This window comes from Hakea prostrata, chromosome 2 (assembly GCF_041222555.1).
Source record: "Hakea prostrata isolate BN-2017 chromosome 2, UWA_Hpros_2, whole genome shotgun sequence".
Taxonomy (NCBI): domain Eukaryota; kingdom Viridiplantae; phylum Streptophyta; class Magnoliopsida; order Proteales; family Proteaceae; genus Hakea; species Hakea prostrata.
The window spans coordinates 946,714-1,235,071 of record NC_142601.1 but is presented as its reverse complement, the minus strand read 5'-3'; the positions used below and the strand labels follow the sequence as shown (position 1 = coordinate 1,235,071).

At 40.0% G+C, this 288,358-nt stretch overlaps 8 protein-coding genes across 11 annotated transcripts in view; 3 read left to right on the top strand and 5 right to left on the bottom strand.

The window, feature by feature from the left end:
• The window catches only part of LOC149023180 (uncharacterized), an 8,777-nt gene extending 588 nt beyond the window's left edge, over window positions 1-8,189 (bottom strand). The window contains exons 1-10 of the mRNA XM_089143739.1: window positions 7,707-8,189; window positions 6,950-7,032; window positions 6,177-6,362; window positions 5,872-5,983; window positions 5,758-5,791; window positions 3,218-3,255; window positions 3,075-3,106; window positions 2,842-2,994; window positions 169-2,663; window positions 1-83 (exon numbers count right to left, since the gene is read on the bottom strand). The exon at window positions 1-83 is cut by the window's left edge and continues 7 nt beyond it. Of these exons, the coding sequence (XP_088999865.1) occupies window positions 1-83; window positions 169-2,663; window positions 2,842-2,994; window positions 3,075-3,106; window positions 3,218-3,255; window positions 5,758-5,791; window positions 5,872-5,983; window positions 6,177-6,362; window positions 6,950-7,020 (3,204 nt within the window). The 5' untranslated portion in view covers window positions 7,021-7,032; window positions 7,707-8,189. The remainder of the gene's footprint in view (window positions 84-168; window positions 2,664-2,841; window positions 2,995-3,074; window positions 3,107-3,217; window positions 3,256-5,757; window positions 5,792-5,871; window positions 5,984-6,176; window positions 6,363-6,949; window positions 7,033-7,706) is intronic.
• Window positions 8,190-29,039: 20,850 nt separating this feature from the next.
• Window positions 29,040-117,746, bottom strand: LOC149023178 (mediator of RNA polymerase II transcription subunit 33A-like). 2 transcript variants are annotated; one of them, XM_089143737.1, is made up of 12 exons: window positions 116,835-117,746; window positions 105,527-105,637; window positions 73,700-74,053; window positions 69,637-69,953; window positions 69,362-69,453; window positions 68,890-69,274; window positions 68,478-68,688; window positions 68,283-68,397; window positions 59,857-60,018; window positions 44,957-45,626; window positions 40,626-40,832; window positions 29,040-30,210 (listed from the first exon to the last, which is right to left on the bottom strand). In XM_089143737.1, the coding sequence occupies exons 1-12, from the start codon at window positions 117,119-117,121 to the stop codon at window positions 29,126-29,128; spliced, it is 3,996 nt and encodes a 1,331-aa protein (XP_088999863.1). In that variant the 5' UTR covers window positions 117,122-117,746; the 3' UTR covers window positions 29,040-29,125. The 2 variants fall into 2 exon arrangements, with proteins under 2 accessions (XP_088999863.1, XP_088999864.1); XM_089143738.1 differs by having other exon boundaries at window positions 44,987-45,626.
• On the top strand, window positions 80,974-82,479 carry LOC149023179 (uncharacterized). The gene is made up of 2 exons (XM_089143736.1): window positions 80,974-81,849; window positions 81,971-82,479. The coding sequence occupies exons 1-2, from the start codon at window positions 81,276-81,278 to the stop codon at window positions 82,108-82,110; spliced, it is 714 nt and encodes a 237-aa protein (XP_088999862.1). The 5' UTR covers window positions 80,974-81,275; the 3' UTR covers window positions 82,111-82,479.
• A 16,146-nt stretch (window positions 117,747-133,892) lies between the features above and the next one.
• On the bottom strand, window positions 133,893-149,252 carry LOC149023177 (reticulon-like protein B5). Of its 2 annotated transcripts, XM_089143734.1 has the most exons (7): window positions 148,789-149,252; window positions 148,607-148,688; window positions 147,931-148,115; window positions 145,641-145,821; window positions 136,874-137,015; window positions 136,720-136,789; window positions 133,893-134,815 (listed from the first exon to the last, which is right to left on the bottom strand). In XM_089143734.1, the coding sequence occupies exons 1-7, from the start codon at window positions 148,946-148,948 to the stop codon at window positions 134,640-134,642; spliced, it is 996 nt and encodes a 331-aa protein (XP_088999860.1). In that variant the 5' UTR covers window positions 148,949-149,252; the 3' UTR covers window positions 133,893-134,639. The 2 variants fall into 2 exon arrangements, with proteins under 2 accessions (XP_088999860.1, XP_088999861.1); XM_089143735.1 differs by lacking the exon at window positions 148,789-149,252 and having other exon boundaries at window positions 147,931-148,120; window positions 148,607-148,770.
• A 2,797-nt stretch (window positions 149,253-152,049) lies between these two features.
• Window positions 152,050-258,972, top strand: LOC149023176 (tRNA (cytidine(32)/guanosine(34)-2'-O)-methyltransferase-like). Its single transcript, XM_089143733.1, has 11 exons — window positions 152,050-153,346; window positions 153,436-153,529; window positions 155,053-155,102; window positions 169,691-169,740; window positions 176,177-176,279; window positions 254,231-254,291; window positions 254,414-254,466; window positions 256,660-256,755; window positions 257,167-257,230; window positions 257,399-257,506; window positions 257,667-258,972. The coding sequence occupies exons 1-11, from the start codon at window positions 153,320-153,322 to the stop codon at window positions 257,915-257,917; spliced, it is 957 nt and encodes a 318-aa protein (XP_088999859.1). The 5' UTR covers window positions 152,050-153,319; the 3' UTR covers window positions 257,918-258,972.
• Window positions 258,973-265,599: 6,627 nt separating this feature from the next.
• Window positions 265,600-266,329, bottom strand: LOC149023175 (calcium-binding protein CML42-like). Its single transcript, XM_089143732.1, has one exon. It carries the CDS (start codon window positions 266,317-266,319, stop codon window positions 265,669-265,671), a length of 651 nt encoding a protein of 216 aa, XP_088999858.1. The 5' UTR covers window positions 266,320-266,329; the 3' UTR covers window positions 265,600-265,668.
• A 3,004-nt stretch (window positions 266,330-269,333) lies between these two features.
• Window positions 269,334-274,148, top strand: LOC149023174 (cytochrome P450 714C2-like). The gene is made up of 5 exons (XM_089143731.1): window positions 269,334-269,862; window positions 272,267-272,493; window positions 272,641-272,894; window positions 273,021-273,399; window positions 273,504-274,148. The coding sequence occupies exons 1-5, from the start codon at window positions 269,502-269,504 to the stop codon at window positions 273,948-273,950; spliced, it is 1,668 nt and encodes a 555-aa protein (XP_088999857.1). The 5' UTR covers window positions 269,334-269,501; the 3' UTR covers window positions 273,951-274,148.
• A 5,465-nt stretch (window positions 274,149-279,613) lies between these two features.
• LOC149023173 (cytochrome P450 714A1-like) lies at window positions 279,614-283,504 on the bottom strand. Of its 2 annotated transcripts, none has more exons than XM_089142764.1 (4): window positions 282,841-283,502; window positions 280,950-281,439; window positions 280,407-280,812; window positions 279,614-280,327 (listed from the first exon to the last, which is right to left on the bottom strand). In XM_089142764.1, exons 1-4 carry the CDS (start codon window positions 283,151-283,153, stop codon window positions 279,902-279,904), a joined length of 1,635 nt encoding a protein of 544 aa, XP_088998890.1. In that variant the 5' UTR covers window positions 283,154-283,502; the 3' UTR covers window positions 279,614-279,901. The 2 variants fall into 2 exon arrangements, with proteins under 2 accessions (XP_088998890.1, XP_088998891.1); XM_089142765.1 differs by having other exon boundaries at window positions 280,145-280,334; window positions 282,841-283,504.
• Window positions 283,505-288,358: the final 4,854 nt, after the last annotated feature.

Sequence of the window (288,358 nt, the reverse complement as noted above, 5' to 3'; positions counted from 1 at the left end):
GGTTGAAGTAGCAGCAACTGAAATGTGGCCCTCCTCCAATTTGTGAGAATATTCATGGACGAGTTTGCTTCTATGGGGTTGAGCTGTTGACAAAAAAAGACATTGCCAAAACTTAAAGGTACAGAGCAACTTCAAGATAATTAAAAATGGAAATTTTAGCAAGTATACCAGGCAGCGGCTCATGACCAGACAATCTTCCACTATCATCATGGGTTCCAGTAAATGTGTCTTTTTGTTTCCCAAAGCCTTTTGCTTGAATGGCAGCTTTCCTCAGAAGATTATCTGCATTCCTTCTAGCAGCTTTAGGTTCTTCTGCATCCTCCTCTCCCTCAGAGAATACTGACGGGCTGGACCCAGCAACATTTGGTTCCCCTCGACTTTTCCTAGCAAATTTCAATAACCTCTTCAGTCCCTTGGGTGCATCCTTTTGGTAGATCATTGCCGGTGGATTTTCAGCATTTCCCCATTCAATTATTTCAGGTTCACCAGAGTCTTCTTGCAGCATCTGTGAAAGAGAGTGGCGGACACGTGGGCTTGATGGCACTGCTGGTGCATCAGTTGCTGGAGGTTCATTTTGTGGTGGGCTGCTGTTACATGACACAGACAGTACTTGTTGGTCTTCCACCACCCAGGCAATGGATGAGATGCCAGGTTCCTCATCAGCCAGAATTTCTACAGGAAGCTCTGAGAACTTTGGGGGGCTAAAATCACCTACAGGAACGAACTGATCAGAATTCTCTGTTTTTGCAGATTCCGGTTGGGCACTCACTAAAGCTTCTGCTTTGAAATTATCATCAATTTTTGACGAAGATATAACAACCCCCTGCTGACACTGCTCAGCAGATTCACTAAAGACCTCCTCTTGGGCTTGGATCACATTTTCGCTATTTCTCAAAGATTCATCAGACTGGGAAGCCTTTCTTTTGATGGTAGTAGGACTAACACCACGGCCTCCAGAACCTTTGCGAAGGTAAGGTTTTGAGTCCACTGGAACCACAGTACTTCTTTTGTTAACCTTGTTATAGAAACTAGGCCTTTCTTGAGCCACTCCACCATTATCATCACCAGAAGGCAGAACTTTCACTTTTTCTGTTTTGCCAGTTTTCCTTGCTATTTGCCGCTTCAGCCCTTCTGAGGATTTTACATGCTGCTTATTCTCAGTCATGTTTCCCTTTACATTTTTCTGTTGCTGATGAGATGTTTCCACTTTGGGGCTTGGCTGGTCTAGTGATGGTGCAGGCCGTGGCTTTTGACGAGTTCTTGTAGTCCCAGCTGAGGAGAGCTCATTAGCAGTTCTAGCTGATGCTGTCTTAGTGGTTTTTGTGGATGGTGTTGACGGCCATGACTTGCGTTGCAGTGATAAAGCATTAGGTGAGGGTTTTCTTGATATGGATGGGTTGGGCTTTTCCTTTTTGGGTTGTGTAGTTGGAGATGAAGTCTTTTGTGATTGCCTTGGCTTACTCAAGGAATCCTTTTTCACCACAGCACGTGCATTTTTTGAGACCGTTGCAACCTTCCTTTGGTCAAGGGCTTCTTGCACTGATTTGACCTTTGCTACTTTATCTGCTAACTTTCCTGTATTCTCATATCTCACCTTCTCCTTCTGCTTCTCCTTATAGTGATCATACAACCCATTACTTACATCAGTGGGAAGTTCTGGGATTCCGCCATTTCCATTTTCTATGTTTCGGTTTCTTGCAGGCTTACTCTCCATCATTTTCATCATCATTTGATGCAACTCTGACTCCCTTTGTTGATTCCATTCAGCAAAGGCAGTTACCTTGTCATGAGTTTCTTCTGTGAGGTAAGTCACATTATCCTGCAGATCATTGGATGGATATGATGTTCTGTTCTCCCCTGTTTCAAATGATGCAGCAATGTTGGTTGTCTCAGCATGATCTAAACTTGAACCTGATTCTGGCTTTGGGCCTGTTGAACTGTTCTCAATTGCTTGGTCTTCTAAATTATTGGTAGTTACTTGGTTAGGGCCTGAAGAAGCATTTTCTGATGCGCATTGGGTCAAGGAATCCCCCATACCTGCACTCCATCTTCGCAGGACAGATTTGTTTGTACCAATAGACACCTCTGACGCAACCTTCTTTTTCTGAATGTCTGAAGTTTGATTTCTCTGTTTGCTCTCAAAAAGACTGATTGCATCTTGAACACTCATCCTCTGTGTACTACTTTCAGATTTCTTCTGTGGCTGATCAGATTCTTCTTCACTGCTATTACCATTGGAATCTGTAACAATCGGTGCCCTTTCCCTGGCAGGAACAAAATTAAGGCTCTTAATCGCCAGTGCAGTGGCTCTACGTGATCCTGACCTCCCTATTTGAATCCTTCGCATTGGAGATGCTGACCTCCTAGGTGATGCAGATCTAATGAGAGGGCGACTCCTTTCCATAGACGGCTGATCTTCATCAGTTGAGTTTAAAGATTTCTCACTTTCTGATGAGCTTTGGCGCTCCATTTGTGCAACTTTAGCAGGGGAGACTCCATATGTTACAGGTTTATCTTTATTAACTGGGCAACAAATTTGAGCTTTTCCATCTCCCGATATTTCCCTGCTACTAAGTGAAGTATGTGATGATTTTGACTGCTCAAGTGGGTAATCAGTTGCCTGGTTCTTTTGGATGAGTGTCAAACATTTGAATAGAGAATTCCTGATTTAGAAAGAAAAAAAGCATCTTAAGTGCTTCTAATCCACAGAATTGGAAATTGAAGGAGTGATTTGTAAAATAAATAACATATGGTAGAAAAATATAACACCAGTACGTTTCTTCAGTTTTTTATTTTTCATAAGATAGTTACAGTCCAAGTATATTTTGCCAGCTGACATACCGTAAATCTACTGCTCCAAAATGCTCAGCAAATGCTGCCAAATCAGCAATATGTTTAATGGAGCATGTGGTATCTGCAGCCCGGCCAAAGGCAGAAAGTAACTCCTGGCTTAGCACTGTAAGTCTCAAGTCCATTGCTCGCAGAAGTTCATTCCTAGATTATCAATTTTGTAGTTCAGGTTAGATGTCCCAACGAAAATATGCTAATTAAAAACCGAGAACAACCACACGTACTTTGTGGCATCAGACGTAGTCGGAGTCTGAATCTGTCAAAGGTCAGAACTCAAAAGTTAATTTGCACAAGTAGAGAATGAGTTCTTAAATATAATTAACGAGATGAAGAACTTAAATTATTTGCAAGTGAAAAAAAAAATTACTTCTGTAGTTAGTTCAGAGTCTTCCCGATTGGAGCAATCTGTTAAGAAGGGAAAGAAAATCAGAACGGCAAATTTATTTCTCTTAAATATACAGAAAGAAAACCTAGAATAACAGAGAAGAGTTGAAAAACAAGTTGTAGCAAGGACAGACTTCAGACTATCAAACTCTGTTTAGCCTGCATGGGAATGTATTCCTGTGGCCATCTCAGGGACAAAGAAGAAACAGAACTTCCATTACAGTGCATTTCAAACAGTTCCATCCCGAAATAGGAATCTGGAAACAAAAAATCTCCAGTGGACTGAACGACTCTCACCATTTACATTGTACCGAGAAGAGACTGCCCAAGCTTGCAGCCAAGTCAGCACATAAAGGTTGATATATCTGATGAGCACATTTATGTGTGAAATCTTAGGGCATAAAGCATGCATTTTACACACCTAGAGTGGAGCTACCTTGGGTTTTATGTTGTTTTTAACTTTTTGCAGATTTTAGGACTTTTCAAGATTTAAGCAAATATTTGGAGTTTTGGGTATGAATAATGCAATTTTACATGTCAAGAGGTCCATTCAAATTCTCAAATGCGAAAATGGGCCTGATCTGGAGCATGATGGGCTAGAGATGTGATTACGGGCCAACTCCAAAATATTGAAGAGATAAAGAAGGCAAATTTGATCTACGGCTAAGATTATAAATTATCAATCAAATCTACAGAGATATTATTGAGAGAATTCAAATGGAGAAAAGAGTCCTTGCATACCTCAATATCTTATTTCCTATTTGTGATTTGATTAAAGAAAGAAAAAGAGGAAAAATAATTATATTTAGAGAAGGAAGAGGCAAAAATCCCGTTTTTGAATGTCTCTGTCCAGTTTCGATCAAGCCCTTCATCGAACGGTCATCCGGTGTCCAATCGTGTTGATTTTTGGAGGAGAGCTTCATGACTTCTTAAACCTCAAATCCAACGGTAGAATTGTGCATCTGATCTCTCTAAGGCGGTCCGATTAGTACGTCAAAACCCTAATTGGCTGAGTCAGATAGGAACCCTGAGTTTGATTCAAATTCTGTCAAGATTCTTATCTCATGTAAACTCTATAAAAGGAGAGCATACTCCATCAAAGGGGAAGGTGTTCTAGAGCTTAGGAGAAGCACATTTTCTTTTCTCCTTGGTTTACTTAGGCTTTCTTTAGTTTTCTTTGCTTGCATTTGTGAGATTTTAATTTCTAGATTGAATGTTTAGGTTTAATTTTTTTATGTAATGCAATTCAAGTTCAAGTTTCAAGTTTTTAGATTCGTTTTTCTCTGGGTCTAGCAATTGTAGATTTAGATAATTTTAGATCTAGATCTGGTTGTTAGGGTTGGTTGAGATTCGAATCCTTTGTTCAATTCGCAAGTAAATAACCTTCTTTATTAATCTTCTCTCTTCCCTCCATTCCTGCTTCTATCTACCCCTCCATATTCTTAATTTAGAATTTACTTTCAACATTTATTTATTGTTCTCCCTTCCTCTGGATCCTTGATCAGAGATGCCTACAGTCGTGCCTCTCTTTGGTTAAGGTTTCCATTTTACTTTCTGTTATTTACTTTCTGCAATTTACTTTTAGCATTTATTTATTGTTCTCCCTTCCCCTGGATCCTTGATCAGAGATGCCTACAGTTGTTCCTCTCTTTGGTTAAGGCTTTCTTTTCCTTTTATTGCTTTGTTATTTACTTTCTGCACTTTTTTTTTTCTCTTAATATCCGTTTTCCCAATCGGTGGACTGTAAACTACGGCAAAGGGTCCGTTAAAGTCATTATTATTATACTCCCATTCCCTCGATCCAGAGTTGACACTCGGATCACTTCCCTTTCCTTTTATTTTTATTGTTCGCATTTTTTTTCTTGTCTTTTATTTATGCATGGATTGTGTTTAATTTATTTTTCGTTTCAATTCGATTGCATTAGATGTATGGATTGGGATCGTTCAGTTTAGTTAATTAGTCAACAAAAATTGAATCATTCCACTCTCGTATTACTATTAAGAAGTTAATTCTAAAGTGGCATATCTCCTTGAGATCGACTAGTTAGCTACACGATACCGTGCACTTGCGGTTACTTTTAAATTTCAAAAACAATATCCATTGACTAGAAACTCGTTGATGAATGAAGAGTCCAAGGCAGCTTGTGCTACCTGCTACCAATCATTAAATATGACATAAGCTTATTAAGTGTTGGGATGAAGCTTATCATCTTGCATCCTCCTTGAACACCATGTCCCATTTGGTGCATCAGTTAGACAACTCCTTGCCAAATGAGTTGGTCAGAATTTGATCTTCAAAAGGATTGGAGACATATCAGGAGATGTCCAATTTATAATGTGTGTTTAGTTCCCACTTCCCTCTACCTAATCGTACATCTTATGCAACACAGACAACTAACACAACGAAAACAACAGAAAGATACAAGAGCTTCTAATGCATAAACACTCAGAAGCTAGGATATGCATCATCTGAGCTGGAATTCCTATGCACTTTGCTTGAAGATATAGATTTAAATGGCTTACCTGTTTCCCGATTCCTGGAATGATCTTGATGTCCCTGAGAATGGTAAAAAGAATTACTGTGATGAGCTGTGGAAAATGAAAGTTGACTCAGTCAAGAAGTCCTAATGCTGTTACCTGTGTATATAGAGAAAGATGAAACCTCTTAGCATCCTCCAGCTGAGACATCTCACCTTCAATTGTAGTAGCGGCTTCTAGTAATTCAGGTGTACCAATAATATGGAGGAACCTGAATAGAAAGACCGTGGTCAATTGTAAAGAAATAAACTTAACAGGAAACAGTCAGCAGAAAAAAGCAACTTGAAAAGAAACAAAAATCCAATCTATATTTGTATTACACTTAACATGAAACAGTTGCCAGAAAAGGGGGGAAAAGGAGCTGTAAAGAAACAGGAATCCATCTATATTTTTGTTACACAAACCTCAAAAGAGTAGATTTGGAGAACCATGATGAGCCCCTAAGATTTTCAGGTAACTGAAGTTTGAAGTTGTCAACCATTCCTTTGGAGTGGGCATCTTTTGCTTCCAGTAGATGCAAAACAAGCTGTTCCAGAGGACCAGAAGCCAATTTCTCCACCATTTTATTGCCACAAACAAATGCATCATACCTATATAATAAAAGAACATAAAAAGTAAAAAAAAAAAAATCCGTGAATAGTTTCAAAAAAATGTAATTCAATTTTCAGAAAGAAAAAGAGAAGATAGCATGACGATCCAAAATAACAGATGCTAATGCATTTTGAGTTCAGACAAGGACTTGATTTGGGGTTACATTTCTCAAACCCAAACCCCCTTAATTGCAATCTACCTCTCCCTTGTCAACCATAAAAAACATGAATAAACTATTAATCATAAACATAATTTCAAGCTATGTAGGAACCAATCCCATCGCTGTTGTTCCAAATTCCTATCCACATACATTTTGGTAGAAATGATGGTTCTGATATGCTTGTAAGAAAATAAGATTCATACTGTGATAAATAATCTGAAGATAGGTTGTACATACAGAACAGCCAAGACAGATTTGTGAGTAGTACAATTGGATCTGCTAACATAATGACCCCCTGAGATCATCATCTCAGGACAAGGACCCCTTGGAACTCTCTACAGTATAACAATGTAAATGAAGGTGATAATGACAGCAGCAGTAGCAATACAGGTAATCAAAGGAAACATGGTGTAGTTGGAAAGTTACCTGTTCTTAGTTGTCGAAATCTGAAATGTAACATAGTCTAGAGGTGTGTCAAAATCTATCCCTTCATCCATTGCAATCCCCACCTGCATCAGAAGCAAACAAAGATAACGGGGAAATCCTAATTCAAAGTAAACTCCTCTTCAATGATCTATATTCTAGTCCGTATAAAAAGAAGATTCTAAAGCTTCGACCTGAAAAACTGGGAAAAATCCAGAAGCCCCTAAATTTCCATGTCTCCAGTGAAAGTACGAGTCACGAGAATCAGGGGAACCTGAATGAAGCACAGTTGTCAAGGCGTTGCCTAAGCACCTCACGCGAAGGAACCCAAATTCAGAGCCGGAGCATTCTATTTGGCTCCAAATCCATCTTGGGTAGACTTACTTCCAACCAAGATGCAGTAGCCAGAGGTCAAATCTAAGAAGCAGTTAAGTCGGAATTATGCATTTAGTGGTTTGAAATTGGCCAATAATTCAGTTAATGGGAGCCAGAGCCCCTCTCTTCCTCGGTTCCTCCCCCTCTCCCGATCAAAAAAAAAAAAAAAAAACCCAAATTCCCTTATTAAGGAATGAAAGAATGGAAGAAGAGAGTGCCTAGAGTCCTGATTTGAAAATTTGAAGGGGAACTGGGCCAATGAGGGCGGATCTTTATACGAAAGGCAGAAATAAAAGCTTAGTTAAAGAAAATTCTAGAGTTGAGAGGAGTAGCAATGGATAATAGACATTCAATCTAGCGATGCTACCTGCTAGGTACTACTTACCCCAGACGAAAGATTCGCTCTCGCTCAAGGATCACACTCAAAGCTCCTCTCCCTTCCCGTCGCCCTAGCCACCGCTGTTTGAGTTGTTTTGCTGATGATGCCTACTCCGCCTTGGAGTCCATTGCTCTGGACCAGGAGCAGGAGCAGGAGGAGCAGGAGGAGCAGGACCAGGAGCAGGACCAGAGAGAGACAGAAAAGGAAGACAGACTGACGGACACACACAGAGACACACAGATCTAGTGCAAAGCTAGAACCAATGGTTGGTTTATGTGGTGGTTTCTTCTTTTCTTTCCTTTTCGTAGAAGAGAAAACAAAAGAAAATAGGTTAGGATGAGTAGAGTAGAGACGAGACTAGTGATCGACGGAAAGAAAGAAAGAAAAACACTAGTTAAGTGAGATTTGAGTTTTTGAGTACTTCACTTGCACTGCTATCAACTCTGTCTGTGTGTAGTTAAACGCAAACGCTTGTTTTGGATTGGGAGCGGCTTTTTTATTTATGCTTTTCGAGTTTTTACAGCTCTGTTTTTTGAGCTTAATAAGATAATTACAAAAAAATCGAAAAGTAACCAACTGCGCGTTCACACGTACAAGTGTACAACAGCCCTCTCCTTGTGGTGGTGATTTTGATAAATCGATTGCAACGAGAAAAGACAGACAATATCATTTTAATTTTCAAACCACCAAAAGATACCTGGACCACGTGGGTCGGAAAGATACAAAGGCTTGTATCGTAAGCTAGGCCGCATCGGATATTTTTTCTTCTTGCTTTTCGGTTCAAGGGTTTCGGAGTTAGGGAGGGTCAACTTGTGCGCACCTCGACTATTCTCAACTATATTTGATTTTGATTTTTATTTACGGTAAAAGTTGCAATTAACAGCGAATGGTTGTGATTACATCCAATGGTTTAAATAAAAAAAAATGTAAATCGTGGGTTCAACTCTTCTGACATATGGAATATCCCCATCCTTTATGTATAAAAATCCCCCTTGTACTGCTCTATCTATAGCATTGTGCTGGCTCTTCTTCTTGAATACACAACAACCATCCATCCTTCTTCTTGTGTTACCACTCCCATTGAATTCAATGTTTGCTAGAATGTTATAGATTAAAACTATAAGTGTTAGAGACAAGCAAGACAAGCAAGACAAGCAACGGGCATTTTTAGCGAAAAAGGGAAACAAGCATGGGTTGTACTTGAGAATAATTCTAGTTTCTAAGGTACATACTCTAAGATTAGTGGAGGAGGTCTAGAAACATGACGTTTAAAGTCGGGTATCAGCCAGGGTTTTTTTTTTTTTTAAATTTAAAATCTTGAAACTCAAACCCTTAAATATAAAAAACCAAAATTATATTTATTAACACATCCTTGTGGTTTTGATTTAAACCCTCGCATACAAGTTGATAAATGTGGCGCAATCATAACGACTCATTGTTGGCTGCAACCGTTACAGTAAGTAGAAATCAGCACTACACAACATTACATTCTAAGTATTCATTTGGTAATGGTCTTTCTTCAGAAAACTATTCTTTCCTTGAATTGTATTATGGTGTTTTTATTAAATAATGATAATTTGAGGACAATTTTGACTGATTGGTACAACTTTTGCTCCGAACTTTTAAGAGCAATTGTGGAACAAATTGGCATTTGGTAATTTATGTTCTTAAGAATAATTTTTATGATAAATGATGCCATTGATACACATATAAAATAAGCTTAATTTTTATTTTTAAGTCTAATATACTAAATCATACTTTAATATTTAAAATACAGAAAACTAGAAAAAAAATTTATTGTTGCTCCCATTGTATTTTAGCTTAACTACTAATAGAAACCTACTTCGTATGAAATTACTATTGCTCCCTCATTTCTAACAGTTTTATGAGGGTATTAACTATTAAGGTTGGATGTATAATGTCTATTTTGCTCTTCATTATTTTAGAATTAAAAAACCAAAAGATAAAATTATCCTTATTTAGAAAAATCATATTTGAATACCAGTTTTGCCCTTATATTTTGCTCATTTTGGATTTCAAAGAGTTCGATGAGATGAATAAATAATAGAGTAAATTACATTTGCACCTCCTATATTTGCAAACAATTACGTTTACACTCCCTCGAATTCATTCTATTACAAATGTCTCATTGTGCATAACACCATTGACATATTTACGCTAAGTCTTAATATGAGTTATATATAGATATATACACAAAAGTCAATCAATATTTAGGGTGATTCGACATTTTTGTAGGAAACCACTTAAAATGAATTTTTTATTTGTAAAAAAATCCGATTATAATAAATAAATAAGGGCAATATTAGAATATTTGATAATATAATGTGTGCCACTCAACATTTAATTCAAAATATAAGGGGTGTAAATGTAAAAAGAATAAATTATAGGGGGGAATAAATGTAATTATCTATGAACAGGGTGCAAATGTAATTTGCTCTAAATAATAACAAACCTTAGGCTTATTATGGGGTGTTTGAAAAATGCAACCACACATGTCCACACTATCAATTAATTAATAGAGCTTGACAATAATATGCAACAGTAATTTCAAGCAAAGTCTAAGGTTAGATTAGTAATATGAAAAATTATATGTGATAAGGTAGATATTAAGCTACACTTTGAGGGGACATGAGTAATTTATCTCTTGTTTAAAGTCTTTAATATATTTGTTTATGTGAAAGCAGAATGAAGTTGAATCATGTGTTTAAGAAAATTTAAGTTAAGCGTAATCCATTTTCATTTTTAATAAGAATTGTTTTTTCATCTTGAGAATGACGAAACATGTTAAAGTTGCTTTGCAAAAAGCATTATCAAGCACGAAAATTGAACCGGTTCAATTTTTGAGAATGATAGAACACCGAAAATAAATCAGTTCTCTAGTCCATTAACAAATACACCCTAAGTTTCCAACCAACCATGCATATCCTATTGTATACCACACAACTCTACATTGCACTGCAATGCTCCCAACTCCTCTTCCTCGTCTTTACCACAAAAAGAACTCTTCCTCGTATATTCCAAAGTTACCCTAACTGTTCATACTACGTACAAATATGTATTCCCTTGAGTTGTGGTGTGAGAGAAGCGAGTCGGTGGAGGAGAGAGAAGCTTTGCAACTGAGCTCCACCCTACTAGCTGCATGTTGCGATTATTGTTCTTTGTTCTTGTTGTTCTGATTGTCTGCTCAATCCCTTACTTTCATGCATCGCAGCTAGGCTTGCTAGGGGCACCGACTGTTAGCACCAATCTCAGCTTGAGGTGGATCTATTCATAGCTTCACATAGGGCGACGGATTATTTCATCCTCTTTCATTTTCAGCCACCACCATCTTGCATACTCTGAGTCTCGATGGACAGGTTTCAGATCTGAGATGGATGGACGACTAGGCATGGGTCCAACCGACTGTAAAATTCCGGTTTTCACGGAATTTGTCTCTAAAGTCTCTTAGTGTGGCAACTCCAAGTTGCATGCATCGGATTACTTGTCTATTTTCTAGATTATTTCTATCAGATCAAGCGACACCTTACAAGAGGTAAGTCTTTTCATTCTGCCTTACTATTGTATATTACAGTTAATAGTGGTTTTCATTCATATCTCTGCATATTGCTGTTTGAGTCTTAAATGGAGATTATCAACCATATCGCTGCTTGAGTTTTAAATGGATATTATAAACGAGTCACATGCATACAAACGCTGTCATACAATTCGATATGGCTGTTCTGCCATCGTAGCATGGTTTGTCTTGAAGGGATTCAACTGCTTTGGGCGGTGAGACTTGTATCACAAGTCTTCTTTGCAATTTCGGATGGGTGCTCTTCTATTCTCCTCACTATATATTCGATCGCAGCATGGAGATCAACGCTGCTACCTCAACCGAGAGTTGGGACTTACTACTGGAAGCTTAGGTTAGTACTTCAAGACTGCTTCTCTTTCTATGTAGTCAAGAGTGTATCACCATGCATTCATCTCACTGTGTGTCATCTTCTTCCACCCCTACCTCATCTGAATTGCTTGCTTCAGACTTTGCCAAGCTGGACTTTCCAAGTTCGTCCTTTGAAACTGTTTCTCTACCATACAGCAAGCTTGAAGACATCCAAGAAAATATGAAATACACTTTGCTTGGGTGGGTGGTCGACGGAATTTTTGTCACCATGTACAACCTGCAGAACTTTATCAATAAGGCATTTAGCTCTGACATCTTTGAGATTGATGGAATACATTTAGTGGAAGGCTCAGCTGATCGTTTTACTGGTTAAGTGCGAAATGAGAAGACACAAAATTTTATTCTCTTTGGTCAGCCTTGGAGTTATAAGGCGCATCTACTAGTGTTTCAGCAGTGGGACCACAACATCCCTGCTTCCGTCATGCCTTTTCGCTATGTGATCATGTGGGTGCAGATACTCAAATTACACTGGCATTTCTATGACCATGGCGTGCTTAGTTTGATATTCAGGAAAGTTGGTCATGTTATTGAGATTGAATGTCCTCGTGGCGATGGTGCTATGCCTTTGGTTCCTGCCGCTAGAATTATCATACTGCTAAATCAGGATCTCATCTCTTCAGTCATGTTTGAAATCACACCACAGGATATAATCCAAGTAAAGTTTGCCTATGAACTTCGGCCTTACCTTATATGCTCTTTCTGTATCCGCATGGGGCACAAGCATTCTGACTGCCAGTATCGCAAAATGGCATCACTCCATAGCAACAAAGGGGAGACTTCGTCATCACATGCTTCACATATTCCTCTGGTAGCTATTCCTTCAAAAAGAAACAATCATCTCAAACATCTAGTGGACTCGTATGACGAGATTGTCATTCGAAGAGATTGCAACAATATAGTCCTGCATGATGACCCAATCCCTGCTGCAAGGTTGGACGCTCTAGCACTCAGCTTTCTGAAACTAGCCTTTATATATAACGTTTGTGCGCCAGTACCTCCACAGGATGTACCACAACGAGAGATACATAATTTACAAGTTCCCAGAGTTACGGAGGTGATAATTCATCAACATAATGATGTGGATATGCATTTCATTGTTCACCATCTTAATCCTCCACACACACTTCTTGAGTTCACTCAGGAGGCATCCCCAACTTCGGCTCTTGAAACGGTTAACATGTGCACTCCAACATCGGCCCCGCCAAATACTCCAACAGAAGGCTTCCCCGATAAGGTGGAATTAGATATGCATGGACTGTGGGCAGTTATACTCACGCCATCTGCAAATCGAAAAGGAGCGAGAAAACTCGTTATCACTGAAGATATCCATGTTCTCCCATGCAAACGCAAGCTGCTTATTCAAGATATCAAAATGGAAGACTCAGATGATGTGGAGCAAGAAAAATGCAAGAAAATGAAGGTTGACCAATATCGGTCAAATAAGATGTGCACTGAGGCAATGATGGCCAGCCCGGAAAGGCCATTAGAGGAGAAATGAGGGCCTTTTCGCTAAATTGTAGAGGATTGGGTCGATCCTCTATACAAACAGAACTTCAAGCTTTACTTTTGAAATATCGACCCGACTTTGTATTTATTTATGAAGTTAAGTCTAGTAAGTTAAATATAGGTGTGCTATGTAATAAATGGGGATACAATCAGTTGGCTGTAGTCCCACCTGTTGGCAATACGGGTGGTCTTGTCTGTTGTTGGAAAGTTTCCCTTACAGTGGATGTGGTCTGGTGTTCGAATTGGTGTGTGCACTTGTTATGTGGTAACTCTCCTAATATATGGTATCTGACTTTTGTGTACCTGAGTTCTGTCATGCATGTTCAACATTATCATTGGCTAACCCTCAACAATTTGGCATCCTTCATTGATAAGCCTTGGATCATAGGAGGCGATTGGAATTCTTATTTAAAATTTTCAGATAGGCAAGGTGGACGTACCCTATCGGAATCACAAATTTGCCCTATGCAAGATTTTATGAATGCCACAAATAGGATATGCATTCCAACTGTTGGATATAAATTTACCTGGTCAAACAAGCAACAAGGACAAAGAAGAATTGAAGGCTTATTGGACAAATTCATTTGCAACCTTGATTGGCTCTCAGTTTTTCCAGAAGCTTAGGTTATGCATATTGTGGTGACACATTCGGATCATAAGGCTCTTCTATTATCTATGGATGGTGAAAATTGTAGAAAGCAGCGACCATTTCATTTTGAACAATTTTGGATTCAGGAGGAATTGTATGTTAATGTGCTATGTAACTCGTGGAAAATTCCAGTTATAGGCTCGCATTCTTATATCTTGGCTGCCAAGCTGCAGAGGCTAGCAACACAGCTTAAATACTAGAACAAAAATTTGGTGAAGAAATTGGAGAACATTGAAGTAGAAATTCGACAATAGCTTTCATAGCATGAACAGGTGATTATTGCTGACCGAAATGACCATTGGTATGTTGAAGAGAAAAATTTCATTGCAAAATTAAAATTAAATCTTTAGCAACAAGAAAACAAATGGAAGCAAAAGTCTCATATCAATTGGCTATTGCAGGGGGATCGTAATACTCATTTCTTCATCAGAGCACAGTCAATAGGAGAGCAAGGAGCAAAATTCGGATTATCCAACAGGATATGGATTGACTTTTACTGATCAACAAGACATAGAACAGGCGTTTGTGGCACATTTCAAACGGATTTATACTTCTATCTCCCCAACTCAATAGGAGGGATTTCTGAACCCAATTACAAATAGAGTTACTGAGGATGACAGACAATGGCTCCTGAGTCCGGTAAGCGAAGAAGAGATACGAGAAGCAGTTTAAGGTATTAATGGAATTCACTCTCCAGGACCAGATGGTTTTCCAGGAGTTTTCTATCAACAGAGTTGGGAACATGTTCAAAAGGAACTAATGAATAAGGTATGCCAATTCTTTGAAACTGAAACTTTTTGTAGAAAACATAACTCAACTTATATAGCGCTAATACCGAAAATTGAATCCCCTTGCAAAGTTGGAGATTTTCGCCCTATTAGCCTGTGTAATGTGAGCTATAAAATAATCTTGAAGATCTTGGTAGCTCGCCTCAAGCACATATTACTGCATCTGATATCCTTTCAATAGAATGGTCTCATTAAAGGCAGACATATCCAAAACAACATTTTAATAGCACATGAAATCATGCACAAAATCCAAGGGCACAAGAGAAGGAAAAATGGCATTATGGCGGTCAAGTTGGATATGAGCAAGGCATATGACAGATTGGAATGGAACTTTCTTAAACTAGTACTCCAGAAATATGGTTTTCCTGAGAAATGGATTGAATGGATAATGTTCGTGTTTACAACGGTTTCCTATAAAACCTTAGTAAATGGGTCAACAACCACTACCATAACTCCAACCCGAGGACTAAGGCAAGGAGATCCACTATCCCCATATCTTTTCGTTCTTTGTGTGGAAGTTCTAACTTCACATCTGGAACAAGCAGTACAAACTAGAGCCATCAGAGGTATTCAGTTGTCACAAGGGGGAGAATGGCTGTCTCATCTAGCCTTCGCAGACAACCTTATCCTAGTCGAACAGGCCTCCAAGAAAGAAGCCAAATCTTTTGCTACAATTATCAATCAGTACGGTGTGATGTTGGGACAGGAATTAATCTATAGCAAGTCCAGAGCACATTACAGTCCCAACACTACGGCATCCCTCAAGAGAGAACTCTCTCTTCACTTTCAGATATCCCCTACTCAGGTGGAGCACATCTATTTGAGAATTCCTCTCTTTGCACACAAGATGGAAAAGAAAGTACTGTAACACGCTTATTGACAGGGTTAATGCACGATTACAAGGATGGAAAGCCAAATATCTCACATCCCCTGGTAAGGCAGTCCTTATTCAATCTACTTTAGCAGCACTGCCCACACATTACATGTCTTGCTTCAGATTGCCTCAATCGACTATACAAATCATGCGAAGAAAGATGAGAACTTTTTCTGGTTGAAAGGTGATCAACAACAGATTCATACCATTGGTTGGAATACACTGTGTACCTCGAAATCAAAAGGAGGTCTAAATTTTTGAAGCCTCCTGCACTTCAACCTCGCCCTTCTGTCTCGGAAGGCATGGGATCTCTTACAAAATCCATTTTCATTATGGGGATGGTTAATGATGAAGAAGTATTGTCAGCATGAATCCTTTTGTGATGTTTCACCATCCGGAAAAGATTCGTGGGGATGGCGCTTTGTCCTAATCAGAAGAGATCTACTGAAACAGGGAATGTTATGGCAAGTTGGCAATGGAAAATCTATTAACCCGTGGATGGATAATTGGATCCCTCAGACCCCCAAGGACTTGGAATGCTTCCCGTTTGAGACGTTAGCCCCAAAAAAACTCTCATTATTTCATTGACGAACGTACACATACTTGGAGGAAAGATTCATTGCTAACATGGTGGCATCCAGATGTAGTAAGTAAAGTGATGGAAATTACTCTTCCTGTATCTCAGCTTGAAGACAGGCAAGTCTAGCAATGGGTAACAAATGATAAGTTCACAGTCAGATCGGGTTATTTGATTGCGATAAGTATTACTTCAAACGCTCATCAAGCTCCTCTCAATTGGAAAAGTTTCTGGAAAGTACCACTATTGCCTAGAGTTCAACCCTTCTTATGGAAGTCTCTACATGGGAAGCTTCCCATAGCATCTTTATTGGAACAGAGGGGTTGCAGATGCTCCACCCTTTGTCTCCATTGTGGCGAACCACAGACAACTCCTGATCACATTTTGATCAATTGTCAGCTAGCGTATGCAGTGTGGGACCAACTACAATTTCCAATCTTATTACAAGCAGGCAATCTTGTGGACAAAGTCATTTTTCTTATCACACAATGGAAACAGGATCAACATACACAGGAGCCACTGACAATTCTTACGGCACTCTGGCTAATGTGGAAGGCTTATACTAGTCTCTTTGATAGGCAGGAAAGACTGTCGCCTGAAAATGTAACCTTCCGTATTCGAAAAAGTTTGCAATTTTTCAACCAGGGAGTCACACAAAAAGGAAATACGACGGTCGTACCATCCATCATAAGGTGGGAGCCTACACAGCCCAATTTCATTAAGTTAAATGTAGATGGCTCTTTTCTTGCAAAACACAAACTCGATGGCATAGGTGGCATAGCGAGAGGTGACCAAGGCAAGATGGCTTTCTGCTTCGGTCGAGGAACACAGGTTCAAGAAATCCTCATAATTGAAGCACTAGCAGTACGTCAAGCTCTACTGTGGGCCCGTGATTTTAATTTGATGAACATTCAAGTGGAGACTGACAACCTTGCATTAGTCCATATTTTGAATCAAGACTCAACTACAACACCATGGAAACTCTTTCCCATCATGGTTGACATCAAGGAGATCCTAACATCCTTCACTGCTATTACCTTTCGGCACATTTATCGAGAAGCAAATATGATAGCTGATGATTTAGCAAAAGAAAGCGCCCTCACACAAGAAGCCTTTCTTAATATTTCAACCCCACCCCCTAATATCTTTGGTTACGTTTGTTTGATCAGTTAGCAGTAGGTTGTAATAGAGGCTTTTCCTTTTAGTAAATAGAAATAACTTTCTACCCAAAAAAAATGTATTCCCTGGAGTTGCTGAACAATTGAAATAGTTTTTTGTGTAAATATTTTCTTTCATGCGAAGAAAGATATATCTAAAGCAAAACAATTAAAAAGATACAAATTAACTAGTCCCATGTTGGGGTAATTGTATTACAAACTCTTCAAACATACAAATATGAAATCGCAATACAATTGAGAGATGAAGATCGTCTTTAGCAAATTTGAAGAGCTTGAAGTAGCAACCGAACGAACCACTGATTGATGAGGTTGAGTCACACCTTGATGCTGTCTTTAAGGTAATTGATGCACCCCACTACCAAGGGTTCTTCGCACCACCACCTCCAAGATAAAGCAACCTCCAACTAGAAGATGAGGTAGTTCTTCTAGTCCCTTAAAGGAGCCAAAAGCTAGAGCACAACACTTAGACAACTCAAGAAAGAAATGAACTTTGTAAAACAAATAATGTGAGTGAGGAGAGTCACAATAGCACACAATATGCAAGGAAGGGTTGGGTTTATATAGGCCCAAACCACACCTCCCCACAAGGGGAGAATCAATTCTCCACTAATGGAGAATCAATGGTTTGTCCCTCCTCCACTAATGTGAATAAACCCCCTTGACCTAACCTCCCCACTACTTGGGGAAGTAACTCTCATATTCACTTCTTTGGAATGAAAAGGCTTTAACCCATTCAAAGACCTTAACCCCCACTCATGGTAATGGCCATGAATGGTCATGAAGTTGAAATGAGAAATAAAGGTCAAGAGTTAGAATTTGAGTAATTCCACCATTCAAGTTAGCCCACCTCATCACCATGATCAAGACCTTTAAGACCCATGACCAATGTCATGAAGAGCCTCATAACCAAGGTCATGAAGGGCCTCCTTTACTCATGGTGCCTCATTACCACCCTTACCTCATGGTGCCTCATTACCACCCTTACCTCAAGGGTCCCACACACAAACAAAACAATTAAATAAAAGAAATGCAAAAACTAATTTTGAAACTTAATATATAGATAATATAGATTTTAATAAAAAACCTAACAATCCCCCACAAGTTTCAAAATTGCAAAAAAGGACTCGTGTTGTGACTTTATTAGACACTAAAGGACACATCGTTGTAGGTGTCTTTCGGACTTGAACCTACACTAGGTCTAATGAGTCGCGCTACAAAGTACGGGTAGAGTCAGACTCCTTGAACCTTTCCTCATTAGTGTAGCTGACCGCCCCATCATCCATGTCCTAAAGGTCGACTTTTGGAGCTACCTTTTACACTACACATTGGACTTTTGAATCGGCCATGTCCCTTATCTTGGATTCATGAATGTTTAGAGCACTCGCCTATAAGTTCTCATTAGTGGCGGCCAAACCACCTACATCCACTTAGGTTAGTCTCTGATGTGCACCACAACTAACACACCCCCACATTCCTTGGGATTAGACTAATTAAGAGCTTCGCTCAACCTTACCCTTGTGGTAGTACTATTACCTTCATCTACACCCTAGAATGGAATAATTATAAATGGTAGTCTTGAACCGGTCTTCCCATGACTTCGTTTGTACCCCTTGAACCTAATTCGGGTATTTAGCCTCTTCACATAGGTAGGGTATCCATCATGTGACCCGAGGATAAGGCATTAACCCCATTCCTGTAGATGCAATACACAAGTTTTTGACAGACATAGCCTTTGTGAACATGTCAGCTTAATTCCTTTCTGACTTCACATAATCGATAGCTATCATTCCTTCATCTATGTCTTTGTCGCACAAGATTGTGTCTAAGGCGTATATGCCTCCTTTTACCATTGTACACCTTATTCTTGGCTAAGTGAATAGCCGCTTGGTTATCACAATGTAGTGATACCGATGGCGTCGGTTTTCCCCACAATGGTATATCCGCCATTAAACTTCTAAGCCATTCAACCACATTTCTGCCTTCTCTAAAGCTATGAACTCGGCTTCCATGGTAGAACCTGTTCCACATGATTGCTTTGTGGACTTCCAAGAGATTGCACCACCGGCTAGTGTAAACACATACCCACTAGTGGCTAAGGATTCGTTTGTATCCGAAATCCAATTAGCATCGCAATACCCTTCTAAAACTGTTGGTTTACCACTATAGTGTAAACTATAGTCTATAGTACCTTTTAAGTACCTTAGTAATCTATCAATTGCACTCCAATGCTCTTTACTTGGATTTTGAGTATGTTGACTCAACTTTCCTACCGCAAGAGCAATATCTGGACGTGTACAATTCATGAGATATGAAACTGAACCAATGATTTGTGCATACCTTTTCTCGGTTCAACTTGGTTCACCCAAGTTCCTTTTCAAATGACATCCCACCTCAAAAGGTGTTTTGACTGCTGAAAGTTCATGGTAGCCATACTTTGTAAGTATGTTTTCCACATAACGAGCTTGAGATAGTGAAATACAATTCCCTTGCTTGATGATCTTGATCCCAAGAATCATATCAGCTTCCCCTAAGTCTTTTGTGTCAAAATTAGACATCAAAATATGCTTAGTTTGATTCACTATTGCCAAGCTCGTCCCCATTATCAACATATCATCTACGTATAGTAGAATAAACACGCCTTTACCACCGTGAAACTTGCTATATAAGCACCTTTCGGCATTGTTGATGATAAAACCATTTGAAATTAGAGCCTTGTCTAATTTTTCATGCCATTGCTTAGGCGCTTGCTTCAATCCATATAAGGATTTTCTAAGCTTGCAAACTTTTTGCTCTTGTCCTTTTACAATACAACCTTCTGGTTGTTTTATGTAAATTTCCTCTTCTAAATCACCATTTAAAAAAGCAGTTTTTACATCCATTTGATGGATGACCAAGTTATGTATTGACGCAATTGCTAACATAACTCTTATTGAGGCAATTCTTGACACAGGGGCAAATGTGTCAAAATAATCGATGTTTGGTTTTTGCCTAAATCCCTTGACTACAAGTCTAGCCTTGAAACGATCAAGGGACCCATCACTTTTTAACTTCTTTCGAAATATCCACTTGGTCTCCAAAGTTTTAGAGCCAATTGGTAAATCTACCAATTCCCAAGTATTATTCGCCAAGATTGAATCAAGTTCACTCTTGATTGCCTCCTTCCAAAAGATGGCATCTAGTGATGTGATAGCCTCTTTATAATTAAGAGGATCCTTATCTACCAAGTAAACAAGCCACTCATCATCGTTATATTTGGGTCTTTTGAGTCGTTTGCTTGTTCTTGATTGATTTCCATCACTAATACCCAATTGATTGATATTCTCTTCAATTGGATCCAACTCCCCATTGATCAATTGGCTCTCCTTACTTATAGGTAAGGCGGAGTTAAAGGGGAAAATTCTTTCAAAGAACTCAACGTCCCTTGATTCTATGATGCTATTTGGTTCAATAACATCATCCATGGATTTAATTACCATGAATCGGTATGCCGTGCTATTTATCGCATACCCCAAGAACACACAATCACATGTTTTGGGACCTAGTTTCCTTTTCTTGGAATCCGGTAATAACACCTTGGCCAAACAGCCCCAAACACGTAAATGTTTTATACTTGGTTTTCTACCAAACCATTTTTCAAATGGAACCATACCGGTCTTGTTATGTGGGATTCTATTTAATAGATAACATGAAGTCAACATGGCTTCCCCCACATATCAAGTGGTACATTAGAACTCAACAACATGGAGTTCATCATCTCTTTAAGAGATCTATTTTTCCTTTCCGCTACCCCATTTGATTCCGGTTGGTAAGGAGCGGTCGTTTCATGGATAATTCCATTTTCCTCACAAAACTTATCAAGATTAAAATACTCAGTCCCTCTATCGGTTCTAAGTCTTTTAATCTTCTTGCCAAGTTGATTTTCAACTTCCGTTTTGTAAGATATAAATGCCTTTCCGGCCTCATCCTTTGATTTGAGCAAATAAATCATGGTATATCTAGAATAATCATCTATAAAGGTGATAACATAATTGTTTCCTCCCCTTGACTCATATGACTTATAGTCACTTAAGTCACTATGGATCAATTCCAAGAGATCACTCTTTCTATCCATAGTCTTGTGAGGCATTTTGATTAACTTAGCCTCCACACAAGTTTTACACTTGTCCTTGGGAGATTCCACCTTTTCGGTGATCATCCCTAACTTGCATAGTTTGGTGATATATTTTACACTACTATGACCTAACCTACCATGCCACAAATCAAAAGAATTAGACGAAACAACAAAGTAAGCAGAAGAGGTACTAGCCTTTTCAATTACAACATTAGAAATACTAAGTACAAACAATCCCTCACTAAGATATCCCTTTCCCACAAATACATTGTTTTTAGTGATAATTGCCTTATCACTTTCAAAAGCCAACTTCATTCCTACTTTATTAAGCAAAGGAATTGAAATTAAATTTCGCCTAATATCCGGCACATGGAGAACATTGGTGAGAACAATAGTTTTTCCCGGAGTAAGTTTCAAAGTCACCTTACCTTTTCCCATAACAGGGGCACTTTGGGAGTTTCCCATAAATACCTTTTCATCATTTGAGCCCATGGAATAGGAGAAAAACATCTTGAGATCACCACATATATGTCTTGTAGCACCGCTATCCAACACCCAATCCTTTGGTTTTTCAACCAAATTGGCTTCTGTGATCATAGCTACAAACACATCATCTTCAACTAGGTTCACCTTTTCAACTTTTTTCTTCTTGAACCTACAATCTTTCTTAAAATGGCCAACCTTTCCACAAACAAAACAAGTCAGTTTCTTCTTCTTAGAAGACTCATCATATTCTTGATGACTTTTCCTCTTCTTGTTTTGCTTGTTGGTTTCCACCAAGTTCGCTTTTAGGCGACTTTCTCCAAGGTCTTTTTCACCTTTGTCTTTGAACCGGTTCCTTTCTTCAATCTTGATCCTTACAACCAACTGGTCTAAGGTCAATCCTGTCTTTTTATGTTTCATAGACATCTTGAAAGCATTCCATGAAGGTGGAAGTTTCTCAATCAAGGCACCGGTTACAAATTCTTCAGGTAAGACCATTTTCTCTTTTGCTAGCTTCCCAACCACAATTTGAAATAAATCAATTTGGGTTGATATTGTGTCACTATCTTTCATAGTAAAATTTAGAAAGCTAGCCACCAAGTATTTCTTTGAACCAGCATCTTCAAGAGAATACTTTTTAACCAAAGCATCCCAAATCGAATAAGCATATTCTAATGAACTATACACATGGTATAAATCATTAGATAATGCATTCAGAATTCGATTCTTGCATTGGTAGTCCGCTTGAATCCAAGCCACCCTTTTGCCCTCCTTAACAGGGATCAATACTTTTTTCTCGCATGGGTTCAGTCAAGGCAAATGCCACCCCAATTTGGGCTAAGGCAAATAGCAACATTTGCCTCCACCTTTTGAAGTTTTGACCTCCAAACTGTTCGATTTTGTCGAACTTAGTGACAATCCTCATCTTACCCAAATCCGGGATAAGATCTGTCACTTCAACGGTATTGTTTGAAGGATCTCCTCCGGTGTTAATTCCATCAACAACCTCAATGTTGTTGTCTCCGTCTTTGTTGAAGTCGCCATCTCCAAGACTTGCCATTGGATCTTCCAAATCAATTACCTTAAACTTGTTGGGGTAATTGTATTACAAACTCTTCAAACATACAAATATGAAATCGCAATACAATTGAGAGATGAAGATCGTCTTTAGCAAATTTGAAGAGCTTGAAGTAGCAACCGAACGAACCACTGATTGATGAGGTTGAGTCACACCTTGATGCTGTCTTTAAGGTAATTGATGCACCCCACTACCAAGGGTTCTTCGCACCACCACCTCCAAGATAAAGCAACCTCCAACTAGAAGATGAGGTAGTTCTTCTAGTCCCTTAAAGGAGCCAAAAGCTAGAGCACAACACTTAGACAACTCAAGAAAGAAATGAACTTTGTAAAACAAATAATGTGAGTGAGGAGAGTCACAATAGCACACAATATGCAAGGAAGGGTTGGGTTTATATAGGCCCAAACCACACCTCCCCACAAGGGGAGAATCAATTCTCCACTAATGGAGAATCAATGGTTTGTCCCTCCTCCACTAATGTGAATAAACCCCCTTGACCTAACCTCCCCACTACTTGGGGAAGTAACTCTCATATTCACTTCTTTGGAATGAAAAGGCTTTAACCCATTCAAAGACCTTAACCCCCACTCATGGTAATGGCCATGAATGGTCATGAAGTTGAAATGAGAAATAAAGGTCAAGAGTTAGAATTTGAGTAATTCCACCATTCAAGTTAGCCCACCTCATCACCATGATCAAGACCTTTAAGACCCATGACCAATGTCATGAAGAGCCTCATAACCAAGGTCATGAAGGGCCTCCTTTACTCATGGTGCCTCATTACCACCCTTACCTCATGGTGCCTCATTACCACCCTTACCTCAAGGGTCCCACACACAAACAAAACAATTAAATAAAAGAAATGCAAAAACTAATTTTGAAACTTAATATATAGATAATATAGATTTTAATAAAAAACCTAACATCCCAACGTAGCCCACTTAGAAGAAAATGATCTTAGATAATCCAAGTCTTCACAAATGACAATAGGTTTGGTCGATCCTTAATTATTGCATGAGTTTTGACAGAGTAAGGAATATGGGAACTTGGTTAGTTGGCCATGGTATGATAGGTTTTCCTGAAAGTTTTCCTCAGTATGGAAAATTTGAAATAACAAAATGGACCATAATTAATTATTCAGTCCCCAAAAAACAACTGCTTGATAATGCCACCACCGCAAGGCAAGGATGTACAGTTCGTTGTTGGGGGTGTATGCCACTTCAATTCTCTGCTATTCATCATCTGGATTCTGGCATCTTCCATTATAAATGAAGTGGCACCCCCATACTTGCTTTCTTTTAAGTCACTTGTGGTAATTAAACCTGTAATCACGAGTGTATTTATACCAATTAATATAAGATAAAACTATTTGTTATATTAATGATTATATTAAAGAGGACGAATTGGATTTTGATAAACATTATCTGTTAGTCAATGGTGTGAATTTGATTCATTCTAAGACCTAAAGGTCCTCCCTCCTATTGTGGTTTATCCATTCTTTTTTCGGCCAAAAGAAAATAGTTGCGATTATATTAAGCAAAAGAGTTTAGGTCAAAGGACCTACAACTGAGAGGAATCTACAATAAAGATAACCTGCAAGCACTTTTAACAAGGAAATCAGCATAACCATTGCCAATTCTAAGAATATAACTAAAAGAAATGTTGATCCATTCCTAACTAAAGAAAATGTGTAATGTTGATTCTGCCCGAGACTTGTAGAAACAACAATGTCGGTTAATCTCCATCCATCTTGCTAGATTGGATGCAACAAGTAACCCATTAATATACCATTTAAAACAATATTTCCACCAACTTTCTCATGAGTTCTTTTTAATATACCAGTTGTTTGCAAACGAAAAGCGATTTTTTTTGGTAAACAAGAAAAACGATTGAAAATAAAAAAAATGAAACTAGGTTAATTAAAATAAATTTTTTTTTTTACAAAGTCTCTCCTAAAGGTGTATGGTTTTTACAAGAGTCATAAAAGTTGTTTTGCCACATAAGTAGGTAGTTTTTTTAAATCATGGAAAATTGTTTCTCCATTATCCCACTCCATCTAAAAAATCCAACCTTGATTTTGGTATTTAGTAAAAGAATTTATTTTTTCACATACCTTTTTTTATTTTTTTTTACCTCTTTATTCTATTTAGGCATCATTTGTTTGAAATCAAGGTCAAGATTAAAGCCAAAATCAGGGTCTAGAATAGGGACATAATCAGAGCAAGAATTATGACCAAATTAGTGTTAGGATTGGGGACAAAATTACAGTCAAAATTAGGACCACAATTTAGGAGAAAAATCACTAACGAGTTGGGATGGGTTGGGCGGCATAAATAGTAATCCGTGGTTACCCTTAATTCAGGTCTTTGGCTCTAACCTGTCCTCAAGGCAAAAATCTTAAGCATATGCCTTGCTTAGGCTCAAGGTGGAACATGGTGGGTTAGGGCCATAGGGCCAAATGTGCATTTCTACAAGCTATGGCGGCAACCTACTGGAAAAAAGTGGACCCAGATCCTCTCCACCTAGCTTGCTCGAGCCCCCATCCCCCCCCCCCACACACACACACATAAAGCCTGAAACATGGCTTACCCATGTCAATTAGAGCTTTCCCGTGTCAATCATATGCGAGTGTGGGAGGATAGGGGCATGAAAGATTGGGTGGAGAGGATCTTCACATGAAAGAGCTTTGATTGAGGAGACTTTTGCTTTTGGGTAATTGGGTGGTGATAGGTAAAAATTATGTTGACAAGCCGACTGGGTCAAACCATGGTTGATCAGTCGGCTTGCTAGTCAGAACCAGAACGAGTTAGCTCGAAGGTTCCTTGAGCACTAAGGAATTGAACAGTTATGGTAGGATCGTGATCCCACCAGATTTAGGATCAGCAATAGTGCCTTGAAAGGAATGTGCAATAATCCAAATTTGGGGAATTAAGCCTATGATTGAACATTCATAAATAAGACTTATTGATTGATCCTACGGTTGAGAATTGAAGGTAAATTTTATATAAGCTAACGTTCAACAAGAGGAGGAGGTAACTGAATCCTTTTCCTCCATTTTTAGTTTTTAATCAAACTATGCAATTGCCCAGAGCTCTTTAGTAGTGCATTTATTAACTTAGCCATCAGAAGCAAATTCCAGCTGAAGCTACATTAGAACCAAGGTTCGACATGTCGGCCTGTGTCGCCGTGTCGGACCCTAGCGACACGACGACTCGGGCGACTTTTGGTTGGGGTTCAATGAAAAATCGAACCCCTGTTTCGATTGAAATCCACTCTGATCGTTGCTTCTTGTCTGAGATGGCTCTTTCCATAACTCCGAGAGTTTTTTTTCTCGCCGGCAACTGAAGATCCGAAACCTTCCTCTTTCCGTAGTTGCAATAAGGTTTCTTATTCTTACTCGTTTACGGTTGTTCTTGATGTAGGAAGCCGAAAGGTTGTGGAGCGACAACCACGGTCAGTGAAAGCGATGGCGGTAGCAAAGTACAGAGGGACATGGATGAGAGAGAAGAAGCTGGCGGAGATGATAGAGAAGAAAGTGATGGAAGCGGAAGTGTTGTGCGAAGGAAACGAAGCGTCGGATGAGTGCAGGGTTGTGTGGGATGAAGTGGAAGAGGTGTCTCAGGCCAAAGCTGATCTCCGGAAAAAGATGGAGAAGCATGATCCTCTGGAATACTTCGCCAGGGAAAATCCGGAGACGGACGAGTGCCGGATCTATGAAGATTGAACAGTTTGTTGCTTGATTATCAATCTCCACCCTTAATTCCCATTGTCGTCGAAGCTATGCGCCACAATATCCAGGTTCTCGATTGTATTTTATTGTTCTTTTCGACCGTTGGCGATATATCGCCGAAAAGTCAGCGATATGTCACCGACAAAAGGTAAATTCGGTGTCGTTGGGGGGTGTCGTGTCGCCCCCCAACGACATGTTGATTTTTCGCTATATCGCCGACACGAGGAACCATGATCAGAACCTTGTTTTGCAAGTTTTTTAAAGTTGGACAATTTCCAAAAGCATTAGGTGGGGTGATGTACTGTGGGTTGAACTTTGATGATTGGAGCAATAATAGTACTGGTTGATACTATGAGGGGGGGGGGGGGGAGGTATTACAGATGATAAGAGTGTTGCTTAGAAGCGACGCCATGCATGCATGCACACAAATGCACTAAGGACAGCCTTGGTTTTCACAGGCAGAGCTTCAATTCAATTACCAGCTGGTTGTGATGACAATGCTCAAACACAAAAAGAATTGTAAAGCCCCTGAAGGTTGATCCGTTGTGATGACAATATACAAACACAAAAATGTTTTATAATTAGAGGTAAGATGAATAAAATTTCAGCATGTCTAAACAGGATCCTCTTTGCTAGTGTATTCTTCACACAATAGATCCATTACACTTTCCCATAAAAATGCATTCTAAATCCTCAAAACCCCTATATACATACCTCCCATTTGAAATCCTAAATATTAAAATTTTTTTAAGGATAATTTTTATTTGAATCTGAGATTTGATTAAGTCATTTTTAGTTAAAAAAAAAAAAAAACCTCTGCATTTGCTTCCTCTGCAATATTAAAAAAGAAAAGAAAAAAAGAGGACAGTTAATCATTTTTTATTACCAAAATACCCATATTTCTTAGATGATATTTACAGCCATTAAGATTGAGTCACATAAATCCAATTAGATTTAATGATGTATATTAAGATGGTAAGATGTACTTGTAATTTTTAATTTCTTATTTTCTATTTAAAGATTTTCTATATTTATTTTTATAATACCATAAGCCTAAACAGATACGAATGCCAATGCAAATTTAGAAACAGATTTAGGTCATCCATTCACACCTCTTACCCGACCTGTGTAAAAGGGCGTCGAGTTAACGTAAAACTTCCTTCTCAGCTCAAACGAACAAACGCAACATATTTAGGGGGAAAAATCCTCTGCTGTCCACATCTTCCTGCTGTGCACAGCAGTGCAGCACCACAAATTGACATGTGGCATATTCTTAGTAAACGGCTCAGATTAAAATATTGAATTTTAAGTGAAAGTGACCCATCTTATGAACAATTTTAACGAAAAAAATAACCCATTTTGGGATCTGATTTTCAAAAGGATTTTTCTCCCATCGTGTTCCTCTCAATCCTTTCGTCTCTCTTACTCCATCTCCCTTTTTTGAATCAAGAAAGGCTACCAAGAGCAATTGCAAGTAGACCGAGGCTTAGTGGAAAAGAGGAGATGTGCATAGTGGATGTTTTTTTTACATGTTCATCAACAGTCAAAATCTACCAGAAATTTTAATTTTTTTCTTTCCGTCTGGTACTTTGAAGCATTGAAAAAAAGAAAGAAGAATGGTGGATATTGCTCTATTGATTGTGGAAGACTACAGAGTGGAATAACCAGAAGCATTAAAAAAAGGTGGGATTGGGAACAAGCAAATGAAGATCTCAATTTCTTCTCTCTTCTTTCTCATCGGAGTCTAAGTGAGTCCTCTTAGATCAAGGAAGTCCAAGCGAAATTTGATTTTGCCGAAAGGACTCATAATCCTAAATCTGAAGTTAGTCTTGCTGCCATTGACGGTTTCTTCTTGACTTTTCAGAATTCATCGCTGTTGATGATTTACCTTACCTTTCTTATGCCGTTCTCGGTGTGACCTTCAAGTCCGGCAGAGAACTTCTGAGAATGAGGAACTCCGAGTAGGGATCCTAGTGAAGTGACCGGTGGCGGAAGGGAGCCTAAATGTACCTCCACCGAATGAGTTGCAGAACCTAAACAAGGAGAGATATGGGGAGATAAAGGAGGAAGAGAGAAAATTCGGGTATGGGTTTAACTCTGCCCTCGGGTATGTTAGATGGGTTTAAATTTTGAAATATCATATTTACCCATTCCATTTTAATCTCAGCTGTTAAATTCAATAATATCCACATGTCAATTTGTGGTGCTGCACTGCTATGCACAGCAGGGAGATGTGCACAACAGACGATTCTTCTCCCATATTTAGACCCCCATCCCACCCCCAATAATAAATAAAAAAAAACAGGCAACATGTGGATCGAACATCCACGATGCTTCCTACATGCTGCTGCATGCGATGCTAAAGCTAATGCGAAATGAAAGCAAAAAAAAAAACAAAGGAAATTTTTTTTTGGGGGGGTTCCAAAAGGTATTAAAATGGAACTAATTAGATAACTAAACTATCATCTCCTCGGCCAAGGCCAAATGTTAATCGTTCATCATATGTATTGACTCTGCTACACATCCCATTGCTGCAGGCCCACCTCTTTCAAGCAGAGAAAGAGCCAACTCACACTCATTCCACCCTCTCAACCCATTTGCTAATTTCTTCAGCGTCTCCAACTTCACCTCTTGGATCCATGCCGGAGCAAAACTAACCACCAAACCCACAAAACATGTCACATATGACTTCCAAGTGGCTGGATGACAACCCAGCGTTATGTTCCCCTCCAGTGCCCCAGCCACAAAATCCACATGTATCCCAACAATACGGGCTCGTCTAGAGATTGGTGACGTTTCCCTCACCCCCCAAATGAAGGATCCTGACAGTACCAAAAGATAGGCCATTGCATACCCTTCAAGAATTCTTGACATGGAAACCCCTGCTGTTAATTTACTTTCCCTAGTCGAGAGTAGCCATGTTGGTATGGTCTCCTGGTACAACAACTGCACCAGTTGAACCCCACCTGCCACGCACAAGAGACTGGCACCAAGTGTAGCCACCTGCTTTGCTCTCACCACAGCAGAGGCAAGTGATGCTTGACAAGACTTCAAGCGTGATGAGCCTGCACCTGCCCATATGTCTGCTAATTCTCGAGCCGACTCAGAAACCAGTTCCACAATCACATCGTTCACAAATTGGACATTATGTATTGTCCTACAAGTCCTGAGGTATAGGAAACCAGGAGCCAAGGCCGGAGGGAACCCACGTGCATCAATGGTGCTGCCGAGGAGACCATTTACACCTTTCTGAGCAGTCATGTGGCAGCTGGTGCCATGCCTTGACCCAAGAAAAGAGTTGAAGCAACTTCTCAGAAGCTGGGCAACGGCTTCTCTGTCCTGTTTGAAGGCAGAGCGGGAGCATGATACAACGATGAAGTTGTGCCACCTACGAACCTTTTGAGCCCACAACGCTCCAACAACTGGCATGCTAGGCCAAGGGCATGCAGATGCACAATTTTCCAAAGCAGGTCCTACAACACCATGGATGTATTCCAAGCTCTTATCGAGTTTGAATGTTATGGTCAAACTAACCATAGCTGCCATAGGCAATGGAAGCATCACAGGTGTAACTGCCCAAAAAGGAAATAATCTCAAATGATTAATGCAATAATATTAATTTATATCAAATCAAGAAGGAAAAAGATTAGGAGTTCCAACACATTTTACTGCCTAAACAAATAATAACAATAACAATATCAGGGTTCTCATATCCAGTTTTACTACCCTACAACCACTCTTTCCGTGGATATGAGTTGTTCGAAGTGCATAGTTAATTACAATTTTAGGTTCGTCCCATTCATTATCATCAGTGTACACACATTGGAACCAATTTTAAAACATACATACCTCCCTAGCTACTCCTTCAATTAGCCATCTTGCTTTAACACAAATACAGCACAATATTCAAAACCTTTAGATGATCACTAGGTAAAGAATTCACATTTTTCTTGGGTAAATAACAATTCATATTATCAAAAGGAGAAATGGAAACAAAACTCACCCCTAAAGAAGAAAGGATTCAACAAGATACCTTGAGAGCTAATTAGGTAACCATCCTAGAGAGAGTTCAAGCAACTATTTGGACATAATTAAAGACATGTACTAGAATGTGGTCCGGGAGTAGCTCCGATAAGTGATAAGATACGGGAAAGTCGTCTGAGGTGGCATGGCCACTTTCAATGGAGGCCTATAAATGCCCCAATTCGGAGAAGTGATATAATCCAGATTGAAGGAATTAGAAGAGTCAGGGGCAAACCTGAGATAACTTTTAAGAGAGTGGTAAGGATATGCTAGCTTAGGCCTTGTATCTAGCATGGCCTCAAACAAAGTTGATTGGAAGGCAAGAACCCGTGTAGCCAACCACATTTAGTTGGGACAAAGCTTATTATTGTTGTTGTATTAGGGCGTGCTTATGATTGTCAAAACTATAGAGTGCCAAAGTAGTGGATTCCCAACTACAATTGGGTTATGCCATGGTTCGGCTCTAAGCCCATGTTTGGTTACACTCATTATGATGAGTTAACTAGGAAGTCGAAAATGAGGTCCCCTAGTGTATGCTATTCGTTGATAATATTGTTTTGATAGATGAAACAATGGGAGGGATCAACGCGAAATTGAAATTATGGAGATCAAATTTGGAATCAAGAGGTTTCAACTTAAGTAGAACAAGTATAGAACATATGACGTGGAACTTCACTCAAATCACGAGAGACGATGATGCAAACCCCTAAGGAATAGTTGAGTTGGCAAGGGACCTTTGACTAAGGAAGCATAAAGTCCTGAGTTCAACTCCTCGTACCCTTGAGGTCACTCACATTGGGTAGTTTAGTGTAAGGGTGTCAACTATGTACCGGAACTGTAAAACTGTACCGAACCGCACCGCCTAATACCAGACCATTCAAAATTCGGTACGGTACGGTACCAGTTTTACTTGTTTGTACCGTCGGTACATACCAAAACCGGACTGAATTGGTGTACCGGCGGTATGTACCGTTTTATACCGTCTCGCACCGATTAAGGGTTGAAATGTAATTTGAGAATAAAAATCAACTTTACGTTTGCCCTATTTCCCAATCTGCTTGACTTCATTCACTCGAATCACTATTCACTCATCGTCTCACTCTCATCGACTCATCTACTGATTCTACCGGCAGCAATGCAGCAAGATATAGATCATAGAGCAGAGCTGCAGAGGTAGTGAGCCGTGAGGTACCAACAGGCAACAGCCAAGTGCCAACTACCAAAGGCAAAGGGCGACTAAAACAGTAAAACTAAAGGAATAGAGTCACAGAGAGATTGAGACGAACATCTGTGACCTGGGTATAGAGTTTGTCTCCTGCTTCTTATTTTCCCCTCAATTTATTAGGTTTTATTGATTTCATTTGAGTTGTCTTGTAGTTTGTGTGTTTAAGCCTTAAGGCAAGGTTTTGATTGGCAATCCCATTTGCCTTTTTGGTTTTCCCTTTCTTTCTTTCAATTTTTTATTTTGCTCTGCTACAACCTGCAATTCCATTCGATTTTGGAAATGGGAAAGTGGGAAACCCTTTTTGGCTCTTTCGATTCTTCAATCGAGCGAAGAAAATCCCCAATTGCTTCAAGCCTTAAATGTCGTACGAGAGCCGAGAGGGAGCTTGCTCACTGCTGCGAAGAAAGCTGCGTCTATTGCAGCTCGACTATGTCAGGCAAGTTTTAACCTGACCTGTTTGAAGTAGTGTTGAAAACCGAACTGCATGTTCTGCTCCGATTGACAATTGATGTTCATGCTTCACGAGTCATGGCTTCAGTTGAATCAGTTCACTTCACAGTTCACCACATCACCGCTCACAGCAGAAAACCAAGACATCATTCACTCCTCTAAATTCTAATCCTCTTCCTCTGCTTCTCACCTCCTCTATTCCATATAGCTCAATAAGATGCGGTTTATGGTTTGTGTTTTTTTTTTTTTAATTAGTTGGGTTTCAGCTTTGTATTTCAGTATGAGCTTCATGGATAAGTTCATATAATAGTTTATTGTGTTGGTATTTCTTTCTAGAATTCTTCTCCTAATGATGATTATGTTGAATTGTTATATGCTGATATACAGGTGATGCCTACTGATATAAGCAATGCTTATAATGATTAAGATTGAAACTTTTATGCTGACATACAGACACAGTTGACGCCTACTGATATAAGCAATGCTGATCATGTTTAAGATTGAAACTTTTATTAGGATATTCATTTATAGTCTCACTCTTTCGTTTGGATCATTTTCATGAACCACTTATGTGGAATTCTGAATTTTTACATCAATTCACTTCAGGCGTATCCATTAGTATTTATAAGTAGAAAGAAATATTCAGGGAATTCATTATGGCAGCAACCCATATGTTCAAAGTGTTTCCCGTACCGATTTTGTACCGCACTAAAAACCGTGTTCAAACCATTTTTCCGTACCGATTTTATACCGAAACCGTACCGGACCGTTTTTACAAATACCGAAACCTTACCGTACCGTTTAAATTTGGTATGGTACGGTACGGTTCTAGTTTTCGGTATTTAAAGGTGGTACCATACCAAATTACCGGAACCGTACCGATTGACACCCTTAGTTTAGTGCTCTTCACTGCTCATGGTGAGAGTTGGATAATTCTCATTATGACCTAGTCCATATAGTTGTTGGGCTAGTATCGATCCGCCTGACTAGTTAGCCCGAAGGCTTGGATTCCTGTCAATAGTGTGAGAATGAGAGAGAGAGAGAGGGGAGAAAAAAATAGTGAGAGCTACCATGGTACCACCAAGTGAATACTTTGGATACATAGGTCAGACGGGTGATATAGAAAATGACACTTCCCACTGAAGTAAAGTAGGATGCATGCATTGGAGAGGTGTATCAGGAGTGTTATGTGAAAATGCATTCCTTTCAATTTTAAGGGAAAATTTTTACAGGTAGGAATAAGACCCTATCACATATAGAACGGAATGCTGCGAGTTAAGAAGAGTAATCTAAATAAGATGACTGTAGCAGAAATTAGAATGTTGAGGAGGATGTGTGGCAAGACCACGAGGGATAAGAGTAAGGAATGATTGTATTAGAAATGAATCCAGAGTTGCACTAAAACAAGATATATTCCGTAAGAGCTGCTTATGCATGTCCAACAGAGACCTATGGATGCACTAAAGTAAGAGCGATCAGATTTGACAGAACTAAAAGAGGTAGGCAGAGGCACTCCTGAAATGACAAATTGGAGAAGTTGTAAGAAAGGAGATGCATGTTGTGGGGTTTGATCCTAGTATGACTGCAAAAGGAATTGTTTGGAGGACAAGGATTGTGATACCGATCACTTTTAGGGGAATGTTCCTAGGATGCTACTTCGGCTACTGTAATGGCTTTTTCCCTCACTAATTGTGCTTTTTCCTTGTTTTTACTCCTTTTTGCTTCTTTGTTACAACCCAAGATAGCTTTGCTAGAAACTTCACAAGAAATGGACTCCCAAATCTGGTGCTCATAGGATCTAATTGCAGAGGGCCATCTGTAAATGGTTGATGGCGGCTCCAAATGCACGCTTGCTAAACAGCATCACACAGATTTTCCAGCATGTCATATCCTCCCAAATCCACTCCCTCGCCAAAAAAAGGATTCTTCTTGTACTTGTCTAGAATTTGATCGATAGACCTTCCCAAATAGCAGAGGAGGAGGGGCAAGAAGAAACCGAAGTAAACCATATGTTCCCTACCATTCAGATAGAGGCAATAGTAAGGAGTTACTAGAATTTAGTGGTAAAAGTGAACAAACTGTGGTGGAGGCAGTTGGAGAGAGTGCTAAATGGTGAAGCTGTGGCAAGGGTTGAAGTTCTTGAACCAGACCTTGCAATGTTAGCCTGCTTTTTACTTTCCCATGTGACTAGGTTTCCTCCAACAAATGAAAATACCCTGTAGTAGATCGACGATCACTTGCAGAACTTGCCCAATCTGCATTGGAAAATACCACCAGATCCATATGCCTATTGGGACAATAAACTAGTCTCTTGCCTGGAGCACCCTTGAGATATCAAATAACACAAAACTATAGCATCCTGACAAGCCTTTCTTGGAGACTGTATAAACTGACTCAAACGACAAAGCTGATATCCAGTCTTCTAACGATAAGGTAGATTAACTCCCCAATCGAACTCCTATAGTGACGAACATCATCAATTAAATCACAATCATCAACCCAAAATTTCTGATGGGGATCCAATGGAATATTAACTGGTTTTGCACCAAGCATTCTTGTGTCAATTAAAAGATCCAAAACATACTTCCACTGAGATAGACCAATTCCTTCCTTGCTGCGAACCACCTCTATCCCAAGAATATAGTGAAGATCCCTTAGGTCTTGGGTTTGAAAGTGTGAGTAATTTGCCTTTTGACTTCTTCAATGCTAGCCTTATCATTTCTAATCATGTTGTCCACATACACACCCATGATAATCATGTTGTCCCCTTTACGATGGATAAAAATTGATTGGTCAAAATAACACTGGTGGAAACCATAACTAGTGAACATAGTACTGAATTTCTCAAATCATGCCTTTGGAGAATGTGAGACTGATAGGAACCCGCAAATTCAATACGAAAATTAATAATAAAACATGTAAAAATAACAAGATAAAGCTAGTTACGTAGATGCTAGTCACCCCCTCAAGAAAATGGTGCCCTCAGGCAACAAGCTGCCCAAACACTCACATAAAATATTTCCTCTCTCTCTCTCTCCCCTCCACATGGCCATGGTGGGAGATCTCATAAGATACCTCGCTCTTTCAAAAAAGCGAGACGAGATGTAGATTGAGAGCAGGGAGTTGGGTTATCTCGCTCGAGATCTCGCCATATCTCCCTATATCTTGCCCTGGATCTCGGCATATCTCGCTGGAATCTCAATTTTTGCCAATTTTTCTGCGGATTTCAACTGGATTTTCACTTGCAACTACTCTTAGCACATCTACAACATCGAAGGAAGATCAATCATTTTCTGTCTTATGAACTTATGATTTAACGAAATGATTGTATAATAAATTTATTATTCTATTCTTGAAAATTGAGATTGTGATACTCATATGGATGGAATTTTGATGACATTTAGGTTATTTGATGCATTTGATACACTTGCTTTTCATTTATATTCCTCAAAGTTCTATCTTACATGTTGTATAACCTTGCATTCCCTAATCCTACAACATGTCGGTTTCATAGTACGGGTAGACTTAGAAATCATACTTAGAGTTGTTTTCTGACAAATCCAAAGCCATCAATGTGTTCAAAAGGCTTTAAATAAGCTAAATATCAAGTTTCAGCCCAATTGAGATCCTAAAACCCATTGAGATGGGCCACCTAGTTGACGTAAAAAAATCACATATCTCGACCGAGATGGTCAAGATCTTGGTTTTTCAAGGTGGCGAGATCTCACTCGAGAGCGAGATCCTCTACAATGCACATGGCATGATGCTGGGGCCTTAACATTACTAGCCGCTTGAAATTCCCCTTGTCCTCAAGGTGAAGGAAACTTAGGAATTTGGTCTTCACATGTTTACCACACTACCATTCCAACTCAGTGACATTCTCAGTGTCCCAGTAGCAGACGCATTTTCAAGGATGCAACTGGTGCTTGATGCCATCCTTCTATCGTCTATGATCAGAACCTGCTCCAAAACTTTCTTCACCACCATTTGAACATAATCCAACATCAATTAAGTCCCTAAAGAATTTCCAAACTGCAAGTACCTCAAAAAATTCTAGATTAAAATCTTCTGCCACAGCATTGAGTGTAGTTGATATATGCAAAGCAACTCCCTTTAAGGCAGTAGAAGAGCAAGGAATGGCTTGACAGAATTTGTAGCGGTGGTGGGTACCGAGTTTGAAGCAGTTACAGAAACCTCTTACCAAAAAGCATGTTACAATCCGCATTATTGGCATCTCACATGGCAGCTAATAAGATGCTGCTTGCCACTGCTGGGCTGTCATGCCTTCTGGAATAAAGATCCATTCCCTGGCGGAGGTAGATCTTGTAAGTTTCACCCCCTCTCTTCATGTGCTTCTTCTTATCAACGTGGTGGTGGTTGTGGTCTGCGTGATGTTGTTGAAGTCCTTCTGGACTGGTGAAAAGACTAGATCCAGATTCCTCTCCATGCCCTAAGCCAATCCTCTGTCCTACAGCCAAAATTAGAGGCACGATTGCCAACCCCTGCCCTGCCGGAGTCGATTTAAAAAATCAGAAGTTCGGTTGAGGGTACCAGGTCTTGTCCACCATTAATGTTAGTTCCCGATGTTCCTTATCTCCTGCTGTTGGCCGTCAATGGATGGTGTTCGAGCGCTTGGCCTCCGCCTTCTTTTGTTGCGTTCTTTGGTGTGTAAGAGCAGTTGAAAGAATGGCAGTAGAAAAAAGGGGAATAGTAACTTCCCCAAAATGCCCTTGGTCAATTTCCCTTCTCGTGATCAATGGGTTGTATGCTGTAACTGCTGTTTGGGCCTTGATTTGCCAAATGAATAACCATCTGCTGGGCTCGCCTTAAAAATACAACTCTTTATGGGCCCATGACTTAAATCTTGTTTAGTCAGACCATAAGTAAGTGGGCCGCTGGGGGTCTATCGTACTTGTGCTAGTTAAGGCCCATTTAGCTAGGTTATTTCCTTGGGCTAACTGCTTCGACCAAATCAGTCCTAGTGGTCTAACAGCCTCTAGGACCACCTTTTTTTTCCTCTCTTCTCCAGTGACCCCAACCCTAACTGTCACCCAAATCTTCGCCATTGGATCTGGAGTAATTGATTCCAGCTCTTCCTCAAATCTTACCGCCAATCCCTGACGTAAACCAGGTCTAGGGTCAGGGGTATTTTAATAATTTCCCTAAGGATGAAGATTTTAAGGGTTTCAGAGGGTTTTACACACTTTCACAGCACTGTTCCAGTATGAACAGGGTTCTGGACTTTATCATAAACATGAAATTAGGGTTTTCAGATTGTTCGGATAGGGTGGATTGGGGCCTATCTATACTGGTTCTGTGATTTCAGAGCTGGGGTCCAATGGTTCAGAGGTTTTAGGAGGTCTTAATAGTCTCAACTTAGGGTTTCAGAAGCTTTAAAATTCCGCAGAATTCTTCCAACGAAGAAGATGAAGTGCAGGATTTTAGAACTTAAGAAAACAAGGTCAATTAAGAAGGGAACTGTAGGGTTAACCCCCAAAGGGTGTTGGGACCAACTTGGAGTGAAAAGGGAGGCCTAAGGGGCTGGGAAAAGGAGGCTGCAGGGACTGGGTCTCTAGAGTAGCCATAGGGAAGAAGGGATAGTGCGGAGCTGTGGATTTAGGGAAGAGTTGAAGGAGGGGCCTATTAGGGTCATGGAAAGGCAGGGAAGAGACTGGGGGAGTTATGGGGTCTGGAAATACTGCTACACAAGTGAAAAACACAGGTAGGGGGTAGGGGAAGTTGCGCAGAACAGGGGAGGGGCATGGGTTGGGTGTGTGGGGCCTTGGGGAGGTGGGGAAGGGTGGGGGCTCGTGCTTACATGTTGGAAAGGCTGCTATGGTTGATGGGTGATTGCCGGACTTGGTTGAAGGCTGCAGGGAATTGCTTGACGAATGCTTGTATACACTGGATTGATGAGAAGGATCTGAAACTTGAATGAAGATGCTTGAAGATTGATGAGCTTTTCAAAACCCACCGAGGCCCCCTCAAAACAGGAACCCCAGTCCTTACTCAATAACTGTATTCAATAATCCAAATTGAAAATTACATTGCATGAAGACTATTTATAGCCTTAAACCAAAAGACTTTGACTGGGGTTGGGAATCCCTAATTGATAAGAATCCCAACTCTAGACCACCACATGCAAAAAAGAATCAAATTACAAGACCTCAACCCTAGGATTGAATTTTACTAACACACTTTAAGTTATCTTTAAAAGCACATGCTAATTAGATAACTTAGGACTCAAGCAACAACTTCCGAATAAAAACAAATTCTAAAAGATAATAACCCCATTGGATAAGGAATCTTATCTTTTCCACAACTAACTAACTAACTTCTAATAGACTTGGACTCTATATAACTCAAAATGTACTGACCTAAATAAAAAGTTAAAACTAGATCCATTACCCTTGGATCGAGGGGTTCAATCTAGATCCGTACTGAGCCCTAAAAGGTCTAGGAAATGACCAAAATGCCTTTGCTGGGAATTTTCCAGCTTTGGATTGATTTCTTTGGTCTGAACTTTGGGCCCAATTATTATTATTATTATCATTTTTTTTGAGGGGGGTCAATCACGTTCACATCAATCCCTCAACACCCATTTTTCTTGATCTTAGGATAAGTGATGCTGCAAATTACGCGGTAATGGCCTCCATGATGCAGCATGACTCCTCCAATGCTAAGGTTGCAACTTGACAAATGCTGCTACTGTTGCCTCTGCCATCATCCATGGTGGTCTCACCGGGGTTCTTGCCCCCCAATCCACCTTTCCTTCGACCCAACAACGCCTCCATGCCCTGCTTCTATCTACCTTCTCTTCTTCTGGGAAATTAGACAAAACTTCGACGCCACTGTTTCAATTCGCCATTTCTGCACCCCAAGTCAGAATAGGTTTAAAATTACTCTCGGCATCATCCGCAAGTTCATCCTTTGTTGATTCACCTCTTCCCTGCGATTGTATAGCATGGCTTTTTAACTTTGCTTCACCAACACTGATCGCGGTATCAATACTATAGGTCTACAAACTCAAGTTTCGACTATCTCCTTCCCATTATCGGAATTGACTATCAGGGCCTCCTTGAGGGTCACTCAGTTAAGCACTAGCCAAGTTGTCTGATAAACCCATGATAATTCCTCTCCTTCCAAATGTCGGAGCGCCACCCTTACTCTGTGCTCCTCCTCGAACTGGTGTTCCCAATAGAACAACATAACCTTTAGAAGCCATTGCTCCACCTCCACTTCATTGGAAAACATGGATAATCCGGTCTCTATGGGATCGAAATACGCTCTGATACCAATTGATAGGAGCAAATTCAATATGAAAATTAATAACAAAACACATAAATAATAATAAGAGTAGCACCTAAATCGAATCCACCAAGCTAGCAGTCCATATCAGCCCCAAACTAACTGCTCTAAATCTCTCCTTACTTTTATTTTATTTATTTACTCTTTTTTTTTTTTTTTTTTGGGGGGGGGAGGGGTTGGTTGATCCATGTCACTTTATGCTGCTATATTCTGAATTGAATGGTGGGTTAAATCGGCTGTGCTCAATTGACAATGTTTGTCATGGAGTGGGTTGGCAATAAGGTCCAAGAAGATAATATTTTGTCCCAAGAAAAATTATATTTTAATATGATGAAACATAAGGAAAGAAAAGTATGGGGGTATGCACCACTTTAAGCCCTAAACCTATGGGCAACTCATCAAACCTTCAGTACACCTATTAATCATTATTCTGAATTCCTTTCCTCATAAAAGCTGATATACCATCTGAACAGGGTTTCGCCCCCGCGCACGGTCAGAAGTCCAGAACTATTCACCTACATCTTGAACACGGCTTTAAGATTCTCCTTCTTAACAAACCTTTTAATCAAGCCAGTTAAACCTTCTTTAATCCATTAGCCAACTGACTCATTAGTTTATCTGATTTACCTCTCCAATCCGTTGAATTCATGTGGACCTAGTAAATCCTGAGCCGAACTTTCAATGGCCAGCATTCCCAATTTCTTTCACCTTCTTAACTAGCCTACTAGCAGAACAAGTTTCTTCTGAACACATCGGGGAAAAATCTATAGAAAAATCAACCACTTTTCCTGATTACCTTCCACCACTTCCTACTTATCATGTTGTCTTAATCTGTCCTATTTCAAGAAACCAAGAGAAGTGTGGAGACAATAGGGATCATTAAAAACCAATATGTTGATTAAACCTGTGAATTAAATGAACAGCTAACAAAACAAGCATAGAGAAACAGGTACAAGAAGATAAAAGCAAGTTAGGATGTACCTGCCGAACAGCTGGGAGCATCAACCCCAGCAGCAGCAAGTATTTCCTTTATTTCAGATTCAATCAAAAGGAGGTTTGCTGCTGGACTAGGCCAGTCCACTCCATTCATTGAAACAGGCTTCCAAATACCACGAGTAATTTCTGCTGAGAAGTAACTTATAATAGCTGCAAGTGAAGCTGGTAGAAAGTCCACAAGGTCCCTCAAGCCTGCAAGACACCAGTAGAATGTTTGAATTAGATTAGGATGATTATTAGCTGGATAGAGTACAGTTTCGAGTCTATATAATTCAGTGAGTATAAGAGAGTAATTAGTGACAAGGCCTATAACATGTCATGGGAAGTCTATGTTTGTTGGTCGAAGGAGAAGATTATACAAGCACGATACTACTTGAGTCATGGGATAGATCCACCGAGGCACTCCTCTTGGCACTAAGTTAGTGAGTTGTACTTCCCTTTTATTGTTAGTTATGTTGTATTTGATGTTTTGAACTTAGAAGTTATGTATTGAATGTTATTTACTTAAGTTTATAGTGTATTTGTTGATAAACTCTATATTGATGTTATGCACTTTAAATGAATATCTACATTGATTTTTTTTTCTTCTAGCAAAATGCATGTGCCAATGTGTTTTTTATACTCTAACAGTCCCACCCCAAAATACTCCCTAAAACTTGTCGAAACTTGCAGGAAAAAGTCCAAAGTTTTCACAAAGTTTCCCAAGTTTCGACCTAAGTTTCCCATTTTCATAAAGTCAAAGCTTGAGTTTCCCACAATTTTTTTTCCTCCATGGGACAACTATTCAAAAGTTAGATGGATCTTTTAAAAAAATGAAACATGCTCAAGGTCATTTGATATGCTTTGTAGTTTTATTTGAAATTCGTACCCTATTTGGTCTTATGGTTAAGATTGGAGTATTACTCGAATCCTTTCAACTCTTTTATGACTTCAAATGGCATCTTTCACCAGTCCTCTACTGCTTACACCTCACAATAGAATGGTGCAGTAGAGAAAAAGAACGCCACCTTATAGAAGTTATTCATCCTATACCGTTTGAGATGAGGGTACCTAGAACGCTAGAACCCTTTGGGTTGATACAATATTGACAGCAAGTCATCTTATTAAATGCATGCCCTCTTCCTTTTGTTCTTGTCTACCATCCAATCTGTCTTACCTCCTCACGTGTGCTTCGGAGGGTTTGTTTTATTCATGACCATCATCCAATGGTGTCTAAATTGGATCCAAGAGCTCTAAGATGCATCTTTGTTGGTTATTCTCATACTCAAAAGGGTTATTAGTGTTACTCTTTTGAGTTATAAAAAATTGTTGCTATTGTTCATGCTTCATTTTTTGAATAAGTTCTTAGCTCTACTAATACACTTACTTCTGCACCCTTGATGATGATGTCCTTGTTAGTGTTCTTCAGCTACTATTTCACAAGATATTGCAGAAGCCTTGTCTAGTTTAAAGTGGACAACTGCTATGACTGAAGAGTTGTTAAATGATAACCATACTTGGGATCTGGTATCGCTGCCTCTTGGCAAAAAGACCATTGGGTGTCAGTAGGTGTATGCTGTCAAGGTTAATCCTGATGGCAACATTGCTCGTTTGAAGTCTCTATACAAGTTGAAACAATCGCCCTGGGCATGGTTTAATCGCTTTACTTCCACTGTGCTTGGCTTTGGACTAACTCATCATAATGGCAAACATTTGTCTTTCTAACTCTTTTTCTTTTCTTTTCTTTTCTTTAGTGCTGGAGATTTATTGCTTGTTGTCTACGACTCTATGTTGATGATATTGTTATTAGTTATTAATGGTGACATCTCTACCAAGAATTGATAAATTGGAAGTCATATTTGCACAAGCAGTTTCAGACTAAAAACTTCTAAGACCAAAGTAATTTTTGGATATAGATGTTGCTCAATCAAAGAAAGAGATTTTCTTGTCACAAGGAAAGTGTGTGATTGTTTTTTCATTTGATACTAGGATGCTGGTTCTCAACCTTCAAATACTCACGTGGATCCAAATGTAAAGCTTATGCTAGAAGATGGAGTTATTCTTGATGATCTGAAGAGGTATAAAAGGCTTGTTGGTAGCTTGAATTATCTCATTGTGACTCGACTTAATATTGCGCCTATGGACCGTGTTGTGAGCCAATTTCTAACTGCTGCTTGGTATTGACGTATCTCAAGAAGGCTCCTTGGCAGTGGACTACTTAACAAAATTCATGGTTATAGAAGTAGAAGAGTTGAAGGTTTTTCCATGCAAATTGGGCAGGATCACCAATTGATAGGAGGTCAACTATGGGCTATTGTACTCTCATTGATAGTAACTTTGTATCCTGGAAGAGTAAGAAATAGGTGTTGTGGCTAGGTGATGAAGACATCACACTCCCACCCAGCACTCATCACTACCAGAGGCAGAGGCGACGGAAACTTTCGGTTTGCTTCGGCTATTAGGAAAGGGTCATCTAGACCCTTAGGACCATGGTCTACACGATGTCTTTTTTACATTAGTACTAGAATTTATTAGATTATTTATTGCAACGGTAGTTTAGGGAATTTCTTTATATCTTGGGGATCATGGGATTTTATTCTGTTGAGGGGTTACTTTAGGAAACCTTTTTCCTTTAATTTACAAACCACCAGCAAGGCACAAGAAAATTGAAAGCAGTGGCAGCCTTCCAAAGACAGCAACAGTCCCCCCTACTCTTCAGTGAGTCTCCTTCTCCTCCTTTTGCTTCAGCTTCTTGTCTAGAAAATTCCCCCATTCTCTCTCTCCTCTATCAAGTCCTTTTTCAAATTATTAAAATAAAATAAAAGAAAAGAAAAAGAAAGAAAGAAAGAAAGAAGAGAAAAAAAAGAAAGAAAAGAAAAAGAAACAACCTAATTTCTTCTCTTTCAAAACCTCACAATATCCCCTGTTTCTGAAGATAGTTTCTCCCCTTTGTTTCTTATTTTCTCTTCTTCTCCAACCCATACATCAGTGTCTGTTTTCTGCTGGAGTCTTCTATCCTTTCTTTTAGCTCTTTCTCTTTACTCCCCTAACCCACAGCAGTAGCACCTCCTGCCAGGAATCCTTTTCTTACCTCTTTCTTGGTACTCTTTTTTCCTTCTGTTGAACATCATATTGGCAGAATTATTTTCTGCAATCATTATTTTAGTAATCCTTGATTTACCTCACTATTTATCTTCACTTTCTAACATTTACAGTAATACTGCCCCATTCTTACTGTTTTGTTTTTGGAGTTGCTGCCGTCCTATTCTAGCCTAAGAATATTTGTTGATGCCTTTGTTGGTTGGCTTGGTTTAGGAGTTTGTTATTTTATCTTTTTACATTGGATGTAACACTTGCTTCTATATTGAATGAAATATTGATCATTATGACTTTGCCGGAGTTTTATTACTTCGAATGTAATGCCTCTAACCCCCTTGCCTAGTTGCATCGATTGATCACATAAGAATTCTGACTTGTCTCCTTGGGTCTTTTAAGAATCTTGCACTTTTACTTATATTATTGATAGCTGAATTTTTTTAATTCCGTACTGTTCCTTTAGTGTTAATCTAATTATGTGCTGCACAAATCCCCCCCCCCTAATCCCTCATAGTGTTTTGGTCATAGGATCCTGTTCTTTGTAGAATGCCCTAATTTCTAGGGCTGTCCTACATCACTAGGTCAAGTGCAGATTCTTGAGTAAAAAGCTCTGGAACAGGTCACTCATGAGTTGATAAGGATTAGGCAATTATTGCGAAAGCTTGGCTTTGGTTATGATTCATCTATGCCAGTATTATGTAATAATTAGGTTGCTATTCACATAGCAATAAATCCTGTGTTTCATGGCTATATTGAAGAGCAACTGGTTGATTTTTTCACAAAATCTTCAGGGACTTCAAGAGTTAATTAAATCTTAACAAGCTGGGTTTAACCTCTGTGCTCAGCTTTAGGGGGAGTGTTAGAAAGTAGGGTTTAAGGGTACAAGTGGAAGAAGAAGAGTATCTCAAGTTAGTGCCAAGCTCTAACTCAAGAACTGGGTTTCCTTGTTTAATTTGGATTTTGTTTCTATTTCTAGTTTTCCTAATTGGGGTTGTAGTCCTATATTATTCTATAAACAAAGGATTGGTTATTGGAGAGCCTCATAAGCTCACATGAGGCCTCCTTGGCTATTGCAAACATTCTTCTTCTCTTCTTCATCTTCCTCTCTCAATTTCTCTGCAGGGAACTCAACAAGCTTCTTTTTCCTTTCTTTTTTTTTTTTGGGGTGATGGAGGGAGGGAGGGAGGGAGGGGAAAGAAGGGAGAAGTGGTTGATGCTATAACCAAAAGTCATCAATATACCTGTAGTTAAGTCCCGAGATGAAAGTTTACCATGTGCACAGGCTGATAAAACTGCCTCAAGAACATAAGGTATTGCTTCCAAAACCTCCCATGCAGGGAGCATGGGTCTCTGATAACCATCTTCTCCACTATTCACAGGGGACCCGCTAATGCTGCTGCTTGAAGGTGTTGAGTTACCAGACAATGTCCCACCCTTGGTCATTTTCCAATAGATCATATTTAAGATCTTATTGGCAACTTGGTGAACTGGATTACCACTACAGAGGCCAGAGAGAGTTGAAGCTATACACGCTTGGTTGTAAGAATACCAAGCTCGTAATTTTGGAAAGGAGTCAATGTATACAGGAGGAGCTGGTGATGATTCTAGCAGGTGGGCAACTTTATTAGTTCTATCCACAGAAGCAGAACTGTGTGACGCACTGCGACTGTTCCGTAACAACAATAGATATTCCAGGGTAAGCTCAGATCCTGTGGATCCTCCTCGTTCTGTGATACAGTGCTCATGAGGAGGTCTATAGAATTTCCACAACCGAAGAAGAAAGAGAAATGCACATGAAAACACCGTGTAAGCTGAGATCTCATCACCCACGCTTGATTTGTGACTTGAGGTTGGAATAAGTGACCCAAAAGCCTCACAAAGTGGCATTATAGCTGCAGCAACTTCAGGGACCTGTAGAAACAAAGTTTAGGCTCATCAGAATGTATGCGTTGGAATATCAACAAAAGCATAAAACATATTATATTTGGATTGTAATATTAGATGATCATAAGTTGATCAAGAAGTACCATATCCAAAAATCACATATGCTGAAACCACTAACCCAACTAGGGAACAATCTGCACAAAGAACTCAATTGATCCTCAGGATTCATTGACCTCTTTTTCTATTGAATATCTAACACCCCCACTTGCAGACATGTAAATATGAAGTTAGCTGGCATGTAAACATGAAAATAAGATGGTTAGCAACTTCTTCTTTTTTCTTTTTCTTTCTTTTTTTTTTTTCTTCTTTTTTTTTTCTTGTATTCTTTTCAGTGAAGGAAACAAGCTGACATTTAAGCCATCATGATCACTACAATACAGATACTGCTCAACAAGAACGAAACTTTCAGATGACATTAACACCAAAGAAATACCATAACTAGTATCAGAAGTAATAAAAGCATTATGATGAATCTATAACTATCTCTTTGAACATGACAAATATCCCTGATGACAACGTAATACAAGAAGTCAACAACTCAGCTTTACCCAAACTAGATGCGGTTGCCTACATTGATCCAACCAAAACAACGTACAGGAAACAGAGGCCTAAACAAGAAAAGGGAATAAAGAGATGAGGAAAAGCCTATGACTGTGACACGACATCCAGTCATATTCTAGTGAGGGAAGGAAGGCTAGTAATTATGTGGATGATTAAAGAGATCTATAAGAGAGGAGGGATTAGTGCACGGTCAGAGATCTCACGAGAACTGCGTTTTTTGGTTTGGCAACAGGAGATGTAGGTTGATACCAGAAAAGTCCTCCAACTTGATTGAGAACTCGGTTTTGGAAATTGGTTTGACCCGGGATCTCGGTCCAACCAAGGCCTTTTTTTTATGAAACTCAATCTAGTCGAGGCAACATCCAGTCTCGTCTCAACTCTCTCTCGCTACTCTCACCTACTATCTCTACAACAAGCTCCAAAGGGTGATTCGGGTCAGATTTTTTGCTTGGTTCTCATTGAATCTTCTCTGCAACACTCCTAACCAAGGTTTAGCAAATCTAAATCAACAAAACAAGAACAATCAAGGCCATTTGAAGAAGTTCTTCAAGCAAGGTGAAAATTTCCCCCAAATTTGATTTTTTTCCACATACTATGTTCTAGAGTAGGTCTTTCAGTGTGGATTATATATATGTTTAACAACTTGCTATGATCTACACTTTCATGGAAAAAAGTTCATTTTTTGAATTTTTGGATTTAAAAATAAAATTTCTAAGAAAATAGAATTAAGAGAATATGAAACTCATTGTGTGTTAAGTCCATTAGAAGGGCTACAACCTCATGGAGTCAATAAGTTTTTTGATGTATCTTATCACTTGGTTTTCATTTATATGCCCTAATGGTTATGTATTTCATGTTTTATAACCTTGCATGTCCATTTATGCATCATTGTGGTTTCAAACTTAGGGCAAGCTAGATCTCATACATAAGGTTGTTTTCTCACAAATCTAAGGCCATGATTGTGTTTAGAAGGCCTAAAAAAGGCTAAATACCAACTTTGAGCCCAACCTAACCCTCAAAACCCCCCAAGATGGGCCATCAAGTACACTTGAGTCACACCCTCGAGATTTACCATATCTTGCCCGATATCTCACCAACTTGAGCGAGATCAATCTCAGTTTTTCTCAAGAGCGGGATCTTAAACCTTGGACTAGTGTAAGATCTGTGGGAAGTCAAAGCAAGGAATTCTTGGTCTCTGTTGGGTTACACCAAGGATCTACATTAATCCCTTGTCAAACTGCACTAACCATGGTTGACCAAACCAAGAGCATGCAAAACATGGTCACTTAGTGAATGTTATTTACTAAGAATGTTATATTGGTGGATGAGACTATACAAGGGGTTAATTGGACACTAGATGTTTAAAGATTAGCAGAATGACGTGTACAATCTGCAGACAAATAGATATCAAGAAAGGGGAAAAAGGATAATGCTTCAAAGGAATTTAAAATGGATGACCAAAATGGAGAGATGCATTTGGAGTACCATGTGGCCATATATCCCCTTAAATATCAAAGCAAAATTCTATAGGCCTATTGTATATATGGAAAATGATGTATGGGCTGAACGTAAGAAGTTATAATTAAGTATCATATTGAGAAGCTATGTGTTGTAAGAATCGATTATGGTAGAATGGCTTGAAATAGATTAGTGTGATCTCAAGCCCTCTATTTATAATAAAGTGGAAAGAACACTATTACATAAATACCTTTACTTGGGTAACAAGAAATAGAAAATTAGATGAACAAAAACTCTAATAGAGTTGAACTCCTAGTAGAACTCAACCAACACTCCCCCTCAAGTTGAGGCATAAATATTAGTCATGCCCAACTTGCCTACAATAGGAAGGAAATCCTTCCTTCAAACCCTTAGTGAAAATATCTGTCACTTGATCTCCACACCTCACAAAAGGCATGTAGATGAGCCCTCGTTCCAGCTTTCCTTTGACAAAAAACCTGTCAATTTCAATGTGTTTAGTTCGATCATGTTGCACAAGATTATTGGCAATACTAATGGCAACCTTGTTGTCACAATATAACATCATAGGGTTTTGAACTTGGACTCCAATATCTTCCAGTAAGCCTTTCAACCATAGTAGTTCACAAACTCCATGAACCATAACTCTATATTCAGCTTCGGTACTGGATAAAGCTACCACATTTTGTTTCCTACTTCTCCAAGTAGATTACCTCTAACAAAGGTACACTCATGGAAGAAAATTCGATCAAAATGGTCGAAATTTCGATCGAAATGCCTGCAAAAATCCAAATCGAAACGAAATGTAGTAGTAGGCACGAAATGTATCCATATCGTTTCGTATCGACCGAAATTTCGGTCGATATTTCGGCCCGATATGAAACGACACTTCTACAGGTTATAAAATACCCAAAATCGAGTCATTTCGACATTTCGACGCTATTTCGACATTTCGAGCAATATCGCCCTCTGCATTTCGACCTCATTTTGAAATTTTTGCTGATTTCTCTTGCTTTCATCCCATTCTACACCTAATTTCTAGTATTCCATTTCCTTCAAACACTTGATTTGCTCCTCCATTTGTGCATTTTCTCAAATCTTGCAAGGTGAGTAACCAACTTCCTCATTTTTTGATTTTTGTTTCATTTGGGCCTTAAATCATGTTAGATTGCTTCCAAATTTATATATGTTTACTTTAGAGTGTTGATCTATGAATTTGTAGTGTCAAAATTATTTTTTGATTCTTCCTACTATTTTTTTTTATTCTCTGTTATTAAAAATTGTTCACTAAATTATGTATATTGTTAAAAATGTATATGAATAGTACATGTATAAGCTTCAAATGAATGTATGTGAGAGTTGAGACACCATATTGCTGTGATGGTGTTGAATTAATTTTTTTTCTTCTGTTAATTATGTAATTTTACTGTATTTAATATAAATTTAAATAATTAAAAATATATATTTAAATATTTAAAAAAACAATTAATTTCTGTTTTAAATTTAAAAATAAGAGAATATTAGTGGAAGCATGTATGCAATTTTGAGCATGTTGTGGATATTTTTAAGATAGTTAGTGTGTATTTTATATATTTTAAAATTATTTATATATTAAAAAATACTTATATAGTTATAAATATATTTTTTTATATTTAAAAATAGGAGGTTATTATTAGAAGCATGTATGTCATTTTTGGAGCATATTGTGGAGCTTTTCAAAATACTTAGTGTGTGTTTCTTGTATCAGGCACTCTATTTTAAAGATGTCAGACATAGCTTGGGATCATGGGAGGCCACTGACAATTGATAAGAGGAAGAGCGAGTGTAATTACTGCAAGAAACAAATAGGAGGTGGGGCCACTAGATTGAAGGTGCATCTAGCTGGTGGCAACAGGGATGTAACAGGGTGCCCAAAGGTGCCTGTAGAGATCAAGAGGGCAATGGCCTTATATATTAGTGGTGGAAAGCAAAAGAGGAAAGAGAAGAGATCACAAAGGGATGAGTTCGAGGATGCCTGCTTAGATGACCTTCCAGATCCTGAGGATTATGGTAGGGATGAGCCAGGAGACAGTGACCCTGATCCAGAGGCCGATCAGCTGAGGAGGGCAATGATGATGAGTAGGGAGCAACAAAGGATTGATGACATCAGAAGGCAACAGAGGGGTCAGGGTTGTGGGTCCTTTAGAGAGCCAGTAGGTATGGGAGGCACAGGTGGCTCCCAAGTCCCTATGAGGAGGTCTCAGAGTGTGAGGCAGGAGGCTCCTATCCCACGGGCCCCTACAAGGGGTCGAGCTTCCTCAGCACATCCTACAGATCCGGATCTTGAGATCCTTCGCAATGATCAGGCCCTATTTGCGAGGCCTGAGCATAAACAGAGAAAGTTGAAGCACTTATGGGGGAGTGTGAAGGAGAAAGTGGGGATGGCTTACTCCAAATGGGCGCATTACCATAGTGTTCCAGCACATACAGCCCAGGGGCCCTACTACAAAGATATGATTGAGCAGATAGGCATGGCTGGGAGTGGTGTACAAGGCCCCACTCCATATGAGATATATAATGTGTATTTGCCTAAGCATAAAGAGGACATAAATGAGTACATTAAGGGATTAAAGCCCATGTGGAATCATTATGGAGTGACTCTGATGGCTGATGGTTGGACTGGTCCCACTAGACAATCCATCATCAATTTCATGTTGAATTGTGATGGGAGGACAGTGTTCCTTAAGTCAATAGATGCATCCGGTGAGAAGAAGGATGCAAAATACATTTACAAATTACTGAAGCAAGTGGTGAAGGAGGTTGGAGTGGAAAATGTAGTTCAAATTGTGACTGATAATGGCTCCAACTACAAGAAAGTTGGGTTGAAGATGCAGGAGAACTCCATGTATCTAAAGTCTAAACATATAGTATTAATTTTCATTTGTAAATACATATATTTACATTACACATATACATGTACACTTTATAACTTTGTATTGATGGCTTGATGCCTTGATGGATGGACAGATATAGGCTCTTTTGGACTCCTTGTGCTGCTCGCTGCATTGACTTAATGTTGAAGGAGATTGGAAAGGTCAAGCTTGTGAAGAATACCGTGGACCAAGCTCGACATGTTAGCACCTTCATATATAACCACACCTATGCATTAAGGATGATGAGGGACAAGTGTCAGGGTGAGTTAGTGAGGCCAGGCATAACCAGATTTGCTACTAATTGGATAGCACTGCAGAGCTTTGAGAGTAGGAAGACTGGCCTTAGGAGTATGTTTGCATCAGAGGAGTGGTTTAACTGGGAGGGTTCTTCATCAGTAGGAGGAAGGAGAGCTCAGTTGACTATCCTTGATGAGACTTTCTAGCACAATGTGAGGATAGTGGTGAAGATGCTTGAGCTTGTGGTGAATGTGTTGAGGATGGTAGATCAGCAAAGAAAACCTAATCTACCACACATATTTGCTGCAGTAGATAGGATGAAGCAGCAAGTTGCTCAGGTCCACCCACGCGGCAACAAGAAAGTCCTTCAAATCATCAATAGTAGATGGGAGTCTATATTGCAGCATCCACTGCATAAGGCTGGAAAATTGTCAAGTCTAGTATTTAATTTAATTTTCATTATGTTATCACACTATTAAGCATTAACTATTCCCTTTTATGACATACTTTTTCTTACACAACATACTATTTAAATCCCAAGTACCATTACAAGGACAATCTTGGGATGAGGCAAGATTTGATGGATGTTGTCCAAACTGTAGTGGAGAAGTTTGAACCGGAAACAGCTAAACATGCAATCATCCTTATGGAGATAAGATAGTGATTTGAATCATTTGATATTCACAATTCGTAGTTTTATACTAAGTCATTAACCTAGTAACTAGTTATTGTTTTTTCTCTTTATATATTAGATAAAGGCTTTTATAGATGCCACTGGGAGCTTCGGTCGTGCTGTGGCCGTATCGGGACGGGAAACCGCCCCTCCGGGTAAGTTCATTCATTTATTTCATTATACATTTAATTATTATATTCTATCTTTAATTTAGTTATTTAAGCATTAAAATGACTTGGAGTCTATGTTTGTTGTAGCTGAGTGGTGGTTACAATTTGGACGTGACTCACACCACTTAAGTGTGATTGCAAGCAAAGTGCTCTCCCAGACATGTTCTGCCAATGGTTGTGAGCAAAATTGGAGCACCTTCAGCCTCATTCACTCGAAGAGGCGCAACCGATTGGGTGTGAAGCGTCTAGAGGACCTTTTCTAACTACACCATAATATGAGACTGAGAGAGGATCATATTAGACAGGGGATGGATACAGAGAGCACCAACATCGAGTTGGCTGACATATTTGAGATGGATGATGATGATAACCCAGTAGTTGACTGGATCAGGGATAGTGGAGACGGATTGCTGGATGAGGATGGAGGTCTTCCCAATAGTCGAGTTGCGAGAGGAGATGGGGGCTGATGTGGGGGACTTCATGGCCCAGGAGGGGAGGCCACATGCAGAGCCCGCCCGTCCCTTCGTGCCACACCCTAGTGCATCCACCTAGAGTGAGGATTTGATTTTCTGGTCCGACACTGAGAATGAGGTGACTCAGGCCTCCGGCGATGACGACGATGGTGGTGATGATGACGGGGATGATGGAGGGGATGAGGAGGGTGTGGGACCTCGTGATCAGGATTCAGCTGATCCTAGGGAAAGACCACCACACCACCACCAGCAAGACGTGAGAGTCAAGGGGGGGAGGACGACCACCGAGATTCACAGGAGAGAGTCAATTCACCCACGTGACACAGGATTCAAACCATACTGGAGCTACATCTCGAGGCAAAAATGTTTCCTCTACATATTCGAGGAAGGGGAAGGGGAGACAGCACGACTGGAGCACAGAGCACACGCCATCATATGGGTCCTACCGTCCATCCGATGCCGAGAGCTTGGTGGGATCTATGAGATCGATGAGCATTGATGATGCTAGAGACGACTCCACCTCCAGAGGATCCGGATGGCATAGGCCTGCAGAGTCCTCATATGATACTGCTTGTGGAGAATATTGGTTCTACCGAGTCGATTTATGGTTATGGTCCTTATGGACCATATGGTGTCCCTCCTGGCTATCAGATTCAGGGTCAGGCCAGTCAGCCACGACTGGAGCCTTATGGTTATGGAGCGGCCTATGGAGCTTATGGTGTCCCTCCCACCGTCGATTATCAGAGTCAGCCACTGGGACCTTATCAGATCCTTATCCTTCTCCAGAGAGCCAGAGGCAGGGTGCTCTTTTATTTGTTGAGCAGATCTTCCACACTATTCCACAGCCACAAGGCCCACCACCACCAGTTCCTTTGGAGATTCACAACTTCCCACCGTTAGGGAATCTTATGCATGTGGATGAGGCCACATACAAAGGTGCAGTTCTTGACTATGTCCAAAACTATATGGGGTGGGGGCAAACATCATGGGAGTTATATTGTCATTTGTATGAGGTGCAAACGGAAAAGGGAGACTTTGAGGCTTGAATAGAATAGACTTGTAAGTAATAACATTCCAGCTTCTTCTCTGATTCATGTACCATATACTTGGAATGTTGGATGTTACATTTTCAGTAGTTTTTTAGTAAACTAGTAGTTTTATAGTGTTTATTATGCTTGAAATAGCTAGTATGCAAAAATCCAAATCAATTTGAGTGCATTTGAGGCTCGAAATTGAGTTTTCAAGAATCAGGAAAAAAGTATCCAGTTTCGGTGAAACCTCGAAATTTCGACATTTTCCAAGGTCGAAATGTTCATATCGATCGAAATTTTTACCTTGGGTACACTAACCTGAAATTGACATCCTGTTAGGAGATCCAACCCAGTCTGCATTAGTGTATGCTTCTACTCTTAGATTATCAGTGGGTGACAAAAAGTATTCATTTTCTAGGAGTTCCCTTCAAATATTGTAGTATTCTGTAACAGGCCTTCATATGAGCTAAATATGAATAACGCATGAACTGGCTCACTCTCCCCACGACATAAGAAATGTCTGGCCTGGTGTGGGACAAGTAAATAAGCTTCCCTACCAGCCTTTGGTATATTCATTTGTCCACTAGTTCTCCCTCTGTTTCCTTAAGTTTAGCTATAGATTTAATAAGGGTATCAACTGCTTTACACCCCAACATTCACACTTTTGATAATAAATCTAAGACATACTTTCTTTGGGATAGGTATATACTATGTGGGAATTTCATATAGACTTCTTCCTCGAACTTCCCATGTAAGAAGGCATTTTTTACATCAAATTGGTGCAAGTTCCAGTCTTTGTTCACAGCCACAAACAACAGAACTCTGACAGTGTTCAGTTTCGCAACAGGGGCAAAAGTCTCTCAATAATCAATCCCATAAGTCTGGGTAAACCCCTTTGCAACTAGTCTAGCCTTCAACCTATTGACTGGTCCATCCATATTTCGTTTTAACCACAAACACCCATTTGCAGCCCACATGTTTTTTTCCCGGAAGAAGTGTAACCAGCCCCCAAGTATCATTTTTCTTCATTGCCTACATTTCCTCTACCATAGCTGCCTTCCATCTCTTATCGGCATAGTTTTCCTGCCAACTTTTAAGAACAGATATAGATGATAAAGAGGATATAAAAGCACGAAAAGAGTCAGACAAACAGTCATAAGAAACATATTTAACTATGGGATGTCAAATATAAGATCTAACTCCTTTTTTAACAGCAAAAGGAAGACCAAAAGAAGATACCTCAGGGGGAACATTAAAATCTGATTCTAAAGCAGGAGATTGAAGTGGTAACGTGTCACCTTTCTCCACCTGCTTTGTCCTATTATAATTCTTCCTCAAATAAGTTTGCACCTCCTCATTCTGGTCAATCTTGTTTTAAAAGACCTCAATAGTGTGCCTTATAGGAGTGGTCTCCCTTTAACCAGGTTCTTCACATGGTTAAGAAAACAGAGGGGGAGAATTAGAATCCTCAAGTATATTGGCCGAAGTCTCTCTTGGTTAGGAAACTCTTCTTGAACTCCTAAGTTGTGTTGTGGTGGTGTGTTCTTGATAGAATTGATCCCACAGCTACCTCCATTTTACTCGAGTTCTTATGTCCAGAGGAACTAGATAACCCACCATCTTCTTAATTGATAATAGAATTTTTTTTCTTCATCATGCCAATGCTCTATTGGAAGATCCAGTAAATAAACCCAAACTAACTTTGATGAAGATTGTGCCGCATAACCATTAAAATACGGCTTCCAACGCTGAAACCATAACAATTTCGAGTCCACTTTCAAGGGGCTCGAACGCCAAGCCGTTGTCATGTATTCTCATACCCGAATTGAAAAATGACATCACTTCCTAAAGAATGTAGAAAAACGAGTGATAAGCCCCTAATCACCAAGGTGTACAAAAGAAAAAAGAAGAGGGACTACATGATGCAACCTACAGCTACTACAAGGGATACAACTGAAAAGAAGACAGCTGGCAACACCTAATTGGACAGCAGCCACTAACTTGTTGTAGACAGAGGAGTAGAAGGGATCATCCAGTTGGCATCAGTTGAATGGCTGATGTTGGAAGAATTGGTTATGTGAAGGGAGTTTGTTAGGAGTCTGAAAAGTATGTAAGGGGAGAGAGGTGGGAGAAAAAAAAGGGGGGAGAAAATAAGAGTAGCAAGCAGAGCTTGCGAGGCAGAGGGAAGACCTCTCAGGTGTAGTGAGTATGTGGTGTTATCAGTTGCAGAATTAGTTGTTTAGCTTCTTATTTCCAAGAACTGAATATCAGTGAATAGAGATAGAGTTGTATATATTCTTATTGATGATTCAGAACTATGCATTGAAATGAATATCATTCTGTTGCTATTTTCCCTATTTGAAGTCTGTAGATATCGATAGAATGCTGTGTTTATCTTTGATGTTGGAAGAGTTAAGATCGTGATTCAGGGGGTCCTAACAACTTGGTATCAGAGCCCCAACGATCCCAGGGAGGTGCCATGACATTGTCAATGTTTTCCGGTGATGGCAGTGCCTGGAAATGGTTGATAGAAGTATTGTTATTCTGTTGGGCAAATCACATCGTGTACGAGCAGCAACTGAGCGTGGCTCTCCAACATCTGGATGGAGAAGCCTTAGAGTGGGTTTACCAAAACATTGGCTACTGTTCGATTGGACACACTTCAAAGCAGCTCTGCAACAAGGTTTCGGTGAAGGGAAGACGCTGGATTCAAGCTCGGTTGCGAACTCCCATCAGATGGAAATCGATGCTAAGGAACACGATAAAGAATCCAAAGTTTACGCTGAGAATGGCAGAGAAATGAAGCCTTAGCAGCGCAAGAATGAGACAGCCGGTGGTGACTCAGAATTTTCCTCGCCAAGCTTGGAGAAGAGAGAAGCAGAGAGGGAGAGGAGCATGTATCAATACCTACCAGACTAAAGCAGCAGCAGCGATAAATCATACCGCTCGATCAACGGTCTGCGAAGAGAAGAGGAATCGAGGGAAGCCAAGATCACATGGCGGAAGACTTCAGGTGACGACAGGTTCGCAAGATAGGAAGAAGAAGACGATGGAGAGTTCGGGTTTTTCGAATTGGTTCGGTTCACATCAAACCGGTTCGTGGGTTTGATCCAAACCAAATGGGCCAAAAATCGTATTTCTTGGGCCACATTCAGCTATGCTTTGACTCACACATTGGGCTCAAACAAACCCAATACAACGATTGGACCGCTAGACCCCCAAAGAAACCACCTTGGGCCCAACCTATTTCATTAAATCCAAGCCCATCCTATTGCATTAACCAACATCCTTAGCCACTAATTTCAAGTGGTTAGGCTCAACCCAACATCCTTATCTACAAGCAACACTGGGCCCAACTCATTCTATTAAGCCCACCCATTCTGTTAACCCAATACCCAGCCTATCCTTTTACACTCATGGGTTTAAGTGGCTGCACCCCACCGAATTAAAAGACCCACTCTGGGCTTGGCCCATTTCATCACAACACAACCCAATAGTTCTCATTTACAATTTGGACCCAAATCACTCAAACAAACCAAGACCCAACCCCAAACCCAGTACGAACCATGGTCTGACCGAACCACAAGAGGAGGAAGTGATCGTCTTCAACCTCAGGATATCAAAACAAAAAAAGAGGCGTCTTCAACCCCTGAACCTCACGATGGAAAGGGAGGCGGCGATGAAGGTACGACCTAATCAACTGCGGAAACCATCAACTTTTACCACCCTCTTGAGAAAGCCTTCGCATCTGATGCAAAACCCCAAGGCAGAGACGCAGCAATCGACACCGGTGAAGAAACCCACCTCTTCCGCAACAGCACCTGAACTGGAAACTCTGCCGGTGAAAATTAAGTGGAGAGGGCATCATTCCTTCACTGCTTGTGCCAGGAATTCTTCGACCAAAATCGCCTACCTTTACACTGGATTTCAGGCGGATATCCATTCTGAAGCATCGCTTCTTGCTCTTCGCTGCAACCACATATTCGTACTGGCAGCGTTGCACCTCTTAGGCCCCCATCCACTTGTCTATGATGTGTGGTATAGTGCTCAAGAGGGACCGAAGGCATCGCATCACCAGCTGCCCACCAATGATCCTTTTAATCCTTGGAATGGTATTCAGTCTCTTCAGAACCTTCAAAGCAGCTCACCGTTATCTCCTCTATATGAGGATTTGAAGACTGTATATGCATCTCCAAGTCGGGTTCATTTACACCTGGACTCAACAAAGGAAGTAGAAACAGTTCCTGCATACTCAGACAATTGTTTTGCAGTGGAGGATTTTGATTCCACACTTGATGCAGTGGTGTTGACAGAGACCATTGTGACTGTGTGCTTCTTCATGCACAGGATGGAGCAGCATTTCCCCCTGAAAGGCCCATGAATGATTGCAACTCTATCAATGTTATTTCCTCCTTGAAGATTGATGCTGACACTGGAAGAATCAAGAACTCTAAGCTTACTCTTTTCTCAGGATTTGTCAGTAATCACATGATTAGGGAAACAAATGCAACTGGTAGATCTCGATTTGGAAGTTTGTTGTCAAGTGGTAATTCTCCTTCTAAAACAGATAGGCTTTACATGAACGGTCCTGGAGGATGTGGAGAAGTTGCAGTAACTGTTTCTGGTGTTGCAGACTAAGTCTAAATATTTCTGTCACCTTGAGGACAAGGTGAAACTTAAGGGGGGAAGTGTTGATAAGCCCCTAATCACCAAGGTGTACAAGAGAAAGAAGAATAGGGACTACATGATGCAACCTACAAGCTACAGCTACTACAGGGGATACAACTGAAAAGAAGACAGCTGGCAACACCCAATTGGACAGTAGCCACTAACTTGTTGTAGACAGAGGAGCAGAAGGGATCATCCAGTTGGCATCAGTTGAATGGCTGATTGTGGAAGAATTGGTTATGCGCAGGGAGTTTGTTAGGAGTCTGAAAAGTATGTAACGGGAGAGAGGTGGAGAAAAAAAAGGGGGGAGAAAATAAGAGTAGCAAGCAGAGCTTGCGGGGGAGAGGGAAGACCTCTTAGGTGGAGTAGTGAGTATGTGGTGTTATCAGTTGCAGAATTAGTTGTTTAGCTTCTTATTTCCAAGAACTGAATATCAGTGAATAGAGATAGAGTTGTATCTATTCTTATTGATGATTCAGAACTATGCAACGAAATGAATATCATTCTGTTGCTATTTTCCCTATTTGAAGTCTGTAGATATCGATAGAATGCTATGTTTATCTTTGATGTTGGAAGAGTTAAGATCGTGATTCAGGGGGTCCTAACAACGACCATTGTAAGCTTTCACATTTGAACTCCTAAGTTGTGTTTAGTTGGGACAAGGCTTCTTGTTGTTGAACAAATGGGGAAAGAGGGATGGAAATTGAGATCAGAAATAGAAAATAGAAAAACGAAAAATGAAAGACGAAAAAGAAAGATCAATCATCAAAGGGCAAAATAGTCATTGCTCATGTTTTATTTCAGTTATTCTTTAAATTAGTAATTAAATCATCAAAGGGCTCACAATTTGGGGTCCAGTCAATGTTTTTTCTTTTATGGTAGAAGATCCCAGTCAACGTCTGAGTTATAAAGACCTAATTAAACTCTAGTATTTATATTTCCTAGTCTAGATCGGTTTCCAATTTCAGTTAAGAGTTCAGTTAGGAGTTCAAATCATATTAGAACTCTAGCTCATCATGTATCAATAAGCCCCTCAACTAAATGGGAAAGAAACCAATTTAGATAATTATTGAAGTTATTTTCAGTTTTGAGTATCTTTGTGGGTGTTTGCTGTGGCGACAATGGTTTTTTTTTAGTTTGGCAAGTTCAAGATTGAAGAAACACTAGCTTACGTCAACTTTGGTCAGAAAATGTCAAAAGAGTTGAGGGTTCTTTTAAGGTTCTTCGCAAAGTTAAGACATATCCTTGATACAGTCAAATAGCCAGTCTTGAAGAAGCGATTCCATTCACTCCAAAGCTCTACAAGGTTCCCATCTAGGTATCTGGTAGCTTACCCATTCTCCCTTCTCCTATCACCCTTTTTTCTATTTTCGGACTTTCCAAGACACCCTAAATTCAAAGTCAGATCTAGACCAATCTAGCCATCAAATTTGTCCCACATTTTAATACATCATCCCCCCAACTTTAGTGACCTTAAATCCCAGTATGACCCCATTCTGACCATCCAATTCCAAGATTAATATATTTTCTTGAATTCTCTTACTCCCTAAAACCCTTCCCCATCTCAAGGAATTCATCCCATATCTCTCACATGGGCCAAGTAATCCTTGGTAACCTTTGAAACCAAACCTACTACCCTGAAACCAAAACTAGCCATCCCATGTATGATTACTAGGCCATTCCACATTAAACACATCTTACCTGCAAAATCATCACATCAGAACCAATATCACAAAGACCATCCCATCGGTCATAATTGAAACTACAAGAAACCCTTTCTTGGTCCCAATTTGAGTTGGTTCTCTTAAAGATCTGGGAAGAACTGGCCCTCAATCAATTGAGGCCGCAATAACATGTATATGGTGATTTATAACAAAGTGTAGCACATTTGGTTTATCCAGAATTTATTATAGTTGGCTTTTAAAGAGACTGACAAAAAAAAATCCTACAAAACCTTAGAAGTGCAATGAAGTAACACAAAAAGGGATTCCCTTACCAAACCATGAAGAGAAAGAATATGCTCAGCATCAGCAGAGGATAACCCAAAAAGAATTGCATTTAGCATTGACATATAATCAACTAAATGACTTCCTGTTCCGGTAAAACTGGGGGGTAATGAAGGTGATAGAAGTTTGACTACAAAGCGCACCACATACTCCTGCAAAAGCAAAAAACAAGTTACAGCAAAATAAACGAAACTAAACTTTAGCATGCAATCTTGAGTTCAACATCAAAATTTCCATAATCAGCCAAAATTTCCACAGGTAATAGGATGGAAAATTGGACAAACAAAGTTCTGAACAAGAAGCTAAATCATTCGTATAAAAATAGTATATGTTGATTCCAAGTTCCAGACGCATAAGAGACGGAAGAATTGGAAAACTGGAAAGCATAGAATGAAATAGGCTCTACAACAACCTTATAAAAAAAGCTCAATATAAAGAAAGTACATTAAGACAACAATTATTTATGCTTCCTTCTTCATTTGTTTTCCTTTTCTTTCTTGGCTATCAAATGTAGCCTATACTAACAAGGAAACACAACCTAATCTTTAACCTATTAGGTAACCTAAAACTAACAACAAAGTAAAATAGACTCATAAAGTCCTAATCTGGGCACACAAAAAATCTTACTACTAGTTATAAAAGGTATATTTCCTTCCCGGAAGAGACTATCCTAACATAGCTAATATTATTGGTTCAGACTAGCAAAATCAGTTCAACTTAGAAAAACAAACAAATAAATAAACTAAGTATCTACTTAACCTGATTACTGAAGTTTTAGGCCCATTAGTTGGTAAATTACAAAGTAAACCCAGGGATCAAGGACCCAATACATATATAACCCAACTCTGGACTTATCCTAAGAAGCCCAGTTTGGTGATGAATGGGCATAAAAAGAAACACAACAGACATGCAACATATGGGTTGGGCGGCGTTACACTAGCTGGAAAAGAAAGGAATAGAAACAGTGCTTTAAAGAGTAGTGGGTTGGGTTACCAATTTCAGTCTCCAACTAGGCATTTGTTACACTCCAGAGTGCAAGAGAAATAGTGTTTTAAAGAGCAGTGAGTTGGGTAACCGATTTGAGTCTCCAACTAGGAGTTTGTTACACTCCAGAGAAGAAAACAGACAGGAGCTCTACATGATGAAGCTACTGTGAGGATGGAACGATGCCTCAATGCGAAGATTAAAAAAAGAGGCTTCTTGACTTAAGAGGGTGCCTTTCGATGACACCAGAAAGGATTCTACTTGTTCTGAATGTGGCAATTCGAACCCATGTACATTTTCGGTTCCTTTTTTTTTCCTCCTCTCCCATGGGTACGAATTCTAGAAGGGCAAAAGCCAATTATTGAAGGCTACTACAGCTCAAACTGATCGCAACTCTCAGCAGCAAGGGTTATCAGGGATAAAGAAGGAGAATGGGAGTTCAGGAAGGGGGTGGAATTGGAGGAAAAACGGTTTTTGTTTTTATCGTTGTCACAGAAAAAAATACAGGAAAGAGGAGCTGGAATGTGATGCAGCCTTGTGTAAGGGCCAAATAAACATAGATCTGGAGTCAAAACCAGCTCCAAGCCAAGAAAGGCTATTAAAGTTAGGTTCAGTTATAGAGTAAATGGATTTTGATAGGGTGGATTCAACTGGATCCCTAAAGCTAAGCTTGTGTTGCAGTGCTTATGGGTGTAGGTGAACATATGGGTTCATAGAGTAAGGGGAGATTTAGGGAAGTTTTCCAGCGAGAAAGGGGGTTTTCTAAATATAGGTCAAGTTGAGGTGATATGGGATAAACCTTCAGATGGGTTGGGAGAACTTAGCAAGGCTAGTACTAAGTGGAACTTGGATCAGACCTAGGGTTTACTAAGTAGGAGATGCTCAACAAGTTTCATCAAGTTAAAAGGTGAAATCTCAGGTTATAGTGTTGAAAGAACTGAGTGAATCCTGACTTTTGTCTGAAGGATACAGCAGGAGCTCTATTTATATTCAGAACTTACTAAATACAGAACAACTAAATATTTCAAGTGTGGAATCTTACAACGAAAAATAAAATCTTAGCAATTATACCCTAAACAAGGAAAACAAAAATATGGAGAGCAAACCTACTAAATCTGTATTAAATACTCCCCCTCAAGTTGGATCATAGATATTATACTCCCCCTCAAGTTGGATCATAGATATTATACTCCCCCTCAAGTTGGATCATAGATATTTATCAAAGATAGGAAAATCCAACCAATGGGAGATGTGGGATAAATTTCTTGAGATGGAAAACTAGGGTCTATAGGTGTCGAAATGTGTTGAAACTTGCAGGGAATGTAGCTAATAATACAGGGATATGATCCCCCCCCCCCCCAAAAGTTTGGTGGGTTTGGATGGCTAATTGAAAGATATTAAGGATCTTGACTTTAGGGTCTTGGGAAGCACAAAAATCAAAGAAATTAATTATATATTGAAATTGAATGGTCAGAACGGAGTCAAATTGGGATCTAAAGTTTGGATAGGTCTAACAGTTAGACTAGTGTAGATCTGACCTTCACTTTTGGGTATCAAGAAAATTCAAGAAAATAAAAAAAGAAGAGTACGATGGATGGCAGAAGAAGTGGGAAGGCTAGGGATGGGGTTGGGGATGATGTTCACTTACTTGGATAAGGTTCAAGACTGCTGTTATGGTTGAATTGCTGCTGGAATTGAAAAAAATTTGGTGAAATTGAAGAAGGAGATCTCACACAACTGTCATGACCTTCCCATGAAGCCATGGCTCGACTTGCCTTCAAATTCAGATTCAATTTCATTCAGTTCAACACTTCAACTTAAAGATTACATGGTTGGACAGCTTTATTAGTAGCCTCAAATAAGAAATAGAAAAGGGCTCTCAGTGGGTAAACCAACAAGAACTCTAACAGGCTTCTCCGAAACTAACTAAACTATACTCAACTATTCTTGACTAGGAACTCGACTCACACAAGAAGACTCCATAACTAACTCTAGAGGACTCCAATCCAAATTCTAGGAGCAGATATGAAGTCCTAAAAATAAGGATATTAAAGTGGACTCAATTTGTTGGATCCCAACATCTCTGAGAATCTCACGTAAACTAGGACTCCTAAATGAATGGCTAAATACTAATTAAAAAAATAAAATAAAAATGTACCTAAGGTCCAGACAACATCTTGGACATGATGGGTCCATACCTAACTGTCACAACTTGGAACAAAATTAATAAAATACCACTGGATCGAATTAGGTGTTTTTTTCTTTTTTATTTTATTATTATTTTTTTTTTTTGGGGGGGGGTGAGGGTAAGGGGGGAGTTGTTCACTAAGGTTTAAGTTCAAACTTGAAAATAGATGCCACCCAGTGGGAGGATTTTAAATTTGCCATATGGCACATTCTGCTCACTCGGCTGAAGGTGGTGGTAGCTACAACTACTGCAGACGACGTGAATCCAAAGAAAAAAGGGTACTTGTAAGAAATTGCTCATGCTTTGACGTTTGCACGTATGTCCCATCTCAATATTGGATTGATGTTATTCTCACCACCACCTATCTGATCAACCAGATGCTCTCTCGCACTATGATTTACCATCCCCTAAAGTTGTCCTACATGGAAAGAACCCTTCTCTAATACCATGAAAAATATTTGGTTGTGTCTGCTATATTTGCGATCATCACGGTCCTAACAAGCTTGATCCACAAAGCATCAAATACATCTTTGTTGGCTACACTCCTTCCTAGAATGGCTACAAAGATGCATTTGATGCTTTGCGAATCCTTTTCTTCTCCGAAATCCGTCAAATAAAGATTGAGGAACTTTACCTGTCTTCTTGGTATCACCTTCAACGCCTAAATCTTCAAAGTCATCAATTGTACAGGCCTTGGAACAGATTGATAATCTCCTTTTCAAGTGAAAAATAATCAATGAAACAGAAGAGAAGAGCGACAATCAAGATTGAGAGGAGGTGGCAGAGGAAGAAGCAGCAAAAGAAAAGAAAGAGGATGGAAGAGAGCAACGAGTAGCAGAAAAGGCATCTTCAACAAGAGCCATTTCTTCTTGGCTGACGATCTCAACTGCGATTTTTGGAATGTCGTCGGAAGGAGATTTGATCGATGAATCTGTCATTGGATTGCTCTGGATTTATTTAAAAGCTAACCATTAAAACCTGCCACTCAAAAGCCTTTGGCTTCGATTCAAAGGAAGTAGAGCTCTAACTCTCAGATTTGGGGAATGACGATGATGGCTAGAGGAGGTGGAGTAGAGGAGCACAAAGGGTTTGGAAATTCGGGGATTGCATCGGTAGAGTTAGGGACTTGATTTTGTAAATTTCAATAATTTTAAATCTTTAGATGTAAAAATAAAATTTTGTATTTACATATATACCCCTGCAATTTTTCTTACAACTGTCCAATTTGTTTTTGAATACGTGGCCAAATCTTAGCTGTTTGCAGCAGGCAGCAACTGCTGCTACAAAAAAAATCGGGAGAGACTATAGGAGTTGATTAAATTTAGGATGGTAGTGAAAGTGGAAACTTTCCATTCCATTATTTTTGCTCCCTTTTTATTCGTTTTTCCCAATACTTTTCCCTTTTCCCACTACTCACCGAAGACTAGAAACCACTTTTTTTCTTAAAGTCAAACATTGCTTCAATTTATCCCATGATTCCCTCTAAACAAAAATCTTCTCCCAAAATAGGTTTTCTCTCCTTTTAATACCTTTATGGTGTTTTTATAAGAAGAATGAAACTGCAAATAAAGAGGGAAAATGTAAGACAACCAAATAGAGTTTCCTCTTCTTCTCTAGCAAAATTTCAACCCTAGTCGTTGGTGTTTTTCTCTCCTTCATCTTCTCCAACTTCCGTTTACCGGTCTAACAATTGTGGCATGTCGTGGGATGGAGAAGAATCAATGGCAAGTAAACAACAATTTCCTTGGTGCGTTGATCTTATTTTGCTAACGTGAGCCTTGAGGGTATCATCATTGTTTCTCACATTTAAGCCTTCGTACACTACGGCGAGCAGGGAATCTTTCTGCAAGTCCAAATTTTGATCTAAAATTAAAACCATGCATGGTGATTTATGAATTTGAGCTGATTTCCATTAATATTCCAAGTTCCAATGTCAATCGTTAATCTGTAGGGAGAATATTCTAGGACTCTTACGAGTCACAAGTGACAGAGGTCTGACCATCTCTGTCCAGAATCCATATTAGAACTCCCATGTATGTTTTGGTGTGTCAAAGCCCAGATGAACATCTCAAGCATTCCCATTATAAATAATGGTTACATATAGTTGAAAACTTACTACTACTTTATTGGCTAAAAAAATGAATGCTAACTGAATTATTTTATTTGTTTTTTCTTGGTAGGTTTTTGCAAACCCAATGGGTAAAACCTGGTTTGTTCTGGGAGAAACTATGAATACATCGATGTGATTGTGGAAGCCATTAGATCCATAGTAGAAAATGACATTGGGAGCAGAATTTACGATCGCTAGGCTAGCAGATGAGTATCTATCTTTATTGGATTTGTACATTTGTTGTTTTCTTTTACTATTATTTGTCTCACGGTTTTGCTCGAGATTGGTCTTGGATATTGCATACTTACTAAAGCTTGGAAGACTTGAAACCAATCACAATCTGATCAACACAAAATACTTAACTACTAGTCCAATTCTTGTATCTATGGAAGGTTGGGGAGGAATGGAGGATTGCCCAATATGGATTGTTGGAATTAAGTTTTCAACGACAAGATTATTAAAGTATTAGGTAATAGGATTTAGGTGAGCCAAAATTAGTTTGAGCATTTACTTTATTTGGATTGGATGTTAAACAATTTATAGTACTGAATTTCTTATTTGCTATTGTTTTTGGTAAATACTAAATGATTTTTTCTTATTACTTATTAAATGAATTTGATTTCAAATGTGTTGTATATTAAGTGGATTATTCGGATTTAAAAATATGTATAATAGAAAAATGGCAGACAAATATCAAAACAACATACTTGGGGTTAAAATCTATAATTTATATATTTTTATGCACAAAAATTTGTAGTTAATATTCTAGTTATAAGTTTTATTGACAAAATGATAAAATTACGGCAGAAAAATCCAAAATAATCAACTATTATATATTTGCAATGGAAGCACTTGCAATTAAAAATCTATAGCCATAAAGTTTTAAATTTGTAACGAAAAAAATCTGCTATAGCCACGAAAATATCCACAACTACAAGTCTCACAGTTATAGATAGCTACAGAAATATCCGCAACTATATGTTTTACAGCCATAGGATAGCCGCAGGAATATCCATAGCTACAATATGTGTAGCTAGAAGTTAGCCATAGAAACATCAGCAACTATACTTTCCACAGCTAAAGGATATATAGCCACGGAAATATTTGTCGCTACATTATGTGAAGCTAGAAGTTAGATGCAGAAACATCCACAACCAACAATCAGCATCTATAGAGATGCTACAGAAACACCGTAAGTAAAAAACATAGCTATTTGTACATGTGGTGTTTTATGTGTAACTACTGCATTTGTGACAAAGCCTATACCAACAAATAGAAAAGTGCAAGTAATCCACAGCCATAGGCTATTGCTGTGGATTTCATTACCTTTTACTATGGAAATTTCAACAGTTATATGCCCTGTTTGTCGTAGTGTGAAAACGAGTGCTAGACAAAGTGGCTGATCTTTGAAGAAGAATAAGACTTAAGATCCAGGTGGCCCCCTCAAACAGGAACCACAGTCCTCGCTTCAATATTCTTAATCAAATAATCAGACTAAAAAACACTTACAAGAAAATGGGGCATTTATAGCCTACTAAAAGAATCAAAAACTACGCTTATACCTAATCTCAACAATCCAAAATAATAATAAAATATCTAATGAAACTAGAATCCTAATTAACTAAAGACTCTAATTGACACATGTTAAATCCTATTAAGTAAAGATACTAATTGACACGTGCTGGAATTAAAAACTAAAGACTCAAATGCTGAAATTAAAACCTAGTTAACTAAAGACACATGATGGAATTAGAGGATTAATTAGTCTAGGGGGGAATAAGGACAAAATTGCCGCCCCCCCCCTTGGTTCACCAGCCTAGGTACGCTTCTCCTATCTGCAGGTTTTGGGTCCAACTTAGGGTTTCGACCAAGGGGAGATTTTTGGTTCACATCATTAGGTTTCCCAATTTGATCTTAGTTTGTTTCTTTTAGAGGCTATCAATAAAGCCTCCATTCTCCGTAAACACACATTCAATTGATAGATAAATTTTCTGAGTTTGGAGGAATCAAAGTCATGTGCTTCTTTGGGAGGCCTACGGTGGATTGAGTGTGTCTTCACACTCTTCTTCAAGTTCAGCCATTGTTCTTCAAATCCCGCAGCAGATTAGCAACTCCAGTAGCCTACATTTGACTCCATGTAAGTAAACCACAACCCCAGCCCCTCCCTCTATTCCCCCTTCCCAGCCTACTCACAAGCCCTCCCACCCTTCTTCTTCCTGTGGAGCAGCAATTACCCTCCGCCTTTAGCCCTAGATTCCCTGAAACTCTTACTACCGCCCTTCTCCTATAGGATCGCATCATTCCCCTTCCCTAATCCCTACTTTTAGTTAATCAAAGAGGCCTTCATCTATTAGGCTTTCAAGTTTTCTGCAATTCATATTCAACCTCTAGAAACCATGAACCCTAGTTCCATGATAACTCCTACATCTTCCAAACCCTAACTCCAATCCCCTCACCAAACAGCTTTCCAAAACCCTTACACTCTGTCCCAACCTCACCCCTCCCAAGAATCCTAACCTCAATAGGACTCTTCAACCCAAACCTAATTCAAGTAGGACTGACCTGAACCTGTTAGCATTAACCTGAAACTATAAAACACCCACAACAGCCCCTTCCCTAACCCAACCGAAAACCCTTAGGCACCAATTTCCCTACTCTAACTTCAGTTTTCAATTCTGGAATTCCATAACAGTAACACCCAAACCTTAATTCCTCTTCAAATAAACCCTAGACCTAAATTCCAGACCTGAACTAAATTACAGCAAGGTTACAAGCTTCAAAACCAGAATTCCCTAATACTAAGCCTGGCAGAACGTTTCTAGGGTATTACCTTACAACTTTAAACCCCAATTCCTCCAAGAAACCTCCTATTACAAATGCGTACAGCCTTAGAAGACTGCTGGGTACCTAAGACAGGATCCTGGAGTGAGCCTAAATCTAGGCCAACATCCCTACAAGCTAAAACCATAGAATTTGCTTCACATCGACCAATCAAAATATTCTTTGAATCCAACTTTTTGGAATCTTTAGGGTCATACTATTAAGCTCATATTATCGGGCAATAGCCATGGGTAGAGCCAAATCAAAGACATGAAATCCAATAAAACAATAAATAATACAAAACCACTAGGTACCTGGATATTCCACCCACGGGTGAGAGATGCACCACATAGTATCTTTGCAGATGCTGACCTGTCCTCCTCTGACCCATTTAGTGCTATGTGATATAACTTCTCAATCTCCTCTAAGCTAAAAGCAACAAAGTTGATTTCAGATTAAACAATGGATGCATTAAAATGAGCAGCAATATGAAAATTCTTTTGACATACCTCGAAGCAGGAGTTGCAATTAGGGCATTCTTTAGAGGACCAGCTAATGGAGACCCTTCCATGAAGGCAGTCCAAGGAGATCCTTGAACTGGTGATGGATCCGAGGACGGGGTTACTGATGAAAGCACATAACCAGGCCAGAAGTATGCGGATGTATCAATCAACTTTCTTGTAATACAAGCCTCCACTATGAGATGTCTCATGTTCCCACCTGCCATAGGAATTAAGTTCTAGCAAAATACAGAATGCACAATGTATAAAGTGCTCTGTGAGTAAAATAGAGATCATAAAGTCTATTAACAACCCATTTCTCCCGACAATTTTACCAACACGAATCTCCAAAAAGGTTTAAGAAAGTATACAAGCATTGATCAAAAAGTTAGTACGGAAATAGGATAATGAACAAGGTCACCTGCTTTCACATAAGTATCAGCACGGCTACCACCATTAAAACTCTCATTTCCATTCTTGAAATTATAGATGAACTCTGCTGCTTTTGCAGCAGCATTATTAGCTTCAACAACAACTGGAGCAGGGGTAGATAGGAGACCAGAAAACTGCCCAAGAGCCTGAAGAGATGAAATCAGTTCGTGTCTTCTGGAAGCACTAGGAGTTCCATGCTTGTAGTCAGTTGACTCAGTTCCCAAACTTCCAAACGCCGCACCTCCCTGTAAAGCAGCTGAAGGCATTTCATCATCATCCCCCACAACACGAACAATTGCCAATGGTGTGATGGACAAAAGAACACAAAGACGAGCATCCAGATGTGGAATGGGACCTTCTAGAGGATCACGTTCCTGCAATAAAAGAACATGAGAAAATGTGAATATCAGATAATTTCTTTTTTCTAGGAGATGTGTTTTCTTATGCAGTTTCATCTCAACTCGTTGCACAAGCCGAAGGGCTGAAACCCAAAGTGCCAGGAAGGTCTCTTGCCAGCTAGCCCGGTTAATCACTTGGAGTGTCTTTGTCAATTCTGCAATTAGATTACCAAGGTATAACAAATAAGCAGAGAAAGTTGTAGCAATATTGGAAATTCTAATTTTCATTGATCATGATGCTACGAAGAAATATATATAATACAAGCTAGAGATGTATCAAATAAAGAATTTTTTTTTAAGTGTGCGTATGTGTGTGGAGTTGGAGCGGGGGTTTGCACCTGTAAGTATGTCAATTGCTGATGTGGCAGGAAGCTGCTTCCCATCCATTGCAGTCTCCATATAAATATCAAAGGGAACCCAACACGCAGCCCGGACATCTCCAATGTCGCTGGAAGACCCCCAGCTACATGATCCAATACCAATCATCACTCCAATGAGCTGGCGTCTGTTCAACTGATATTCCAAACCCAAAGCTTTCTGTACATTTGCAGATAATCTTACCAAAAGCTCACTAGCTGATTTCAAATTTGAGGAGACTGACTTATGAGCTTCAAGAAACTGAATTCTTTGAATAAGCCCATTGAATTTCTCAGCCCTATTTCTCAAGACCAAGAAACTTATTAGAACTTCTAAGAGTCCAAGAACATATAAATTTGAAACCAGAAAATATCATATTTGACATGCATCTGTATTACAAACAATGACAGTAATAATGATGAATTCGTGACTGATTCAATTTAAAAATGCTTCAACTCTCTGTAGATTATATTCACAGCAGAACCAAACACTTAACATAAATCAGAAACAAATTTAAAGTTTAGGCGATGATGTTATGACAGAAGCTACCAAAGCCAGCCCTCAGGATATTAAGCAGGGACAAGAATAAGATCAATGAGGCACATCATAATAATAAGATCAATGAGGAACACCATAATGATTACTACATTTACATGGAGGACCAGATAAAGAAGAGAGGAAACTTTGAGATAGAACCTTGGAACTGCAGGAGAGGGACAGAATCATGAAGCACACACTCAAGTTAGTAACCCAAAATCACTTTGTAATTTAAAACCTCCTCTCCAACATTGGGTAGGTTCAATTATATAAGGAAAAACAAAACAAACTAGATTCTAACACACAAACTACACTTCAATACTCAAAACTAATTTCTCATCATCATCATCACATCAACAACAAGAAGCACAACAAGCCCTGTCCCAAATAAATGGGATTGACTAGATGGATTGTTGACTTCCAATCAGCTCTATTTGAGATAATACTAGATACAAGGCTTAAGCTATGCAAATCAAACTAATTTTGCATCCAACCTTTAGATAAAGGGAAAAAACAGATTCCAACACTGAAAACTAATTTCCTGTTCAACCCCATCTCCTTTTCCTACATATCCAACTGAAAACCTGATAAAACAAAAAAGACAAAGTCTAGGTAAACTACTTCCAACCCATAATAGAGAAAAAGCTGGATTGAACCAGTTCCAATTGGATCCTGGTTTCCAAATTCAGCCATATTTGTCCAATTAGTCAAGTGCTACTACATCGATTCTCCTCCACAGGAAAGAACTTATGAAAAAAGGCTTTATGAGTCAACGAGCTGGAAAGTAATGATACAACTACTTTCCTAAGCATAATGCCCGGGAGCTTTTTAGTGGAAGAAACTTCCACTCCTTGTTTGTGCGTTATAAGAACAAAAAGAAGAATATGGAACACCTTCAAAGGGAGAACAGGGAAAAGGCTTTCGGAGATCGAGATTGGATTTCTTTTTCATCGAAAACGAAGAAGGCCAAGCCTACGGTGCGTGTTATCTGAAGGGAACACGCTTTTTCAACCGCAGTGGTATGATTGTCCATGAATCCACCAATAGAGTATGTTGACAAAAAACTATTGGTAACATTGAGATTATAGTTGTTCACCTACACAACTTTGTACGGATTTGGTTGTGGCTCTGGTTGCAATCCCAGCTTACAAAAAACTTCTTCAAAGACATCAGTGATACTACATCCTTCAATCACCATGTTGCAGAATCAGTCATATCACTTCCGACAGGTATCATCAATGACCCACTGAGTAGTCAAAACAGTACAAAGAACACAAAAAGGTACAGCTCCTAATCACAATCAATGCTGTTGACTTTATCCACCTCACAATCTGCCCACAAATTACCTCAAAACCTAGGTGCTCATTTGGAACCAAGGTCATCAAGACATCACCAAGCATCCAGCCATTATTTGGACAGCTAGGCAGCTGGTAATATTTTTGTAAGGTGCTTTGCACTGCTTATATTGGTGTTTAATCAAGTATTGGCCCTTATTTACCTAAGATCATTTAAGTAAACGTTTTTTGTATTTCATTTTCTTAAAATATTATTCATAAATAAGAAAATAGCCCCCTACTTGAATCCAATAATATTGGTCTAAAAGGAAAAATTCCAAAGGTCAACCTGACAGTTCAACAATAAAAACTAGATTCTCCTCACGAAGTGAAATTTTCAACTTATAATGGAAGGGTTTTTTACAAATTTACAAATATCATAAATCTTAATATCGTAAAACATTACCAAAAGTACCAAAAGTGTGGTAGGATATTCCTTTATTTCAATATCTAGAAAAATATTTCTGTCGAGAGCAATACTGACAGCAATTGCACTAAGAGAGGTTCGACCAGTATACAACTAATTCAATATAAGATTTAAGCAATCTAGGATTTGTTGCAACACTAGTTCTGTGAAACATCTAATTGAAGTCTACAAAAAAACAAAAGAAAAAAATTATTTTACAGGTCAAATTTTTTAGAGACACATGTTTGGATGTGATATTGATTTTATCTACATTAGTATGGTTATTTATATTGATTCACCATACGTGTAAAATTGTATAATTCTTAATGTGCCATTTGTCCCAAATAAAACGGTCACCGCCCTATTGCAAAAGTGCCTATGAAGACCCGTAAACACTGTAGTCACCTGCCTGCCTCAATAACTATCTTTGGAACATAATATATGAAATAATTCTCGTAAATTTAATCACCCAAATGGTTAGGACACTGAACACTAATCTATTTGTATCCTTTGCATATAACACAATTATGGCAACCTCTGTCACTACATAAGGCCCGCCAGAACCATGCCAAGGTAGAAAATCTGTTCAGTCACAGTTAGATCACGAAAATACCATAGATGAGATTAGCCTGCGATATGCTGAATGATTTTTCCTGAGAAGAAGATTGGTGTTACATGGAACTGTTAACCCCCAGGACAACTGGACAAGTATGTGTAGAAATGTCTTTCAAGTTTATGGCTGCTACAGACTTTTTACTACATGAAAGGCCAACGTTAGCCAAATGAATAGACTTTCTTCTCCTTCTCTTTTTTTTTTGGGGGGTGGGGGGAGGGGGGTTGTTATAGTTTCTTCTACTTTATTAAATGCAGCCTTTGAATTTTCTTTATGTATAGCATGTAACCACAGTAAATAGCCAGATTGAACAGATTGCAATTGTAAGCTTGTAGCCTGTACTTGCTGTACAAGTGCAACTTCCCCTACCCTTCTTTGCCCGTCAACCCTAACCGTCCAGCAGCACCTACTAACAATTTCACTGGTCATCAGTGCCTCTCATAGCTCTCCTTTTTCAACCTAGGTTTTGGGTTGATAAAGCTACATGGGTAAACAAACCCTGGTCCCAAATTTCCTCTCAGTCTCATTGTAAGATTAAACCTCAGTTGCAGATCTGCACATAACATCACTGTAGGACTCAATTTGAGACCCCTGAGGCTCTGAAATAATGTTAATTAGGACTTCCCTTACAGGAGTTTCAACCAATCTATGACCATATGAGGGGATTCAACATTCTGCAATCAAACTGGTTCTTCTGCAATTGGACACCCAAGATGAAATTGAAGGCAATCTCATGGTTGTAATTTAATCCTTCCTTTTATCCTTAGTTTACAAAATAACCCTCCTCTCCACTTAATTATGAACCCGTGCTATTTTTTGTTTATTCCAAGTCTACCCCTGTTCAATGATTATATTACCCTTCCATTCTCTTCATCTTACCTGGTAAGCTTTGGTGGGCCCATAAGCAACCCAAACCAAATTCTTGATCAGACATCAAATGAGAGGTAAAAACAGGATCAGACATCAAATGAGAGGTAAAAACAGAATCAGACATCAGATGAGAGGTAAAAACAGAAGTATCAAAAAGAACTATCGCAAATTTTGAAAATAAAAACTCACTAATAAGAAAACACCTGTATGATTGTGGAAAGAATAAAGAGTTCCCAATAAAGGGAAACAAGGAAACAAGCTGCACAAGGAACAGGGATGCTTACATGTTCAAGTGTACTAGACGAAGCAGAACCATTGCTTTTCTATTTTCGGTCAGTAATGCCAAGACCTCCATAGCCATAAAAGCATTCCTTCTGCGCAGTAGTTCACGATATTCCTTTCTTTCATCATTTTGATTCCCTTGAGAACTTATATCCATGGGCTGGTGTTCTTCAAGTCCAAATATACAACTGAGTTTGTCTATTGATGTTGGTTGTAAACCCCAGTCATCCAATACACAATCAGTTAAACTGATGATGACAGTAAAAAGAAACAAGACAAATGAGTGTCCAAGATCCAACATGCAAACCCCAAAAGTCTGTGAAAGTTGCAGTGCATCGTCAACGGATTTTACAATCCTGCAAAAGAGAGAAAAAATTGTAACTTTTTATAAGAAAGGCCAACTCCTTTAGTCGCAGTCCCTTTGGTAACAGTCCCTCTACTGACAGCACTGGTAATTGTGCCACACGTATCCATACTTGTATATCCCTAAAATAGATCAAAGTATGAGGAAAATAAGGACAGAACATTGTTCTAGTTAATCATGGTAGAAGATCTCGTTCTCGAGATATACAATTTTTTGGTGTCAACTCGGTGGATTTTAGGGTCCCAATTGGGTTGAAACTTGGTATTTAGCCTATTTAATGCATTCTGAACACATTAGTGGCCTTGAATTTGTCAGAAAACAACCCTACGTATGATTTTTAAGTATACCCATAGTGTGAAACCAAAATGTTGTAGGATTAGGGAATGCAAGGTTATACAACATGTAATATAGAACCTTTAAGGCATATAAATAAAAAGCAAATGTATCAAATGCATCAAGCAACCTTAATGTTATCAAAATTTCATCCATATGAGTATCACAATCTCAATTTTAAGAATAGAATAATAAAATTATACAACCATTAGAAGTTCTATATAAGTCATTATATCAAAAGTTTATAAGACAAGTAGAGAATGATTGATCTTCCTTCAATGTTGTAGATGTGCTAAGAGTAGCTGCAAGTGAAAATTCAGCTGAAGTCCACAAAAAAATGCAAAAATTGAGAGTTCCAGCAAGATCCAGGGCGAGATATAGCGAGATATGGCGACATCTCGAGCGAGATATCCCAACTCTCTGCTCTTGACCTCCATCCCGTCTTGCCTATGTGAAAAAATGAGATATCTCGCGAGATCTCCCACCATGTAGTTAATGTTTATATGAACAGTGCAAAGCCTCATATTGTCTTGTGGGAATGCTACTAGAAGATCATCTGGGACCCAAGTCCAGATCATGTGAAAACCTTATTAGAAGAATAAATTTGAACCTACGGGAGGGAATTGAAAAGTTTAGTTCAATTTGTAGGCTTTTCATTTTTGCTAGATTGGCTTTTTGCTTCAGAACCTAGCAAGTTAGAGCCTCTATTTTATTTTCTTTACCTGTACATCAAGCTTCAGCCTTATAGGGACTTTCTAATTTTTAATTTATGGCCTCAAGACCTAGCAAGATCAATTTCCATTTCCTTGTAACTTAAGCAGTGACGTATCTACTAATAAGTAGACCTATAAACGGATCAGATTCGGCTCAGATACACCACTATAAAAATCCGAATCCGATAAGCAAAAGCGCTATCCAAATACGATCCAATATCTAGCAGAAATTAACAGAAGGTTCGAATCCAGAACTTTACCAGACATCCAATAATAATCTGAATATCCAATCCGATAAGCCATTCAATTACTAATTGCCGATAATCATTTTTTTTTTTAAATTCTGATTTCAAATTTCCGATTTTTTGGTTAAAGATTAACGGTTTGGAGTCCGATTATCAGCCCTTTTAGATAAAAAGATGTTTAATACTTTACTCGTGGAATAAATTTAGGTTGATACATGTAAATTTCGACCGAAATGCCTGCAAAACCTCAAATCAAAACAAAATTCCCAATATTTCGTATTGTTACCAAGTTTCGACTGAAATTTTGCAGATTTCGACCATTTTGCAGGATTCAGCCGAAATTTCATAGGTTTCGACACTCTGACTTGTATTTTCTTGGTTTTTGTTGATTTCAAACCCTAATTTCCACAACTCCTTTGCCTTCAAACACTTCTTTTGCTCCTCTTTTGCCTTAAACCACAACAGCTACAAAGGAAACTCTTCCGTCGATAACAGAATGTGAAGCCTGAGCCATACCCAAAAAAATCCAAACTTCCCCTTTTTTATTTTTGTTTTGTTCAGGCCTTGAATAATCTTGTATTGCTTTGAAATTAATGTATGTTTAGTCTAGAACTATGATCAATGATTGTGTGTTGTTAAACTTTTTTTTTTTTTTTAAACTACTTTCTAAATTATGTATTTTCAAAAAATACATATGTATACATGATGTATTGGTTTGAACTTAATATACGTGAGACACCATCACTTAATCAAGTTGATCATTGTATTTTATTGGCTTGTTGTATATATAACCATTCTATCAAACAACTCATGTATGTTGATGAATCTATGCTTGTATGAAATATAGTTTGTACTTCTCTGAACCAATCATTTGTTAGTATACTTGAATGATAAATTTTCAATGGCTTTATGCGCAAAATACTAGCTTTATTATGTTTATTATGATTTAAATAGGCAGGAGGCAAGAAATCAGATGAAATGGAGGTCATAAAAGGCATAACCCTAGGGTTGAAATTTCAAAAAAAAGACCACATTTCAACCGAAATTTTGGTTGAAGCCTCGATAATTATGTTTTTGCCTAGGTTGAAACTTAGGTTTCGACCGAAATTAGCACCATGACTTTACTCCAACAGAATAAATTTTTATCCAGATATTATCCGATCCGATAAGCAATTGTTCGAATTCGAATCCGGTTGTTTATCAGACGGATATGGATATTTTCCGGTGAGAAAACTTCCGCATATGGACACCCTTAAACCAATACGAATGCAAATTTGGAGGCGGATTTCAACTATCCATTCGCATGTCTATTTATATGTGTTGTAATATAAGGAATTGCTCCTCTAAGAGTATATTATTCACAAGACCCCAATTGGGTATTTATAGTTACAACCTAGTTAAGTCCTATACTAAGTAGGAAAAGGAAATATAGAAATAAAACTCTAGACTTATGAGGAAACATAACCCTATTCTAATTAGGAAACCTCAGTCCATGTTTTGAACACTCCCCCTCAAGTTTGAGCATAGATATTTAACATGCCTAACTTACTTATAATGTAATTGAATATCTTCGTGCTCAAGCTCTTTGTGAGCACATCAGCCCGTTGCTCGTTTGAAGTAACAAAGGTGATATGGATCAGCCCAGCCTCAAGCTTCTCTTTGATGAAATGTCTGTCAATCTCCATATGCTTAGTCCTATCATGCTGTACTAGGTTATGAGCTATGCTGATTGCTGACTTACTATCTGAGTATAATTGTATAGGAACTTCTAAATCTGTCCCAACCTCTTGAAGCAGCCCTTTAAGCCATAGTACCTCACAAATGCCTTGAGCAATCTCCCTAAACTCGGCCTCGGCACTGGACCGCACAACTACAGCCTGTTTCTTGCTTCTCCAAGTCACAAGGTTACCTCCCACATATACACAATACCCAGAGGTAGACCTCCTATCATTTGGACATCATGCCCAATCTGCATCTGTATATGCCTCAATCTTCAAATGTCCATGAGCTGAAATTAAAATTCCTTTTCCTGGAGTAGTGTTCAAGTATCTCAAGATCCGATACACTGCATCCAAAAGTGAAGAATAGGGATCATGCATATACTGGCTAACAAGACTAACTGCAAATGTGATGTCAGGTCTAGTGTGAGATAGATAGATCAACTTTCCCACTAATTTTTGATACCTTATCTTGTCAACTGGTTCTCCTTCCTTTGCTTTCAAGTGTAGGTAAGGCTCAATACGAGTCTCAGCAGGCTTACATCCTAGCATTCCAGTTTCCTCAAGAAGATCCAATGTATACTTCCTCTGGGATAGAGATACACCACTAGTAGAATATGCCAACTTTAAACCTAGGAAATATCTTAGTTTTCCCATATCGTTGATCTCAAATTCAATTCCCAAAAAAGTCTTTAATGCTGAAATATCATCTTCACTACTGCATGTGATCACAATATCATCCACATATAATAAAAGTATAGTAGTGTGGCAACCATCTCTTTTAATAAACAAAGTATGGTCTGCATTGCTCTGTTTATAGCCATTAGATATCATTGCCTTATGGAACCTTCCAAACCACGCTCTTGGAGATTGCTTTAACCCATATAAAGCCCTCTTTAACTTGCACACTTTCCTATAAGCCTTTGTAGTAGAATACCCGGGTGGTATATCCATATATACCTCTTCTTGGAGTTCTCCATGCAAAAATGCATTCTTTACATCTAATTATTGTAAACTCCACCCTTTTATTAATTGCACATGAAATAATAGTACAAACTGTGTTCATCTTGGCAACAGGAGCAAATGTCTCCTGGTAGTCAACGCCATAAGTCTGAGTGAAACCTTTGGCCACCAATATTGCCTTGTACCTTTCAATAGTCCCATCTACCTTGTACTTGATCACAAACACCCATTTGCACCCAAAAATCTGCTTTCCTATGGGCAAAGTCACCAAGTCCCACGTTTTGTTTTTTTCCAGAGCTTGTATTTCCTCATCCATAGCTTCTTTCCAGTTTGAGTGAGATAATGCCTCGTGCCAAGTGTTAAGAATAGAAGTAGAGGACAAAGAGGAAATAAGACTTTGAAATTCTGGAGATAGAGACTGATATGAAACATAATTGGAAATAGTATGTTTGGTGCAAGTTCGAGGCTGTTTTCTTAATGCAATTGGTAAGTCTAAAGTAGGATTACAATAAGGGTCAAAGACAGACTCACCTGGAGGAACGGATTGTTTAGGGCCAGGAGCCAAAGCTTTTGACTGACTTGGTTCAGAAGGAGTCACTTGTTGCTTTTTTTGATAGGTCTTCAAAGGTCTAGTCTCCCCCTGTATATCATCCAACAGTTGTTCCTGTCCGGTCATTCCATCTTCCAAAGGAGGATCATCTGTAGGAATCTCAGGAGAAATATCGAAATGAATAATCAACATTGGAACCTCTTCACTAAAACTCTCCCCCTGAAGAGGTGTAGGGGAAAAAAAGGAATTTGTTCCTGGAACACAACATCCATAGAGACGAAAAAACGATGAGAACTAGGATGATAACACTTATACCCCATATGTGTAGGAGGATAACCCAAGAAAATGCACTTTAACCCACAAGGATCTAACTTTCCATGAACATGGTGGTTCCGGACAAAGGCAACACATCCAAAAACCTTAGGTGAGACTGTAACGACTGCTGTACCCATGGAAGAAAATTCGATCGAAATGGTCGAAATTTCGATCGAAATGCTTGCAAAAATCCAACTCGAAACGAAATTGAGTAGTAGGCACAAAAAGTATCCATTTCGTTTCGTATCGACCGAAATTTCGGTCAATACGAGTCGAAATTTCGACCCGATACCATATCGGGCCGAAACGACACATGCGTAGGTTATAAATTACCCAGTTTCGACCCAGTTTCGACCTACCGTGAGTTTCGACAGTTTCGAGCGATATCGCCAGGGTGATTTCGACCTAATTTTGCATTTTTTGCTCATTTCACTTGCTTTCATCCCATTCTACACCTAATTTCTAGTATTCCATTTCCTTCAAACTCTTGATTTGCTCCTCCATTTGTGCATTTTCTCAAATCTTGCAAGGTGAGTAACCAACTTCCTCATTTTTTGATTTTTGTTTCATTTGTGCCTTAAATCATGTTAGATTGCTTCCAAATTTATATATGTTTACTTTAGAGTGATAATCTATGAATTTGTAGTGTCAAAATTATTTTTTGATTCTTCCTACTATTTTTTTATTTTTCTGTTATTAAAAATTATTTACTAAATTATGTATATTGTTAAAAATGTTTATGTATAGTACATGTATAAGCTTCAAATGGATGTATGTGAGAGTTGAGACACCATATTGCTGTGATGGTGTTGAATTAATTTTTTTTTCTGTTAATTATGTAATTTTACTGTATTTAATATATATTTAAATAATTAAAAAAATATATTTAAATATTAAAAAAATAATTAATTTCTGTTTTAAATTTAAAAATAGGAGAGTATTAGTGGAAGCATGTATGCAATTTTTTGAGCATGTTGTGGATATTTTTAAGATAGTTAGTGTGTATTTTATATATTTTAAAATTATTTATATATTAAAAAAATACTTATATAGTTATACATATTTTTTTTAATATTTAAAAATAGGAGGTTATTATTAGAAGCATGTATGTCATTTTTAGAGCATATTGTGGAGCTTTTCAAGATACTTAGTATGTGTTTCTTGTATCGGCACTCTATTTTAAAGATGTCGACATAGCTTGGGATCATGGAAGGCCAGCGGTGATAAGAGGAAGAGTGAGTGTAATTTTGCAAGAAACAAATAGGAGGAGGTGGGGCCACTAGATTGAAGGTGCATCTAGCTGGTGGCAACGGGATGTACGGGTGCCAAGGTGCTGTAGAGGTCAGAAGGCAATGGCCTCATATATTAGTGGTGGAAAGCAAAAGAGAAAAAGAGAACACGGGGATGAGTTGAGGATGCTGTTTAGATGACCTTCGGATCCGGGGTTTGGTAGGGATGAGCCGGGAGGCGGTGACCCGATCCGGGCCGATCGGTGAGGAGGGCGATGATGATGAGTAGGGAGCAACAGAGGATTGATGACATCGGGAGGCAACGAGGGGTCGGTTGTGGGTCCTCTGAGAGCCGGTGGGTTGGGAGGTGTGGTGGCTCCCGTCCCTGAGGAGGTCTCGAGTGTCGGGCGGAGGCTCCTATCCCACGGGCCCCTCGGGGTCGAGCTTCCTCGGCACATCCTGCGGATCCGGATCTTGAGATTCTTCGCAATGATCCGGCCCTATTTGCGAGGCTCGAGCATAAACGAGAAAGTTGAAGCACTTATGGGGGAGTGTGAAGGAGAAAGTGGGGATGGCTTTCTCCAAATGGGCGCATTACCATAGTGTTCCAGCACATACAGCTCAGGGGCCCTACTACAGAGATATGATTGAGCAGATAGGCAGGGCTGGGAGTGGTGTACAGGGCCCCACTCCATATGAGATATACAATGTGTATTTGCCTAAGCATAAAGAGGACATAAATGAATACATTAAGGGATTAAAGCCCATGTGGAATCATTATGGAGTGACTCTGATGGCTGATGGTTGGACTGGTCCCACTGACAGTCCATCATCAATTTCATGTTGAATTGTGATGGGAGGACGGTGTTCCTCAAGTCAGTAGATGCATCCGGTGAGAAGAAGGATGCAAAATACATTTACAAATTACTGAAGCAAGTGGTGAAGGAGGTTGGAGTGGAAAATGTAGTTCAAATTGTGACTGATAATGGCTCCAACTACAAGAAAGCTGGGTTGAAGATGCAAGAGAACTCCAGGTATCTAAAGTCTAAACATATAGTATTAATTTTCATTTGTAAATACATATATTTACATTACACATATACATGTACACTTTATAACTTTGTATTGATGGCTTGATGCCTTGATGGATGGACAGATATAGGCTCTTTTGGACTCCTTGTGCTGCTCACTGCATTGACTTAATGTTGAAGGAGATTGGAAAGGTCAAGCTTGTGAAGAATACGGTGGACCAAGCTCGACATGTTAGCACCTTCATATATAACCACACCTATGCATTAAGGATGATGAGGGACAAGTGTCAGGGTGAGTTAGTGAGGCCAGGCATAACCAGATTTGCTACTAATTGGATAGCACTGCAGAGCTTTGAGAGTAGGAAGACTGGCCTTAGGAGTATGTTTGCATCAGAGGAGTGGTTTAACTGGGAGGGTTCTTCATCAGTGGGAGGAAGGAGAGCTCAGTTGACTATCCTTGATGAGAGTTTCTGGCACAATGTGAGGATAGTAGTGAAGATGCTTGAGCCTGTGGTGAATGTGTTGAGGATGGTAGATCAGCAAAGAAAACCTACTCTAGCACACATATTTGCTGCAGTAGATAGGATGAAGCAGCAAGTTGCTCAGGTCTACCCACGCGGCAACAAGAAAGTCCTTCAAATCATCAACAGTAGATGGGAGTCTATGTTGCAGCATCCACTGCATAAGGCTGGTGAGTTGTTAAGTTGTTAAGTACTTAAGTCTAGTATTTAATTTAATTTTCATTATGTTATCACACTATTAAGGCTTAAGCATTAACTATTCCCTTTTATAACATACTTTTTCTTACACAGCATACTATTTAAATCCCAAGTACCATTACAAGGACAATATTGGGATGAGGCAAGATTTGATGGATGCTGTCCAAACTGTAGTGGAGAAGTTCGAACCGGATACAGCTAAACAAGCAGTCATCCTTATGGAGGTGAGATAGTGATTAGAATCATTTGATATTCACAATTCGTAGTTTTATACTAAGTCATTAACCTAGTAAGTAGTAACTAGTAAGTAGTAACTACTAAGTACTAACTAGTTATTGTTTTTTCTCTTCATATATTAGATAAAGGCTTTTAGGGATGCCACTGGGAGCTTTGGTCGTGCTGTGGCTGTATCGGGACGGGAAACCGCCCCTGCAGGCAAGTTCATTCATTTATTTCATTATACATTATACATTTAATTATTATATTCTATGATTCTATCTTTAATTTAGTTATTTAAGTATTAAAATGACTTGGAGTCTATGTTTGTTGCAGCTGAGTGGTGGTTGCAATTTGGACGTGATTCACACAACTTGAGTAGGATTGCAAGCAAGTGCTCTCCCAAACATGTTCGCCACTGGTTGTGGCGTTGGAGCACCTTCAGCCTCATTCACTCAAAGGGCGCAACCGATTGGGTGTGAAGCGTCTAGAGGACCTTGTCTACCTACACTATAATATGAGGCGAGAGAGGATCATATTAGACAGGGGATGGACAGAGAGAGCACCAATATCGAGTTGGCCGACATATTTGAGATGGATGATGATGATAACCCAGTAGTTGACTGGATCAGGGATAGTGGAGACGGATTGCTGGATGAGGATGGAGGTCTTCCCAATAGTCAGATTGCAGAGGAGATGGGGGCTGATGTGGGGGACTTCATGGCCCGGGGGGGAGGCCACATGCGAGCCCGCCCGTCCCTTCGTGCCACACCCTAGTGCATCCACCCAGAGTGAGGATTTGATTTTCTGGTCCGACACTGAGAATGAGGTGACTCAGGCCTCCGGCGATGACGATGATGGTGATGATGATGACGGTGATGGTGATGATGGAGGGGATGAGGAGGGTGTGGGACCTCGTGATCAGGATTCAGCTGATCCTAGGGAGAGACCACCACCACCACCACCTGCTGGACGTGAGAGTCGGGGGGGAGGACGCCACCGAGATTCACGGGAGAGAGTCGGTCACCCACGCGACACGGGATTCAGACCATCCTGGAGCTGCATCTCGAGGCAAAATGTTTCCTCTACATATTCGAGGAAGGGGAAGGGGAAACAGCATGGCTGGAGCACGAGGACACGCCATCATATGGGTCCTACCGTCCATCCGATGCCGAGAGCTTGGTGGGATCTATGGATCGATGAGCATTGATGATGCTAGAGACTCCTCCACCTCTAGAGGATCCGGATGGCATAGGCCTGCGAGTCCTCATATGATCTGCGTGGAGAGTATTGGTTCACCGAGTCGACTTATGGTTATGGTCCTTATGGTTATGGACCATATGGTGTCCCTCCGGCTATCGATTCGGGGTCGGGCCGTCGCCACGACTAGAGCCTTTGGTTATGGGCGGCCTATGGAGCTTATGGTGTCCCTCCCACTATCGATTATCGGGTCACCACTGCGACCTTATCGGTATCCTTATCCTTCTCCTAGTCCCGAGGCCGGGGCGGGGTGGTCTTTCATTTGTTGAGCGGATCTTCCACACTATTCCACAGCCACAAGGCCCACCACCACCAGTTCCTTTGGAGATTCACAACTTCCCACCGTTAGGGAATCTTATGCATGTGGATGAGGCCACTATAGAGGTGCGGTTTTTGACTATGTCCAAAACTATATGGGGCGGGGGCAACATCATGGGGTTATATTGTCATTTGTATAGGGTGCCGGAAGAGGAGACCTTGAGGCTTGAATAGATAGACTTGTAAGCAGTTGTAAGTTGTAAGTTGTAACTTGTAGTAATAACAATACAACTTCTTCTCCGATTCATGTACTATATACTTTGAATGTTGGATGTTACATTTTCAGTAGTTTTTAGTAAACTAGTAGTTATTATAGTGTTTATTATGTTTGAAATAGCTAGTATGCAAAAATCCAAATCAATTTGAGTGCATTTGAGGCTCAAATTGAGTTTTCAAGAATCGGAAAGTATCCAGTTCGGTCGAAATTTCGACCGAAACCTCAAATTCGACCTTTTCCAAGGTCGAAATGTTCATATTGGGGGGGGGGGCGGGGGGGGGGGGGGGGGGGGGGGGGGGGGGGGGGGGGGGGGGGGGGGGGGGGGGGGGGGGCGACGCGGGCGGCCCCCCCCCCGCGGGGGGGGGGGGGGGGGGGGGGGGGGGGGGGGGGGCGGGCCCGGGCGGGGGCGTTCTGGGGTCGGGCGCCCCGGCTGGGGGGGGGGGGGGGGGGGGGGGTGGGGTGGGGGGGGGGGCGGGGGCTGAGGAGGGGGGGGGGGGGGGGGCCCCCCCCCCCCCCCGCCCGGCCCCGGCGGGGGGTTTTGGCCGGCGCCCCCAACCGAGCCCTAATCATATTATGAAAATTTTAAAAGCACGAGAAAACGTCACTTTTTTGGTGAAGTAAACCCATGTGGTCTTAGTACAACAGTCGATAAAGGTAACAAACCATCTATGATCAAATACAGACACGGTCCGAGAAGGACCCCACACATCAGAGTGAATGACTAAAAAAGGAATTTTACTACGATTATCTGAAATAGGGTAGACATGCCTAGTCTGTTTGGCCAAAATACATGCCTCACAATAAAAATCATTTAAATTGCACCTATCAAATCAAGAAATAATTTGGACAAAATAGGTATGAAACAAAGTAGATGAGCCTGTCATATGGTCGGTTGCCCCAGAGTCGATTACCCAGGAAGGATAAGTCAAATTGACATTGTGACAACCAAAAATACCTATGGGGATTTATGGATCAACAGAGGGATCAACGACAGAGGCTATACTTGTACTGGAAGTCTGACTTGGAGAAGATGAGTCAAGTCTGGACATCAATTGGCAAAGGTGTTGGAGCTCATATAAGGAAAGAGGTGTTGGAGTACTCAGGGTGTCAGAACTGGCTTGATTTGCAGATGTTTGATTTCTGCCCTTGATTCCATTTCTACCTCCTCCACGGGAATTTGTTGGATGTCCATGCAACTTCCAACACTTGTCCTTTGTATGACGCTCTTTTCCACAATACTCGCACTTTACTGGAGGGCGAAAATTACCAAAACTAAATTTATTATTTCCATAATCAGCCACCAATGCAGATCTATCAGATGTTTGAGTGTGTACCATAGCTGTCCTTCGACTGTCCTCGTTATCTACCATGGCATAGGCTTGAGCCAGAGAAGGGAAAGTCTCTCTCGAAAGGATCTGTGCATGAATTTGATCAAATTCTATATTCAATCCTGCCAAAAAATCATAAACTCTCTGTTTATCTTCCCATTGTTGATAGGCGATAGCATATTCAGCATTCTTCGGTGTAAACTTCCCATAGAAATCTAGAGTCTAGTAATATCCCCGAAGAGTGTTATAGTACTGAAAAAGAGGAAGGTCCTTCTAATACCATGTTGTAATGTGAGGAATTGCTCCTCTAAAAGTATATTATTCACAAGACCCCAATAGAGTATTTATAGTTACAACCTAGTTAAGTCCTATACTAAGTAGGAAAAAGAAATATAGAAATAAAACTCTTGACTTATAAGGAAACATAATCATATTCTAATTAGGAAACCTTAGTCCATGTTTTCAACAATATGTGACAGTGAAACTTAAGTGGTAAGGATTCTATATATATGTAACAGCCCATAGCAACTCCCCACCATTTATTGAAGTAAAGTTTGCGATTGTTTTTTAGCAAATTTATCCCCTTTTTGTAACTTACATGGTAACCTGCGCCGTCTATTTATATCTAACTTACGAGTTTCCAATTTTAGTTTCAGCAATTGTAATCCAAGCTTCACTCTTACAAGGGAAATTATAATTTATAATTTCTATTCTTTGTACATTAAGGGTTAAGGAATACCCTTTATATGTGACAACCAAGAAGTTCTCTGCGCTTTATTGAATTCAAGTTTGAAATTGTCCTTGAGCAAAATTCCTTATCAGTCATCATGTTGTGTGACATGAAGGCTGAGAGGCCTGGCAGGTGAGAGCCAAAATCCAAAGGGCAGAGAGAGCAGAGAGCTGAATCTCCTTGTAGCATTTACCCCTTCACTCATATTCCTGTACCTACTCCCTTTAGTACTGTAGCTGTCTGTGATTGCAACTACTGCAGAAGAGTCCCAGAGAGATCTCATCAATCCATCAACTGAAATAACAAGTTATTGCAGTTTTTCCAACCCAAATGAAAGTATGAAACCATAGGCCCTGCTTTGATTCCAGTTCAGCCTAAGTTCGGAGGGCTGGTTAAGCTTCTCAAAGCTTGTGCGACATCCATTGCAGTGCCTATAATTGACTCTTGTTTTGAACTCCACATTACAACTAACCCTGGCTTCCGCATGGAATTATTGATGCAGATGCAGCCCCTAATAAGGCGAAGGCATTAAAGTTCGCCTCGCCATTTTGGCAAGAGGCGAAATCAAATCATAGGTGAGATTGAAAAGTCATAAATCTGGGCAAAATCTCGTGAGATTGTCTACATCTCGCGAGATTTTCAATTGGTTTGCCTTTTAAAGGGCAAAATGGGTTTTCACTCTTCCTTCTGAGTGGTTTTTCTCCATTCTAGCTTTGATTTTTGCTCGATCTTCATCATTTCCCACATGTGCTTGCGTGGAACTTGCCTGCAAATGCATGCATCGCGTGGATCCAACAGCATTTCAGTCAGATACTAGAGTTTTTCATCTTAAAGGCATACCATTCTTCTCCAAACTAGATTTTCTCAAAACGCATGTTTGAAAGTTGTCAAAAGGTATGCAAATAAAATATGTTGAACACCATGAACCGATACACGAACTCAGGGTGTTGAATTTTTTTTTTTTCACAAAGTGGACTATTTATTTATGTTTGGGTGTCAAAAAATGTATTTTTCTACACATAAAATGTAAAAAATGTACATGACATGCCTTCTATGTAATGGAACAAATATATGTTGAACTCCATGGGCCAATCTATGGTCACCTGGAGTCAAAATAGTTTTCCACCCAAAGGATAACTATTTTAGTTTTTCAAAAATTATTAATTAAAATATTTATAAAAAATATATATAATTTATTATGGAAAAATAGGGGAAAAGGTTTTGAAAAATAGAGAAAAATATGGAATGGCTCTCTATGTGAATTTCAAGTGTTGTCCATATCGTTTCACTTTCATCGCTGGTATCGCTATGCGCAGCCAATTTTATTGCCAAAAAAATTTTAAAAATCATTTTATATTTAAAAAGAATATGTGCAAGGGATACGTTATTAACAGGGTATAAGATTGCTACTTTGCTTGAAAAATATTGTTTTGATGTTGTTCAATGACTTATGCAATAATGATCATGTCTAGGAGTATGACGCGATCAGGATCACAATCACAGAGGCAGGGGGAGGGTGGTTTATACCACAGGTCAAAGAGCAAGAAAAGGCTATTGCTCCCAGAGTGAGGGTTGACCCTGTACGGGAATACTGCAGGCCCAATTGATGGTCATAGAGCAAAGACACATTGTAATTTCTGTGGCCAGAATATTTTAGGAGGTGGTATTAGTAGGTTCAAGGCACACCTTACCGACAATTCAAAGGATGTTCAGGTGTGCCATAATCTTTCAGCAAGGTTGTGAAAGTAGTTAAAGAGTTAGAAAAGGGGGCAAAGAAGAAGAAAGCAAACAAGTAGAGAACAGCTAGATCACTTGACGAGACAACCAAGGGGTCTTCTGCATACACTGTTTATTCTAATAGTGACGACGATGTTGATACCGTCGATGTACATAAAGAGGCGGAGGCCAAAGAGTTAAGGCGAGCAATGGCATAAGGCAGAGCATCATACCATCAGGAGCAGGAGAGGGCCAGATCTAAAGCTGCAGGAGTTGGTTCCACTAAAGCTACAAGGGTTGGACCATCTGGATCAAGTGGTGTTTTTGGCATGTTTAGATCACAAAGTCATGGGGGTGTTCCTCCTCCCACAATAGCTCTTCCATAGCAATAGGATCCAATACTATAGCAAGAACCTGATGTTTTCACGAAGAAGGGGGTGAAGCAATCAAAGATATCAGGTCATAAAAGAACATGAAGAGGGGAAGGTGAAGGAAGTAATGGCGAAATGGATGCTTTATAACACCATTCAAGCCAACACAACACAAGGACCTAGTATCAATCCATGATTAACACAATCACAGAGGCAAGTCCTAGTTACCATGGCCCGAACCCTTATGAGGTTGTGAACAAATACCTCACGCAGCAAAAGGGGTTAGAGCAAAGAGTTAAAGCAAGGATGAGGCCCTTCTGGGAGGCGTGGAGTCACCACAATGTCTTACAGATGGACTGGTCCGACAAAAAAGTCCATCGTCAACTTTATAGTGTATTGTGAATTTGTGATAGGCGAACAATCTTTTTTAGATTTATGGATGCATCAAGGGAGGTGAGAGACCACAAGTACACTTCTGAACTTCTTCAAGATGTGACGGAGGAGATGCAACGGAGGAATGTGGCGTTGATTATGTCAGACAATTGATCCAATTTCAAAAAGGCTGATGAGTTAACGATGTCGTCTATGGAGTACGATCTATTTTGGACACCTTGTGCAGCCCATTCCATCGATCTTATGCTAAAGGACATTGGGAGGATCCAAATTGCATGGTTGTCAAAGCGTTCGCCTAGGCGACTATACCCATTTTGGGGTCAAGGCGACCTAGTGTCGCCTTGATTGGAGTCACTTTAGTTTCTGTTGCCCTTTTTTCGCCTCACCTCACCTTGTTACCTTAACTACCAGAACGATTGTGGAGAACTTAGTGAAGAGGGCTAGACAGGTCACGAACTTTATGTATAATCATGGCTATGCTCTTTAGATGATCAGGCAAGCATGTTGGGGTGAATTAGTGCAATCGGGCATCACAAGGTTAGCCACGAACTACATCGCCTTAAAGAGTATCGATGAGAAGAGGATAGGGTTGAGATCCATACTTGCATCTCAGGCTTGGTGTGATTGGACAGGATCAAAACTCTCAGTGGGCACACAGGACATGGTATAGTATTATTAGATGAGTTATGGACACATGTGGTGACAATATTGATGATGGAGCCCATTATAAAGGTCCTACATATAGTGGACTCCTCCATCAAGGGGCCCACTATGTCCCACCCATATGCAACCATCGGCGCCACGAGGGAGGCCGTACATTACACAAATTTCAAAGGCTAAAAGCACTTCTAAACATCATCAATGCTCGATGAACTGCACATCTCATGTATCCACTGCATAAGGCTGGTAAGTAAATATGCAATTTATTTCTATTTATTCATTCGACATTAGTTAAAATCGTATATCTAATTGCCAGTTTTTAAATTGTGCAGCCTACTACCTTAACCCCAAATACCAACAACAACCGTTTAGAGTAAATATGGAGCTCAGTAAGGACATAATGGTCATGGTTGCGAAGTTGGAGTGGAACTCGACACTCCAGTCCTTGTGTAATAGTGAGGTGAGCAGTGTTGTCAAAGTGTCCGCCTAGGCGGTTTCAAACGCATAAATGACACGCTTTTTTTCCGCCGTGTGCGCCTTATTGCCACGGAGACGCTAAAGCAGCCGCTTTTTTGACATTTTGTACATAATATTTTTTTCTTTTTTAATCAAAATCTATTCTACAAAGCCGTATATAAATTTAATAGCTTAATCATTTCGGAATCAAGTCCCAAAGTGAGTGGAACCCCGTGCCCGTCAACAACAGAATGTGAAGCATGAACCATACTCAAGTATCAACATCAAGACTCAATGAATCATTAAATGGACAATAACTTGGAAATTTGAATAATGAGATCTATTAATTTATCGCGTTGGCCCTATTAATACATAGTCATTGTTATGATGCTTGATAAGATGAACTTATATTTGTGTTCTTTTTTTGGATGATTCATAATTATGATTCTTGAATGTTTTCTTTTTTGGATGAATGTGACTATTGAATGTTTGTTTAGCTTATTATAGAAAGTAGTTGTATTGAAAAAAAATCTGATCCAATCGCTTTGGTCGCCTTATTGCCACCTGGGCACCGCTTTGTCACCTAGTCGAAACCCCAATCGCTTTGGCTGCCTTCACAAGCTTGGAGGTGAGATTGTAGGGAATTAAGACTTACAAGTTGCATTCGAATTTTGAAATAACTTAGCTAACCATTATTAAAAATGATTGTAGATCAAGGTTTTTTCTAGGATGGATTCGAGTCCTTTGAATCAAATGTTGTTGTGAAAGGGATAGGATAACAAAGATCCAGGTTAGATCAATAACTCATATAGCATTATTACATTTCACAAATTATTATATTATCTATTAAGTAATAACTAATAACTTAATGTTTTTGTCATAATGCAGCTGATTGGTGGGTTCTCTATAAGTGGGACCATAGAGAACCTCAAGAGAGTAGTGATCAAGGTCCTCTCATAAACTTGCTCCACCTTTAGATGTGAAAGGAACTGGAACACATTTAACATGATCCACTTGAAGAGGCAAAACAGATTGGGATCTCAGCGCCTAAATGATCTTATGTTCATCCACTATAACTTGAGATGGAAGATGCATCACATAAAGAGCCAGGTGGAGAGTGAGGGGAAGTAGGAGACCATTGACTTTGCAGATTTCTTCCAAGTGGACTCAGATGATGAGGACCCCCTTGTTTTGGGTGAGGGACAAAGGTGAGCCGATATTGGACCAGCCTAGAGCAAGACCTAACCTAGAGATTGCTCGTCATGTGGGCATTGATGTTGATGCATTCATGGATGACGAGAGTCAGCTACATGCATAGGACTGACAGGAGACAGCTGGTTTTCTTGACGAAGATTCGAAAATGGCCCCACACGACGATGATGTTTGTGCCTTCTACATACACGCAAGATCTAGATGAGACCCTAGCTCCGAGTCCAACTCAGCACGAGATGATGATGATGATGATGATGGTGCTAGTGATGATGACTTGATGAGGATAGTGGTGATGATGACTTGATGAGGTTAGTAGTGGTGATGCTGATGACAATGATGACAATGATGATGCGGTGGTGAAGGACTCCCAAAGCGTATGGCAGTTCCACTACCAGAGACACAGCCAAGCCCAATTAGATTCACAAACGAGGCACAGTTCACCCATGCCACTAATAATGAGCACCATGGTGGCATACCTCATCATAGGAGCCAAGGCTCCACATCTGGGGGTACTTACACCAGAGGGCCCCATGTTCAATTCCACTCAACGAGCCAAAGGAATTCCGACATGGCTAGCTTGGCAAACTCAACGAGATCGATAAGCTTGGATGGCAGGGAGAGCATGGGGTCTACACCACACGAGGCTTATGGGCCTTGTTGCGGATATGGATATCCAAGATATGGAAATGAGGGAGCGTCTGTTGGATCATACTTTGGGGCTATGCTGACTATCTGCTAGTTCGAGTGCATATGGTGGGCCATATGGTGGCTGTATATAGATATAGGGATGGATCAGGCAGATCATTTAAGAAGTCCATCTTTGGATATCCATCAGGGCCACCAGAATAGTACTAGTACTAGTTGTGATACCAACTACAATCAGGGTTGTCAAAGCATCCGCCTAGGCGGCAAGCAACCGCCTTGTTTTGAATTGCTTAATTGACGTGCTATTTTTTTTCCTGCTTTTTCGCCTAGGCGCTACCGGTTTATCACCTTCTGCGCCTTATTGCCGCCTAAACGCTAAACCAACCGCTTTTTTTACCTTTTTTACATACTTTTTTTTTTTTAAATCAACATTTATTCTACAAAGCCGCATATAAATTTAATAGTTAGTCATTTCGATATCGAGGCCCAAACTGCAAAGGATTTCCATGTCCATCAGCAACAAAATGTGAAGCATGAGCCATACTAAACATCAAGAATCAATGAATCATTAAATGGACAATGACTTGGAAATCAGAATAATAAGTGTTATTTATCATGATGGGTAAAAAAAGTGGAAAAAAGGGATACATCAATTCCGATTCCGATTCAAAAATTATTCATTTATTCTTGAATGCTTTTTTTTTATGAATGTGATTATTGAAGGTTTGTTTAGCTTATTATAAAAAGTAATTGTATGGAAAAGTAGTTTAAAAATAGTTGCATTGAAAAAAATTGACCCAACAGCTTTCGTCGCCTAGGCGCCGCTTTGTCATCTAATTGCCTAGGTGAAGCCCCAACCGCTTTGGTCGCTTTGCCGCCTTGACAACCATGATTGCAATGCCACACAAAGATGTTGAAATTAATCCGAGCATTGGCCACCCACATAGATGGTTGGCTATTTATGCAAATGATGCTAACTATATAAGGGCAACGTGCAACTATATGGACCAATATATTAATACCATGACACCACCTGAGTATGTCCACTATTCATAGAGCTCCCTGGGTCAGGGGAGGATCAAGCCCATCACAGCAGCTACTATTAAGTTAGAGTAGGTATGATGTGCATTGTAAATTTGCAAATTTGTAATTCATTCATCCACTAACTATATAAACTTGTATTATTTTAACCGTGCACTACTAGCTATTGAGTTCTACACCACAGTTGTACATGTATATCGAGTTTTAGTTGCTGTCTTTTTTGTTGCATTTTAATGAAAATCTTAGTGTTCTCTTGCATAATATCCATATTTACATTTATTAAGATTTATATTCCAGACTTTCAGTTCTGCTCACATACAACCCAGCATGTGCCAATAAAGAATACCACTTTTAGTTAGATTTTAAGTAAAAATAACACTCTCAATGCATTTATTGGCCTCAAATTAAGCTAGACATAACAGACCAAGCCAAAATAACCCCAAAAACCCATCGAAATTTGGGGTTGAAATAAAAAGAAAAAATTATGATTTCCCCCATCTCACAAAAGGTAGATAGGGCGAGATGGAGTGAACTTTCGAACCTTGACTAGGGGGCCTTAGACTTGCTACCCTACCCTTAGAAGACCAGCCTAAGCAACTAGGCTTGTTGCACAGCAGCACATCAAATCATTACTGTTTTTCCATAGGTTTTATTTTTCAGTGGTAGATTTGTAATTCTGCCTAACATGAGGGGTATGTAAGCAATTCTTTTGATTATTTTTAGATCATTAAATTAACCCGAATTTACTAACCTTGGGTCTTAGCCCATGTAAAGGTCCAAATGTAAAAAACAACAACAACAACAACAAGCCCTCTCCCAACAAAATGGGCTCGGCTACATGGATTTTTGCACTCCCATCAATTTTGTTTGAGGCCATACTAGATACAAGTCCTAACCTACGCATATCTTTTCTCACCACTTCTCTTAAGTTAATCTTAGGTCTGCTCCAAGTTCTTATAATTCCTACAATCTACATTAAATTACTTCTCCAATAGGGGCATTTAAAGGCATCCATTCAACATGGTTGTGCCACCTCAATTGACTTTCTCATTGCTTATCATTTTGTTTGAGTTACTCCTAGCACCCCCCCGGGCTCGGAGGGAGAGAACCCGGGCCAATTAACTCGGGACTTTGGACAAGGCTAACTTAGTAACGTTCTGTTTGACTTTAGTCGTCGGCGTGTGGGGCCGGTTCCGGTTTGTGGTCCGGTTCATCTGTAGGTGTTTAGGGGTCCCAAGATTTAGGTGGTGGGGCTCCGGTCTTTGTCCTTCCTTGCTGGAATTTTGGCGTGTCCGCCGCTGTGTCGGTCGGGTTGGGCGTTAGTCTTCGTCTCGGTGCGTGCTGTGGTGGTGGCCTGGTGTGTCGTCGGTTGGTCGGGTTGCTCCCTGTGTGCTTGGTCGTTGGGTGGCCGCCCGTTCCGGGCCTATGCTCTGTCGGGGTGTTTCCTTTGGCTGGGCTGGGGTGCCTGTCCTTGGGTGGTGGGGTTGTTGCTTGGCCTTGTTCGCTGGCCTGCGTTGGGGCGTCCTGGCCGCCCCTTTGTGGGGGCTTTTGTTGTTGTGTCTCCTAGATCAATAATAATATGATAATTCCTTATTTTTCCAAGTTTTGCCACTCATCCATCTTTGGCATCATCATTTCTGCTACACTAAGTCAATCTATATGATACTTCTTAATAGTAACACACTCTAGCCCATACATCATAGCTAGTCGTACAATGGTCCTATAGAATTTTCCGTTGAGCTTAAAGGAATACGTTGATCACACAAAACCCCGAACACACCTCTCCACTTCATCCACTCTATTGTAATTCTTGCAAAGCATCACCTTCTATATCACCTTTTTATTAAAGAATGAGCCAAGGTACCTAAAATAATCGGTTTGTAGAATCTCCTTTTCATCATCAAGTTTCACCACCTCATCATCCAATTAATCATGACCAAAGTTACACACTAGATATTATGTCTTTGTTTTACTTAGTTTAAAGCCTTTTGATTCCAAACCTGCCCTCCATGATTCTAACTTGGTATTATTTTCTAATTATGTCTCATCTATCAAAATAATATCAATAGCGAAAAGCTTACACCTTCGGAAGCTCATCTTGAGTGTCTTTGGTTAAATCATCCACTATAAGTGAAAATTGATAAAATATACATAAATTTGGAGTTTACTGTTCACGTGACACAGTGTTTTTACTTGTTCACGTGAAAAGTAAAAAACAGCTTTTATTGTTCACGTGAACAGTATTTTGCTGCTGTTTTGATTATATTTTCTATTTCTAATGTGGGAATCTTGCTACATAAGTTTTGGGAGTTTTTAGAAAGCATAGTTTCTATTTTGGTGGTAATTTCTATTTTCTGAACTTTCTATTTTAGGAGTTAGAAAGTTACTAAACCTGTAATATTTTGTTTCCTTCTTCTAGAGGACAATTACTTGTCTCTCAAGTTGTATTAGATTCATTAGAAACTATAAATAAAAGTGCTCTGCGATTCTAGACTCTTTAGCTAAGAATCACATGTCTTTTCTACTAGTTCTTCATCTCTCTTCTCTTCTTCTTCTTCTCTCTTTTCTTTGTTCAAGTTCAACTGCTATTTTGATTGTTTAAAGCTTGTTTTCTAACATGGTATCAGAACTTTTTTTAATCAAAATAGTGTTGTTCTCAATATTCTCTTCTGAAATTCTTTTTTTTTCTGTTTTCTTAGTGTGCAGCCACCTAATGCCGGAGATTATGGACTGTTAGATCAGATATTCATGTGAACTGATCTTCTCTACCTATTACCTTACTACTCTTACACGTTCCAGAACTTGGATACCTTTGCTACCTCTCTCTTTTTTTTTCCTCCTATTCTGTCCAAAGGTTGCAGAAAATTTTTTTTCTACTTATTCTACTTCAAGTTTTGGAAAACTGATTTGAGTGCTATCTACCTCAGTTTGATGTCTTCACTTACACGTGACTCAATCATGAGTACGGCTGAATCAAAAGGATCTCAAGGAGATCATGTAAACGTTCAAATTACATCTATCAAGCTCAAAGGTAGTTCTAATTACTTGTTGTGGTCACAAGCGGTGCGGGTGTACATACTTGCAAAAGGTAAGCTTAAGTTCATTGAGGATGAACCTCCTGCTGAGACTGACAAATCCTATTTTAGTTGGATCCAAGATGATGCAATCATCAAAATTTGGATGTGGAATAGTATGGCACCTGATATTGCAGCGAATGTTATGTTCCATAAGACTGCAAAGGGAATATGGGATGATTTGCAAGAGACTTATTCCCAAGCTAAAATATGACCTGGATTCAACCAAAACAGGATACAAGATGCCCAACTTCAATCCTCTACAAGCCCCTAACCAAGGGTCTTCCCCTGACCTATGAGCACCGCTCATACCTTGACTTTACAAAATTCTTCCCCCTTACTCTCCACCCACTTCATCCCTAATATAGCCCAAAGCAAATCCTAACCAACTAACAACCCCGCTCCCTTTCCACATACAACAGCATGGTAGTGCCTGCTCCTTAAAATGGAATTTCGCCACTCGTCCATGTAGCTTATCTGATCCCCCACATGTTTGGATGGGTTTAATCCCCTACAACCCCTCTATTCTACCCCTATGGCGTACACCCCACAATATTTGTGTCCTAACAACACTTCCCTCCTCCAGTTTCACTGTCCCCGAAGCCTTGTTATTCACATGCATACCACACAATCATGCCAATTCAATGACCAACTTGCGCATAATTATCTGCAGAAAACTTATGCATGCCAAAAGCCAATTCGTGAGACAACCCAAAAATAGAGTACTCTCCTCTTCCATTAAGTTTATAACCTATCCTCCCTTGACCACATCTCTCCCACTTGGTTCAGTCAACTTAGGATCAATAAGGAGGTTCAAGCAGCAAGCCCAAGTTTGCAATGGATTCAGTGATGTTGATGAACTTACGGAACACATGGGCAAGGTAATCCACAAGGATATCGTACCTTACTATCCGTTAGAAAAGGGCAATTTAGGAAGGGATTGATCCATCGAGAGTTAGTACTTTACGCTAACTCTCGATAGGAAAGAGTGGTAGGAATTAAGAGTTTTATACCAATTGAAATAGGTTTATGCTTTCCTATATAGAATAGACTTGTAAATTAGCCTATAAATAGAAAAGTTACTTTGAGGAGTGCTCACAAGAAAGATGAGCCTTCACAACTAAATCGTGGCTTCCATCCTCTCCTCTCTCTCATTCTTCACCTTATTCTTTCTCAAAATAACATGGTATCAGAGCTGTAGGTCCTCTTATTCCTTTCGATTCTATAGAAAGGAAAGAAACTATACCTGAAGAAGAAGCAATCGATTGTGAAGAAGCAGCAATCGTTTCTGGTTTTTTTATTTTTTTTTATTTTTTTTATTCAGTTTTGAATCTATCTGGTGTGGCTGCTATCGGTTCTGCTGCATAGGAGAAGAAGCAATCGTTTCTTGTCCTCTTATTCCTTTCGATTCTATAGAAAGGGAAAGAAACTGTACCTGGAGAAGAAGCAATCGATTGTGAAGAAGCAGCAATCGTTTCTGGTTTTTTTTTTTTTTTTTAATTCAGTTTTGAATCTGTCTGGTGTGGCTGCTATCGGTTCTGCTACATAGGAGAAGAAGCAATCGATTGTGTTGAGACCGCGAGACAGAGTGAGAGAGATCGATCGTGGTTCCTTTCAGTTCTGCTTCTTAGGAGAAGACCTGCGATCAGCTTTCAGGTTTGGTCTTGAGTTTCGGTGGTTTTAAGGAGAGATCGATCGTGTTGAAAGACCTGAGACAAGTTTTCTGCTTTGGTTTGGTTTTAAGTTGGTTCAAGTGGTCCAAGTTGGTTTATTTATGTTTATAAGATTAATCTGAATCTGGGATTAATCTGGGAATAATTCTGATTTTGATTTTGATTTCTGATTTCTGATTCTGATTTATGGGTTTTATTTTAAAATTGTTTGATATGGGAGAAACTTCAAGTAAAAATAGTATGACTGAAATTATTTATTCACCCTCTCATCGGTTAACTGAGAAGAAATTGGAGGGTGGATCAAATTTCCACCAATGGAGGGCTATAGTTAAAATTGTTCTTACTGGACGGGGACAGATAGATCATTTGACTAAGACTGTACCCATAGATGATGATACTTGGGCAATTGTTGATGCACGAATACTTGGGCAGATGTTTAATTCCTTGGCCGATAATATTATAGATTTGGTGACTCACTTACAAACTGTGAAGGAATTATGGGAGTATTTGAATGTGTTGTATTCTGGTCAGAATAATCTGGCTAGAATCTACGAATTGTCCCAGGAATTTTATCGAGTAGATAGAAAAGGTAGAGATATTACCCAATATTTTGCAGATTTTAAAAGAATGTATGAAGAACTTAACTCTATTCTGCCTATCTCCTCTGATGTCAAAACTATGCAAAATCAAAGAGAGCAATTAGTTGTTATGGGTTTTTTTGGGAGGTCTTAGAAAGGAGTTTGAGGCAGTTAGAGCACAAATTCTTGGTAGTGATCATGTACCCACGTTAGCTGACACATTTTCAAGAGTTCTTCATGTTGCAAGGGAGAGTACCAATAATTCTACAGAAAATTCAGCTTTGGCAACAGTTTCTCGAGGCACTTATGGTGGACAGAATATAGGACGAACTCGAGGAAATAATACTGGAAAATATCCAGGGTCACACAACTCTACTGACAGTCCAGGACAAGTTAAGACTTGTCATCATTGTGGTCGTCCAGGACATATTCAACGATACTGTTGGAAGCTTCATGGAAAGCCCCCACACATGGCGAATGCAATTATCACTTCTGAATTAGCGTCTACAACTACTAAAGTTCATCCTGAGGGTAAGACTGTAAAGATGACTGAGGAAGATTATATTCGTTTCACTCAGTTTCAGGCCACTCAACCACAATCAGCCACTGCCACCCTTGTTCAGACACGTAATGCTACTGCTTGCCTTTCAACCACATCTCGCCCCATAGATTATTGATTCAGGAGCTTCTGATCATATGATCGGGGCTACAGGTATATTTTCCTCTTTTGTTCCATCATCCTCTTTGGTTACACTTGCTGATGGCTCTCATATCAATGTTAAAGAAATGGGTACAATTCAACTCACTCCATCCATTACCCTACCCTCAGTTCTTTACGTACCTAATTTGCCATTTAACCTATTATCTGTTCATAAATTTACTTCCACTAATAACTGTTTGGTGAAATTCTTTCCTGGATATTGTTTATTTCAGGATCTTACGACGAAGAAGATGCTTGGTAGAGGCCGTATGTCTGGGGGGTTGTATCTATTCGAGGAGATATCCTCTACTGCTTGTTCTAGTATTTCCATCCCCCATCAAATACATTGTCGGTTGGGGCATCCCTCTCTGGAAACCCTAAAATTGGTAGATAAAAGTTTTCATTCTCTTTCAAAGTTGGATTGTGAGTCTTGTCAATTTGGAAAACTTCATCGTGTGAGTTTTCCTCCTCGTATAAACACCAGATCAGACCACCCTTTCTCTCTAGTTCATTCTGATGTGTGGGGACCCAATCCTATTAGTTCTACTTCAGGTTACAAATACTTTGTTACATTTGTGGATGATTTTTCAAGAGTCACATGGCTTTATTTAATGAAAAATCATTCAGAATTATTTGACATATTTTGCAATTTTGTTATTGAAATTCGTACTCAATTTGGTGTTCCTATTCGTACTTTTAGTAGTGATAATGCCAAAGAATATTTCTCTGGTCCATTTTGTAAATTTATGGCTTCTAATGGGATTCTTCACCAATCCTCCTGTGTCGATACTCCTCAACAAAATGGGGTTGCAGAAAGAAAAAATAAACACTTATTGGAGGTCACCCGTTCTCTCTTATTTGAGATGAAGGTTCCTAAATCCTTTTGGGCTGATGCAGTTTCAACTGCTTGTTATCTTATTAACAGGATGCCTTCATCTGTCTTAAAAGGTGGCATTCCTCATTCTCTCTTATTTCCTTCATCTCCCTTATTTACTTTGCCTCCTCGCGTATTTGGTTGTGTGTGTTACATTCGTAATCATCGCCCAGGGATTTCTCAACTTGATCCTCGTGCACTTAAGTGTATTTTTATGGGGTACTCTCGCACTCAAAAGGGATATCGTTGTTATTCTTCTGACTTACGAAGATATTTTGTTACTGCAGATGTGTCATTTTTTGAGTCAACTCCTTTTTCCACTGAATCTCATAGTTTAACTAACCTAAATGATGATCTATGTATTTTTCAAAGTGTGTCTCCACAGGGTACAGTTCCTTCCCCTCTACCTGTGCCAGACATCACCAAAGTGTACATGCGCCGACAAAAACCATCAGCTCCCCCCTCTGCACCTACGGTCTCTACCTCTGTGCCGACTTCGTCTGTTGATCCTGTGGACGTTCCTGCCGAATCTGATCTTGATATTCCCATTGCTCTTCGGAAGGGTACTCGTTCTTGTGTTCAGTATCCCATCTCTAACTTTATTTCATATTCTAATTTATCACCTGGGTTCTCTACTGCTTTATCTACTATCGAGAATTATCCTATTCCTAAGAATGTTCTTGAAGCCTTGTCTAATCCTGAGTGGGTCAATGCAATGAACGAAGAATTACAAGCCTTAGAAGACAATCAAACTTGGGATCTTGTGCCTTTACCCTCAGGAAAGACAGCTATTGGTTGTAGGTGGATATTCACTGTGAAAGTTAATCCTGATGGTTCGTTAGCTCGCTTGAAAGCTCGTCTCGTTACCAAGGGCTATGCTCAAGTTTATGGCATAGATTATGTTGATACTTTTTCACCTGTTGCCAAGCTTACTTCCATCCGTAATTTAATCTCTCTTGCCGCTACATACAAGTGGCCCTTGTTTCAGTTGGATGTGAAGAATGCCTTCCTTCATGGAGATCTACATGAAGAAGTGTATATGGAGCAACCACCTGGGTTTGTTGCTCAAGGGGAGAAGAATAAGGTTTGTCGCCTCCGCAAATCATTATATGGTCTCAAGCAGTCACCTCGAGCATGGTTTGGACGATTCACTACTGTTGTAATAGAATTTGGGATGACTCGTTGCGAAAGTGATCACTCTGTATTCTTTAAAAACTCTGATGCAGGCAAGATCTTTCTTGTAGTTTATGTTGATGATATTGTCATTACAGGAGATGACACTTCAGGAATTGATAGGTTAAAGACCTACTTACAAAAGAAATTTCTGACCAAAGACTTGGGTAAGTTAAAGTATTTTCTAGGAGTTGAAGTTGCCCAATCAACAAAGGGCCTCTTCTTATCTCAACGAAAGTATGTACTGGATTTGCTTTCTGAAACAGGAATGTTGGGATCAAAACCCATATACACTCCCATGGAATGTAACTTAAAGTTAATGCCAGAAGATGGAACCATTCTTGATGATCCAGAGAAGTACAGAAGGCTTGTTGGGAAGCTGAATTATCTGACTGTGACTAGACCTGACATTGCCTTTCCTGTCAGTGTTGTGAGTCAATTTTTGTCTGCCCCATGAACATCACACTGGGATGCAGTTATACGAATTCTGAGGTATCTTAAGAAAGCACCAGGACACGGGCTTCTTTACACTAATCATGGACATAGAAATGTAGAAGGATTCTCTGATGCTGATTGGGCTGGATCACCTATTTATAGAAGATCGACTACAGGCTACTGCACATTCATTAGAGGAAATTTTGTATCATGGAAGAGTAAGAAACAAACTGTGGTAGCAAGATCAAGCGCAGAATCTGAGTATCGTGCTATGGCACAGGTAACATGCGAGATGGTATGGATAAAACAATTACTCCAGGAATTAGGAATTATTGATGACACACCAATGAAGTTATGGTGTGATAATCAAGCTGCGATTCATATAGCATCAAATCCAGTCTTTCATGAACGTACCAAGCATATTGAAGTAGATTGCCACTTTGTTCGTGAGAAGTTACTGCAAGGCATAATATCCCCCAAGCATGTGAGGACTGGAGAACAACTTGCAGATTTGTTCACCAAAGCTCTAGGGAATACAAGGGTTACCTATATTTGTAACAAGCTGGGCATGAGTAATATATATGCTCCAGCTTGAGGGGGAGTGTTAGAAAAGGGCAATTTAGGAAGGGATTGATCCATCGAGAGTTAGTACTTTACGCTAACTCTTGATAGGAAAGAGTGGTAGGAATTAAGAGTTTTATACCAATTGAAATAGGTTTATGCTTTCCTATATAGAATAGACTTGTAAATTAGCCTATAAATAGAAAAGTTACTTTGACGAGTGCTCACAAGAAAGATGAGCCTTCACAACTAAATCGTGGCTTCCATCCTCTCCTCTCTCTCATTCTTCACCTTATTCTTTCTCAAAATAACACTATCAAATTGGAAAACCCACTTTCCACCGAAATAGCATTTGTCGCTATGCAAAGGCAGCTCCTCCAGTCTCAATAACCTACTGAAACTCCAACAAGAGATCTTCCAACACCACCGGCCAAAAAAAAAAACTCCAGATATGGCTCTACCTTGACTGAACCTCTTACTAAGACCTTCAAAGCATTTCCTCCACATTCTACCCCGACCGCCAACAAAATAAACCAAGCAACTTGAAGCAAATGCCCAAACGTTGCTGTCAATGTCATTCTCGACCACAAGATGCATCATCGCCGCGATCTAGATCGCTACAAACCCCCCTTGCTACTACGAGCAACCACTGGAGGTTTCGGTTTGCTGATTCATGCATTGCGCCGAAGGAAGAAGAAGGTGGAGCAAGGGCTTTCCAAGAACACCCTTTTTATGATGTTTAGAAAATGGATCGTTGGTCTCCAGGATCCTTACCTGTATATTTCCCAGCCCATCAACTGGGTTGGGCTTGGCATTGCTCCTTAGAACCCATCAACAAGACCTCATCGAATGGGCCAGATTTTTTCACCTGATATGCCTTTGCATTGACCCACCCATGACAAACCATTGGGTCAAAACCATAGAACAAAATTCGGTCTAAACTTGCAAAATTTTGGGATTTCCCATTTTGGGAACCTCGAAACGAAAAACTAGGGGACCAAAAAAAATCTCAAGTTTCGATCGAAACCGTCAAAATTTTGTTGAAACTTGTTGACTCTTGAGTCAACCCCAACCTGTTCATGAGAAAAAAATTATCAAATTTCGTGGAAACTCAAGAAAGTTCGTGGAAATCTGGAACTTTTTCCTCCAAGTTTTGTAGCTTTCCCAAATTTTAAATTTTTTTGTTTCTTTCATGTTTCCCCAAATACCACGACAAATACCCCCTCCATCAAAACTTCCCTATCCAAATTGCATATTCCCTCAGACAGGTTATCTTAAGCATGTCGATGACCAGACTTATAAAATTACAATTGTCGATTACAATGTCATAGGATGTCTATGTTCGTTGGTTGGAAGAAAGGATGTTAAAGGCATAGTACTAAGCTCACAGGATAGATCCACTAAGGCACTCCTCTTGGCACTGAGTTGTATTTTCCTTTTGTTGTCAGTTACTTTGTATTTGATGTTTTGAAGTTAGAAATTATATATTGAATGTTATGTATTTAAGTAGTTAAGTTTATAGTGTACTTCTCAGACAACTCTACATTGATGTTATGTACATTAAATGACATATCTACATTGACTTCTTTAGCAAAATACAGCCAATGTGTTCTTTATACTCTAATGAGCTTAAATGTAGAGTCCCACCCTAAAATACTCCCTAAAACCTATCGAAACTTGCACAAAAAATCCTAAGTTTCCTCGAAATTTCTCAGTTTCCCACCTAGGTTTCCCATTTTCATTTCACCTAGTCAAAATTTGAGTTTCCCTCGAATTTTTTCCTATGGTCAAAACGGAGCCTGGGTTGGAGTTTGAAACGAAGTGGGCCTGATTTGGGCAAATGTAACTTAACCTCTGGGTTCCCCATCATGGTACTAATCAGCCCCCATCCTAGGTTGTAGATGCAACCTTCGCTGCCTCCTCTTTGTTTTCTACCCTAGGTCCAACAAGGAGCACAACTAGCAATTGGCTGTCCTTCCCCGCCCTCTGTCTCACGCCTTCTTCCAGCCCATTTTTCAGCCAGATCTTTTGACTTCACCTCACAATTCTCCTCAACTTCAAAATGGTGCTTATCCAAATCCCCTCGGTGTCACTCAAGCAAGGGGACTATACCTGCCGACAATCCCTCCATGATTCCCAGCGAAGGTGAATCCACGTCTAAAGCCCTTCTTCATTGATTGTTCTTTTCTTCCTCCTCCGTACACCGGATAGAGATTCGAGTTTCGATCCCATGGTCGACATCTGAACCTGCAAATTTTGCACAAGTGATTTGACTTTGATGACCTTGGTCTTCATTTAACTTTTGAACATCCCCTAGATCAACGTACTCTAATACCAAGTTGTTAAGACCCTGGATTTTCCCTGCAAATCCCAACAGCAATTGTCCCTACAATATCAACCACACCCCCACCCCAAGCCAATTCAATTCACACACACACACACACAAAAAAAATCCTTTAGGAAGACTAAAAATGGAAAATCACATTAACTCAGTGAAATTACAACAGCCTTCTTGATTCAACTCAACCAAGAAATAGGATACCCAACTTCAATCCCTTACAAGCCCCTAACTGACGATCTTCTCCTCACCTATAAGCAATGCTCATCCCATGCCTTTACAAAATTCTTCCCCATTTATTATCTACCCCCTTCAATCCAAATATAGCCCAACACAAATCCTAACCAACAAAGCCCCTTTTAACGTGTGACAGCATGGTAGTGGCTGCTCCCAAATGAAAGTTTGCCACTTGTCCCTGTAACTGATCCTGTCCTCCACATGTGTGGCTGGGTTTGATCACCTACAACCCCTTACTCTACCCCTACAGTGTATGCCCCTCAATATTGGTGTCTTAACAATTCAGTTTATTAATAGAATATTCTCAGGGAATATCATTCCCGGACCCTAGTGACCTTAGATCTTAGTTTGACCACATTTAGACCAACCAATTGCAAGATATAAACAAAGATGGAGGATCATATCCTTAAATCAATTTCAGGCCATTCCAACACCTATAAACCACAGTTCCCAACTCAAGGAATTTATCCCATATTCCCGTAGGCCATGTAATCCTTGATACCCTTTAAAACCTAACCCCTTTTCCCCTAAAACAAAACCTAACCATCCCGTGCATGACTAATAAGCCACTCTATGTTCACGAACACTTTCAGTATTCACAGAATATATCACATTACAACCCATATCGAAACAACCACACCCAACTCCCCAAAAAGCACCTAATTGAGACTTCATGAAACCCTTCTTGGTCCCATTCAAATTGGTTTTCAAATCTTGGAAGAATTGATCCTTCAACTGAGACTACATCATTTATACCTGCTGTTGGGGTAATTTGCTGGTATGAATTTCTGGGTAATTTGGGGCTAGGTATACCCTAATTTAGTCTTGCATTAATTTATTCCTACAAATAGGAATATACCATAGGTTGCTAGATTGCTTTATTTATTGCTCACCAACACAGCCTGAAATAAATGGTATCATTTTAAAATAAACAAAGCGACAATTAGTAGACAGAGAAAGCACAATCAAAGAAATGCTTCTGAAAACTTGCAGTAATTTAAGTTTTTTCTAAAAAAGAATATGAAAGGGGGGGGCCCGGGGGGGAGTGTGGGGTGCAGTGTGTATATATCCAACTGGCAAAAGGACTGATAAGTTTACACCTGTAACTGTTTACAACAAAGCAAACATAACTGTGGCGACAAGGTCGCACAGCAGATGAACCAACAAGGTCAGATTTTTGGTAAGAACATTGGCAGTGAAGAATTGTTTCAAAGAGATAACAGAAGCAAGTACTAAAGACTGACAAGAAACTTAGGAAAACTTTAGTTTATAATTTAAATAGTAAAGACCTATCTATCTAAGAGATGACAGAAGAAAGTACTAAAGACTGACAAGAAACATTAGAACAACAACAACAAAATTACTTCTGTTCGGCTGCTCTCTACTGTAGCACATATGCCCACCTCGATAATACTTCGAAAGATATGCAATAAAAATACTTACTTCTCTCTCAAATAACTCGTTCCAACTGGTACAAATGAAAAAGCGTATTGCTTAAGGAGTTCCAGATAGAGTCTGTATGCCTCTGGCTGACTCTGCCGATGATTAATCACCCTACCAACAAATATGAAGGTTAAAGAAACTGATAATCTATTAAAAGCAACAAATCAAGTAAACATTTTGTCAAATGATGCGTAATCACAAGATATACAACAATTTCAGCTTAAAGAATAGCGACCATCCCATGCTCAGTAGAGAAGAAATCATAAGTCGAATTAAGAAAAATTAAGTAAGTGTTAGAATAGAGAAAATTTCTTTCTCAACAAATAAAATAGATCAGCGAAGTTGGGACTCTGGCGGAGAGCAAGTTTAGTCCAAATCCTCTCTAGTCTCTACCCAGGCGGGGTTGTCCACCCATTTTCACACTCTCACAGTGGGTCTAACACAAGGCTGCCCGTGTACTATGGGCAGGTCCATGTGTGAGAGTGGGAGGTATGGGAGAGGATGAGCAGTTGGATGGAGAGGATTTGCTTCCAAGTTAGTGGCTCCTGTGGCCACCTAAACCAAGTCATCAACTGCTTATCAAAGTTGATTTTATCAACAAAAAAAAAGATAAAAGGAAGTGCTAGTCAAAGAACAAAACAAGAAGGTGAATGGGGGCATGAATATTAAAGGTGGAATTAATATGGAAAATGAGAGGAGAAAAATAATCAGGCTGCATCATAGTGCATGAAGAAGGGATTTGATGTGAACCAAATGCAAGGACACACCAAGGGCCAAAACAGGGTCTAGGGTGGCAGCCCAGCCTATGGCCCTACAGGAAGTTTTGCACAAGGTTAATTTGGTAATTTTGTCTATTCTAGTTGAGTCCAATTAGGGTTAGCTGGATCCACTGTGCTAATAGGATTCCACTCTACTATTGTTTTGGAATTCACTTTAGTTTTGATCAAGTTATGGAAGAGTCTGATTTAACCAGGTTCAGTAGGCCCCAAATTTGGGCCCAAAAACAGCCCTTTAGGCTTGTGGCAACCAAGCCTGGCCAAATGCCCTAAGGGGCATTTTGGTCCTTTTTTATACACCCTGGGGTATCCTAGGCCCAGTCAGACTCCCTGCCTCTTAAGGAGTCCAGAACTACTTTAATTTTCTTATTTGGTTTTGTTTTAGTCAAGTTATTTAGGAGTCCTAGTTGGAATCTACTAACGAGATTCCTTGTAGATAATTAGTATTTTATTCTGTTATTTTTTGTTGAATATTTCATTTTTTGTGGTTAGTCCAATTAGGTTTTTTAAGTTTTAGTCCAAGTTCTTTCATGTAAGGCTATATACAGCCCCACACCTGCTCGTAAAATTCAGCTGAATGAAATTAAAGATTGGAGTCGTAGAAGACATCTCCCGGCCCGGGATGAAGTTTTTCAAGTTGGTATTCTGAAATTCCAGCGAGATCTTCAACTTAAAGGCTAGCAGCCAGCCATCCCCTAAACCTGTAAATGCACCCTGCCCTTTCTCCCCTCCCATTGCAAGCCACCATAGCCCCTTCCCCTACTTGTGGCAGACCTAGAGCGCTTCCCCCTCCCCTCCCAGCCCTTGCAGCAGCATCCCCCACCCTCCCCCTCCTCTCTACACCTTGTGGCAACCTCCCCTCCTATTTTCTCCATAATTTCCCCTCTAGATTCTTGCAGCAGATCCTCTCTTTTTTTCCTTTTTTTTTTTTTTTTTTTTTTTTTGGGGGGGGGGGGGGGGGAAAGAAAGTGATAAGCTCCCTTCTCACTCGACGGTAGAAAATTAGAGATGAAAGAAATAGAAAGAAAGTGAAATCTGCATTACCTAGCATCCAGTGCTCCCCAGCAGATGTCTGCTACCAAATACCAGGTTATTCCTTGCCTCACCCTGCTTTCCCTTTCCCCATATCAGAGTGCATAACCGAATTGTGAAATCTGCCCAACCATTTCTGTTCAGGTGTCCTCTTATTATTTATTTATTTATTTATTATTGGAGAGCTGCTCCTTATTCATGAAAGTAAATGGAGCAGGCCTCATCGCACAATGTAGACTTGTGAAATCAGTGGCTAATCAACTCCACGCCCCATAAGTTTCACCTTGTCCAAAGGGTGGAAAGCAGGAAATTGGTGAGTCAGCTCTGTGTAATCTTCACTGGTGTTTTCGCAAGTAGGCAGGTCCCTCCATTTACCTCCAAAGAACCTTGTGGTGAGTATCAGCAATCCAGTAACTCTTCCAGGTGTGAGGGTGAGCTCCCAACCCTCAGCTAAACAAGAGGGCAGTGGCCGTGCCAGAGTGTTGCTGCCAATGGCTTTCTTGAGTTGAGAGACATGGAAGACTAGATGGATGCGAGTGTTTTCTGGTAATTGGAGTCTATGGGCCACTGGCCCTATCCGATCTATAACTGGGTATGGACCATAGAAGCGCTGGCTGAGCTTCTCATTTGGGCTGTTGGCAAACTTTTTGAAGCAGTAGGGCTGCAGCTTAAACAAGTTTTTATCCCCAACTTTGTCCTCGATGTCTCGGCAGTGCTGGTTGGCTGCACTGCACATCTTATCTTGTGCCACAAGTAAGTTTGCCTTCAGTTCATCTAGGACTCGGTCACGCTCCCTCAAATAGGAGTCAACTTCATCTACCCTCGTAGGGTGTCTATCCCAACGAATCAAGGACGGTAGTTCCCATCCGTATACTGCTTGGAAAAGTGTCATCTTAGTGGAAGCATAGGAAGTGGTATTGTACCAATATTCAGCCCAAGCAAGCCGTTTGGTCCAATCTTTGGGCTGCTGGGCACAGAAACAGCACAAGTAGACCTCTAAACACCTGTTAACTACCTCCGTTTGGCCATTTGTTTGGGGTTGGTGAGCGCTGCTATACTTGAGAGATGTGCCCGCAATTTGAAAAAATTCGGACCAGAAATGGCTGAGGAAGAGACAGTCTCAATCAGTGACTATGGATCGGGGATGTCCATGTAACTTGACAACATCCCAGCTGAATAGTATTGCTACCTCTCGAGTTGTAAAGGGATGAGTAAGGGCAATGAAATGCCTGTACTTGGTCAACCTGTCCACCACCACAAGGATGGCATTCCCTCCTTTTGTCTTGGGAAGTCCTCTGATGAAGTCCATGCTGATATCTTCCCATATTCGTTCAGGTATGGGCAGGGGCTGCAGTAGTCCTGCAGGGATCATTGATTGGTGTTTATTGCATTGGCAAACATCACAAGCTGCCACATAATCCCTCATTGATGTTTTCATGCCGACCCAGTAGACCACCGCTTCAATTCATTTATAGGTTCTTAGGAATCCCGAGTGTCCTCCATAAGGGGTAGAGTGAAATTTGCCAAGAGCTTGGGTATCAAGGTCGAATGTACTACTACTACTAGTCTCCCCTTGTAGTATAGGACTCCATTACACAATTTGTAGTTGGGGTGGTAAGTAGACCAGGACAGTAGCTCTTGAATGATGGCCTTGTACCACAGATGGAGGCTGACTTCGTCAATCAGCTGCTGTCCGTCCTGCCAGATGCTTTCGAAAAGTGTGCCCAATGCTCTCTCGCTTTCTGGTTGCCGTAACAAAGCATCTACAGCTTTATTCTCGGAGCCTGGTTTGTATAGGATCTCAAAATTGTAACCCAGCAGTTTCACGATCCATCTGCTGGTCAATAGCTATCCCTCTGCTCCAAAAGATACTTCAGACTTTGTTGATCGGTTTTGACCCTGAAGCGCCTCCCAAGTAATTAACGCAGCCACTTGGTCACAGGACTATAGCCATTAATTCCTTTTCATACATTGATTTGGCTTGAGCTCGAGGAGACAAAGCTTGACTTCAATAGGCTATTGGATGGCCCTCTTGCATGAGTACAGCCCCCAATCCTAGCCTCAATGCATCCGTCTCCACTATGAAGCATTTCTTGAAGTCCGGCAAAGCAAGGACTGGTACGGTGGTCATCACCTCTTTGAGTGCTTGAAAAGCACCTTGGGCTTCTTCTCCCCAAGGAAAGGCATCCTTCTTCGTAAGTTGAGTAAGTGGGGGAGCAATCTTACCATAGTTCTGCACAAACTGCCGGTAATATCCCCTCAATGCCCTCAAGTCCTTTGGTGGAGGCCAGTCAATCATGTTCTTAATCTTCTGTGGGTCAGCCGCCACCCCATTTCCAAAGATGATGTGCCCCAAATATTCCAGCTCCACTAATCCAAATGAGCATTTCTCCAGTTCACGACAAGCTGCGGCTTCGCTAGCAAGGAGAAGGCAACCAGAAGATGCTCCACATGCTCTTCCTGGGATTTGCTAACCACCAAAATGTCATCAAAAAATATAAGTATAAATTTTCGTAAACATTCCCCAAATACCTCGTTCATTTGAGCCTGGAAGGTCGCTGGAGCATTTGCCAACCCAACGGGCATGACGAGGAATTCATGTCTGTTGTGGGTTCTAAAACTTGTCTTCTCGACGTCCCCTTTGTCCACGCGAATCTGGTGGTAACCAGCCTTGAGATCAAACTTACTGAATACCACTGCTCCCCCAACTCGTCCAACTCATCAAAGTCTGATGTTTGGAGGGTTACTACCCTGCACTAACCTAATGCGGTGGTCAATGGTCCGTCTCAATGGCAATCCCTTGAGTTCCTTGAATAAGTACTCGAATTCAGTCAACAGTTGTCACAGTGGGGGGTAAGTGAAATTTTGCAATTCTGATTCCTCAAGTGGCAACTGCTGTAACCAATACCCCTCTGCACCTACCTGTAGCATTCTCCATAGCCCCCACGGTATGGTCTCCTTCCGTGGTAAGGACAGGTCCCCTTGCAATCTGGCATGTTTTCCATTCCAGTCGAAACTCATAGCTTGTTGCTTCCAATTACTTTTGACTTCACCCCAACATAGATAACCATTCAATACCCAGTATGACATCAACATTGCCCAAGTTGAAAGGAAGCAAGTTTATAGAGAATGTGGCACTGCCTTGTTTGATCAGCACCCTTCGACATACACCATTTCCCACAATACACTGCCCATCACCTAGTGCCACCTTAAAACCCTCTCCTATACCTACAAAACCATCGCCTCTGCCAACTCCCGCTGCACGAAGTTGTGTGATGCTCCACAGTCAACCAAACCACCACACAGTGCCTTGAATCACCCCTCAAAATTTTAAGGTCTACAAAGAGTCAATACCAACCAAAGAATGGCTAGAGAGCTCCGCCTCCTTGTCCGGTGGCTTTCCCTGTTGAGGTTCGACTTCGCAGTCGCCGGAATCTTGGGTTCAATCCTTATTGAACAACATTACTAGCAATTGTTTGTTAGGGCATACATGGCCTCTATAGTAGGGTTTGTTGCAACTAAAGCATAGCCCTTTTCCGTATTTGCCCTTCTAATCTTGCCAAGAAAGCCATCAGTAAGCCCTCCCTCCTTCCTTCACCTGCTGCCATCATCGGGGAAGAAGAAGCTCATGAGGCTGATTTTCCCATCAGCCTCAGGTTGGTTCTGGGCCGCTTCGAGTGGTTCCAGATCCTAATTTAAAGCACTTACGGTCTCTCGGGTGGACCTTACGGTTGCATTTTGTGACTGGGCCTTGGTTTAGGTTTAGTGGGTTCATGGGCCTGTGAGCCTTTAAAGCCATGTTCTTGACTTCTATAACTTGGGCTAAAATCGATTACTTGGCCCAAGGAATTGGTGCAAATAACCTAATCTCTCCGCCTAGATCTCTTCTCCCAGACCGGCAATAAAGAACCCCTTAAGCCACTGCACATCCCTCACCTCCGCCACCACTGCAAGCCACTTGAACCTCTCTCTGAACTCCGTTATAGTGCCAGTTTGCCTAAGGGTGACGAGCTCCTTCAGGGGTGCTTTCATTTGTGGAGATCCGAACCTCTTCAGCATCTCTTCCTCCTGACCAAACGGGAGCACTAAGTTCCTGAACTACAACCATCCTAACGCTGCCCCATCCAAGCAAGCGAAGTATTCCTCCAATCATTCCTCCTCCCAAACACCATTGATGGTGAAGTATCATTCAACCCTTGCAACCCACGACATGGGATCTTCCCCCACGTCTTGCCTTGTTGCATCCTCCCTGCTAATCTACAACAACTCTCCATGAATCAACCGAGGTTGTTTGTAACCACTACCCAACCTGTGACCATGTGAGATTGGAAACCAATCTCGTTTTTCATGTGCCGATTATTCTCAAACAGCAAAGCAAATTCGAGTCCAAGGCAGTAATCAGCCCATGCAATTCTTGAATTTTTTTATTCCATCTCATTGACTCTCCCCTCCATTCTCTGGTTCACCATTCCCTTGAGATTGAACATGCTACGATACCAATTTGATAAGCTCCCTTCTCACTCGAAAGTAGAAAATTAGAGATGAAAGAAATTGAAAGAAAGTGAAATCTGGATTACCTAGAATCCAGAGCTCCCCAGCAGATGTTTGCTACCAAATACCGTGTTCTTCATTGCCTCACCCTACTCTCCCCTTTTCCCCATATCAGAGTGCATAACCGAATTGTGAAATCTGCCCAACCAATGTTGTCCAGGCGTCCTCTTCTTATTTGTTTATTCATTATTGGACAGCTGCTCCTTATTGATGAAGTAACTGTTAGGTAGTTACCTACCAGCAGGCCTGATCCCATAAGTGTAGACTCGTGAAATCAGTGGCCCATCAGAAAGAAAGAAAGAGAAAAGAAAAAAAGAAGGAAGAAAGAATCAAGAATCTTAAAGAATTCCAAGATCCTTTCAAGAATTCATCAAGACTCAACCAAGAATCCTTCCCCCTTTGCCACGAGAGCCTAGAACCCATCTTTGTTAATCTTAACCATCCCAAAACCTAATCATTAGTTTCCCTTACCATCCTTGGGTAAGTTTGGGTATCTCAAGTTAAACCCATATCATCCCATTCCTTTTCCTACCAACCCTGGTTCATCCAATAGGATCTTCGGGTAACCCAAATCCTAGTAATCTCAAAACCACCAGCCATCTTAATTTTGTTAAAACCATAAACCTCCCAAACCCAAGATACACAATATATTACCCCTTTTTTTCACCAAAACCATCCTATAGGGTACCCATAAGTTCCTATCCTCTCAAAACATACCCAAACCAACCCACAAAAATAATAAAAATCCTAACACTTTGATAGCCCATTTATTTGCTGGTTCTAATAACAAAGGGTCCTGGAATAGACCCTGGCTTACATCAGAGTCCTAGTCAAGTTAGGAATCCCAATTAGAGAGGGATTCCCTTAGTTGTAGTACAAGTTCTACAAGGAGACTAGTCCTACTCTGGTTTGTAATTTGAATCATCTTAGGATGAGCTAAGATTAGAATCCTTGATAGAATGAGAGTCATAATTCAAATAAGAGTCCTAGTTTGAGTTACTTTCTAATGTTGAGTCCTACTATCAATCCTTCATGTAAGGCTATAAACATTAAACATAGCCCCTAGCTTTTAAAGAGGACAGATTATGATATTGAATAAAGTGATATTGAAGAGAATTGATTGAGACATGGGTTTCCACGAGGAGGACTGCGGCTGGTGGTGTTCCTAATTTCTGCAATTATTCAAGTTCTTCAATGTCCCTTTTTCCCCCACAAGTAAGTGCCGACATGCCCCCACCCATGACCCTACCCTTCTTTTCTCTCACCCCATCAAAACCTCATCCTCCCCTCTGCCTCAAACCCTAGTTCTCCCAATCCCAATCCCCTATCCCACCACAGCCCTCACTCTCCCCATCTCCTAGCCTGCAGCAGCCTTACCCCTCCTCCCTAATCCTAGTTGTCCATCCTCCCCTCCCCAAAACCCAAACACCATCACAGCCCCTTTTCTTCCTTTTTCCCCCTCTTCTCCTACCTTCCGGCAGCTTAGTTATTCCCAATTCTCTAAACCCTAGGTTATCCATTCTCTTTCCAATTGCTAAACGCTAAACCTCACAAACCACCCTCTGAATTCCATCCCCCTTTACTATTCAACACCCCTCCAGTTCCCTCACCTTCAGCCCAAACCTTAGCCTATCCGCTCACCCAAAACCCTAGAAATTCTGCACTTTACCTTCTTCACTAAAACCCTAAAAACCCTACATTATTTCACTCAGATCTTTCAAACCCTTTACTAAAAGCCAACCTCTTATTTTCAGCATCCCCTAGCCTCCTTAACATTTGACCTTAACCCTAACCAGCCACCCCCTGGAAACCCTAGTTCCTAACAAACCCTAATCTTCCTTAACCCTAGACTTGGAGTTCAGCAACGAACTGTAAATTACAGCAAGGATCAGATCTGGAATTCACCAGACCCTAAACCTGTAGCCATCGCCAAACCCTATAGGCCCTATTCCCAAGCCCTAGAACCATTCAAATCAGCCTACACCCAGGGTTGTAAAACCCTTTCTACTGCTGGTTCACCTGAATTGTTCCTGAAGACTAACCCTCGAATTGGGGGTTAACATTAGGTTTCTTAATTGGATCAAATAGAGAAGCCGTTCCAACTAAGTCGGCAACTTGAGCGTCATGGAGGTATGATGCCAGACATTCCAGGTGTCAGATGGATAAAGGACTATCTTGAAGGTCATAAGTCGAAGTTCGTAACCTACCTTACTAGTGTAGCCAACTTGTGCAGTCCAGCCACTTTCTACATGTTAACAAACAGCTCAAACTGAATGAATGCACTACTGAGGTGAGAACCCTTTCCACTACTTATAAAAGGGTAACCTCAATGGTATAGCTATCACTTGGACTACTCCCCTTGTGTTCTTTTTTCTTTCTTTTTTTCTTCTTTTTTTTTTTTTTTTTTCAATGATCTAAATTGAAGGACTTTTCATCACTACAACAAATAGAAGCCACCACTAATCAGAATTTTTGGTTTTCATACCATTGACCAACCATGATCCAACAGCCTCTTTATACCTAAATATGTTACAACGACTGATGAATTGACCAATATCTGTACATTGCCCATGGCAGTGAAGTTGCATCAAAATAAAGTTGGCACTGAAGTGAAATCAGATATCATCATGTAAAAGTGGATACCTTGGCATGCCAACAAACCAGGGGGGAAAAAAAGAAAAAAGGCAACCCGCAAGGTATGCTACAGCCAAACAACAACTGATGCCTTTTTCCCAACATAACAAGCTCAACTACATTGATCCTAGCAAAGCAGAATATTAAAAATTGATAGTAAAATGAAAAGGGCAGCACAACATCAACAGCAACAGAGCATTACCACACCTAAATAGAATCAGCTAAATGGATCCTTGTCCGCCTCTCTGATTTTACCACGATTGGCAACCATATGGCAGTCCATAATCTGGCCCCCAATCAGCCCACAAAGCATGCAACACAAAGGGCTGGCCAACCCGCTCGAGGGGTATTTTGGTCATCTGATTCCCCCTCCTTGAGGTCGGAGTGGTCTAGTTAGATTCTCCATAATTTTTAGGAGTCGGAATCTACTACATGTTTTTCAACTGAATGAGTGGTTAAGAATCCTAATATGTTTAGGAGTCCTAGTTGGAATTCTTCTAGAATGGAAGTATATGTTTGCAAGTCTCATCATTTAGGAGTTCTAATTAGAATTTTTCCTTTAGTTGTTTAAAAGTAGAGTCAGTGTGATAAGGAATTCCACTTCAAATAGAATTCCCTTGTTAAGTCCAAATCGGTTTCTTAGTTGTTGATTTCCTTCATTGTAAAAGGCTATATTCGTGGGTTTCCTAGGAGGGAAACCTGCGGCTGGTTTCAGAATTCTGATTTTGCTAAAGATCATCAACCTCTCTCTCCCCCTAAAAGTGAGCATTGCATCCCAATCTTCTTCCCCCATCCATCGCACCCTTCTTTTTTATTTTCTTGAATTTCCGGACTTTCATAGAAACACAAAATTCAAGGTCAGATCTACGCCAATTTAACCGTTAGATCTGTCCCAAACTATAGGAACCTCGTCCCCCCAACCCTAGTGACCTTAGACTCAAGTTCGACCCCATTATGACCATCCGATTATAAGACATAATTATTTCTTGAATTTTCGTACTTTCTCAAGACCCTACAAATTAGAACCTTAATATCTTTCAAATTAGTCATCTAAGCCCGCCAAACTTGGGGGATCATATCCCTATATTATTGCCTACTCTCTCCACAAAAGCTTACATCTCAAGGAATTTACCCCATATCTCCAATGGGACGGGTTATGTATTCTTAAGATCCAAAATATCATCTTAGATCATATCATATTTAACCACAAAGCATTAACATAACCCTTCTCCTAAGAAGTCATCCCCTCAACCCATATCACAAAGGATCACCCTATCCCCTCAGCCTTAGACCCCTCTAAACCCTAGCCACAGGGCTTCAAAGGCAAACACCCATAACCACAGGGCATAATTGATCAAAATAAGCTTCTGTCACCTGTATTTGCCTTAAACAGATGTGGTCCATTAAGAAGTGACTTAGATTTGACCTAGAACTGCAACGTTAAAGCCCTAATTTACGTGGGTTCTTTAGAAGAGGATCCTGAAGAATGGCCCTGACTTGGGGATACATCACTCTCAGCTCTATTTGATGTCATACTTAAGACCAGGCCTAAACTATGCATGTTTTTCCTCACTACATTTCCTATAATCATTTGAAGTCTGCACCTAACTATTTTAGTTCCTCAATCCAAATCAAAACACTCCTCCATATAACTAATTTATCCATATGAAGCTTCTTCTTTTTTTCCTTGGGGGGGGGGGGGGGGTAACTAATATATATACAGGCTTCACCCTGGTGCCAAAGTTTAACTCTTGACCTTATACTAAGAGGCATTAATGCCCAACCCCTTGGGCATATGAAGCTTTTTTACTGCATATAAATAGCTAGTCTTTACAGTTTTCCTCAAACCATTTCTATGCAAATGGAGACAAATTTTAAAAGGACCATATACAAAATTTTAACTACATTGATTAGAAAAATCACTTTTGAGATTTGAATTCGTCCATACAGAAATTAGCTACAGATATACCTATATTTATCACATCTTTAACCTCATCAACAATTCCAACTTATTTGATCATCCCAAGCTACAAGATACATGAAACCATTAAAAATAAGCATACGCTCAGAAAAGGGAACTTTAACGAAGAAGCACGCTATGTGATTCAGGTTGTTGTTGCAGATTTGGCATTATATATTTGAGCATACAAGTATACAACATTTCTACAATTGGCATTCACATTCGATTTGAAAAACTGAAGCATATGTAAGGGTAGAAGCCCATGTACATACAACACACTGGATGGATGCATGAAAAGGGGCTGAGAAATAGAAAAGCGAATGGACAACGGGAAAAATATAGTTAAGCAGGTTACCTGGGAGTGAGAAGAGCGAGGAAATGGAAGGAATAGAGTAGGCCGGAAGAGAGTGCCTGGCCAATAAATTTCCAGAGAAAGGGGTTGCTGTTGTTTCCATTGATGCAAAGAGTGGAAACCAAAACCTGCCCAAGTTCAGGACAGGGCAACCCTAGACCGGCCTCTCGGACGCATTTGCAGACCTCCATGACCCAGATAAACGGAGGGTCTCTGCGTTCTTGACAAAATTTCACCGTCTCCAACACTCGCTCCTCAAAACGAGGAGCATAAAACTCCGCCACCACCATAGCGCTTTCAGAGTTTTGCTATAGCTCAAACTGTTATCACTGGCATTTCAGTATGGAAATTAAAAGTAAAAGGAAGAGAAATGAAGTACCACGAATTTCTTTGAATTCGATGAAATTGGTGAAAAGTTTCCCCGGCTAGGATCCGATTCTGGAATAAATAAAGAGAACCTAGAGAGGAGATATGTAAATCCTTTATTGAAAAGAAAAAAGGAAAAACAGAGATTAAATATTTGGAAAGTCTAACGAAAATGGAATGCACAGAAACTCGAATGAGGATACGGGAATTGAAACAGACTGGTAGGTTGTCGGGTAGTGTTGCAGAGTTACCGTGCCGGTTGCTTAGCTTTCCTTGATCGTCTCTCATCAATCGGAAAAAGGAAAGAAGAAAAGAAAGAAAGAAAAAAAAACTTTGCTTGATCGTATTGAATTGCGAAATTACGAGAGCGACGGTCACGTGACGTGAGTGTAGACGGCCAGTTGGGTCATGGGTGTCGTCTGCCTGAGCCTGACTGCCTCTTTCAGTCTTTCTTTGGTCGTCGAGGCTGTGGGGACACTAAGGGTAAGGGCGGTCCCTAGTTGAGTATCGCTTGACGCGTGTACGCCAGATCCGCCGCAGCTGAGGTTGAGTTTGTTTTTTTTTTTTTTTTTTCTTTTTTCTTTTTGGGTAATAAGTTGAGGTTGAGAGTTGGAAACTGGGAACTTCCGAAATCCGAACATCAAATCCGAACATCGAAACAGAAAGAAGACCCGTCGGCGGTGGAATCTGGGAGAGTATTAGGTGGGACCATTGGGTGCTCGAAAGTCGAAACTTAAATCGTGGACACTAGACTTGACTTTTGATACTCATTTCCAGCCGTTTGCCTCCACTTTCCCCTCTGAAATTTTCTCGAGAACAAAATTGTTCAAAGATATTTACCGCCAAAAGAAAATTAATTCAAAGATTTTGATGCTGTCGGCTTCTAGAAAGCCATTTCTACCCACACAAAAAAAAAACTTCTAGAAATCCATCTTATTCCATTATAATACAATTGAGTATGTTATGAAATCCTTCCACCTTGTTTACGGAAAAAAAAAAAAATCCTTCCATCTTTGGCTCCTAGTGCGTCAGTACCAGCTCGAACACAATGGAGAGAACTTAGATGTATCATGTAGTTTGATCTGGGTCATTGGAAAGTCGCCTCCTACAATTAAGTCAGTATACATATCACTTAAAGCACCCTACCAAGTCAAGAAGCCTGAATGAGAAACCACAAAAAGTTGAGAGTACGTGATTAATTATCTTGACCTTGTAGAGAGACAGGGTTTATATAGATTTTACCTTCAATTGTTGCCCGTTGAATGGGATTGATTGCCTTCGCTATGGAGTTAGGTTTAGAGCTCAGCTTCCCCGTAATCCCGTGGGATCTTGCTGTCCTTTTCGAGATGGATTCACTTATTCTTATGTCTCCCGAATTCTATGAAAATTAGACTTCATAAGGTAATTGGAATTTAACCTGCCACACTTCGAGTCCCTCAAAGTCGGGTTTCTTGATGTGCACTCAATAGCGTGGTACTCACATGGGCCTAATTGGGTCCATCCTAGTCTGGCTCTTGCTTGGTCAAGCCAATTGACCTGTCTAATCCACTCCCTTACTTATCATAAGCCCCCAAAACTGCCCGATTAGGATGCTAGAGTCAAATGCGCGGCATGTTGTCCTCGATTGGTCTACGAATTTTGATTAAAATTTTAAATTCTCCTCCAAATCTTCGCGGGGAAGCTTGAAATACTTAACTTGATTTATGACATGACCATTGAGGTTCTGGAACCATCTTCGTGCAACGCAATTCATGCATGCTTTCTACATGGTTTATTGTGAACAAGTGCCATTATTGCACTTGGATGATATGAACAAACACTCCCTCCTCACCGTTGATTCTTGTGGTCTCCTCTGTTGATCCAATTTTGTCATGCGGTATAAGATCTTGAGGAGTAATCTTTTTGACCTCTTACTTGGCTTCTCCTTCATGAACTTGTTTCTCCGAGGTCTCCTACAATCTCTTTTGTTGCTCTAGCGAACTCCAAAGCTTCATATAGTGTCTCCTATTACTCTGGCGAATTTCTTCGCAGCCTTTTGCTCCTTAATTCATTCTATACTTGCCTTCTCTCTTCCTTACATCCAAGTGCTAGTAAGTTCCTCACCTCTTTCATTTCATTTCGACTCATTTCTAGCTTTTTATTTTCTACTATTGGCTTCCCACCTGCTTTTGGTATTCTTCCTCTTGTACAAGGCGTCTTCCCTTCATTTCCTAGGGTATCTTTTGATTTTGTAGTTTTCTTTTCATCAAATGGGGAGTGGGAAGACCAGCAAAAATGTCTTCACAAGTCACTTGGTCTCATGGGACTCTATTTCTCAATCCACTGACAAATCTCAATGTCCCACCATTTCGGGCAATAGGGACCACCAAGTTACTACTAGGTGATATTGTGAAATCCCAAAGAATCCTAAGCCGAAACCTAATTTGCATGTCCGAGAGCCCGAAGTTCTAGTAGAAGACAGTTGTGGGCCAATTGAATTGAAACCATTTGATCAGGATTGGAATTCATGAACACATATGATGGAGAAGGTGATTCATCACTGTGAAGGATTTTGGAAGAAAATCCAATTTGAACCAAGACGGACTCAAAAGGTGGATTTCTCACGCACAGAAACGAGGTTGAAAGATCCTCAAGCCCAAGTAAGAGCTCTCGTCTTGTTCGACAAGGTTAGGCAAGTGACCTAGACGAACCACACTGTAAACCCCACTTTTATACCAAATTTGAGGTGTCGGTTGGTCGGCTAACTGACCTTCACCCTAGGCGGTTGGTCCAACTCAACAAGGGGTAAAATTGTGATTTGGCCCTACAAACTCTATTTTATTAGCTCCATTGCCTCAATAACGAGTTTTATATTATGCAATGAGGCAAAGAGCTCTAAGAGGAGTGAGAGCTTGGAAGTTGGTGAGAAAGCTAATGATTTTTGTGTGCCGAAGATCGAATCAAGCATCAGTGGGTGTTATTAAGGTAAACAACTACCCCTTTCACCTTTCTATTCATTTTCTTTGATTCATTTATTGTTGGTTGGTGAGATTGATGATAGTAGTTGTGGTTTTTTGTGAGAAGTAAGTGATATTCTTTAGCCCCAATTGATTATAGCACAATGAATGAGATCTACATCTCTTCATGTTGCTGAATTTTCTTCTCAAAGATATTTGAGAGTAAGCCCAACTTTGAGAAATGTTGGAATTTGTTGATGTTTGGAAAAGGGATTGTTAGGGGTTGTTGAGCATGTCATGGGGACAAGCTCATTGCTCTTATTTGGCCCCCAAACCCAATGGAATAGGAGAATTGAAGCGGGCAAAGATGGAGCCTCGATGTTGTTCGCACCTATGGGTGGTCTCCATGAGGGGACCGACTACCCTAGGTAGGCCAACTGACCACCCCTACCCAGGTCTTGTCTTTGGGTATGTTTTGATGTTTGTCTTGTTTCAACCTAAACTTAACCTAATTGAACCTTTATAAATTCTAGGGTTTGTGTAGTTCGTTAGCCTGCTATTTTTTGGACGTTTTGGATTCTTTGGAGACATCCAAACTCTTGTCAGGAGAGGGATACGATCTCATATATTCATGTATTTGATTCATGCTCTACATTTATGTTATTATGTCTTGTCCATGCTATTGTGGTGTTGACTAATATTGTAGAACATGCATAAATGGGTAACTTACGGACTTATATTTAACATGTTATCTATGCTACTTTCTTTTGTTATCAAATCATGAATGTGCTATGTTAGAAATGTGGTGGTGTGGTGCATTCATGAATATGATCTACCCAAGGTTGTGCGTCTGTCCATTGCCCTTGTTACCTTTACACATCATATAGACTTTTATGTTCATTGCTTTAGGTGTATAGATGCATGGCTATGAATTATATTTATTATGTTGTTACCCAATCGGCATTGGTATTTAGGTGAGTGAATTGTGATAACGGAGTTGGTTTGTCAACGTTCAACAATCGGTAGCCATCCTGTGAGGAGACACAAATAGACCATGTGTCATTTATGGTAGAGTTACATATGATAAAGGTTTGGGCCCATGGGTGCCCAACAATCACTAGACATCCTGTAAGGGCACATAGGAGTGTCCGCCCAATCATCTATGGATGACCATAGGATTATAGGTGCTTTTTGACAGGCGGTAGACATTCTGTGAGGATTGACATTCCCAATATATTATACCCGCCAGAGTTGGTTGGTGCCATAGGAAAGGTATCTAAACCTAGTATCACATGTTTGAGCAGATAACCTCCTACATTGGGCTAGGAAGTTCCCTGACACGCCCCAGTTCTCACACCAATGGTCGTGGTGAGAGAGCTAATCCCCAGCCATGGTCATCCCTATAATGTGGTCATCACGCCCAGCTTAGTTGGTGCCATTGGAGTTTGTCTGAGACTTCCCAGAGGAGGCGAGTGTGGTATCTTAAAGCATGTCTACCTAGATAGAGACTAACATGGTTAGATTCATAGGATCATCCTTACTTTGCATTTATAATTACATTATATTCCATACTTCATACATGTGTTAAATGCATGGATATATGATATATTGGCCTTGCTAAGTTCATTGGAACTCATCCCTTGTGGAAACTTTATTTTTATATTATACTGCAGGACATGAGGACTAGATGCTTCAGAGTAGTCGATACCATTGGAATCCCATGACTTAGTGGTTGTGGAAGATATTGAGGCTCATAGTGACACATCTGCATGCTTGGAGTACTCATATGCCACTTAACCCTTTTAACCACCATTTGATCATCTATAGGGATATAAAAACTTTTAAGTGGGATATTTATCATTTAATTTGAGAAATTAAGGATTTGTAGTTAAACTTACTTTTTACTTCCTTCACTCATGACATAATCATTATCGTAGACTTCTGCTAACCATTTGATCATAGTTTTGACATTTATACTATTATTAGTGGTCTTGGATTATGTTATTGTGTGGATAGGTTGTAGATTGAATGTATTGTAACTGTGGATCACATCCATGAGTATTTGGGTGAGTCCAACACAGGCTGGGTGGGGCGTGGCAAGTACAAACTTACTCAATCCAAGCTCCGAGAGGATGCCCCCGAGAATCCCTAAGTGGAGGAGCCCCCAGCCCAACCCCATAAAATTTGATGGCCCATCCATGGCCAACATAGGCTACTAGTATTTCCTTCACTCGGAGGGACCCCTCCTTTGACAAAAAGACTGTGGGCATGAGCACTTTGAGTCCCACTATCATCATAGGAACATTTCCAAGCTAGTTTCCAAGTACATGATTCCACCCAACTATTCTCTTCAGGCTCCCAATGCCAACGAGAGAACTATTTCAGATCCACTAGGCGAATTCGCCATTTATACTGACACTTTTAAGAGTGGCGTCTAGCTCCCTTTTCACTTGCCTCTTTTTTCCGATGCTTAGAATTGCTAGCAGGATATGTAACAACCCCTGTAATTCTAACCCGGGATCCGTATTGCAGGTCCGAGTACCCAAAGGTCCATCCGGAATAAGTTGTGGAGCATCTGGATTGAAGTCCAAGATCCATACCCTGAGTCCATGGATCTGGATTCTACTGATGAATAACCTGCCTTACTGGGAATCCGAAGAAGAACATGTAGAAACCCTAACGAACTAGGAAAGTGGATCACCAATTGGAGTCAAGATGTATTTGAAGATGTCCGGAATCCAGGTAAGAATACCCCCACATGTTGTTTACAGTTAGGTTTGAGTTGAGGATCAACCCCTTGGCAAATCACTCAAGTACTGAAAAGTACTAAGGCGTGGTTGCTTAAGGCAGTTGATTGACCAATCAACCACCCCAAGCGACAACTTTGCTTGCGGGATTTTAAACCCTATTTTGCTCTTGTCCGCTATAAATAAGTAACCTCGACCTTTTTACTCATTATTATATTCGGGATTACTATTGTGGAGGTTAGGAGTCAGATAACACGTTGTAGAAGGTGAAGAAAGTGTGATTTGTGAAGAAGATCCAATCCTTCATCAGTTCAATGAATCTTTCAGATGTAAGTGGATCTCACAACCTCCATATCCTTTCCTCATCTCTTTTAATGGTATGGACCCATCCTCCTTGATGTGATGGTAAGTTATTTGTGATGGTTCTATTCTCCCATCGGTGATCTTGATTAGATCATGTCCGAAAACGAATCCTTTCATCCGAATAAAGGATAGATTTGATTGAAGGAGATGATGTGAATATTGAATCATTAGAATTCTAGGATTTTGATTTGTGCTTGTGTTGTAGGCTCCTTAAGGACAAATTTCAGATTTAGATCATCCAAAAATTAGATTAAAATTGGGAGATCAAAAGTAAGAATTTCAGACTTAGAAGTATTCTAGAATAGGGGTGGTCGCTTGACCAACCAACCACCTTAAGCAACCGGTTGGGTCACAGAACCTCCGTCAGTCTAGTTGTTGCTCTGTTTTGACTCCTGTCTTTCATAAATTTTTATAACTCTATTCTAGGTAATCTCTGAGGTTCTCTATACTTTCTAATTGTGAGGTTTGATTACAATTACAATAGTTTCTACATTTCTACATGTAAGGACACTTTCTTATATATAGTAGAAATATGATCCATGATGAATTGTCTGATTAATAGCATGCACCATTGTTCTTATAACTTGCTATAATATTATGATTTAATGAATGTAGTTGAGTATATATTGTGAATAATGTTTAGATGTATTTCAATTACTTTATGATGTTGATTGACTGATTATGTAATGATGAGTTATGATGTGTTGTAACTGTGGTGGAGGGTATCTATACTAGGTATCCATTACTTGGGATACCAGGGGCTATGGTATGGGACACTGCTTATTGATGCCCCCAACACTATCATGGTTACCAAATGACATACCTAGGAAGTCTAAATTGTATGGCTAGGTACCCATACATGCTACTACCCTTTTAGTAGGGGAATTGAAGCCGAATGACCCGTGATAATAGTGATGTGACTTTGTTTCATCCTACAATGGTAGCCAGTCCATGCGAAGATTCAGTGGTCCACTGTTGATCATGCATTGGTAAGGTTGCATATGTTAGGGTTTAAGCTCATGGACATCCAAGGAGCGACCAATAGTCGTGAGGGGTTATAAAAGCATCCACCCCAACAATATGTGGCTGACCATAGGGTTAGGGAATGGAGTCCAACAAAGGTAGTCAGTCCATGAGGATTCTTATTCCTAGGTAGAGAAGGATACTGAACCTAGTTGGTTGGTGCCATAGAGGAAGTATCTAGACTACATGCAGTATGTCGTTGTATGACCTTGCATTGAATTATAAACCCCAACATGCGCCAGTACTCATGCCAATGGTCGTGGTGAGAGAGTGTGGACCTAAACCCCAGTCATGGTTGATTGAAGAGGACTGAACCCCTTGTTTGAGATCCCAACAGAGGTAACCAATCCGTGAGGGATCAGAGTGACTAGACCTACCAAGAGGAGGGCTGGTGTTATATCTTAAATCATGTCTACCATTTAGAGACTTGCATAGTTAAATTCATAGTTGCATCCATATACTTGCATATCATTCTTTATATATGTGCTTATCTTAATACATTGTTAATATGTACGTGAGATGTGTTTCCTTACTGAGTTCATCAAAACTCATTCCTTTTTTATGGGTATACTGGATCAGCAGAAATTTTTGTATGACTGGAGCGACTCTCGTGAAGAGGCTATGGCAGCGTCAATGAGAGAAGGAGATATATGTCATGAAGCCACCTGCGGATGCTTGGAGTGCACTCATAGCACCCATTGATGGCAGGAGGAGACAGATAGCCTGAAATTTTGAGAAGTCAATGGAGGAGAGTTTGATGGCTCCTTTCATTGCAAAATTCGAAGAGAAGACCATCACCCAGGAGAGAGCTAGAAGAATCAAACTGAATTAGTTTAACTTTTGCTTTGGCTGAACTCTACAAATTTTGAAACATTATTACTTTATTTCTTTTCCTTGATTCATCTTTTGGAATTTGGACTCTTGTAATCCTTTTTTTTTTTTTTTTTTTTAATTTTTTAATTTGAATTTATTCTTGCTTTGAATTATTATTGCTTGCATTTTATTATTATTGATGGTAAACCGTGGATCCTGTGAAGGATCACACCCACGGGTTTTCGGGCAGGACCGATATCGGCGGGTGGGGTGTGACAGGATATGTCTGACGATGTTGCTCCTGAATAGTTGGTGACATATTGTTCGTTTCATTAGCCTATGTTATCACGTTAATATTGAGCCAACCCACTATATCTTTATTTTCTTTTACTCTTTATCCAAGTCGTCTCCTCCTAGGTGGGTGTTTTTCTCTAATGAGCTCAAATGGTTGGGCAATATTCGGGCAATATTGTTGCTGAGGGGACCTTGCCTTCAAATCACAAGGGATGGAGGCATAGATTGTTTTATGTTGTCCTTTTTCTGCAAAATCGGGCTTTTCAATGGCGTGGAATGACCAGAAGCGAAAGGGGTTGCTTGGGTCAATTAATAGCAACCTCTCACTACCTCAGAGCTAGAAGCCCTTAAATTAATCAAGTCCATTACTCGGGATCACGAAATTCACAATCATGCAATAAAATATGATGCCATGCTCCAACTGTGGGGATTAGCCCCTGGTGAGCTCCTGAACATCCTTCCTTTGTTAGTTTGCCTTTTATTTCCTTGCTCTTCATTCTAACTCTGACTATTTGATTTTTCGAAGTGTGACCGAAGCAATACAACCCCGATGTCGTTTCCAACGCTGCCCAACAAGGGTTCTATGCTGCCGAAGGTAGGATGAAGAGAAAATTGAATCTAACCGTTGAGGTAGGAACCCAAGCCCTCAGAACCTCGCCGGCCCTAATGCCTAAGGGCCTCCTTCTTAATCATACTCTTCCTTCCTCAACGCCTAAAGGAAAATCCCCCATAATCGATGTTATCGAGGAGTCCCTGAAAGACGTAATTCCTCTTTTAGAAAGTGTTGAAAAGGGGAGCCGATCACCAAGACAATGCTTCTTCCAAGAGGCCCTGATTGAAGCCCTCAAACATCTACATCCTCCACTAGAACTTAATTATTGGTGATTGAGTTAACAAGGGTGAGGACCTCACCAAATCATAGGCGATTCACTCCTGAATGCCCACAAATACGGGAATTCTCAACAAGATCTCTGATGATGAATTCATTCATTCTTCCTTCAGGTATCCCTCAACCACCTCCCTTTTACTTTGTTTGACTTTCATGACTGACATTTCATGTCTTCCTTCTTAGGTTGCTCATGATGACTTTCATCGGAATGTTGAAGCCATTCTAAAAGTGAGTCGTCACAATGCAAGCTCGAAGAGATTCATGGAAGAGCTCCGGAAGAAAGACAAGGAAATCGCGGGCTTGAAGAAATAGAACGCTAAGCTTGGCTAGATCGAGCAACTAACCGATAAGAACTCGGCATTGGGGAAGGGGAAGGAATTGGAGGAAAAAGTTAGTCAGTTGGAATCCGATCTCTTGTCAGCCAAGATGAAGATGAAAGAAGCTCTTGAGAAAAAGGATGTAATTTGGGAGAGTGCTTCTACAGTCGCTCCTTCAGAACCCAACCATATCACTCCAGACCTTCAAAAGAAGGTAGTTAAAAATATATTTTGGCAGTCAAAACTTCTTCAGCCTCCTCAACGAGTATAACCACCTTGCCTATTAGGATGGGCAGAGGTCGATGTAGAAGGCCATCCTTTGGTTGGGTTTGAAATCGAGCCATTTAAAGATACTTGTGATCCTTGTATGTTTGATGATTTTAAGATAAATCATCTAGAGGCACCGATGCCTGATCTCAAATGAAACAAGGATGCTTACCTTAGTGACGAGCCCTTGATTAAGGTGGCCAAGGCAAACAAAGAGGGAGGTATGATCAAGGGAGTAGGCAAGAATGTTAGTCCACCGAACTGGTAATTTTCTGCCTTTCTCAATGAAGTTTCTTGACCTCAAATTTAACCTCATGTTTAATATTTAGCCCCAAGTGACTTTTCAGAATAATTATTTTTGTGGTTGATGATTAGGTCCACCAAGGCCTTTAATTGCTTTTTCTTTAATTAATGATTTAGCTTTGATAATACCTTGTTTTCTGCCTATCTCTTGCCTCCCTTGATGCTTAGGAAAAAGACTTTGGAAAGTCCCTTAAGTATTGTTAATCAGGTCTTACTCGAATATCCGAGGCCCCCATAGTATGTTCGTGGATTTTTTCTCAAAATTTTTTGAAGTATAATTATGGGGTCTTAGTCGGCACACCAAATACTAAAGCCCTTTGATTTCCTTATTTACCAAAAGCATATTTATATAGTCCCCAAATCATAGGGCTTTGGGTTGTTATATCTACTCTCGAGGGCCTTTTCCAGAGAGATTTTGGAACTTTTTCGTAGAATCGTTATTCAAACAAAGACAATATTGAAAAGAAGCTATTAATAAACTATTAATTCATAATAAGTATCTCGATCAGAGCCACAAACAAAATTGCTTAGAACGAAGCACATAATATTTCCGAACAATTAAACTTTAAAAAATCTTGAAAATTTTGAAAAAGTTGAAACAATGCTATTGATAAAACCTATGTATGTTCACCGCATTCCACAACTGGTCCAACTCTCGACTTGTGGCCAGGTTTCTCAGTCGGTAAGCTCCCGAACCAACTTCCTTAATCACAATGTAAGGTCCTTCCCAATTGGGGTTGAGCTTCCCCTGCTGATGTGGGTTAGATGCTATTGTATTCCTTCACACCAGATCCCCAAGGTGGTATCATTATGCTTTTACTCGAGCATTATAATATGCTAATGTTCACCTTTGGTAATGCTCTATGCGGATTGTTGTTTTAGCTCGAACCTCGTCTAATTTCAAGTTGGTCAGAAGCCCTTCATTATTAGTTTTTTCATTGAACTCCCATTCTCAAATCGTCCGAGCCATGACTTAGATCAAGGCTAATCTTTCAGCTCCATACGTCATCTTGAATGGTGTTTCACTGGTTGGGGTCAACCGTTAGTTCTGTACGCCCATGGTACATTCAGGAGTTCCCGACCCGACCCATAAGGCTTTGTTACATTCTAACCTCTTCTTAATCTCGTCCTGCAAGGTTCAATTGGTGACTTCTTCTTAATTGTTGCTCTGAGGATATGCCACCGACGAGGTTCTATGCTCGATCATGTACTCGCCACAAACTTAGTGAAGTGAGGATTATTGAATTGGGTACCATGGTTAATCATAATAATCTTCGACAACCTGAATAGGTGAATGACCTTCTTAAGAAGGAATTTCTCCATTTGTTTCTTGTTTATGGTTGCCAATCGCTCTGCCTCCACCCACTTGGTGAAATAATAAATTACAACCACTAGGTACTCTCGTCCCCTCGATGTCTTCGTAAATTTGCCCATGATATCCATTCCTCATAGGGCGAATGAGATCGAGTTTAAAATTGAGGTGAGTGGCACTGATGGGCTCCTTTAGATATTGGCGTGAATCTGACATTGCTTGCCTTTTCGAACATAAGCCAATGCACCATCTTGCATCTTCGTCCAAAACAAACCGAACCTCAAAATTTTGTGTGCCAAAGCGCATCTTCCCATATGAGCTTCACATATCCCCTCATGTACTTTTACTAAGGCATTATGCACTCCTTCGAGACCATGGCACCTCAACAGTGGTCTAGTATATGACTTCCGGTACAGTCTCCCATGCCGAATAGTATGTCTAACTGCTCTTACTCTTGTGGTTGGGGCCTCCTTTTGGTCTTCAGGAAGCTAATCATCTCTTAGGTAGTTGATTATCAGATCCATCCATGTGGGGGCCTCTTCAATATACATTAGTTTGAGCTCTTTGGTGTTGAAGCTCTAAAATTCTTCAATATACACAATGACTTGAGAGTTGCATGCTTGGCATTGGCGAGTCGGGATAGCTCATTAGCCATCTCATTCTCCTTCCTCGGAATTTGGGTAATTTCCATGTTGGTAAAGGTAGTTGGGCTTTGATTTATCTTCTCAAGATCCTTGACCGTCCTTGGCTCCTTTGCCTCATACTCCCACCCAACTTGATTCAACTAGTTGTGAATTACTGTATACTTTTTAACTCTTCAACACATAGTGCTGATTTCTTGGGCATTCCTAACCACCTTAATTCCTTTGGAAGTATTTAAATCTTAGTAGGCTCCCAAAATACGAGAGATTGTTTCCATTGCACCGAGGAATAAGTAAGGGCTTAGGGGGCAGCTTTGTCTAGTGCCCCTAGAAGATTCAAATATCCAAAAGGTACGACCTTCCAATTTAATGGAAAAAGTAACCTTGAAAATCAGGGTAGCAATCGAAGAAATCCATTTTTCAGCAAATCTCATAAATCTTAAAATATTCAAAATGAGGCCTCTCTCCAGTTTATTAAAGGCTTTAGAAAGATCTAGCTTAATAACTGTGATACGGAAGATTTCTACCCGACCGGGTCTGACCTGAATGGGGCTCCACATGCTAGTTAATCGGGAAAGATGCTCCACATTTTTCAGCTTTTGTTTCATCCATGACCAAAAGCGTAACATATGCCACATATATAGCAATCATCATTGATATAAAAGGTCAACTCAGCAGCTGATTGAATGGGACCAACAATAAGGAAGCATGATCCTAGGAGAAACAATAGCCCTTGTCGGGCTAACTTACCAAATACATAAAAGGTAACACTTACAATATAAAAGCATAGACATACCCCTTTGGTAAGCATCCAATACACTCTGAGTATAATCTTGTGTAGCTTTTGCACGAGACCTCACTCTGTTCATTACTTGACTTTGCCATCGGAGGCGGCTGCCCGGCACACAAGCTGGCCCACATCTAACCTTTCTTGCAGGACTCATCGACCCGGATAAGAGAGGAGGCTCAGTCGGATCCAGAAGTATAATTGATCCACATCAGTTTGGCGCCGTTTGTGGGAACGACAAAATCTTCAAGTCATGCCAAGATGAGGAGGAAATAATGGACGTTCCCGAATAGAAAATGCTGGCGGGAATCAGATTCCCAAAGATTAAGCACATCAAGACGATGGAGTCCACTCAACCCGAGTGGAACAAGATCCTCCCGAGGGGAACCTGGTCGTTAAAAATCCAAACGAGCAATGCACATCCCGAGGCCCTCAGGGGTATGCTACGGCAGCAGATATGGATGAGCTTCGCAAGGGAATGATCGAGATGCAAAGGGTGTTGCGGGGCTTGGTCCATCAAGTTAGAGTTGAGCAAGGACCAAGGCGTAACACTCAGACAGGAAGGCTACTGAGCGCCTTCCAAAATGCAAAAAGATCCCAGCCAAGAGGGAGGATCCTGAAAGGAAGACCTGACGAAGGTCAAAGGTCCAGTCATGCTGGTCCCGACCATCGTCAAAGAAGCCGTCGAGAAGAAATGGAGCACCAAGGAGAAAGTCGTCCTCAATCAACCCGATCGAGGGTCTCAGTTGCCTGAACTCAATCCAGAAAAGAAAACAGCGCTGAATCAGGCAGGAATGGAGTTAGGCAAAATCGCCTTTGGAAGAGGATGGCAGAGGTCAAGCGCAAATTGGAGGATCGGGATCACGCCGAGGATTTGGACGTGGTTGATCGAGAGCCATTCTCAGATGAGATTATGAATTTACCTCTTCCTCTGAATTTCATTATGCCTACCTTTACTCCATTTGAAGGAAAAACGAATCCGAAGGACCACATAAGCTACTTCAAGTCAGTAATGATTGTTCTAGGTCGGGAAGATGAGCTACTCTGCAGAATGTTCCCAGCCTCGTTGAAGGGCCCAGCCATTAAGTGGTTTAGTGGTCTTCAACCCGGATCCATCCATAACTTCAGGGAAATTGCCAGAAAGTTCATAGCCCGGTTTAGAAGTGCGATCGGAAGCAAGAAGACGTTTGATAGCTTATTCGCTATAAGACAAGGGCGGAATGAATCCATTTGGGATTTCCTGAAACGTTTCGATGAAGTAACCATTGAGATTGAGAATTTTGATGATCAGGTGGCGTACAACGCACTTTGGAGTGGCATTACACACCAGGGACTTTTGGAAGTCTTATTAGCAGATAAGCCCAAAACATACGGGACATTGTTACTTAAGTGCCAAAAACAAGCCAGTGTTTATGAAGCCAGTGTTTTTAAGGCAATAATTTGAATCGGGTCAATCCCATTCATCTTGCACCTTCCATAAGGACTTGCACCTTTTTTAAGGTAATAATTTGAATCGGGTCCATCCCGGTCAACTTGCACCTTCCATAAGGATTTGCATCTTTTTTAAAGGCAATAATTTGAATCGGGTCCATCCCGGTCAACTTGCACCTTCCATAAGGACTTGCACCTTTTTTAAAGGCAATAATTTGAATTGGGTCAATCCCATTCATCTTGCACCTTCCATAAGGACTTGTACCTTTTTTAAGGTAATAATTTGAATCGGGTCCATCCCGGTCAACTTGCACCTTCCATAAGGACTTGCACATTTTTTAAAGGCAATAATTTGAATCGGGTCAATCCCATTCATCTTGCACCTTCCATAAGGACTTGCAAATTTTTTAAAGGCAATAATTTGAATCAAGTCAATCCCATTCATCTTCTTCCATAAGGACTTGTACCTTTTTTAAGGTAATAATTTGAATTGGGTCCATCCCGGTCAACTTGTACCTTCCATAAGGACTTGCACCTTTTTTAAAGGCAATAATTTGAATCAGGTCAATCCCATTCATCTTGCACCTTCCATAAGGACTTGCACCTTTTTTAAGGTAATAATTTGAATCAGGTCCATCCCGGTCAACTTGCACCTTCCATAAGGACTTGCACCTTTTTTAAAGGCAATAATTTGAATCGGGTCAATCCCATTCATCTTGCACATTTTTTAAAGGCAATAATTTGAATCGGGTCAATCTCATTCATCTTGCACCTTCCATAAGGACTTGCACCTTTTTTAAGGTAATAATTTGAATTGGGTCCATCCCGGTCAACTTGCACTTTCCTTAAGGACTTGCACATTTTTTAAGGTAATAATTTGAATCGGGTCTATCCCGGTCAACTTGCACCTTCCTTAAGGACTTGCACCTTTTTTAAGGTAATAATTTGAATCGGGTCTATCCCGGTCAACTTGCACCTTCCTTAAGGACTTGCACATTTTTTAAGGCAATAATTTGAATCGGGTCAATCTCGGTCAACTTACACCTCCTTAAGGTCTTGCACTTTTTTAATCTTCCTTGCTATCCCGCACGATGTAAACAACGTCCGGGATAGGGGGCTTATGATACGGAAGATTTCTACCTGACCGGGTCTGACCCGGATGGGCTCCACATGCTAGTTAATCGGGAAAGATGCCGATCATCCATGACCAAAAGCGTAACATACGCCACATATATAGCAATCATCCTTGATATAGAAGGTCAACTCAACAGCTGATTGAATGGGACCAACGACAAGGAAGTATGATCCTAGGAGAAACAATAGCCCTTGTCGGGCTAACTTACCAAATACATAAAAGGTAACACTTACAATATAAAAGCATAGACATACCCCTCCGGTAAGCATCCAATACACTCTGAGTATAATCTTGTGTAGCTTTTGCACGAGATCTCACTCTGTTCATTATCTGACTTTGCCATCGGAGGCGGCTGCCCGGCACACAAGCTGGCCCACATCTAACATTTATTGCAGGACTCATCGACCCGGATAAGAGAGGAGGCTCAGTCGGATCCAAAAGTATAATTGATCCGCATCAAACTGCAAAACCCACCATTCCAGATTCTTACGTGATTGAAAATGAAAAATCTCACAGGTGATAGACAATAAAGAAGGCTCAAGTCTGTTGGTCGAGAGTTTGGCAAGAAGCTTATAGGTGACATTGCAGAGTCTTATTGGCCAAATTCACCGACCTTGGAAGCAAATTTTGAACTTGGGATAAGGCACCCATTCCCCTTCCGAAGTCAACAAGGGCCTAGCATGGTTTTTAGATGAGTGGAAGCAAAATTTGAACTTGAGGATAAGGCACATGAGCGTATGATTAGCTCCAGGGGGTTAGTGTAAAAATTGTGAGATGAAACCATAGATATCAAGGGCAAGCAGGTCCCAGAATTTTTGAGAAAAGATAACTTAAAGCCATCTCATCCGGGAGCCTTATAAAGACCCATAGAAAACGAAGTACTTCGAATTTTATCCATGGAAGGCGGGTCACCTAACGGAAGGGATTCTTCAAAGGAAACACAGGGAGGAAATAAACGTTTAAAAAAAAGGAAAAAATCAAATGGTTCAGATGAGGAAAAGTGGGTAATGAACAAATTTTAAATGCCATGTAGATAAGAGACCCATTCTCCTTCCGAAGTCAACATGGGCCTAGCATGGTTTTTAGATGAGTGGATCTTAGCCAAGGTGTGAAAATACCTGGTGTTACCATCTCCCTCTCTTACAAATTTGGCCCTAAACCCTCATCAGACACTGCTGCATCAATAAGAATTTCCCAGAAACATCCCTATTCCAGATTCTTAGTAAGTTAGCAAGGGAGGTAGGTCTAGGAGCGAAAGATTGGAACCAGGTTTGATTTCAAGCCTCAGTGACACAAGCCTTCCTGCCACCGTTTTGATTAAATATTAAAGAGGTCAATTCTCATTTTGCTAATAATTTTTTTCCTCTTCAGAAGAGATCTGTTGGTCATCGAGAATGCCTTTCTTATGGGTAATTCACTTCATTTCTCAAACTTTTGGTGGCTCAGCAGCCACCATCGGCTGGATAAACTGCAAACTACAAAAAAAGTTAAAAAAGAAGGTATAATCTATAGAAAACCTTGGGGGTTGAAAAAAACCACCATGCAAGTGGCATCCTCCACATCTGACATCAACGAACGCATAGGAAGGCAGAAAAATGGCAGAGGAATACAAAATAACAAAGGCAGCACCCCACCCCATCCCCACCAAATGAAAAAGCACGGTTATTGCACAAGCATAGATAATAATCACACAGAAGATAATCATGCGTTCTGGTTAAAGTGTGCACAGGAACCGTTTACTTCCCAAATATTGGTGATTGAGGAACAAAGCTGCACCCTCAAAGTCAGCTAATGCAATGATAATCCACCAGTGTAATACACAATATCAATGCAAAGGCAGCTAAGGTCCGTGTCCAGTCATCTTCAATAAATATGCTTCTGAAAGGATATAAAATTAACCTTCTCACTGGGTTGACAAGCAGGTCTCTTATGCTTCAAGGCATGTCTAAACGCAAGAAATTTGTTCACTTCAAAAAGAAACAAAGGAAACAGCAAAAGTGGAAACAGCAAACGTGGAAAAACAAAAACACTATAGTCACTGCCCAAGGCTGAAGTGTGTGTCTATATATATATATAAAAGAGCTATGTCACTAATCTTCCGTGAAAGCTAAACAACGGCTCAAAAAACCTCAATGACATAGAAGAGTGGCTCTGTAGTGGTTCTTGTAGTTCTCTGGCTTATCATTAGTGCTGCTTGTTATCCTTGTTGTTGAAAGGTAACTTTGGAAGCTTCTGAAGCACCTTGGCATCCAATACTGCATATTGCTTGTTCATTTCCAGCATTGCCTTCTCAGCAAAAGTATCCACATGATCCTCATGCTTCTCATACAGCGCTGGTACTGTGTGTAGTAACACAAACACTGCAACCAAGAACAAAGCAAGCGAAACCAAAATAGAGTTTATCTTGTTTTTGCTCACAAACCAACTCATACATAAAATATAACACCTGCAAGCAATCCCACGTGTATCACAGATGTGAATTCCTGGGTCAATTATCGAGATTTTAAGTTATGAGCCGTTTACCATCAGTGTAAGAGAACAGGTGTCGGAATCAGATGCCTGCATGAAGTTCTACACATGAAAAATGCCAGACTAGAAAAATTTACCACTTCTATATCATGAAAATAAATCTACAATTGTAGTTTTTTGATATGTTTGTACTCTTGCATTTCTCTAGCTCCTTGTCCACTCAGGCTTAACTGATAATTAAAGCCAATATACCAAAAAACAAAGATTTGAGAACAACAAAGACAACAGAAGAATTCACATAGTCTTCAGATTCTTGGTTAACTAGATACTAATAATCTAGGGTCTACTTCTGAAATTCCCAACATATATCAAATACCCAATTTGAAGATGGATACCAAGCGTGTAACTTTGGTCATGATTAGGTGGTGAAACTTGATGAGAAAAAGATGTCACAAAGTGATTGTTTTAGGTACCTTAGCTAAATCATAAATAAAAAAAAGAGGAAATACAGGATGACGTTTCCCATAGAATTAAATATAGAGGATGAAATAGAGGTGCGTTTGGGGTCCTGTGTGATTGTCGTATTCCTTTAAAGCTCAAAGGAAAATTCGATAGAATCATTATATGACCCACTACAACGTATGGTGCAAAGTGTTGGGCTGTTAAGAATCATCATATAGATAAACTTAGTGTGGCAGAAATGAGGCTGCTAAGATGGATTAGTGGCAAAACTAGGAGGGACAAGATAAGGAATAACCATACCGCAGTTGGTCTAGGAGAAACACCAGAAAATAATAAGCTACGAGAAAGTCATTTGCGGTGGCATGGTTGTGTTCAACAGAGACCTGTAAATGCCCATGTATCGAGAAGCGATTTAATCCAGATTGGAAGAATTAGAAGAAGGGGCAAACCTAAGATAACCTTAAGAGAAATGGTGGGAAAGGATACTTGTAGTTTAGGCCTTGTATCTAGTATGGCCTCAGAATAGAGCTGGACTGGAAGGTTGGGACAAGGCTTGTTGTCGTTGTTGTTGTAGTAACCACTCTCTAGAGCAACAATAATGGAATCTAACATGGTCCTCATCTTGTTGCCACTATCAAATATTATCCTACAGATTACTCATTTTGTGAAATCATGGTGGGTGGTATCTAACACTGTCCCCTGGCTGGGTAACAATTTCTCGGCAATGGTGGACTCCACTATAATAGATTTTAAGGAGGGTAAACTCAACAACCAATCCCTTCACCTTCCCCGGAAAACAAAAATTAAGGATAAATTGACAGGTAGCAATCTACTTGCCTTTCTTTTTTTTTCTTTCTTTTTTTTTTTTTGGGGGGGGGGGGGGGGGGGGGGGGGAGGACTCAAGAAAAAGACTTGGAACAAGATAGGAATTGTTTTAACATAAGGAAAGATACAGCCAAAATGCTCACTGCTTTCCAATTGCACTTGATGTCTCAGGAATTTCAAAAGAAACAATTTTGTCACTAACCAGTACATTTCTTATTGGACTTTTTCAAGTATTTGTCTGAGTCCAAGGCTTTCAAGGGGCTTAAATTATAGAGGTTTATATGCTTGGATCTTGTACAGTGTCAGCTTTCAAATTTTAATTAAACTGTCCACGGTGACATTTGATCACTCTGTTCTTGGTCACCAGGTTTATGTGCTTAACGTCTGCAAAGTAAAAATAGGTCGTACAGGTTCTCTTACCAAAAAAAAGATCTTCTCAATCTACCCATCCTCTCTCTTCTATCCTGCAACCCAGAAAATTTAAAGACAAATGGAATAAAGAACTCACCCATATAGAAGAGTGTTAAGAAATTGAACCAACTGCCCACAACTGATAGAAGCCACAACACCACAATCACCTGCACATGGCATTTTGTCTGAATTGATAAAGAAGAGATAAGAACTGAAAAATATTCCTAGAAGATTAAAAGTAAATGCAGTACCATGAGGAATTTCTTCAAATCATTTCCAGAAGCCACTTCCCTGAAGGTTGCAAAGGCCTCATTGCATTCATGCCTCAACAATAGAGCAATACTCACGAACAGATCTTCTGGTAATATTACCTCAGGGAACTTGGGTGGTGACCTGACTCCCAGTCCAAAAAGAAATAAATAAGTAAAAACAATAGTATTGGTTGAAACTGAGTAGCAAATTAATGTACAGCCAAACAAGATCTGAAAGTGTTGTCAGCTAAATGATTCAAAATGATTATGACTCTAAGTAACAAGTTTTTTACTATAAAAATGCTGTTCAGATTCGGAAAAATCAATACCTCCACACCATTATATAAACCATAATTGCCATCTAGGACCAAGGCAAAACGGAACCAGTTGTACATAGACTTACTTTTAGAAAGATATGACGCTTGGTTTTTCTATGTTCATGCAGCTATATAACCACAACACAGATACATATTACAACTTAAAAAAGAAATTGGACTTGGACTGGGACTCGACCACCCAATGAGACTTAACCACCCAAAAACTAAATAAATAAAAAATACCAACTCAACTCTAATTAACTGCCATCTAATCTGGACCACAAAATTTACTTCAATTTACTAGGACTCTCCACAACTAGACTTTGACTCAACAAGGAAAAGAAAATAGATTTAGAATCCTTGAAAGACAGGAAATCTAACTAGACAAAGGACAACGCAGGAGGGGCAGGGAAATGACCAAAATACCCCTAGGGCAATTTGGCCCGCCCTTGCTGCCGCATGCTCAAGAGGGCTGCTAGGCTTAATTCGTGGGCTTCCCTGGGCCTTTTTTTGGTGGTTCCTGAGGGGGCTGGGCCTGGTCACATCAATGGAAGAGTTGATTTGAACCAAAATCAGGGCAGAAATAGGACCTAAAGTAATAGCCCCATACCAAACGACCCTCTAGTACAACCAAGGGTATTTTGGTGATTTTGCAATATTCAGGTAAGTCAACTTAAGGTTTCATTGGGTCTAGAATGTTAGTGGGACCCTAGATCTAATTTTATTTCTAAATTTGAGTCCTTTTTTCCAACATGTTGAAGAGTCCTAGTTAGATTGGGATTCCCGAATAGTAAGGGAGTCCCCTATTTGCAGTCTACAAGGATTCCATCTCTACTTTTATTTATCAATTGGGATCCTCCTAGAGTAAGATAAGATAGAGAATCCATGTATAAGTTTTTTTTTTCCTTTATTTCTTATTTTTTTTCTTTTTTGTGCGGCAGGGGGGGGGGGGGGCAGGCTTTTTGAGTATGAGTCCTTGGTCAAAAGTGGGAGTCCTAGTTTGATTTATATTCTAAAGTTGAGTCCTAGTGTGAGTTCCTTTTAAAGGGATAAAAATAAGCCTCTCTAGCTTGTAACAAGTCAAATTATGATTAATGAATGAAACTGAGATATGAAGGAGCAAGAGTAGGAAACCTGAGTTCCCTGGAGGGGAACTTGCAGCAGCTATAGAGTAAAGATTTCTGCAGATTTGTGAAGCTTCAAATTTCCCTAACCCTTTTCCAAGTACCAAAACCCAACACCAACACCTGCTACTTCCCACTTCTTCCCCCCCATCCGCACCCTTCCCCTTTTTTCCCCAGCCCTAGTTTTCTGTCATTGCAGCCACCTTCCCTAGTGCAAATCACCTCTCCCTCTCCCCGTATCCTGCAAAGACCCCTATTCTCTCCGTCAACTTTAATCCCTTAACCCCCTCTCTTCCCCAAGCTAGGTTATCAATCCCAGCCCCTCTCTTCCTTCTTTTCTTCTTCTTCTTTTTATTCCTTCTTCCTTGTGGCAATTTCTGGAAATTCCAGAATTCTTAGAACAGAGTTTTCCCTAACCTAAAACCCTAGATTTCCCTTAACCAATACCCACCCCATTGGGAACTAGACTCCCCTCCCCCAAACTTAGTTCAATTCCCAATTCAGCCCCTACCTTCCCCCTAAAGACTAGAAATCCCTACTCTTCATTTTCTTCTTTAAATACCCTAAAACCCTAAATTTTCAAATTCCTAATTCTCTTCAGCCATTCATCCAAACCCTAAGCCCTTCTAGAATCAACTTCCCTGAACCCTAAGAGACACTTGACCCTAACCATAGAAACCCTAGAAATCCTAGTTCCTGTAAAACCTAAAATTCCAAACCCTAAATATAAATATCCAATTCTGAATTTAATAGGACAGCAAGATTTTAGACTTGAGTTCCTAACCTAGCTTCTAGATCTTAGCCGAACCTAGCCCTACCCCATTCCCAACCCTAGGACCCCTATCCAGTCCAATTCCCTCAACTGTAGGGTAAATCCTAGTTTGCTGCTGACTCACTTGAAGAGAATCCTGAGGATGGAGCTAGACCTAGGGCTTGCATCCAATAATTAAACCCTATATCCTATGTCACATCACGTACTTTTTATGATTTATGACCCCTGTTTCGCATTAAATAATTCAATTTAAACATAAATTCATAAATAGATCAAGAGTTGTTTATGATTTATCACCACAAACTGGAAATTTTTGTTTATGCAGGTACTGTTACTGAATATGTGCAGAATTAAAAATTATAAAATTACCAAAAATCATAACAAAACCTTGTTTTTCTCTCTGACTCTCTCCAACCCTCACCTTGCTCTCATCTCCACCTAAGTAATGTTTTAAGGATATCAAAACTATCCCAAAACCAAAACCATAACCAAAACCAAAAAACCAAAGCCAATATATATAACAAGGTAAACCAAGACCAGCCCAAAACCAAACTGATGATACATATTATTATTCACCATACTGTACCAAACCTATTTCTTGTCGCATAATATATTATTTTTTGTAGTAACCATGGTACTGTGCGTCGGCGATATTCGAGGTGTCACTGGGGGGCGACACAAAACCCCCCCAACGACACGATAAATACATTTTATCGGCGATAAAAGGGGGAATTCGGGCAAATTTCTCCTGAATTTCCTTCTGAATTTTTTTTTTACTTTCTCTCTCCTGTCCCACTTCTCCACAGCTTCTCTCTCTTATTTTTTGCACTTTTCACCATATTTTTGTCCGATCTTCAACATCTACGAGTACATCTTGATTTGTTATTGCGTACATCACGTTGTTTCTGTCGATCAGGAGGGGTTTCACACAGATCTAGGAGTTTTTTCATCAAACATGTAACCATTCTTCTCCAACTAATTTTGACAAAATGTATGCTATAATGATGTTGAATGATTATGAAATTAATTTATGTTGAATACCGTGAGCCGATCTACGATCTCACGGAGTCGGAATTTTTTTAGCAAAGTAAATTTTTTTTTTGTGAGTAAAAAATTATATTTTGAACACTGAAAATGATTACTTTTTAAGTGATATAAATGTTGTATGATGATAGAAAAAACATATGTGGAACTTCGTGAACCGATCTACGGACTCACAGAGTCGAAATATTTTTTCACCCAATAAATAATTATTTTATTTTTCAAAAAATATTAATAAAAATATCAATATTATGAAAAAATGGAAAAAATAGGGGGGGTGAAATGGGGAAAAATGTTAGGCAAATTACGGAATAATTATGTAAGTATTTCTCAACTATTGGCTGTGTTGCCCATGTGGCTTCATTACCGGTTTTGATATGGGCAGCCTATTTTTTTTGCCGAGAAAATTGTAAAGATTCATTTTGTATTTAAAAATAAGATGAAGAATTGCTAGTTAATACTTAATACTTAGTATTTAATACTTATACAGTTATACATAGGTACATCAGTAGTTCGGTACATGATTACATATTTACATGATACATGCAATATTCATACATGATTGTTTATTTGTGTACAAAAAAATTATTTTGGTGTTGTTAAATGACTTATGCGGCTATCATTTTGAATGCAACAATCATCATGTTTGCTAGTGAGAGTAAGAAGGGAGCTGGGACTTCCTAGGGTGGACCAGGACAGAGACAGGGACAGCCACAATCACAGCCACAGGGACAGCCTGAGAGACCAACAATAGGAGGGAGGATTGACCCAGCATGACAATACTGTGTGGCTATTGATGGAGACAAAAATAAAATAGAATGTAATGTTTGTAAAAAATTAATCTACTCAGGTGGCATCAACAGGTTCAAGGGTCACATCACTGGGAGTTCAAAGGATGTGACGACGTGCACAGAGGCCCATCCAGATGTAGTGAAGGCACTGAAGGATTTACAAAAAGCGAAGCGGAAGAAGAAAGATGATCGGAGGAGAGTCAACAAAGCACCAGATGATGCAATGCGGGGACCATCATCATACGTAGATGATTCAGATGATGATATGAATGTTGATCTTGTTGATGTGGCGAGAGATCAAAAGGAGAGGGACATGCGGCGGGCCATGGCAGAGAGCAGACGATTGCACCATCAGGAGTAGGATATGGCCAAAGCTAGAGCTGGTCCCTTTAGGGTTGCAGGGGCTAGACCTTCTGAATCTGGGGGGAGAGGTGGTGTATTTGGCATGTTTGGCAGATCACAAAGTATGTGAGCCCCTCGTACATCAGATTCAGTGCCACCATCTGATTATCCACGACGTGGGGACCCAATCATGGAGCAGGATCTTGATATATTCAGGACGAAGGGGCCCAAGCAGCCCAAGATTTCTGGTGTATGGAAAGGTATGGCCAATAAGCTAAAAAAAGCAATATCAAAGTGGATATATTACAGTCACATCCCAGCAAACACAGCAGGGTCCATACTATAGGCGTATGATTGATACTATTGCAGAGGTAGGCCCTGGATATAAGGGTCCCAACCCTACAGAGTTGATGACCACCCTCCTTCAAAAGGAGAAGGAAGAGCTGCATCAGTATATTGACACTATGAAACCCTTCTGGGGTACTTATGGATGCACCATCATGTCTAATGGATGAATTGGCCTGACGAGAAAGTCCATCATCAACTTTATGGTATACTGAGATAGGAGAACCATTTTCTTGAAATCAGTGGATCCTACTGGTCATATAAAAGACCATAGATATATCATGGGTCTCCTACAGAATGTGATAGATGAGGTTGGTAGGACAAATGTGGTGCAAATTGTCACTAACAATGGCTCCAACTTCAAAAAGGCCGGTGAAGTGTTGATGGGTTCACCTGATATCTTTTTTGGACGCTTTGTGCAACTCATTCTATTGACCTAATGCTGAAGGACATTGGAAAAATCAGCATTGTCCACAACACAATTGAAAAGGCAAGACAAGTAACCAACTTTATCTACAATCATAACACTGCTTTGGTCATGATGAGGAGATCATGTGGAGGTGAGTTGGTGTGACCTGGTCCGACAAGATTCGCGACCAATTTCATCGCCTTGAGAAGCATGCAAGAGAAGAAGTCAGGCCTCAGATCCATGTTTGCATCATAGGAATGGTTTGATTGGGCTAGATCCAAGTAAGATAACTATCTAGTATTTCATCTTACAAATTATTATATTTTTACTATAAGTTTATGATTATCTTGTATCCAGTTATCTATTGTCTATTGATTTAATGAATTTGTGATAATTCAACACGAGCACGAGGCACAATACACAATATCATCCGATGAGTTTTGGAGAAATGTTATTGTGGTGTTGCAGACCTTAGAGCCTATTGTAAAGGTCTTGTGTATGGTGGACTCTTCCTTAAGGGGACCCACTATACCCCACTTGTATGCATCCCTTGAGCGTATGAAGGTTGCTAAACGGGCAGCAAAGCCTAAAGGGCACTGGGCTTTCTTGGATAATGTGGATGCACGATGGATAGCTCATCTGATGCATCCCTTGCATAAGGCCGGTAAATAAATATTGTGGGTTGTTGACTTGTAGTTGTAGCCTTGTAGGTATTGGTAATTCATTCAATCCTAGCTCTAAGCCTCTAAGTACTAATTGTAAGCTTTTTTTAATTATGCAGCCTATTTTCTAAACCCTAAATATCAATATAGTGAACATTTAGGGTTGGACACAAACCTGTTGGATGCCCTGTTACAGGTGATTTCGAGGTTGGAGCCAGATCCGATGCTCCAATCACTTTGCCACAACTAGGTGAGACATCGGGAATTTCAAACAACTAGAATTTGTATTTATTGTTTACAGAATTTAGTTAACCAATCAATACTAATGATTGTATTATTGCAGATCAAGTTGTTTAGGGATGCATTTGGATCTTTCAGTGGAAATGCTGTTGTACGGGGTAGAGAAACCAGTGATCCAGGTTAGACACTTAGATAGTTAGACCCTTAGATGCACAAATGCATTATTATTATAATTTATAGATAATTGATTTGATGTTAAGTATTAAAGTTATGAGTTTCTAATTTAATGTTTTTATGATAATGCAGCTGAGTGGTGGTATCTCTATGGCAATAGTGCATCAAATCTTCAGAGATTGGCGATCAGGATCCTGTCTCAGACTTGCTCTGCCTCTGGATGTGAGAGGAATTGGAGTACATTCAGCATGATCCACTCCAAGAGGAGAAACCGGTTGGGAAGCCAACGCCTAAATGATACAACATGTCAAGGAGCAGGCTGAGAATAGTGGGCAATACATCGATCTCAATGATATATTTGAGGTGGGTGCAGATGACCAAGATCCCCTCACTCGGTGGATGTTGGATAGGGGTGAGCCGATGTTGGATCAACCTGGAGGGAGGCTTGACCCAGAGCTAGCTCAAGCTGTAAGGGTTGATGTGGATGAGTTTATGGCCTCTCCAGAGGGCCAGGCACATGCAGAGGCAGCTGCCACTATTGATGAGGATTGGATGACGGCACCAGGCACTGAGGAGCAGTAGGATGACGATCCAAATGACACACTCCCTCCTAGTCAAACTGCGAGGGATGATGATGATGGTGGTGGTGGTGGTGGTGGTGGTGGAGGCCTTGAAGAGCATTTGCATGTTCCACTACCAGAGACACAAGAGCCCCCACTCAGATACACTAAGGAGACTCAGTTCACACATGCCACCCAGGATTATGATCATGGTGGTGATCATTATCATGGTCATGAATATCCTGATACGAGGCCGAGCCACCATCAGAAGGGGAAGGGCCATGGGAGCCAACAACAACATAGAGGTGGTTATGATGATGTACCCTTCCGCACGGATCTTATGGTTCTTACAATTACGGATCCTATGGTTCTTATGTTAATCCTTCAAATCCGGCGGGTAACTTAATGAAAGCAATGGGGTCCCTGAGCTTGGATGAGTCTGTAGGCTCCACATCAGGTTATTGGCCTACCGGTATTTATGATCCCTCCTTCACATGGACAGTATGGATATGGGTATCCCCTCTAGTACTTTGTATTCCGGGCACTCGTAGAGCGATACTTACTATGACCATGGTCTCAAGAGGCCAATGTCTATTGAGGAGTCCATGACTTCACAGTCATTGGCACGATCAACATTATCAAGCATGCAACACCTTCCTTGGCCCTATTTTCATTTTCCTCAAATAGGAGTTCTCTTGGAGGCAGAAGATGACCGCTATAGATCTGCAATTGATGATTATCTGGAGAACTAACAGTATTGTATTAGATGGGAGCAGTATGTGAGTTTCTTAGGAGATCATTGGAGACAGGCACAGCACAATCAAATGGAGTTCGATCCACCTAGGCACAGTACTTGGAATTGAGAGTTGGAGATTTTATATGATTGGATGACTCTATGTACTTGTACAATAAATGTGAACTTTAGATGATTTGGTTTATATGAGTTTTCAGATTTCTAGTTTTGGGGCTTTCGCCCACATACAGTTGGACATGGGTCGATTAAGAACATTAGTTTAGGTAAAAAAAAAAACACTCCCAATGTGTTTATTGGCCTCAAATTAGGCTTCACGTCAAATTTCAGGTTAAAATGACCCCAAATACCTTTCAAAACAGGGGGTCGATTTTTCATCGAACCCTTGTAAAAAGTCGACCGAATTGTCGCTTGTGTCACTAGGCACCGACACGGCGACATTCCGGTCCTTGGTGGTAACATAACAATTATTGTTTGTCACCTAGAACTTGTTATCATAATTGCTTATTCATAAATGGGTCATAAACATAATATAAATTATGCCAAAGAGAGCTTTAAAGTTTAAACTAGGAACATAGAACCTAACTGACTTAGACTCTTAAAACTGAAAGAAAACATAAGAAAACTATTCTGCCCTTGTAACTTATGTTGGGCAGCATTACATAATTACACCAATAAAGCTGATAAAATAACTTATTTTCATACTTGACCTAGATGTTAAACTTTTGGGCCCACAGAATAAGCAAATGACCAAACGAACATACCAAAGGCCCAACACCTATATCTATCAACTCTAGGTTGATTCCAAAAGAGAAATAGGCCAACTCGCTGCAGGATTTGAATCACCTCAAGTGGCCCAACAGACAGTTTAGGCCCCTTAAAATGGTGGTTCTTCAGAGATCTTAGTTACTGACTTCAAGGTGATCTCCTACCAATCTAGGACTGCATCACCACCTTCTGAGAAGATCAATCAAGTGATGTCATTGACATGAGTAGGAGATGGTTGACTCAAAAACCATTACTTAGAGTTTATAAAAAATTTATTCAGAAAATAAGAGGTAAAATGTTTATGGCTTACAACTGGGTGATACATTTTTTTCAACCTCTTTCAGAATGTCATTCTAAAAGAGTCATATACAAAGAAATAAAACTATAGATAATATAAGAAAAAATAATAAGGGCAAACATACAATAGAACATAACAAAAAAATTGAAAAGATCCAAGGGGATAAAACTAACTTGTTAACAAATGACGAGAAATTGGACCAAATAAACAATGTCGCAAGGGCTATGATTAGAGAATGGCAAACAAAAGTGAGCAAGTGGTAGCCCATCCACTCAAAGATTAGCCAAATAACTGTCACGCCAGCAACCATGCAGGATGAAATTTGCTTGTTTCTCCAAAGTATGACATCAGCAGCTGAACAACAAACAGACAATTAATTATCATGAGAAAGACCAAGGAAAAACACCTAATAGTTGATAAGTTTAAAATTCGAAACAGGGCATGACCAAATCTTTTGCATGATAGTAGACCACAGAGTTAACAAAGAGACTATACCATGAAAGCCAGAACAGGAATAACACTATAATGGTAACAATAATCATCTCACTGAATCGGAAATTCAGCATGACAATATCGACCCACAAATTTGACAGGTAAAAATCTGTCTAAATGAATGCATAACTGCACGACTAGGATTGCCTAGTACAGCTCTCTCTAGACCAAAAGACGGTCAAAGAGGGCAAACATCTGGAATTCGCTCCACATAGCAAGATGAACAGCATGGAATGCAATAACCAAAATTCCATGATTGACAAAAGTAATCATCAAAATAGTCATGATTTGCCAGCCAAATGCAAACAAAAAAAAATTCAACCAAGCCATCTATCAATGCTGGTGAACTTGCTAACAATCTCCAAATAGTTCACAGGATCAATTGAGCCCATTATCTTTAATCACCCCTTAATGCTATGAGTATGAAACTATCTATACCTATGACTTTATACAATGGTATGAACTAGGAATTTTGCAAAAAGCAAACACCTAACTGGTCATTATTTCAAATACTAGTAGTTCTTAATGATGAAATCTTCTCTTTGACATCCATAAATAATATTACAAAGAACTGCACTTATCAAACTTACCAAATGCACCATGTAAAGAATCCAATCGAGCCAGTACATAAATGGGTGTCTAAAAAACAGATTGGTGACAACATCTAACTGAGGTTATAAAGAAATGCCAACGGGGTGAATCTCAAGCTACCCAGAAACAAAGATCACGGATACTAATCAAGAAAATGATTTCCCTGGGGTTATAGCCCTCAACCCAAGCAAAGTGAAGAAATCACCATGGATGTGATCTATCACTGAGCTCTACACCAAAAGGAAGAAACCAAATACTTCTTGTTCTCTTAGCAACCCTATTTTACATGCAAGAAACAAATTCAAATTCAATTTCAATTCCTAAATACAACAACATATGTCACCGTTTACATTTCACAGTTCTGACTTCATCCATACTATTTATCTTTGATTATACTTAACTTCTAAGTTATGGATCTTATGGTGTTATCAAAGCATTTACAATATTCTGTACCCATCTTTCTTGTTTTCCAGTATGCTTTCTCTGAAATGAAGTACAACCAACCACATCAAAAGCAAGACTTTTTGCTCTGATGTTAACCCAATTTTCCTCAAAATTTTTACCAGAGGTACACCTCCAGAGACATGAATAGATTCTGTGTCAGTTTCTAGCTCGTAATTATTTATCCATCTAAAATATATACAGTGTAAGTACTTTTCTTTTTTCTTGGGTTTTTTTTTTGGGGGGGGGGGGGGGGGGGGAATTTCACTGTGGGGGAGTGAACTGCCTATGCCCATACACAAAGGGGTTGAAATGACCAGCATACCCCATGATGTTAATGCACTCTCCTTGGCCTTCCATGCGCAGAGGGTATGTGTCCCCAAATAACACCTAACTTTTTTAACGGAGTGGGAAAAGGAATTGCAGTATGGTAGGAAAAAGCTTTATCTTCAAATTGCAGGGGGGAAAAAAAGGTGTCCTTAAAGACAGAATTCATGCAATTGGTATAACAGAAACAAAGTACAAAACTTGTTCCAGTTATAGTAGTCAAGTGCATTGGATATTTGAGGCTTCTCACATACTCTCATCTACAGAAAAGATAAAAATACTGCGTTCACCATAGAAAGTTTATGTTGTTCACTGCTATTTGAAGACTGCATTTGATTAATTTATTGCCAATTCAGAAACACAAGTTAGCAAATGTAATTTCCAATATGCAGAGTATAAAAAAAAAAAAAACTAACAGTTTAATGTGTTACTTATATCCTTTGCAGTTTACCTAAAGTACATTTAAGCAACATAAAAAGGATAGCATAGCAGTCTAGACACCAATGCTGTTGCGACACAAAGTAAACACCAAAACTGGGAATGGGTAGAAAAGAGCAGAACGAAGTCACTTGATTGAAAGATAACCAAATGAGAAAGTAAAGACATAATTACACTTTCCACCACCGAGAATGGAATGAACGGGTTTCTGCCTGCCAAACAGACGATTCTTTCTTGATGGCAAGTGTTTCTCGCTTTCGGAATCTGATGAAGAAGAAGAGTCGCTGCGATTATGAATCTTATCCGCGATCTTTTCCAGCAGAGATTCAGAACCAGTGTCTTCGACGGGATCCGACATCCTATGCTTTGAAAATAGAGGCGATGGGAGGGGGAACAATATTAATGATCACCTTTAATATAGAAGGGGAAAATTCATTGTAAACGTAAAAATGCATGAGAAAATATTCCGGAAAAAGCAAACCGCGGACATTGACAGGTTACTCCTAAGTCCTAACAAAATGTGAACGAGGAAAAAATATCTGATGATTACATCGTTAAAGAATAAGAAGCGGAAGAAAATAATAATAGAAAGCAAACTAGATATCCAAGCTTTGACTTCTACAGGCATGATAGTTTCAAGTTTTTAAAAGATAAAAATGGAACTAATCTTGCGACACATAATGTGATCAAACTACAAAATATTCTGCAAGCTCCATATCTCATATGGATTGATCACATATATAAACGAAACAGATTCATTAAGAACATTTCGGTAAAAAGCTATTGAAGAAAATATCTGCAGGAAACAGATAAAGAAAAGAAATCAGGAGGATCATCCATAATTTCATACTTCAAAAATGCAGAGGCAACGATAAATGTTATGGTGGTTGCGATCGTATTTCCGCTTCCTCTCCTCTCTGCAATTCTCTCTTCTTCTTCGACGGAAAAAATAAACGTTTCAGCATGGGAACGGAACAAGCGGAAAATATTGACTTTATAATCTCCGTGAAAGCCGCAAGAAATTTAACGTACCTGACTGATGCTTGGCTGAACCCAACCACGACAGTGAATTGATAATTCGAGTCGTGGCCTCAACATTCTTAGAGATAACCACGAATCGCAAGGAAGCACGAGAGGATGAGCGAAATTCAGATTCATCATTTTTGAAAAAATGTGAGAACTTTGAGGGCATCGAGCGGTGGAGGAAGAGCAATAACACTTTTGCCTCGTTTACCCTTCCGTCAACTTCTCCCGTTTAAACATTCTCATTCTTGTAGTTCCCACCTTTAGGCGATTCTATGTTCAAATCAGTTTTGGAGAGTCCCATGAACGCAGTAGAATCGACCATAAAATAGACAAGGACAATGATATACTTGGTTCCTACATTCAAAGAAATGTCCAAAAAACTCAAGATAACTATTTACAACAAAATTAATACTAAGTTGGGTATAAGAAGCTCTTCAAGGACACAATCTCTAATAAGTTGTCTCGCGGTGCGAAGACATTTGAGTGGAAAGGGAAACCAAGAATTTTGGAAAGGGATCTCCCTACTATATATGACAAGGGGACTGATCCCGGCGTGGCATGGACCCGCCCGCATCCAAAGTCGAGCAAAGACTCGGTACCGACAATAGTGACGGTACCTTTCTATCCCCTCTATTCAAAAAACTCCTTATTCCCTCATCTTCCAATAATGGATTGGAGAAAGGCTGATTTGAGAGAATTGCATGCATGCAAGGTCTCTGCCAGCCAACATTGTAGCCCCCGATCCGTCCCCAGATTCGATTCAAGAAGTCCTCAAGAGATCATCCAAGAAAACCATGCATACACAACTGAACACTAGAGATGAACGATCTCACCTAAAAATAAACATGCATTTATCAGTATTTATTTGATATAATTTATCATACTTAATTAAATCAAATAACCTCATTTTCCACACTTATTTATTTGATCAACCATTGAAGCTTTATATGGATGGCTAGTTTTCTTTTTTTCTTTCTTTTTATCATAAAAGAAAATGCATTATTTAAGGATAGTTTGAGCGGTTACAACTTGGCATCCGATTAGAACCATAGCCAAAATTAGTGGAGATAGGTACTAAATTATTACTATTTATGTTTGTAGTTAGAATTTGTAGGAGGGTGGGGGATTTTATTTTATTTTTGGTCAAAAACTGAAAATTTTCATTAGATGAAGATACAAAACAAAACACAGCTTGCTTTAGTAGAATTTTCACCAAGAGTGATGTATAACTAAGAGGCCATGTGGACCGATCTAGTTTGGATAGTAAGTTTACTATGGTAGGTTGATTACATCATATTTCTTTGATGCTGAGCAGTAGTTATTTTGCTTGTTGCAAACATTGCCAGGGCCGCACCACCGCCCTTCCGCGCGGTGGGGGGGCTGTGTTGTTGCTCTCTTTTGGGGTGTTCTTCTCCCTTCCCCTCCCTGTGTGGCCGGGGTTGGTGTTTTCCTCTCCCTGCGTTTGTGTTGGCCCCCGTTGGGGTCAACTTATTGAGTCATGTGATTTATATGATGTACCTCAAGACTCTTCCTAAGTTTCTCACTAAGTCTGGTTGAAAACTCTAAACTTAGCACTTTGTGGGAAGCAACCCATTTGTTAAGATATATATATATTTTTTGGTTAATGTCACATGCTCTAACACGGTTTCAAACTTCTAGTATACTCTTTCCTCTATTTGTTATTATGTTCTTCTTTTCCTTTATATGTTGCATGCATTGAGGTCACTACATAATTTAGGCATGGGGAGTGCCAACTTGAGTAAGACTCGTTGTTAGTTGGTAGATAATTGTCATAAAGATAAAAAGTGCCAATTTTTATTTATTTTTAGCTTTGGTAAGATATATATTTTAATTCATTGATTGGATGTGAAATGAGAGTTTAAGGATTTTAGAAATCTCATGTGATGTGATGAGCACCCTCTTGAGAGAATCGTAATGGGTTTTACATTGTAAGACTGTGGTTAAATTGAAAAATATGAACTCCAAGTAGCCTAAAAGGTTTGACCAGCTAGTTGTCTTGTAGTGCTTTGTGCTTCTGAGTCGAGACCGATTTAAGAGTGTTTAAATGTTAATTGAGTTGAAGTATAATGTGAAAATTCTTGCTAAAGTTTAAAGTATAGACTTCATTCTTAATGATCAGGTCTTAGTGTCACCAACATTATGCCTTGCATCAAATAGTTGGAGTGTTTTTAGTACAGTCTTGGCCTGTAGCCTTGTTGGCTTGAGTAAGTGAGTTCGAGGGGTGTTCTACACCTTGTCCCTTAAGGCCATATAGTTTGAGAGCAACTAACACAACACTCGGTACATTGGCCATCTAGAAAGCTTAAGAAACAAGACATTGCACAAACTAGAATTGTCTGCGTTAAAGAAATATGTGAATTGATATGCTTACAAATGTGGAATGTCTAAGAAGGTCAATATTGTTTAATTCCTGAGTTCTTAGTATTGCTTGATACCTATACTAGTCTTATATGAGGGTGAACTGGTGGTTTAAATATAAGATGAGACTTCTTGATTGAATTGTATACCTAGAGCTAGACTCGAAGAGATGGTGTAAATTAAGAGCTTAAGTGTGGGGGTGCCTAAATTTCTTTCGATATTTATTGGAGTGTCTTTGTCTTGGAATATATCTTTTTAATCTTATTATTACCAAAACAATTAAGCACTTAAGAATTTTGTGTGTATATTCTCTACAAATACTCATGAGACACAACTCATCCACTAGGGTAACTTATGTGTATAAAGGCTTGTTACACATGCTAAGTACAACCATGATTCATACGAATGTGAGTTATTATTATTATTGTTTATTTTTTATTTTAATATTGCTTCTATTGTCTCATTTTATTTGAAGATTGGCAAACATTTAAGTGTTTTTCTTTCAGTTTATCTTTATTTTGAGGATTAGTTTTCATTAGATTTGACTTTGCTTCCGCTTATTTGATTTGAGATCCTTGAATATTTATGAGATTTTATTTTTTTAGTATTGAACACGTAGATTTATTCTTGCTCATAATTGTGTTGTTATGAACGGTTAAGACATGAGGTTAGGTGTTAGATTAAATCTCTACCGTTCATTATGAACATGTGTACTAAATACCGACTTAAGTGAAAATAAACCGTTTTTTGTTCAAACAAACCGAACCATCTGAGGTTCAATTCGAACCAAACATCTGAGATTTAATCCTGAGTTAACGCAGTTGGCCAAGGCACTTGAGAAGATGTCGTCGTCGTCGTTAGTCATACGCAGTCCATGGCAAAGAATCTTTGATAGGACCAAGTCTGCCGCCGCTCACGCCTTGAAGAAGGGTCGTCGTAGTCATGCGCAGTGAACTCCTTGAAGGGTAGTGAACTACTAAGATTTAAAGTTGAGAAGAGGTCATTGTCGTCAATCATGCGCTGGAGAATCAGGCAGGTCTCCCAGGACTGAACTTCTAAACTGGATTGGTTTCGAAAATAAGTTGGATCAATTTGGGTTAAACTTTTCAAGTGGGCAATTTTCTATTTGATTTCTTTGAAGACTATTATCCTTAGACGAAGTGGGTGTGTTGGATTTCAGTTAGCAATCCAACTATATTCCATATCGGAAAATTTTGAAATGGGTAATAAGGAAATCCAGTGATTCGCTTTGCTATACAATTTCAATAAAAAATACAGAGAAATGGTGACGGTACCTGATCTAGTTTAGCCTTTTCGGTTTCATCAGTGGTGGAAGGGAAGGTGGAGGAAGAGGTCGTGGAAGCTCTTCTCGACGGTGAGCCAACTAGCGGCGCCGTCAATCTTGGTGATGAAATTGAGTCCTTTAAAGGCGTGAGCGGCGGCAGACTTGATCCTATCAAAGCGTCTTGCCATGGGAGACTTGCCGGCTTGTCCAGGAGGCGCTGCGTATGATTGACGACGACGACGACAACGACGTATTCTCAAGTGCCTTGGCCAACGACGATAACTCAAGATTAAGCCTCAGATGTTTGGTTCGAATTGAACCTCAAATGGTTTGGTTTGTTTGAAAAAAAAAAGTTTATTTTCAGTTAAGTTAGTGTTTAGTGCACATGATCATAATGGACAGTATAGATTTAATTTAACACCTTACTTCAAATCTTGACCATTCACTGCTTGGAGCAATGTGGCAGTGCTCCTAAGCAAAATCCATGTGGAATGATCTGTGATGTGACTTGAAACCTCTAGTGGATTTGCCACCAATAGACCTCAAGAGAGGAGGAAAAAAACAGAAGAGGTTTTACTTGAAATTTACAGATCCGCCATTTTGTCCGACCAGGGTTTTTGAATCTCCGGATTGCCACCAATTCCTTTCAGAGTGTCTAAAAGCTTTCCCTTCGGTCTAGTAATCCATATTTACACCAAGAGAGAAAATACCCTGTTCTGGAAGACTAAACTTTTCCATTTTAGCATTCAAGAAATCTTCGTTTTTCCTTGTTGGAAACTTCACATACTCTTTCAGTGTTCGCTCAAGTGAATGCAATTACAAGAAGCTGCAGGTTTTAGTGCTTTATTTGTTGCTGGTTTCCGAGCCTAAAGCATGGGGAAAGCTTCAAGAGATAAAAGGGTAATAGTTCCTCCATTCTGTTGGTTGGAATCCCTGGGCTCCAAGCCTTTTAGAAGCAGTTTAGTTTTAAAGTTGTTTTTTTTGGGCAGGATATCTACTATCGAAAAGCAAAGGAAGAAGGTTGGCGTGCTCGGAGTGCGTTTAAGCTACTTCAGATTGATGAGGAATTCAACATCTTTGAAGGTGCACCCACTTCACTTTGATTTGTCATTGCTTTTATATGTTTTGATTTTCGAAGGTAAAATAAAATCAGCTTCATATTGACTTTTATTTGGTGGGAGTTACTGGAATTTACATAGCATAGGTGGGAAATGGAAGTTCGGAATTGGTTGTGATGAATTTATGTCAAATTACATTATGTGGTGGTAAAATCTCAGTCTGCCTGCTTGAAGTTATCGGATTGAGTATTGTGAGCAACCATCTCGAATCCACACTTCCCAGCACATGCAAATTCAGGGCTTGCATTGGTTATGACCCTTTACCCATTTTTCTGGAAAAAAATAATAATTCAAACTTGATGTGAAAAAGACTTTAAGCAGGTGAAGAATCTGAGATTAAATCAACTTTTTTTTGTTATTATTTTTGTTGCAGCAGTGGAGAGAGTATGCATTGATCTCTTGATTATATATGGCTTTATTGTAATGACAAAGATAGCTTGGAATGTTAGACTAATCAAAATGTATATAAAGGATAGCAATAATAATAAAAAAAACCATGGAATGTCTCATCAATCATAGTTAGTTGACACCATGTAAAACAAAAATTGCTTGGAATGTTGGACCAATCAGAAAGTATATAAAAGATAGAAATGATTAAAAAAACCATGTAATGTGTCATCACTCCTAGTTAGTGGATACCTTGTAAAACAAAGTCAAGATTAGATTTTTTTGGGGATACTGGATGTCGCATGATTGTAATCTGCAATTGTCTAATGGATCAGTATATTTCTCATAGAAATCCCAGGTATATTTATAAACATAGAGATACTTGCAAATAAGAAGGATCATAGAAAGAAACTCATTGACGCAAAATTGAGGATGGTTAGATGAACAAATGGCAAACCTAGGCAGGATAAAGTAAAGAATAATCATATTGCAATTGATTTGGGAATGACTTCATTTATGATACAGTGTGAGAGAGCATAGGCCTTTGGAAGTTCCATTATGAAGTGATCTGGTTAAAATAAGAAGGTAACTAAGTGATATAGAGCCAAACCTAAAATGACCCTAGGAGAAATGGTTGGGAAAGACATACATGGCTTAGGCATGGTATCAAGTATGACACTAAATGGAGCTGATTAGGAGTCAAGCATCCTTGTAGCTGATACCTTTTTGTTTCAACAGTCGTTACTGTTTTATTAATCTATGAAGAAACATAGAGATATATTTTGGATTGCACTTGGGGAAATGGTTGTTATTTTTGGTTTTTATTATTTTTTCTCTACTCGAGTCCACTGGTGTTTATTTTTGCAATCCAGCTATTTTATATGCTGGAATTTATAGTGTTCTTCTTTGGGGTGAAATTGCCACCATAGCGTGTCTGTAGTGTTCTCTATGTTTCAATGCTTAATGTAGATGGGATACGTTATAGATCATTTGCCTCTTGAGCCATTACCATTGTTGTTGATCATCATATTTATCATGGTGTAGTTGCATTCTTTCATTTTAGTATTATTTGATGATAAATGTGGAATTCTGGATGTGCAGGTGTGAAGCATGTGGTAGATCTTTGTGCAGCACCTGGTAGCTGGAGTCAGGTACCCTTTCCCTTCCTCTTTTTTATTTTATTTTTTACTTTTGAGCATTTCTGGTTCTTGTTAAACCCTCACTCCTTTGTCCTGTTTAAGTAAAATTTCAGGTACGCCATGCTAGTCCCAGAATGTGGTGTATCCAGTCTGCTACATTGGCCAATAATATGACAAATAGAGGGATGCACCATTTTGACTTCTCACAGTAACCTTATCAGTGTCAATGACAAGACAATACATGATTATGCAGCCCATTTTTGGGGCATAAAATTGGTTAAGTCATTTGAGATGGCAGTCATGTTCACACAGGCCTTTAAATGCCCTCATTTGGATTTAATCCAGATTGGAGGAACTAAAAGAGCTAAGGGAAGATCTTAAATAACCTCAGGAGGAGTAGTGGTGAGAAAAGATATGCATAGCTTAAGCCTTGTATCTAGAATGGTCTCAAATAGAGCTGACTGGAAGGCAAGGATCCATGTAGCTGACCCACTTAGTTGGGATAAGGCTTCTTGTTGTTGTTGAAAATTGGTCTAGTCCATGGAGGCTTTGGCAGATTTTAATTTGCAAACTTTATATACCTTTTTGACATCCATATCCAACCTCAAATCGTAGCAATTTTCAGTACGAATTTTGTCTTTGTTGTGTATGGATCCACAACCTGAATCTTAGTTTATTCATATATGAAAATGCATATACTCCCAACCATAAATATCTAATTGGAACAGAATTTTGAAACAAATGCAATCTGAACTTCTGAAGATGCAAGTCTAGTTTAATTATGTATGGGTTGGAAAAAGGGCTTGGGTCCTTTGCAGAATTTTTATGCCATTTACATGAATCATTTTGTGAGCAGTAACAATTTTGGCGTATACCTTTGGGCACTATTAGAGAGTATATCTCGGTCATAGAGCTTCACACTATGGGGTTTTATCTTGGGTCATAGCATATGCTATGCTCTAATTTCCTGTTGTAGATTGCACATTATATATAAATGACCAAGGGCTGGATGATAGAGGTACACATCGGCTCGTCTTGCATCTATCACCATTGATTTTACTTCTGGTTTAGAGGCTGGAAGGAACAAAGACACAACTTTTGGTGTACATAAGGCCATCACTTCAAAATTATATAGAAGTTCTTGTTGCTTAAAGTTGTTTCTGGTTTGTCCCTTTATCCTTTGAAATTCCTACTCTGTCCTTCCCTCTTGAATTTGATACCCATTATGTTCTTGTTTTGTCACACTATAATTAATTGGTTTCTGACTTTTCATCATGTATAAGATTGCCACTCTTCATAGCCAATATTTACTGAATTGCAACCTGTAATCTATAAAGTACCTTAGATGTGACGACGAGTTTCGCCCCTGGCCGAAACCCCATGTAGGGCCCTCAAGATGGCTCCAAGAAGCCTCCATAGGCTGGCTGAACCCCCTAGTAGGGGTACTTCGGGCATTTTCAGCCCTCTTTTATTGTTGGAACTAATTTCAAGTTTAGTCCTAGAATCCAATCTAGGTTTTTGATGAGGACTTCAGTTGAGCGTTCTGAGTTTACCGGCGATGCTGACGTAGAGATCATCCCACGACAGCATCTATGTGGATGGATGATGAGTTCGGAGGGTATCGGTTGGTTCGATGAGAAACACTGCTCATAAGCAGTTTGTCATGTTATTTTCCTTAAGTCTTAGTAGGTTGGGTAGTAGTTTACTATTGAAATATTTTAATTTCATGTTTGAGTCTTTATGGGCTAGGCCTAGAGTCTATTTTGGCACAATTTTGAATTATCTTGAGTTTGGGTTATATATACAACTCAAGTTGGGGTTATTTTGGGAATTAAACATGTAGGGTTGTGAGGGATCAACTTTTTTATTTAAACATTGTATGGAACTCGTTTTTGGCATCACTGAATGAAAAAAAAAAAAGAATTAGAAAAGAAGCTCACGTTGCTCTCTCTTTCTCCTGGCGGTACTAGTTCTTCCCCCTCTCTCCAGGTAAGCTCTCTTTCCTCCTTCCACCGTTGTTTCCCACTAGAAAAATTCCCCTTGCTCTCTTCTACAAAGATCTACTCTTTTTTCTCGAAAAAAGACCTAGTTTCTTTCCTGGAAATCTTCTTCTTCTTCCCCAAACCCCACGGTTGTTATAATTTTCTTGCAGGAAAAAACCTTTGTTTTTTTCCTTCTCTCTTTCCCTTATACGGCAGTCTAGTTTTTTTTTGTTAGTCTCCCTTCCCTTCTCTTTGTTTCTTTTCTTTCCCTCCCTCTATCTTATCACCTACTCTCTTTCCTCAGATACACTATTAATTCAAAATATTTTTTTCTCATTTCCTAGGATTTACCACTACTTCAAAATATTTTTTTCTTTCTCTTATTTCTGTTCCTAGATGCTTTCTAACCCCTGTTTTGCAGCCAGGATCAGCAGGTAACATTATCTCTCCCAAAATATTTCTCATTTATTCTTTGGCAGTAGTTTTGTCTAAAACAAAAACTTCCCAAGACTCCCTTTACATTGTTAATTGTTGAATTCCTTGTTAGAAATCTGATATTGATTAGGACAGCTCTATTTTTCTTTAAGTTTTTTAATACCTTGCATTCAATTTAGTGTTATGGTGCCAAGATCCCCATCCCCTTGTTTCCCTATTGATTCTTGTATTGTTGTGTTTACCAGTAAGACTTATTGTGTTTATTTCTCTACTTTAGCTGTCTTACATGCATGATTAATCAGATTTCAAGTGCTGCAAATTCCTTTCTTTACTATCTGTCAAGAATAGGTGTTTAATTCTAAGACTCTAGTTGCCCACTTTGTCCCTAGTTTATAGGGTTTCTCCTACATCAATTTTGGTATCAGAGCTTGGTTTAGAGTGTTAGTACTGCTGGATTTTTAGGTTTCGAGTTGTTAGAATTGCTGGTTTTAGTTTAGGTGTCTTTAAGTCAGACTGTGTATGGTAGTAACCCGAAGTGGAAACGAATATTCCAATATGACTGGTTCATTAGGTTCCCAATTGACCCCTGACCAATTGACTCAGCTGCTCCAACAAAATGGAGAGATCTTAAAGGCCATTCAAACAACTCAAGAGGAGTTAAATAACCAAAGGGCAGCACAGGCAGCCCAATCCACCACCATTTAGGCCATGGAATGTAATGTTCGGACCCTTGCAACACGACTTACAGCCATAGAGGGACAGCAAGAGCAGCATGGACATAATACTCAAGCCAATAGACCTAGGAATGAAAACTACCAAGTGGACCTCCAGAACTTTGACCACTGCTTTGAGGATCTTGATAAAACTAGGGATGATTTCCAAGGTAATGGAAGAGGTAGAGGTAGAGGTCGTGGAGCACGTGGACATCTTGGTCCGATGCATCATGCAACCTATGAGCATGACAATGCTTTTGACATCTATGATAAAGGGTTCGATATTAGGAGGATAGTCAAGGTAGAGGCCCCATCTTATGCTGGCCAAATAGATGCAGAAGTCTTACTAGATTGGATTAGACAAATGGACAGGTACTTTGATTTTTATAATATGTCGGAAGAGGTTCGCTTTAGGTTTGCTAAGATTAAGCTTACCGGGGCTGCCTAAGATTTTTGGACAGAATTAGTGTACCAAGAGAACAATCTAGGACTTGAGCCTGTGACCGCTTGGGTTGAGATGCAAGAAAGGCTTAAAAAGGAGTTCTTACCTATCACCTATAGGCTGAACTTGTTGAATGAAATGAACACCCTAAAGCAAGGGAAATTAACTGTGACTGAGTACATGGCCAAATTCAATGAACTTAAGATTAGAAGCCGTACTCGTGAGGATGTTGAGCAAACACTTTCTAGGTTTATTATTGGACTTAACTCAGATATCCGGTCATGACTTGCACCCCACTTTGTGCGAGATGTCCCTCAAGCCTTTAGGATTGCTCTAGAACTTGAGACGTCCATGAAGACTTTTCCTCAAAAGAATAGCTTTCAGCCCGGAGAATCTAGTTTCTGAAGGTCTACCCCTAACACTACCAATTTCCAAAGACCCCCTGTTAATCCACAGCACCCAATTGATAACAAGGGTAAAGGCATTTTGGGAACTCTTCCCATGAAAGCTGGCCAGCTCCAGTGTTTCAAATGCCAAGGATTTGGACATGTTGCTAAGGAATGCCCCTACAAAAACCTATATGTTGGAGGGCAAGACCATGTGGATTTAGATCAGGATGATGATCAGGAGCCTGAGTATGAAGACCATAGACCAGATGAGAACATATCTGATGAGGATCTTGATATGGTATATGGGTCTAAGCTTGGAGTTGCGCGTTGTATGGTATCACAACCCAAAGATATTGATGATTGGTGACGGACTAATATTTTTATTACCTATACTTGCCATCAAGGTAAGAACTGTTGAGTCGCCATAGATAGTGGTAGCTACATGAATGTAATTGCTCAAAGTGCTATTTCCAGAATGAGGCTCAAACCAGAGGCTCACCCCAAACCATACAATGTTGCTTGGGTCAATCAGTCTACTATCCCTGTAACCCTTAGGTGTTTAGTTCCCCTACATTTTGCTCGTTATGAGGATAGAGTGTGGTGTGATGTTCTAGAGATGGATGTTGCTCACATCATTTTAGGGAGACCATGGTTATATGATAGGGATGTCACTACCTATGGGAAATCTAACATCTGTATCTTTGAATATAAAGGGAAAAAGATCCGATTGACCCCTACTGCCCCAAAAGAGCTTAAGGTTGTGGAGCATAAAGGCAGTATGTTAAGTACCCGAATGAAGCAACTTAACAATGGTGGAAGAACACAAGAAGATAATAATAATAATGGACTTTAAATAAAAGTTGAACGAGAAACAAAACACACTACTAGCAATAGGTGAATCCTACGGCTACCCAAGAGCAATAGCTCTCACCTAAACTTCCCCAATAACTCAAAAACATGCCTAACCTACTCTTCCTTTCCATATTTATAGCAATTACTTTCCTACCATATTAATCAACCAAACCATCCCAACTCTAATCGTAAAAGGCAATCTGAATGCAATAGGACTCTTCAAATCTAATCCTAAAAGGTAATCTGAATGCAATAGGACTCTTCAATTTTTCCAATCGTTTCCTTCCCTTTTTAACTAGATTTTAGGGATTTGCTTTCCACGCTTTCGAGTATAGACTTGTGATACAAGGGGCTTACCAATACTCCCCTCCAACAGTTTCACCTTGTCCTCAAGGTGAAAATTTGGAAAGTGGGATTGCATCCCATCAGAAGTTTCCCAAGTATTTTCACAAGGAGGCTGTCCTTTCCATTGAATCAAAACCTGCAGCGTCCCTTGACTAAAGAAACAAATGTTGAGCAAGGCTTCGGGTGTGAGCTGCAACTCGCCGTTCCGCTGCAAACAAGTTGGAAGCGGCTATGGAGTAATATGCTGCCCAAGTGCTTGCTTCAACTGTGAGATGTGAAACACCGGGTGGATCCTTGAATCAGCAGGTAAACGTAGACGATAGGAAACTGGTCCCACTTGTGCAATGGCCTGGTATGACCCGTAGAAGCGATGGCTGAGTTTCTTGTTGGGCCGTTTGGCAAGTTTCTGGAAGCGATAAGGTTGTAGCTTAAGAAAAACTTCATCTCTCACTTGATAATGCACCTCCCTATGCTTAGAATCCTCGGAAGCGCACATCCGATCTTGGGCCACCCGCAAATTTGTTTTGAGGTCATCCAACACTCGATTACGCTCCCGAAGGAACACATCAACCTCATCCACTTTAGATCAACCATCCTCCCAACGCAGAAGAGAAGGGGGGTCTCGCCCGTACACAAGCTGAAAGGGAGTCATTTTAGTGGCTGAATGAAATGTCGTATTGTACCAATATTCGGCCCACGACAACCAATTAATCCAGTCCTTCGGTTGGCAAGTGCAGAAGCATCGTAGGTAAATCTCAAGGCTGCGATTTACTACCTCCGTTTGAGGATGGTAGGCACTGCTGAACTTGAAGTTGGTGCCTGCCAATTTGAAAAGCTCAATCCAAAAATTACTAAGGAAGACGCGATCTCGGTCAGAGACAATGGTTCGAGGGAACCCATGCAAGCGGATAACCTCCTTGCTGAACGAGGTAGCCACATCCTTGGCGGAATAAGGGTGTGAAAGAGCAATGAAGTGAGTGTACTCGGATAGCCGGTCAACTACAACAAGCACGGTATCTCCACCCTTAGTCCTAGGTAACCCACCAATAAATTCCATGCTAATGTCCTCCCAAATGCGATCCGGAATTGGCAGTGGTTGAAGGAGTCCAGCGGGTTTCATGGTTTGATATTTACTGCGCTGACAAGCATCATAACTAGCCACAAAATCGCGGTCTGCAGCCTTCATTCCTACCCAGTATACCACAACTGCTAATCACCTGTAGGTCCTAAAAAACCCTGAATGCCCACCGATTGGGGTAGAATGATACTCCGAAAGTAATTTGGGAATTAATGGTGAGCTGTCGGGGATGACTAACCGGTTCTTATAGAGTAAGGTGCCCTGTTGAAGCTGATCGTTGGGGTAGTCCTGGGATCCCTTCATTAAGGCCTAAATGATCTTCTGGTAACAGTCCGAGGTGTGTACCGCTGCGTCTAAACCCTCACTTTCTGCTAGTTTGCTGCTGTTAGGGAGGAAATCTGCATATCACCCGCTGATTGTCGCGAGAGAGCGTCGGCGGCTTTGTTCTCGCTGCCTGGACGATACAGAATCTCAAAATCAAATCCCAACAACTTTATGACCCACTTCTGTTGATCCGTAGGCACAATACGCTGATCCAACAAATATTTCAGGCTTTTTTAATCAATTAGTACTTTAAAATGCCTCCCCATCAAGTAATGACGCCATTTCTGGATAGCAAGCACTATTGCCATTAATTCTTTTTCATATACGGATTTAGTTTGCGCTCGAGATGATAACACCTGACTCCAGTAAGCAATTGGATGGCCATCTTGCATCAAAACCGCACCTAGCCTAAAACCGGAAGCATCTGTCTCCACCCAAAACTCCTTTGCGAAATCGGGCATAGCTAACACCGGAACGGTCGTCATGGCTGTCTTTAGGGTGTTAAACGCCTTTGTTGCGTCATCACTCCACTGAAACGCATCTTTCTTTAATAAATTAGTGAGCGGAGCGGCAATCTTACCATAGTCTTTGACAAATCTGCGGTAATACCTCGTTAACCCTAAAACTCCTCGTAGGGCTTTAAGATTTTTCGGTTGGGGCCACTCCTCTATACACTTGATTTTCCGTGGATCCGCCGCTACTCCGTCTTTAGATATGATGTGCCCTAAGTACTCCAGTGTAGCCACTCCAAAGTCCAAACATACATTTTTTTTTGTTGACAATGAGGTAGTGTTGTGTTAGAAGTGTAAAGGTGGTTCGTAAATGACCCACATGGTCGTCCACAGTCCTGCTATACACCAAAATATCGTCAAAGAACACCAAAATAAATCGCCGTAAATGTTCACGAAATACCTCATTCATAAGTGATTGGAACGTAGCAAGAGCATTTGAGAGCCCAAAAGGCATCACAAGGAATTCGTAATGCCCATTATGGGTACGAAAAGCCGCCTTTTCTTCATCGTCATTCGCCATTCTGATCTGGTGGTAGCCTGCTTTTAAATCAAGTTTTGTGAACATGGTGGCTCCTCCTAACTCATCTAACAGTTCGTCAATTGCAGGAATGTGGAACTTGTCAGGAACCGTGAGTTTATTTAAGGCACGATAACCTACATAGAATCTCCATCCTCCATCCTTCTTTCGGACCAACAATATCGGACTGGAGTAAGGACTCATACTAGGCCGTATCAATCCTGCCGTTAACATTTCGTGTACTAACCTTTCGACCTTGTTCTTTTGAGAGTGTGGGTAACGATAGGGCCTCATATTAGGTGGTGTACTTCCTTCGGCTAGCCGTATCCTGTGGTCCTGGTTCCGCCTTGGCGGTAATCCTGTGGGTGCCTCGAATAGCGGTGTGAATTCTTTTAATAAATGCGATACCGCTGCCCCCTCTTTTCCTTCGAGCTCTTCGCATTTGGGCTATTGAGGGTGTAGCCAGTATCCATCACCTCCTGCCTGGACGGATTGTAACACACTGTTTAATGTTGTCTCCAATCTTAATAAAGTCGGATCCGCACATAGTTTTACAGGTCGTCCATGCCACTCAAACGTCATGGTTCGTGAACGCCAGTTACTTCTTACCGCCCCTAACGTCTGTAACCATTCAACACCCAGAATATCGTCAATGTTGCCCAAATGGAATGGGTAAAAATCATGTATAAAAGTCTCGCCACCTATGTTGATCGGAGTATTTCGACACACTCCAATGCCGCGTTGAATCGTGCCATCTCCCAACGTTACTTGAAAACTCTTCTGTTGTACTTCTAGACCGAAAGGCTCCACCAGCTCCTGCGTAACGAAATTATGCGTTGCACCACAGTTGACTAACACAACGATATCGTGACCGGAAATCTGCCCTCTCAACTTCAAGGTGTGGGGTGAGTCGATTCCTACCAAACAGGTGTGTGAAAGTTCCGTTTCGACCAGAGGGTCGATTTCGTCAACTCCAGGGCTACCGTCGGTCATTTCTGTAGTGGCTGCAACATCCTGTTCATCGGCATCGTGAAGTAGCAGCACCCTCAGTTGCTTCAAAGGGCGGTAGGAGCATCGCACCAGAAGCAAACACCCTTGTCCATTTTTTCCTTGATTTCCTCCTGAGAAAGCCACCTCGATTGTCCGTAAGAACTTGTAGTCGACGGTGTTGTAGAACGATGGGAAGAGGAAGAAGACGATGGGTCTTTTTGGGTTGGTCGAACCGGGGTATTGAACGCCTAGTTGGTTCCGGTTCCTGGGTTCAGTGTTGGACCTTTTGAGTTAATGCTAGTTGGGCCCAATTGAATTTATCGTTGGGCTGAATTTTGGGTCGGTGGAGTGGGCTGGGCCCAATAAGGTTTCTGCTTGAATTTTCCAGCCACATTTTTTGCTTCTACTGCCTGGGCCAGATCCATTATTTGGCCCAATGTAGTGGGTCCAAATACCCTTACCTCTGTCCTAACGTCCTTATTCAACCTTGCCAAAAACACGCCCTTCACTGCCACTCTTCTTCTACAGCGCCGGCAGCCGCTGTAAGCGCCTCAAATCCATTGCGGTAAGTAGCGAACGACCCAACCTGCTTATGGTGATCAATGCTTCTTGTGGAGTCTTTATATGTGCGGAACTGAAACGCTAGATCATCGCCTCTTTCAATTTCTTCCATGATAGTAATGGTTGGTGCAACTTGCAAAAACGTATCCACCCTAACGCAACTCCCTCAAAACACAAAGTTGCGGTTCGAAGTTTCGCTCCATCGCTTAATTTGTTCAAATCAAAATATCTTTCGGTGCGTGCGATCCATCCCATAGGGTCGTTCCCCCAAAAAATTGGCATGTCAAGATGCCTAGGAAAAAATTCCTTCGAATTTTCTGTTTCACCCATTTTCTCATCTGGCGTTTCCTCAGGCGTCGTTGCTGTTAGGATATCGGCTGATTTCCCTTTTGAGAACAGAAATCGTAGTTTCTCCTTGAATTCATCATTGGCTTTTTCCCCCTTTTCAATCTGATATGATAAGGCCCCTACTTGACCTTGAATCTCTTTAACCATGGTTTCTAATTCCTCTACTCTCTGTTCCATTTTTCTTTTTACCATTACCCCTGAGTCGTTTGGCTCGATACCAATTTGTTAAGTACCCCGAACGAAGCAACTTAACAATGGCGGAAGAACACAAGAAGATAATAATAATAATGGACTTTAAATAAAAGTTGAACGAGAAACAAAACACACTACTAGCAGTAGGTGAATCCTACGGCTACCCAAGAGTAATAATTCTCACCTAAACTTCCCCAATAACTCAAAAACATGCCTAACCTACTCTTCCTTTTCATATTTATAGCAATTACTTTCCTACCATATTAATCAACCGAACCATCCCAACTCTAATCGTAAAAGGCAATCTGAATGCAATAGGACTCTTCAAATCTAATCCTAAAAGGTAATCTGAATGCAATAGGACTCTTCAATTCTTCCAATTGTTTCCTTCCCTTTTTAACTAGATTTTAGGGATTTGCTTTCCACGCTTTCGAGTATAGACTCGTGATACAAGGGGCTTATCACAGCACCATCAAACAAACTTGCTCCAAAACACTTGGCATACTAAATCAGCAAGAATTTGAAGTTGAGTGTAAAGAGTTAGGAGTTGTTTATGCTATAGTTGCCTCGCAAAGTAATTCATATACACATCACACATCAGACAAATTTGTTAATAGAGGTCTAGGGAACTTGGTGCGTTGTCTTATAGGAGAGTACCTTACCAGTTGGGACCGGGTCCTTACCCAAGCCGAGTTTGCCTATAATAGCTCTAAGAACCGAACCACTGGTCTATCACCTTTTGAGGTGTGTCTAGGATACCAGCCCAAGGCTCCTATAGACCTTATTCTAGCTGTGTCTAGCTCTAGGACCTCCCTATCAGCCGAGTCTTTTGTGCAGCACATATCTGATTTACATGCAAGTATAAGACAACGAATAGCACTGAGTAATGATTGATATAAGTCCAAAGCTGATGTGCATCGACGACTGTAAGAGTTTCAAGAAGGAGATATGGTGATGGTCAGGATCAGACCGCAACGTTTCACTAAAGGTAAAGCAAGCAAGCTACATGCTCGTAGTGCAGGACCATTCGAGATTCTGAAGAAAATAGGAGCTAATGCCTATGTTCTTAATCTGCCAACTAATATGGGAATCAACAATATTTTCAATGTGGAGGACCTTGTTCCCTTCCATGGCGCTTCTACTACTGCATCTTTCTATCCAGATGACTTTAACACCCTTCCCTTTGTTTTTGATGATCCTGCTGGTAAGACCCCTTCACTCCCTACTATTTCAGTACCACCTATGCCTAAATTTCACATAAGAGTTGAGACAGTTGAAGAGATCCTTGATGAAAGAGTTACAACTACAAAAGAGGGAGGTTACAGAGAATTCCTAGTTAAGTGGCGGGGGCATCCTGAGATCGACAACACTTGGATCACGATGGCGGAGCTACAACGACTTAACCCAGACATGCTAGAGTACTACCAAAGCCTTTATTCACCGGAGGTGAATTCTTCAAAGTCGGGGAGAGTTGATGAGGACATCAGTGAGCAGTTTCGAGTTTACTGGCGACGTTGACGTAAAAAGCATCCCACGACAGCATCTATGTGGATGGATGATAAGTTCGGAGGGTATTGGTTGGTTCGATGAGAAACACTGCTCATAAGCAGTTTGTCATGTTATTTTCCTTAAGTCTTAGTAGGTTGGGTAGTAGTTTACTATTGAAATATTTTAATTTCATGTTTGAGTCTTTATGGGCTGGGCCTAGAGTCTATTTTGGCCCAATTTTGAATTATTTTGAGTTTGGGTTATATATACAACTCAAGTTGGGATTATTTTGGTAATTAAACATGTAGGGTTGTGAGGGATCAACTTTTTTATTTAAACATTGTATGGAATTCATTTATGGCAATCACTGAATGAAAAAAAAAAGAATTCGAAAAGAAGCTTACGCTGCTCTCTCTTTCTCCTGGCGGTACTAGTTCTTCCCCCTCTCTCCAGGTAAGCTCTCTTTCCTCCTTCCACCGTTGTTTTCCACTAGAAAAATTCCCCTTGCTCTCTTCTACAAAGATCTACTCTTTTTTTCGAAAAAAGACCTAGTTTCTTTCCTGGAAATCTTCTTCTTCTTCCCCAAACCCCACAGTTGTTATAATTTTCTTGCAGAAAAAAACCTTTGTTTTTTTCCTTCTCTCTTTCCCTTATACGGCAGTCTAGTTTTCTTTTGTTAGTCTCCCTTCCCTTCTCTTTGTTTCTTTTCTTTCCCTCCCTCTATCTTATCACCTACTCTCTTTCCTCAGATACACTATTACTTCAAAATATTTTTTTCTCATTTCCTAGGATTCACCACTACTTCAAAATATTTTTTCTTTCTCTTATTTCTGTTCCTAGATGCTTTCTAACCCCTGTTTTGCAGCCAGGATCAGCAAGTAATGTTATCTCTCCCAAAGTATTTCTCATTTATTCTTTGGCAGTAGTTTTGTTTAAAACAAAAACTTCCCGAGACTCCCTTTACATTGTTAATTGTTGAATTCCTTGTTAGAAATCTGATGTTGATTAGGACAGTTCTATTTTTCTGTAAGTTTCTTAATACCCTTGCATTCAATTTAGTGTTATGGTGCCAAGATCCCCATCCCCTTGTTTCCCTATTGATTCTTGTATTGTTGTGCTTACCAGTAAGACTTATTGTGTTTATTTCTCTACTTTAGCTGTCTTACGTGCATGATTAATCAGATTTCAAATCCTGCAAATTCCTTTCTTTATTATATGTCAAGAATAGGTATTTAATTCTAAGAGTCTTGTAGCCCACTTTGTAGGTCCCCTAGTTTATAGGGTTTCTCCTACATCAGTTTTACTTCTTAATTTGAGTTGTGTTTGAATTGGCTAACTTGTGGATAAGATAAGACTCTTTTACAAGAAGGGTTTTTATCTTTTAGGAGTTTGCTTTGGATTAGAATTTGTCTTTATTAGTTGTTGAGTTATTAGTTGGTAGTTGAGTGTCTTTAGGAGTTCTTTTTAAGTGAATTTTCTTAGATAGAGTTTATGTCATATAATCATTTATTTTCAGCATGTGTCTTTTAGATATTTAGATTCTATTTCAAGGATCAAGATTATGTGGTGGGATCCTAGTCTATAAAGGAATTCTACTTAAGAGTCTAGTTCTTTTAGTAGGCTATAAATAAGTGTTTTTTTTGGGGGGGGGGGTAATTTGGGAAGTTTGATTATTGAATTAAAAATTGATTTAGTTGAGGACAGGGGTTTCTCTTGAGGTAGCCTCGGCAGATTTTGGAAAGTTCTTCAATATTCAGCATCCTTCTTCAAGCCTTTTCAAGTTCTTCCCATTCTCTACAGCCTTCAACAAATTCCAGTAGGCATTGACAACTACAGCGACTTCTACAGGTAAGTACAACATCCCCATCCCCTTCGCTCACCTCCCTATCCCATTGCATACCCCAGGCAGCCCCCTCCCCCCACCACCTCTAGACCCTGCAAGCTCTCCCCTCCCCCTCCGCTGTCCTGTGCACCACCCTAGGTCCCTCCCCCATGATGCCTCATCACAGCAGCAGCATTCCTGACCCCCTGCGAACCCCTTAGCCCTTAGCCCTTGCCCCCACCCCCTCCTTTCTCTCTCAGACTCTCTTTCCCTCCCCTCTCTGCCTTGTGGCAGATCTGAAACAGAAAAAGAAAAGGCAGAAAACAAAAAGAAGGAAAAACAAAGAAAGAAAAAGAAAAGAAAACAAAGAAAAACAGAAAAAAAAGAGAAGAAAGAAAGAAAAAGAAAGAAAAGAAAGAAAAGAGAAGAAAAAGAAAGATTTCAAGAAAGGTTTTCAAAGATCCATTCCATATTGATCATTCCTTGGCTTCTTATCCCATATTTGGATCTTCATCTTTATTATCCTTTCCCCATTAATTTTATTACATCCCATAAAGATTGAAAACCCTAATTTTATCTTTCTTCCCAATTACCTTACCCATATAGATGTTGGGTTAAAACCCTAACAACCCCTAGGATCTTAGTTCTTGTTTCCTAGTCTTTCCCTTCAATTTCCATCTACCCACAGGATCTTTTGGAACTATTTGTAAGAAGATTCTTGGCGAATCCTATATTTTGGATTTCTAGGGAATCTTTCCAAGAAACCCTATACCTAGGATTGGATTCACATCAACCCCCCAGACATTCTTGTTAGTCATGATATTGCAATTAACTTTTGAGACTGAGTATTTTCTACTTGGGGGGGGGGGGGGCTCCACACTGAACTTAATTGGGTTCCTCATTTCTGCTCCAATTGGACTGCAGAATGTAATTATAGGTATACTGTGGGGATTATATATCTGCCTTATTATGGGATTTGGAATTTTTTCTGAAGGGTGATACTTGCCTAGTGATTAGTGCCAAAGTAAGGGGGATACTGGACATTTTTGATCGTGATATATTTGAAGCTTTTCTTATGTGATTTATTGTGATAGTCATCTTCTGAGATGCTGGTTATTGATAGTCATAAGGATGTCTTTTCTTATTGGAACTTTGAATTGGTTTATATATGAAAAAGCATGGGCTGGAGGATAGAGGTACACAATAGATTGCCAATATTCTGGTTGTTATTATCTTCCACTGCAGACATTTTTGTTCCTGCACTTCAGTTTGCAATTATTCTGAATTGCCATTGCCTCAACATGCTTTAGTATAGAACTTGCATATTTATTTAACCTTATAAAAGTGAATAAATAAATAAAAAATTACATGTGGTAAAGCCTTTCTGTACCACCCATGGTTTTCATCTTGAGATTGTAGGTTGATTTGTTTCACATGCTGTGTTTCTGTTAGATTTTTATTTCTGTTGGATATTGCCTTCAGTGTATCTGAAATTATTTGGATCCTATAACAATTGATGCCATACTTATTATGTCTAAATTAGATGCTTTACACCATATTTGTTTTTGCTGCTTATAATTGATGGGTGCTTGACACTAAACTGCTTATAGGTTCTGAGTCGGAAGTTATATCTTCCTGCCAAGTTGTCACCAGAGCCAAGGTAATGTCTCATGTTTTTGTCATTGGTATATTTGATTGCTTATGTTTTGGAGTTGTTATTCTTAGTTTGTCATACTTCTTACTGTTGAGATTTTAGGGATAGAGCTTATGTCAGTGTTACATAGCCTGCCTTTATTTATCATAGAGATTGAGTACAAGGAATAAAGGACTATCTTATTTGTGATTTTGATTAATTTAGTTCTATACTTCCATATAGTTGGTGATGAATACAAAACTTCCTAGTCAGAAATGCATTTAAGAGGCTTTAATTTAGTAATAGCATTATTTTTTTACTGGATGTCTCTGCATATTAATTCAACCATCATTATTTCCTTCTTTCTTCTTATCTGATTAAGGCTCTTTTTGGTATCTATTATCATTCTCAATTATGGGAAATTTTCATTATTTTAAAGTGTTTGGCATCTATTATCAGTTTTGTTTTTATTTAAAATAATAAAAAAACCCCCATAATCCATAATAGACTTTTTGTTCATTATGGATTGTGGGTGAAAATTTCATTCTTTTTATTTATGCGCAGGTTCACTTAAAATTTTCAAATCAAAGTGAGGGTAAAATGGTCAATGCATATTCTTTTATAAAACCATGTTTTTTTTTCTTTTTTTTCTCATTTCCTAATTTTTTTTTTCATTTTGACATACCAAACATATTTTTTATTCCAAAATCTATTCTCAACAAAGGTTGTTGAAGTATACGTAAATTTGGAGTTTACTGTTCACGTGAACAGTAAAAACACTGTTCACGTGAACAGTAAAAACTTTATATTTTCTATTTCTAATGTGGGAATCTTGCTACATAAGTTTTGAGAGTTTTTTAGAAAGCATAGTTTCTATTTTGGTGGTAGTTTCTATTTTCAGAACTTTCTATTTTAGGAGTTAGGAAGTTACTAAAGCTGTAATTTTTTGTTTCCTTCTTCTAGAGGACAATTACTTGTCTCTCAAGTTGTATTAGATTCATTAGAAGCTATAAATAAAAGTGCTCTGTGATTCTAGACTCTTTAGCAAAGAATCACAGGTTTTTTCTACTAGTTCTTCATCTCTCTTCTCTTCTTCTTCTTCTCTCTTTTCTTTGTTCAAGTTCAACTGCTATTTTGATTGTTTAAAGCTTGTTTTCTAACATGGCATCAGAGCTTTTTTGAATCAAAATAGTGTTGTTCTCAATATTCTCTTCTGAAATTCTTTTTTTCTTCTGTTTCCTTGGTGTGCAGCCACCTAATGCTGTATATTATGGACTGTTAGATCAGATATTCATGTGAACTGATCTTCTCTACCTATTACCTTACTCTTACACGTTCCAGAACTTGGATACCTCTGTTACCTCTCTCTCTTTTTTTTTCTCCTATTCTGTCCTAAGGTTGCAGAATTTTTTTTTCTGCTCATTCTACTTCAAGTTTTGGAAAATTGATTTGAGTGCTATCTACCTCAGTTTAATGTCTTCACTTACACGTGACTCAATCATGAGTACGGCTGAATCAAAAGGATCTCAAGGAGATCATGTAAACGTTCAAATTACATCTATCAAGCTCAAAGGTAGTTCTAATTACTTGTTGTGGTCACAAGCGGTTAGGGTGTACATACTTGCAAAAGGTAAGCTTAAGTTCATTGAGGATGAACCTCCTGATGAGACTGACAAATCCTATTTTAGTTGGATCCAAGATGATGCAATCATCAAAATTTGGATGTGGAATAGTATGGCTCTTGATATTGCAGCGGATGTTATGTTCCATAAGACTGCAAAGGGAATATGGGATGATTTGCAAGAGACTTATTCCCAAGCTAAAAATATGACTCGGATTTTTAGTATTTATGAAAAGCTATTTCAATTTCAGCAAGCTGACAAGTCTCTGCAGGATTATTACAACTCCTTTAAAGGCATGATGGAGGAGTTTAATGTCTTTCAACCTCTCACAACTGATATAGAGAAGCTAAAGGCCCAACGGAATGAATTTTTTGTGTCTAAGTTTCTTGCAGGATTGAACCCTGAACTGAAATCTGTCAAAGGACATCTTCTTGCTGGTGAGCATGTCCCTAATCTTAGTGAAGCATATTCTAGACTTCAACGTATTGCCTTGCCTGAAGGGAGTTCTCCAAACAAAAGTTCTAAAGGAGAAAATTCAGCCTTCACTACCTCTTATGGAAGGGGACGTGATCGTGGTTCAGGGGGAGTTAGTAGGTCTTTTGAAGGTCGTGGTGTTCAATTGTCTGATAAGACATCTCGACTTTGTACTCATTGCGGTAAAACAGGGCACTTAGTGGAAGCTTGTTGTGCCAAACATGGAAAACCAGAGTGGGCCAATCACCTTGCCAATCATGCCGTTTCTGATGGTGGTACTAATACTGTAGCAAACAACGATAGTGGTTCTGGATCTTCTTTAGGGGACTTGTCTAAGACTCTAAGAGATGATGTAAGCCAAATCCTTCGCCGATTGCAAAATATTGAAATTGACGCTTCCACATCCACTAGTACTTCATCTGCCACACTTTCTCATGCAGGTAACACAACACTTCTGACTTCTACTCCCACCCCTTGGATCATCGATTCAGGGGCCTCTTCCCATATGACTGGTAAGTCATCACTTTTTAGCTCTTTTTCTAAATCTACCACTAAAAATTCTGTTGTCATAGCTAATAGGACTTCCACACCTATTCTAGGCTCTGGAAGTGTTTCTCCTACACCTTCTCTTACTTTATCATCCGTACTTCATGTTGCTAACTTTCCTTTTAACTTATTATCTGTTAGTCAATTAACTAAAGCACTAAACTGCTCTGTGACTTTTACTCCCACTTATTGTGTTTTCCAGGACCTTTACACGAGGAAGACGATTGGTGGAGGGTGTGAAAGGAACGAACTCTACTAGCTGTACTATGCTACCCCTATTGCGGCTCTTTCTGATGATTGTGTAGATGCTCTCCAGTGGCACTGTCGTTTAGGCCATCTGTCTTTACCTAGATTAAAAATTTTATTTCCTTCTTATAAATTAGTGTCTAGATTAAATTGTGAAGCATGTAAGTTAGGGAAGCATCATCGCGTGCCACCTATCCTCCATGCTCTATCTCTCGTAGTGAGTCCTTATTTTCTCTTGTTCATTCCGATATTTGGGGCCCTTGTAGAATTAGTAATAGGCATGGTTTTCGATATTTTGTTACTTTTGTGGACGATTTCTCCCGTCTTACATGGTTGTATCTTTTAAAGGATCGGACAAAGTTTTAACTACATTTAAAAGTTTTATTCATGAAATTTGGACTCAATTTTCTCTTCCTATTAAAATTTTTCAGTCTGATAATGTTTTAGAATATGTGCAACATGATATATCTAACTTGTGTGATTCTCTTGGAATGATTCATCAAACCAGTTGTTCATTCACTCCCCAACAAAATGGAGTGGCTGAACGCAAAAATCGTCACCTCTTGGAGGTTGCACGTGCTATTTTGATTCAGATGAATGTTCCAAAGAGTTATTGGTGTGATGCCCTTTTGACTGCTGGTCATTTAATTAACCGCATGCCTATGCCTTTGCTTTATGAAAAATCTCCTTTTTCAATTGTTTTTCCCAATAGCGAACCGTTTTCAGTTCCACCCAAAATTTTTGGCTATGTGTGTTTTGTTCACATACCACATCCTTTGGATAAACTTTCCCCCCGTTCTATTAGGTGTATTTTTCTTGGGTACTCACGCACTTAAAAAGGTTTTCGCGGTTATGATCCGGTTCTTCGCAAACAATTTACAAGTGCGGATGTGACCTTTTTTGAAGACACTCCTTATTATCCAAGTCAATCACGTATGCATTGAAAATGTTTTGGATGATACTCCTCCTATTCCCTCTTTAGTTCCTTCCACTAGCAATGTTCCTCTACAGGTTTATCAGCGAAGACATAAGTTGCCAGAACATATTGTGGATAATAGAGTTCCTCCTAACAATATTAGCGGCTCTCCTTTAGTGGAGCCTGAAGCTGGCCCTACGGATGTTCCTTCTTCATCCTCTCCACTGGCGGATTCTTCTAGTGGAGATCCCACTCTGCCTTCAGATGACTTACCAATTGCTTTAAGGAAAGGTACTCATACTTGCACTTTATACTCTAACATTGTTTATCCTGTTTCCAATTTTGTTTCTACCTCTCATCTCCCTCCTAGCTTTCGTTGCCTTGCTTTGTCTATGTCTGCCGTTCATATTCCAACCCATCATACCAAAGCTCTTAACATTCCTGGTTGGAAAGCCGCTATGGATGTGGAAATGGATGCTTTACATTCTCGTCATACATGGTCTTTAGTCAACTTACCTCCTGGGAAATATGTGGTCCGCTGTCGGTGGGTGTATACAATTAAGTACCATTCTGATGGTACGGTTGAAAGGCTTAAGGCCCGCTTGGTGGCTAAGGGCTATACACAAACATATGGTGTAGATTATTTTGAGACTTTTTCTCCTGGGGCAAGACTTAATTCTGTCCGTGTGTCTTGATATCTTTGGTCGTGAATTATGATTGGACTCTTTTTTCAGCTTGACATAAAAAATGCATTCTTATATGGTGATCTTCATGAAGAAGTTTACATGGAGCAACCTCCAGGGTATGTTGCTCAGGGGGAGGACAGTGTTCGTGTTTGCAGGCTTCATAAAGCGATTTATGGACTCAAACAGTCTCCACGAGCTTCGTTTGAGAAATTTAGCAAGACTGTGGAGTCTTTGGGTTTTGTATAGTGTTATTCTGATCACTCTATGTTTGTTAGACGGCAGGGTGATTGTGTTGTCATTATGGCAGTTTATGTTGATGATATTGTCCTTTCGAGCAATGATGTTGATGCAATCCATACAGTTAAGGCACACTTACAAAAATCTTTCCAAACCAAAGATTTAGGTGATCTACAATATTTCTTGGGGATTGAAGTGATCCGCAGTAAAAAAGGAGTAAGTTTGTCACAAAGAAAGTATGTGTTAGATCTTTTGACTGAGATTGGCATGCTTGCTTCTAAACCTAGTGACATTCCCATGGATCCTCAGTTGAAGTTAGGACGTGATGATGGTGACTTGTTAGATGATGTCCATCGTTACAAGAGTCTTATTGGGAAACTTATTTATCTTACTGTTACTCGTCCTGATATTTCTTATTCTGTTGGTGTGTTGAGTCAGTTTATGCAGTCTCCTAGGAAGGCTCATTGGGATGCAGCGATGAGAGTGCTTCGGTACCTCAAGAGTGCGCCCGGAAAAGGGCTCATCTATCGACTAAATCGGAGTATGGACTTGGTTGCCTTTTCTGATGCAGATTGGGCTGGATCCGTCATTGATCGCCGGTCAACCACAAGTTATTGTACTTTTCTTGTTGGAAATCGTGTGACTTGGAAGAGTAAGAAACAGTCCACCATTGCTCGATCTAGTGCTGAAGCTGAGTATAGGGCTATGGCCCACAGCTGAGTATAGGGCTATGGCCCACACCGCTGCTGAATTGATGTGGCTTCGTTCATTGTTAGAGGAAATAGGATTTCCAGTTTCTGGCCCTATGAAAATGTTTTGTGATAATCAGGCAGCCACTTACATTGCTAGTAATCTAGTGTTCCATGAGAGAACGAAGCATATAGAGGTAGATTGTCACTTTGTGCGTGATGCAGTGAAGAAGAAGCTTATAGCAACTCCTTTTGTGAACTCTACTGACCAACTAGCTGATTTGTTCACCAAAGCTCTGTTCAGACCAAGTTTTCAGTCTATCTATTGCAAGCTGGGCATGGGAGATTTGTATGCTCCAGCTTGAGGGGGAGTGTTGAAGTATACGTAAATTTGGAGTTTACTGTTCACGTTCCTGTTCACGTGAACAGTGTTTTTACTGTTCACGTGAACAATGTTTTTACTGTTCACGTGAACAGTATTTTGCTGTTGTTTTGATTATATTTTCTATTTCTAATGTGGGAATCTTGCTACATAAGTTTTGGGAATTTTTTAGATAGCATAGTTTCTATTTTGGTGGTAGTTTCTATTTTCAGAACTTTCTATTTTAGGAGTTAGGAAGTTACTAAAGCTGTAATATTTTGTTTCCTTCTTCTAGAGGACAATTACTTGTATCTCAAGTTGTATTAGATTCATTAGAAGCTATAAATAAAAGTCCTCTGTGATTCTAGACTCTTTAGCAAAGAATCACAGGTCTTTTCTACTAGTTCTTCATCTCTCTTCTCTTCTTCTTCTTCTCTCTTTTCTTTGTTCAAGTTCAACTGCTATTTTGATTATTTAAAGCTTGTTTTCTAACAAAGGTTACCAAACCATTTTTCATTTTTGTCTAATAATGAATTCTTGTACTCATTTATTTTAAATAGGCATAATAGAGAATGAAAATGATACCAAAAAGAGCCTAAACCACATGATTGCATATGTCCACATCTCATCTGTTATACTATTATGCATTACCTTTACCCCAAAGTTTGATCATATTGTTTTTGCAGGGATCTTCCTATTATAGTGGCCATTGACTTGCAGCCCATGGCTCCAATTGAGGGTATCATTCAAGTGCAGGGTGATATTACTAATGCTCGTACAGCTGAACTGGTATAATTGAACTTTCATTTATTTCTTGGTATTATGTTTGAAAGTATGTTACTTTTTAAGTCCTTTTGGGTGATGGTTTTTTTCCGAATTCAATCACCACCTTCAAATCCATGTCAGTTGTACCTTTTAGATCCAGTACTGTCGTTACTTCTAAGTTGCTTGGGACTTGCCATTTTATTTGTAATTGACCTATGGCAGTTATTGTGTTTCAAACAGATCCCATCTATATTTATTGTTTGTTTGTAACTCAAGTGTGAAGGGATTCATAGGTTGATCAAGTGACCATCTCTCTCTTTCTGGACAAGCACAGCTTTTTGGCTTTTGCTGTTTTTGTAGTAGATGGACTTCATCATTGATTTTATTCAATCTTTCTCTCCTTTTTTTTTCTTTTCTTCATATGTGTTCTTGTATATCCCTTGCCTTTTATTGTGTTAGTTGCTGATCATGGGTGACCTTGGTGCTGCGTCACCGGGAACACTTTACACCTTAGCAACTATGCTCCTCATATGTTGCTGTGATCTTGTCAGAATTGCATATTCAATCTCATAGATGCATATAAAATTCTTTCTGAATCATATTTGATGAAAGTTAGACATACGACTTGGTGAGAGATCTTCATATCCTTGGAGATCCACCCTACAATATGGGGTTGAAAGGCTGAAACTTGATTTTTATCCCTTCTAAGAAGAAAACTGATTTTGGAATCTCTTTATGCTTATGTCACAATGAGGTACTGCAGGGAAAAAAAATTCATTACTTTTTTTAAATTTATGACAATTGTTACTAGGTGGCTGTTTGATCCTGAAATTTTTTTTTTAAAAAATTTCTAACAGGTGCTTTTATATATTAGGGATGGGCATAATATAAGGCGGGGCTTGCCTTTGAACTCGCACCTCCTACCCGAAGGTGTTGGTTTTTTACCAATTGAGCCACCCCTCGGGGTTTTGATCCTGAAATTCCATTGGGCTTTCGGAAACCCAAAGAACATCTGACGTAGTTAAGTTACTCGCTAAAGTATATCTGCTAGAACTAGAAGTATGGTAGCTGAGTCGAGGACCCAATATGGACCTAATTCCTAGTGGTTTAACCAGTCAGCTACGCTAGGATGTCTAGCTAGCTGAGTCAAGGACCTAATATGGATCTAATTCCTAGTGGTTTAACCAGTCAGCTACGCTAGGTTGTCTAGCTAGCTCACATGGCTTAATTGGTCATTGATTAGCTTTGTTATCCCTACTAGGAGTACAAGTTACTTAATTCTCATTTTATATTCAGCTAAGTTGTAATTGCTTGATAGCACTGCAGTCCTAATCATAGTAAGAGTTGATCCTAGTTTTTGTTGCTCAATTAGGAGTTATTTTTTGATGTCTACAAATCCAATGTATTGCTTAAGCCATGAGACAATCTCAAATATAGATATATTACTGAGTTTTTGTGGCCTAATATGTGTGATTCTGGAGAAAGAGGGGTGGGGTGAGAGACCAAATTTGAGACAGTGTAATATTCTTTTTTCTTCCTTTTGCATGCTCTTTATTCCTGGATTTCTATTTTTATTCTGATTTGGACTGCTCCCTGATCTATTTAGTTACTTAAAGTTTGATTCTTGCATCTTAAACTTTTCATTCTCCTTCAGTATTACATTAGCTATTTTGCTGATAGAAATTTATATCTGAGACATGAGAATCACTGATCATATTCTGCAGCTACTCTTTTTCCAGTCAGTTTCAGGTTATAGTGTCTTAATCTCTTACTCTATTCTACTATAATGATTCAACCAAGGTTTTGGAATATCAAAGCATAGTTGTTGCAGCATCTAGGTGATTCAAAGCATTTGAAAAAGGGGAGGGAAGTGATACAGCACAACCAGAAATTACTTTTCACGCTGCAGGAATGTGAACAGTAACCAGGAGAGAATTCTTCATATTCAGTTGGCCCCGAGTCCAGCTTGCAAAGAGTAATATAGGAGATGCTGTTCTGCATGGGAGTTTTAGAGATAATGTAGGATTTTTTGTTATTTATTTATGAGAAAATTGCACTGGCACCCCAAAATGGAGGCCTTAAAGCACTGACACCTCACTTTATGTTTAAAAAGCACAGAGACCCTAAAATTGGATTTTCATTGGATATATTTGTCAAATTTATCACTTAAAACAATTAAATCACTATTTATTTTCAAAAATATTGCTATAATTGTTGAAAACATGGACTGAGGTTTCCTAATTAGAATAGGATTATGTTTTCTCATAAGTCTAGAGTTTTATTTCTATATTTCCTTTTCCTAATTAGTATAAGACTTAACTAGGTTGTAACTATAAATACCCTATTGGGGTCTTGTGAATAATATACTTTTAGAGGAGCAATTCTTCACATTACAACATAGTATTAGAGTAAGGTTTTGTTTTCATCCTATAGAGATGCTGTAGAAATTTTTGTTGAAGTCGTTATTCACGTGTTTGTTTTTTTTTCCGGGTATCCTGGAACTGTTTATTGGGTGATTAAGTGCATGTCTAGGAAAATTTTGTCTAAGGAGTCTGGTATTTATGCGGTGTGTCCCTCGAGTCTTTCCTAGAAATTTCCTGGTGTACTTTGATTCAACAATATACCAATTGGAGGTAAACTGAGGAGATACTTTTCACGTGAATTAGTGGGAGTAATTTTGAAAATATTTCAGGGACTTTTTTATAATTCTGAAAGTTTAGGGATTTTTTTTGCAATTTGCAACAATTTTAGGGGACTTTTTCGTTAATTTTGAAAAAGTACAGGGATTTTTTAATTTCTCCTTGCAATTATGGCTGATCCCATATCTCCTTTATCTGGTAATTTTCGCCCTCCAGTAAAATGCGAGTATTGTGGAAAAGAGCGTCATACAAAGGACAAGTGTTGGAAGTTGCATGGACGTCCAACAAATTTCCGTGGAGAAGGTAGAAATGGAATCAAGGGTAGCAATCAAACATCTGCAAATCAAGCCAGTTCTGACACCTTGAGTACTCCAACACCTCTTTCCTTAGATGAGCTCCAACACCTTCGCCAATTAATGTCCAGACTTGACTCATCTTCTCCAGAGACTTCTAGTACGAGTATAGCCTCTGTCGTTGATCCCTCTGTTGATCCACAAATCCCCACAGGTATTTTTGGTTGTCACAATGTCAATTTGACTTATCCCTCCTGGGTAATCGACTCTGGGGCAATCGACCATATGACAGGCTTATCTACTTTGTTTCATACTTATTCATCTGGCCCTATTGCTTAGGATGTTCGAACAGCTGATGGGTCTCTCTCCCCTATCTCTGGGAAAGGATCTATTATCTGTTCGCCTTTTCTTACCTTATCTAATGTCATGCATGTTTCTAAGTTTTCGGCTAATCTTTTATCTATTAGTAGCCTTACTCGTGATATGAACTGCAAAATATCTTCTTTCCTTCTCATTGTGTGTTTCAGGACCTGGAAACAGGGCTTACGATTGGCATTGGTAGACAGAAACGGGGCTCTACTTAATGGATGGGTCCCCATCAGCTCTTCTTACGGTCTCTAGTTCCACCTCCCCTGCACTTTTTACCTTATTACAGTGGCATAGTCATCTTGGCCACGTTCCTTTACCTATTTTGTCCAAATTATTTCCTGATCTGATGATTAAAAGGTGCAATTTAAATGATTTTTATTGTGAGGCATGTATTTTGGCCAAACAGACCAGGCATGTTTACCCTATTTTAGATAATCGTAGTAAAATTCCTTTTTCAGTCATTCACTCTGATGTGTGGGGTCCTTCTAGGATTGTGTCTGTATCTGGTCATAGATGGTTTGTTACCTTTATCGGCTGTTGTACTAGGACCACATGGGTTTACTTACTTCACCAAAAAAGTGATGTTTTCTCGTGCTTTCAAAAATTTCATAATATGATTAGGACTCAGTTTGGGGCGACAGTCAAAATCCTTCGCACGGATAACGGAACTGAGTACTTGGGTGGCGCATTCCCTTCCTACTTAGCAAACCATGGCATCATACACCAAACTAGTTGCGTCGACACTCCACCTCAAAATGGGGTTGCTGAACGCAAGAATAGACATTTACTTGAGGTAGCACGTTCCCTTATGTTTTCTATGCATGTGCCTCCTTGGTTTTGGGGTGAAGCCGTTCTTACTGCGGCATATCTAATTAACCGAATGTCTTCCCGAATCTTATACCAACGCTGTCCCCTTGAGGTTCTTTTAGGTATAACAGTCTTTACAGTCTCACCTAAGGTTTTTGGATGTGTTGCCTTTGTCCGGAACCATCATGTTCATGGAAAGTTAGATCCTCGTGGGTTAAAATGCATTTTCTTGGGTTATCCTCCTACACAGAAGGGGTATAAGTGTTATCATCCTAATTCTCGTCGTTTTTTCGTCTCTATGGATGTTGTGTTCCAGAAACAAATTCCCTTTTTTTTTTCCCCTATACCTCTTCAGGGGGAGAGGTTTAGTGAAGAGGTTCCAATGTTGATTCCTCCTTTCGATATTTCTCCTGAGATTCCTACAAATGATCCTCCTTTGGAAGATGGAATGACCGGACAGGAACAACTGGTGGATGATATACAGGGGGAGACTAGACCTTTGAAGACTTATAAAAAAAAAGCAACAAGTGACCCCTTCTAAACCAAGCCAGTCAAAAGCTTTGGTTCCTGGCCCTAAACAATCCGTTCCTCCAGGTGAGTCTGTCTTTGACCCTTCTTCTAATCCTACTTTAGACTTACCAATTGCATTAAGAAAACAACCTCGAACTTGCACTAAACATCCTATTTCCAATTATGTTTCATATCAGTCTCTATCTTTAGAATTTCAAAGTTTTATTTCCTTTTTGTCCTCTACTTCTATTCCTAACACTTGGCAGGAGGCATTATCTCACTCAAACTGGAAAGAAGCTATGGATGAGGAAATGCAAGCTCTGGAAAAAAACAAAACGTGGGACTTGGTGACTTTGCCCATAGGAAAGCAGACTGTTGGGTGCAAATGGGTGTTTGTGATCAAGTACAAGGTAGATGGGACTATTAAAAGGTACAAGGCATGATTGGTGGCCAAAGGTTTCACTCAGACTTATGGCGTTGACTACCAGCAGACATTTGCCCCTGTTGCCAAGATGAACGCAGTTCATACTATTATTTCATGTGCAATTAATAAAGGGTAGAGTTTACAACAATTATATGTGAAGAATGCATTTTTGCATGGAAAAGTCCAAGAAGAGGTATATATGGATTTACCACCCGGGTATAGGAAAGTGTGCAAGTTAAAGAGGGCTTTATATGGGCTGAAGCAATCTCCAAGAGCGTGGATTGGAAGGTTCCATAAGGCAATGATATCTAATGGCTATAAACAGAGCAATGCAGACCACACTTTGTTTATTAAAAGAGATGGTTGCCACACTACTATACTTTTAGTATATGTGGATGATATTGTGATCATAAGCAGTAGTGGGGATGAGATTTCAGCATTAAAGGCTTTTTTGGGAACTGAATTTGAGATCAAAGATATGGGAAAACTAAGATATTTCCGAGGTTTAGAGTTGGCATATTCTACTAGTGGTGTATCTCTATCCCAGAGGAAGTATACATTGGATCTTCTTGAGGAAACTGGAATGCTAGGATGTAAGCCTGCTGAGACTCCTATTGAGCCTAACCTACACTTGAAGGCAAAGGAAGGAGAACCAGTTGACAAGATAAGGTATCAAAAATTAGTGGAAAAATTGATCTATCTATCTCACACTAGACCTGACATCACATTTGCAGTTAGTCTTGTTAGCCAGTATATGCATGATCCCTATTCCTCACATTTGGATGCAGTATATCGGATCTTGAGATACTTGAAGACTACTCTAGGAAAATGAATTTTAATTTCAGCTCATGGACATTTGAAGATTGAGGCATATATAGATGCAGATTGGGCAGGATGTCCAGATGATAGGAGGTCTATCTCTGGGTATTGTGTATATGTGGGAGGTAACCTTGTGACTTGGAGAAGCAAGAAACAGGCTGTAGTTGCGCGGTCCAGTGCCGAGGCCGAGTTTAGGGCGATTGCTCAAGGCATTTGTGAGGTACTATGGCTTAAAGGGTTGCTTCAAGAGGTTGGGATAGATTTGGAAGTTCCTATACAGTTGTACTTAGATAGTAAGTCAGCAATCAGCATAGCTCATAACCTAGTACAGCATGATAGGATTAAGCATGTGGAGATTGACAAACATTTCATCAAAGAGAAGCTTGAGGCTGGGCTGATCCATATCACATTTGTTACTTCCAATGAGCAACGGGCTGATGTGATCACAAAGAGCTTGAGCAGGAAGATATTCAATTACATTATAAGCATGTTAGGCATGATAAATATCTATGCTCAAACTTGAGGGGGAGTGTTGAAAACATGGATTGAGGTTTCCTAATTAGAATAGGATTATGTTTCCTCATAAGTCTAGAGTTTTATTTCTATATTTCCTTTTCCTACTTAGTATAGGACTTAACTAGGTTGTAACTATAAATACCTTATTGGGGTCTTGTGAATAATATACTTTTAGTGGAGCAATTCCTCACATTACAACAATAATAAACAGTGTCTACAACGTTTTCAGTGATAAATTGAACAAATATATCCCATGAAAATTCAATATTGGGGTCTCTGTGCTTTTTAAACATAAAGTGGGGTGTCAGTGATTTAAGGCCTCCATTATGGGGTGCCAGTGCAATTTGCTCATTATTTATTGGGTTAGTTTTGTAGTCAATTTTTTTTATTCTGGTAGGATATTTAGGATCAATTTTTAAATTGCTAAGAGTCTGGTAGAATTAGTTTTTGTTAGTTTTAAATTGCCAAGAGTCCTATAAGTTTTTTTCTTTCTTAATAAATATATTTTATTTATAAATTGAAGTATGTCTCTTTTACTATTTGAATGCTTGTAATCAGCTTATTGAGGGCAGAATAGAAAAGATGAATTGAAGCTTTAGCTTCGTACGCTTGCAGCTCCCCCTCATTCTCTCTTCTTCTGCTTATGAGTGTTCTTCTCCCTCTCTACTTCTTCAGGTTTGATTCTTTTTGGATTTCCCCGGCTTCCCCCTATCTTATCCATCTTTCTTCTCTATTTTGTCTCCCGTTATTTGGTATTAGAGCCCAACCCTTGGTGAATCTCCTCTTTTTGCGGACTCTTTGACTTCTTGTCTGTCTTCCTTGCTTTTCTTCTCTTCTGTGAGATCTTTCTATATCTTATTCCCTTTCACGGGCAATCTTTCCTTCTAATTTCAGTTTTTCTAGGGACTTGTTTGTAATTTCCCAAAAACGGAAAAAAAAAGAAAGAAAGAAAAGAAAGAAAAGAAGAGAGAGAGAAAAATGGTGTTTATATGCACTTTTTGAATCGTGGTTTGGCTATTGCATTTTACGACGTTTCAGTTATTTTTGAAAGAGTGAAGACTGAAGAATTGCAGACAATCTTTTCGACATGGCAACTACCAATGGTACTACTACTCCCACCGGCTTCGAACATTACCCCACTCTTCATCCTCTTTCGGTAAGATTTGATGGAACAAATTATTTGCTCTGGTCTCGATCTGCTTACCTGACTATTGTCGGAATAGGATTTGTTGGACACATTATGCGCACCACTATCGAACCTACTACCACAGGTGTTTCACAGGATAAATGGATCTCGAATGACTTTCTTATTATGTCATTCCTTTTGAATTCCATGAATCCAAATATTGCTCGTGGATACCTATTACTTAATACTGCAACCCAAATCTGGAAAGCTACTACTGAAACATATGGACAGTTGGGGAATGATGCACAGGTTTATGAGCTATGAAAGAAGTTTCATGAGACTACCCAAAAGGAACTACTGTGGCTCAATATTATGTTGAGTTGTGATCTCTTTGGTAAGTGTTGGATCATTATGGGGATTATCACCCCACTAATCCAGATGATGTGACTACTTATAGGAAGCACGTTGATAAGATTCGGGTATATGACTTCTTGGCAGGTTTGAATGTGGAGTATGATCAGATCAGAGTGCAAGTATTAAGTCGTTCTCCCTTTCCTACACTAGAACAATCTTATGCCATTGTTCAGTGTGAGGAAAGCCGTCGATTAACCATGCTTTATGCTCTTATTGTGGAGAAATTTGCCTTACAGTCTATTAGCACTAAATCTGATTTAGCTTAGGAGATTGTTAAGTGTGAGCACTGTCACAAACCATATCATTCCAAGGCCAATTGTTGGAAGCTCCATAGGAAGCCTGCTGATTTTGAGCAAAAAAAAGCACAAAGAAGAGGCAAACTGAAAGCTCATATTTTTTATACAGTTTCCACAACACCCTTTGCAAACATTGGTTTTTCACAGGAGGAGTTGGCTACTCTGTGACGTATTCTGCAATCTTCTACTGCCGGTACAACCTCTACCACTGCTTCCTCCACTACCCATACCAACTCCTACCTTGCTACTTTAGGTAAAACTTTTATAGGCTACCATGTTTCTTTAGTTTCTGCTCCTTGGATCATTGATATAGGAGCCACAGATCATATGACAGGTTCATCATCTTTTTTCTTACATTATGCTCCAACTTTCGAAAAAGATAAAGTTCGAATTGCTGATGGCTCCTATTCTTCCATTGCCGGAAAAAGGACTATTCAACATTCTCCATCACTTTCTTTATCTAAAGTTTTACACGTTCCCTCTTTCTCTACGAACTTGCTTTCTATCAATAGTCTTACACATGACTTGAATTGTAAAGTGACTTTTTCCCCATCTTACTGTGTCTTCCAGGATTTGGTAACGGGGAAGGAGATTGGACGTGGTAAACTAGACAATGAACTTTATTTGTTAGAGCCAAGTGGAGGATCTACTTCTGCTTTGACTGCATCTCCTAATCCGGTTCATTCGGTAATATTAGACCTTCGGCAGTTGCATCGCAGGCTAGGTCACCCCCCTCGAGGAACTCTTAAGAAAATATTTCCCGATTTAGTTTTTTCTTGTAAAACGGATGAATTTTTTTATGAAGCCTGCATTTTTACGAAGCAGACACGTTCTACTTATTTACCTTCTCTTCTTAGTAGAAAATCTATTCCTCTTGGACTCATTCATACTGATGTAGGGCCCTTGCCAACATGTGTCTATTACTGGCCATACATACTTTGTTACTTTTATTGGTTGTCACTCTTGTTCTATATGCATTTATCTTTTAAAACAAAAAAAATGAGGTTTTTTGATGTTTTCGCGATTTTCATATTATGATTAAGACTCAGTTCAATGCCACTGTGAAGATCCTTCGAGTGACAATGACACAGAGTATATTAATGGTAAATTTCAGAGATATCTCTCTGACTCTGGCATAATACATCAGACCAGTTATGTTGATACTGCTTCCTAAAATGGGGTTGCCAAAAGGAAGAATCAACATCTTTTAGGGATAGCTTGGTCACTTATGATTGCTATGAATGTCCTTGACCAATACTGGAGTGATGCTATACTCACTGCCTTTTACCTTATGAATAGGATGCCCAATAGGATACCCAATAGGATATTTGGTTTTAAATGTTTTACTGAGCTTCTCCAGATAACCTCTTCTTTTCTTATTCCCCCAAAGGTTTTTTGGATGTGTCTGTGTATGTCGAATCACAACCTATCAAAGTAAGCTGGCTCCCTATGGCCTACGCTGCATTTTTCTATGGTATTCTGCTACTCAGAAAGGGTATAAATGTTATCATCCTTCTTCAAGGAAAACCATTGTCTCCATGGATGTCATTTTTAATGAGTCTTGCCCTTAATATACACCTCTTAAGGGGGAGAGTCCTAGAGGAGAGGTGCTATTTCCAACTCTAGACCATTCTACCACACCACCACAACACAACTTAGGAGTTCAAGAAGTGTTTCCTGACCAGGGGGAGACTTCAACCAGTATACCTGAGGACTCTAATTCCCCCTTCCCTTTTCTGAACCACGTGAAGAACCTAGTCAGGGGGAGACCACTCCTATGAGGCACACTATTGAGGTCTTTGAAAACAAGATTGACTAGAATAAGGAGGTGCAGATTTATCAGAGGAAGAATTTCAACCAACTAAAGCAAGTGGAGAAAGGTGACACGTTACCACTTCTGTCTCCTGCTCCAGAATCAGATTCTACTGTTCCCCTTGAGGTATTTTCTTCTGATCTTCCTATTGCTGTTAGAAAAGGAGTTAGATCTTGTACTCAGCATCCTATAGCTAAATATGTCTTTTATGACTAATTGTTTGACTCTTACCGTGCTTTTATATTCTCTCTATCATCTATATCTGTTCCTAAAAGTTGGCAGGAAGCCTATGCTAATAAGAGATGGAAGGCAGCTATAGTAGAGAAAATGCAGGCAATGAAGAAAAATGATACTTGGTTGCATTCGATGCTAGCAATAATGAAGCAGAATATGAAGCCTTGATAGCTGGACTCAGATTGTCAAAAGCACTGGGCGTAGCAGATGTAACTATTTATAGTGACTCTTAGCTTATTGTCAATCAAGTTCAGGGTGAGTATGGTATTAAAGAACCTCGCTTGCAGAAATATCGAGAGATTGTGCAAGCATTGCAAAAAGAATTCAGGAATTTGAAGGTATGTCAGATTCCAAGGACAGATACACAGTGGCAGATGAGCTATCCCGATTAGCCAATGCCAAAGAGAAAAATTTAGACCCTTTGGTCTACATTGAAGAGATAACATTTCCAAGTTATCACGAGATAGAAATTTCCTACATTGAAGCAGAGCGTTGCTGGATGGATCCAATAGTGGAATATCTGAGAGATGATAAACTACTGGAGGATCAAAAAGAGGCGAGATTAGTCAGAGTAAGATCTGCGAGGTTCATTATGCAAAACGGAAGGTTGTACAGAAGATCTTATTCTGGACCCCTTCTGAGATGTTTAGGTCCCGAAGGAGCGGAGTCGGCTATGGCTGAAGTACATGAAGGGATTTATGGCACTCACATGGGTGGACAAGCCCTGGCCCACAAAATCCTAAGACTTGGGTTATATTGGCCCAAAATCCAACAAGCTGCTATGGAATAGGCTTGCCGGTGTAGCAATTGTCAAGTCCATGCTACAGTATCCAAACGTCCAGCGGAAACCATGACGTCAATTCTAGATCCCATCCCTTTTGTAATTTGGGGAATCGATATCATTGGTAAATTCACCAAGGCGTCAGGCGGAAGAGAATATCTGATAGTAGCAATTGACTATTTCACTAAATGGGTTGCGGCCAGCGCCCTGGCAACAATCACTGAAAGAAAGGTGGAGAAGTTTATACTTGACTCAATCATATATCGCTTTGGGATGCCGAAGATAATCTTTACTGATTATGGTACCCAATTTGACTGTCCACAATTCGAGCAGTTTTGTGGAACTTACATGATCGAGCATCGTATGTCATCAGTGGTGTCACATCCACCTAGCCGGTATCCTATCTGGCATACCCGGGATGTGATCCACAGCCCGAAGATCCCGATCGAGCGGCCATGCCTCCCACATACGCGATAACATAATCATGAACAAAATAATCAATGTATAAAGTAAACAATAGATAGATCAATTGAATAAGAAAAGATAATAAATCAGAGTGCGGAAATATTAAGTATGAACTTCTAAATGACAAAGTCACAAAGAGGAGTGATCAGAAGTCACTCCTTCACAATAGCGGAAAAGTGGTTAATACATCCTGAATACAAACAGTGTAACGAGTAAATCCATAGGAGCTAGAGAGAGAATATCCAAACGATTACAGTCATCCAGGGAAATGGGGCCTACACATAGGTTTCTTCTATCCTAATGATTTCTTCTTCAAAAGTGTAGATGAAGTAAACCCAACGTGGCCGCTCCCTCACTAAGGTGGGGCTAACCCTGGTACGCACCATAATCCTCCTCGGTATAGCAATCCTGACTTCAGCCATGGTTTCAAGATCATCAATTGATAGAAAAATGAATAGATTAGAAGAAGAGAAGAAGAATTCATACCTTGAGTTGATGATTAATGTATACACTAATGATTGGAGTCAAAGATCTTCCCAAACATCAAGGAATAGCCCAAAAGAGTGTCCAACCTCGAGCTCTGGAGTGCCAATGATTAGTTTAGGTCCTCATTCACGAGTTCCAAAAAGGTAGGGGCAAAATGGGAAGTGATTTAGTGAATTTTCGAATTCTATTACTCTTGGTCGACTGGCTGGTCGACTGTCAGTCGACCAAGCCATGACAGGAACTTCATGAGTGGATTCGGGAGGCTATACAGGGTCAAATCGAACGGGGTTTTCTCCTACGAGTCAATCAACAAGTCTAGTTTCAGAAAATAGCTTCGGATTGATCACGGGGTTCCAAGAAGTGCTTCAACTAATTCAATCTTCATCGATGCACAGATTTTCACTCAACACTGACAATGTGCTCAAGTAAGGGGCATCATTGTCAATGTCCATAGGCTCAGTATCAAGCATCGAATCATCCACTAAGGGGGCCCACAGGTCTCTTCTACCACCACTTCGGGTCTTCGGACCTGCAACAGTATAAAATCCGGGCCGGGTCAGGGTTAGGATAAGGCCGGATTTTACAAGTTGCATACCCCCAAAGCAATGGACAAGTAGAGGTTACTAACCGAACGCTACTTGAGGGAATAAAGAGAAGACTTGAGGCCGATAAAGCCTTATGAGTCGAAGAACTGCATAATGTACTGTGGGCCTACCAAACTACGGTTCGAACACCCACAAGAGAAACTCCATTCAGGTTGGCTTATGGATCCGAAGCATTGGCACCTGGGGAAGTAATGGCGGGAACATTGCAGGACAGAGAGTTCGAAGAAAAAGCGAACGAGCAAGGACTGCTTGATAGTCTTGATTTGTTGGATGAAGTTCGGGCAAAAGCAATAGCACAAACTCAACATTATCAACGAAGGATAGCGTCACATTATAATACCCGAGTAAAGAATCGTTGGTACTTAGCTGGAGATTTGGTATTGAGAAATACCTTAGCTTCAGATCCACACAATCAAAGAAAATTGGACCCTTCTTGGGAAGGACCATATATGGTTATAAAACCAGTCGGTTCGGGAGCTTACAAGATGAAGAACATAACAACCCAGAAAGAGTTGGATCGTTCGTGGAATGCCAGACATGTGAAAAAATATTATCCTTGAGGATTATCAATTTTGTTCGTGATGTAAGAAATTTCAACTCAATCAAAGCAATTTTTGGTTTTCAACAACTATCTTTTGATTGGGGGGCATCATACACCACACTCAAGAACAGATCCAGCCATAAGGCATCGGATGAAAATCCGAGTGAGTCCCTTCACGTACTTATTGTATTTTTTCGGAATTTCTTAAGTCAAGGCATCGGATGAAAATCCGAGTGAGTTCCTTCCACAAGGCGTCGGTTTAACACCCGAGTAAGTTCTTTACTAGACTTATTGAATCCGGAATATCTCTAAGTAAAGGCATCGGTTTAAAACCCGAGTAAGTTCCTTCTACAAGGCATCGGTTTAAAACCCGAGTGAATTCCTTCTAAGACTTATTGAATTTCTCCGGAAATCTTTAAGTAAAGGCATCGGTTTAAAACCCGAGTGAGTTCCTTCTACAAGGCATCGGTTTAAAACCCGACTGAGTTCCTTCTCAGACTTATTGAATTTCTTCGGAAATCTTTAAGTAAAGGCATCGGTTTAAAACCCGAGTGAGTTCCTTCTCAGACTTATTGAATTTCTCCGGAAATCTCTAAGTAAAGGCATTGTAAGACCTACTGCAACAATGACTCAAATGACTAGCAAAGTTCAAAGATGAAGTTCAATTCTTTATTTCTTAAAACGACCAGAAGAGGCCAACCTTTACAACCAGCATATATATAAACAAGTGTTGGGGTACAATCTTCACTCGGTCAAATGAGAAAGACATCTTCAAGAAGTTACAAGATTGAAAGAACTTTGCCAGAAGTAATACAGAGTCAGGAAGCAACACAAATTCAAGAAGAAGAAGAACAGAGTCGGGAAAAAGCATGTTATCGAAATCCTCTGCAATTCCATACTCTTTATCCAGCTTGACCGGAAGAAGTCTGATCTTTGATGAAACTTGTACTCAAGCCAAGTTCTTCATAACTGAATCCTTGGAGAGGAGCATAAGGAGGGGAATCATCGAGATAATGCATGATATCCGGATCCGGGGGTGGAGGATCAATCTTATCCTTGGTCCAGTCAAGGAAGGAAGACCTTGGCAAACACTTCAGGATGACAAACAACGCTGTAGGGAGTCGTATCGAAATGAGGATCTTTCCTTAATATCGATTCCCATACTTCGTTTTCGCCATCGCGATATTCCTGCAAGTTATAAGCATTCAGCATGTCAACAAAGGGCTTACTGTGCAAATACTTGAAGATGCAAGCTCTGCGAACGTCAGTTGGAAGGGATTCGGGCAAGGGAATGTTAGCTTGCCTTTGGGGTAACGCTTCAGATCCTTTCGCCCCTGACTTTCCTACTTCTCGTTCCAGCCGGCGGATCTTCTCCCTGGCATCATCCAAATCTGAACGGAGATGCTTAATCACAGAGTTCTTCTCTCCTGTAACCTCCCAAGCTAATTTCCTAAGGCGAGCAATTTCAACGTCCTTAGCTTTGGAGTCTTCCCGAAGCCTGGAAACTTCATTACTCAGTTTACTGAGTTTAGAGTCTGCTTCCACTTGGTTGTGGAAGTTGCCAGTGAAAACTCCGCAGACAACTTCCAAGTTAGACAGGAGTAAAAGAATAATCTTCAGCATCAAAAGATAATGAAGAAAAACTTACATCACCAGTGACTTCATAAAGTCATCGTTTGGAAGTTTGGAAAGAACTCTGCTCTAGCTAGGCATTTGAGCAGCAGTGCACCACTCCAACGCTTTGTCAAACTCGTTTGACACTAATTTAGACTTCCTCAAGGGAGGAGAAGGATGAACTACATCAAAAGAAGGATGAGCTGCATCATCCACCAACCGACGACGCTTCCTAGTGGCAAAATCCTCCTGCTCCAAAGAAGGAGAGGAAGAGGATGCCAAACAAGCACTAGAGTTGGAAATAGAAGCAGCACCTGCTGGGACCACGCCTTCGTCAGATGCCAACATAGTTGCCTCAGATGTCTGAAGGGGCTCCTTTGAAGAATCCCGAATGGTTTCTCCAACAGTGACATCAACAGTATAGGCAGCTACTAAAGGATCAAGATCTTCCTGGGAAGATCGAACGGTCTCTTCAGGCGGAGGGAGCGTAGGAGAAACATCAGTAGAAACTGGGGGAATCTGATCTGAAGATTCACCAACATCAGTCTCCTCACGTTTAGAAGATTCACTAGATGCAATCACCTCACTAGCTGCAACCTGCGTCGGTACAGGGACAATCTTCTTGCAGGACTTCGCCCTAATAAAGCTCAAATCAATTCTGGGAGGCACTGCAAGTACAGAAAAGGCAGTATCAGTACGAAAATCCAACAACATTCAGAAAAGGGAAAACCTTAATTCTCAAATACCCATTAAGTGAACCCCAAGTATTACTATTGTGAAGTTCACTCAGGGAGAAGGAGAAGAGATTCGTGACATGGGCAAAGTAAAAGCTTACTTGTTCAAATGCTGATTGAAAATATTGTTGGAATACGAAAAGTACAAACGCGGCAAAGGAAGACGGAATGTCATTTTGTTTTGCAAATCTAACTTGCAGATAGCAGAATAAATGAGAAGTACCCTTGAGGAACTTAAATAGCCTCAGGGAGTGAGGCAAAGGTTAAGAGCCAAAGGCAACCAAAGGACCGGATCGAAGAAATGCTTTGAGTTCTTCAAAAAGTAAGATCGACGGTCAGAGGAAAGCCACGTGGAAATATGCACTTGGTACGAGAAAACCTCCAACCCGTCGCGCCACCACTTAAATGATATTTATATTTCCAACTCGTTGGGAGAAGTGAGTGGTACACAAAGGCAGGGAAACGTTTGGACTTCGTAATAAATGAAGGAGCAGTTGAGAATATGTAAAAGCTGGAAGCTGAAACATCTCTCTCGAACGCCTCTTCATGATATCCCAAAGGTCATCCCTCGTCAAGATACAAGGAGTTAAGTGATAGGTGATAATATATATCATTTATATTTTATTTCCAAGACAAGCTTTTGGATATAGGATGAGGAAATATTAAGGCAATCATTGAAAAAGTTTTATTTTCATTGATTATGGAGGGTCAAGCTTTACAAAAAAAAAAACCTTGACTCCTTAAGACTCTTCCTCATTACCGACTGAGGAGTCTTTCTCAGGATCGTCTTCATCAGTCTTCTTTTCAGCCACAGGCTGTGAAGTTTCTTCTTGAAGGGGCAGGGAATCAGCAAGATATTCCTCATAATTCGGGTCAGCGGGAAAAGGATCATCCTCTCCCAAAGCCCAGTCTGGGAAGGCCAACTTAAGCTTCCCAAATATTTCTTTGTGACACACCTCACGAAATGGAGTTGTGTCGAAGGAAGGGTCAGATTTGAGGATCTTTTCCCAAACATCATTCTGCCCCACGCGGTAAGCTTGAAGGTTGAAGGCGCCCAGCAGTTTAGAGAAAGGAACGCTGTTCAAATATTTCCGAACACAATCCCTTCGAAGCTTTGGTTTGACATGTTCGGGCTTGCTAGGAATTGCCATCTTCAGTATACGTTCGTTCTCTATGGATTTAAGCTCAAGATTGTCACCGAACAGCGTAGCAGCTTTCTTCTGTTTCCTAGCCTCGCGCTCGGCAGCAACAGCGCGGGCATTTGAAGAATCGAGGGCCTTTTTCAAGGAATTCATCTCCTCATCGTGCTTCACCTTCAGCTCTTCGGCTGCTGCCTTTAGCCGGTCTTTTTTAGAATTGGCCTTCGCCAAATTCTCTTCACAGGTCTGCAACAAGGAGCCATTGCGACCAACTCGGCTCAATGCCTCCATGTGTTGGTAAAAGCTCAACACGGCATTCCTGGGGACGAGGAGATTATCAGAAGAACTCATAAGAAATTATGAAAAGCAATTAATGAAAGATCAGGAGGGAAGGTACCTTGTGGACTGACTTACAAGGGCATCATCGTCTAGGGCTTCAAAGGCCTGACAATCAGCAGGCAGAAGACCGAGAGAACTCCATTATGCAGCTTTCTCAGGGTCTTGTGTTGCCTTATCAGTCTGCTTCAGTGTCCACTGTGGCATGAAGATCTCCTTGGAATCTTCATTCTTTTTGGATTTTTTTTGGGAGGAAGCATCAACCGAATCGTGCTTCCTTTTAGTTCGAGCAGCAGAGGGGATACCAGACTCTTCCACCATTGGTTTTTTCCCTTTTCCCGAAGCATCAACCACGGGCTTCAAGTTCCTAATACCATTGTAGTAAGGGTCGGGAGAGGGAACAGAAATTACTTGTTCAACAGTCAAGGCTCGAGGCGACCAATGCTCAGCTGTCACAACAGCCCTGGCAGCCTTTACCCGAAGATTTTCAAGGTTCATTCTTGGTGGCACTGCAAAGAAGGACAAAAATCAGGATTGCAAAAAGACATATCATTATTAGAAAATTGAAGGATGATGGTTAAGAAGCTCACGATGAGCCAGTCCCTAGTACTGGAGGATGGAGTTGTATTCCATCTCATATCCATGTATCTCTTGATACCATGGAATTGATTTGATCTTCCTGACGGCCGTTTTGTCTTCTTTGGATAGGGGAAGGACCCGGTTACCCTCAGAGTATGAAGTGTACTGTATCTAGACGGTCGGGAAGTTGAGATCTAATTGAGGCGCTCGACAGAAAAAATATCGCGTGCGCCATCCTTTGTGATTGGAAGGGCAAGTTCCTTTAGCAAGAATGTTGCCCTCCAGTTAAGCTCAGTCTTATTGCGCTTGGAAAGCACAACCCAACCGGGAGGATGGGAGATAGAAAGAAGATGAAAATGCACAAAAAAGAGCAAGAGAAGGCGTAATGCCAAGTTCAAAACATAAACCCAAGAAGCCGACGATGAGACGCCAGCTATTGGGAAGGAGCATTCTAGGGGAAATATCCTAGTGATGGCTGCGAACAAAGGATTGAAGAAAGGAAAGCGAACCCCGCTTTCCAATGCATCTATATATAGGGAAAATTCACTTGGAAGGGTCGAATCAACCCTCTCATCAGGGTTTGGAGCCCTAAGGTGGTAAGAGGAGGGAAAATCAAAACCCTGAATGGCCGAAAGAAGAGTTTCCTCCTTATACGAGGAGGCAACAGAATCGGGTCTACCACTAGGTTTGGAAGTTTGTTTTGACCACCCAAAAGACTCTGCGGTCACCCTAGGAGTCATGGATGGTCCAGACTCTGTAAGGGCAGAGGAAGTTTTAGCTTTTCCTTCTAATCTCTTCTGGTTAACTTCTGCGAAGTCACGCCAGAGAGCAGTTAGGGTTTTATTATCACTATCCGACTGCTCAGAGGGAAGGGAAACAAAAGCCTCGTTACCATTATCACTATTACTGGCGTTGGGCACAAGGGAAGCTTCGGAAGAAACCCTACTATCCTCCATTACTAAAGTCTCAGTACGATACAAAAAGAAAAAGAAAAACCTGGAGACAGGAAGTTAACTTTGCAAAGGGATCAATAAACTTACTGATTCAATGAGGCAAAAAGCTTGAGAACGAGAAGGCGCGAAGGAAACGACGAGGTTTCAAAATTCCAAGACAAGAAGAATGAAACCTACGAAGACAACGAACCGCTTTTAAGCACCCGCACGAGTGTTCGAGGACGTGAATGATCGAGATTTATTCAGCATCGACGATCGAGATTTGAAGATGGTTTGAAAGTTTGAACTCACGAATCCAAAACAGGCGTTCAGAAACTGTCGCTTGGGTTACATGAGCCACGATCGTTCGACTGCAAAAGGACGCGTGGCATTGCCCTCACAACGCTTGAGGAAAAAGTGACCACCGCATTAAATGTGATATGACATTTAGTAGGATATGCAAAGACTATTGCTTGACGAAGAACCCAGTTAAAAACCAAGTCCTCGGGATCGATCAAACGCTTGGTCTAGGGGGCTCGTGATGTGGAGAAAATGTGATCGAATCTGGTTCATACTTGGTTTGACCTTCGACTCCGGTCGGGACGAAAGGAATTGACTCACTTCCGAGCGAGCCGGGTCCAGGAGGTAGGTTGCTGAGGAAGAAAACTAAATCAGCAACAAGCACGCCCTAATCCAACTTATGGATTAGGTTAATTACCCTAATGATGGCAAACACAACTTGACGGCTGTCACTTATCACTGTTGAAGGGATAATCATCAGATAACCGTGAGGTTATCTCAGGAGTCCTCTACTAGTTCAAACTAGTAGAAGTCTATCGCTCAACGGATCTAACTGTTAGAATCCAACGACTATCCGAAGAAGGCTCAAATACATTCAACGAAGAAGATTCGAAGGTACACTCTATATAAACATCACTTACCTACAAGGTAAAAGGAAGGGGGAGAAAGGAGGAAAAAGGAGAGGAGAGATCCAGATCCATACACACACATTTGGACATAAACACTCAGATGCTTATGATCTAAATCGTATTCCAGTTATTCATTCGTTAGCTCTGCGCTTCTAGTAGAGCCGTTTGTGATTAAGTTAATCGACTGACTTAGCCTTCGGAGGTGGACTCCCGACCTCAGCGGTCGGGCCACATCTGATGCTTTCGTTTTGCAGGTCATTCTAAGGAGATCTAAGGGCTGAGCAGATTTTGGACGCATCAACTGTATTTGAATGAACTTACCACTCTTTTCGCTTGGTGGAAACCACTTTCTTTAGATTCAACATATTGCTCCACTCATCAATGCATGAGCCACAAAACCAAAAGGCACAGTAGTTTTTACTGTTAAGTACCACTATACAAGCATAGAGGTGATGCGACAATCAATGTGCATTAAATATCTATTATTAATTATAAAATGGCTGAGCTTAAATTGAATGGAAATCATGTTACCAAGGAAAGAAAATTAATAGGAAGTTTCCAAAGAAATATAAGAAGGGCGAATGGACCGGATAATAATGATTAATGATCTTATATTTCATGGTGTAACTTAGTGGTAATTTTTCAAACTAAAGTTGTTTCCAACAAATTTCCATGTCAAGCACCATGGGCATGTATTAATTATTTTGGTAACTGCTTTTACTCTTAACTATTCCATAAACTAAATATGTTAAGTTCTATTTAAATTTTTATGGTTTTAAGTTTATATTGTTTTTCAATAATGGACAAAATTAATAGAGGTGTATGACTGAAAACTACGTAATACACTCATTTGAAAAAAAGAAGAAGAAGAAGATGAAGAAAGAACGAAAGAAATAAATAAAGAAAGAAAAGAAAAGAAAAGAAGAAGAAGAAGAAGAAGAGAGACACTCTAATTACTGGAGGATGTGGACACTACAAGAAATCTAAAGCTCCTCGAATACCAATGGACACTAGATTTTCATAAATGCTTTATTAGAGAGCCATCAATTGCCTCCGCAGAAAGAATTGTAAGTTTCAGTTTCAGTTCCCTATTGGATATATGAAGTTTCGTACATGATATCACTCTGATATAAACTGCAATCAGAGGATATGTCTAGATATTCATAAACAAGTTTGATCTTCTTACTTCCAATCCCCTAAACTTCATGGTTTAATCAACTTTGATTTGTAATATCAAATCCAAATTGACAAAGGAAGGTATTTGTTTTTCTTGGTAAAACTAAGGAAGGTATTTATTAGTGAGAGGTTGATGACAAGGTGCGAAGTTTCGGCGAAGTTCGCTGGCTGGCCAACCTAGCGAACCGGCGAACTTCGCCTAAAGTTTCGTTGAGATTTGCAATATTTGAAGCATTGAATAGTGGTGGTTCAATAACAATGGCTCGATCAGAAAAGCTAGATAGTCGGTGGAAACCCCAAGGAAGGAGACAACAAAAGGGGTAAAAATGTCTAAAATATAAGTAAGAATGTAGAGTGGTAGCTGTGAAGGACAAGGCAAGTGAAGTAAAAGATTTAAAAAAGGCAATGACGTGACATAACATCATGGGATGGGGAATGGGAATGCGTGGGACGGTGGGAGAATGAAAATCAAAATTTAATACAAAACCACGTTGGAGAATGAAAGTCAATAAATTAAATCATAAAACCACATTGGGAATAAAACCAATAAATTTAGTCACAAATCACAATTCCTTTGGTGGTTTCGTGAACCTTCGTTGCAAATGGAGGTGGAGCCATGGAGGTTTTCAGGCTTCTTCTCCTTCCATGCAATTCTATTGTGGATGGCCATGCGATTCTCCTTCCATGCGATTTTACTTGATGTTGCAATCAAATGAACCACCAACGAACGAGGTTGAGTCACACCTTGAGTGCTGTCTTTAAGGTAATTGATGCACCCTACTATCAAGGGTTCTTCGCACCACTACCTCAAAGATAAAACAACCTCCAACTAGAAGATGAGGTAGTTCTTCTAGTCCCTTCAAGGAGCCAAAAGTTACAGCACAACACTAAGACAAACTCAAAGGAAGAAATGAACTTTGTAAATAATAAGCAACAAATAATGCAAGTGTGAGGAGTGTATCTATTGCACACCACATGCAAGGAAGAGGTTGGGTTTAGATAGGCCCAAACCACACCTTAAACCCCTTGAGATTCTCAAGGCAATGAATTGGGTCATTGAATCACAATGACTCACCTCCTTACAAGGGAAAAATCATTTCCCTACTAATGGAGAATCAATGGACTTGTCCCTTCTCCACTAATGGGAATAAACCACCTTGACTTAACCTTCCCACTAAATGGAGAATTAATTCTCATATTCACCTCGTTTGTATGAATTGGATTTAATCCATTTAATAACCTTGACCCCACTCATGGTAATGGCCATGAATGGTCATGAAGTTGCAATAAGAATTGAAGGTCAATAGTTAGAATTTGAGTAAATTCCACCCTACAAGTATGCCCACTTCATCACCATGATCAAGACCTTTAAGATTCTCATATCAATTGCAATTGATATCATAACCACCTTACACCCCATGATCAATGTCATGAAGAGCCTCATAACCAAGGTCATGAAGGGCCTCCTTTACTCATGGGTGCCTTATTACCACCCTTACCTCATGGGTCCCACATACTAACAAAATGATAAAAATAAAATAAATGCAAAAACTAAGTTTGAAACTTAATATAGATTTCAATAAAAAACCTAACAATCCCCCACAAGTTTCAAAATTGCAAAAAAGGACACGTGTTGTGACTATATTAGACAATAAATGACACATCGTTGTAGGTGTCTTCTGGACTTGAACCTACACTATGTCTAATGAGTCGTGCTATAAAGTATAGGTAGAGTCAAACTCCTTGAACCTTTCCTCATTAGTGTAGCTAGCCGTCCCATCATCTATGTCCTAGAGGTTTACTTTTGGAGCTACCCTTTATATTACACATTTGACTTTTAAACCTACCATGTCCCTTATCTTGGATTCATGAATGTTTAGAGAACTCTTTTGTAAGTTCTCATTGGCGGAGACCAAACCCCCTACATCCACTTAAGTTAGTCTCTGATGTGCACCACAACTAACACACCCTCACATTCATTGGGATTAGACTAATTAAGAGCTTTGCTCAACCTTACCCTTGTGGTAGTACTATTACCTTCATCTATACCCTAGAATGGAATAATTATAAATAGTAGTACTGAACCGGTCATCCCATAACTTCATCTGTACCCCCCTTGTACCTAATTCAGGTATTTAGCCTCTTCACATAGGTAGGGTATCAATCATGTGACCCGAGGATTAGATATTAACCCAATTCTTGTAGATGCAATACACAAGTTTTTGACAGACATAGCCTCTGTGAACATGTCAGCTTGATTCCTTTTCGACTTCACATAATCAATAGCTATCATTCATTAATCAATGTATTGTCGCACAAGTTTGTGCCTAAAGCGTATATGCCTCCTTTTACCATTGTACATCTTATTCTTGGCTATGTGAATAGTTGCTTGGTTATCACAATGTAGTGATACCGATGGTGTCACACCCAACCCGCCGGTCTCGGTTACCCGCCCGACAACCCGTGGGAGTGATCCGTCACAGATCCACGGTTTTAGTCTATCAACAATAATAAATACAAATAAAGACAATCAAGAGCAATAATAGTTCAATAAATGAATTAAAGGATTACAAAAGTCCAAGTACTCCAATAAAAATAATAAATGAAAGAATAATAAATCAAAATGAATACGAGTTCAGCGGAAGCAATCAAAAAGAGTTATATTATTTTCTTTCCAGTTTCCTTCTCTAAGGCTAAATAATGTTTTTCATGAATCTCTAGAAAAGGCATCCTCTAGTTCTTATCCAATCGTTTAGCGAACTGCTTGGCAACTTGTCGTCTCTGTCCATCAATGGGTGCGATAAGCGCATTCCATCCACTCGCAGGAGCTCCCGCACAGGCTATCTCCATTTCCCATTGTCGGTGCCACATCCTCTTCATACGGGAAAGTTCCTTCATAGGAAACCAGTCCATCTTCCGACACATTTCCTCCATCTGTGCAGGATAATAAAACGTATACAAATAAAGGAGTGAGTTCTAGAGAACTCAGTAAGAACAATTACAATTCCCATCAAGTATCCAACAAAGCAGAAATGCATAAAAGATATGAATGAGTGCAAAGTATGAATGATACTATGATTCTAACTATATAAGTCTCTAATAGTTGACATGTTTTAAGATATACACCAGCCCTCCTCTGGGTAAGTCTAGTCACTCTGATCCGGCAAGGACTGGTTACCTCTGTAGGGATCCTGGGCAAAATGGAAGGTCCACACTGGCTCTCAAACCATGGCTGGGGTTAAATCAACACTCTCTCACCACGACCATTGGTAATGAGTACTGGCGTATGTCGGGGTTTCTAATCCAATGCAAGGTCATACAGGTAACATGTCTACATGAAGTCCAGATACATCCCCTATGGCACCAACCAACTCGGTTCAATATCCTTTGCAACCTAGGAATGAGAATCCTCACGGACTGGCTACCGTTATTGGACTTCATTCCATAACCCTATGGTCATCCACATATTGTTGGGGCGGAATGCTCTTATGACTCCTCACGACACCCGGTCCGTTCCTTGGATGTCCATGAGCCCAACCCTAACATATGCAACCCTGCCATTTATATGACTAACAATGGACCAACGTCACATCACTGTCATCACGGGTCATCCGGTTTCAATCCCCCTACCGAAAGGGTAGTAGCATGTGGGGTACCTAGCCATGCAACTCTAGACTCTACCTAAAAATGTCATCCAATAGTTATGACAGTGCTGGAGACATCAGCAGGCATGTGTCCCATTCCACAACCTTTTGATATCCTAAGCTAAGATATCCCAAAGGAATACCTCATTCATCAGAACCTCATACTAAGCATCATCAGTATATCACATTCATAACCAACAAAGTATATATGTAAACAAGATAAACAACAACAATATAACAAGATCAGCATGTAGAACATGATTACAGCAGCATATAAAATGAAAGGCTAATACTAACAAACACTGGACTAGCATGTTTAAGTCTATTCATAAAGATAGGATTGAATGTCCTTACCTGCATATAAGTAAATCGTCCGTAAAAAGAAATTCGTAAATTATTATAAGATTTTCTCTTCAAACAGAGAACACCTATATACAGGGTTACAATAATATATAAGTCAATTGAATCAAATTGAATCAAAACCAAAAGTCAATTGGTCACTGCTTACGAGCCGGTCGCTTAGGTTGAGTGACTGCCACTACTGACCGCCCCAAAAACAGAGAGTATTAATCCGAAACTCAGGCTTCTGATCATCCGTTTTCAATCCGAATTTTGAGTGATCATAGCCTAAATCTCGAATCTAACACTCCTATAGCCAATGGGTGAAAGGAAACCTAACAATCACCATAATTGGGTTACCTAGAACTCTCCCCTTGACTGGATCTATCCTTTTCACGAAAGCAGGGTTTCGTTTTCGGATGAATCACATCAAGAAGATTGGAAAGAGAGTTACGATTGATCAAAAGGGTAACCACCATGATGAGGGGATGGGTTAACACGAAATTGAAAGACAAGGGAGATAAAGGATGAAGGGTGAATCCATTACCTCACTTCAGGATACCAGAAATAGGGAAGGATTGATCTTCAGATCACTACCAGCACTTCAGATCCGCTTTTGGCACTTCTCCGCAGCAGTTTAACCTCCAAATACGGTAATCACGAAAAAATATTAATGAATTAGGCGAGGGTTACCTTTTATAGAAGTCAGGGGGCATAATAGGGCAAAACTCCGAAAACAGACCAGGCGGTCGCTCCAGGCGGTCGCTTGGTTTAATCAACCGCCACTAGCAACCGCCCCGATGTATTTTGTCATACAAGGGTGCTTTTGCTATGGGGTTGATGTCCAAGTACAACCTAGCCGTAAAAAGAGATGGTGGAGATCTTACCTTCATTCCGGACATCTCCAGACATCACTTGACTTCCAGAAATCCGACTACCAAGCAAGGCAGGATCTTCAGACAGAGAATCCAGATCCATGGGTTTAGGGTATGGATTATGGACTTCTATCTGGACACTCCACAAATTTACCCGACTAGACCTTCGGGTTCTTGGACCTATAATACGGATCTCGGGTTAGAATTACGGGGGTTGTTACATCCGTCCCTCCTTAAAAGAAATTTCGTCCCCGAATTTACAACGTACCTGAAGGTCCAAAAAGGTGAGGATACTTGGACTGCATCTTATCTTCTTTCTCCCAAGATGCTTCCTGAAAAGAATGATTCTTCCATATGATCTTCACCAAAGGTATAGTCCAGTTTCTCAACTGCTTATTCTTCCGATCCAAAATCTCAGCCGGTTCTTCATCATACGTCAAATCCGCACTCAAACCTTCCGGTTCATGTTGGAGCAACTGCTCTGCGCTTGCCAAGCATTGCCTTAGCATGGTGATATGGAGAAAATATGACGAACTTGGTTTATTCTCGGTTCGACCCTCGTTTCCGGCCGGGACGAAGGGAATCAACTCGCTTCCGAGCGAGCTGAGTCCAGGAAGTAGCTTACTGAGGAAGAAAACTAACTCAACCACAAGCACACCCTAATCCGATACTATCGGAATAGTTTGATCAACCTAATGACGGCTAGCAGTTTTCGACGGCTGTCACTCATCGCTATCATACGGATAACCACCAAATAACAATAGTGGTATCCTAGGAGTCTTCTACTAGTCCAAACTAGTAGAAGTCTATCACTTAACGGATCTATCTGTTAAGATCCAATGACTACCCGAATAAGGCTCAAATGCATCCAACAATGGAGATTCCAAGATACACTCTATATAAGAGATCACCTACTCACAAGGTAGAGGACGGACAAAAACACTCAGATGCTTGCTATCTGAATCGTATTCTTATTATTCATTCCTTAGCTCTCTGCTCTAGCAGAGCCGTTTGTGATTAAGTTCATCAACTGACTTAGCCTTCGGAGGTGGACTCCTGATCCCAGCGGTTGAGCCACATCTGACGCTTTATTTTGCAGGTCAGTCTCAGGAGATCTAAGGGCTGAGCAGATTTTGGACGCATCATTCGGCACCGTCTTTGGGAAACGTTTCAGAAAGCTATGGTGACTAGATCAGCGGCAGCAGCAGCAGCTGCTGCAGAGCGAGATGTTGGCGTCTAGATTGCCGGAGTAAACAATCCAGATATTCCAGAGGGAAGTCGACCCCTTGAGGTTGATGGGGGTTAAGGAGGTAATAATCCTCCAGATCCACTCTAGTATCAACTGGATCAAATGAAACTCCAGCTGTTGGAGATAAGTCAGGCACTTCGTGTGCTAACTAGACAAGTGGTGATACCACAAGCACCCGATCATCGTGATGTGGGAAGGCGCGCGTCACAGCGGGATCAAAGACTGATCGATGAGCAAACGTTGGTCAAAATTTCTGGGAAGGCAACCGGTAACGCGTAAGAGAGCCTAAGAGAATTGAAGATCTCTTTAGGCGAGATGATCGGTACGACAAACCACAAGGAAGTACGACCGATTCAAATACAAGGTTGGGTGCAGGAGTACGAACCCACTCACCAACTATCAGACGTGTTGCTCGAGAAAATGATCGTGATGCTCGAGAGAATGATCGTGTCGTTCGAGATAATGATCGTGTTGCTCGAGGGAGTGATTGTGTTGTCGGGGATCGGTCAGCATATATTGGTCAAGAATTGGCCAATATCAATCAAAAACTCGGACAACTGGCGAAAGGGAGGATAACTGATGATATCTATTCGGTTTTTCGAAAGACTCCGTTTGCCGGGCCTATTGCCGGATACCAGTTTCCTCACAATTTCCGTCTGCCAACTTTTTCCACGTTCGACGGTTCGGGAGATCCCACAGCCCACATCAGTTATTACCAGCAGACTATGGCAGTTGCAGGTAATTCTGAGCTTTGCAGGGTCTTTGGTTCGTCCTTAACTGGGGCCGCACAGAAATGGTTCTCGAATCTCCCGACGGGAAGGATCGTAGACTTCGACGAATTGGCACGCAAATTCATAGGACGATTCCAGAGTGGAATCCAGGTGAAAAAGACCGAGGAGACCTTGTTTACTATTAGACAAGGGAAGAATGAATCGATTCGCGAATACCTGAAAAGATTCAACAGAATTACAATGGAGATAGAGAATCTAGATGAGCAAGTAGCTAAGACTGCTTTGTTCACTGGACTCACAAACCGACGGCTCTTGGAGTTATTACTTCAAGACATGCCTACCACTTATGTGGAATTGGTGCAGAGATGCCAGAAGCAAACAGAAGTCATAGAGATCTTGAAATGCACGCTAGGGGGACAATAAGGTTCCTGCAAAGGAGCATAAGGCTCCTGAGAACAAGCAGAATGTTCGTGATCGAGTCGGAAAACCTCATCAGGCGTGGCGTCAGAGATCTGGTAAAAGTGAGTATACTCCACTAAATACTCCTCGGGCTGATATTTTAAATATTATCAAGAAGCGGAATATTTTGAAGTGGCCGCCAAAGCTTCCCGCGAAGCCTGGGGAGCAGGATCGAGAAAGTTATTGCTGTTTCCACAAGGATTACAGTCATTATACCAATGATTGCAAACATTTGAAGGCAGATATCGAGAGATTGATATCCCAGGGACACTTGTCCAATTTTGTCAGCAGAAGATGAGAGGAACCACGAGACGCAGGGGCAAAAAGGGACCGTTCGGTTAGCCCAGACCAACAACGGAGGCTTCTCAGTCTAAAAAAGGTAAGGAGGTGATCGATGCTACTCGATCACCAATCCTAACAATTTTCGGAGGTCTCGAACCCGAGTCACTCCGGAAGCTAAAAGTAAAATCCAAGTTCGTTGGAACTGAAGAAACGCAAAAGCGTAAGAGGCCGAATGGTGAGGGTTCGATCACCTTCGGTGAAGAAGATGAAAGAGGCGTCTGTTTACCTCATGATGATGTCGTAGTCATCAAGGTAGAGATTGCACGCCGTGAAGTACATAGGGTGTTAGTTGACACCGGGTCTGCTGCAGACCTTTTATCTTATGCAGCTTATCAGAAACTTAAGGTGGGTGAAGACTTGACGGAGTCATCATCCACACATTTATATGGCTTTGCAGATCGTCCTGCAATAGCGGAAGGATCGGTCCAACTGGACTTGTCAATTGGAAGCTTCTCGAAAGAGGCTACCGTTCGGGTAAATTTCTTAGTAGTTCGAGATCTCCCGGCTTACAACGTCATCCTCGGGAGACCATCCTTATCGAAGTTAGGCGCTATCGTTTCAACGAAGCACCTGAAAATAAAATTCCCAACTGAGATGGGAATCGGTCAAGTTTCATCTGACCAGAGAATTTCTTGGCAATGTTATGTTGATATTTAAAGGATAAGGAGGGCCCAAGAAAGGTAACTGCATTACCAATTGAAGTACGAGATGATCGGGACGAGGCAGAAATGTAAAGGCCCGAGCTGGTAGAAAAATTGGAACAAATCCAGTTGTACCCTGATGATGAGAAGAGAATTACTTATATCGGGTCTGAGCAGCTGGAAGAACTCAAGGAGAAGTTGAAGTCTTTTCTTCAACAAAATAGTGATGTGTTCGCGTGGTCTGTAGATGATATGCCTGGAATTGATCGGCAAGTTGCAGAGCACAAAGTTTGGATAGATCCAAAGGTGAAACCAGTCATTCAGAAGAGGAGAAATTTCTCCATAGAAAAATACGAAGCCATTCGGGGCGAAGTTGAAAAAATGAAGAACTCTGGTTTTATTGAACCAATTGAATGTCCAATCTGGTTGGCCAATGTAGTAATGGTCAAAAAGAAAAATGGGAAGTGGAGGATGTGTACAGATTACACAGATCTCAACAAGGCCTGCCCTAAAGATTGTTTCCAGTTGCCCAGGATTGATTTGTTGATAGATGCAACAGCAGGATATGAAACACTGAGTTTCATGGATGCATACTCAGGATATAACCAGATCCTTATGAATAAGGAGGACGAAAAATTTACAGCTTTCATGACTGATCGTGAGAGCTTCTATTATAAAGTCATGCCGTTCGGCCTGAAGAATGCAGGGGCTACTTATCAGAGGGCGGTCAACAAAATCTTCAAGGACTTGATCGGGAACAATGTGGAAGCCTATGTTGACGATATGTTGGTAAAGAGCACTGCGAGGACGAAACATATCGAAGATTTAACAGAGGTATTTTCAGTGCTGCGAAAATACCAAATGAACCTGAATCCGGAAAAGTGTGCTTTCGGAGTTTCATTAGGAAAATTCTTGAGCTTTATGGTATCACAAAGAGGTATTGAGGCTAACCCAGCCAAAATACAAGCTTTGATCGATATGGAAGCTCCCAAGACTGTTCGGGATGTGCAATGCTTAACGGGGAGAGTAGCCGCGTTGAATCGTTTCATTTCATAGTCAGGAGAAAAATGCCTACCTTTTTTCAAAGCACTCAAAGATTTAAGGGGGAGCAAGGAGGCAAAGTGGACTGAGGAATGTCAGAAAGCATTCGAAGATCTGAAGGAGATGCTGGGAAGACCACCGTTATTGTCTCGACCCGAGAAGGGAGAAATCTTACAGCTATATTTAGCAACATCTCCTTTGGCGGTCAGCGCAGTACTTGTTCGGGAAGCCATGTACTACTTGATGCAGAGACACGGTATTCTCAGATCGAGAAGCAGGCTCTAGCTCTTATGATTGCAGCTAGAAAACTACGGCCGTACTTTCAGGCTCATCCAATCGAGGTATTTACTACTTTTCCCCTTTGTAAAGTTCTTCGTAAACCTGATTTGTCTGGAAGAATGGTGGCTTGGTCGGTTGAACTCAGTGAGTTCCAAGTAAGCTTTAAGCCGCGAACGGCAATCAAAGCCCAAGCACTGGCCGATTTTGTAGTGGAAACTATTGCGCCAATTGAAGAAATTGCCGAACCCACTATCCCGACCGTGTGGGAGGTGTATGTGGATGGTTCGAGTAACAAGCAAGGAGCAGGGGCTGGAATTCTCCTGAAGAGCCCGACAAGATTTATTATTCAATATGCACTAAGATTTGCATTCGAAGCAAGTAACAATGAGGCAGAGAACGAAGCCCTAATAGCTGGACTTCGATTGTCAAAAGCATTGGCGATAACAGACGTGACTATTTATAGTGACTCACAGCTTATTGTCAATCAAGTACAGGGGGAATATGGTGTTAAGGAACCCCGGTTACAGAAATATCAAGAAATTGTGCAAGTGTTGCAGAAGAATTCCGGAATCTGAAAGTATGTCAGATCCCAAGAAAAGAAAATACAGTGGCAGATGAGCTATCCAAATTAGCCAATGCCAAAGAAAAAACTTTAGACCCTTCGGCCTACATAGAAGAGATAACATTTCCAAGTTATCAAGAAAAGGAAATTTCCTGTATTGAAGCGGAGCGTTGCTGGATGGATCCAATAGTAGAATATCTGAGAAATGATAAACTACCAGAGGATCCGAGAGAAGCAAGATTAATCAAGGTGCGATCCGCACGATTCATCATGCAGAATGGAAGACTATATAGAAGATCTTATTCTGGACCCCTTTTAAGATGTTTGGGTCTCAAAGGATTGGAATCAGCTCTTGCAGAAGTGCATGAAGGATCACATTATAATTCCCGAGTGTGGAATCGTCGATACATAACATAAGACTTGGTATTGAGAAATACCTTAGCTTCAGATCCACGCCATCAAAGGAAATTGGACCCTTCATGGGAAGGACCATATATGGTTGTTTAACCGGTCTGTTTGGGAGCTTACAACCAGAAAGAGTTGGATCGTTCGTGGAATGCTAGGCATCTGAAGAAATATTATCCTTGAGAAGATTATCATTTTCACTCATGATGTAACAAATTTCAACTCAATCAATACAATTATCAGTTTTCAACATACTGTCTTTTGATTGGGGGGCATCATACAACACTCAAGATCAGATCCAGCGACAAAGTCACAAGGCATCGGTTTAAAACCCGAGTGAGTTCCTTCTACAAGGCATTGGTTTAAAACCCGAGTGAGTTCCTTCTCAGACTTATTAAATTTCTCCGGAAATTCTTAAGTAAAGGCATCGGTTTAAAACTCGAGTGAGTTCCTTCTCAGACTTATTGAATTTCTCCGGAAATTCTTAAGTAAAGGCATCGGTTTAAAACCCGAGTGAGTTCCTTCTCAGACTTATTGAATTTCTCCAGAAATCTCTAAGTAAAGGCATTGTTTTGAAACAACTAAAACCTAAACAAAGACTCAAGTGACTGACAAAGTTCAAAGATGCAGTTAATTCTTTATTTCTTTAAACGACTAGAAGGGGCCAACCTTTACATCAAACAATGAGATAACAAGTGTTGGGATACAATCTTCGTTCGGTCAAAAAAGAAAGTCATCATCGGTGATCATTAAGAAGTTAAACGAGATCGAAGCAGCTTTGTTAAAAGCAACATAGATTCAGGAAGAACAAGAAGAACAGAGTCGGGAAAATCCTCTTCAATTCCATACTCTTTATCCAGCTTGAACCAGGAGAAGTTTGATCTTTGATCAAACCTGCATTCAAGGCAAGCTCTTCATAGCTGAATTCTTTGAGAATAGGGAGGAGAATCGTCAAGATGATGCATGATATCCGGATCTGGAGGTGGAAGGTTTGTTGCATCCTTGGTCCAGGCAGGAAGAGGAAGTCCCAGCTTTGCAAACACTTCAGGATGACAATTTTCGTGGTGGGGAGTCATGTTAAAATAAGGATTTCTCCTTAGTATCGATTCCTATACCTCATTCTCACCGTCCTAGTATGCCTGCAAGTTATAAGCGTTCAGCATGTCAACAAAAGGCTTACTATGCAAATATTTGAAGATGCAAGCCCTGCGATCATCTTTTGAAAGGGACTCGGGCAAAGGGGTAACAGCTTGCCTTTGAGACGTTGGCATAGTTTCAGACCCTTTCGCCCCAGCTGAAAGCTTTCCTACTTCCCCCTCCAGCCGACGGATCTTCTCCCTGGCATCATCCAAATCCGAACGAAGACGCTCGTTCTTGGAATTTTTCTCTCGGGCAATCTCCCAAGCTTGGTTTCCAAGATGAGCAATCTCAACAGCCTTGGCTTTGGATTCTTCCCGAAGCCTTGAAACTTCATCACTTAGTCTACTGAGTCTAAAGGCTGCTTCCATTTGATTGTGGAAGTTACCAGTGAGACTCCTGCAACAACTTCAGAGTTAGTCAAGAGCAAAAAAAAAATCTTCAGAACGAAAGGTAATGAAGAAAAACTTACATCACCAGTGATTTTCAAAAATCCACATCTGGGATCGTGGAAAGGGCTCTGCTCTCGGCAGGCATTTGAATAGCAGTGCACCATTTTAGTGCCTTGTCAAAATCACTTGTCACCAAGTCAGACCTCTTTAGCGACCCAGAAGGCTGGAATGCATCATCATTAGACCTGTAAATGGATAACCGAAATCCGCATCCGAATTCGCATTCGTATTCGTTTAAGGGTATCCGTATCCGAAAATTTTCTTACCGGAAAATATCTGTATCCGTCCGTTAAGCAACCGGATTCGGATTCGGATAATTGCTTATCGGATCGGATAATATCCGGATAAATTTTTATCCGGATAGAGTAAAGTATTTAACATTTTTTCTTTAAAAATAGATGATAATCGGATTCGGATACCGGTAATCGGATTCGGATAGCGGTATTCGGTAATCGGAAATTAGAAATTTATAGTAAAAAATGTAAAAAAGTGACAATTATCAATCAATAATCGGATATTTTATCGGATCGGATTATTACCGGATATCCGATAAAGTTTCGGATTCGGATTCGGATGCCTTCTCTAAATTTTTGCCGGATTCGGATTCGGATTCGGATAGTGGATTTGCTAATCGGATTCGGATTTGGATACTGGTGTATCTGAGCCGAATCCGGTTCGTTTACAGGCCTAATCATCATCCAACCGAGGGCGCTTCCTAGTGGCAAAATCCTCCAGCTCCAAGGAAGGAGTGGAGGAGGATGCCAAACAAGCACTACAGTTGGAAATAGGAGTGGCGCATGCAGGGACCACATCTTCCTCAGATGTCTGAAGGGTCTTCATCATGGAAGACCAAACGGTCTCTTCGGCAGGGACGTCAACAGTACAAGGAACGACGGAGGGAGCCACGTCCTCCTTGGAAGACCGAACAGTCTCTTTAGGCAGAGGAAGCGTGGGAGAAGCATCAATAGAAACTGTGGGAATCTGCTCTGAAGATTCACCAACAGCAGTCTCCCCACTTTTAGAAGATTTGACAATAGTATTCACCTCAGAGGGAGCAACCTTCGTTGGTACTGGGGCAGCCTTCTTGCAAGAATTCACCCTAATAAAGTCCAAGTTAATTCTTGGAGGCACTGCAAATAAATAAAAATTAAAAAAAGAAAAGAAAAAAGAAGCAGTATTCACTCAAGAATCCAACAGCTTATGGGCAGAAAAGGGAAAACCCTAGATTTCTGTGGAACAAATAAAGTAATGAACACCATTCAGAACTTCCGTAATGAGTAAAATCCAAGTATAATACTGTGGAGATTAGTCAGGGAGAAGAAGAAGTTCGTGGCATAGATAGAGCGGAAGACTTACTTGTTCAAGCTCTGATCGAAGATATTGTTGGAGGACAAGAGTATATAGACAGCAAAGGAAGACAGGATATTGCTTTGCAAATCTATCAGACATAAATAACTTGCAAACAGCGAGATAAGGACGAAGTACCCTTGAAGAGTTTAAATAGCCTCAAGGAGCGATGTGACGGTTGAAAGCCCAAGTTAATCAAGGGATAGGATGGAGAGGACGCTTCGAATTCCTAGATATGCAGGATCAACGGTCAGGGGATAACGACGCTTCAAATTCGAAACTTGAATGCTGAACTAGGTTTCCACGTGGAATGGTGTGCACCTGATACGAGGATACTGCCAAATATCAACCGTCACACCAATATTAAATAATAGAGTATTTCCAATTCCTTGGGAAAGGCAATTGGTATACGAATACAAGGAAACGTTTGGGTTTCATCATAAATGAAGGAGCAGTTGGGAAATAAAAGTTCAAATGGCATAAAAGGTTCAGAAGAATCAGATTGACCGAACGCATCTCCCTGATGTCCCAAACGTTATCTTCAGTTAAGGTACAAGTTAATCTACGTGATAACTTATATCATTCATATATTATTCTTAAATATCTCTGGGAATAGACAATTCCTTGGGTATGATGTGAGGAAATATTAAGGCAATCATTGGAGGAGTTCTAGAAAATCTTTTTCATCAAGACTGTGGAGGGCCAACCCTTACACAAAAAAGAAAAAAAGAAAAAAAAATTCATAAAGATGGTTTCCTATTGTTCTTCCTCATTGTCGGCCAAAGGATCTTTCTCCGGAGCAGGCTGTTGAGGTTCTTCGGGAAGGGGCGGCGAATCAGCAAGATACTCCTTGATGTTTGGGTTCGCTGGAATGGGATCCTCCTCTTCTAAAACCCAGTCAGGGAAGGACAGCTTAAGCTTCCCAAAGATTTCCTTGTGACACACCTCCTGTCGAAAGAAGGATCAGATTCAAGGATTTTTTCCCAGACATCATTTTGCCCCGCTCGGTAAGCTTGAAGGTTGAAGGAGCCCAACAAGTTGTTAAAGGGAACGCTGTTCAGATATTTTCGAATGCAGTCCCTCCGAAGATCTAGTCTAAGGTGTTTGGGCTTGCTAGGAACTGCCATCTTCAACAGGCGTTCGTTTTCCAGGGCCTTAAACTCGAGGCTCTCACCAAATGCGATAGCCTCATTTTTATGTTTTTTGGCCTCACGTTCGGCAGCGACAGCACGAATAGTTGATGAGTCAAGTTCTTTCCTCAAGGAAGTCATCTCCTCATCGTGCTTCTCCTTCAACTCTTCGGTTACTTTCTTCAGCCGGTCAACTTCAGAATTGGCCTTCGCCAAATTCTCTTCACAGGTTTGTAGCAAGGAGCCATTACGACCAACTTGGCTCAATGCCTCCATGTGTTGATAGAAGCTTAACACAGCATTCCTGGAAGGACAGGGAGATTATCAGAAAATTTTGAGGGAGGTTACAAAGCATGAAGCAAAAATTCAAGAAAAATAATACCTTGTGGAATGACGAACGAGAACGTCAACCTCTAGGGTCTCAAAGGCCTGACGGTCGGTAGGCATGAGGCCAAGAGAGCTCCATTCAGTAGCCTTCTCAGGATCTTGCGTTGCCCGGTCGGTCTACGTTAGCGTCCATTGAGGAACGAAGATCTCCTCAGAATCTTTATTCTTTTTGGATTTATTCGGGGCGGAAGCATCCGTTGAGTCGTGCTTCCTTTTGGTTCGAATGGGAGAAGGGATGTTTACCTCTTCCACCACTGACTTCAGATTTCTAATACCCTTGTAAGAATGGTTTGGAGGTGGCACAGAAGCTTACCTGTTCTGCAGTCAAGGCTCGAGGAGACCGTTGTTCTGCAGACACAACAGCCTTGGCAGCTTTCACCCGTAGACTGTCGGGACCCATTCTTGGAGGCACTACAAAGAAAGACGAAAGTTAGAAAGTTCAAAAAATTCGCAGTGATATTCAAAAAAACGTGGCAGTTGGAAAGCTCACGTTGAGCCAACCCCTAGTACTGAAGGATGGAGTTGTATTCCATCTCATATCCATGTATCTCTTGATACCATGGAATTGACTTGATCTGCCCAACGGCAGCTCTGTCTTCCTTAGATAATGGAAGGACCCGGTTACCCTCAGAATATGAAGTGTACTGCTTCCAGGTGGTCGGGAAGTTCAGATCTGATTGGGGCGCTCGGCAGAAAAAATACCGCTTGCGCCACCCTTTGTGATTGGAAGGGCAAGTTCCTTTGGCAAGAATGCTGCCCGACCAATCAAGCTCAATTTTGTTGCGCTTAGAAAGTACAACCCAGCTAGGAGGATGGGAAATAGAAAGACCATGAAAATGTACAAAAAGAGGAAGAGAAGGTGTGATGCCAAGTTCAAAGCATAAACCCAAGAAGCCGACGATGAGACGCCAGCTATTGGGAAGGAACATTCCAGGACAGATATCCTAGTGATTTAGAATGGCAAGAAACAAAGTATTGAAGAAGGGAAAGCGAACTCCGCTTTCCAGTGTATCCATATACAAAGAGAATTCGCTTGGGAGGATCGAATTAACCCTCTCATCAAGATTGGGAGCCCTAAGATGGTACGAGGAAGGAAAGTCAAAACCTTTGACGGCCAAAGGAAGATTTTCCTCGTTATAGGAGGAAGCAACAGAATCAGGTCCACCGGCTGACCTAGTAGGTTGTTTGGACTGCCCAGAAGATTCGGCGGTCACCTTTGGAGTCATGGAGGGTCCAGACTCGGGAAGGACAAAAGAAGTCTCAGCTTTTTCTTCTGCTTTTCTCTGTTGGCTAACTTTTGCGAAGTCACGCCAAAGAGCAGTTAGGGTTTTCTTATCACTATCCGATTGCTCGGAGGAGACAGAAACAAAGCCCTCATCACCACTATCGCCTTTACCGGCGTTATGCCCAGGGGAAGTTTCAGAAGAAACCCTACTGTCCTCCATTACTGAAAAACTTGATTGTGGTTTCTAGAGAAAAAAAGAAATCTAGAGATGAAAGTAAACTTTGCAAAGGAGTCAGTAAACTTACTGAATCACTGAGGCAGAAAGCTCGAGAGCGAGAGGATCGTGAAGGCGAGAAGAAAACGAAGAGGTTTCAAAATTCCAGACAAGGAGAATGAAACTTGCGAAGACAACGAACCGCCTTTAAGCACCAGCACGAGTGTTCGAGGACGTGTACGATCGAGATGAATTCAGCATCAACGAATGAGATTAGGAGACGGTTCGAAAGTCTGAACTCACGAATCCAAAATAGGTGTTCAGAAACCATCGTTTGATTGCGTGAGCAACAAAAGTTTCGGCTGCAGAGGACGTGTGGCGTCACCCCCACAAAAAGTGAGAATACTCACAAAGCTCAAGAAAAGAAACGGGACATTTCCATTAAATGTGATGTGACGTTTAATGGGTTGGGGGATTATGCAAGACTTTTGTTCGACGAAGAACCCAGTTAAAAACCAAGCCCTCGGGATAGACCGAACGCTTGGTCTGGGGGGCTCGTGATATGGAGAAAATATGACAAACTTTGTTTATTCTCGGTTCGACCCTCGACTCCAGTCAGGACGAAGGGAATCGACTCGCTTCCGAGCGAGCCAGGTCCAGGAGGTAGCTTACTGAGGAAGAAAACTAACTCAGCGACAAGCACGCCCTAATCCGATACTATCGGAATAGTTTGATCAACCTAATGATGGCTAGCAGTTTCCGGCGGCTGTCACTCATCGCTATCATACGGATAACCACCAAATAACAATAGTGGTATCCTAGGAGTCATCTACTAGTCCAAACTAGTAGAAGTTTATCACTCAACGGATCTATCTTGTAAGATCTAACAACTACCCGAAGAAGGCTCAAATGTATCCAACAATGGAGATTCAAAGGTACACTCTATATAAGACATCACCTACTCACAAGGTAGAGGACGGACGAAAACACTCAGATGCTTGCTATCTGAATTGTATTCTTATTATTCATTCCTTAGCTCTGTGCTCTAGCAGAGCCGTTTGTGATTAAGTTCATCAACTGACTTAGCCTTCGGAGGTGGACTCTTGATCCCGCGGGTCGGGCCACATCTGACGCTTTATTTTGCAGGTCACTCTCAGGAGATCTAAGGGCTGAGCAGATTTTGGACGCATCACATGGACATATGGAAAACATCATGCACACCAGCAAGAGACGGAGGCAGAGCCAACTGATAAGCTACTGGTCTAACTTTTTCAATAATGTCAAAGGGACCAATAAACCTAGGGCTGAGCTTTCCTTTGATATTAAAACGCATGACTCCTTTCATCGGCGAAACTTTCAAAAACGCACGCTCACCAACTTGAAACTCAAGGTCTGATCTTCTTTTATCCGCATAAGACTTCTGTCAAGACTGGGCAGTTTTGATCCTTTCTCTAATCATATCCACCATGGTACCGGTGGTTTCGATTAGATCAGGGCCAAGAACGCGCCTTTCCCCAACTTCATCCCAATACAGAGGAGTTTTACAAGTCTTTCCATACAGAGCTTTAAACGGGGCCATTCCAATAGTAGACTGATAACTGTTATTATAAGCAAACTCCACCAAAGCTAGGTTGTCATCCCCGTTACCACTCATATCTATGACACACGCTCTAAGCATATCTTACAAAATTTGTATGGTCCTTTCCGATTGGCCATCGGTCTGAGGATGGTGAGCAGTACTCAAATTTAGCTGAGTACCCAGAGCTTTCTGTAGACTATTCCAGAAATGCGAAGTAAACCTCGGGTCTCTATCTGACACAATGCTAACAGGAACACCATGCAGTCTCACCACATTATCAACATAAATTCGGGCCAACTTATCCATAGTATAGGTGATCTTCATCGAAAAGAAGTGTGCCGATTTGGTTAATCGGTCCACCACCACTCACACTGAGTCATTCCCTTTGCTAGTTCGGGGTAGACCTGTGACAAAGTCCATAGCAATTTCTTCCCACTTCCAACTAGGTACTGGAAGAGGTTGCAGAAGGCTAGACGAAGGCTGCCGAACAGCTTTCACACGTTGACAAGTTCCACACTTAGCAATGAAGTCTTCTACATCATTCTTCATGCCAGACCCCCAAAAATACCCTTTCATATCATGGTACATCTTCATACTTCCAGGATGAATAGTAAAGATGGATTGATGAGCATCAGTCAAGATTTCATTTCTGAGGTCTTCAACAGCAGGAACACAAACTCTTTCTCTAAAAACAAGAGCACCATCAAAGGCTAGGGAGAAATCTTTCACATCCTTAGTCTTTGAAGCGATCAGGTCAATCTTCTTCGTCAATTCCGGATCAGTCGACTGCAGAGCAACAATTCGGTCCCTCAAACTCGGTCGAACTGACACAGCTTCCAAAACAGCAACGGAACCTTCTGACAAAATCTCAAGTCCAAATCTGACAATGGAGAACAACAAGGGCTTACTGAGAGATGTCAGATCTACACTTCCTCGATGACTCTTTCTACTCTAAGCATCAGCAACCACATTAGCTTTTCTTGGATGATACTGAATATCACAATCATAGTCCTTCACCAGTTCTAGCCATCTTTTCTGTCTTATATTCAACTCCTTTTGAGTAAAGAAATACTTGAGACTCTTGTGGTCAGTGAAAATCGATATCTTTTCACCATAAAGATAGTGACGCCAGATCTTCAGAGCAAAAACCACAGCTGCCAATTCCAAGTCATGAGTAGGATAGTTATGCTCATAGTTCTTCAACTGCCTAGAAGCATAAGCTACAACCTTCCCATGCTGCATCAAAATGCAACCCAAACCAACTTTAGAGGCATCGGTATACACTGTCAAACCTCCAGAGTCATCTGGTATCGTCAACACCGGAGCGTTAGTCAACCTTTTCTTGAGTTCTTGGAAACTCTTTTCACAGGCTTCATTCCACTCAAACTTGATTCCTTTTCTGGTAAGCTTCATCATAGGAGCTGAGAGTCTAGAGAAATTCTCAATGAAGCGCCTATAATATCCCGCCATACCAAGAAAACTTCGAATCTTAGTGACTGACTTAGGTCGGTCCCAATCGGCAACAGCTAGAACCTTTGCAGGGTCAACCTTAATACAGTCAGCAGAAACAATGTGACCTAAGAACATTACTTTAGGTAACCAAAAGTCACATTTATTGAACTTGGCAAACAACTTCTCTCTCAAAGGCTGCAGAGCAAAACTCAAGTGCACAACATGTTCTTTTTCGCTCTTCGAATAAATCAGAATGCCATCAATAAATACAATGATAAACTTATCCAGGACATCCTGAAATACTCGGTTTATCAGATCCATGAGTGCTGCTGGTGCATTAGTAAGACCAAAAGGCATAACTCGGAATTCATAATGCCCATATCTAGTCCTAAATACAGTCCTGCAGACAGACATCACTGGACTTCACTCTTAACTGATGATTCCCAGATCTCAAATCAATCTTCGAGAACACAGATGCACCTTTCAACTGATCAAACAAGTCGTCGATCCTAGGAAGAGGATATTTATTTTTAATCGTCAACTTGTTCAATTCCCGATAGTCTATGCACATTCGCATACTACCGTCCTTCTTCTTCACAAACAACACAGGGGCTCCCAAAAGCGAAACACTGGGTTGGATAAACCCTTTGCTTGTCAAATCATTTAACTGAGTCTGAAGTTCCTTCAACTCAGTCGGAGCCATCCGATATGGAGCTTTCGACACAGGGGCTGCTCCAGGAATTAGATCAATTGAAAACTCTAACTCCTTCTCTGGAGGCAAACCAGACAAATCATTATAGAAAACATCAGGAAAGTCCCTGACAACCTCAATATCAGACAACTGTTTCACACCTTCTGAGACATCCACAGAAGAGGAAAGAAGTCCAACATCTTTAGTCCACTGCCTAACTTTCACAGTCGCAGCCACTATCTTCTTGCTCAACTTCCCTTGACTACCTTGATACTCCAACGGACTATCATCCTTAGGATGAAACAGTACCTTCCTTTCAGAACAAAGGATAACTGCGCCATACTTAGATAACCAATCCATTCCAAGTATCACATCAAAATCAGACATATCCAACTTGATCAAACGGGCTTCTAGGGTTCTATCAACAGTATCAATTGAACAAGATTCAACCACGTCATCTAATCTAACAACAGATCTGGTAGGAGTACTAATAACTAGTCCTCTTTCCAACTTTGCAAGTGTAACAAGAATACGACTCACAAATGAAGATGCTATGAATGAATGAGATGCACCAGTATCAAATAGTACGAAAGCAAAGGTAGATGATACTGAAATAATACCTGTCACAACATCGTGATCTGTCTCATATTCTGAACCAACAACACTGAACACTTTCCCAGAGGGAACATTCGAAGCAGGTTTCAAAGTTGACACCTGAGGATTCGGCTTCTAAGTGCAGTTACGGGAATAATGACCCGGCTTTCCACAGTTAAAGCAAATCAAATCCCTACTACTCACAGGAGCTGCTGAAGAAGGATATGTAGGTCTCTGGTTATTAACCACTGGACGGGGTTAGCATAGATTGATCCAGTACCCTGACTACCTGCAACAGGACGCACTGGTGCACTGCTAGAATCATAGCTCGAGGCAGAGCTAAAACTGGGATTAGCTCCTCTAGGCTGAAACGAAGGGGCAGAATAAGGAGCAGGCCTAGAGAATCTCCGGTTACGGTCAACCAAATGATTCCTGTTCGCAACAGAACGCTGGAGCTGATAATTTTCCCTTTCATTATCTTCTATCTTTTTCGCATTCTGTACCATCTCAGCATAGTCCACAATCGGATGAATCGCCAGGTAAGTCTTCAGTGACGGCCTCAAACCTTTGAAGAATTTCTTTGCCTTCTCACGATTACCTTTGAAAGCAGCAGGGGCAAAGTAAAACAATTCTTCAAACTTCTTTTGGTACTCCAGAACAGTACTAGGTCCTTGTTTGAGTGCCATAAACTCAGCTTCTTAGCATCTCTCACAGACTCAGGAAAATAATTCTTGCAAAATGCATCCTTGAAAATTTCCAAAGTAAGAACCGGGTGCGAAGCTTCCAAAATGGGTCTGGTAGCATTCCACCACGCATCAGCTTCATGCTGCAGTCTCTGTTCTGCACACATAATCTTTTGAGCTTCATTGCAACGGAGGTTACGAAAAGCTTTTTCCATCTCTCGGATCCACTTGTTAGGGAACAACGTATCCGACGAAATACCAGTAAAAGCAGGGATCTGAAGCTTCAAGAAATGCTCCATCAGCCTTGCATGAGGACCAGGGGCAAAACTGTCCACAAAAGTTCCAGCTTCATTAGGGTTAAGAGTTGCTTGGGCATTCTGCTGAGTAGTCGCGAAACCTTGCATCATAGTGGTAAACTGATTTTGTTGCTGATGCAACATGTTTCCCAGAATGTTCATCACATCCTGAATAGAGACTACTTGCGGTGCATTTGGAGGTTTCCCGCCAGAAAGAGGAATTTCAACTCTCGGAGGCTCAGTTCCAGTGTTTCCAACAGGTATCTCAACACAGTTCTGACCTTCTCCACCTTCACCTTCTTGACCATTAATAGCACGTTCCTTAACTGAACCATTCTGCGAAAAGAATTCCAGAAATTAGCAACACTATATGATCAAGTCCGGAAAAAGATTCTTCAAGTCAAAACAACTTCACAACATGGTCAACATTCAAAAACAGAGGCAACAACAAGCACAAAGTCCAAAAAGAATCAAAACAGAGCCAAAATCCAAAAATCTATGCAACAGCAACTGGGCCGGTCGCTCGAGCCTGTCGCTTAAGTCAATCGACTGCCAGTAGCGACCGCCCCAAAATACGCACGACAACAACGCTTCAAATATGGTTTTGGGTCTCATTTGGACTTCTACACTTCTCAAAACACACTTTGAGCTCTGGGGATTTCATGCTAAGGGTTAGGAAAGTATTTTGGAGACTCCGTTTGCTTCAAATCTACTTCCCACGCGACTTCAACATGCTACACAGGTAATCTTCTCACAAAACCCTTCATTTCCATGGTTTACATGTAAGAAACTACAATGTGCAACTATTTCTAGGTTTTCTTTGATGCAAAATGTTTCTTTTACTCCCCAAAACATGTCTAGGCATTGATCTACTGTTCACTATGCATTTTTACGCTAATAGGTAATTACTGGACATCTCATAACTCTTATTTTGCATCTTTTTCGCCTAAAAACAGATTTTTCTCACTAGATGGCTGCCGCGGAGGTAGGAGAGTACCCATTTGCGGCCGAGGTCATGATCCAGGTAGAGGTGACGCACATGACCCCGTCCATCCAGACTACTTCAGGTCACCGGAGGCACAGGAGCTGTATTTCGGCCACTTTAGTCAGTGCCCGATCAAGTATGGTTGATCGGTAGTGACTTCTGAGGTAGAGCAGTTCCAGATCGAGAGTAGGTTCGCGGCAGTGGGCTGGAGAGGTTCCTTGTTCTTGAACGAGGATGCCTATCCAAAGCTAGTCAGGTTATTCTACAGCAACCTGACCTTCCACAGAGAGTGGGTGGGAGAGCATGACACTAGGCTAGTGATAGCGAGCCGGGTGAAGACTACAGATATATGCTTCACCACAGAGGAGTTGGCTCACATCCTTGATGTGCCATACATCCACAGCGACGGGAGATGGTTCGAGCTGGGGGCAGAGTCAGATGATGTCATCCACTGGGAGGAGAGGGCTCTCATCTACTCGGGCATTTGCATACTGGAGTGCAGCGGGGTAGAGTCAGTGGTCGAGCTGCTTCCCTCATGCCGGATCATCTCACAGATCATAGCACGGAACCTGCTGCCTAAGGTAGGTCATCAGAGTGAGATTTCACTCATGCAGGCTATGATGACCTTCTCAGTGTACACCCGCCACCAGATAGACTTGGCATACATAATCTAGAATGCCATGATCTATCGAGTGACATATCCGAGGGGAGCGAACCTTGGATACGGGCGACTTCTGACACGGATCTTTGAGCACTTCGGGGTCGACTTCGAGGGAGAGGAGGCTATTCCGGTCGAACATGGTGGCACGATAGGTCACAGATTGGTCGCTCAGATGCACTTACTGGGCGGACCAAACTTACCAGAGATGCCAGCCGAGCTGGAGGACATGGATGTAGAGGCTGATGATGCTGATCATGCAGACTCACCAACACCTTCTCAGTTCAAGACAGGGGGCACATCCAGGGCTCAGGACACTTCGGAGGTCGCACCACCTTGGGCTAGAGGTCTGTTCAATAGGATGGACCAGTTCGAGCAGGGGCAGGTAGAGATGAGGGGCCAGATAGCAGAGTGCTTTGACATACTCCTCCAGATGAGACTAGCACCACCTCCTCGTCCACAACAGTAGTAGACTTAGGCTTTTATCCTTTTTGATTCAGTACTGACTTACTTTAGGATTTAGATATGTTTATTGTAGCTTTTATTCAGCACATGTTCATTCCCTATCATTTTGTAAAGCGTGGAGTACGCTCCTAATTATGTAAAGCATTATCTCATTAATGAAGTACAGTTATGTTTGTTGCATTTATATTATTGTCTCTTATGCACTTTCTTGATAATTAACATGTGAGAATATGTTTCACTTGACTTATAGTAAGTTATGCAAAAGAAAGATTCACTTACTTTCTTAGTTTGTTTCTAACGAAAGATGTTCTATTATTCACTCTAGTTCTTTTGAGTCACTTCTGGATCTATGACTCAGATTGCTCATCTAACACTTGTATTAAGTATTATTGACTTCATAAAACCATGGCTCTAATACCACTCTGTCACACCCCACCCGCCGGTCTTGGTTACCCTCCCGACAACCCATGGGAGTGATCCGTCACAGGATCCACGGTTTTAGTCTATCAACAATAATAAATACAAACAAAGACAATCAAGAGCAATAATAGTTCTATAAATGAATCAAAGGATTACAGGAGTCCGAATACTCCAATAAAAATAATAAATGAAAGAATAATAAATCAAAATAAATACGAGTTCAACGGAAGCAATAAAAAAGAGTTATATATTTTCTTTCCAGTTTCCTTCTCTAAGGCTAAATAATGTTTTTCATGAATCTCTAGAAAAGGCGTCCTCTAGTTCTTCTCCAATCGTTCAGCGAACTGCTTGGCAACTTGTCGTCTCTGTCCATCAATGGGTGCGATAAGCGCATTCCATCCACTCGCAGGAGCTCCCGCACAGGCTATCTCCATTTCCCATTGTCGGTGCCACATCCTCTTCATACGGGAAGGTTCCTTCATAGGAAACCAGTCCATCTTCCGACACATTTCCTCCATCTGTGCAGCTAATAAAACATATACAAATAAAGGAGTGAGTTCTAGAGAACTCAGTAAGAACAATTACAATTCCCATCAATTATCCAACAAAGCAGAAATGCATAAAAGATATGAATGAGTGAAGTATGAATGATACTATGATTCTAACTATGCAAGTCTCTTACAGTTGACATGCTTTAAGATATACACCAGCCCTCCTCTGGGTAAGTCTAGTCACTCTGATCCGGCAAGGACTGGTTACCTCTGTAGGGATCCTGGGCAAAATGGAAGGTCAACACCTGGCTCTCAAATCATGGCTGGGGTTAAGTCAACACTCTCTCACCACGACCATTGGTAATGAGTACTGGCGCATGTCGGAGTTTCTAATCCAATGCAAGGTCATACAGGTAACATGTCTACATGAAGTCCAGATACATCCCCTATGGCACCAACCAACTCGGTTCAGTATCCTTCGCAACCTAGGAATGAGAATCCTCACGGACTGGCTACCGCTATTGGACTTCATTCCATAACCCTCTAGTCATCCACATATTGTTGGGGCGGAATGCTCTCATGATTCCTCACGACACCCGGTCCGTTCCTTGGACGTCCATGAGCCCAACCCTAACATATGCAACCCTACCATTTATATGACTAACAATGGACCAACGTCACATCACTGTCATCACGGGTCATCCGGTTTCAATCCCCCTACTGAAAGGGTAGTAGCATGTGGGGTACCTAGCCATGCAACTCTAGACTCTACCTAAAAATGTCATCCAATAGTTATGACAGTGCTGGAGACATCAGCAGGCATGTGTCCCATTCCACAACCTTTTGATATCCTAAGCTAAGATATCCCAAAGGAATACCTCATCCATCAAAACCTCATACTAAGCATTATCAGTATATCACATTCATAACCAACAAAGTATATATGTAAACAAGATAAATAGCAGCAATATAACAAGATCACCATATAGAACATGACTACAACAGCATATAAAATGAAAGGCTAATACTAACAGACATTGGACTAGCATGTTTAAGTCTATTCATAAAGATAGGATTGAATGTCTTTACCTGCATATAAGTAAATCGTCCGTAAAAAGAAATCCGTAAACTATTATAAGACTTTCTCTTCAAACAGAGAAAACCTATATACAGGGTTACAATAATATATAAGTCAATTGAATCAAATTGAATCAAACCAAAAGTCAATTGGTCACTGTTTACCAGCCGGTCGCTCGTGCCGGTCGCTTAGGTTGAGTGACCGCCACTACTGACCGCCTGATGAGCACGTTTATGTGTGAAATCTTAGGGCATAAATCATGCATTTTTAACACTTTGAGTGGAGCTCCCTTGGGTTTTATGTTGTTTTTGCAGATTTTATGAATTTCTAGGACTTTAGCAAATATCTGGAGTTTTGGGTATTAAACATGCGGTTTTACACATCAAGAGGTCCGTTCAAATTCTCAAGTGCGAAAGTGGGCCTGATTTGGAGCATGATGGGCTAGAGATGTAATTATGGGCCAACTCCAGAATATCTTGTAAAATTAGATTAGGATTTTTATTTTATTTTTGTTTATTGTAATTGAGAATTGTATGGGCCCACAAGTAGTCAAAGACTAGGATTTTCTATTTTTTTAGAATATTTTATTTTGTTAGATTTTATTTATTTCTCTAATTAGTTTTTTCTCTTTCTTCCCACTTTCTATTTTGTTTACATTCTTATTTCCTTAATAACCAACCCACCTATATTTTTGTTAACAAAATATATATATTTCTTGTTTTATTTTATTTTCTTTCTCTTTCCTTCTTCCACTTTTCTTTCTTTCTTCCACCTTGTCTCCACGTGAACTTCAAAAGCAAATTTTTATTTTATTTCTCCACTTATTCTCTCTCTCTCTCTCTTTCTTTCTCTCTTTCTTTCTAACGAATTTTTTTTGCTCCTTCTTTATTTTCTTTTTCTATTTTACTCTTATTATTATTATTATTATCATTATTTTTCCTTGTTTGTAAATTATTCTCATTCTTCTATAAATATTACCTCCCTCTTAGGTCTAACACACTTGATTTTCTCTTTAGTTTTACACTTTACTTTCTCTTTAGTTTTACTTTAGTTTTGCACTTTCTATTCTCTTTAGTTTGCTCTAGTTTGCTCTAGTTCTTTGATTAATTTTTGGGCTCTAGTTCTAGTTTTTAGATTGAATGTTTAGGAAGATTGAAGTTGTGTAATTTTTCTTTTATGCAAGTGTAATTCCTTTAGTTTTATCAATGCAATTTCAAGTTCAAGTTCAAGTTCAAGTTTCAAGAGGATTCGCTTTCTCTCTGGGTCTAGCAATTGCAGATCTAGTTTATTCTAGATCTGGTTGTTAGGGTTGGTTGAGATTCGAATTGTTTATTCAAGTTTTGTTTAGAAGATGCAAGTAAGTAAGATTCTTCAATAGTCTTCTCTTCCCCCTCCATTCCCGCTTCTATCTACCCTTCCATATTCTTAATTTAGAATTTACTTTCAGCATTATTGGTATTGCATCTGCATTTTTTTTCCTGTCTTTTATTTATGCATTAGTTATGTTTGCTTTATTTTTTTCGTTTCAATTCGATTGCATTAGATGTATGGATTAGGATCGTTGGTTTAGTTTAAGTAATTAGTTAACAAAAATTGAATCATTCCACTCTCGCATTACTATTAAGAAGTTGAATTCTAGGTGGCATATCTCCCTGAGATCGACCCGTTAGCTACACGATACTGTGCGCTTGCGGTTATTTTATTTTGCAAACACCGCCCCAAAAACAAAGAGTTTCAATCTGAAACTTAGGCTTCTGATCATCCGTTTTCAATCTGAATTTCGAGTGATCATAGCCTAAATCTCGAATCTAACACTCCTATAGCCAATGGGTGAAAGGAAACCTAACAATCACCATAATTGGGTTACCCAGAACTCTCCCCTTTATTGGATCTATCCTTTTCACGAAAGCAGGGTTTCGTTTTCGGATGAATCACATCAAGAAGATTGGAAAGAGAGTTACGATTGATCAAAAGGGTAACCACCATGATGAGGGGATGGGTTAACACGAAATTGAAAGACAAGGGAGATAAAGGATGAAGGGTGTATCCATTACCTCACTTCAGAATACCATAAATAAGGAAGGATTGATCTCCAGATCACTACCAGCACTTCAGATCCGCTTTCGGCACTTCTCCGCAGCCGTTTAACCTCCAAATACGGTAACCACGAATAAAATATTCGTGAATTAGGCGAGGGTTACTATTTATAGAAGTCAGGGGGCAAAATAAGGCAAAACTCCGAAAACAGACCAAGCGGTCGCTTGGTTTAATCGACCACCACTTGCAACTGCCCCCATGTATTTTGCCATACAAGGGTGCTTTTGCTAGGGGGTTGATGTCCAAGTACAACCTAGCCCTAAAAAGAGATGGGGGAGATCTTACCTTCATTCCGGACATCTCTAGACATCACTTGACTTTCAAAAGTCCAACTACTAAGCAAGGCAGGCTCTTCAGACAGAGAATCCAGATCCATGGGTTTAGGGTATGGATCATGGACTTCTATCCAGACACTCCACAAATTTACCCGACTAGACCTTCGGGTTCTCGGACCTGCAATACGGATCTCGAGTTAGAATTACAGGGGTTGTTACAGATGGAGTCAGTTTTTCCCACAATGGAATATCCGCCATTAAATATCTATGCCATTCGGCTTCTATTCCTGCCTTCTTTAAGGCTATGAACTCAGCTTCCATAGTAGAGCATGTTCCACATGATTTGTCACACCCCACCTAGCCTGATCCAGTCATACCTAAATACATGTGGGGGGTGATACACTGCAAGACCTAGGTTCAGTGACAATTCTATACAACATATGATAGCATAATTAAAAGGACAAAATAAATCAAGTTCAAGTATACAGTTATCAAATCTAAATAATAGTTACAATCTTCCAAGACTTCAAATCAAAAGTTATTACATCAAAGTTCCAAGAAAGAAAGAGTGTCTGCAGTGGAAAAATTCAAGAGTCTTGTTAAAAGATACCCTCGCCTCTCCCAAAAGAAATCAAAGTGTAGATATAGAAAAGTGACATGAAAGATACGAGAGATTTCCTAAGGATGGCGAGATCTCTATCACTAAAGATGGTTCCGTAGGAGCAGAAGAGGCATGAGCATGAAGCTTCGTGCGCTTCCACTTCCTCCTCATTGTTCCTTCCAGATAGCCTCCTTGCGACGAATCCTCCATTTGAGAGGAGTCCTCATAACCTGTAGAGAAGTCTAAAGAACACATACAAATAAAGGAATGAGTTCCTCAGAACTCATTGATGTTAACTAACATTTATGTCATGCATTCAACAATCATGTCCATATCATGTCCACAAGGTGATAATAAAATAAATGGCAAAATATGATAATGCGTTTATGATGATATGTTTCTAACTCTACCACGAAGTCTCTAAGGTTGACACGCATTAAGAAAACACCAGTCTCCTTGGGGTGGTCTCAGTCACTCTCCCTCAACAAGAAATGTCTATTGGGTTCTCCGCAGTTTTTGGGTAATGTCAGACCCTACCCACCGGTATCGGTTCTGCCCAAAAACCCATGGGTGCAATCCGTCACAGGATCCACGATCTTATCATCAATAATAATAAATGCAAGAAATAGAAATCAAGAGCAAGAACAAGTTCAAATAATTAATCAAAAAGGATTACAGGAGTCCAAAATACTCCAAGAATGAATCAAAGAAAAGAATCAAATCAAAGTAATCAAGTTTCAAAAATATTGAGATCAGCGGAAGGAATAAAGTAAACTAAATCAGTTTATTTCCTGTAGCTTTCTCTTAAGCCAAAGTCTTCTCTTTTAAAACAGCAAGAAAGGGGGTTCTCCAATTCTTCTCCAAAGACTTCTCAAAATGTTTGACAATCTCCCTCCTTCTGTCGTCAACGGGTGTTGTAAGCGCACTTCCAAGCATCCACAGGAGGCTTCGTGGAATGCATCTCCGTCTCCCACTGACGGTACCACATTTTCTTCATAGATGTTGCTCCAGTCACGTGGAACTTCTCCTGATTCTAGAACACCATTTGAACAATGTAATTTAACATACAAGGAAAGGAATGAGTTCTGACGAACTCAGTAAGGATAACACATCTCTTATAAATATGACTATATATCTAAGTAAGCATATATGTAATGAATGATATGCAAGTATATGAATGCTACTAAGATCTAACTATGCAAGTCTTTAGACAGTTGACATGCTTTAAGATATATTACCAACCCTCCTCTGGGTAGGTCTAGTCACTTTGATCCCTTATGGACTGGTTACCTCTGTTGGGATCTCGGGTAAAGGGGTTCAGTCCTCATCAATCAATTGTGGCTGGGGTTTAAGTCAACACTCTCTTACCATGACCATTGGCATGAGTATTGGCGCATGTCGGGGTTTCTAATCCAATGCAAGGTCATACAGTAACATACTACATGAAGTCAGATACTTCCCTTATGGCACCAACCAACTTGGTTCCGTATTCTTCCTTACCTAGGAATGAGAACCCTCACGGACTGGCTACCGTTGTTGGACTCCAGTCCCTAATCCTATGGTCATCCACATATTGTTGGGGAGGATGCTCTCATGACCCTTCACAACTCCCTGGCCGCTCATTGGATGTCCATGAGCCCAAACCCTAACATATGCAACCCTACCATTGTAGGATCAACAGTGGACCATTGAATCTTCGCACGGACTGGTTACCACTATAGGATGAAACAGAGTCATATAACTATTATCATGGGTCATTCGGCTTCAATTCCCCTACTGAAAGGGTAGTAGCATGTAAGGGTACCTAACCATGCAATCTAGACTCCCTAGGTATGTCATCCAACAGTCATGATAGTGCTGGGGGCATCAGTGAGCATGTGTCCCATACCACAACCCTCTGATATACCAAGCAATGGATACCCAAATGGATACCATTCCATCACAACTACATCACATCATCCGTCATTATATCATAATCATTCAATCCATATCACATCGTAATAAAGTATATAAAAACATCATTTACAGCATACATTCGACTATAATTCAATAACTTATACAACTACAACAAGTTACATGAACAATGGATAGTGTAAGAAATATAAAGTTTATCATATAGCATGTCATTACATATAAATAAGAAAGTGTGCCCTTACATGTAATTATGTAAAAATCCTACTAAAGTGGAAGAAAACTTCACTCACAACACTTACAGCAAACTCAGAGAACACCTAAACATAGAGTTCCAAAAATATAAAGAAGACATAAGTCAAATCAGAGCAAAGACAAACTTCACAGAGCTACTGTGACCCAGCCGGACGCTTGGGGTGATTGGTTGGGTCAAGCGACCGCCCTGAGCGACCGCCCTGTTACAGATAGTCTATAACTCAGAAATTCTGATTTTTTATCTCCCAATTTTAATTCGATTTTGAGAAGATTTAAATCCAAATTTCGTCTTAAGAAGTCTACAACACAAGCACGAAGTAGCAACCCTAAAATTATAAAGATTCAATATTCAACTCATCTCTTTCAATTAGATCTATCCTTTATTTGAATGCAAGGATCCGTTTTCGGACAGGATCTAATCAAAATCACTGATGGGGAATAGAATCAATACAATTCAACCACCACCAACAAAAGGGGAAAGATCCACACATTTCAAAAGATGAGGGAAGAGAATGGATTGAGTGAGGATCACTTACCTATTCAAGATTCGCAAAATGGACAAAGGATTGGTTCTACTTTGCAAACCACTTTTCTCTCACTTTCTGGCACGTGTTCTGCCCCCTAACCATCCACAGTAGCAATCCCGAGAATAATAATGAGTAAAAAGGTCGGGGTTTGCTATATGTATGGAACTGGGGGCAAATTAGGGCAAAACCACACAAGCAGACCTGGCGGTTGCTTAGGGCAATCAACCGCCCCTAGTACTTTTTAGTGCTTGGGTGCTTTGCTCAAGGGGTTGATCCCCAACTCAAACCTAACCCTATACAACATGTGGGGGAGATCTTATCTTCAATCCGGACATTTTCAAACACCTCTTGACTTTGACTGGAAATCCACTTTCCCAGCAAAGTAAGTTCTTCATCCTGAGAATCTAGATCCATGTACTCATGATATGGATCATGGACTTCAATCTGAATACTCCACAAATTATTCTCGCTTGACCTTCAGGTTATCAGACCTGCAATATGGATCTCATGTTACAAGTAAAGTTCGTCAATCCATGGTTGGGGTTATAAGTCACCACTTTCTCACATCACTGTTTGGTATGAGACTTAGCCGTGTCAAGGTTATAGCTAGGCCCAATGCAAGGTCCTATGGTCTCGTACTATATATGGTCCAGATATTTTCCCTCATGCCTAGTGCCCTTTGGGTTCAATACCGTCCCACCTATGAATGGAATCCTCGACGGGAGGCATCTGTTGGATCCCATTCCTTAACCTAATGGTCATCCACATATAATGGACAAGACGCTCTCCATGTCCTCTCACGGGTTGGTACTGGTCTTGAGCACCCAGGAGCCCTTATCTATTATATGTAATTCTACCAAACTATGATGACAGTGGGTTTGCTTGATACACATGACCCAACCAATGGAATCACAAGTTAACTGGCCTCAATACCCCTATCGGAAGGGTAGTAGTACTCATAGGGATTCCTACCCCAACACTTCAAGACACCTATCATTCATGTAGTTTTGTCTCGGTGCAATCACATAAAGTCACAAGGGTAATGGGCGAACCCACAACCCTAGTTGATAAAATAGGATAAGAGGGATAATCTCATTCAATGTCATCCATCTCATACATTCTCTTATCATTTTTGTATCAATAATATAAGATTCAAAATAAAGAATAATACTTAATCATTAACCTTACCTTCTGTTCGCGCAAAGTCACACACAAGCATATCATGATAGATATCAATTTAGAGCACTTTATATCACCAATAGAATAACAATAACAATACTTTATAATACAAAACATGGTTAGTCATTCCTCACCTTCCAACTTGATTTCATTCCTCAAAGTTACAATTTCGCTCACAAGAGTCGGTGATTGTACTCACAAAAATCCGAATCATGTAAGAAGATTAATAGACATAAATTAAAAGTCAATTGGTTTTTGATAAAGTTCTCAAAATCATCCAACAAAAGCCCAATATGTCATATAGGTTCAAACCCGTTGTTCTCAACCTAGTTTCGTCGAAATTCAATATTTCATCACCGATTTGAAGTCGAATAGAAATGAAACTTTGGGAATGTCTAATTGGCAGCAATAGGGTCCTAAAGGTACCATCAATTAGACCCAATTCGTTCTAAATCAATAAGTCCCAAATTTGGCTATTGCGAGTGCCCGCGGGTGTCTCTGAGAGCCAAAACGCGAAATCGTTTGCAATGATTCCCACAAACTAGAGGGAAGTATAAATACAACTATTTATGAGCATTCAATGAAGCTAATATGCTTCAACTACAGAAATCCCACATTTATTGTGAAGAAACCCCACAAACCTATGCTTAAAGAAGAGGGTTTGAAAGATTCTTACCTTTTTCAATGTCTCGCGACGATTCGGGTCACAAAGTGCCTTTGGGTGGATGGAATCTACTCTTCTCCTTGGTTTCTCCTCTTCCCCAAGCCTCAGCCACACTCTAGCATTAGAAAATGCATTTAGAGGTGAGTTGACACATAAAATAGGGTTTTTAAACTCAAATTCCCGATTTTGCCCTGTCACTGTACCCTTTGGTCGCTTGGCCTGGTCGCTTGGGGCGACCAAGGCAGTCGACCAGGCCTTTCCAATACGGATAGTAAAACCTAGATTTGATTGGAAAGTCATTGTTTGAGTTCCAAACACTCATAAATTAGTAGGAAAACTCTGAAATAATATTAGGAGACTATCTAACATGGTTTAGGCCTCAATCATGGTCAACGGAAGAAAAACCTAATGGATCACACATTAGGCTTCATTCGAAATCAATCCGCAGATTTCACGAATAGACTTGAATGAATGGGATTCACTCTAGGACTTAAGAAAATCAAGGTCTAAAAAATAACTTAGAAATAGATCTAGCATGGATTAGAAATCAATAAAATCAAAAGAGAATACAATCATAATGGTCATGCTAAGCTCTTACCAAGATCACACCGTGATGTTCACGGAAGGAATAGAGTGAATAGGGATTCACTCTAAAGACTATGAGGATGGAGTAGCCTATTACAGTAGTATAAGACCTTCCTCACAATCACAACAATGGGTAGAATCTAAAGAGAGAACAAATCTAGAAGGAATTAAAGTGTTTGCTAACCTTGAAGAAGAAGAGTCTTCGATGCGGAAAATCTCAAGGATGCTTGGGGATCTTCCTTGGCCTTGGAGAGAGTGCTCTAGGGTTCTTCTAACGTTCTCCAATAGTTTAATGACAAAGTGGCTCGAATTAGATTGAAGTTTGAATATAGAGGGCTTCAGGAACCTAATTTCCAAAAAGTACCAAATCTATCCTGGGACTGGTTGGTCACTTGGGGTGACCAAGGTAGGCTGCCAACCTGTACCTTCTTTTGACAAAATGCATTTTGGTCCCTGAAAGCTCTAATCTCCTCTTGGGTCGTTTAAAAGGGTCTTAGCTGGTTCTACAGGACCTTTCACTTGTGTCAACATTGCACTCATGGTCCATCTACTAAGTCCATCATCATTCAAGTTGCATCTTCTTCCAAAATTGGACAAGGTTTTTATCATAGGATCATCACCATCTACTTCCATTGGTCCAAGTAAGATCCAATGGGTTCACATGGGATGGCCCACAGCTATCTTCTTCCTTCACTACGAGTCTTCGGACCTACAATATAGATTTTCGGGTTAGGGTTGTGAGGGATTTCACATCATTAATTTATCAATTGCACTCCAATGCTCTTTACTTGGATTTTGAGTATGTTGACTTAACTTTCCTACCACAAGAGCAATATCTAGACGTGTACAATTCATAAGATATGAGACTGAACCAATGATTTGTGCATAGCTTTTCTGGTTCATTGGTTCACCCAAGTTTCTTTTCAAATGACACAACACCTCAAAAGGTGTTTTGACTGCTGAAAGTTCATGGTAGCCTCTACTTTTTAAGTATGTTTTTTTAAGTATGTTTTCCACATAACGGGCTTGAGATAGTGAAATATTATTTCCTTTCTTGATGATCTTGATTCCAAGAATCATATCAGCTTCTCCTAAGTCTTTTGTGTCAAAATTAGATATAAAAAGATGCTTAGTTTGATTCACTATTGCCAAGCTTGTCCCCATTATCAACATATCATTTACATATAGTAGAATAAATACACATTTACCACCGTGAAACTTGCTACATAAGCATCTTTCAGCGTTATTGACAATAAAGCCATTTGAAATTATAGCCTTGTCTAATTTTCATGCCATTGCTTAGGCGCTTGCTTTAATCCATATAAGGATTTTTGAAACTTGCAAACTTTTTGCTCTTGTCCTTTTACAATACAACCTTCTGGATGCTTTATCTAAATCTCCTCTTCTAAGTCACCATTTAGAAAAATAGTTTTTACATCCATTTGATGGATGACCAAGTTATGTATTGACACTATTGCCAATATAACCCTTATTGAAGCAATTCTTGACACAGGGGCAAATGTGTCAAAATAATCGATTTTGGTTTTTGCCTAAATCCCTTGACAACAAGTTTAGCATTGAAATGATCAAGTTACCCATCACTTGTTAACTTCTTTCGTAAATATGCACTTGGTCTCCAAAGTTTTAGAGCCAATTGGTAGATCCACCAATTCCAAAGTATTATTCGTCAAACGACTGAATCAAGTTCACTCTTGATTGCCTCCATCCAAAAGATGTTATCTAGTGATGTGATATCCTCTTTATAATTAAGAGGATCCTTATCTACCAAGTAAACAAGCCACTCATCATCCGTATATTTGGGTTTTTTGAGTTGTTTGCTCATTCTTGGTTGGTTTGCATCACTATTACCCAATTCTTGATTGATATTCTTTTAAATTGGATCCAATTCCCCATTGGTCAATTGGCTCTCCTTACTTATAGGTGAAGCAGAGTTGAAGGGGAATATACTTTCAAAAAACTCAACGTCCCTTGATTTGATGATGTTGTTTGGTACGATAATATCATTCATGGATTTAATTACCATGAACCAGTATGCCATGTTATTTATCGCATACCTCAAGAACACACAATCACATGTTTTGGGACATAATTTCCTTTTCTTAGAATCCAATAATAATACCTTGGCCAAACAGCCCCAAACACGTAAATGTTTTATACTTGATTTTCTACCAAACCATCTCTCAAATTGAATCATACCGGTCTTGTTATGTGGGATTCTATTTGATAGATAACATGATGTCAACATGGTTTCCCCCATATATCAATTGGTACATTAGAACTCAACAACATAGAGTTCATCATCTCTTTAAGAGATCTATTTTTCCTTTCCACTACCCCATTTGATTCTCGTTGGTACAGAGCGATTGTTTCATGGATAATTCCATTTTCCTCACAAAACTTATCAAGATTAAAATACTTAGTCCCTTTATCAGTTCTAAGTCTTTTAATCTTCTTGCCAAGTTGATTTTCAACTTCCTTTTTGTAAGATATCAATGCCTTAACATGGTATATCTGGAATGATCATCTATGAAAGTGATAACATAATTGTTTCCTCCCCTTGACTCATATGACTTATAATCACTTAAGTCACTATGGATCAATTCCAAAAGATCAGTCTTTCTATCCATAGTTTTGTGAGGCATTTTGGTTAACTTACTCTCAACACAAGTTTTACACTTGTTCTTAGGAGATTCCACCTTATTAGTGATCATGCCTAACATGCATAGTTTGGTGATATATTTCACACTACTATGGCCTAACTTGCCATGCCACAAATCAAAAGAATTCAACAAAACAAAAAAGTAGAAGAAGTGCTAGCCTTTTCAATTACAACATTAGAAACACTAAGTACAAACAATCCCTCACTAAGGTATCCCTTTCCCACAAATACATTGTTTTTAGTGATAATTGTCTTATCACTTTCAAAAGACAACTTCATTCCTAGTTTATTAAGCAAAGGAATTGAAATTAGGTTTTGCCTAATATCTGGCATATGGAGGACATTGGTGAGAACAATATTCTTCCCCAAAATGAGTTTCAAAATCACCTTACCTTTTTTCATAATAGGGGAACTTCAGGAATTTTTCATAAATACCTTTTCATCATTTAAGCCTATGGAATAAAAGAAAAACAACTTAAGATCACTATAGATGTGTCTTGTAGCACCACTGTCCAACACCCTATCTGTGAAATCACCCGTATTTCTACCCCTTAACCCGTGGTTTCAAAACCGAGAACCCGAGCCTCGAGTCGGCGACAATTGTGAGCCATTCAAGTCGAGCCCGAAGGATTGAAAATGGAACCAATGTTGGTGGATGATCCTTGTGATGACTCAAAAACTCTTTTAAAGTTTAAGTGAAGAGAAGATTAATCACGATGGTGTAAGAAGGGTGATTTTGGAACATCCTTAGATCGGCGATGAAGAATCCGATTGATGCAAATAAGGTATCAAATCGAAGATCGTCAAAAGACCTTTCCAACAAGCCAAAAGTCCTGAAACCGGAGTTCGGATGGGGGTCCAAACATGTACTGGTCGGTTGGGCGAGTTGGGTGAACCAACCCCCCACCTCATTTTCTTGTTTAGGGTCAAAAACGGAATTTTGGGTTTTTAAGCCCTATTTTATGTTTTAACTCATTTGTAACCGCATTTCTTTATGCTAGAACGAGTTTGAGGCTGCGGGAAGAGAAGAAACCAAGAAGAAGAGTGGTTTCCATCCTTTCGAAGGTGTTTTGTGATTCGAATCTTCGCGAAAACATAAGGAAATGTTAGTTTTCTTTAACCCTTCTCTTCAAACATACTTTTGTAGGTTTTTCTCTTAACGTCTTTTGTGAGATCTTGAAAAGGAAGAGTGTTAGGTATCTTGGATGCTCATCTTTTCTTGTATTAATGTTTCCCTTGAGTATGGGAGTAATGGTACATCCCCTTGCAAAAGATTTCGGATTTTGACTCTCCGGGTCACCCACGGGTGATTTAGGAGAGCCAATTTGGGGCTTTTTGATCTAGATTAAATTGGATCAAATTGAAGGTACTCGTAGGATCCTTTTACTGCCAATTAGTTTCCCCCAAAGTTTCGTTTTGTTTCGACTTCAATTCGGTGGTGAATTAGAGACAATTCACTAGTGAGGTTAAGAATTACCTTTTTAACCTAGTTTTCAGATTTGGGTTTTCGTGGGAAGATTTTGGGGTATCCTTTGAAACCCAAATTGACTCTAATTTGTGATAATTATTTCTCTTGCATGAATAGGTTTATGTATCTTATATCTTTAGTCACCAATTTGTGGGAATGGATTCTTGGACTTTGGATAAAAGAATCCAGTGGAAGGTGAGGAATATACTTAATCTTATATTACATGTATAATGATGTTAGTTAAATTTTATTATTTATATCTTGACTTGCTTTAGTATTATCTTGTGACTATGTCTTCTATTTTTCAATATCCTTTGGATGGTGATATGAGAATGTATGAGATGGATGAGATTGAATGGATTGAGTTTTTCTTTTTCTTTTGCTTAAATTATTGATATGAAAATATATGGATGATATTGAATTAAATTTCTCCTTTTACTTTATGTTGCTTACTAGGGTTGTGGGATCACCCATTGCCTTGGTGACCTTATGTGATTGTCTAGATTGTAATTGAGGAATGGGGAATGCTCTTTTGGCATTTCTATCATTGGACACCAATGGATGTGGTATGGGACACATTCCTATGGTGCCCTTGGCGCTTCCCTGATTACTGATTGGCATACCTAGGGCATGTCTAGAAATGTTTGGTTAGGTGACCTCATGAGTACTATTACCCTTTCGGCAGGGTTATTGAAGTTGGTTAACCCGTGATGTTAGTGGCTGGGTCCTGTGTGCTGGTAGGGTTGCATATAATAGGTAAGGGCTCCTAGGTGCTCAAGACCGGTAACCAATCCGTGAGAGAACGTGGAAGCATCATGTCCATTATATGTGGATGACCGTTGGGTTATGGAATGGGATCCAACAAATGCCTGTCTTTGAGGATTCCATTCATAGGTGGAAAAAGATACTGAACCGAGTTGGTTGGTGCCATAGGGGAAGTATCCGGACCATATGTAGTATAAGACCGTATAACTTTGCATTGGCCCTAAGATTATCCGTGACACGCGCCAGATCTCATACCATTGGTGATGTAAGAGAGTGGTGACCTAATCACTAACCATGGCTTGGCAGGACTATACCCAACAGCTGCGGAGAACCTAACAGACGCGCTTGAGGTGCCATGAGGGAAGAGTGACTGAGACCGCCCAAAGAAGACTGGTGTATGACTTAATGTGTGTCTACCATATAGACTTCATGATAGAGTTAGGAGCATAATATCATATATCATATCATTGTCATTATTTACATTATTGATATTCATGTTATACGTGTGGTGTGGAATCTTGTGAATGAATGCATGATATGATGTTGAGTTGACCTCACTGAGTTCTGTTGAACTCATTCATTTTTATATGTCTTTTCTATTAGATTATACTGCATGTTATGAGGACTTCTTCCAAATGGAGGATTCGTTGCTGACATATCTTATTGAAGTAGTGACCGAAGAAGAAGTGGATGCGCATGGAGCTTCATGCCAGTGTCAAGACTGATCTTATGGAGTTGGTTTCCATTAGAGAATTAGTTTGGTTTACTTTCCGCTGCGAATAAAACTATCCTCTTTTCTTTTTAAAACTCTGATGTTATACATTTTGATTTGAAGTAATGGATGATTGTAACCATTATTTCGGTTTTGATAATTTTATATTTGAAACTTGATTTATTTTTGTCCGTTTGATTTTGCTATATCATATATTGTGTGGAATTGTCACTGAACCTAGATCTTGTTATGTATCACCCCACGGGTATTTGGGTATGACCGGATCCGGCGGGATGGGGTGTGATAGAAATGGTATCAAAGCCCAGGTTCATACAAGTCCTAACTCTATGTAATATAGTAGGGGCAGCTTGAGTCATTAATCCATAAATGACTCTACCAAATAGAAGTGAATAATAGGCTCAATAACTGTTGCATAATGAACCAACTTGATTAAGATACAATAAGTATATGAAACACAAAGTCACGAATACCATTAATTAAACGAAAGCATAAAGCACAATAATTTATATGAAATATTAAACGTGCATAACTGATAAAATATTTAAGTTCTAAAATATTACAACCCAATATCAAATGAAAGAGCGTGGATAAACACGCATCATAAAATATGTGTTTGAAAGACAATAAAGCTGAGTGAAGTAAACCAGGGCATCTGCGATAGTAGAAGGTGGAGCCAAGGTCACTAACGCTTGGGTTGAGGCGGAGGCATTTCGGATGAAGGAAGTTCTCCTAATTTCTCCCTCAATTTCTCTATGTTGGTGAGATCCACCCCGAAGTGTCTAAAGATACGAGTCAAGAGACGCCCGTACCTGTCACAACCCCACCCGCCGGTCTTGGTTACTGGCCCGACAACCCGTGGGCATGGAAGAAAATTCGATCGAAATGGTCGAAATTTCGATCGAAATGCCTGCAAAAATCCAACTCGAAACGAAATTGAGTAGTAGGCACAAAAAGTATCCATTTCGTTTCGTATCGACCGAAATTTCGGTCGATACGAGTCGAAATTTCGGCCCGATACCATATCGGGCTGAAACGACACATGCGTAGGCTATAAAATACCCAAAATCGAGCTCATTTTCGACCTACCGTCAGTTTTTGACATTTCGAGCGATATCGCCAAGGAGATTTCGACCTGATTTTGCATTTTTTGCTCATTTCTCTTGCTTTCATCCCATTCTACACCTAATTTCTAGTATTCCATTTCCTTCAAACACTTGATTTGCTCCTCCATTTGTGCATTTTCTCAAATCTTGCAAGGTGAGTAACCAACTTCCTCATTTTTTGATTTTTGTTTCATTTGTGCCTTAAATCATGTTAGATTGCTTCCAAATTTATATATGTTTACTTTAGAGTGATGATCTATGAATTTGTAGTGTCAAAATTATTTTTTGATTCTTCCTACTATTTTTTTATTTTTCTGTTATTAAAAATTATTTACTAAATTATGTATATTGTTAAAAATGTTTATGTATAGTACATGTATAAGCTTCAAATGGATGTATGTGAGAGTTGGGACACCATATTGCTGTGATGGTGTTGAATTAAATTTTTTTTTCTGTTAATTATGTAATTTTACTGTATTTAATATATATTTAAATAATTAAAAAAATATATTTAAATATTAAAAAAATAATTAATTTCTGTTTTAAATTTAAAAATAGGAGAGTATTAGTGGAAGCATGTATGCAATTTTTTGAGCATGTTGTGGATATTTTTAAGATAGTTAGTGTGTATTTTATATATTTTAAAATTATTTATATATTAAAAAATACTTATATAGTTATACATATATTTTTTTTAATATTTAAAAATAGGAGGTTATTATTAGAAGCATGTATGTCATTTTTGGAGCATATTGTGGAGCTTTTCAAGATACTTAGTGTGTGTTTCTTGTATCAGGCACTCTATTTTAAAGATGTCAGACATAGCTTGGGATCATGGAAGGCCACAGACAGCTGATAAGAGGAAGAGTGAGTGTAATTACTGCAAGAAACAAATAGGAGGAGGTGGGGCCACTAGATTGAAGGTGCATCTAGCTGGTGGCAACGAGGATGTAACGAGGGTGCCCAAAGGTGCCTGTAGGAGGTCAAGAAGGCAATGGCCTCATATATTAGTGGTGGAAAGCAAAAGAGGAAAGAGAAGAGAACACGAGAGGGATGAGTTCGAGGATGCACGCTTAGATGACCTTCCGGATCCTGAGGGTTATGGTAGGGATGAGCCAAGAGACAGTGACCCTGATCCAGAGGCCGATCAGTGAGGAGGGCGATGATGATGAGTAGGGAGCAACGAGAGGATTGATGACATTAGGAGGCAACGAGAGGGGTGCAGGTTGTGGGTCCTCTGAGAGAGCCGGTAGGTATGGGAGGTATAGGTGGCTCCCAAGTCCCTATGAGGAGGTCTCGAGTGTCGAGCGGAGGCTCCTATCCCACGGGCCCCTACAAGGGGTCGAGCTTCCTCGAGACATCCTACGAGATCCGGATCTTGAGATTCTTCGCAATGATCCAGCCCTATTTGCGAGGCCCGAGCATAAACGAGAGAAAGTTGAAGCACTTATGGGGAGTGTGAAGGAGAAAGTGGGGATGGCTTTCTCCAAATGGGCGCATTACCATAGTGTTCCAAAGCCACATACAGCTCGGGGGCCCTACTACGGAGATATGATTGAGCGAGATAGGCGAAGGTGGGAGTGGTGTACGGGGCCCCACTCCATATGAGATATACAATGTGTATTTGCCTAAGCATAAAGAGGACATAAATGAATACATTAAGGGATTAAAGCCCATGTGGAATCATTATGGAGTGACTCTGATGGCTGATGGTTGGACTGGTCCCACTAGACAGTCCATCATCAATTTCATGTTGAATTGTGATGGGAGGACAGTGTTCCTCAAGTCAGTAGATGCATCCGGTGAGAAGAAGGATGCAAAATACATTTACAAATTACTGAAGCAAGTGGTGAAGGAGGTTGGAGTGGAAAATGTAGTTCAAATTGTGATCGATAATGGCTCCAACTACAAGAAAGCTTGGGTTGAAGATGCAAGAGAACTCCGGGTATCTAAAGTCGAAACATATAGTATTATTTTTCATTTGTAAATACATATATTTACATTACACATATACATGTACACTTTATAACTTTGTATTGATGGCTTGATGCCTTGATGGATGGACAGATATAGGCTCTTTTGGACTCCTTGTGCTGCTCACTGCATTGACTTAATGTTGAAGGAGATTGGAAAGGTCAAGCTTGTGAAGAATACGGTGGACCAAGCTCGACATGTTAGCACCTTCATATATAACCACACCTATGCATTAAGGATGATGAGGGACAAGTGTCAGGGTGAGTTAGTGAGGCCAAGCATAACCAGATTTGCTACTAATTGGATAGCACTGCAGAGCTTTGAGAGTAGGAAGACTGGCCTTAGGAGTATGTTTGCATCAGAGGAGTGGTTTAACTGGGAGGGTTCTTCATCAGTGGGAGGAAGGAGAGCTCAGTTGACTATCCTTGATGAGAGTTTCTGGCACAATGTGAGGATAGTTGTGAAGATGCTTGAGCCTGTGGTGAATGTGTTGAGGATGGTAGATCAGCAAAGAAAACCTACTCTACCACACATAGTTGTTAAGTACTTAAGTCTAGTATTTAATTTAATTTTCATTATGTTATCACACTATTAAGGCTTAAGCATTAACTATTCCCTTTTATGACATACTTTTTCTTACACAACATACTATTTAAATCCCAAGTACCATTACAAGGACAATATTGGGATGAGGCAAGATTTGATGGATGTTGTCCAAACTGTAGTGGAGAAGTTCGAACCGGATACAGCTAAACAAGCAGTCATCCTTATGGAGGTGAGATAGTGATTAGAATCATTTGATATTCACAATTCGTAGTCTTATACTAAGTCATTAACCTAGTAAGTAGTAACTAGTAACTACTAAGTACTAACTAGTTATTGTTTTTTCTCTTTATATATTAGATAAAGGCTTTTAGGGATGCCACTGGGAGCTTCGGTCGTGCTGTGGCTGTATCGGGACGGGAAACCGCCCCTGCAGGTAAGTTCATTCATTTATTTCATTATACATTATACATTTAATTATTATATTCTATGATTCTATCTTTAATTTAGTTATTTAAGTATTAAAATGACTTGGAGTCTATGTTTGTTGCAGCTGAGTGGTGGTTGCAATTTGGACGTGATTCACACAACTTGAGTAGGATTGCAAGCAAAGTGCTCTCCCAAACATGTTCGCCACCTGGTTGTGAGCGAAATTGGAGCACCTTCAGCCTCATTCACTCAAAGAGGCGCAACCGATTGGGTGTGAAGCGTCTCAGAGGACCTTGTCTACCTACACTATAATATGAGACCGAGAGAGGATCATATTAGACGAGGATGGACGGAGAGAGCACCAATATCGAGTTGGCCGACATATTTGAGATGGATGATGATGATAACCCAGATGGTTGATCGGATCGGGGGATAGTGGAGACGGATTGCTTTGGATGAGGATGGAGGTCTTCCCAATAGTCGGATTGCGAGAGGAGATGGGGGCTGATGTGGGGGACTTCATGGCCCGGGAGGGGAGGCCACATGCGAGCCCGCCCGTCCCTTCGTGCCACACCCTAGTGCATCCACCCGGAGTGAGGATTTGATTTTCTGGTCCGACACCGAGAATGAGGTGACTCAGGGCCTCCGGCGATGACGATGATGGTGGTGATGATGACGGTGATGGTGATGATGGAGGGGATGAGGAGGGTGTGGGACCTCGTGATCGAATTCAGCTGATCCTAAGGAGAGACCACCACCACCACCACTGCTGGACGTGAGAGTCGAGGGGGGGAGGACGACCACCGAGATTCACGGAGAGAGTCGGTTCACCCACGCGACACGGGATTCGGACCATCTTGGAGCTGCATCTCGAGGCAAAAATGTTTCCTCTACATATTCGAGGAAGGGGAAGGGGAGACGAGCATGGCTGGAGCACGAGAGGACACGCCATCATATGGGTCCTACCGTCCATCCGATGCCGAGAGCTTGGTGGGATCTATGAGATCGATGAGCATTGATGATGCTAGAGACTCCTCCACCTCAGAGGATCCGGATGGCATAGGCTGCAGAGTCCTCATATGATCTTCTTGTGGGAGAGTATTGGTTCAACCGAGTCGACTTATGGTTATGGTCCTTATGGTTATGGGCCATATGGTGTCCCTCCTGGCTATCAGATTCAGGGTCAGGCCAGTCAGCCACGACTGGAGCCTTATGGTTATGGAGCGGCCTATGGAGCTTATGGTGTCCCTCCCACTATCGATTATCGGAGTCAGCCACTGCGACCTTATCAGTATCCTTATCCTTCTCTTGAGAGCCAGGGGCAGGGTGGTCTTTCATTTGTTGAGCAGATCTTCCACACTATTCCACAGCCACAAGGCCCACCACCACCAGTTCCTTTGGAGATTCACAACTTCCCACCGTTAGGGAATCTTATGCATGTGGATGAGGCCACATACAGAGGTGCAGTTTTTTACTATGTCCAAAACTATATGGGGCGGGGGCAAACATCATGGGAGTTATATTGTCATTTGTATGGGGTGCAGACGGAAGAGGGAGACCTTGAGGCTTGAATAGAATAGACTTGTAAGCAAGTTGTAAGTTGTAAGTTGTAAGTTGTAACTTGTAAGTAATAACAATACAGCTTCTTCTCTGATTCATGTACTATATACTTGGAATGTTGGATGTTACATTTTCAGTAGTTTTTAGTAAACTAGTAGTTATTATAGTGTTTATTATGTTTGAAATAGCTAGTATGCAAAAATCCAAATCAATTTGAGTGCATTTGAGGCTCGAAATTGAGTTTTCAAGAATCAGGAAAAAAGTATCCAGTTTCGGTCGAAATTTCGACCGAAACCTCGAAATTTCGACCTTTTCCAAGGTCGAAATGTTCATTTCGATCGAATTTTTTACCTTGCCCTGTGGGAGTGATCCATCACAGGATCCACGGTTTTAGTCTATCAGTAATAATAAATGCAAGTAAAGACAGTCATGAGCAAGAATAAGTTTAATAATTAAATGAAAGGATTACAGGAGTCCAAATACTCCAATAAAATAATCAAGGAAAGAATAAATAATCAAAATGAATACGAGTTCAGCGGAAGCAATAAAAAAGAATTAAATAAGTTTCTTTCCGGTTTCTTTCTCTAAAGCTAAAAACTTAGACTCAAGTTAATCAAGATGAGGGGTTCTCCAATTCTTCTCCAGACAATGTGCAAACTGCCTGGCAACCTATCTCCTCCGCCCATCAATGGGTGCTATAAGCGCATTCCATGCACTCGTAGGAGCTCCCGCACAGGCTATCTCCATTTCCCATTGTCGGTGCCACATCTTCTTCATTCGAGAAGGTTCCTTCATGGGAAACCAATCCATCTTCCAGCGTATATCCTCCATCTATACAAGCTAATAAAACATATACAAATAAAGGAATGAGTTCTGGAGAACTCAATAAGAACAAACAATGATTCTCATCCATGTGTCAAACCAATCAGAAATGCATATATGATATGTATGAATGCAAAGTATGAATACCGCTAAGATCTAACCATGCAAGTCTTTAATAGTTGACATGCTTTAAGATATACACCAGCCCTCCTCTGGGTAGGTCTAATCACTCTGATCTGGCAAGGACTGGTTACCTCTGTAGGGATCCTGGGTAAATGGAAAGTCCACACCTGGCTCTCAAACTATGGTTGGGGTTAAGTTAACACTCTTTTACCACGACCATTGGCATGAGTACTGGCGCATGTCGGGGTTTCTAATCCAATGCAAGTCATAATGGTAACATACTACATGAAGTCCAGATACATCCCCTATGGCACCAACCAACTCGGTTCAGTATCCTTCGCAACCTAGGAATGAGAACCCTCACGGACTGGTTACCACTATTGGACTCCATTCCATAACCCTATGGTCATCCACATATTGTTTGGGCGGAATGCTCTCATGACTCCTCACGACACCTAGTCCGTTCCTTGGACGTCCATGAGCCCAACCCTACCATTTATATGACCAACAGTGGACCATCGTCACATCATTACCGTCACGGGTCATCCGGCTTCAATTCCCCTACCGAAATGGTAGTAGCATGTGGGGTACCTAGCCATGCACTCTAGACTCTACCTAGGTATGTCATCAAGTAGTTATGATAGTGCTGGAGACATCAGCAGGCATGTGTCTCATACCACAGCCCTCTGATATCCCAAGCTAGGATATCCCAACGGAATACCCCTTCCATCAGAACCACAAACCATCAACCATTATCATATCATATCATAATTAACAAAGTATAAGTAAAGATAGTACAAACAGCAAGCCAATAATAAGACCAGCATGCTAAATAAGGTTACAACAACATATGAAATGAAAGAACAGTAATAACAAACACTAGACTAGCATGTTTAAGTCATTTCATAAAGATAGGATTGTATGTCCTTACCTGCAATTATGTAGAATTCTTCTAACTTGTAATCTAGAAACAATTATAAGACTTCTATTTGAAACAGAGAACACCTATATACAGGGTTACAATAAGGTATAAGTCGAATGAATCAAATCGGATCAAAACCAAAAGTCATTTGGTCACTGGAAACCAGCCGGTCGCTTAGGCTAAGCGATGCGCCACTAGTGGCCGCCCCAAAAACAAAGAGTTTTCAATCCGAAACTCAGGCTTATGATCATCCGATTTCAATCCAAATTTTGAATGATCATAGTCTGAATTTCAAATCTATCACTCCCATAACCAAGGGTGATACTAAACCTAACCAATGACATCAATTTGGTTATCCAGAATCCTCCCTCTTGATTAGATCAGCCCTTTTCACGAAAGCAGGGTTTCGTTTTCAGATCTGATCTCACCAACATCATCAAAAAGGTAGACAATGCAATAGAAGGATCAAGAACAACCAAAGGGAAACACTAATCTACTTTTATCATAGCTAAAAGTGTAGTAAGAGTGAATAGGGAATCACTTACCTCAACCAGATCAACTATGAAGGACAATAGAACCTTCTGGAACATTGACAGCACTTCAGATCACCTTCCAGCACGTCTCCACAGCCGTCTAACCTCCAAAAACAATAATCCCAAATATAATATTAGTAAAATAGGCGAGGGTTACTATTTATAGGAGTTTGGAGGCAAAATAGGGTAAAACCCCGCAACTAGGACCAGGCGGTCGCTTGGTCTAATCAACCGCCACTAGCAACCGCCCCCAAGTATATTGCTATACAAGGGTGCTTTGCTCAGGGGGTTGATGTCCAAGTACAACTTAACCCTAATGGACACATGGGGGAGGTCTTACCTTCATTCCGGACATCTCTAGACATCACTTGCCTTCCAGAAGTCCAACTACCAAGCAAGGCAGGCTCTTCATCAAGAGAATCCAGATCCATGGGTTCAGGGTATGAATCATGGACTTCTATCCGGACACTCCACAAATTCACCCGGCTAGACCTTTGGGTTCTCGGACCTGCAATACGGATCCCGGGTTAGAAATACGAGGGTTGTTATAGTACCCAAGGTTAGATACCTCGGGGTGCTGCATGTTGAATGTTATATGTGAGATCAATGGGATATCCCACATGCAAAGTGAAGATGGTGTGTGAGAAAGCTTACATTTGGTTTTGCAGAGAAAATGCAGTCAAATCTCGCGTTTGAGAGTCGCACGTGGCTAGGTTGGACCTAGAAGTATAGTAGAATCCACCCCCAAAGCAATAAAGATGGTTGAAAAGTTGAAAAATGTGTTTTTAAGGGTGCGGGCACACGCACGCATGCACATCCCGAGTGCAGTGCGCCCGATAAGCTAGACGGCCACATGGGCTTGTAGGGCTGTGCAACGCCTCGCACACGCACAATAAAGTTTGCCAAAAAAAAAGTTTTCCTTTTGGCATGTCTCTAATTCCAGAGACCTACCAGGTGGGTGGGTGGTCGAGTCAACTGACCGGCCCAACCCCCCCATGGTCAACACAAAAGAAAAAAAAAAAAAAAAGAAATTTCTTTTGGACTCTTTCAAGTGCTTCAATCGGTTTGCATGCTTGCTTTTCAACTCAATTGTTTTGGTTTGTTGGAGTTTGATACAAGAGTTGGATGTATTGGACTTGTGGACTTGTGCACTTGTGAAGTTAGAGATGAAGGACTTTAGTGCAATCTTAGGCATGAATTGGCTGACAGTTCACAAGGCAGTCATCTTATGTTATGAGGAGAAAGTTCGATTTCATCCCATTGATGGCCCTGTTTTCGAATTCCTGGGTGATTTGGGGAAACATCATGGAGAAAACTATAGTGGCGGCACTCCAAGCAAAGAAACTAGTGGGGGTGCTAAACTAGGGGCTTCCTTAAAAGAAAAGAAGGAAGTGAAATCCATTGAAGACGTTGAAGTAGTGAAGAACTTCAAGGATGTTTTCCTGACGAATTACCCGGATACCCCAGGAAGAGAGTTAGAGTTTGCCGTTGAGTTGGTACTTGGAGCTGCACCTGTATCCAAAGCACCATATAGGATGACACCCATGAAGTTGAAGAACTTCAAGGCCAACTAAAAGAGTTACTAGGGAGAGGTTTCATCCAACCTAGTGTATTTCCTAGAGGAGCTCCGGTGTTATTCGTGAAGAAGAAGGATGGAAGTATGAGGATGTGTATCGACTATAGAGAGTTGAACAAGCTTACTATTAAGAATAGATATCCTCTACCGAGGATTGATGATTTGTTTGGCCGATTGAAGGGAGCCTCCATATTCTCTAAAATTGACTTGCAGCTGGGATTTGTAAGGCCAAATGGCCTCACCTAGACACCTGGCTAATGCACCAGCCACTTTTATGGATTTGATGAATAGGATATTTCATGATGTCTTAGATAAATTTATCATAGTTTTTATTGATGACATCTTGATTTATTCTAAGGATGAGAAAGAGCATGTCAAACACTTAAGGTTTGCTTTGCAAAGATTGAGAGAAAAGAAGCTGTATGCGAAGTTTCCCAAGTGTGAGTTTTTGCTTTCACAAGTAGTGTTCTTGGGTTATGTTGTATCTGTGGATGGACTCAATGTGGATCCAGAATAGGTCAAGGCAGGGGCAGATTGGGATCAACCCAAGTCGGTTACCGAAATTAGAAGTTTATTGGGACTTGCTAGATACTATAGGAGATTCATTGAAAATTTCTCTAGGTTATCCACCCCAATGACAAGATTGACGAAGAAAGGTATGAATTTCGTGTGGAGTGAGTCATGTGAAAAGAACTTTTAAGAGTTGAAAAAGAGATTGACCAATGCATCGGTTTTGACTGTACTTGATAATTCTGGAGGATTGAGGGTCTACACGGATGCATCAAAGATCAATCTTGGTTGTGTGTTAATGCAACACGGGAAAGTGGTAGCTTATGCATCACGGAAACTCAAGGACTATGAACACAATTATCCCACTCATGATCTTGAGTTGGTTGCGGTGGTCTTTGGTTTGAAAATATGATGCCACTATCTTTGTGGAGAAAAGATAGCCATCGTTCACCAACAATAACAACTTGAAATTCAGAAGGAGTTGAATATGAGACAACGTTGGTGGTTGGAGCTAGTAACAGACTACGATTGCGATATCCAGTATCATCCGAGTAAAGCAACATAGTGGCCGATGCCTTGAGTAGGAAGAACACTTGAGGAGTGATTGATCTTAATGTTCTTAGTATGTTGAACTCTATCATGAAGTTGGAGTTGGAGATTGTGCCGGAAGGTTATAAGGTACTCCTTGCCGCTTTGACAGCAAGGCCTACCCTAAGAGATAGGATCATTACCTTGTAGCCTTTGGATCCATTGATGCAAGAGAAGCTAGAGAAGATTTCTACAGATTCTCAAGAGGTGATTGATTTTTCTTTATCCTTAGATAATGCTCTAATGTACAGAGGAAGAATATGTGTACTGGTGGATGAAGATCTTAGAAAAGAGATTTTGGAAGATTCTGCATAAAGCTTTGGGTACCCAACTAAGTTTGAGTACAGCTCATCATCCCCAAACTGATGGGCAATTTGAAAGAACCATTCAAATCTTGGAAGACATGCTTTGTGCTTATGTAGTTAACATGAGTGGAAGTTGGGATGAAGCTAGAGAACAAAGAGTTTTGGGCCCTGAATTGATAGAAGCCACTGGAGCTATGGTTGACTTGATTAGAGAAAGAATCAAGGTAGCTCAGTCTAGGCAGAAGTCTTATGTAGATAAAAGGACAGACCTTGAATTTCGAGTAGCTGAAAGAGCTTTCCTGAAGGTCTCACCAATGAGAGGTGTGATGAGGTTCAACATCAAGGGGAAGCTCAGTCCAAGATATATTGGTCCTTCTGAGATTATAGAGAAAGTGGGACCGATTGGATATGAGTTGGCACTTCCGAAATCTTTAGCAGGTGTACATAGTGTGTTCCACATTTCTATGCTTCGTCAATGCCTAGAGAACCCGGAACACCTATCACCACAAGAACCTGAAGTATTGAGTGTGGTTTATTCTTATGAAGAAGAGGTTGCTAAGATATTTGACTGAAAGGACAAGCAACTTCGAAATTGAACCATTCAATTGGTAAAGATTAGGTGGAAGAATCACAAAGTAGAAGAAGCCTCGTGGGAGAAAGAAGACGAAATGCAGGCGAAGCATCCTATCCTCTTTGGCACCTCATGCACCTCAATTTTGAGGACAAAATTTCTTTGAAGGGGGGAGGAATGTGAAATCCCCCGGATTTCTACCCCTTTAACCCGTGGTTTCAAGACCAAGAACTCGTACAAAAATATCAAATGAACCTGAATCCGATGAAATGCGCCTTTGGAGTATCTTCAGGCAAATTCTTGGGCTTCATGGTGTCACAGAGAGGTATTGAGGCTAATCCAGCCAAAATACAAGCTTTAATTGATATGGAAGCCCCAAAAACTGTTTGGGATGTGCAGTGCTTGATGGGGAGAATAGCTGCTTTGAACCGTTTCATCTCAAAATCTGGAGAAAAGTGTCTACCATTTTTTAAGGCACTTAAAGATTTAAGGGGAAGCAAGGAAGCGAATTGGACTGAAGAGTGCCAGAGAGCTTTCGAGGAATTAAAAGAAACACTGGGAAGACCACCGCTTTTATCCCCACCCGAAAGGGGAGAAGTTTTACAGCTATATGAAGAGGTCAATTTATGGGTTAAAAGAGTCTCCTAGATGCTGGTTTGGACGCCTCCTGAAGGCAATGACTTCTATTGGGTACAAGCAAAGCAATGCTGATCATACACTATTTGTCAAGAAGTCAGGTACTAACATCACACATCACACTTCTCATTGTTTATCTGGATGATATTGTCATCACAGGGAATGATGGTGAAGAAATTCAAAAGGTTGAAGAACTTTCTTGGCAGAGAGTTTGAGATTAAAGATCTAGGGAAGTTACAATACTTCTTAGGGATTGAGGTGGCTCGATCAAAGAAGGGTATATTCCTATCCCAAAGAAAATATGTCCTAGACTTATTATCAGAAGTGGGAATGTTGGGGTGTGAAGCAGTTGATACCCCAGTGAAGCTAGAGCTAAACTTAAAGAAAAAGAGAGAGAACCAGTGGACAAAGGAAGATACCAAAGGCTAGTAGGGAAGCTTATTTGCTTGTCCCACACCAGGCTAGACATCGCTTATGCCGTGGGGATAGTGAGCCAATTCATGCATGATCCATATTTATCTCATATGAAGGCTATTACCAGAATACTACAATATTTGAAGGGAACTCCTGGAAAAGGAATCCTTTTGTCACCCACTGATAATCTAAGAGTAGAAGCATACACTGATGCTGACTGTGCAGGATCTCTAGACAGAAAGTCAATTTCAGGTTATTGTACCTTTGTTGGAGGTAATCTAGTTACTTGGAGAAGAAAGAAATAGAATGTGGTAGCTTTATCTAGTACTGAAGCTAAATATAGAGCTCTGGTTCGTGGAGTTTGTGAGTTACTATAGCTAAAAGGCTTGCTACAAGATCTTGAAGTCCAAGTTCCAAACCCTATGATGCTATATTATGACAACAAGGCTGCTATTAGTATTGCTAATAATCTAGTACAACATGATCGAACTAAGCACATTGAACTTGACAGGTTTTTTGTCAAAGGAAAGCTGGAACAAGGGCTTATCTGCATGCCTTTTGTGAGGTCCAGAGACCAAGTGGCAGATGTTTTCACTAAGGGTTTGAAAGAAGGAGATTTCGTTCCTATTGTAGGCAAGTTGGGCATGACTAATATCTATGCCTCAACTTGAGGGGGAGTGTTGGTTGAGTTCTACTAGGAGTCCAACTTTATTATAGTTTTTATTCATGTAAATTTCTATTTCTTGTTACCCAAGTAAGGGTATCTATGTAATAGTGTACTTTCCACTTAATTATAAATAGAGGGCTTGAGATCACATTGATCAATAAGTCATTCTACCATAATCGACTTTCTCAACATTCTCATTGAAAGTACGTTTATTTTTTTCTTTCTTTTTTTAACACTTGCAATCATCTTATTAAGGATGGAATAGAAAGGATGAATTGAGGCTTTAGCTTTGTACTTTTGGAGCCCCCTCCCCCCTTCTCTCTTTTTTTCTTATTATAATTGTTCTTCTCCCTCTTCCCCTTCTTCTAGTTTGATTCTTCTCGGATTTCGCCTTCTTCTCGTATCTTCTTTATCCTTCTTTCTTCTCTATTATGTCCCCCATTAGGGAGCTAAGGTGACAACAGACACCTAGGTGCCAGCAAAGCCCCTGTGACGCCTTGACAAATATCTTCTCAGAAAGCCACCTTAGAGGGCACTTCGGACTTTTGATCTGGGAGTATCCCTAGTACAGATTTTGTGGTTACTCAAAAGCTCCCTAATCTGCAACTTTAGGTTTCTGATTGCATGTTAGACTGGTCATTCTAAATCTAATCAGCTGACATCGTTTAAAATTTGATTGTTGATTTGTCTTATGATAAAACCCTCAAATGATCCCCATTAATCCTTTACTTCTAACAAACAAATAGGAAATAACACCAGAAAGCTATGAACTCAGAATAGTATATCATCAGGACAATATTGAAGTAACAGTCAATTTCATTTGGCAACTCTGATCGGATATAGCTTTTGAATACAGATTGTGATTCTAATAACTGATAAAGACTACAGAAAATAAGAAAACCAAATCAAAACTCAGATAAACAAGAACAACACCTGGCTAGGCCATTCCCCAGAGGTTTCCCTCTCCTCAAGCACTTGCTTGCCTCTCTTTTCTTCTCCCCCTTCTCCCCTGCCCTCTCTGATTCTCCACCTTCCTAACAAACTCTCACTGCTCACCAATCTTTCACTGCCACGTGGAGGCTCCTAATAGTACCATGCTGTTTGTCCCCTGCTGGTTGGTTTGCCCCCCTGCTCTTTGTTGGTGCTGATCCCCTACTTCCCTTCTTATTCTTCCTATTGTAGATGTGAGTTATAAGGGACTTATCAACACTTCCCCCCTTAAAGTTTCACTTTGTCCTCAAGGTGAGGGAAAATTTGAAACTTGATCTTCACATGCTTGCCACATAACCATGCTAGTTCAGCATTTTGAAAAGCCCTCCTTGGCAGCCCACTGATCCCAAATCCAAATAGTTTGAAACAGTCCATACAGAGAAAAAACTTGGATGCTTCAGCTGATGGACGGAACACACCATGAATAGCCATAGGAGTTGGGTTTAGCCGAAAAACATGAACGACAGGCCCCTTACAGATCACAACACCTGCTGTAATGAGTTGAGCATCCATATATGTATGAAGGGCTTTCAACCGATAGCAGCCATTTTCTTCAGATGTGAAGAAGCAATCAAATGCAGGCCATTCTACGCACTCCCCTGCATACTGTGCAACCAGAGAAGTAGAGAACAATTTACTCCCAAGTTCCAGAGGTGCACAAGGGTCCAATACATTCGGAAGGAGTCACGTATTGTCAAATTGAGGTTTTGGACTGAAAATAAAGAGAATTGTGAGCCCTGACTTCGCTATTGCAACACTGTTTACCGCTAACGAACTAAGGTAATTTAAATACTTTTGATCTTCATTGTTCAGCCGATTCCTAGGTGCAGGTTGTGAAGCAGTTAACCCACGAGCAAGAGTAGGGTCGATGATTTCATCAAGCATTGGGTTCACAGTCCTTGTTGGCCCTTCCATCAGCTCCGTTGGCCTCAAAGCAGCTGCCTGAGGATCATCGATAACTGCTCCTGCAAGCATAGCTATCACAACAGATTGGTCCGCTGGGAAAAGAATCGATGGAGTGAGAGGCATTGAATCCTTCCTTGCCTCGTCCGTGAGCAATCCCTCTACTATTACACGATCACTCAATAATTCGACGAAATAACTATGGGAAATAGCATCAGATCCAGGAGCGACACACATGATCACTTTGCTTTTGGCGCCGGCAATGAAACCAAGCACCCCCACAAACACTACAACTTCAGTCTTGCCGCCTACTTTCTGCCTCGATGCTACAAGGTTGAAGACGGCGACTTTCCCTCTTATGGTTTGGTCAGACCCTGGTTCGGTAAGTGTTTGGTTTGGACTGGTTTGGGCTTGGTTTGTTGATTGTTTGAGATTATTTAGGCCCACAGTGGTACTGAAAGTGAATGGGTTTTGGGCCTTTTGGTGTAAAGAAATGTGCCAGGCCCATAGTGGATCTGTTGAAGTGGTTGGGCTTAAGTATGTAAACCCATGGGACGAATAGGATAGGCTGGGTATGGATTAAGTTAAATGGGCTAGGCTTACGGTGAATCGAGTGGACCATGTTCATAGTGTTGCTTTTAAATTGGTGAAGCCTAACCACTTAAGACTATGGGTTAAGAAAATTGGATCGGAGTTTGGGCTAATGAGGTAGGCTGGGCTTGGGGTTAATGAATTAGGTTGGGCCCAAGGTGGGTCTTTTACATGGGTTAGGCCTAAGCACTCCAGACAAGTTTGGGTTTTCAAGGCCCATTCCACGGGTTTATTACCCAGAAATAAATAGCCCAAAAGGCCCATGGATCTAATAGACCTAAACCACCGTTGGATCTGATCCACTGGTTCAACCAAGTCCTCGCCTTGGACTGTCTCTTCCCAAAAGAGACTCACGATGAAAACCCTCAGCGTCTCTCCAAATGCTGCCGCCAATGGTGATCCTCCCTTTTTCTCCCTGAAATCGCACCATGTCGCCAAAGGCCTACGTCATCTCTGATTTGCAATGAATCTGCCACTTCTATGGATGCTTTTGCCCACATCCATGGGGGTTTCATCGGAGCTCGAACCACCCAGCTCATCACCCCTCTGAATTGACGACGCCTCTTCTCTCGCCCAAGAGCAGAGTCTTGAGAAGCCCCTTCTCCAGCAGAATCAGCATAGAGATCGAACTTCAACTCAGGGAAAATATTTTGAACGGTTGACTCTCCCTTCTGCTTACTTCCCCCTGTTCGGTGAGGAAAATTCTTAGCCACCACCGGATGTCTCATTCTTATGCTGCTAGGCTTCATCTCTCTGCAATTCTCAGGGTAAACTTTTGATTCATCATCGTGTCCCTTAGCATCGACTTCTATCTAACGGGTGTTCGCAACTGAGCTCAAATCCGGCGTCTTCCCTTCACCAAAATGTTGTTGCAGAGCTGCTTTAAAGTGTGTCCAATTGAACACTGGCCAATTCTTTTGGTAAACCCACTCTAAGGCTTCACCATCCAAATGCTGGAGAGCCACACTCAGTTGTTGCTCATACGTGATATGATTTGCCCAACAGAAGAACAGTACCTCTATCAACCATTTCCGTGCACTTCCATCACCGGAAAACAGTGACAATGTCATCTCACCTCCCTGGGATCGACACTGCTTTGATACCAATTGATAAAACCCTCAAACGATCCCCATTAATCCTTTACTTCTAACAGACAAATAGGAAATAACACCAGAAAGCTATGAACTCAGAATAGTATATCAGCAGGACAATATTGAAGTAACAGTCAATTTCATTAGGCAACTTTGATCGGATATAGCTTCTGAATATAGACTGTGATTCTAATAACTGATAAAGACTACTGAAATTAAGATAACCAAATCAAAACTCAGATAAACAAGAACAGCACCTGGCTAGGCCATTCCCCAGAGGTTTCCCTCTCAAGCACTTGTTTGCCTTTCTTTTCTTCTCCCCCCCTTTCTCCCCCTTCTCCCCCTTCTCCCCGGCCCTCTCTTATTCTCCACCTTCCTAACAAACTCTCACTGCTCACCAATCTTTCACTGCCACGTGGAGGCTCCTAATAGTACCATGCTATTTGTCCCCTGCTGGTTGGTTTGCCCCCCCCCCCCCTCTTTGCTGGTGCTGATCCCCTACTTCCCTTCTTATTCTTCCTATTGTAGACGTGAGTTATAAGGGGCTTATCATCCATCTTTTAGGTAAACTATATATTGAAGTTTGGCCTCAATCCAACCATTGAATTTGAAATTAATTTTCTTTTGCTGCTTGCTTAAGTTCTATCTCAGATTTTACATTCTCTAATTATCTCAAACCATCTAAATTATCTCTCATCTTCTGAAGGGTGTCTGTGGGTGATTGAATTCTGAGTTTAACCTTCATTTGAGAAGGTTGTCCTTTTTTTATTGGCTTTTGGGTTGACTCTGAATGATCTGGCTGTGTTCTTCAGATCCTGCTTTAACATCGGTGATATCTACTAATCTAGATTTGGTCTTGCATTGATATTTAACTGCTTTAGTTGTAAGTTGCTTTTTGCACTTGAATATTAGTCAACACATGAAGCATTTGCATTTCTGACTGTTGCTTTTTACAGGTTATCAAACACTTCGATGGGTGCAAGGCCGACCTGGTAGTCTGCGATGGTGCTCCCGATGGTTAGAACAAATATCTACTCCAATTAATTTTTTGTTTCTTCGGCATGTTATTTTCATTTCTTTTGCTTAGTTATCATCTTTGGCATAATTCAATTTTCATTTTGTCCCTCTTCCATTTGTAGTTACGGGACTTCATGATATGGATGAGTTTGTTCAGTCACAGCTTATCCTTGCGGTGAGTATTAAAATTCCTGTTAATCGTACATTTCAACTTCATTAAGGCAAGTTAGTGTTCCTAATACTTAAAAAAGACACAGGGTGAACCCAGTGCCAAACGCCTCTGCCTCTGCCCCTAGACTATTTTGACCCAGTGCTCCTAATATATTCCGTTGAATTTTTCATGATCATGTGAATTCTTAGGAGCATTACAATGCGGAAAACAAGCATATAGTGACCAATGGTCTTACCTGTGAAGTTTAGAATGAATTGTCATGGAATTATTTGGTTGATTTTTCCCTGTCACCAAGTTTGTTGGTGTGTTCTTATACGCATAGTTGCCAAGGCACTCAGCATCCTAAAGCATTTAAGCTTCTGCTTAAGCATTGCCAAACGATGGGATAATCATATTGTATTGAGTTATGGGATTGTTTTTTGATTATGTGATGAGGTGGACAGCGATGGTAATGTGATATAATGATACATTGTGATATATGCAGGATGGGATATTTTGATTCTTTGTTTCATCTATTGCATAAGTGCATGTGGTATGGGACGCATGTATGAGTGTGACAGGTCATGACATCATGTGAGTTGTATGTGCATATGGTTGAGTGAATATACCTAGTACTTTGACCCTTACGAACTGATGTTTAAGTATTGGATTATCCTTTAAATGGGTAGAGCTGATTATGACAATTGCCAAGCCACCTGGCCTGAAGTATGATGTTGAGTTCTACAGTGTGAGGACTACCCAGTGACGGGCAACAAAACAGGATTATATAGAGGGTTGTCAGGCAGTATAAGCCAAGACTACTTCTAGGACGACTAGGATTTGTTTTTCCTTGCACTCATTGTGCTGTGGAGACTGGAAGTCTACTTAATTTGTCGTAGTAGTACTATACTAGCTGAGATTTAGAGATGGTTTGTTAGGTTTTAATTTCTAATAGAAGGATCATGCAGTGGATAGACTGGTTTTGTTTAATCACTCGCTTGCATGTTTACTCATTCTGACGGTTTTAATGCTGCATGTAGAGAAGTAACGTGTTAGGTTGTATTGTACTGCATTTCCCCTCGGTAAGGTTGTGTAGGAAAGCTTACCCCTTAGAAGTGTTCGTTTAGATGCCGTGAATGGTGATGTTCCAGAATTGGATCTGTATGTTTGGTTGGTGCGGGGGACAGGAACATGACACTTGTGTGTTCAAATTGCATTTATAGACATTAAAGTTTTTCTTTAGGATACCTTGGTTAAATTCATTTAATTGCTTCAGATGTAATAAAACAAGTAGGTAGCACTCTTATAAGTAACTTCTGAGAACCTTAATCATTGAATTGATACAGTGTAATTCTTCTTTTGGTACTAATGATTGGTGGGTTCTCTTTATGCCCTTGATATTGGGATCTATGGTGTGGCTGCGAGATGTGAGCCTTAAACTATCTGATCCTAGTTTGTATGGTGTGTTGGTGTAGCATACTAGTCATCCTTGAACCTATGTAGTTCAGTTGGGGTGAGAGAGCCTCTCTATGTACAGAAGGCCCAAAATAGGTTTAAAAATCAGGTTTTGCTTCCAATTGTGGTCAAATGGCTAATCAAGCTCCTAGAAAGAAAATTACCCCAACTCGACGAGATCTTGTTGCAACTTGGTTGTTGTCACTAAGTTGGCTGCCGAGACTGAGTTCTTGAACCATTGAATATTTCATACTTGTACAGAGAATTAAATTGGGGCAAATGAAGAGTGGATATACTGTCTTGTACTTAGTATGACCTTTGACCAAGCCTATAGGAGGACAAGGATCCACATTGCAGACCTCATTTAACTGAGATTCTCTCGATGTACTCCTGCGCCTCTTTCCTCTTACTGTCCTTCAGTTCTCTTTTTGCTTCCTATTCTCCATGTGCCTTTTCATTTTTCATCCATCTTTTAGTTGGAACTTAGTTTTCCCAACTTTGTTTTGTTTGTACCATGTACCCAACCCATTAAGTTGGGATAAGGCTGTACTTCTTGTGTTGGTGACTGTTGAAATGGGTTCAGGCAATCAGGGTTCTGATTGGGAAGGACAAATGGTTACTGGTAGATTGACAGGTAAAGAGGTGAGATATGTCAATAATATACATTTGTTTGCTTGCCTATTTATGTGCGTATCTTGTTTCAGTTATTGATGCATCATTTTTCACATTACTGATGTCACAATTTTATCAACTTGCATGTAGGGTTTAACAATAGTTACTCATGTACTTAAAAGAGATGGTGGGAAATTTATTGCAAAGATATTTCGGGGTAAAGACACGAGTCTTCTTTACTGCCAGGTGAGTTATTTATTTATTTTTTGGATGGTAAAAACAATAGTATGTTTCAGATTAGTCTCCAAAGTCATTTGAGAAAAAAGAAAGAAATGTTTCAGTTCTATTAGTTTTGTGGGAGAATATTGTTTACGTCCCTACTTTAATGGTTTAGCAGTTCTGAGCCGCATGGAGTCTTTTTATCAACACCGATCCCTAGGTTTTGAAGCCTTCCCTTCAGTTAACCATACTTATCTTCTGTAACAATCCACCTGTTAGGACCTTCCGTTTTGTCCTTTAACTATTAAACCAAGTACTTATTCTACAATTTCAAAAGTTGAAATTTTCGACCACTTTTCAGGTTATTTATCTCCATGGGAATATGGGATTGGGCTGAATTAATCAGATTAACACGCAGTTCTCATATTTCTTTTGCAGCTGAAACTATTTTTTCCCACTGTAACTTTCGCTAAGCCAAAAAGTAGCCGCAATTCCAGCATAGGTGAGCATTGGTTTCGGCTGTAGATACATCAAGTTGTGAAAAAATTAAGTTTTGTTGGTTGTCAAAATGTAGTTAACTGAACATTTTTATGCATAACTGGGTGGAAACACCGAATGAAATGTTCTCCCTGACTGATTAAAGTTTTTGCAATCTCATTTTGTGATGCAGAAGCATTTGCCGTATGTGAGAATTATTCCCCTCCTGAAGGATTTAATGAGAAAGATTTATATCGCCTCCTGGAAATGGTGGGGAGCCCCTCCGGTGCAGATGACCTGGGTAAGTTATCATCCAAGCTAATCTCAAGAGAGCAAATTTATAACCTGATCTCCTGAACTATTCAATGGAAAATCTCATCATTCGAAATAGAAATGTTTAACGGATCATCAACCATACCCACAAATATGTGATGAGAAATTATTTGTAAATTTGATGGCAGATTGCAGTAGTGGATGGTTAGAAGGGCCAAATAAAGTGTATATTCCATTTCTAGCTTGTGGTGACCTGAGCGGTTATGACTCAGATCGTTCATATCCTCTCCCTACTGTTGGAGATGGAACTCCCTACCAGAGCTTGGATCCAGTACAACCGCCAATCGCTCCTCCCTACAAAAGGGCTCTTGAACTGAAGAAAGCTTCTAGTCATGGACTTCAAGAACGCGAATTTGAAAATTTATCACTAGATTCCTAATTTTGCTGAATTGGGGAGCATCTGCCATTGAAAAGATTTGGAGAGCTATCCTATTCTCAGATGTTGGTAATTTATTTGTTGCAGTTTTGCCTTCGCCTTAATCCTTGAAGCAACCAAATCTGAAGAGAGATGTTGAATCTGTTGAAGTGTAATGTTTTCAGCAGTCACTCTGCAGTTCAGAAGTTGTTTGCTTTGGGGCAAAAGATGTTGGATTAAAACAAAAGCAAAATTATGTGAAATTAATTTTCTTACGACTACTAGGGGAAAATCATGTTCTTCCAAGTTCTTGAAAATGAGGTATTACCTTATTAACAATTCTGTTCACCCTTTCATTGATATGTTTTTCATAGTGATGTAATGGTAATAGTCCTTCAAATTTTAAAAAGTTTTTTATATGTGGGTTTTTCACCCTTTGGACAAGTTGAAGGTGATTCCACCAATGCACCAATTTAGCCAAGGTATCCCCATGTAACCCAAACTGAGTCGCCTGCTTCAAATGCAAATGGATCACGGATTACAGAATCGTTTTGGAACCATGGTTGCGAGACAATGCCTGACTGTTCTGGAATATCATCTTTTCTCTCTCAAATAGGTTTCCCGTTTCTCCGATCGTATTTCAAAACGGATAGAGTTTCAAGTGCATTTTTTGTCTGAGTGTAGATTACAACCATAAATTATGTGGGTTTCACAAGTAAAAAATAATAAAACATTAAAAAAAAAAAACCACATCACCCTAATCTTGTAGGTCATCTGTAATTTATGGTCAACAGCCATCGGAGGAGACGATCAGAACTCTCTTTTATCTCATCTAAGAAGATCATCGAAGATCTCGCCTTGAAATTGGGTGTTCTCAGATGCAATTCTGATTTAGTAGAGCCCAAGGATTCCACTCCAATCTCATGTTTTGAAAGCCACTTTTACCTGCCTCTTCCTCAAGATTGATCCATGGTGGCTTCATTCTAACCCTAAACCCGTTGAAACTGGTTGCTTTTGTTGGAAATTAATAGAAGAAATCTGGAATTGTTCAACAATAAGTTGCTTTCTTTCAGTTTTTTTTTTTTGTGTCATTGGATTTCCGACAGATTGAAGGCAGGCGGTGGCTTTTTTTTATTTATTTGTGTGGTGGGTGATTTTTGACCGGACTAGCAGAGTGGAAACCGATGGTGGGTGATATCCGACAAAGTGGTGGGGGTGTGAGCACTGATTATGGGTAAAAGTAAATGTGTGAAATGACGAAAGTTTGAACCAAGAGCTCATTTGGTCTCTCTCCAATCTCCATATAAGAGGCTGCCACAGTGCCACTATTGTGCCAAATGGACATCAACCTGTTTTTATAGTTTCACCAAGGCAAAACTTTCCATCAACCTGTTTTTATAGTTTCAGCAAAGGCAAAACTCAAAGGTTCTTCTATGCAAAGACTACTCCATTTTAGGAAAAAAAAAAAAAGAGAAAAAAAAAAAAAGCGCAAGACAACTCCATTGACTCAGCTAGGCATAGTTTCAGATGAAAAGATCTACAAACTTGTAATAACTTGTGAGAATTTGAAGAAAGGAAGCATGAAAAATGAGCCACAAAAATCCAAGATTTCAACCATTTAATTGGGCGCCCATTGCGAATTCTTGATATTTTTAATTTTTTAGGGCGTACAATGAGGAAATGCGTTCCAAAAAATTAATAAAAAGTAAATCTACAACAAGGAGCATCCTTTTGGAAAAAAAAAAAAACAGAGAAAAATCTACAAGAAATTCAGAGAGAGAGAAAGGGTATATTTCTTCAATATTCATAATTGAGAAGGAACACGAATCAAATTAGAAGTTAAAACAGAATAATATGGTTAAAGCGATTGACTGCTCATGATTGCACCAGGACAAAACAAAACTTAGAAATGGTGAACGATAAGAACCAATATTAGAAACCACCTTTGATTCTATGAACAAACCAGCAGAATGGTTTCTTATTTTAGTTTAGCGCTTTCTTTCATTTTATACGAAAAAAGAAACGTATATTTTCTTCCAGCCAGGAGACAGGAAAGACGAAAAAAGACAGAGAAAGGGATTAGAGGGCAGACATGGAGTTTGATCTCTGGAAACTGGAAGAAGAATTGATGAACAGGATACAATCTTGTAGAGCTTCAGCTTGATGAGAATCAAGTGGTCCAATGGAAGTTCTTGATCTTGTTAAGTTTGAGGAAGAAACCTTAGAAGAAGACCTTCTCCTCCTCCTCCTCCTACTCTGCACCGACACCAGACTTATAGTTCTTGCCAGCGTAGTACTTAAACGTCGCAGATATCTTATGGGAGAGAACCCTTCTGTGTTTTGTGTGGGTAGAGAGAAGCTACGTACCCCTGCAAGTCCCTTCTTGTTTCCTGCAACTACTCCAGAGAAATTATGAAAATCATTGATGTCTGGGCTCAAACACACTCCTTTACTGCTTGCACTTCTCATCATCTTCTGAACCCTTCGATTGATTTCCTGGTTGAGAAGGAAAAATGATTTCTAGAGAGAGATGTGAGAGCAGAAAGGAGGAAGAATGGCCATTTGGGTGATGGGCTATTATTATATTTATTGGTGTGAATTATGGAAAATGTTAAGAAGACAAGAGGGGAGAAAGTGAAAAAGGAAAATTAGAGGAAAGAAAGAAGATCGAAGAGAGTCAAATGGACTGTAAGAATAAGAGACTAGGAATCTAGAAGGGTGGGAAAAGAAAAAGCTGAGGGTTCGTGGTGTGATTGGGAAGGTGGCATTCTTCTTGCATTTCCAAATGAATGGCTCTGGTATTTCCCTTTGGGAAAGAAAGGAAAAAGTATTAAATTGAAATCTGAGTGATTGACTGGAAGGTCAGGAAAATCGAGCCAAGTGTTCACTACACGCATGCATTCTATTGGTCATCCACCATATCAAGATGGTTAAAGACTCACAAATTTTCAAATCAGTATTGGATTGATAAGATGGGCCCACGTGAATAAATCCCATTTCCCAAAAAGATAAGAGAAATGCTATCGTACCCCAGATTTAAAGTATTTACTATACGATATGATACTAGTTGTTGATATCCATATTGGGTACATTTGATACGATATTAATTAGTTGATCATATACATCCGTGAAGGATACAATTGATAGGATACATAGCAAATATGGATTTTTTTAAATTCATTTTCCTCCTCGGCCTCTTCCCTTAAAAGGATATGTATTAGATTGTACCAAAATATATTGGTTAGTACATACAAATGATCATATTTTTATATACTATACTCAATATCGATGCTTTAAACCTTAATGCTAGGTATTGCTTTGTTGGAGTGTTGCTATAATAGAAAAATCTTTAATTCTCAATAGGTGAAAGTTTTTCACCATTCATGTTCTATGGTGGAGGATTTATCCATTCATTTAAGTTCACTAACTATTATTCTATCTACATATGAAACGGACGATGATGTTTTCTTGAATATTATTATAAGATGGCAAATATTATGCGAAAAAAGATTGTCCATTCATTATGGGTGTGGGAGAACTATCTCTATCTTAATATAAAATTCAAAAGCTTATGAATCATATAAAACAAGAGAGGCTGACATTAATTGTATGGAAAATTTTTATGGGATAGATAATCCACAAATTATAAAAGACTCTGTAGCTTTATATGAATCTAGAAAATTGCAAAAGTAGTCATGTTCTTTCAGAAACTCCATAATAATGAACGGTTTTCTAGTTATTCTTTGAAAATTCCTTATACCTTTTAGTTAACTTTTGAAAAGAAGACAATATACACTTGAGAGAAGATATCAAAATCGAAATATATTATAGAAGTGTCATTCTCGATGATGATCGTATTTTCTTGTATATATATTTCTTTTGGATATTTTTACAGGGCTTAAATGTTTTTTCTATTTTTATATTTATTTAAGGGAGAAAGAATTCCACTTGGTATGTTTATAGCACTGCAACCACTTCAAGACATATAAGAGTGAGAAAGAATGCATGAACAAATTAAGAATCACACCAGAAAAGCATAGTGATGGAATAATATATAGCATCATCACCACCTCTACATGATGATTCATATTGTTATGGAGAGTCAGAATAGGTCTGCAGTCTGCTGTTGAGATGAGAAAAGCAAAGCAAAATGCCTTGTCGGTATTAGGCACGCGCCATGCCTTAGTAATGTCATCTTCAGATCGATCGAGAGATAATCTTGCATGCTGCAGATATGGGAACTATTCTCTTTTCTTGGATTTGGTTTTATCTTTTGATCAGATGAGATCCTACGGCAGTTGAGAACAGTTTCGAAAGAGAAGACTGGTAGTCAAGTGTGTCAGAGAGCATTTTAGTTAAAAAATTAAGAAAGATTCAAAAGTTAGAAGAAAGTGAAGTCTGGCCAAGGAGACAATTAATTAAGATGTACAATTAATCATATATACCTATAGCCTCCTTGTGTTCCCCTTCAGCATCGATCAGCGTTTCCTGCCCTTGCAGGTCATCTGCTTTTCAGGTACCCTCCTTCTTCTTGATGCACTGTTTGGTTTGGTGGGATTTGATTTCAAAAAATAATAGAAGCCTTGTGGACCTTAAATATTGTGGTTGTTTTCATGCAGTGGAATTGTATAGCTTGAGTTGACTCCGTACCATACATGAGGAAGGTGATGATTGTAATTTTACATAGATTTTACCAAGTCATTTTCATATATTCAGCCTTGAATTCTTGCATACCTTAGAAGATCAATTTAAAAAAGAAAGAAAAGAAAATGATGTTTACACTTTACACTGATGTTAGTATTTGTTTTTTTCTAGCTGTTTCCCTTCTAGTTACACAACACCCATTCATGTATTGGTCCTTCCATTAAAAGAAATAAAAGAATAAAAAAGAATAGAAAATCTAGAAAAGAATCACTTTCCATGGACCTATTTCAAAGGAAATTTTGTTCTTAGATTACATCTTTGAGATGGTTTGCTTTATATGGCTGTGATGTTACATGGGATTAGATATGGATTAATGAATATCGGATTTCTGAATCTAAAATAAACAAATGTCATCTTGTAGATAAGATATATTAAATTCTTAAATGAAATGGGCTAAAAGCATTGTAGACAATACACACTGAATTTTGTCCTCCCACTTGGAACCCAACTAGACCCTTTTTTGCCATATTAAGCCCATAAGATGATAAGCCCAAATAGCCTGTTTTCAAAATTAGGGAAACCTTAATTTGCCTAAAGGGCCGATGCCAAAAACTTCACACAAATAGAGTCCGGGGAGGCAATTTTCCAACGCGCGTAAACTTTGCCTATGCCATTGAAAGCTCAGGTCTCCCTCCAAATTGAGGGAGGCCGGGGTTTCCTTCACTCCAAAATAGACCTAACTAGTCTTTGGGACCCAAAATTAGTTGTGAGCACCAACTGCTGATCGAGAGGAATTTTGAGGAAATTAATGTCATTCTTTTGGTAATTTTTGGGTTTAGGATTTCTTTCTATATTGTTACAAATACATGCATTCTTTCGGTTTGAGAAGGCAGAACAAGAACTCAAGGCTGCCTCTCTTATTCTCTTGTTCCTCATACTGAAAACCTAACCTTATGCAGAATGGGATCAAATTCTCTGGACTCTGCTTTTCTTTTCATTGTAATGGAAAGATTTGAAGAGGTGGGCGGTTAATGGACTTTCCTTCATAGGGGTGAGGTAAGCTACTATTCTAGGGGTTATTGATGTATCTCCCCCTGTATATATGCTAGTTGTTGAGCATTAAAACAATGAAATGGTAAGAATGGATTTAATCTATTTTAGTTTCCAATAATTTAATTTGAGGTTTCCTCTTAGAGTCTAACTAGTCATAACATGGAATACTATCTATGGAAGATCACCAATTTATTGAGAACTATGGTTGTAAGGATTTTAAATGGTCCCTCTGAAACATGCAAGGAAGATGGTTAGTGAAGACCATGTTCCAGTTTCATCTGGGGATCCATGTGATGAAAGGATGGGAAAAAAACCTTGATACCACCTTTAAGCCCACTGAATAGCCAAAAATACAAATCCAAGAGCTTTTAGATGAAATCACCAAAATAGAAAATGTACTCAAGCTCGATGCTCTGCTAGAACTCCTTGTAGATGTCGATAGAATGTTAACCATTCAAGCCATCATGCAAGAAATGAAAAATTTCAATGAGTTAATGTCATCACTAGGTTCTATATATTGCCAACAACATAGACAACATTATGGATCGAAGCATGATGTTAGCAACCACTGTTCATGATAGTCAATAGACGGATTCAAGAAAAAGTAAGTCAGTAGATTTCCAAGGTCTTGAAGGTCTGAAGCAACTATATCCCCCCCCACCCCAAGAGGGCATCATAGCCTTTTTTTTACTAGGCTCTTCTCTAGTGCTCCTCATCTCTCCTAAGACATCTTCCTTTCTTGCTCTCTTCTTCCACTACAATATTGCTACTATAATAATGTTGAATATTGTGTCTATAGTAATAAGTATGCATTTATCATTATTTATTTTATTTTATTTAATTCTCATACTTAGTTAATTAAATAGTTGTTGATCCATTGACAAAGAGCATGCCACCTAGAGCGTTTGAGGATCATGTATTATGTTTGAGATTTTCAGCAAAATTTATCTTCATGAAAAGTAATTACTACATATTTTCATGTAATTGACTGCCGATTAGTTTGTTTCTCATTTTTGTAGTATACATTTCTGTTGAGATAACAAAAATATTGTTGGATCAAGAATAAAATTTTAAGGTTTCGTTCATAAAGTCTAGTTTATGCAGAAAGAGAAAACTTGTATTGTAATGCATGGAAGGTTCTATTTGATTTAAGGTTAACTACCACTATGATTCGGGAAGTTCTATTTTTTTGTTGAAACAATGAGAACAAAATTGTAATGTAATTTGCACCAAGTAGGAGAATGTTAGATTTTATTAAAATTAAAATACTAAAGTTCTCATCATTTACGATGTGCCCCAAAACATTGTATGAAATTATTAACTTGGGCGGTTAACTAATCATGTTTGATGGAAACACGATATTACAGGATTCTTAAAAAACCCTGTGTAACTGTTGATGAAATCTAATGCAAATTTTTATAGAGAAGTCTAGTCCCTAATTTTATCAGCAAAGTCCCTGCATCTCCATCACTGATTTACTAGAAGAAAATTGGAAGCATTGAATTCGTTTAATATTGAAGAGGACGATTTGCGTGGAGAAGAATTGGCAAATAAGTAACAAAGGAAAGTATCCATGGTAGGAGGTTAGTACCATTTTGTTTTATTTTCCACCTAATTAAATCAAGAACCTTTGTTTAGTTTTCTTGAATTCAATACTTTTTTGGGAGTTGAGGTTCATTCAGGCCAGCTTGCATGCACCTCGACTACATCCTCTGGTTCAACTCCTTACCTCTTTGGTGAATTCAATATTTAGGTGTTTAGTCATCAATTTTCTTACATTGGAAAAAAAAAAATCCCTTTAATCTTTTTGTGAGTCATAGTAAAAACGATCGAGTAATGCGAGTGGGGCAATGGAAGATTCTGCTTCTGTTCCACTTGGGAGGATGGTATTTAATTTCTTATCGAATGAATATTTTCCGTTTCGAAGTTGAAGTCTCCTCAAGGAAAGCTCGAAAAAGTCGGGGGAAAAGGGGGAAAAAAAGGGGAAGAAAAAAAAAGAAAAAGGAACAAGAATTGAAAACCTAAAAAAGGGATACATACGATTGATTGAGCGTTAAATTAAATTAAATTAAATGAATTCATGAGGTGCGAACCATGATGTTGTGCATCATATCTTTGAACTCATGGAAGTCAACACGGCCATCCTGATTACGGTCAACGGAGAAGATCATACGCTCAACTCGACCAATGTCACGGCCTTCGGGCATCCCTAGTTTTTTCAGGACCGTCTGCAATTCCTGTGCCGAGATGAAGCCATCGCCGTTCTCGTCAAAAACTTTGAAAGCTTCAGTTAGATCCGCTTCCTCCTGCGACGATTCTGCTATTGGTGGTGCTTCCCCGTTCACGGCGTTGTCGTCGTCCTTGGCACGACCACCAAGCCCACAACCATAACCATGCTGCTGGTCGCTGCTACTGTTGTTGTTAGGGTTAGGGTTAAGGGGGAAGAAGGTATCGTCGAGAGATTGGTGCAAGGCCTCGAAATCGTGGAAGGTTAGGCCGGCATTGCCAGGGCTTATGTAGGAGCTGACCATGGATTCAATCTCTGAGATATCGGCCTCCAAGCCGAGGAGATCGAGGGCCTGCCTGAGTTCGTCCGCGGAGATGATTTCGTCTCCGTTCTGGTCGAACATATCGAAGATGCGTCGCAAGCGGATAATGTTGAGGCTGGGTGACTTGAGCCGGAATGACGATGACGGTTGGCCAAGGCTCGTCGGCTTTGCCACCGCCATCTCCTCAACACAGCACAACGTACACGACGACAAAAAAAACCACTAATTTCTTAATAATATTATTATTGTAACTATATAGGAGGCCAGGCGAGGCGAAGGACCTTGGTGTGCTTCTTTATTTCTTTCTTTCACTACTTCTTGTGGCTGTACGCGCGTGTACGTACGTCATCTATTCTATTCCATTCTATTCTTGGCGATCGAGCTAGCTAGGGACCTGAATTGGTGTTCCTTCCTTCATTCCCCCACTTCCTCTCTCCTCTGTCGTTGACGGCGTCGTCTTCTTCTTCGTTGTCGTCGTCGTGGTGAAATTTCATGGATACTAGCTGCAAGTGCTGGTTAATGTCAACCACTCCGTTGGTTTCGTTGAGTGCATCTTTTACGGATTCAAAGTCTAAGGTCAGCCAAACAAAGTGACCAATTCTGGTCGATCGTTCTTCATCAACGATTATTTACGAAAATGGAGAATTGAATTAGCGAGAGATCGAATCCAAGCTCATTGGCGGTGGATCAATTGGGCCCTTTTTTGATAACCCACCATGTGTATCTGCACCAAGAAACACCAGAAACATTTTCTACCAAGATAAAGAAGCAAATAATTCCTAACCATTAAGATTAAAAAAATAACTAATCAAAGAGTTCCATTGAAGTATGACAGGGTTTAAACAGGTTAAAGAGGAGGAGAATTTTGTTTATGGAGGGAGCTAGCTAAGGTTAAAGGTGACTGAGCGGGTTTAGGGTTTAACGGAGGCATTTTGGTAACTGAGATGCCCTAATAAGGGCCTGTTTGGTCCCATTAACTAAGGGCCTGTTTGGTTACATGAATCTAGAGATTTCAAATATCTAGAGATAGATTTCAAATCTATGGAGTTATAATTTATAAAATTAGATGTTTGGTAATGGAATGAAATCTGTGGATTCATCCTAACAAATTATTTGATCGACGTGATTTTTGTGAATGTGTAAATGTAAAGCTTTTTTGAAATCTCTGGATTTCACCCCTTACCTATAAATCTACATATTCATGTTTATAGTGTAAAAAGGTGAATCTCTAGATTTCATGAATCTAGAGATTTTTACAACCAAACGGGTATAATTCTCAGATTCATGAATCCAGAGATTGAAATCTCTGGATTCGTGTAACCAAACAGGCCCTAAAACATCCCAATACTTAGACTCATTCATTTTCAAAGTGCGTTTGGTAGCGTTCTTAAAAAACGTTTTTGGTGTTCTTCTGTTTTTAGGGAACAGAAGATTTGGTAAAAGCCATTTGTTAAAATGGTTTGTTCTTCTGTTCTTTAAGAATAGACTGATCAAAAAAATGTTCTAAAAAATGCCTTTTGCAGAACATCAAAAAGATATTTTTACCAAAGAATAGAAACGAAAGTGATAAAATTGGTCCAAAATGAAACCTTAGAGCGAGTTTATCAATCACCAACTTATTTTAATAGTGTTCTAGAAATAATTTCAGAACAGATTTATCAAACGCTCATTTTCATGCAAAGAACGGTCTTTTAGCACAGAAACATTAAAAAATGTTTTTGCATAAGAATTGGATGGTTCAGTTCCAATTCTTTAACGATTCTAAGCACTCAATATCTTGATAGTAACTATTTATAACCACTATTTCTAAATAATAGGAAGCGGAGATAGAGAGAGGGGAGGGGGCCGGGACACTGCAATAGTGGGCCATCTCTCATGACTCATGTGAATGCGACAATACAAGTGGAGGGACAAGTTGGGTGGAGAAGATTGGAATTCGAATATGACACTCTGACAACCAAAAATTTTGGTTGTCTTGAAAAAATCTCTAAAAGGAAGGAGAAGCAAGTACTGAAGCATTTGGACAAATGCAACAAAAGTGACCTTGTTTGCATTATAAACCTCCTAAGTTTTCTGGATATCCCTACAATTGAAAAGGTTGATTGAATAAAAAATAACGAAAAATCACATACGTGCATCTGTAAGTGGAAAGATCGATTGAATAATTTATTTAAAGGTTATATATATAAGGAAAATGAATATACAGAAGAAGAAAAAAACAATAAAAAAAGAAAAAGGACATACTAAAAAATAAAATAGTAGGTAACATTCTATCAAAAATTAATTAAACAAGGAAAAAGACCAGATTTAAAGGAAATTGTCCCTTGCAGCCACTATAGCTTGTAGTTAATTGTGGAAATGTTGTCACATGTATAGAAAGTAATAGGATTGTCTGAATTAAAATGGCAGGTTGTATTTATAAATATGATTTTTTTTTGTTTTATATTTAAAATTTTAATATTTTACAAATTTAGCAAACAAAACTTTTGGTTCCACCCAAACTCTAGTCCCCTCTTTCACAAGCCCTACCCTATTGGAGTTAAAAGGTCGAAAAGCAGTACTTTGATTCATCGAGATCGTAATCATGAAAATAGAATCCCAAAACACATTAGAAATTATACTATAGATCATTAAACAATTAGCAGCTGAGGAACATAATAAACTCAAACCTGAAGCTCTGAAACTATGACCAAACTGCATTTGAAAGAACACTAATTAACTATATATAAATCCAAGACACAAGATTGCCAATCCAATGTTAGAAAAATCATCTCTATATCTTTGAATTCCTTGTCCGATTTTCATATTCAACAAAGCTACTTCTTTTTGTTGTTTTATTAATATTGAGGATGGAGATATTAATATGCCTTAACAAAAGTCCAACCCACAACCTCTTTATTGAGAGATTATCCACGAAATTACAAGATAACAAATGTCATTTGATTAAATTATTAAATGCCTTTTCATGCTGCCATCAGCAACAAGAGTAAGACACTGTTTACAGGGAATTTAGTAAAAGCAAAGGACATATGCTGTGATCAGCATTTGCCACGCATGAGTGGTAGATATACAGGTCATATTAATTAGTGGATACAATGAAGCATCATTTGACAATTAACAAAGACCTTAGACGAGAGGTTTGAGACTTTGAGCTATATATATAAGCACTTAATTGATAAGAGTGAACAAGAGAGAGAGAGAGAGAGGTGAGAAGACCAATCTTTCATATTACTGCAATTAATCTTCTCCCTCCCAGAGAAAAAAAAAGAGGAAAAGACGACCAAAAGAAGGAGAAATTCAAGAAAAACAGCTAGCAAGCAGTTAGAACGTAGTGGTGGGGGCAAATTAAGGAAGAAGCATTAATGGAGTTAAAGGTCTCGTGGAGCTCCTGTATGGCAGTGGCGGTAGTAGGTATTTGTTGCTGCTTGTTTGGATACCTATATACCATTCTCTGGGTAAAACCAGAGAGGCTTCGAGAAAAGCTAAAGAGGCAAGGTATCAGTGGACCTCCACCTTGTTTTTTGTTAGGGAATGTCCCTGAGATGAAGAAGATTCAAGCATCACTCGCAATAAGGTCCATTTCGAAGAAGAAGAAGAAGAAGACTACTACTACTACTGCAAGCAGCAGGGTAGTCCTGCAGGGAGATCATCATGATCATATCGCTGCCCACGGATATACCTCTACTCTCTTCCCATATTTTGAGAAATGGAGAAAACTATATGGTATGCACATACTACTCAACTTCTCTTCCTATTAGATTCATTTCTGGTTATCCTTAATTGCTTAATCACCAAAAGATAAATTAATTATAGTTATCCTTTGTTCATAAATCATAACGAAGAGAGATTTATTCTTTGCCCACCATTTTCGGCAAACAGGATGATGTAGATTTTTTTTTGCTTTCTCGATTTAATAAGTCAATAAAAGCGGGGAGAATAATCATGAAATCAAAGCGTTAGGTGAAATTTCACTATATATGAAAGAGAAATATATTATCATTATCATAAACTACTATTGTAGCAGGACCGACTTTAACATCTTTGATGATAATATATGTAATAGATAATGTGTATCGACAACGATGACAACCATAAAACATAAATTCTTATTAGTTTATTACTATTTAAAATCACTCAGTAAGACAGTAACTAGGTTTTTTTCTTTTCTTTTTTTTCTTTTTTATGTTAGAATAATAATAATAATAAAGTAAATTTCTATATATTAATTGTAACATCATTTGGTTGACCATTTACACTCCTAGTCGTTACTCATCCATCATAAGGCATCGTTGTCATTTGTCTGCATTACTTATATTTAGACTTTAGACAACCCCTCTTAAATTTTAACGAGAAAAGAAGGGCGGCTAAGAACACGTGGTTTTGTTTTAGGTTGCCAAGTCAATGTGATGTATACACTGACATTGAGGCATCCAACCAAAGTGCACCCATGGAGTCATGGGTGGGGTAACGGGTAGTCATTTAAGTTCTTACACTTGCCAAAGGCTACATGACTTGGTATACCGTTACTTGCCCAATTCTAATTAGGTCAATGGTAGCTTGGGGATGCTATTATTGTTACAAGTTAATTGACCTTCAATATTATCACCATTCTTAAAGATTTTTGTATTCAATCATAGTGACTTAGGGTTTCACATCCTGTCTCAACTCCCAATCATCTCCCATTCTTCCCCCAGATCATCTCTCCTGACTAGAGCACTTTATGTTCTCCTTATGCTTTCTAACCACAAAATCAGGTAGAGTTAAAATAAAAGAATTTAAGAGAAGTGAGATTTGCAATGGTACCCTATAGCCACCTGTATTTGAGATTAGTAAGCATTCGGAGAGCAATCAGGGTTCCTGACTCCCTTCCCCCACCACCCCCCCCTTCCACACCCTCAACACATGAGAAAACTAGATACCTTTGAGGAGAAACATTATTGTGGGCGAATACATTGGCATTAATATTGAGATCATCTACCAATATATGTTTTTTTTTTTTTTTGAAAATATATGTATCTTTGTGTTGTCTATAGAAGCTATGCATGTACCGACGGGGTTGGTCCAAGTGGTAAGCAGCTTAGTCAGTTTAAGCAAAGTTCCGATATCAAAATAACCTTGTGGATATAAAAAATCTCCGCTAGGAAACTTACCCACCACAGCTAGGTGTGCGACCCGGGTCGAACACCGGATTAGTCAAGGCAAAGCCTTGGAAACCGGGATTGACAAACCAAAGAAGAAAAAAAAAAAAAAAAAAAGAAGCTATGCATGTAAATGCATGGGTTGATAGGACACCATTAAAATTTCTTAATCAAAAGTCAACTAGATATTTTCTCATGTATTAAGCACGCATTTATTTAAATCAAGAATTACAAAATATTTGATAAGTAGATATTGAAAAATACTACTACAAAAATTGGGGATCGATACGTATTCCTCAATTGTTTGTAGTAAATCCTACACTAGCAACTAAATGGTATTGATAAGGCCATTTATCAAGTTGAATGCTCAAAATCAACCATAAATTGTCTCATGTATTAACATTCTTATCTATCATGATCAAAGGTCTGGTGCCTATCTAAAAATAAATTATTTTTTGGAATAAGTAGGGATAATTATATATTCTTTATTGGCAGCTAAAAACTGGGTGGTCTGTATCTGTCACCTTTCAAATGTCAAACTCAAAATTCAACAATATATTCATTCTTTCATAAAATTAATTAACAAGCATCAAATCCAGGTGTGTCCAGAATAGTACTCCTGCAAGTCTGCAACTATTGATTACTCTCTTAGGATCCTGCAATTAACTTCAAAAAATCTATTTTATTATCTTATGCAATTCGATCCAAATATCATATAAAAACTTGACATGTGAGTATACGTTTAGGTATTAATATATGAGATCGATGCAGTTTGGATAGTGGAATTATGATAATGATCTGCAATTATATTCAAATATTAAGTAGCCTGATGGTCACACTCACACTGGAATAAGGATAAGCTAGCTAGATTTTTTGTCATTCCTATATATTCAATGAATGAATTTGATAAGCTACCGTTTTTCCAGGTGGTCTGTCTATTCATAATTCATAGGCGTTATATTTTTGGTTGATGTTGGTTGCTGCTGCAGGTCCAACGTTCATGTACTCAACAGGAAATGTGCAACATCTATACGTTAGTGACCCTTATCTTGTGAAGGAAATAAGCCTGCATAACTCTTGGGATCTGGGGAAGCCCTCCTACCTTATTGGAGTAATTGGGCCTCTGGTGGGGCTGGGTGTCACATTATCCAGTGGTCAAGCTTGGGCCCATCAAAGGAAAATCATTGCACCAGAGTTTTTCATCGATAAAGTAAAGGTACCCTTTTTTGCTTTTTTTTCATCCATAGAGTAGCACTGTAGAAGAAGGAAAATTATTGCTCGATCATTTGTTGTCTAAATTAATAATGTGATATGGTTGTTTTGATTTCTTTTTCTGGGGGAGCGAATTAATTAATGTACGTAGGGAATGGTGGGCTTGATGGTGGAGTCGTGCTTGCCTATGTTGACGTCGTGGGAGAATCAAGTCGGAGGAGAAGGTAAGGGAGGAATTGAAGAGATTAGAGTTGATGAAGATCTCAGAAATGTGTCAGCTGATGTGATCTCAAAAGCTTGTTTTGGAAGTTGCTACTCTCAAGGAAAAGAGATATTCTCATTGCTTAGGACATTGCAGAGGATCACGTCTCTCACAAGCTTGCATGCTAGAATTCCTGCTTTGAGGTAGGGTAACCGCTTCCTAGAATCCTAGCAAGCAATAGTCAGTTTGTTAATTGCATGCAAATTAACTAAATTGATCATTATGTATAAGAAATTATATGTATCATGGGGGCATATATGCACCGGTAGGTACGTCCCAAGCAAGAATAATAGAGAGGCTTGGAAGGTGGAGCAGAAGATTGAGAGGTTGATTTTAGAGGTAGTCAAGGAACGACAAGCAGGATCAAGTAGTAGTAATAGTAATATTGAGGCGGATTTGCTACAAAAGATTGTGGAAGGAGCCCATGCTCATCATCATCATCTTGGGTCTGAAACAGCAAATCGGTTTGTGGTGGATAACTGCAAGAACATATACTTTGCTGGGCATGAGACTGTGGCCACCGTTGCCACCTGGGCTTTGATGTTACTTTCGCTGCATCAAGACTGGCAATCTCGCGTTCGCAATGAGGTGGCAGATGTCTTTGCCGGCCAATTTCCAGATTTCGATATGCTTCTCAAGTTGAAGACGGTGAGATCGATCGATCGATTATATATCTTAATTATTATGTATAGATAGATCAGTCATATATATCATGATGACTTGAATATATTCATTGGTGCCATGGCATGCAGTTGACGATGGTGATTCAGGAGACAATGAGGCTATACCCTCCAAGTTCGTTCGTGGCAAGAGAAGCCTTGGAAGAGATAAAGTTGGGGTGTGGAGGTGGTGTTGGTGTCGGTGTTGATGTACCAAGGGGCGTAAACCTATGGATCCCCATCCCAACTCTACATCAAAATCCGGAAATCTGGGGAACAGACGCCCATGAATTCAAGCCAGAAAGGTTCGCAGACGGCATTTTCGGTGCCTGCAAGATTCCACAGGCATACATACCGTTTGGCCTCGGCCCTCGGACCTGCTTGGGACAGAAATTCGCCATGATTGAATTGAAAGTTCTCCTCTCCCTCATCCTCTCCAAATTCTCTTTCTCCCTCTCTCCCAGATATCTCCATTCGCCCACTTTTAGGTTTGTAGTTGAGCCCCAGTATGGCATGAATCTTCTTGTCAAGAAAGCATGAATGCATAACCAGATCAGATCAAATGTCGTATCATTCTTTCTCCAAGAAACCTGCCGTTTGTATCATACTATTATACTACTTATGTAAAGAATTATAAAACATATAGGCTCTTTGAAACCTGCCGTTTGTATCATACTATATATTATACTACTTATGTAAATAATTATAAAACATATATGCTCTTTGTTTACATATTGATTAGTTTACTCGTCTGAAATTAATACATATTCTAATCTTGTTGCTTAAGTTGGGCCGGATCGAGCTCTCGAAGTTATTAGGACCAGAGGTCGTTAGGATTTAATCAATTTCTGATGACTAAAAATAATAACCAATTGAGTCATACAACAGCGGTTCAATTTCCCCGTCAGGACCAGTTCCAAAGGTTAACCCTTAAGTATGAAAAAACTCGACGGTTATAGAAAGAAACGTGATCCCGCCAAGTTCTGGATAGGCAATCGTGCCCCATAGGGTAAACTGCAACTAACTCATATTAAGGGAATAAAACCCTACGATGTGACGGCTACAAATAAGATTCGTGAACTAATCCAAAGGACGGAAATAAAAGGTAAACCGTATAAAGGTTGAAGAACAACATGAAGGAAGGTAAGGTTGAAGAACAACATGAAGGAAGGTAATTGAATCATTTTCCTCCATTCTATCTTTCAATTAAGCTCTGTGATTTGACTTCGTCATCGAAGCTGGCTTCCCGACAACCGAGTGGCCCCACATCTGACGTTTGTTTTGCAGAACTCCGACGGCTTGACGATTTTAAGTCGCATCATTTGGCATCAGCTGTGAGAAATTATTCAAAAAACCATGGTAGATACAAGATCTACACTTCAGAGAAATCAGAATCAGATTTGCCACCACCTCTAGGTTGAAATCCCATTCCCCTAGATGAAGGTCCATTGTGACAGATCGAGCAGCACAAAGAAGAAGTAGTCGGGGGAGGACGTACGCCTAAACAATTAGGATGGAGAGATCCAGATGATCCCAGTTATTTAGGAACAGATGAATCACAGCCAGCAGCAGATGAACCAAATGCATGCCTAATTCCTTGAGATGATGGCATTGCTGAGAACAATGGAAACGCGGTTGGGAGCCCCAAGAACCCAAACCAGTTTGATCAAGAAGAAGAAGCCCGAAGATGGGTTCAAGGAGCAAAAAGAGGGACTTCACCCATGAGAGGGTGTTTCCCGAGAAGAGAAAGGAATCAGGATGAAGGGCAAAATTTTCAGCAACCTCCCAACAAAAATCTAAGACGAGAAGAGGCCGAGTGAACGATCGGGAGTGCAAAGGATGGGAGAGCTCCCTCGAAGAGTGGCGGCAGATGTGTGAGATTAGTCACAAGGCAACAAGACGAGAACCCTTACGAGGCTCGATAGAGGCGTTCGAACGCGTACTAGCATGTCTCAACACTAGTACAAGGAGAGTATTCTTAGATTTGTTCAATTTGATCAAGAGTTGGCTGACATCAATCAAAAGTTATGACAACTTACTAAAGGTAAAAAGGCAAATGATATCTACTCAATCATCAGGAAGACCCCATTTTGTGGATGCATGGCCAGGTATGAATTCCCCCACAATTTCAGGCTCCTGACCTTCTCCCTATTTGATGGGTGTGAAGACCCTAGGGCCCATGTAAGCTATTACCAGTAAACGATGTTGGTGGCCGAGAATTTGGATGAAATCTTATGCAGAGTGTTCGGATGCTCATTGACGGGAGTTGCGAAAAGTGGTTCCCAAACCCTGCCCTCGAGAAGGATAACCGAATTCGACAAACTTGGCTTAAAATTAATTGGTCGGTTCCAAAGTGACATAAAAACAAAGAAGACTGAAGAGACTCTCTTCACCATGAAGCAAGCAAAGAATGAATCCATTCAGGATTATTTGTAGAGATTCAATAAAGCGAGAATGGAGATCGAAAATCTCGATGAACAAGTAGCAAAGACAACTCTTTTTTCGACCACATATGCCAAAGTAGTCCAAAGGTGCTAGAAACAAGCAGAGGTCACAAAAACCTTGATGCCCGACAAGGAGAAGCATAGGTAGCCAATAAGGAGCAAAATGTCCTTGAAAAAGGGCAAGGTTTGAAAGGACAAAATAATGATCGAGGAAGTAGGGGAAGATCCAACTGGATGCAGCATTCCCCCGACCATGCAGAGTATACACCCCTAAATGCCCAATAGTCAAAAATCTTAATGCAGATCAAGGATCGGGACATATTGAGATGGCCACCCAAGATGGTGTCCAAGCCTGAGGAAGAAATATAAATATTGTCGATTCCACATGGATTATGGGCATTACACTGATGATTGCAAATACTTGAAAGCAGAGATACTGAGAGACTGATAACCTAGGGACATCTAGCCAGCTATGTGAAGAGAAGAGAAGACGATCGAGAAAGTAGGACATTAGGAGAAAAAAGAAGAGAGCGTTCGGGCAGCAAAGATGGTAGACCCGAGACTTCCAATACAAAAAAGGGAAAGGAAGTAGTTAGGGCAAGCTGATCCCCGATCCTCACGATATTTGGAGGATCAGAGCCTGAATCCCTTAGGAAGTTGAAGGCAAAATCAAAATTCGTGAGATTAGGAGACGCAATCAAGAAAAGAAAGAGGCCAGGCTCACAAGAAGCCATCGCATTTACTGAAGAAGATGAAAGAGGAATTTGTACCCCCCCCCCCCACGACGATGCAATCATGATAAGAGTCAAAATCGATTGTCGGGAAGCTCATCAAGTATTAGTGGATACTGGATCCTCACAGATCTCCTATCCTTTGAAGCTTACAAAAAGTTAAATATGGAAGAGGACCTGATGGGGCCAAGCTCAACACGTTTATGTGATTTTGCAAGGTCCTCGACGGTGGCAAAAGGAATAGTGCAACTAGATCTAACTATTGGGACATACCCAAAGGAGGCCACTATGCATGTGAATTTTTTGATTGTACGGGAATTACTAGCATACAATGTCATCCTCGGGAGGCCATCCTTAACCAAGTTAGGAGCAATTGTCTCAACTAAACATATGAAGATCGAGTTCCCGATGGACAATGGCATTGGCGAAGTGGCTTTGGATCAAAAGACTTGTTACATCTCCTACCTAAAGGACAAGGGTAGGCCAAGGAAGTCTGTAGCCATGTCTATTGAAGTTCGTGATGATCGGGACGAATAAATGATGCAAAGGCCATAACCTATTTAAAGCCTAGAAAGGATCCAACTAGATCCTTCGAACGAGGAGAAAGGAACCTTTGTTGGTTCAGAACAACCAGAAGATTTCAAGAAAAACTTGAAAGAATTCCTTCAGAAAAATATGGATGTGTTTGCATGGTCTGTAGCAGATATGCCAATGATAAATTGTAGTATAGCCAAACACAAGCTGTGGATTGACCCAAAAACAAAACCAGTGATTCAAAGAAGAAGGAATTTCCTCGATCGAGAAGCACGAAGCCGTACAAAGTGAAGTTAATAAACTGAAGGGGTCGGGATTTATCGAACCGATCGAGTGCTCGACATGGTTCGCCAATGTTTTCATGGCAAGAAGTCGAACGACAAATGGCGGATATGTACCCATTATACAAATCTGAACAAAGCATGCCCAAAGGATTGTTACCCTTTAGCCCGAATTGACCTCCTCATTGATGCCACAACAAGTTATGAAACATTGAGCTTCATGGATGCGTACTTAAGATATAATCAGATTCTAATGCACAAGGAGGAAAGAAGAGAAGACAGAGATGAACAAGTAGAAAGGGAACTTACTTGTTTGATTTTGGGTGAAGTTGATCAAGGTTCACTTGGAGACTTGAAAGTGAGGTTCACTTGGAGCTGGAATCTTCAAGCGCAAAGGAATTTGCCAAAGGGAAAGTGAAAAAGTTAAATTGAAGAGTGAGTTCGAAGGGGTTTAAATAAGCCTAGAGGAGAATTTGAACGAATGAGATCAATATGAATCAACACTCGGTATGGATGACGGCTTTTCCTTTGAGACTAAGCATTCAACGAATGAGATTAATCCAAAATCAACGGCCGAAAGTAAGTGATGGCTCAAGTAAAAGAACGCCATGATGGTGTCTGTTCCCAATGAACACGTGGCAAGAAAAGTGTGTTTCATGCTGAACGATTGCAGCTCGGGAGGACGTAATGTTTCTAACAATAAATGTGATATTTGGAGGACATTCGAGAAACCTAGGATCGTTTAAACTTCCACCTTCTATGCCCATAGTTCATAATCTAGAAAAGCACACCAAACGATTGATTTCTTGATCCTGATCATTCGGTTTGGGGAGCTCGTGATAAGTAAAATCGAGTCTAGCCATGATTAGTTCAATTGCCCTAGTCAGGAGTAGTTCCAGAAGTGAATCTTGAGATGCATTGAGCATGAAGAAACTCGACAATTATAGAAAGAAATGTGATCCCACCAAGCTCAGGATAGGTAATCATGCCCCCATAAGGTAAATTGCAACTAACTTAGATTAAGGGAGTGAAACCCTACGATCGAATGCTATAGATACGATTCGTGAACTAATCCAATGGACAGAAATAAAAGGTAAACCCTATAAAGATAAAAGAACAACACGAAGGAAGATAATTGAATCGTTTCCCTTTATTCTATCTTTCAATTAAGCTCTGCAATTTGTCAGGGCTCATTTGGTGGTGCACTTATTGACTTCATCATTGGAGGTGGCTTCCCGACCGCCGAGTTGGCCTACGTTTGGCATTTCTTTTGCTGGCCTTCAACGACTAGAAGATTTTAAGTTGCATCAATTTCATAGCAAAACGGACATGCACGAAATAAAATATTTACTTGGTTCGCCTGACAAGGGGGCTGCTTTGTCCATCTCATCTCATGAGTACAGTTAATAGCATTTAATTCTTTCTTTCTATATATATATTGTGTTATTTATTTTTTAAATTTTGTTTTCTTTGAGTTGCCCATTGCAGATCTTCTTGTTGAAAAAGGTTGTCATTTCCCAGTGAGCTGTCTATAACTACTCACATCTGGGATCAACTGCGTCTTCCACGATGGTATCTCACCCAACCCAAAATTTATTCTGCCACCCAAAAACATTATCAACATTATTAAATTCTCATTTTTCTTTGGGCACTTTGGAATCTCTATACTTCTCGAATAGGTAGTTCACATCCATTTACATGATCCTATTTAGAATATACGTAGAGCCTTGCTCCACTTTACTCCATCCCTACGCCTATTAAGATCTCCACCAGTGAAACATATGCTTCGCTTGGAAGCCCCATACGAAGGATGTGTCAAAATCAACATAGATGGCTCTTCTTATATTGATCTCTGCCTCTCCAGTATAGGAGGCTTAGCCCAAAATTAGGATCATCATGTTTTTTTTTTTTTTGGGCAAGGTACCGACGTATAGAATTCTATGGTAGCCGAGGGACTCACAATTCGGAAAATGTGCATAACAACTTCAACTTTCACACATCATTCTAGAAACAAATAACCAAGCCTTGACAACATTCATCATATCACAGACTCATCCTTCCTAGAAAGTCACTGTTATTGTAACGGATATTCTTCAGCTTGCCTCTACTTTCACAAAATTAATGTCACTTTCATCATATCCTTCGCGAGGCTAACTTTGTTGCTGATGTTATTGCTAAAACTAATGCTAAATCACTTGACTGGTTCTTTTATGTTAATTCCCCAGCCCCGTTATGATACTCTTAAATGTAAACTCCCTCCAGGCTTTAATTGATATTAATACATGAAATCTTTTCCCGACAATAAAAAATAATAATAATAATTGTTTTATTATTGTATTAATTTAATATTGTGTTTATGAATTATAATTATTATTTTAGACATCTTTCTTAAATGATCTAAAGATCTAATGAATTGAATAGGCAAAGATGTTTTAAGAAAGATAAATGTTGCCATGTCTTCTCAATTTGTGCTTTTATAATAGTAGTATGTATGTTTCAAGTCAGATTTTCTTGAGCAGAAGATAAACTCCATACTTGGGCTCCACAATCATTCTATACGTGGGGCAGTGGTGATACTTGGGAGAAATGGAGAAAGAGAAATTGGAAACAATAAGAGAGAGAACAATTTTGAGTTCAACCATGGCGAAATTGCGGCCGAGACACAAGCGAGGGCCAGCTCCAAAGGGCACGTATGCTTGCGGAAGCTTGCAAGCATCGGAGATGCCCTTGGTGAACCTGTTGGGTTTGAACTCGTTGGCGTCAGGACCCCATATGGCTGGGTCTCGGTGCAATGTAGGGATCAAAGTCCACAGGTGTATTCCCTTTGGGATATCAAAACCTCCAATCTTTGTATCTTCCAACGTCTCCCTCGATATGAACGCTGCGGGAGAGTAGAGCCGCAAGGCCTCTAGAATCACCATCTTCACCTGCAAGCTAATTTGTATGGTAATTGCAAAAAAAAATAAAAAAAAAGAGGCAATGTTGTATGTATGTGCATATATATACCGTTTTCATCTTAGAAAGCATATCAGCATCTGGAAATCGACCACCACAGAGTTTTTGAGTTTCGGCGCGAACTCGGTCTTGCCACTCGGGATACAGTGCCATTAACATCAAGCACCACGTTGCAGCTACCGCGGTAGTCTCGTGACCAGCAAAGTATATGCTCTTACAGTTATCGACTATGAAGCGATTAGATGAATCTGAACCCAGCTGATCATGAATGTTGCTCTTGGCACCTTCCAAGATCATTTGTAATAGATCCTTATTGTGATCTAAGGTCGTTGAGGTAGACGACGACGACGACGACATTGATGATTTTCTTTGCCGCTCCTTCACTGTGTCCAGTATCAGTGATTTGATCTCCTTCTCTAGCCTCCATATATCTCTGTTACTCTTCGTTGGCAGGTTTCTATATAATCCGATCCAATCCAATTAAGATATATATGATCGATCATGGATTATAAATTAGGTAGAGAACACTAGCTAGGACCATATATATATATATAATATGAATTGAAATAAATACGTAGGTACGTACGTACGTACCTAAAGCTGGTTCCCTTGAAGAGTAAGCCTTGTTCGGACATTACATGCTGAAGGGCCCGGAGCTTAGAGAAAATCTGTTTGCCCTTGGAATAGCTACTGCCGAAACAAGCTCTGGAGATGACATCAGCGGAGAAGTTCCTCAAATCGTCGTCCACTTTTAGTTCAGCAGCAGCAATCCTGCTTTCTTGAGATTCCCCCATTACTTGCTTCTCCCATTTGTGTATCAATGCCAACCCAGACTCCACCATCAGGCCGACCATGCCCTTAACCTTGTCCATGTAGAACTCCGGTGCGATGATTTTCCTTTGGTGGGCCCAAACGTGACCGTTGGACCTTAGAATGCCATTTCCAAGCATGGGGCCGAGTGTCTTGCCCACATACAAGGGCTTACCTAAATCCCAAGATGAAGATTGGCTCATCTCCTTCACTGTATCCGGGTGATTCATGTACAAGTGTTGCCTGCTCCCTGTTGAATACATGTATATTGGACCTGCATGCATGCATGCACGTATTATATATAGATATATTTGTATTCCAAGTGTTATATATACCAAGTGTACGTAGCTACTAGCTAGCATGCATGGTATTGCATGTATAATATTCTATATTTATAGTATATATGTACATGCAGAATGGCACAGTAGCAGCAGCAGCAGCAGAATATTCAAGACACATGTTCAGATACAGTAGCAGTAGCAGTAGCAGTCCTGTGTTGATGGTGAATGGTCAGGGCTCACCAGTACAGATGATCACGTGGATGCAATGTATGTGCATGTTTGGATGGATCGGTTTGATACCTTCTTGGCTTCTTATAACCAAACCAAAAAGAATTTAATGGCTCTGTTCCATTCCACAACACGATGTTCTCCACTAAAAAATATATATGGACAGCAAGGGCTCAACTCACAACACGATGTTATCCACTAAAAAATAAGATTTTCAACCATTCCACAAAACCTTCTTAGTTTATGTTAATCTTATTTACATAGGTCTTAGTTTAAGTGACTTTGGCATCGTTGAAACATGTTTCTGAAAATACTATAAAATAAAAAATTCTGTCCAAAATGCTTTTTTTTTTTTTTTTTTAATAAAGGCTGATACATATTTGTGTAAACAATTATCTTATTGATCATTACAAACTTAAAGACTTTGGGAACCCAATTAAAGAAGAAAAAAAATTTCATAAAAATAATATATCTCACTACAATAATACATAGTTACAATAAGATAACATTATTTATCCTATGAGAAAAAATGGTGAAAAGTTTCTTATCCTTTTAACTCTCCCACATGTAACATAATGAATTAAGAAAATTGTAATCTCGTTCCTAATCCCATTTTTTTTAACCTGTTAAAGAAGACATCCCATGTTGGATGAGAGAAGGCGTGCGATTAAATAATTAACAACTATGCTTGCGGTTACTTAATTAATATGATCAGATAATCCCACAAATAATAAGAGTAGTTTAAACATATGATAATACAAACAGGACTCTAAAGTACAGCTAATAATGTCAAATATAGTGCATCATCAAATTGGCAAATAATTTGATACAATGTAAGCAATTTTTTAGCTTGTAAATAAATATTATGGCAATGTTAATGATTGTCAGGTTGTCGTTAAATATAATGATATTATGACAGAAATCAGGGAAGGTGCTGTCCAAGATGCATTAATTAATGTATGGTTTATGATCATACGCTAACGAAGATCCTACGATCTCATATTCTGAGGGCTTAGGCTCTTAGGCTCTTAGCTAGCCATGGAGGTTTCTGGTTTCCTACTGATAAAACTCAAAAAGCTAGGGAGCTAGAAATCTTACGTCTATTAAATTTGGAAGCATGAAATTACAAGAGTGAAGAAGATTTGAAAGAAGCTACCGTAGCATACCGTATTGTTTTCTCCAGTGTTCGAAATAAGGGAAGAGAGTAGAGGTGTAGTCGTGGGCTGCAATATGATCTCCGACCACCTTGATCTCTTTAGCAGGGATGGAATTTGCTGCAAGTGATGCTTGAATCTTCTTCATCTCAGGGACATTTCCTAATAGGAAACGAGGTGGAGGTCCTCTAATACCTTGACGCCTCAACTTCTCTCTAAGCCTCTCTGATTTTACCCACGCAATGGTGTACATGTACCCAAACAAGCAGCAGCAAATACCCACCGTTACCACACACAAGTTCCATAAAACCTGCTTTGATTCCATTGCTTTTCTCTCGCTCCTAGCTGCTGCTGCTGCCTTAACTAGCTCCTTCTTTTCCTCTTCTTTGGCAGGAGTGAGGAAGATTAATCTGCAGCGGCTCTCTCTCTCTCTCTCTCTCTCTCTCTCTCTCTCTCGCTCTCTCTCGCTCAACTCCCAAACCCAAACTTCTCCTTCTGGCCTTGTAGGTTTAATTCCATTGTGGGTTGTGTTTATATATATATAAGGTCAGGGCTAGTAGTGGTTCTTTTTTTGTTTTTGGTAAAACTAGTAGTGGTTCTAGGGCAACCTACAATGGAAATACGAGGCTTATTTTCTACTGCTTACCTAATAAGAATCTTTTCTTATTCTGAACTGAAGTAATGTCTCTACCATCCTTGTGAGTTGTGAGTCTTGTGACTTGTGATTCTGATATACGTCCTTTTGTATGTATACTTAAGTAGAACACCCCTAGTCTCTATCTTATTTACGGGCTAACCTGCATTGAAAATACAACTTCACCCTTGCGGCAGAGCATCTTTTTCAAGAAAAACGTAGAATATTATTAAGTTGCGTTGGAGTTTGGTGTATGTATGACCGACCCGCATAACATTGATGATGCCGGCAAAAGACGAGTATTAAGGCTGCCAAGTTGTGCACTCGACCTAATTTCCGTAGTCAGACATTACGTCTTAACACTTAACATGGGTTGAGTTGACTCACCTGATCAGCTTGAAATTAAGGTTAAGTAAAATCCTCTCATTTCTTTTTGCATTGAATTCTTTTCATCAATACAAGAGTCAAAATGTAGGTACGGATATAAACCCATCAGTGTTATATCCCTATCCTATTATATTCGGACGGATTCAATTACTATTCTATTGACTTTCGAACAAATTCAGTCAGATTCAAGTAAAATTCTATTGACTTCGGACAAATTCAGTCAAATTCGAATGATATTCACATAGAATTTTTTTTTAAATTCTTCTAAATGGGTATGTTGACATCTTCACCATTTTATTTGTTCTAAATTAAGTTTGAAATTTAAGAATTTAATAATTTTTTTTTCTACTCATTTTAGTCTTTGATTTTCTTAAATTCCTTTACTATTGAAAAAAATTTTTTTTAATAGGAAATCTGGAAGGGTATTTACATATCTCAAGTAAAAAATTATAAAATAAGAATATATACCCACAATAATAACTTAATAGAATAATTTTATCGGACGGATAATAATAGACTAGAAAGAAGTATATCATATATGTGTCCTATTCGTAATCGGATATACTCAGATAACCCTAAACAGACATAAATGCAGATTCATCAGTATATTTCAATTATCCATGTACACCCCTAGTATGTAGGGGCTTACTCTTGTATCATAAATCCAAATCACTACTTTACCTTCAATTTGAGGACTTATTAACTTATGCTTGTTAAACGAGTATGGGTGTTGGCTTCAGTTGGATCTAGACAATAATTTTAACAACAATAGGGACCCAACTCACGTTTATGCCCAAAAAAGGGACTCCAATGTAATTTTCTATTAAATAAGCATAAGGGTGTTTCGGTCGTAAAAGTGATGAAATGTCCTTAACTGGTTTTTATAGATACTGCAAGGGAGGCAGATGCAAGTTGTCACTTCTTGGGGTAAAAATGACTTAGCTCAAACTTTGAGGTCCAAATGAAAATTACCCTAAATATAAAAATATAAAACACAATTGACGGCCATTTTAATCAAAATTAGCACCCCAAGAGATATAAAATGAGTACGTTTATTAGGCCTTGCAAGAAAATTTAAATTTTTTAGGGTCACAATTAATGGGTAGCCATGATGGAGATTTGTGGGGGTTCAATTAATGTGTAATTGATGGTTAAAGTATTAATTTATATCTTTGTCAATGATGAAGAGCATGAAGTGCTCGTCTCTTCTTCTTCTTATTTAATCAAAAGAGAAATTATATTAGGCTCTGCATTAAAATCTATTTGTATAAGAAAAGGTGCATGGTGGAGGACTGCCACAAAATATGACTCATGTTAAGTATTATCAACCTAACTACGCAGCGGAATAGATACAAAGAAACACGGAAAGAAAGAAAGAGACAAGACACAAGTATTTTTACTTGGTTCGGTCAATAGACCTACGTCCAAGGATGAGTTAACAACTCATCAAATCATGCAATCATCCAATAGGTAGAGAAGGAGGTTACAGCCTAATCAATCTACCCAACAAGAACCCCAAGCATGAACTAATCCAGAAGAAGAAGGCAACTCAGAACATGTGCACCTGATTACACAGCAGCAGCCACTCTTCTCTTCAAGGCTAACGAGCACACCAACAGCAAGGAGAACTCACACCTTCAGAAGCAAGAGAGCTCCAAGCAGTCCAAGCTTCAACAGTTCTTGAAGCAGCAGCAAGATTAAGCACCGAATCCCTTCAAACCCTAGATCAGAACCTCACAAACCATAGCAGAACCGAGAGCAGAGAACAGAGAGGAATAAACTCAGAAATCGCAAATGAGATGAATGAACCGAATGCTACCTCTCTCCTCAACCCAAATAGATATAACACATACATCCTTGTGTAAAGACCAAGCTGCCCTTAGAAACATTTACATAAGACCATCCAGTCCTAATCTAAACCAAAAGACAGAAATACCCTTTACAAACAACATTTTCCACCTTGACTCTGCTTATTTTGATAATTGCATGTACCTGAGAGTAAATATTAACCCATCAAACAAATATAAAAATAATGTAAAAAACAAATTATAGAGATAATAATTTTAATGAGTTTAAGGCAGACTTAAACTTATTAACAGGTACAACCTTAGTCATTATATCAGCAGGGTTAATGGAAGTATCTATCTTACATATATCAATTAAACCCTTAGCAATTATATCTTTAATGAAATGCAATTTTACATCAACATGCTTTGTTCTCTCATGAAACACACTGTTCCTAACAAGACACAAAGCACTCTGGGAATCACAATAAACAAGAGAATGCAAGTCATGAAAACCAAGCTCCCCTAGAAGCCCCTTAAGCCACATGCATTCCTTCACAGCCTTAGACAAGGCAATGTACTCAGCCTCAGTGGTTGAAAGTGCCACCACATGTTGGAGTGTGGACTTCCAACTCACCAGATTCCCACCAAGAGTAAATAAGTATCCAGTAATGGACCTTCTCTTATCCAAATCAGAGGCAAAATCAGAGTCACAATATCCAACAATGTCTAGCTTATCAACACAAGAATTATCATGAACAATTTTATAAGATGCAGAATTTTTCAAATATCTCAACAACCACATAACTGCATCCCAATGTGAATCACATGGCCTACTCATGTATCTACAAACAAGACCAACAGAATATGCTATATCAGGTCTACAACAAACCATAGAATACATGAGGCTACCAACACATTCTTGATATGGTCTATCAGTTACAGTAGCATTAGAATCCATTCTAAGCTTAAAATGAGCACCAAGAGGAGTATTAACAGTCCTAATATTATCATGTCCAAACTTGTTAACAAGTTTATGAATATATCCAACCTGAGACAAGGTCAAAACACCACTAGGCCTATCTCTATGAATATCAATGCCAAGAATCCTTTTAGCAGCCCCTAAATCTTTCATTTCAAACTCAGATTTCAACATAGATTTAAGCTTACAAATCTGAGATTTATCCTTTGATGCAATAAGCATGTCATCAACATAAAGTAAAAGATAAATGAAAGAATTAGTGCTAAACTCACAATAATAAATACAACTATCATAGGAGCTTCTCTTGTAACCATTCTTAAGCATGAATTCATCAAACCTTTTACACCATTGCCTAGGAGATTGTTTCAAGCCATACAATGACCTAAACAATAAACAGACATTTGTCTCACTCCCCTTCACAACAAAGCCCTCAGGCTGAACCATATAAATATGCTCATCTAACTTACCATTCAAGAATGCAGTTTTCACATCTAATTGTTCAAGTTCAAGATCAAAGAGAGCAGCTAGGCAAGAAGCACTCTAATAGAAGTATGTTTCATAACAGGTGAAAACACTTCATTATAATGAATTCCCTCAACTTGGGAATACCCCTTAGCTACTAATCTTGCCTTATACCTTGGTTGTTCAACACCAGGAATACCATCCTTAAATTTATAAACCCACTTACAACCAATTAGTTTCTTTCCTTTGGGTCTATCTACAAGAGTCCAAGTCTGATTTTTCATTAAAGATTCCATCTCATCTTTCATGACAACAATCCAAAGCTTGTTGTCCCCACATTCAAGAGACTCTTTATAGGTTCTAGGCTCATATCCCTCAAGTTGGTCAGCTACATTCAAAGCATAAGAAATCAGATTTGGACTCCCATTAGATTCACACATATTAGCATATCTAGAAGGTCTCTTTATCTCTCTTCTAGACCTATCTCTTGCCAACAAATAACCATCTAAAAGATCATCATCTTTAAGCTCTTCTTTAATATCAAAAGAATCACTTCCAACTTCTAAATCATCATCCTCAATCTTAGGATCAAATTCATCAACCACAGTTTTAGACTCATCCCCTAACTCCACCTCAAATATAGCCTTGTCTAGATCATTGGAGTTAGGTCTAACACTTGATGAATCAATTTTCAGAAATTCAAGTTCATTGAATTTAACATCTCTACTAATTACAATTTTCTTATCTTGTAAAGCCTATATCCTTTAACTCCTAAAGGATACCCTAGGAAGATACACTTCCTACCCCTAGGCTCAAGTTTACCCTTGTTTTGATGAACAAAACAAACACAACCAAAAGGTTTCAACAAATTGTAATCAGTATGCACTTTACTCCACATAAAATCAAGTGTTTCAAAATCAACAGAGGAACAAGGAGATTTATTAATGACATAACAAACTGTACTAGCAGCTTCAGCCCAGAATTTCTTACTTAGGCCAGATTCAATCAACATGCATCTAACCCTATCCATGATTGTCCTATTCATCCTCTCAGCCACTCCATTCTGCTGAGGAGTATAGGTGCATGTTCTATGTCTAGTAATGACATGTTCCTTACAAAAAATCAAAAACTTTTCATTCACAAATTCAAGACCATTATCAGTTCTAAGTTTCTTGATTTTCTTTTCAGTTTAATTTTCAACCAATACTTTCCACTCTAGGAACTTATCAAAGACAGCTGATTTATCCCTAAGAAAATACAGCCATGTCTTTCTAGAGTAAT

Bases quoted from the DNA above. Each gene is read 5' to 3' on its own strand.
- LOC149023179 (XM_089143736.1), top strand. From the start codon at position 81,276: ATGGACAGATATAGGCTCTTTTGGACTCCTTGTGCTGCTCACTGCATT. The intron at 81,850-81,970 runs GTGAGTTGTTAA...TTTCTTACACAG, and splicing joins GCATCCACTGCATAAGGCTG to CATACTATTTAAATCCCAAG.
- LOC149023174 (XM_089143731.1), top strand. From the start codon at position 269,502: ATGGAGTTAAAGGTCTCGTGGAGCTCCTGTATGGCAGTGGCGGTAGTA. The intron at 269,863-272,266 runs GTATGCACATAC...TTGCTGCTGCAG, and splicing joins GAAATGGAGAAAACTATATG to GTCCAACGTTCATGTACTCA. The intron at 273,400-273,503 runs GTGAGATCGATC...CATGGCATGCAG, and splicing joins TGCTTCTCAAGTTGAAGACG to TTGACGATGGTGATTCAGGA.
- LOC149023176 (XM_089143733.1), top strand. From the start codon at position 153,320: ATGGGGAAAGCTTCAAGAGATAAAAGG. The intron at 256,756-257,166 runs GTGAGTTATTTA...TTTCTTTTGCAG, and splicing joins CGAGTCTTCTTTACTGCCAG to CTGAAACTATTTTTTCCCAC. The intron at 257,231-257,398 runs GTGAGCATTGGT...TTTGTGATGCAG, and splicing joins TAGCCGCAATTCCAGCATAG to AAGCATTTGCCGTATGTGAG.
- LOC149023173 (XM_089142764.1), bottom strand. From the start codon at position 283,153: ATGGAATCAAAGCAGGTTTTATGGAACTTGTGTGTGGTAACGGTGGGT. The intron at 281,440-282,840 runs GTATGCTACGGT...GCATGCATGCAG, and splicing joins ACACTGGAGAAAACAATACG to GTCCAATATACATGTATTCA. The intron at 280,328-280,406 runs GTATATATATGC...ATTAGCTTGCAG, and splicing joins TGCTTTCTAAGATGAAAACG to GTGAAGATGGTGATTCTAGA.
- LOC149023177 (XM_089143734.1), bottom strand. From the start codon at position 148,948: ATGCCCTCAAAGTTCTCACATTTTTTCAAAAATGATGAATCTGAATTT. The intron at 145,822-147,930 runs GTAATTATGTCT...TTTGTTGTTCAG, and splicing joins CATTCTCGGTGGTGGAAAGT to CTGCTGATGTCATACTTTGG. The intron at 137,016-145,640 runs GTTAGTTTTATC...ACTGGGAGTCAG, and splicing joins TTCTCGTCATTTGTTAACAA to GTCACCACCCAAGTTCCCTG.
- LOC149023175 (XM_089143732.1), bottom strand. From the start codon at position 266,319: ATGGCGGTGGCAAAGCCGACGAGCCTTGGCCAACCGTCATCGTCATTC.
- LOC149023178 (XM_089143737.1), bottom strand. From the start codon at position 117,121: ATGGTGGTGGCGGAGTTTTATGCTCCTCGTTTTGAGGAGCGAGTGTTG. The intron at 60,019-68,282 runs GTACCTAGTGGT...TTGCTTTTGCAG, and splicing joins CCCGTGGGTGGAATATCCAG to GAGTATGTGGTGCGCTTTGT. The intron at 30,211-40,625 runs GTACATCCTAAC...CTTTTTGGGCAG, and splicing joins TGCTCCCAGCTGTTCGGCAG to TTACACCTGTGATGCTTCCA.